This window comes from Manacus candei, unplaced genomic scaffold (assembly GCF_025592945.1).
Source record: "Manacus candei isolate 608988 ecotype Guabito, Panama unplaced genomic scaffold, ASM2559294v1 h1tg000008l, whole genome shotgun sequence".
In the NCBI taxonomy this organism is placed as follows: domain Eukaryota; kingdom Metazoa; phylum Chordata; class Aves; order Passeriformes; family Pipridae; genus Manacus; species Manacus candei.
In genome coordinates this window covers 21,479,692-21,727,793 of record NW_026138056.1, presented here as the reverse complement: position 1 = coordinate 21,727,793, position 248,102 = coordinate 21,479,692, and the positions used below count along the sequence as shown (strand labels likewise).

The 248,102-nt window shown below is 38.0% G+C and overlaps 2 protein-coding genes across 16 annotated transcripts; one reads left to right on the top strand and one right to left on the bottom strand.

Annotated features, from left to right (window-relative positions):
* Positions 1 to 13,741: 13,741 nt before the first annotated feature.
* Positions 13,742 to 123,620, top strand: ASPH (aspartate beta-hydroxylase). 14 transcript variants are annotated; one of them, XM_051770984.1, is made up of 28 exons: positions 13,908 to 13,999; positions 20,291 to 20,355; positions 20,882 to 21,011; positions 30,668 to 30,817; positions 32,816 to 32,884; positions 53,275 to 53,364; positions 54,612 to 54,686; positions 55,181 to 55,342; positions 56,983 to 57,042; positions 58,589 to 58,645; positions 59,153 to 59,197; positions 62,228 to 62,266; positions 63,167 to 63,211; positions 63,323 to 63,364; positions 64,344 to 64,394; positions 65,360 to 65,404; positions 74,750 to 74,791; positions 85,462 to 85,547; positions 87,597 to 87,683; positions 89,593 to 89,743; positions 90,795 to 90,931; positions 96,301 to 96,399; positions 97,078 to 97,167; positions 100,609 to 100,746; positions 106,773 to 106,908; positions 107,767 to 107,858; positions 112,648 to 112,781; positions 119,308 to 123,620. In XM_051770984.1, the coding sequence occupies exons 4-28, from the start codon at positions 30,739 to 30,741 to the stop codon at positions 119,456 to 119,458; spliced, it is 2,202 nt and encodes a 733-aa protein (XP_051626944.1). In that variant the 5' UTR covers positions 13,908 to 13,999; positions 20,291 to 20,355; positions 20,882 to 21,011; positions 30,668 to 30,738; the 3' UTR covers positions 119,459 to 123,620. The 14 variants fall into 14 exon arrangements, with proteins under 14 accessions (XP_051626863.1, XP_051626853.1, XP_051626910.1 ...); XM_051770975.1 differs by lacking the exon at positions 20,882 to 21,011; XM_051770903.1 differs by lacking the exons at positions 20,291 to 20,355; positions 20,882 to 21,011 and having other exon boundaries at positions 13,742 to 13,999; positions 64,347 to 64,394.
* Positions 123,621 to 123,742: 122 nt separating this feature from the next.
* Positions 123,743 to 224,030, bottom strand: CLVS1 (clavesin 1). 2 transcript variants are annotated; one of them, XM_051771229.1, is made up of 6 exons: positions 223,862 to 224,030; positions 213,152 to 213,773; positions 189,847 to 190,021; positions 140,636 to 140,746; positions 139,273 to 139,508; positions 123,743 to 124,904 (listed from the first exon to the last, which is right to left on the bottom strand). In XM_051771229.1, exons 2-6 carry the CDS (start codon positions 213,538 to 213,540, stop codon positions 124,817 to 124,819), a joined length of 999 nt encoding a protein of 332 aa, XP_051627189.1. In that variant the 5' UTR covers positions 213,541 to 213,773; positions 223,862 to 224,030; the 3' UTR covers positions 123,743 to 124,816. The 2 variants fall into 2 exon arrangements, with proteins under 2 accessions (XP_051627189.1, XP_051627198.1); XM_051771238.1 differs by having other exon boundaries at positions 213,152 to 213,770.
* Between the last annotated feature and the right edge of the window lie 24,072 nt (positions 224,031 to 248,102).

Genomic DNA, 248,102 nt, shown 5'->3' with positions numbered 1-248,102 from the left:
TTTGCCTTATCCAGCCTCTGGAAAATTGAGAGCTGGTAGTACTTTAGGAAAAGAGGAATGAGGAAAGAAGGCACATAATAATATTTCTATTAAATGTGCCCATTTATGAGCCATACACTCAAATAAAAGGACCAAAATCTACTGTGTAACAAAAGTATGGTCATAACATCATTCCTAATGCTATCAGGTTTACTGAGCTACAATTTAGGCACAAAAGAATTGTACCCATGGGTCCACTGAGTCTCAGGCTGGCTTTTTTTTTCACATCTGTTTCAGTCCAGCAACATATGTATCACAGAGTTCTGCTTTAGTGTGCTTTGGTATGATTGATTTCTGTGACACAATTTTGCCATTGCTGCCTGGTTTGTAGTGTTCAGGTTTGTGCTGCCTCTCTGGGTAAGAGAAAGCATAAACTCTCTGTCCTGCAGCACAAGTACGCTTCAGAATACTCTCCCTGCAAATCAGCTCAGTATTACCATCGGGCAAATACAACTCCTCTTCCTGAGCCTGACAAGGAAAGTCCCTTTTCTGCAGCAGTAACTGCAACTATTTCAGCCTGGACCCATGCCAGTCCAAGACTGAAGGATCCCATGGACTGAAAAAGATCCTCTAGACCCATGGTTCACATCTTCTGTCCTCAAGATGAAGGATTTGGAAAAAGAATGTAAAGTCTACCATTGTTCTTGTTTATTCAGAGAGGCTTTCACAGTTTCTTGGACAGAACCATATACCCTTCCCTCCAATTGACAGAAAAACTTTGTCTGTAAGGGAACTTTGGATGTTATCTTGCCAAATTTAAACGCCATTCTTAATTCACAATTCCCTGCCTGTTAAGTCAGGATGACTCCTTAACCCTGAAAGAAAGCATAAAACTTGTATTTGTCCTATCATTATTATAAAATATTAACTTAGCAGAAACATTTAAAGCGGGAAGAAAACCAGTACTATGTGGAACTAGGAATAAATAACACAATGATTTATGTAAATTATGTTAGACACAGTAGGTTTTTCTCCTTTGCCTTGGGTGCCAAACAGCTCCTAGCTCTGATGTTTCTGTACAGAAGGATTAAGCATATTAATTTACAAACCTCTCATTTAGAGTTCTTTTGGCTATTTCAGTTTAAAGTAAGTAAATGCTCAACAGCAGTAAATACCAAAAATAAAGACAGTGGAATATCAGGATTGTCCTTCAGCAAAAAATAATGACTAGTAGAATCTCTCTGTTAGGGAAAGAGAAGTTATATTTCCAGAAAATTACGAAATTCCTAATGAAAACAAACTTCTGTTTTGGGGAATTAGAAGTAATGAATCACCTTTCTAACTAAAGGACATGCAATTTAACATAAAGGTGATTTATATTAGCAATATTACATTCCCTACAACACGAATATAGCACATGCAGACTGCAAGATTTTTTTGAGGGGCTGGATGATTAGTCAACTACTCAAGAACAGTCACTTGCTGAGGCAGCTTAAGGTAATGTGAGCACTCCAGTGTCCCATGTCAGGGCATAACCTGATCACCTACAAAGATTAGAAAGGAATGTTCCTCACATGTGTAGTCCTGAAGTAGTTGGCACTGTGTATGACAGATCTTGACGTTTGCTTTTTAACCTTTTCCTTGAGTAGAAGCTTATCACCATTCTATGTTACAGAATCACAACAGAACTGATTCTGTATACTAAATCTTGTTCTCTTATCTTCTTTGGTGAAAAAGAAAACAGTTTTATTACAAATTGCAATACTGCAATATGCTGATGACTTCCAAGGTCATTTAATTTACATTGCATTTCCAATTTATTTTAATGGTCCATGAGACAATGTAAATGAGAATTCTATACAAAATAAAAATGCATAGATTTACACTCAGGCAAATAAGATCAGCATAATAATGTTATTCAAATATATAAACAACATGAAAGACTTTCTTGCTTATAACTTGTGTGCATGTATCTTTACACAATTTAGTTGGATTATGCTTAATAGATAATATGATTTAAAAGCCACCTTTAGATGCTGTAGGCATCATTGATAATATTTAAAGGTTTCAATTATAAACAAACAAGATAATAAATACTCCTCAGACCAAATCAGATAATTCAGTAACAATGTAAACAGACCCTTCTTCTCCTTGGAGCTTCCATATTGTCACTGGCAACCCCCAGTGAAAATCCGGCTACTCACAATCACGAAGGGGAGCAGAAGGGCCAGCTTTGCAATCAGTCCAGGAAGCTCAGATATTTTACAGACCTTAGAAGAGAAAGGCAAAAAAAAAAAAAAGGAAAATACTTCAGCTGCCACTTTCTCTTACTCCTCCATATACTTTGGCAGTATATGCTAGCATGGGATGGAAAACATTCTCAGACACACCTTGAGATATGTATTTATTTTTCTGTAGGTCAAAACAAATGCTTTAGCATTATTTTAAAAGCTTGTGAAGGTCTATGAGAAAAGTTTTCGCATTGACCTCTAATACAAAGGACTTTAATACACAAATATGCATATATATATATAAACTCACACACAAAACCACCACATACAAACTCATACGTTAGGACTGTATGCAAACTGTGTTTGAACCTGGGCTGTTATATACTGTACAAACTCAAAGATGGTATTTACACACTGCCTTTGGAATGATATGAACAAATAGCTATGGATAGCTAGAGAAAGGAAGGACAATAATTCTAAGGCCATGCTCTGAACAATACCGACAACAAAGCAGATGTATTTGCAGTGACAAGTTTTCCGTCCTTCTCCTATTTCCTCAATAGGGCATTTAAATCAATTTACAAAGAGGACCCAAAATAAACAAAAACTCACAATGTTTTGGAAAAAGAAAGTGACCTCAGCTGACAGGTGAAGAAATTTTGGTAGTGAAAGAAGATTATAATTGAAGCCAAAAAAACATTAAAATAGGAAGGAGCAGATCTGAAAAGGAACGCTCCCAGATTCCTCCCAACAGCTACAGTGCTACTCATATAACAGGACTAAGGACCACTGGAAATGCATTGTTTCTAATCAGTAGCAATAGTTCTCCAAAGACAAGATCTCATTCACTGAACAGAGAAATAAAGGTGCTTGATACAGTTTTAGTGCGTCAGCTTTTTTGACAATTAACCAGTGTCAGCTCAGTGTCAGACAGTCAAGTAGGCTCATGCATTTAAACTGTATCAGCCAGCTTTTGCCTTTATTTAGCAGAAGAGTTACTGCGTTTTGTAATAACAGAAAATATTAATAAAACTCAGGCAAGTGAGCAAGGAAGGACTAAAGAGAGAGCTTGGAGTGGGCTACACTGAAAGTAGATGTGAAGGTGGCAGCAAAGACGCTTGCTTTCAAAATGCTAGAAATCATTTAAGCATTTGATCAGTGAAGGCAAAGTTTGTTATGTCTTAAGATATCCCTCCTTCACCACAGGATCCTGGGATGAAGCAAAATAAAAGTGGGCAGACCCATCTGAAGAATGACACTCCAAGCATGCAAAGGAGGTTTTTTGTTTGGCTTGTTCTCTGCGCAGGTTTTCCCTATGGGGCAAGAATGGAATGGTCTTCCAGTAGAGACGCAAACATAATTTCCCCTCTCACAGAAATATCTACTTTCACAGAGACTAAGATCCTACACATTCCTTGATGGGATCCCTCAGGCCATTTCTGTCACTGCATTACAGTTGTGCTGCTCTATTATCTTCTTCTGTTCTTCATTAATCCCAGTGGAAGTGGCAGCCTACTATAAAGAAGAAAAACAGACTTAGCCTGTCCATGCCTGGATACTACCAGCGGAGGACCTACACAATAGGGATTCAAAATGCACTCAGCTCTGCTTGTGGGGCTAGCACACCACCTGTAGGCTACTCTAACTTGTGACATGAAATTATGCTGAGAAACATTATGGACTTCTGCAGTAGGCAGGTGACTACCTGTCAGGTAGTCACAGGTGACTCCTGTTTTTGCAGGAGCAATACCCTCCAGCAAGGTCACTGGTGGTAGCATATGGGTCTATTTGTCTAATGGAAATTTAATTCATAGAATCATAGAATATCCTGAGTTGTAAGGGACCCATAAGGATCATCAGAGTCCAACTTCTTAGAGTAATCAACTGCTTATTAATACTTTTCTTTGGATTAACTAAGCCTAGTGCCATCAATCTACATTTCTTCTCAGCTTTACTGCAGTGAACTTGTCAGATGCCATTTCTTGGGCTTCCACATTCCCTTTAACATCTCAGTATTTTCCTCTTTCAAATAACAACCATCTCTTCCCCAAGATCGTGTTGGACACACTGTGTTTTCTAGCACTACATTGATCTTGGGTGTGGGTGTGTTCTACTTCTTTTCCTGGTTCTTGCATGTCCTCCCCATGCAGAGCAAGCTCTCAGTGTCAGGAACTCTCTGTCCACACAATGCCTACATTCTGACTTATCCTTAGATTTGATAAAACTGTAATTAGGGACAGTTAAATCCATTTACTAAAGTATATTTGGGTTTAAGCAATTAAAATTTCATTTGGATCACACCTGAGCACATAAAACTCCCTAACTGTTCTTGCCACCTCTCCTTGCTTGTCCATTCCCTGCATCCCCACCCTTCTCTGCTCCATCCCAAAGTCCAAATACCTTTCCATTAATAAAACATTTTGTTCCAAATGTACCAGCATGCAAAAAGTTCACAGGCTGTTTTTCTAAATTAACATTAATGCCATTTTAGTTGCCAGTCATGAGTAAAGCAAACAAGTTCTTGAAATAAGATATCTTTTTACAACATTGGGCTCAACACTTCACTAGTTCAGTTAATGTGTTGTGATAGGTGTTGTAGGTTCATATTACTATCTTCCTGTACATCTGCAGTTAAGTCTCACACTGCAGTGTAACTGGACTTTCACAACATCACCTTCCACCCACTGGCAACGGATAATGGCACAGTTTGTAAAACAGCTACAAAGAAAGGAGTAGCCTGATAGTATCAGAAATATAAATAATTACTTTGTAAATGGAAGTCAGTGGAAATTTTTCCAATAAAAATGAATTTGAATTTGCATTAGATAAACACACAGCAAGAACTCTGAGGAAAAAGCATCAGAATTTCAAGTCCTTACTCTAGAGGAAGATTTAATGATAGTTTGATCTTAGATTTCACAGGCGAGTACATTCCAAAACAGGTAATATAATTTGAAGGCTACAAACCCATGGCCAGAGACTTTACAGAGGTAAATAAGTTTACTGAAACCAACAGAGTTACAGTAGGTATGATCCAGCTCTATGTGTCACTTGATTCTATCTTGGAGCCAGTGCAGGAGCTATGCTTCTGAATTTCACACAGGAAACAAAGAATCAACAACTCAGGCCATATTCTGTCAGTGGCATTACTCCATTCAGCTGTTTCTCATTCATACTGCTGTAGCAGCTAAGAACAATAGTAACTCGACTATCACAATTAAAGATGGGTTCCTCCTCCCAGCAAAGAAAGACATCCTGTAAGTAGGCATAGAGGATCACATATGGATGACCAAGGAGAACCAGGAAACAGCACCATCCTGTTAATTACAGTGCACCAGTCCTCCCCATGGGCTAATTCTTTTTGCAGCCAAGAGTTTTAAGGTGGAATGTGAAGAAGAAAGGAGAATATGGAAGAAAGTACACTAGTGCTTACTATAAAATGTTACATATGGGCAAATGAAGTCGGCATCTTAACTGATGAGAAACAATAACTTTAATCCTGATAATGGAAAGTCAGATGTCAGCCAAATGACAGACATCTGTCAGCTTGTAGAGCTGGGTCCCACTCATGCTCCAAATGCCAGTCTGCTATTCTTGACTGTATAATATACAGAACTTGGCACCCTGCCTCCATTCAACAAGAAGCAAAGGAATGAAAGCTGAAGGTCCTCAAAAATGGAGTAACTTTAGTATGCGTAATATTAGAAGATTTTCCCTGAACACTTTTAAAATTTGTTTTAAATTTGTTATTTTGAATGTCAGTTTTCCTGGATTTAGTCTTCAGCTTCACTAATTGGAGGAAAATAGGAGCAGTCTTGAAGTTCAGTCATATGAATTACTAAGAGTGAATGACAACCCTTCAACACAACTAATTTTTCATAGCCACAAACCAGAAAACCTTTCATTGGGATGATGGCACACTTCCACTACGAAGCAAAGTTTCTCCTCATAACCTGCAGGATACACTGTCATGGCCACCACACCTACAAGATACTCAAATTGTAAGGTGAATTATTACTACCTGCTCCCCAGAGGAAGATACTTGCCAGATGGAACTGACAGCTGGCAAGTCAATGCCCCACAAAGGCCTTTGCAAACAGGCTCTTAACAAACATCTATTCTGGTTTCCTGTTGTCAGTACATTTAAATCAAACACCTCTGGCTCCCTCTCCCCACCTCAGCTGGCTCTTGAATTTAGCCTTTGTTCCTGCTCAGTTCAGACTGCTTAATGCACACCCCTTTAATATTTTTATTATCTTCATACTTTATCACAGAAAATATTAATACATGTATTTAATCAGACATTGCTTCCAGTTTGCTTGCAAACAGAAGTGCTTTGGCTGTATCATCTCAAGGAAATCTCACATTTCTATGTCACAGACTTTATTCTTTTGATTACCAAATATGTATCTTCATCCTCTTGCTGAGGGGGGACGAGATTAATAGTACAGCAAGTATATGGCTGTCCTGAATGTTCAGTACAGCCAAGTGTTTTCTTAAGTTAGGTTGCACATAAATGAGAGTTAACATGCCTAACTACTTCAAATAAATGAAGCAATTGCTCTTTCAATTTGAAAAGGTTAGGAAAAATTGGCTTTTAGTTGTCATTAAGTGCGACCAGGCATAAATCTTACCAGTAGAGTAAAATTTTTAATAGAATTTTTTGAAACTATATAGTGAAATGCACTGAAAAAAAAAAACCAAACCAAAACAAAAAAAACCAAAACAACAAAACTCCTGAGGTTTATTTAAACAAATAGCAAAATGAACTTCTCTTGAATGTGTTCTGCTCTGACAAAAGTGAAAGACATACCTGTGGAAAATCAAAGTAGAGCTAATGTAATCATACAGCTAGCAAAAAATGTTTGTTTCAGAATACACAGATAAAAATACACAGTTTTAAAAAAAAGAAGTATTCAAGTACACTATTTACAGCCATGCCTGAAAAGCTAACTGGACAGAAAGCATGCAGGAGAATGTCCATTATCGATATCAAGGGAGTCAAGAAATACAGTGAGTTTTAGACTAACTCCTCTCAAATCTGTTCACATCCTACTCATATCATCAAGCTCTAAAGATTAATGAATAAAACACAGAATATTTTAACACTGAAAGTCACTTGTCTAATGAATATAGGTAGTGAGTGCATGGAGATTCTATGATTAAGTTACATTTCTTCAACTGCCCACTTATCACTGAAAAGTGAAATAGGCATAGAGACAAATAGAAATAGTTTGCTTCATGAAAACAGCAACCTTAAGTTATATTTTTTCACCTTGCAAAATAAGGGGCAGGTGAGGGTCCAGAAATGGTAGCACTACCTGATATATTTGTCTCAGTACTACGAAGTCCCATCTCTCGTGTGTGTGTGGGGAGGGGGGGGTACGTGGATGTGCTCACCTTAGGCAAAAGTAGTCTCCAGAGGCTGGGAAAAACTCTCAGGAGGTGTGAATTACTTGCATCTAAACAGCATGACAGAGTTCTAGCTTTTGAACAGTTCTAGTTTACTGAAACATGCCATTTTGAAGAGAATACTACTCATCTTATTTACTGCCGTCCCCCTTTACTACAGCTGGGCTAAAACTAGCCACAGGGAATCCCTAAGCAAGTGCTCTGTGCTGAAAAGGCCTCCTACAGGGAAAACTCTATCAGTTACAGCTATTTTTTTTAACAATACTAGCTATTGTTTATGTATTTTTTGCAGGTGCTTTCAGTTTTTAAATTCTTCTAAATACAGCTAAGTGAATCTCTTCCATTTTATATCTGGAATGACTGAGTATATAAAAGCTTCTCAAGGCTGTAGAACATTTCATATGTTAAATAAACTTGAGTGATATTTGTTTATAACTGAAGATACAAAGTTCACTAGAGAGGACTCAGTTTTTTAATTTGCCAATAGGATGACTAATCAGCCAATAGGATGACTAATGTGCTGGCCAGAATATGCCAGCCATTCAGGTCTGTACTAACCAGATGTACATATTATCTGAGTATCCCACAGGGTTGATCACAATTCTCAGTGGAAGATGGGAGGCTAATGAAGCAGAGGTAGGAGAGAGTTTTTGGAGACAAAGGAAACAAATCTCTAGAAATTTAGGCATTGTGTATTCTGCTGCTCCTTGGAGAATTTGCATTCTTTTCTAATGTGGAAAATTCACAAAATTATTTTATTAGACAGTGTGAAGGTAAAGCAAGACTAGTTCAGACATGGCATCTGGGGCAAGCAGCTGTTGGTGGTGGCTGATTTGATAAGAATACTCCGGATTGATTCTGGAAGCTGCTAAATCACTCACGGTAATGGACCATCCATCAGGACAACTTACTAAGTGGATTGCTATTTCTGTTCATATATTCATATTCTCCAAGATTAAGAACATCCTAATTTATGATGAATAGAAGGTTTTGCTTTTTTAAACAAACAAACAAAACTCCAGAACGTCCTCATTTCTACAATTCAGATAGCTCATTTTGTATCACTACTTTGCCCAGCAGCTTTACCAATGTAGTGGTAGGCTGGAGATCTTATTGATGCCTTTTGCTAAACAATTTAAGTCTCTGGAAAGCAGCAGACTGGAAAGTTGGCAGAAAAGTACCTTCTCCTTCTTATTTTTCTTGCTAATTTCATTAAGATGTATGATGTCATGTGCTGGAAATGACTGACTAAGCCTCATTCTCTTGTTGCCACTAATGGGGATTTTATTTTCACCCAAGGTAATTGAAATAATACTGTTTCTGGTTTGTTATAATCTTTATCTGTAGTCAACCAGTGTTTTGCAGTATTTGAACTCGACCAGTTGCTCTCAATCCATCTGGAAGGTGACTTCTAGTTTAAATATCTTTCAAGGCTTATCTCTGATGGTCCTTCTAAGAATTCAGATTACAAGTAACTGTTACAGGTGCACAAATAAATGTTTGGTTTTTTTTTTTCTGAGCATCTCATGCTTTAGGAAACAAATCCACACCTTCCTCTGCTGCTGCATAGGGATGTGACAAAAGGCCCCACTAAAATTCCAAATAATCTTCACAGTTTATGCAAAATCTAATCATCAGAAGAAAAAATCTTGTTCCGAGAAGTTTGCTTCATTCTCAGCTGTAATTACACTCACAGGGATCAGTTTACCTGAATCAGACCTGGCACAATCTGCAGTAAGACCTGCAGAATTCAAGCAACACTGAAACAAATTCCAGACTACTAGGTCATACAACCAGTCCAAAGGCCAATTGTTATTTGAGTTACTCACTGGGGAGGTTGACACAAATCAGCTGAGAGCAACGAGAACAAGCTTTTGACCTAGACTTAATAATAGCCCACAATTTACCTTAGCAATTTTAAATCAAATTTCACTTCAACATTAGCTTTGCCTGAACTTTACATGTTTCACCTGGCTCAACTTCTCTGTGCATCTTATATTCAGGATAATTACATCTTTCTCAATGCTCCTCCAGCAAATGACTGCTTTCTATTTGTCAGTATCACCAGCTGTTTAGAAAATGTTCCGGTGTTTATATAAGAATGCACAAATCTAAAACTGATGTCTATTGACATAAAAGTACTGTTAAAATAAATAAATAAAGAAAGAAAGAAAGAAAGAGAAAATTTCTCCTTGTGAACAATGAACTCAACTATACCTTACTTTGTTGTAGATTCAACTAGCTGTAAGTGCAACACCAACACAGACAGTGCAGTTGTTTAGGCTTGGATAACTGAGACACTCTTTGCCTTCTCTTTTCTTCCCCTCTTCCCAAAACATTTGATCTGTGGTTGGTGAATCTTGGCTGACAAATGCAAATGGCTGGATGTTGATTCTCTGTACTGCCTGTAAGCCCGTTAGAAACCCGAAAGCTGACCAGCAATTCAAGTGTCAACTTGATAATCCGGAAAACTAACAGCAAAACCTGTTCATCACTCTCTTTGTTCTATATTTACCCAAGGCACATTTTGAACACAGCCTGCTGGTGGGAACACCTTTTCCAACTAGCTAGCAAGGTGCATAGTTCACTCACCATTCATGAAAAAAATAGTATCTGGGCAATCAAAAACCTTAAAACTGTAAATGCCAAAGTTTTCAATAGAAAGTTTTATACTATCTTAGAGGTTTTGACATATTATTTTAATTATATCCTGGGAATTCCCTACCTCTTTTCAATTCAATGTACTAAGTAATAAATTATTTTTCCTCTCTAGTTGGAGAATGTGCTTTCTCCTAGTAATTAATTGAAACTCATTTATTTATGAGAAATGTATGCAATTGAATGGACAGCTGTAAGTCAGAATGATCAACATATGAATAACATTGCTTAGGAACATGAACAGAATAAGACTGAACTCTTTAAGCCTTCTTATAACGTGCAATTCTTTTAGAAATTTGGAGACTAGAGATGGAATCCTCTTTTTGTGTAATTATTTCATTGCTGCTTCTGCTTATCACCTTGGATGTATTTCTTTCTTTCAAATAGCAGAGTCACTGTGCATGACTGAGTCAGGACAGCAAAACAGCTGTGAGTACATTAATGAAAAGGTATTTATGGAAATGAAATTCTCAGTAAAAACATGCATTTAGTTTCCAAACACGGCTCATTAATCGGTGGCATTCTTGTAATACAGATTTATGATATGCAGCATAATTTAAATTGCTGTAGTCTCAACAGTCAGTTAGGACAGTTTAGAGTGAGGGTAAATGTGATTCTTGCCAAGAGAAAGAATTTTTTTTCTGTTTTAAAAAGCCTGATACAAGTGGAAAGACTCCAACTGACCACTGTGTGGTCTGTCTCGTATACCTTGCCTTTACGTATTACTTATTTTCCGGTTTTATTACTTTTTTTTTCCTCTGGCTTTCATTTTTTTTATCCTTGCTTTACAAACTTGCTCCTTCTCATTGTTACATTCTTCTTCTGCCCTGTTTCTTTTCCTCCTACAAACAAAGACAATATTTATCTTTTTGTGGTTTCCTGCATACCCTTACAATGTACCAAACATATAGCTCTAAAACAATTGAGCAGATTAAAAAATGACAAGTCATTGCTATGCACATTAACCTCCCCACACTGTGGGATTTTCTCTTTGACACCTTTCCCAAAAAAACCATTTTAAATACTTGCTTCAATTTTCATTGTATTTCAGATCAGAAGGGATTGTCATATCATTTGCTGCAACAGTCACTCTGGCAAATTTAAATCAAATTAGGTGTTACTGTCTCTAAAATAACTAATAGCAAGCTGTCCCAAGCTTCTTCAATGACACAATGTGGATCACATACTCTGTACCTGAATTGTCCTCAGGTGATTACAGTAGGAAAATCAGGCCTTTTGCTTTCTGCTTAGTTTATCTGAAAGGCTGCTTAGTCCAAAACCACACATGATGGCCAGATCTTGAGTGAATGATCAAACATATCAGGTAAAAATATAAGAAAAAGATTCTCCAATCAGTAGAAGACAATAGTCTCTCTTATCTAACATTCTTCTTCACATTATCCGTGAATTGGGAGGAAAAAGTCTTCCTAATGCTATAGGAGATCAACAGACATCTCCAAATAACAAAATCATGCAGAAGGCTAGTGATCAGCTTAAAGACACAACACTGTACGAGCATTTGCACCTCTGTGTGTGTATTTTAATTCTGCAAGAGAAACTTAGACAGAAGAGTGTACAAACAGGTACTGAATAACGAGTTACAGAATACTGGACCTGTGTGCCCAAGTAAGCAAAAGTAAGGAATTTTACAGTCCATTTACAAACAAAAACTTTGTTCAGAGTAAAACATTAGCAATACCTGTCTAAGTGTAACTGTTCACCCCATGGCTCCAATGTTATCAGTATCTGTTTTCTTATCAAACTGCCACTTCCCATAGTATAACTTAAGGAAACTGTACCCCACATTACTACAAACAGCTGCTGTCTCAATTGATAGTAATTACTACTTGCAAGAATATAGTCACACAGCTATTTTCTACTAATTATTGTATTTCCAGTAATCCCAGTTACAGACTATAATTTTTTTTTTTGCTTTCATTCCTCACATTGTACTTTCCGATTTGCTAAAATGTTAATAATTCATCCTGTTAGCTTTTCCATGATAAACTCTACATGGTCATGAGTACATCTTCTCCTCCCTAGCAGCTTTCGAGCTTGTTCAGTAGCTTCAGGCTCACAAAACAAATACGGAGCATCTGAAAGATATTAAGTACTTACACATCACATGAAAGTACAACTTTGGTAGAGTGAAAGTAAAACTTTGGTAGAGTGCCATAACCAAGCAAAAAGTTCAGGTATTCAACTGTACTAGATACCAATTAAGTCACATGAGTGATACCAGGAAGTAGACTTCACTATTTTTGATGTTCCCAAAACTAGTTGCTTTTACTTCTACTGGCTAAAGTACCTACACTGCCATCCTGTTACTTGACTAAGCACATAAACGCAAATCTCACTTAAAAATAGTGACTTTTGCTCTTCAGTAAATTACTGTCCCTGGTTAGTTTCATAGCATTACTCTGTCCAAAACACAGTCCCGACTTTTGTTCTGGGGAAAAAAGGGATCCCTCTCTGCATATCCACCTGCAAAGGCATCAACTTGCGAAATGTTTATTTTTACCGCAAACATTGTATTTATGGTCAGGACTCAAGGCTGGGTTTTGCTTTTATGTTTCAGGCGTTTACTGTTCTGCCAAACTGCTACTTAATCCAGTCTCAATGAGAATCATTGAGTACCAGGAGGCACCCTGAACTCCAGCAAAAAAGAGGCTTATTTTGTCACAGGTGATTATAAGTATTTTTAAATCCCCAAAAAGCCTTTTGGGGAATTCAAAGTCTGATGAAAAGTACTTCAAGCCCTTTCACTACACTGATTGCAAAGGAGCTCCCTGGAAGGCTTGACAAGCTGTTCCACAGATCAGTCACAGGATGGGTCAGGTTGAAAGGGACCACAGCAGGTAATCTGATCCAACCTCCTTGCTCAAGCAGGGTCATCTCAGAGCACGTGGCACAGGATCGAAACCAAACGATTCTGGAATATCTCCACTGAGGGAGACTCCACAACCTCTCTGGGCAATCTGTTCCAGTGCTCAACAAAGAAGTTCTGCCTTGCATCCAGGTGGAACTTCCTGTGCATCAGTTCCTGCCTGTGTTGTCTTGTCCTATTGCTTGGCACCTCTGACAAGAGCCTAGCTCCATTCCCTTGGCACTCCCCCACGCCCCCTTTAGATATTTATGCACATTGATGATGTTTCTCACAATTTGGGCATTTAACTGGATGCCAAGGGCGGTTTAAAACACGCTACGAGATGCTTTGAGTGGAGTCTCCGTAGGAAGGACCATCCCATCCAGTTCATCCAACTCTACCTTCCAACCTTTTCCATCCCCTCCCGCGAGGACGGCCCCTCCCCCTCGCGGCGCGCGCGCCCGAACCCTCGCGAGAGGCCGCAACCGCCGCTCGCGCCCGCGTTTGCCACGTTCAAAGGCGCCGGCGGTGGCGCGGGAGCGCGCAGGGCGCGCGCAGCCGGAGCATCATCGCCCCGCCCCCTCCAGGGGCCACGGCCAATCGAAGGCAAGCGTCGGCCCGCCTCGCTGGCGCGATTGGCTGTCGGCGGGCGGGGGGGCGGGTCAGGCCCGCTCGGGGCCGCGCTGCCGGGGGCGCAGGGCGCTCGCGCGCCGCGATCGGGTGGCGGCGGCCGCGGGTCCCTACGCGCTCCCGCTCCCGCTCCGCCCCCTGCGCGGCCCGACAGGAGGTGCGATGGCTTCGCGCAAGAGCTCCAGAGCCGCTGGCGGCAGCCCCAGCCCCGGCTCCAAGAGAGGTGAGCGGCGCCGCTGCCGCGGGAGCGAGGCCGTAGCTCTGCGGGGAAGGGGCGGGGGCTCCAGCGGCGACCCGGAGCCCCAGGCGGACCGCTGGGGTTCTGCGCCTTCTCCCGCCTCCCCCGCCCTGCCCTCCCCTCCCCTTCTCCGGCGCTGCGCGAGCTGGGGAGGGGGACACAGGGGCCGATGGCCGAGTTTTGCCCCATGCATTCCCGCCGCTCCCTCTCCAGGGCGTTCACGTGGAGGGAAAACTCGCCGGGCCTGGGCGGCGGGGACGCCCCTCGGAGGCTCCGCAGAGGGGTTGGGGTGAGCGCCGGGCAGGCCGCGGCATCCATGGGTATCCGTTCCTCAGAGCTCTCCTCCGGGAGGTGGGGGTAGAACCGGGATGCTCTAATTTCAAGTCGCTTTTATTCTTGTGTCCAAACTTGGATGTGGAGTATCTCCTCAGGTTGACCTAATTAGCAACGCAGGTCATTAGATCTAAGTTATGTTATCTGTTGTAGATGGAGCATCTGAGCTGGTGTTTTCTGTAAATACAGAGGCAAGGGGGAATAATCTCGGGAAAACGCGAGCAGAAGATTTTATGAGGCAGCGATCTCCACACACCCCACCCTACCAGTAAAGAACCCCTTAACAAATCTGAGTATTCATAAACTGCTGCGTGTGGACAATTTAAGTAGGGAAAGTAGCATTTCTTAGCATAGCAGGACATGCTTGAAAGAGGAGAAGGTGTATGTACTTCTGGAGTCACTATGCAACCACACACGCCGCTCTAGTGAGAGGAGGTGTTCTTATCAGACATTGATGTTTACGTGTTTTAGCTTCTTAGATTTCGAGCTTATTGTGGACAGAGCTCCAGTGGTGAAATGCAGTGATTCAGAAATTATATCTTGTCCCTCTTTGAATACAGCAATAGTAGGGAGAACAGTGCTAATTAAAGGAGGAACCATATAGGATTAGTTTACCTATCACATGATGAATTAAGAGGGAAAGATTTCAAATATACTTAAGCTTCAGAGAGTTTAGAGATGATATTGCGATGTTCATAGAAGAGGTATTGTTTTTATTTTATTTCTAAATCATTTTTCAATGGCTGACTTATGCTGTAGAGTATGTATTAATTACACTTATTGCTTGGACTTGAGGTGTTCTGATTATCACCCAGTGTTAAGCATGCTGAATACAGATTTTCAATTATAATGCATTAAAAACATGCATCCCTGATATAATTTTGAATACTGAACATGGTACTGTTAATATTTTAAATATCACTCTAAAGGTTTGTCAACAGCAGAAAAATAAATTTATCAGTAAGCTGAATCTCTGAATAAAAAAAGTATTCCATAGATTTTTGTTTGCAGTCTGAGTAAAATGTTATCTCTTTGTATTAAAACATATCTTTGATGGGATGAAGCAGTCTTGGTAACACGTTTGGCACTCTTAAGATGTAAGCTCTTAAATTTGGACAAGTGTTTTGTTAGTTTCAGACACTCCTAGTTAAAATCCCTTGGACAACCATAGCAATTACAGCATGAAGCTGGTGCTGTTGTCACTGTAGCAGCTGCAGAAAGAGGTAAGGGATGATTACTCCTGTGTGAATAAAGGAACAGCTGGAGGAACAGAGTCTTCACAGCAGACAAGGGATGTGAAAATGAGATGAGGAAATAATTTTGAGATGGCGAGACTGTGAAGTCTGAAAACCTCAAGTTTGAGGCAGTTCTTACTTGGTGGAAGTATTCACTTTTACAGCAGTTCTTGGGAGAGGATGTGGCTTCTTGCCAAGGCCTTGCTCACAGCTCTGAAACCACTGAGGCTAACAGCTTGTCTCAAAATCTGTGCACTCAAGACAATGCCTGCATTTGAATGTAGTAATCTGCTTTTAGGTTTCTGCATCACAAAATATTTACAGTAGTCTTACAAATAGATTAAGTCCGAAATAGTTCTAGCTGTAGTTTATATAGGTGTCTTCAAATATACTGAAATACCAGAAATGGAATTAAATAATTTTTTAGAAATAGAACTCTACTTTTTACTCTCAGAAGTCAGATAAAAGACACTGTCAAATCAGTCCTAAGTAAAAAATATCTTTGTATTTAAGCTACTATTTGTACTGCTACTCATGGATGCTTCTTTGAAAATGACATGTACAGAATTGTATGACTGTGCCAGTGATTTTATTTATACTGAAGTGAAAATCAGGGAAAAATTTGACAGTTTGGGGATACTTAGAGAGGGAAATGTGTTTGTTATTATCTTTACTGGAAAGTTTGGCTTCTTATCATTAGTCGACAGAGTCCATTGTCAAGATGTGGCCTCTCTAAATGAAGAATATCAGTTTTAAACAGCTAGATGAAGTAATAGATACTTGCTGCAATATTATCTGAAGCGTAGTTAGGTGAGGGACAGTTTTGGTGCAGGAACAAATGTGTGTCACCTGGTCATGAATTATCTCCCTCAGATTTCATGAGATGTGAAATTTGGAAATATCATGGGCATTAGCAGGTGCCTGTGGAAAAGCCACAGGAGTGAGAGTGAGGATCAGCAGCCTAGCTACTTTTGAAATACAGATGGCTGAAAAAATATGGATTACTTTGTAAGCTATGCTTGCTTGTAGAAGTAAGAGTACTGTTAAGACATTTATCATTATGTTGCTGTGTGTGTGTCTTTTGTCTTATAGTACATAAGTAAGGACTTACTTAAACATAGTTCTTACTGATCATATAGTTGTGCAATAATTGTTGTTTGTTTTCATTGCATTTCTAAAGCCAAGTGGGAGAGGAGTTCTCCATTAAGCTAGGGAATATGGAAACCCCACATTTCCAACACAAGGCATCACCTCTATCTACAAACAACTGTATTTTATATTAAAATAAACATAATCGTATCTCTGCTAGTTCTGAGGCTGTGTTGACTTCAGTCTCTATGATGATAAATAATTTTACTTTTACTTTGATAAATTTTCTTTAATCTCCACATTAAGGATTAAGAATCTTCTGACATCACCTGCTTTTCTCTGCAAGATCCCAAAAGATGTTTTCACTTTTTGCTGTTTTAACCCTGTGGTTTCCTTATATGTGCAAATGTATTGCCAAGGTTTTAACTCCTTTTACTCATTTTTTGGACCCTCTAAGATCCTTTAATGTAATTCTCTGGCTAATTTTTGGCTTTTCAGCTTTTTTCAGATTTCTTGAAATGCAATTTTATGCTAACATTACTACTTTATTTAACAGTATCACTTCTAGAAAGAAGTTTTACCTGTTAATTTGCAAGAACTTTCACTTTTTGTTTCATCTCTGTTGTAAAGACTACTTTGTAGTGTACTTTCTCTGGGTGAGTCTGTCCGTTACCTTTTTATTTATGATAAGAGCAGAGAAAGTTCATCATGTAAACAGGTCACTTTTTTCCTGCTGAAGTTTTTACACTGGCTCTTGGGAATCTTGAACTTCACATCAGTGCTTCCAATGCTTGAAGTGGGATTGCCTGTGCATTCTCTGGTCTCTCAGAGCTACCCAGCTGTGCTGTAGTATAACATCTAGTTACACTATTGATGCTGTTTAAATATGATGCTTCTATCTGTCTAAAAATTCTGTCTCTCTAATTTATAACCTGAACTACTGTCCACTGTGCTTGCTTATGCTCTCGACTTTACAGTTGTGTAGTGTATAATCTGATTTCTTGTGTTACAATTCATCCTTTATTTCCTTCTTCATGTTAATTGTTATCATTAGGAAGAAGGATACTAAGGTAGTGGAGGTCATAAGTGAGATGTAAATTTGGGATGCTTTGTGGGGCTTAACAAATGTTTCGACTTGTCAAAGTGTTTGCTGACCAAAGATGACTGAAGTCCAAGTGTTTGCTGAACTAAAATGAATTCTTATGAATTCTGTTAGTGTCCTGCTCAGTGCTTTGATTTGGTTGTTTTAACCCAAGGTTAAAATGTTTTCTTGTAACATTTTTGGTCTTCAGGAGTGTACAGTGGATTGTTATTAATTCTTAGAGTTACTATAGTTCTATTGCAGACAAATGAGAAATACTTTGTGTCTCATTGATGGAAACTTTGTATACTCTTTTAGAAAAGCTCCAGTGATTTCTTCAGCAAGCTTATCCTATTTCCTAGTTTAGTTGCTTACAACTGCTTGAAGATCTTGAATTTTTAGCATTCATGCCAGATTCTATTTTTAAACAATTTGAGACAGACTGGTAAAAACATGTCTCTGTATTTAGAACAAAATGGATTTTACCAGGAAAGTTGATTGTGGCTTGTGAGACTAATCCTAGATATTTGAATTTTAATGGCATATGTGTACCTGTTATCTTAAAGCTAACTATAGCTTTCAAAGTATGAGTTGCTCATGTCAGGGACAAACTACCTAAATAACAACTATGTGTGCATACTTCCTTTCTAAATCTTCAGGAAACCGTAAACCATATTAATACAATTAGCAAAACTCTGAAAATGTAGACAGCTATCTCTTTCTGATTCCTATGTCTGCTGTGTGTCTTGTTCAGCATGACCTTTCTGGAAAGCATTCTAATATATTGTAAAATAATCTGCCAAATTAAAAATTGGTAGCAACAGTAAGGATCCAAACATCTGTAATTTGCATGGTGTGTTGCAGGAGAGCCACCAGTGAAATGACAGGATTTGCTAGTTTCCCTCCTCTCTGCTCCTCTCTTTTTTCTTTTTTTCCCCCCTTTTTTAGATGTCCTGTACAAAACTTCAGGCAGTATCTCTTCAAACAAGTCAGTTCTCTTATCTCTGATTAAATGAGTGTGATATAAATAATATTCTTAAAATGGTTAACACTGGTATTCCTCTGCATACATGAGCAGATTTGCATTGGAATAGTGAATCCTTGATATAGCCAGTGATTCATTTGTCTAGAACTTGAGTCAGGTGAGCTCTAGAAAGACAACTCTGTCATCCCTTAGGTTTATCTGAATGAAACTTTCTCTACACTGTTAGCTATTGGAAGGTACAGTAACTGAGTGCCAAGGTCACTATGCAATGAAAAACAATCAATTTGAACACAGTATATGCTTTTATGACCTATTTTTCCATCTTGCCTGATATTTGGATTTCTTTGCTTTTTCTCAAGGATGTATTATTTTGGGTTTTAAGATTGATAGTTAAGTGTAGTATGGTTGGCATAAATACAAAGAAAGCCTGATACTTTCCTCTCTATCAGTACTTTTTCTCCTGAAGAAGTTTGGAGCACTGGGAGATTCCTCTCCATACTTCCAGAGATACTGCTACTTGATAAAGACATCAAGGAAAGTTCTCATGTCCCTTTTGATCCAGCGTGGGCTGAAATCTCGGGCCCGCTCTGTGTTTCCTAATGTATATTACCTGAAAGATGTTATTCATGGTGCTTCAAATGTGGAAGAAACTTGCACTTCACATCTGTAAGGATGTTTACTTTAACATACTTTTTAAGCATTTTGCTAAGTGTATAAATGGTCCATGAGGTAACCTTTTCGATAGCCTTTTGAGGATAAGGCTTGTTTAAAACGTTAAGTGGAGAACCTAAAGTATCACCAGTATTAGGGAGAGTTTGTTTTCTCAGATTTTGGCAATTCCTTTGAGAATGCACATGAAGTTTCCTGATCAGAGGTCATAGCTAATGTAGGTTCAGACCCCAAGGACGTATGTTATATTGGGGAATTAAGAATTCCTTTCTTTTTTTATATGTAATTCAATGCTATAGGTCTGCAGTCAGCTTCATCTGGTTTGAGATTGCTCTGCAGTCTTCCTCTTTTCAATTCCCCTTCCCTGTACCTGAATTATTGGCTGTGCAGGTGTGAGGTGAACCACACAGGGAACTGATAAGCGGAAAGCTGATTCTCTTCCATTTTTTCCCCTCAGAGTGCCTCAGTGCACAGCTTCAGGGAAGGTCAGTGGAGAAGGGAAGAGATGACAATGAGTGGGTGGGCATCAAGGGAGGGTGAGGTTGAATCCGAAGTTTTACATTTGTTCATGTCATCATGGAGCCATGGTGTGAACATAGAAAGGTGAATGGTTCTGTTGGCTATGCTAATGTAGTAGCTGGATATATAAATGCTTCAGTAAAGACAACAAAATTTACTAGCAGTAAGAAGGCCTGTGTGTCAAGATTATTTCTAATTACAGGGTGCATAAAGAGGTGAGACTTCAATATTGCTGTCTCTTTAAACTAAAAACCCTGTAACTGATCACCTGTATGGAGAGGAAGTGTTCGTTTTCAGCTGGAATCACTTTGAAACATGTAGTAAGAGTTTCTATCCTAATTCTTATGTTGAATTCTTCATTGTAGAGAACTTGAGCAATGAAGTTCTGATTTACCTCAAGTGGTTCTTTCCTGATGAAGATCACAATCTGGTAATCTGTGTGACAGCCTGCAGCAATCTTTTTCCTAACTGCATCTACAAGCTAGCTCTTTGCATGGGAAAGTTTTGAGCTATGCTTTGAAGTGGAAATCATAATATTATGTGTCTTTAAACATACTGGAAATTAAGTGTGCAGATACATATATACTGAGTTTGAACATCCTGTAGTATGTGTGGTTCAGCTTTGTTAGAACTTAAACAAATTTTAGTCTCCTTCATATGGAGTTGCACTATGATTATGCATGTACTTAACCTGGTATAGCGAATGCTATCAAGTTGTTTGAAGACTTTCTTTACAAAGCATTTAATACCTGGGGGGGTTGTAACTATTCAATAGTGGTTTTCTGGTTGTGCAATTTTATTTCCTGAGGTTGTTTGATAATCAGCAATTTATTACTAATGCAACATATCTCACTCCTCACCCTAGTGTTTTTTAAATTTTTTAAATTTTCTTTAGTATTCTTAAAGAAAGTTCGTATAGCAGTGTGTAACTGTAGTGCTATTTCTTTCCATACTAGCTAGAGGACACATAGTAGTAACTAGAAGACACAGATGTATCTTTTGGAACCAGAAAGTTGTGAAAACAGCAGTTCTTCTGCAACTGAGACCTCCTAACAACATATTTTAATAACTACTTATACAATTGAGGTATGAGACACCTAAAAGCTCTTTTGTACTCTGTAAGAGTTGCAGTTGCATAGTACCCGTATGGATTAAGACCTAATTAAATTGGCTTAGTATCAGACTTGAAACTTCAATAAGTTTTAGGCATTTTAAACATTTTAAAATGTTCTTTTTTTTCCATGAGCAGAAACCTGGGAAAAGCAGAGTTGTAGATACTTGCATGGCAACAAGACTTTTTCTATTTGAACTCCCTCAAACTATGAGAAAAATTGGAAGAACTGAAATGACATAATCTGTTTTCTTTATTTTGTGGCTTAATTAGGACTTGTTGCTAAAACAAATTGATGTGACCCACTTTACAGGATAGGAAAATGGAACAAGGAAAAAATACCCTTAAATTAATGCCAGAGTGCTATAGAGAGAGATGAGGATTTTCAACCTTATGTAATAGAATCTTTTTTAAAGGTCACCACCAGCAAAATTTGCATGTTCCAGGCCCAAGTATTTCTTGTATTTCCTCTCCACATTTACCTTCCCCAAACTCCGCTCTGTCCTAAATACAACCAAATATTTAATTAACCTAGTAATTATGTAGGACTGTTGGCTACCTTAAATCATTCAGGTGCAAGATAGGTAGATTGTATAATTTTAGATCTTATTTCCAAATGTTCCGTGGAAGAGAGCTGGTTAATGAAAATAGCAGCTAATAAAAATCTTTAAGTCATCTGTACAGTTCAAATCAGTATTAATTTTGCCTACTCATTGGTACTACAGCTGATACAAAAGTGTTATTCCTCTAGCTGGAGGCAAAATAAAATTTCTTTTTAAGCATGTAGTCTTAACTTTGAGCCTCTTGGCTTGATGTGTAAGTCAAGTAAGTTTATAAGATGCAAGTTCTACATTCAGTTTTGGACTTAAATTCTATTTTGTGCTTGTATACACATGAGAACAAAACTGGAGAAAAATGTCTTAAGTGTTTGGGAAGAATGTAGGGAGGTACTTTTCCATGCAAATCTATTTTGATTAGGTAAATATATAACAAAATATTTTTGTTGTCTTCACAGGACTCCTGTTTTTTTTTTTCCTGAAGTGGTAACTCTCTAAGCCTGTTATTGTACTATCTTTAATTTTGTGGAGAAAAGGTTAGAAAAAAGAGTAATCCAAAGTATTCAGATAGTGATAGATGCATTAAATACTACTTTAAGCATATTCCTGTTGATAGTCAGTGTTCATTATAAAACTCTTTCAAGTTGTAAGTGGTGTCATTAGTCATTTAAGCTGTGTGCACATTGTGCATCTGTATGTTTTTTCCTTGAAGAATCCTACTTGAAGAACTACTCAGAAATATTCATCTGAATATCCAAAAATTAAAAGAAAAAGCCAAACCATGGCTTGGACAAAATTTGAATAAGTTAGCAGGTGCAGATTCAGGATGTTCTCTTATATCTCTGTATTAATTTTTTCCTCCTCTGACTTCAGCAGTTATGCTTAGATAAAAAAGACTCTAGAAGAAAGTTGTTAACAGCAGCAGCTCTTAAGGGGACAAACAGCTGGTCTCTCCAAACTTCACTGAAAAGTGTGGAACTAGCACTGCAAGTAGAGCTCACTGTTGTGCTGTATTTAGATCAAGTGCCTTTGACAAGTCTTATGAAACTGTGCAAACTCCTAGAACAAAATTTCTCATTAAGTTTCTCTTTATCTTTTCTTTGTGACTGTTTTTATCTTAGAGAGGAAACCTTAGGTTTTTAAAACAAAACAAAACAACAACCCTGAAGCTAATCATTATTGTGATGTTTCTTTTATGAGTAGATTTCTTGTGAAAAAATTTTATTATTTTTGTTGTGTATGTGTGTCTTAGAAGAATAGTGTAAATGGAAAGCAATCAGGATTTTGTTTATAGCCAGAAAAATGTAACTACTGAAGAATAATAAATAAGTAAAAAAACCCCACCCTGGGAATGATACTTGACATCAACCAGCCAGATGATAATCTTATTCTTTTTTTGGATTTTTTTTTCTGAAGAATAATTAATTCTAACTTAGTAATAAATCACCTTAGTTTGCAACTGAAAAACTCCTCTAAATATTGTGGTACTTCCTATGAGTCAGAAAGGTATATCTAGGCTTAAAAGTACTTTGAAATAGCAGCTTATATTCAGAAACGGGCCTTTTGACCATCTCAAGTATTGACCATCTCTTTATAAACTGAATATAAAAAAGGAAAAAACCTATATGTGTCTATTTTACTTGAAGCATGTTTTCAGATAAGATCACAGACCTGATTCTGTGTAAACAGGTGTTATGGTTACAAGAAGGGCTTTAAAGAGTTGTTTCTTAGTTCTATGCAATACTTTGGTAACTGGAGCTCTCACCCAGGACAGAGGAGGAAAAAATATTTACCTCTGTTTTCTTGAGGAAGAATAAGTTTGGTTGATTTCCAGAGTTGCAGCTGCTGTTTATAGGATATACTTGAATAGAAGTTAGAGTGTATATTTTAGATTCTCGTTGTTGAAACTGTTCCAATTCAATGTGAAACAAAAGTTCAGCCTACTGAGAGTGAATGTGAGCATAGGTCGGGTATATCTGGAGTTACCTTTCTTACTTAGAAAGGAGGGAGAAAACTGGGTTTTAGTCTCTGTTCTGCAGAGCTCCTCTCTTATAAATTACTGTTGTGGCCAAATAAATATTTTCATTTTGAGGGACTAAAATGGCTTTGTTCTTATACCTTTGGGTATACTTAAAAATGTATTTTAGACCTGTGACATTCAAACACTGTTCTCTAGAGGAGAGAACTGAGTCTCTGATCTTTCACATCCTGATTAAGTGTGGAATTCGAGGAGATGGTTCAATGGAATCACTTAATCTCTTGAAGGGAGGGGCTTCTTTTCACTAGGGAAGTTCAGCAGGGTGCATATGATCCTACAGTTCTTTTACATATTTTGTGATGCATCCTTTATTTTCCATTTGTTTTTTTTCCACCTCCAGATGACCACCCTCGCATCTCCATGATCAGCCTGCTTTGTTGTCTAATCCTGAATTTATGACTTTGCTCTTGGTTTCAGTATTTATGTTCGATTGTATAGTAGGACATTTTACTGTGAGAAATCTTGTAGCGATTAAAAATTAAGGACCTTAGAGATTTATGTGTAGATTGATTATATGTGGAATAAGGAAAAGTTCCTCAAATACTGATGTTAAAATCTGTGAAGTGGGAGCATGAGAGACCAAATTGCATTTCACTTGGTTAATTTTTATTTCAAATTTTTTTTGGTCTTTGTGTTTTCTTTGAACATTTCTGTTCCATCTATTTCCCTGTTCCTAATGAGTAAGTTTCTGATTTAGGTTATTGAAGTCCTTTAATAACATGCACAGGTATCTTTATAACCATGTAGACTAGGATATATAAAGTTCAGACCAGAGATCTAGTTTTTAATACAAATAATAATAATAATTAAAAAAACCACTCTTTTCTCCCATAATTTCCATTGAAGTTGTGGTGAAGAAAATTTCTTAGAAACTAAAAGGAAGAATCAATTTTCTATCACAAAGAATTTATATAGAATTTATTAAAAGTAAATCTTTAGCTTAAAATTTTGATCTTATCTCTAAAGACCCTGCTGCCATGATTGTTTGTAAAACAACAAAAATTTCTGAGTATGGATATTTGTGAAAATTTAAGGTTAGAATATTTCATGAATGATACCGTAAGTATTTCAGTAAAAATTCATGTTCCGTCTGTAGAGTAAACAGAGAGAAAACAGTCTCTTAAAAAAATGAAATAGAGTTTGTAAAAGCACAGATTTGTCCATTGAAAATGTATTATTCTACCCTTGGCATAGAATAACACTGAATGAAAATTGAAGATGAAAACATGTTTTACCTCAGGATAGTAGAGCAGTTATTATGGTGTGGGAACTTCTCAGAATGGAACAGTTCAACACAAGTGCTTATCAAGTCTAGATTTTAAGATGAATATCACAAAAAGGATGTGTGTCTATATACAGATATATGATCTCACAGTAGTGCGGGGGGAAAGCTTGTATTTTAATAGAAAAGGGGAAAGTATTTTTAATATATTTCTAATTTCTAGTAACTGCCTGCTTGTGTGCACCCTTCTCTTCAGGAGATAATCCATAAGTGCTTCCATATTACTTCTTAATGCATCTTTGTGGGAAATAATTATACAAATTATGAAAGCTTTGAATGGATGCTTTGAAGCCTGACTGTTTGTGTTTGTAATTGACTCTTTTGCCTCTAAACTTTTTTGCTTGCACTTTAATTGTGATCTAGAGATGGAACTAATGCTACTAATCTTGATAGTAAATTATGTTTTTGTAAAATTATGTAAATATATGTGGACTGCATAATTGTAGCAAAACTAACTTGAAAATAGTTTTAAAATTTTGGAATAGTTATACAAATGAGGAGAAGAGTAATAATTTTGAGTGTTAGTGAAGCAATTTGACTTGCTTCAAAAAGAACCAGCAAACAGTGACAGCATTTGAACGCAGCAGAACAAGACCTTATAAGAAGTTTTGACTGCTGACTTAGCTATCCTAATCTCAAATTGTATTGTAAAGAGATATAAATTAAATTTAACCTTTGTCTTTCATAAAATGAATGAAAATTATATTATTTGGTATTTTGAACTATAACATTCCAGGAGATACACATATAACCTGTATTTTTCAAGGTGTGTGTTAATGTGTGTTTTTCATGGGGTATATAATCAGTTGTGTGCACCCCCAGTTGGTCCATCTTTCTCTTGGCCATTTTCCTTTTGATGAGTTTGAAGAGTTTCCCCATTTTAGCTTTAGAAAATCAGAAAGATGTTTGTCCCTTCTTGGGAAGACATATTCTTGCAATCAGTTGGTTTTTAAAGGGCACAAGATTAAAGCTGTGGGTACTTGGTTAAATGTCAACATACATGTCTTAGTTCGGATTTGGAGTGTACATCTGGACTCAGTTTGTTGACTGTCTTCACTTGCTGTTATGCAATCTGCTGTTGTACCTGGATGGAATATGCTCACTTAGGTCTGAGTGAAATGAAGCAAAAACTTATGCATTTATAGGCATTCAGCCAGGTAAGTCCTACTTCAGACCAGTCCCCCCATGTATTATATGGACTTGAGGTTCTCAGCATCGGTTGAGTGCTTTATGAATCCACTTGTACTAAGATCTGGTGTCTGCAAATGCAGGTGCAGCTGAAGTGAAGTTGCAACAAATTGCCTAATCTGATGCCTGTCAAAACACTGTATGGTTTACATGCAATAGACTACATATCACTGCATGTAAAATTATTTTCCTTAATAAGCCGTTGATTTCTCCATATGTTTGGTAACTTCTACTCTTCAAGTTTTCTTTCTGTTTTGCTCTGAATTGCTTATGCATCAGCTAAGTCACAGAAATGTACTAGTCAGGATGTCTTTCTTAAAGCATTTGGTTTGTTTAATGTGTTCAAGTGGCTTTGAAAGTAGTTAACAGATACATTAGTTATAGAATCAACTGCCTGTAGTTGCTTCTCATCCATTTGAAAAGTCTTAAAGTGGTACTTTTTCTCACTTTTTTTCTCCCTTGAGCTATTGGGAATTGCATTTGGCAATTAGTTGCTGGATGTTGAAACCACAGGAGGTGTATGTTGTTTTTCAAAGTAGCTGTAACATTCTTCTGTTCACTCCATCTACCTTATGGCTGTGTTATTCAAAGAAGCGTGGAGGAAGAAGGACAGAGTGCTAGATCGTAAAGTTTTTATTAGGGTTGCTGTGAATGAGAAATGAGTTAGTTTCTGACTTCCACCCAAAACGAATAAGCAATGGAAATTTTGCCTGGTTTCACTTTATGGCTTGTGGTATATTGCACGCTAGGAAAACAATATTTCCTTTGGCAAAACTGTCAGTAACCTTTCTTTGGGTCTGCTAGAAGCATATACAATGTGCACCAGGAAACAGTTCGGATCCAAAAATTTTTTGTCAAGAATGTGTGCAATTGGTTTCAAGTAATTCTTTCAACAACTCAGAATTAAGTTATAGAAGTTAGTTGTCTCTTTTCTCTTTAAGTAGTTAGCAAGTTCCAAATGAACAGTCTCTACTCGGGAAACCTGGTAGAGGAGTGCAAACATGGAGAAAGTTTCTTGGATGAGGGCCAACTTGACAAATGCAAGCAGGCAAGCTTTGTGTCCGGACTTGTGTTTCAGCTTATGCGCATGGATTTAGTGTCGTTAGAGCTCAGGCACTGTGGCGTGCTTTGCAGCAAAAATACTACAGTACAATGTGCTCGGTTTCATTTGCTCTTGTTTTTATGTTGGAGGATTAAGGGGAGGGGAAAGGATCAACTACCCAGGATGCTCTGTTTGGAGGAGTAAGTGAATTTGATTGTCGTCAGACCTAGATTGCCATATGAGTTCTGAAAAGCGTTTGGCTCCTCAGGATAACTGCTCTAAAAATAGATTTGGAGGAGAGGTTTCTCTTGGGTCCAGTTTCGGGTTCCAGCTGAGCTGGCTTTAAAAAACTTGTTTGCTCCTGTTGCAAGGCTGGAGTGAGGATAAATCGTTTCTTATTCTACCTTCAACATTAATTTTTGGAGATACACACTCGCTCTGTCTGTGGAAATCGAGCACTAATGTTATGGCTGACGACGCAGGTATAATCCTAACCTTTTTTGTGAGCAAATGGAAAATGTGTACTTTCATATAACAGTTATGTCTGATTTTGTAATCGGCAAAGTAACCGGCTTACTGTCATTTGTTGGTGTTTGCTTGTCAGTTTGCTGTTCTAGTGTGCGTTACAGCCTGCATCTGTTCTCTTTGATTATATGTTCTCTGGACTAGGGGTATTTCATGAGTTTAAGGCAGGTTTGTAACATTTGTTACAAGGATTGCAGCATTTTTTGCTTGAGTAGAGCATATGTTAACATAAGAGACATCGTTTTGTCTTCAAATGTCTGACTTCAGAGTTATTTTTGGAGTATGTAAAATTGCTAGGTGTCGCGAAGGTAAGCTAAAGAAAAAGGGGTTTCATACATTTTTGTCTAGGAGTGACTTGATGAGGGAGTGGGTGAGGTACAGGATTGTATAGATTTGCCGTTGAGGGATGGAGCGTGCTTTAAGACTTTCTGATGTCTGCATAAAGACATCTGGTGGTGTAAGCACAGGCTTACCAGATATGGCAAGTGACCTACTTTTGACATAGCTGGCAGCATGTGCAGGGAAAGGGCTTGAGTTGAGAATTAACTGTTTGGAATGAGCTCTGAGCCAGCTTCAGTGCATGCAATGTTTTGTTCTGACCCTGTATGTAGCGTTATTTGTGCAGGCCATAGGTGCATTCTATGTTATGTAACTTCCATTTATATAAAAGTGTTGCGTGATCATGCTGCCATGGTTGAGTTGGTTTTTTTCAAGAGTTTTGAAAATAATTTTGCTATAAGGTAGGAAGCCACAGCATGAAAATGTACCTTTGTGACTGTTGTGAATTATATTTTTATAGCAGAATCTGTTTTTGAGGATTTAGCGTGAAATAGTCTTTTATACTGAAAAAAATATGAACAGCTATGCTCAGTTACTTAAATAAGCTGTCTTTTCTTTCATTTTCCCGTTCTTCTAACAAGTAAAGCTTCTTCCCTCAGAGGCAACTAGCAGTAAACAGTAGAAAACAGTGAGATAAATGAGTGTGAAATGCAGTAAGATCCTCTTTCCTATTTGCTATAGAACAAAGTTGTAACATAGAATCCTTTAAAATGCTTTTAGCCTTGGGGTTTAATTTTAAGTACATATGAAACTTTCATTGACTGCCTTGGAACACAGGTGTAGTGAAGCCCTGCCTTTACATACTATAACTGTTTATTTCTGAATATTAACATTTCCAGCTCAAGAGTACTTCAAGTAAATTCATATACAGTTGAGCATATTTCTGAATGTACTGGTGCACAGTGCTTGTCTTTCCCTCTATTTCCAGGCTACCTGTGCATTTCCCACAAGAGAGATGTTAAAATGAGCTGAGTATATGGACATTGCATATATTTAATTAGGGGACTCTGCAGTAGCAAGCGATACATGCCTGAGTTATCTCAATTTCTCTCTAAATATTATTGGACATTTGTGTTTAATGTAGAAAAGAAACGAAATTTGATCTTTGAAGGGAGTAGTCTCAATAAAAGTTTTTTTTTCTTCAATAAAATGTTGAGCTAAGTAAGAGTTGACGTGGATCAGTGGAGATTTTATTGGTCTGAACCTGATATATAGCACAATGAATATAATAAAAGGGTAGTTTATTACAGCTGTAGACCTGATGGCAAGCAGGGTCTGAAAGTACTTATATATAGTATCTGTTATAGAAATAAGTCTGTTACCAATCTCTCATTACTTATCTTTCAGAGTTACTCCATTTTATTGTAAAAAACAATTGCAATGATATTTAGCTATTGAGAGTATTTTTTGTCTTTTTCTATGATCAGTGCTGATAAATGCATCAAACATTACTTGCATTTAGTATGATAAAGTTAACTCCTTACCTTATTGTATTATCACAATATTCATGGCAAAGTTCCTCGAGTCCTTCAAAATATATAAGAAATAATTTTGCTTGAATGACTGGAAGTGCGTGTGGCTGAACTGGCAAAAGTTGGTTCTTAGAACAGAATGAAGTGGAATAGACTGATGGACATGAAACTGCAGCGGAGTGCCAGCTTTGTAGCAGTAATATCAGGAGGCAGCAGAGCAGACCTTGAGCTTTGGAGAAAGGCCACAGGCATCTTTTTGGTTACGTATTTATTTACTATATGTATCCCTCTTTTGCCAAAATGATCCTAAAAGCACAGATCAAGCAATTTATATCATTGCTAGTGGCAAAGCCCATTTGAAACCTGCTACACACATCTAGGTCAAGGTCTCTCTTTTTCTAGTGGTTTGTTTTGGGGGTTTTTATATACATTTACTTTCCATATTCGCAGTTATTAATGAAATGGTGATTTGCGTTATATCTCTGTGTCATCCTTTTACTTTTATGTTCCATAGGACTGGAAGTCTAAAGTTATTTAGCATGGTGTGAATCTCTGTTTGATTCTAAGCTATAGGAAAGATGTTTTAGTTGGTTAAGTGTGTCTGAACTTGGAGTCTTAGCCTTAATATGATTCAGATTTTAGAGCTTTCTTAGGCTGTTTGAATTGTCACGTTGTTCTTTGAGCTATTTCAAGTACTATTGAAACTTGATTCAGGAGAAACAGTTCTCTTGTGAAGCTTTTCTGCTGGCCATAGTGTCCTCTGGTGGCAGCCTGGGAACTGCGGGCACAAATGCAAAGCATCTCAAAAATGTTAAGCTCTGTGTAAATACACAAGGAAGGGGGGAGGGAGAGTTAGGCGGGATTTCTGGCTAAGTTGTAAGACAAATTAGATGGGGGCATTTGGTGTTCAGTTGCTTATGAGGCTTTTGGTTCGATAATCATCAAGCTTCCCACGGTAATTCCCAGTGATATGAAAAGCAAGTAACAGTGGTAAAGTTTAAAAATAAAAACTGAACAAAACTCAAAGAAACCCCACCACAACAACAAAAACCACTAAAAAAACTGTTGCTCAAATGTCTTGTATTCTGTATAGTCATAAGAAACAAGTTTTATAATTATATCCTCAATAATAATTTTTTAACTCTTACACAAATCCATTTTTCCTACTTGTTTGTCTTATTTTAACAGAGACTAAGCATGGAGGAAGCAAGAATGGAAAGAAAGAAGGCCTCTCTGGAAGCTCATTTTTCACCTGGTTTATGGTACTTGCTTTGCTGGGAGTTTGGACATCAGTAGCAGTTGTCTGGTTTGAACTTGTAGATTATGAAGAAGTTCTAGGTAAGAATTTTAAATCTTAAGATTCTTCTAATAAGATTACGATATTCATTTAATGAAGGCCATTTTAAATGATTAGATAGATGATTTGACTACTGCAGTGCTTGCAAGTGATCTACATGATAAGAATAAGCAAGGTATTTCAAAAACTATGTTTTAATGCCGAACGCTGTTATGATGTTAAAACGGGATTCTCATAAAACTGAAAAGGCATCATCCTTCAGGATCTCTTTGTAACATGTATACTGTAGTTCACTTGAGAGGTGACCTAAATATGCATTGTTTGAATATAAGCTCTCAGAAACTTGCAGCAGTGGTTGAAAGTGGGCAGCTAATGATATTCCTCCTCTGATGGACTGTGGTGCCTGTAGGGTCAGAATAACGAATCAGTTATCCTCTCATGAGTGAGCTGTTCAATGACCTCAGTTTTAAGCTTATAATGGTATCTCAGTATGACAATTTTAAGACAGTACTGTTAATATAATATTTAAGGGTGCAAATTAGTGTCTCCAATTTCAAGATGTATGTCCACAGGTACGGCTGTTATATTTGATGTTGTAGGATTTAACATGCACTTTTGCAACTGGTAGTTTTACAAAATTAAGAAATCTGAAGGAACATGGTTTTTTTTGATCTGGACCAATTTTTTAAGAGAAGCTTCTGGTTTGCAACTTAATTGGGTCTAGTGATGCAAATAATGGTTTTCATATTTTTACTACGCATGCAGCCAAAGCAAAGGATTTCCGTTATAACTTGTCAGAGGTCCTCCAAGGTAGGATATTGGAGAAATAAGCTTGCTTTACAGTCCCTTGGCTGAAAGTTTTGATTTATTTTGTTACGGTTTTAATTTTTTTGAGAATTACTATTCTTCTGTTGTCACATGAAACTCAGTCATTTCTCATCTGTCTCATTCTTCATGATTTTGAAGATGATATTATTCTTATTTCTAGAGAATTACATTTTTGTACCAGTCTACTGTGTTTAACCATAAACTGATAAAGATACTTTCTAGTGGATTGCTTCCATACAATGCTGATGGATGTATTTTTGACTATTCTAGACCCAAGTCTGAATTTTTGATTCCACAAAACTGTTTTCTAAGTACCATATTAATCATATTTCATTTATTTTGTTAGCAATAAAATTCTGTCTCCATTTAGAGAATGACAAGTGTAATATATTGTCAACCTACTAGGACACAGAGTTCTTCTGAAAACTGTGCAGAGTTTTAATCCTGTTAAAAGTTATGTCTGAATTTTATCAAACCTATAATTAGATACATCTCTACTCACTTGATGATCCCAGGACGCTTCAGATCCTGGATACCACAATTCTGTGCTGAAAATTCTCTTTTAGTAGAAACTGAGTTCTCCTATTGCACATACCTAGGGCTGGTAGAGCTGCAGTTTCAAAAATAAAAGTGAGAAGTCTGATTTATTAGTCATGTCTGAAAAACAAACAACTTTTTTTGTCTGCATGGAAGGTTAGACAAGTGTTGATAAAGTTTGTGAATGTTTTCCTTTGTCTGGAAGGTGGACTGCTTACTTTCTATTGACTTGGCACTAAAAATTTTGTACTTATATATAGGTATATGTATGTTTTCTGAGAATTTAGAATTTCAGGAAGCATGTAATCAGAAAACAAATTCAGATTATTTGATTGATTTTTGGTTTATTATTTATTTTTCCTCAAACATGTTGAACATTCCTTGTGAGCCTAAATTTTATTCTAAGCAAAGCATGTTCATGTCAAGTACGTAATTACAGAACATGCAGAAAAAAAACAAACTCATGTTCAGTCTCAAATATAGGAGATACAGGATGGAACTTGAAATATCTGTAGTATTTTCCAGGAAATTTAAAATGTGGTTATGAGTTCACATAAATTGTTAAAAAATATATGGTAACAATCTAGCATTGACAGTTAGTCACTGCACATTGAAAACACTGTGTTGGAAACAAATGGCTGAATTGTCTTTTTCTCCTCTCTTTGCACTCCTAGGCAAGCTTGGGATTTATGATGCTGATGGAGATGGAGATTTTGATGTGGAAGATGCTAAAGTATTGCTAGGCAAGTACTAATACAGATGGAATAATCTATATAATTCAGTTGGCATGTTCAAGTTTGGCTTTTTTTTGATATAAAAACAGTATTTCTGGTTTTTGTTTTTCTAATTGGAGAACTTAAATTGATTTAATTGTGATAGGTTTTTTCTTAATGCAAGTTGTAGGATTGGGTGTGCAACTTATAGCAATTTTTGTTCTTTTTCTCCTAATATGTCAATGTAAGTGGAAAGCATTTAATTACTTACAGGATGATTTTGAAATTAGGTGTTTGCTGCTGTATTGGCTGTTGAAAGATGGTGGTGATTATTAATAAATTTATCAGATATAGGACCTAGGATGTTTCAAGAGTTAAAACATTGTTTATGTTAACATTTTAAGCCAGACCCACTTTACAATGACTTTGAACATGCCTTTGTACTTCTTAGATGACTGATTGTGTAGTGTATTTTTGTACTGTCTTTCCTCTATTCTGAATTCTCCAGAAGTCTGTTCGTTTTCTTTGCCCTTCGGAAATAGTACATGACATGAATTTTTCTTCTTTGACATTGCAACACTGAGTTTAAGCTTCTGTTCCTTTTAATTTGTGAGAATGTCTTTCTGCTCACTGTGTATCTTCAAAGGGAAATTTCAGTCACTAGACGTACTTCATGATGCTACTCTTCTACCTACATCTTTTAAAACACTGCCATCTTCTGCTTCACAATGAAGCATTGGATAGATAGTTCTTGGATACCTGAAGTTAGAAAGTGTAGTTTTCTTTCACTGGTTTGTTCAAATGTACACCTATTCTGAGCACACAAACCTGACAAATTAAACAAATAAATAAAACAACAAAAAACCCATCAGAGTAAACAATAGCTTGAGTAGAGAACAAAGTGGAATGTATCAAACTAATAGAAGTTAGTAGTAGTATATTAGGATGTTATGGTTTGGTATTTGAAATTTGTACTCCATAAAAATCAGTTTATCATCAGATTATTTTTTCCTACTTATATCTGGAGGAATAAGCAAGTCTTTGGAGGGTGTGTGTTCATTTGTTTAATTCCGTCTTGGTTTAAATAAAACCCATGTAATCAAAATTTCGAAACCACTTTGCAGTGGTGTGAATGTGAGAGACACTCCAAAGAATCTCCAGTGCCCTGAATGGCTTCAGAGCTACAGATTAAGTGTTAATTATTAGGGGTGAATAAGGTAACATTTCATACAGTTATCATCCTAGTCTTTCTCTATCTGTTACGTAGTGTACAGAAGGGAGGTATCCATTTCTTGTGGGTCCTATTGGTTGGATTCAGATTGCCAGGGTGGTAGCCAGGAACATTCTGCTGCTTTGTTACATCTCTGTTTTATGCAGCTTGATATAGCTGGGAATTCTGCCAGTACGTGGAAGTGTTTCTATTATAAGCTTGTCTTATCACGTGTTTAAACCTTATACTTCAAACGTAACATTAAAAGGTCACAGATAAAATTTATTTTTATTACTTTTGAATAATCACTTAGAAATATTATTTAATCTCACTTAAATTGGATGATGATTTCTACAGTACAAAAGAAATTATAAACTTTGAAGTTTTGTGACACTAATAAAGTTATAAATGTAAAAGATATTTTTCCTAATGACTAGTATGTAAGTTTCCTATAAGTTACTGTGCCTGTTTGTATTTAAAATTTAATATGAACTAAAAAATGAACACCACTATGCAGACTGAAATTATTTCATTGATGCAGAAACTAGAAAACTGGATTCCCTCTTAAGGAATTTGCTTTATAGACTTAAGTCTTTGTAGTAAAGAAAACCATATAGTAAACTATATGCTATATTAGGGTAATTATCTAAGTATTAAATGCATAGCTCCTTCTGTTTGTGGGGATTTTATTAGTACATGTGCTGTGTTTGAAGGCTTATTACTTTCTGGGATTTTTCTCTGAGTCAGACTTGCCGTAACAGCAAATGGTTTCTCTGCTAAAAAAGGAGTTACTGCAGTTTGATGTTTAATGATAGGAATTCATATGCTTTTTTCTTTTTTGTTCTTTTACCATTATGGCACTAGTGGTGTATATGGAAATTGTGGCATGCACAATGGTTTAATGTTGTCTGCTTCTATAACTGTTCAGTTTTCACTACAAATTTCAAGATTTAATTTCACGTTAATGGTAAATACCTTTTAAGTTAATTTAATTTTGAGAAATGCTTCTCCTAGCATGAGTTTATTTTATATTTTAAAAGATGGTTTAGTAGCTGATAACTTAATAGTTTTCTGTACTACTTGAGCATACCTAAATAGAAGAATTAAAATTCATTATTTTGTTTGTTTGTATAAGATATGATAGGGTCTTTACTTTTTATTTGTTGTAATCAAAGGAGGTTTGATGATTAAGTTCTCTTCAGGTATTTGTGTAATTTTAAAAAGAGTGTGCAAGAAGTGTGTTCCTCCCCACTTCCCCCACTCCCCCAGGTAAGAGAAGTGAAAAAAACTCCAAAAAACAAACCACCTAAAACCCTAGCAGTCAACCAACCCCAGGTATTTGTGTAGTTAGTATTGTAGCATTTATAAAAAAATATCCACGGTGAAAATTCAAATGTATTGAAGCTATTCTGACAATGTCTTGCAGATTCTGTCTTTTTCATAGGTATTTGTGAGGTTCTTTTTACTGAATTCCTTTGGTAATGGGAAGAGAGGCTTCATACTCTGCTTCTTTGAAGGCTGCTGTTTTCAGTACTTCTCTTCCCAATTTGTCTTTTCACTCTGATTGTTCTTTGAAGGGTATTAGTCTTCAGAGGAGTGTTATACTTATGTACTTGCTTTAACTCAGTACAGAGAAACAATGTCTTTAGTAATATTACCAAAAACCGGCATGTATGGGGAGTACCAAACTCTGTTGTATTAGTATTTTTGGAGCCAAGACTACTTTTTTTTTTATACTTCAGCCCCTTTTAACAAGCAACAATAAATACCCTGAGAAATTCTGCTTAAATGGGTCCAGCGGTTAGCACAGTTTTGGAACTGCAGCTACAGAAAGCCATCGCTATATTGTTCCTGCACATTTAGTTCAGAGTAGTCCAGCTACGCAGAAAATGGAAAAACCCTACCTTAGTGTATCAGCAAACAGAGAGTAGGTAGTAAGCAGTATAATCGAGGTAAACTAACTTCTTTTCCCCTGGTTCATCTCTAATAGAAAAGTACGTTTGCAGGCAGTCGCACCAAGATGGCACATTCAAAAAATCTGTGATAATGTGATAGGAGTTAAAAAGAATTATTTTTGTGCAGTTCAGCTATTTAGGATAAGTTTCATTCTTTTCTCCACTTTTCTCATGTTCTACTGTAGCACCTTCAAATATTAAAGGCTTGCTTGTGCTCATTCTCATAAAAGATGTTTGCAGGAGAAGGAAGGCTTTGTCTCGTTAAATGCACGTAGGCAAGCCCTCTGCCCCATTGCTTGTGGTAACACTATTGAAGTGAGAAAGTTTTTGACACCTTTGATCACTTTAATTGAAATTGTGATGTGAAAACTTCTCTTGAAATAAAGTATTTATTCCCTGTGAGTCACTGCTAGTGACTCATAGTGGGGCTACTTAGTTGAACGGTTCTGGTTTTGTCACCATTTCCAGACACTTGTTAGGATGCTTATGTGAGCTTATTAGTATGTGAGTTTTTACTTTGAAAAGCAGTTCTTGATTATGGGTGCAAGCGAAGATGAAAAATAGTTTGATTATTAATTACAAAGGCTGTTAAGACACATTCTCCCAGTTTCTGTGGTCCCCTTTGGTGTCCTAATCTTGTCAAAGAAAATATGCTGCTGTAAGGTAACTGCCCAAGAGTCTTATTCTTGACTTAGTGCAAGAAGAGGGGCATCTCTGTGATTCTGTATGTGCTTACAGAAATGATATCTTTAGCATGAGATCTTTTGGGAGTGATATGGAGTTTTTTGTGTTTTTGGTTTTTATGCCAGATTCTGACAGAATAGAATAACACAAATATTTATAATTCTGTGTTTGTAACTTAGATTTTATTTTTTCTTAATTTTGTTTTTTGGTTCAGGTTTCCATTCTTAAATTGAGATTTCATTCTTCAGTAAATATTCTTACTTTTGTTTATGTCTTTATGTCCTGCTTGATCCAAATTTTGAAAACAAGTTAGAATGATGACTGACTACTGTGCATAAAGTTGTTTATAAAATTTAACTTTTATAGAACTAAACCATGGAAGAAGTTGGAGAGGGATATTTATAATACCTTGATTGCTTCCTGGATTCAGTCATTTTTAAACCTTTGGGCTATCCAGTGAAAAGTTAAAGAGAATGGCTGGTCACTCAAGCAGAGGTTCTGGGCATCCAGTTACAAGGATGTGGAATATCATGGACTTGGAAGTTTCCTCAGAATTATCATTGATACTTTCACTATGTGCTGTAAGAAAAATGTTTTAAAAAGTGTTTAATGTCTCTGCCGTGAACTTCTCTATCTTGAGTGTGTCATTAACCTGCATCTAATATTGCTTTGTAGTCTGCATGTGCAACATGGTCACTTAACTTTGTTTCAACAATCTGTCTTCACCCTTAGCTCACTTTTCTTCTTGTCCTTTTAACACAAGAGAAGGGTTGTGCTAGTTAGAAGTGTGGGAAATTCCTCCCTCTTCAGCTTTAAAGCATACCAGTAATTGACTGTTTGTCATTGCCTGGTCGTTCTGTTGTGCTTTTCCCAGAATGGAAAAGTTGAAATGTTATTTAATAATAACTATAAACCAGGGGATTATAATAAAAAAGAAACAAACACCACCCGCCACAAAAAACCCAAAACCCAAAAAAACCCCAACAAGGAAAAAAAAAAGCCAAAACCCAACCTACCAAAAAAACCCCTAAAACAAAAAACAAAAACTCAACAACCAAAAAAAGGGAGTGGAAAAAAGCATTATTCATGGCTTATTTGTATTTTACAAATGCCAGTTAGATCAGTGGGTCTTCTAACCTAAAATAGCAACTTCTAGTATTAAGGAGTTTAGCAGTGACAAGCTCTTTCTTTGCTGTTCTGACCATCTCTACTTAAACTCTTTACCCTGCTTTAGATTTTCTGTATAACAAAACATATACCCTTTCTACTGGCTACCTTTTCATTTCTATCTGGTGTTCTCTATATCCTCAGATTTGGAAATGATTCCTGAGGACCAAGTGTATCATGTAGAATATGTGTCGCTGACAAAAATGATTGAGAAACGTGTCAAAGAACCCAAACAAGCAAACAAACTGCAAAACAACTCCTCCCCCCACCCCAGCAATTAGAATCCTCACTTCTACGCAAAATGAAAAATTCTGCATGGTAGATTGTTATCCTTAACAGCACGTTTGTGACAAGTTTGGTTATATACTCTTTGCTTTAAAATGTTATCTCAGCTATGAGTTGCAAGCTCTCAAATTTGAACATGATGGTTTAAAAAATAAAAAAAGACAAATTGGATGATTTTAAAGTAGTGGAAGATTACTGTTACAAAAATTGGCTAAAAGTAAATACTGTGGCAAGAAAACTGAATATAAATGGGTTTGGTTTTAGGACTAGGAAGAAGGCAAAGCAAAGCTTCCACTTTTTTTCTTTAAATAAGATTCTGGCATAATGTTTTGCATGTTTATTGCCCAAATTGTAGTCTATACTTGGAAAGATTCAACTTTCTTAACATCTTTCTGTTTCCTAATTAGCATTCCTGTAAAGACTGATGTCTGTGACATCAGATATCTTTCACAGATCCTCCTTTTACAGTTTCCTCTTTCCACCTAACTGCTGTCTCTTTTTTCCCCTTCCCTCTCTCTCTCTTTCCTCTATTCTTGTGTAGGCCTGACCAAAGATGGCAGTAATGAAAATATTGATTCCCTTGAGGAAGTCCTTAATATTTTAGCAGAGGAAAGCTCTGATTGGTTTTATGGCTTTCTCTCATTTCTCTATGATGTATTGACTCCTTTTGAAATACTAGAAGAAGAAGAAAGCGAAGCTGCAGATGATGTTGATGGTACGTCACAGAATGAAGGGGTTCAGGGAAAAAAGACTTGTGTTATTTTGGATTTACAGAACCAGTGAGACTGAGAGACTAATTTGATTGGCTTTTGAAAATGTCCATGAAATCATCAGTCTTAATATAACAAGAATTTATGACATTGAGGGGAACCTCCCAAATGGATGCTATAAAGATTGAACTAAAGTCATCCATGCTATGCAGTTTCAATAGTTGAAAGCCTTTCAATGATTTTTCCATTTTTGTGACAGGATGACACATATTATGTGGTTGTGTAAATATTTAGAATAAAACATGTATCTGTGGCTGTGTAGTTGGTTTCTGTATGTGCTTCAATTTGTGCATTTTATGCACAAAACTTACAAAGCTTAAGTGTAATAACCTCTACTGTTAACACTGTAACATTTGTCTTTCTAGCAAACGTTAACTGAAGCATTTTGTAACAGCTTTGATTGTAAAGTATGCTAGCATGACTGCATTCTGTAAATACATATTTATGTTAATCCTTTAATATAGACATGACAATGATAATTCTCTTGTGAAATATAATTTTAATAAATACTTATTTTGTGATTCACTGATTTCTCAGATAGGTTCTTTTTACTTGTTCGAAGAAAAGCACTTAATGTAAAAGTGCTTGAAAATTCTACAGAAACATTTATTTCTAAGTCAGCTAACATCTGTTGTATTCAGAAGATATTCTGTCATGTGGTTTATTCCCATTGATTTGTCTGTTTTCAAACTAAGTCTTCAGTAATTTCTTTAATATAATAGTCAATCACAAGGGCTGTTCTAAATCTGTTTTAGTTTTTAAGGTGGGCCTTTTATGGAGGTGGGAAGCTGTGATTATGTATTTCTAATGTAATATGGAATATATTAAAGACTAATTGGAAATTAGAACTTAATGTCTTCCATTCCTTGCTAAATTGAAGTATTTAATGCAGTTTTACAAATGTGAATCTTTTTCTTGTGAAACTGTTTTATGACAGTTGTTCCAAAAATATTTTCCATGTATGTGAATTCTGTCTGCTCTCATGAAGTTACAGATGTAGAAAGGGCAGTTTATAATTGTGTTCTGCAGTTTGTATCAGATATCAAAAGCTGAACTTGAGCTGTCCTTTTCGTATATTAATTATGTACTCAAACAGATTACTATTAAAATTATATGAAATTGTCTATTATTATGCCTGCTTTGCTTAAGTTTTTATTGGTTTCCTATATGAAGTTGATACTCAAGTTTTAACACTAGTGATTGCAGGCTAAAATTTTAATCTGTTCTTAAAATAAATGAATTTTCACTTACTTTGGCATGACAGTTTTAAAACAATTTAACATGCCCGTTTCAAAAAACTTCCATTAAATCATCTAACTCAGAGTTCTGTTGAATCTTTTAAAAGTAATAAAAAAGTTCTAGTGTTAAGCAAGCAAAGCGTTGTGATTTGTTAATACTGCTGCTCAAGGTTTATTAAATAGAGACACAAGATTATTAATCCCATTTTCTTCCAAAATATTTGAGGATTAGGATGTAAAAAAGTTAACAACATGTAAATTTAACGGTTTTTAGAATGAGATATATGAAGTTTAAGGCAAAGAAAATTAAAATCTCCCATACATTGTAAAAATGAATGCTAGTAGTTCTGTGAAAGTTTCTTAGCAAGTGGAACAAACTTGTAAAGTATCTGAGATGTAGGAAATAAGTAAACTTGGGTCGTTTTGTTTGGTTTGGGGGTTTTTTTGAGCTTTTAACTTTAGAAGCAGATTTGAATTAGAAATAAGAATTTCATCACTGATACCTTTCATTGTGAATTAAAAACATTGTGATGGAACATTGAATTCTATTGTAGATGCTTCAGTAATGGAACTAGATAACCAAAAAGAGGAAGGAAACATTTACTGTAAGAACTCTATATAATGAAGTTTATACCAAATAGTTAAAATAAATATTGCTAAACTGGTAAAGCTTCAAGTGAAATAGAGATAAATTGCTTGAACCATGAGAAAACTTCAGGCACTGAGATAGGTGATCAGTAAACAGTAAATTAATTTAACTAGGGATACGGAGATGAAATGCAGGCCATGATTTCATGTTGTGCATGTTCCTTTTGATTTTATTAAGTCTGTAGAAGTCTGCTCAAAAACAATTATAGTGGGAAAATAGAGAATTTGTATGAGAAGAAGAAGGGATGGGGGTGGGTGAAAAACCTAGGGTGAAAAATAGGGTAAATATAGGGTTTTTTTCCAGAAGCATTCATTCTTGCCTGGTGCTGTTCCTCTTGAGTTAACAACTGAACCCTTACCAGCGGTGAATGGAGCTGTCAAAGCTCTCTGCAAGTTTGGGATAGAAGAGTTTGCTTTGCATGTATTAACTGTTGTCATTGCAAGCAGAACTTGGCTAGTAATGGTGGTAATAAGATTAGGATGAGCCTTCAGTTATATCAGCATGGCAGTTTTTTGTTTGGGTGTTGGTGTTTGTTTTTTGGGGTTTTTTTAATTTTTTTTTTTTAAAGAAGGATTTTAAGAGCAAGAAGGTTAATCTGAGTATGATGTGCAAATAAGTGAGGAAAATAGAACTGTATCTCAACTCTTGCTTGTAAGTCCACACAAATTGTTTCTAATCAGTTGAGGAAGTTGAAACCTAAATTTTTAGTTTGATTTGTTGTGCCGTTTTCTTGTGTTGGTAAATGTTTGCTATTTTAACTGCCAGTCTTCAAACATAATACTGCATTAACCTTTGTAGCATAACCTTTAACTTGCTTTCTTGTGATACTAATGTAAAGAACTTTATGGGGGAAAAAAACATACCCATAGTTCTAAAATGGCTGAGAACTTGTGGAAGTTTCGAACCCCAGATTTCTGTGACCACCTTCAACAGTATTTGATTTGAAAGTAAAAGAGTGCTTTATATCACATCACAGCGCTCATAATGTATAGAATGACTTATTGAAGAGAGTAACTGAATTACTATAGAATTACTGTAGAATAACTTAGAATTGAAGAAAGTGAACAGTAAATTGTTTGCGTATCTGTTGAAATTCTTATTGCAACAACTTTTTTTGCCAATACTTCCCCCCCACCACTGCCTTTCAAAAATTTGCATTATTAGTCTGAATTGACTGGCTACAGAAGAAATCAAATTTTTATAACAGTTTTTGTGTAGGTTACAGTTGGATGGAGATGTAGAAGACCATTTCATGGTCAGATGGGAGAGAGAAACCCCCAACTGTATTGTAAATGTGATTTAATTAGTATTTGAGAGGTGGGAAAAGCTGTTGTGTACAGATCAGTCATTTTGGACAGAAGTGTACTATATTGTCTGTTAGATTTTCACAAGATAAGCAACTATCATAATGATGGCACAGCAACATGAAATACATTAAAAAGTGTCTTTCTAATGGTCAGTTAGGATGGATTTCCCAAGATGAGGCTAATAAAGGCAAAACTTGCTCGTTGGTTTCTTACATCTCTCACATAGGATGCGATACAAGCATCTGTGACTTCAGAAGAGAAAAATGCTTTCTGCCACGTGTGTCTGATCTGGATTTTTCTTCTAAAATTAGGCAGTTAAATAAACAAGAGGTATTGAAGCAATGTACTGAGAATGTATTGAAGTTTGGTGTTGGGGATTTTTTTTTGTGCTAGTTGTATGAATTAAAAAAACTCTCTTGCATTTGTGAGAGGTACAGGCTTTGCTAAGCCCAGCACTCTGCAAACAGGGAATGAGTTCAGTTTAAGGTAAGTGGGTGCTAGCTTTCTGTCAGTAAGCTATTTTATTTAGTAGATGACCTTGTATTTCCAATGTAGCACATTGTAAATGCAGAATCATAGTAATAATTTTGTGCAGGTGCATATGCAAACAATGATTGCTTTTTCTGACTTGCAGTTCTTGGAGAAGGAAAATAAAAAGGAGAGGAAAAAAATGTTAATAATAGTTTTGGTTTACAGATTTGTATTTCCTTTTTTTTAATGCTACAATTTTAATATCTTTTGCTAATTTTTTGTGTGATTAAGGAGGTTTTGATGGGACATCATGAATTAAGGCAAGAGTCTGAACACAAGTCCTAATGTTTAGAGCTTGACCCTTTATACCCTGTTATCCAGGCATTGCACAAATTGTGGAAGGGTAGCAAGTTCTGTCTGTCAGCTGCTTAGTGCTAACCTGGACCGTATGCTTTCTATGGTATTTGCAAAGTAGCCTCTTCCTTTTCACGTGTAAGTGGATAAGCCACCTTAATTAGCTTAGATTTTTTTTGCATGGTGCTGCAGGTTAAAAGGGTTTATGCAGGTAGATGTGGTGAAATTCATTTATAGGATTTTTTTTTTATATGGCAAAGCCTTTTGCCTAGCAAGACTATTAAAGTTTTCAGGATTATTAAATGAATAAAATAGAATTTGCATGTGTTAGGCTTCTCAATATACTGTTAAATGTGAGAATGTTATCTGTTAACATCTGTGAAACTGCTCAAAAAGAAAGTGCTTCTATCTATTTTTGTTTTGCAATCCGTATCTTTCTGAATAAAAATAGTACTTTTATATTTGTCTTTTGATGCTGATTTGTGGAGAATGTCCTCAAAGATTTTTATGGGGAAAAATAGAGGAAATTACTGGGTTTGTTGCAGAATAAGAATGCTTTTTAATTAAACTTTTTAATTAAAAAGCATAAGAATGCTTTTTAATATTCCTAAGCTTCAAAGAATCAGTTAAGATACCAAGTTGTCTACTGTTAAGCATTATGTGAAAATAACCACTCTCACCAGAGTATTTGATTTTTTAGAATGACTGTTTAAGTAGTTATTTGGAAAATATTGGAAAACTATCCAGCTATGTTAACTCTGAAGTCTACTTTTTAATTCACTGACTCCAATAGTAGCAATTTCTGACATTCCATTATAAACACATTTGTAGTTGTAAATTCTATATTTTTATCTTGTATTGCCAGCACTGGACATTTATAATGTGGGATTGAGTAGAAAAAAGAAGGAACTTTAAAACTAGTGCAAAACAAGTGTAAAGACACTTGAATTGGACCTTAGAATAAGGGTCTACAGGTTCAACTACATGATTTATAAAATACTGAACATTGCTTGGTGTGCCCCAAGGCTGTAAGAGCCTAAGTCTTTGCCACAAGTTTACTTAGGTGCCAGATTTTGTCATAGGTCCAGGACATTCCTATCTTGAAAAGCTTTTGCACCTGTGCTTCAGGCTAATTGGGGCTGACTTTTGTGTTCTGTAGTGCCTTGTAGGGACCCAGTCCAGGTGGAAATCAAGATGCATCAGGATTTCTTTCTTGTGATTATTACGTAGTAAGATTTTGAAATATATTATTTTATGTACTTTTCCTGTAAATAGGTCTATTAATAAGATGTTCACCTATATATGATTTATGTAATTATGAATTGATAATTTGATGAGAACCTTACTGCTATTCCTTGTATAAAAGCAGATTGAAAGAAATTACTACTTGTCTGAATATTTAACAAGTGAAATATCAGTACTCAGTGAACAAGGTGTTTTGTAATCTTTCAACGTAGTGCATGTACTTTTATTTTCAAAGAATTTGAAATATCTTTATGATATTTTTTGTCTATTCTGATCTTTGTAAAATTTTACAGTTTTCCTTGTCAATACATGCTTTTAAAAGTGTATCTTAAATTATCCAGGAATGTTTAATTTTAGTATGAAAAGAAAGGAGGAGCTGGAAATTTAAATATGACTCTGTGCAACTTTGTTGAGTAGCTTTTATTGTTTATATTTTCATTGATGCTGTAGTATAACAGTTGAAGTCTATTCTTCCTTTTATATGAACTTCTTCTTCCATGCAGTGCTTAGAAGTAGTAAGATTGAATAATGATTTTAGAGCTCTGTGCACCAGCAATGTGGTAATCTGTGAGGAAAAAGCTTAAAAAGATTTTCATTTCCAGGTGTGAGTTTGTAAGGAAATAATTAAAAAAATTGTATTTTTACTTGTCTAACCCATTTTTAAAGCAATTTTGACCATAATGTCAATGCCTGATATTTTGAAAACATTTAATAGAGAAATTATATGCAAATTGACTACAATGACTTTATTTACTACTTTTTTAAAATTTATGTGGGTTTTTTGTCTGGTTTTTTTTGTGTTTTTGTTTGTTTTGTTTTTAGTGTAGGATATCAGAGTTTTGTTTTTGTTTTTTTGGGGAGTCTTTAGGGGGTGGTGTTTGTTTTGATTTTTTTTCAGAATAAATGTTGACATATAGTGACACAGTTTGGGTATTTATTGTTTTCTAGAAACTGAACTTCAAGGTGCAAACTGTATCCAGTGTAGGGGCTTTATATGTCTGAAAAAGAAACCTAATGTTGAGACATGGGAATATCTCTTCTAGTTTAATAAGATTATGTATGTGTTTAAAAATACACATTTACACTGACTTTCCAACTTTACTTTCTAGTTGGCTTTTGGGTAGCAATGTGCGTGATTTTTGTGGTTAAAATTGTTGCATTTGTGGGATTTAGGTCTTAATCCACAGCGTCATGATAATGATAATCCAGTCTCTTTTTATGGTATTAAAAAGATTAAACTAATGATGTTTTTATATTTGTGGAAAGGCTTTTGCCTTCATTCTTCTTGTGGAACTAGGTATAAGGCACAATCAAGATGCTGAATGCCCTCAGTTTCTGTTAGCTACAATGGGGAAAGAGGGCAGCACCTGACTTTGGAGAATAGGATTTATTTTTTTAATAAAAGTCTTAACAGTCTTAAAAAGTCTGAAGTAATGCAATAAATATTTTAACTGTAATGAAATGGCAACTGCTTTTTGGAATCTGAGCAATACCTTTGCTAAAACACTTATTTTTAGTTGGATAAAGAAACATAGGTTGTAATTCATTGTAAGAAAATAGTCAATTTATGTAATCTAGAATACCTATGTGCTTGAAGATCTTTAGAGTTAATATGTTTATAAAATTTTATAGAAACAAGTTAATGGGTTTGAGAGAGAACTGACAAATACCTCAGAGAGAAATCAGCTGGCATGTTGGTCATAGTGACGTGGCAGCTGTCTGGAGAGAACTGAGCTCCAAGGAGTTAAGAAGCATCATAAGTAGCATGCATCTAGTAATGTGGTACTTTTCTTTGATTAATTAGTCTTTCATATCTGTACTTGTGGTGGTCTTACAACTGAAGGTACTTTATTCCTTATGAGTTAACATTTGGTCTCTCTCCATAGCATTGCAGGGTGCTACATAAAGTTAGCTTTTTACATAGCGTGGCAAGTTGGGAAATTTTATGTCAAGTTTGTTGAACATCATGGATATGTTCATAACCTATTTCCATTTTGCAACAAATTAGGTGAGGAACCAGGAGGGGTAGCCAAGAAAAAAACTAAACTCAAAGGTATTTTTAATGTTCTTTTTGCAGATAATGATGTATGAAATGCATGTGCATTGCAAATACCAATTACAGGTTATAATAATGGTTACTAATACCAGCTATGGTGTCTAAGTGTTGTCTAATGGTGCAGCAAACTATTATCCTTGCAGTTTTTCAGTAAGTTTTTTTTATTACTGATTGTAATTTAATGGCAATGCGAGTGCTTTCCTAACTAGAGATTATATTTTGTTTGTGCATATTTTTTTACAACAGTTGTCTTGTTTGGAGTGTAAGTAGTTTATGATAATTTCATATTCTGCATGTTTTTAAGTAAGATTTTGCTCTGTGTGAAATCCTCTTTTAGTTGTCTTTCATGAATTCATGATACTATTACTATATTGCAGTTGGACTAGAGCGCCTTAATTCTGCTTAAGTCTGTACTTAAATAGTTTCATCTGTTTCTTTCTTAGAGGTAGGAGAAATTTAGGCAAAGTTCAATGACTTCCACTTTAATATTAATTGCAGAATTGATTGCAGTAATGATACTTATACACTTTCTAAAAACTTAAAGTAGGATAGCTTGCAACCAATTTATGCCATATATTTATTTATAATTACACTGCTGTATGAACAGGCCATAATGGTCTTAGATGTGTTGAGAGACAAAAAAAGCTAATTAGCCTCAGCAAAACACGAAGGTACCAGATGTACTTCAGGTGCTTAACTCTTTAGATCTGCTCAGTTATGCTCTTTCGTAGCATGGGACTGTGTAAACAATGCAGTTTCTTTGTTAAATCGCTTAGACTTTAAGTTGTTTTTTCTAGCAGTATGTGAAAAATGCATGCTTGCTCATCATACAAATGTGAGAAAGAAAGTGCATTTACTGAAGGAAACTCTCTGCTCATATAAATGTGACTTTTCTTAGCATCTTGTGCAAAGTTGAAATTTTTAGCATTTGTTCCACATTTGCTTGGTATAAGTTGGTTGCAAATTGTGTGTTTCCGAGAATGGTAATAAATGTCATTTTTCAATTCATTCCTGGGTTTTGGGTTATTTTTCAATGTTTGATATAAGAATGATGAAGTGACATATTTTAAATGTTTTATGTCAGAAAACATTTGGAAGGAAATACGATGTCATTCCTTTTAGACTAAGCTGTGTGATTGAATTGTTCACTCCACAGAAATGTTACACAGCGGTTAGAGGCAGGTTACAGAAATCTCACTTACCTGCTGTTTGCCACAGCAGACTGCAGTTTCTCTCAAAAGCCTGAATAAAAATAGAGCTGTTTATATTTAAAAATCATTATTGCTTTTCAATAATGTGGGAGTATTAATTTTAAAATTAAATGCAAATATTGCATACGGAGATTTAATGGAAAAACCCTTAAATTTTATTGAGTTAAAAATTCCTTATTCTGGAGAATGCTGCTGGTACTGCAATTTTTTTCAAAACTGTGGGCAAAATGGAAGTATTGAAAATTAAATATTAAACATATTGAACTTAAATTTCAGGGTTTCTGTTCTGACTTTTCTTATTATGTATTATCTAGATACTGTGTCATGGCCAAATGTGAATTAAAATAGAGAAAATAAGCACGAGAGACAAGTCCAAAAGTAAAACAAACAAAAAAGTGTTACTGATAACTAAAAAACAAAGTTTTAAGAATTAATTTACAATTATTACTTTGATTTCACTGAATATGGTCAAACCCAGTTAACTTTTTTGAATTTGATTTAATTCACCAGGACATTGCTATTTCTTCTTAATTTTTGTGTACTTATGTCTTATTCTTGCAAAATATGTACATCAGATATATTTTTTAAGTCTTTGCTTAATATGAGGTAGTATTATTGGTAAAATGTTGCATTATATATTTGTATTATAACACTTTATTTATAACACTTGCAACTGTCTTACTGATGTCAAAGATTCAAAATTTACTGTGATTTTCATGCTCACAGACAAAAGTTTTAGCATTCTGCAGAAGTTAGTTAGCAGTAAGATAATAGAGGCATGGTTTTCACTAAATTAATGCTTCTTTCAGATGCAGCTGCAATATAAGCTAAGGTTGCTTGCTGGCTGCATGGTGTGAGATATTGCTAGAAGTCAAAACTAATTTGTTTAAATTGCTTAAAGCCTAAAAGTTAATTTTACAAGTTTAAATTGGCATCTAACAAACATTAAATAAGAATTTGATCAAAACTTTTAGATAGTTGTTCATAAGATATTTTATGACCTAAGAATAGTTCTCTTATTGAACATTTCCTCTTTTTTAAATGAAAAACTAAAAAGTAAAAGAAGCTGTTAAAGAATCACTCAAGAAATTAAGGGAGAAGCAGGAATCCAAGAAGCAGGAAATCAAAGATGAAGAAGAAAAAAAGAAAGCCAGGAAAGGAAAAGATGCTACTGATCGAAAGGACAAGAAAGCTGTTGATATGAATAAATTAAAGAAAGATTCTGACAAGGCTAAAAGAGACAGAGGAAAGGAAAAAGGCCTAGACAAAAATGTAAAATCCAAGGAGACTACAAAAAAATCAACCAGTGAAAAGGATGGTACTACTCATGTGGGAAAAGACAAAGAAACAAAAAAGATAGTCAAAAACCAATCCAAGGAAGACAAAAAAGAAAAGAAATAAACAGTTCCCATTCTGCTAAAGAGGAACAGACTTCAGGAATGAGAAATTCAGCATAGTTATATGAATGTGGTAAAAATTGCAGTAAGAAAATAATGTTTTCTGGAAATAAATGTGAAAAAAGGCTATATATAATAATTTTTTGAAAACTGTTCAGTGTGTACTAGTATGGTAAACACAAAGCAGAAAGACCTGCTGTGAAACTCAAGTATGTACGTATGTTAATGTGCCTGGCTCCCAGTGTGTATTGAAAACATTGGAATGTCAAATTCATGTCAGTTACTTCAAGCCTACACTAAATATGGGTTTGGGGCTTTATGGTTGATTTTTATTTTTTTTTTTTAGCCTTCCTTGTTTCCATGTATTTAGGTACTATTTTCTTGATGTGGAGATGAAAGTTTAATATTGTGTTTGAAATGCAAGTTTAAAAGCAATATTAACAGAATTATCTGGACACATGTAGAGGAAACTCACAGACAAAATATTTCTGTTTCACAGAAGCAATGAAGAGGAGCATTAATGGACTGTATTGTCATAGGAACTTATCAAATAAATGTAAATTATTCCCTCCTAAATGTTTTTTCCCTAGGTAAAATGTTTTTTCCCTGAGAAAACTATTTTATACACAGTCAAATCCACTTCAGTGTTGCACTTGTTTATGAGACTCCAGTGTATACTCAAGCAATACATTGCAACATTTTTATCTATTGATCCATATTGAAAATATGTTTTACTTTTCTACAATCCTCTATTTATTTATTTAATTATTTACTTAGCTCTATCAGTAAAGGTTGGAAAGCTTGATTCATAGTCACTTTTCAGTTAACTGTGTCCTGATTTTTCTAAGTTTTCCAAGTTCTTGGGTAATGAACACTACTTAAAATTAGGCCACCTATTTCACTATTAATAAGCATTGTTGGATTCCATTTACACTTAAGAAGTGATATGCTACTACTACTCTGTTCTGGTTGAACTTGTTTAGAGAACAGCTTATATATATTGGCAACTATTATTTCCTTCAACACTTTTCAAGTGCACGGTACTTCTATGAGCAAGGTCCTGTGTTAGTTTGCTCTTACAGGTTCTGTATTTGTAGCATCAAGGAAGGATTTATCCAGCAGTCTCATTAGAATAAATAAAGTTACGAAACATTCTGCAGAGATATTAGAGATATTTCAGTATGTTATTGAAATCTATACTTGCTTTCAAGTTTATTTGGAAATTAATATTTTCTGAATAAACTCGAAAGCAAGTATATTGCAAGCAATTGCACAATATAATTACATAGGATTCAGAACAAAATTTGTAATGAAATGTTAAGATTTATTCACGTTATTAATTAATAACATATTAATTAATAATTATTAATACTGCAGTATTAGTTTAAAGAAAACAAAACTAAGGAGAAAAATTGAGAATGAGTATATGCATATGGATGGTAATATCAGATTGAAGAAGTCCTGAAGGTTAATTCTGTTTGTGGTTTTGCTAAAATTTTGTGTATAACAGTTGGCAATACACTTAGCCATGTGTCTGTAACATGCCTTGATCCCTAGAGGTATAAAATGATCTGATTTTATTTTGTTTTAAAGGAGATGAAACATTGTTCAAATAGTTATGAAAAACAGTTTGAGTTAAAGCTATAGAAAATAGTATAGGAGCTTAAGGTTCTAGCTGTGATAATTAACAGAGATGATATACCAAGGTGTTTTCTAAATATTTATAAATGCATGAAGAGGGAGGGAAGAGATGTGTGTTGTGAACATTATAGTGTTTAGCAAAAAATATGACCGAATGAAGATCTAATAAATGCACTTGCATAATGAGCATTCTCTTTTAGGTTTTGGTGATGATAGATGTATTTATTCAGCTTTGCTCTGATAAGTGTTAAGATAAATATTTGACCAGAGGATCATTCAAATCACACTTCTCAAGGATGGTGGCACAGTGGTATAGTGCACATCACTTTTTATTTTCTCCCATAATGTGATAGAACTTGTAACCGTGTGGGAGTAAAATTTGGAATGAGTTGCTTTTCTGATTAACGTATTGTTGTATCTATGACCCAAAGTTTATCTGGTTCTAAAAAAGTTGGGTGGGGTTTTTTCTTTTCAAGGAACATTTTATTTGAGCAGCACTCCAGGCTATACAGGTAACCACACAATAAAATGATATTTTTGCCCCAGAGATCTGTTGTGTTGTTGTACATCTCTATGACATGTTATTGTAATTAAAATTAATGTGGCAGTTTATCACATAAGCTAAAAAAATGGACCACACAAACGAAAACTGAATGCAACTTAATAAAAATGAGAAGATAGTATCTTGCAAAAAGTAGATGGCTTAATGAATTCCGTACTCAACAGGATTGTATAGGAATCAGTGATAAACATGAAAGATGTGTATAAAAAGCTTGAAAGTCAAGTTGAGAAATGCACAAGCAAAACCAAGAAGTACTCTTGCTAGTCCCTTCTTTCCTGTTAAGTAACCATAGTTCTTGTTGGCTGTGAAATACTGACTATCTTTTGAAATACTTTGATTCCATTTATTGTTCATGAAGCAGAGCAGGTGGTTGTCTGCTACTGGAGATGTGGGTTATTGGAGAATGCGAAGACTTACATGGAGGGGTGTATGTGTAAGGTCTGTGTGGCCTTGTCTGTGTTTGCAGATTCTGAAGTGTGAGATGGTGGCAAATATTAAGTAACTGTTTTTGTCTTCATCTAAAGGTGATTGTAGAAGGAAGTAAGTTCTTACCTTTGTAGCAATTAATATTCCTGCAGCAAGAGATTAATGTCTTAATAATATTTTTTAATGTTTTATGGGTTTTTTTTTAATAACACAGAAGAAAATTGGCAAAAAATTAAAGGTAAATTTGGTGCTTTTTTCCTAGCTTCTGATTTTGACTTCACGATAGTGGAGTTAATCTGTTACAGTACTTTTGGATACAGCTTAACTTATCTTCAGGTTGTTTGAATTTTAATAATAGATCAAGATAGAATTGATTCTGGTATTCTGTTTCCACTACTTGAAATAAATACGTGTTTTTCTCATGATGCATAGAATAATATCTCTGTTTTACACAAATTTGGGTTTAGACATACTAGTCCTTTTTGTATTGAGATATTTTTGACTCCTTTAGAAACATGGTAATTATTATTATTTATGTTATTCCACTTAAAAGTTACTTTTACAAGATGGTTAGCAGTACAGGAGTGTTCATTATATTGTAGCCACTGCTTTATTAAATAATATTTTTCTATTGATTTCTGTGTATACAGCTCTTGAAAAACTAGTTTACTTTGGGCAGTGTGTGTGTGTGTGTGTGTTTCTTTAAGGTAGTCTTATCATAATTGACCATGGATGTGGGATTATAGAAGAATGCCATTTGGAAGGGGCTTCAGGAGATCCTTATTCCAACATCCTGTTCAAAACAGGGTCACTTCAGAGGAATGACCAGGTTACTCTGGCCATTATCCAGTGTGGTCTTTAAAACTTCCAAGGATGGGAATGCACAGCCTCTCTGTGCAGCCTTTTCCAATGGTTTCACTTCCTTTGTGTCTGAGGGAGGTGCAGGCTGGATGCGCATGTGTGTAACTTTTTTCTTATGCCCTGTCTGAACCTCTTGTATAAGTCTTCCTTGAACCTTGCTAAAGGAGATTGGAGAGGAGAATTAGCCTAATACCAGTAGATTCTTGAGCTTATGTTGTCTTAAGATGTGGCATAATCTTTCACGTCTAAGAGTTACCTTTATCTCTCACCAAGGTGTTGATCATTGCAGTTATTGATTGCTTTCTTTTCATTGTGTTTTGATGTAGAAAGACTCTGTGGTATCAATAGTAAGCATTTAACTGGTGAAATTCCATCAGTCATACTTTTTCTGTAGTCATTTAATTGTCAAAAGAAGCTGGAGATTCAGATTACCTTATTTTGAAGAAACTACAGTTCTCTTCATAAGATCTAAGATGTAACACATGAATTTAAAATACCTCTTCTCTTTCTGTGAAGCTTTTTGTAAAGTTCAAATTAAATGTTCATAGAAGCTATAAAATTGATCATATGAAACGCTTTTTGCCCAAATTGAAAACAGTGAAAAAAATCTGCTTCCTATTTTTCTGCTGGATACTGAATAGATGTTGAGAATACCATAGTCATTTGTTTAGTTAATTTGAAATAAAGTGCTTAAATTTGTGTATTTTTCCCCTCCCTCGCTGTATGTCTTCCAAATATATTTGTTTACTGTCTGAATACACTTTAGTTTCTGTCTATATCACTGTATATCAGACAGCCCTGCAATTATGATTGTTTGAATGCATTTTTGGAGAGTGTAACATCAGTTAATTTAATTGAAACAACTTTCTTAGTTTATAACTGAATCAGATCAAAAGGAGCATGAAGTTAACTTTATAACTGAAAAATGCAGGCCTTAAAGAAAGATCTGTCCCAGCACAGCCAACACCACCAGAATCTGAGGAGACTGTCCAGGCTGCTGAGAAATCCTATGTCGAATCAGGTAAGGCCTTTAATAAATCATAGGTGCTTCATTTGAATTATAATTCTCTTTCTTTAGCATACAAACTTTCATAGATTTTGTGTTGCTTATCTATTAAAGTTTATTTAACAGGAATCACTGTTGATAACTTTGTGTAAATTACAGACCATGAGAAGTGTAAAATTTTACTGTCTAGAAGTTGCTCTAGTCAGCCCTCATGGTTACCATTGTATCTGTATTGCATCAGAATAACTTTCTGGTGATGTACAGTTGTGGTTTAGATACATTTGCAACTGTATATCCAGTCAGAATAACAGCGGATTCTCCACCTTAAACAAAAAAAAACCCTGAAGAACCAACTTCATAACACAATCAAATATTCCCTTTTCCACTAAAACCAATAGTATATCATAAGTACCATAAGTAGGGCTTTTACTGTTGAAAAAAAAGCCAAACATTTTAAAAGCCCCATAGTATTAGTAAAATGTGTTAGGTTAAAGAGGGATTCAGGAAAAGTGTTTACATGTCACATTTCATGTGCGCAATTTGCATTTTAGTGTTATTCAGAGAGTACATGTTTTTTCTGCTACTTGGAGTGGCTTATCCTACTCGATATTTATATCAGCCTAACACATAAATGCACAAGTATGGAGTATGTGGCCAGTAAAATGGAATATAAATTTTGTTATAAGATACTTGTGTTACTTTTTTTTTCTGTAACTGGTACCATTTTAGGTCTTTATTTGAAAATGCAGCTGTGATCTGGTTTTTTTGTGCTGTAACATTTCTGAGTGTTAATTTCAGGACATTTATATGAAGGCAACACTTCATGCAAATTCCTGTTATGTTCTGGTCTGGTGTATTAGATGCCAGTCACTTGTCCCTGAAACCAGTTTGTGATTTCTCCTGGCAATTCCTAGTAGAATAAGACCTTGATATTGTAATGTTAGTATCTATTTTCCCTGTTTATAAAGTCAACAAGACCCTATTTTTTACAAGTGACATTTTGTTGTCAAATATGACATGCTAGTGCTGCTGCCTAAATTGTAAGAAGGTAGAGGATTAAAGTGTTAGTAAAATAATTACTTCAATGTGAGTTCTTGGTTTGAACAGTTATCTGAAGTTGTTACTGCCCTTGAGAAAAATATATGTGCAGAAAATGCAGGTAGATAAATTCTTTGAATTCATATTCAGAACAAATCTGATGTGATTGATGTTCAGACATTACCTTTTACACTTACTTTCACTGCAATTTATAATCCTTTTAGAGTACAAGACTGCTGACGTAGAATTGGAAGACGAAAGTCAGTCTGTTCTTCATGAAACTCTCCATTCCCAGCCTGGTAATGCATTAACACTTAGGAATCACTGAAGAGTTTATAAATACTGCCATAGGCTAGATGTATCTCAGTCTGGTTTTGGTATGCACTTAAAGTAGTTTTGCCTGCATAAAACATTCTAAGCTCATATGTCATTTTCAAGAAAATTTGGAAAGTTCAGTCACCAAATCCTAATGCTGTGGCCTCTTACCCAGAGGTGTTTGGCAGCAATAGTTCAAATCAGTCAGTTGACAAAAACTTGCTCAATATACTGCATAGAGTACAAGAATGCATAGAACAGAGATGGCCTTTACTGTGGGCAGAGAAGACCCTGTCAAGTCAGTGTAGATAGTTTGGGTTTATCGTGCTGGCAGGTACAGACAAATCATCTGTCCCCCTCCTCATACCCTTTAGAGAATTGTTGGAAAACCCAAAGAGTGTACTGAAGACTGAATATTTGCTGGTAATTGAATATACCAAAGAGTATGTATTCACTAACAATCTGCATTATTGACTAGGAGAGAGGCACGAAGATGTAGATGAAAGTATAAGTGACCAGTGGCAAGTGAAGGAAGAAATACATGGAGAAACTTTTGAAGCTCCTACAACAGATGACATGCACAGAGAATTAGAGAACGAAATACCAGAAGCATATGAGACACCAGACTCAATTCAGAAAGGTATCTGAATGATTAAATACATTTAAAATTAAATTTACAAAAAAAAACCCAAACAACCCAGACAAATGTAAACGTCTCATGAAAAGCTTGACTTGTAATTTCTGCTTAGACTAGAGACGTAGCAAGTATCAAACACAGATAGTATTATTTAGCAAATAAATATCTTTAAATCAAAATGTATATTTTAATGCTCTGTGTTTTGGAATTCAGGTAACTATATATTATTATTTAATTAATGCTGTATTGGTTTTCAACCAAATTAGTCTGTGCTCCAGATATGCATATCTCTCCACAATAGAGGGATGACTATAATCATATAGAATGGTTGGAAGGGACCTTAAAGATCAGCTAGTTCTAACCCCCCTACCATGGGCAGGGACACCTTCCACTACATCAGGTTTCTCAAAAGCCCTTTGCAGCCTGGCCTTGAATACTTAGAGGAATGGGGCATCCACAACTTCTCTGGGTAACATGTTCCAGGTGCCTCACCACCCTTACAGTAAGGAATTTCTTTATATCAAATCTAAACCTACCTTCTTTCAGTTTAAAGCCCAACCTTTGTCCTATCACTATGTGCCCTTGTAAGAAGTTCTTCAGCTTTCTTGTCCTTATGGGGCTGAAAGGCTCCCATAAGGTCACCCTAGAGCTTTCTGTTCTTCAGGCTGAACCCCAATTCCCTCAGCCTTTTCTCAGACAAGAGGTGTTCCATGTCCAGCCTCTCACCTACCAGCACCCTCAACTCAACCCTTGGCGGGGCTACTCTCAGTCTGTCCATTCCCCAACTGTAATACCTGTATAGAGTCTACCTCTGGAATTCCTGGTTTATTTAACTAAATTTTAAGAGTTTATTAAAAGAACCTTTTCTAGACAGACTTATTCTTCTTCCATTCAAATGTATCTCCCTAAGAGATTGTTATGCATCAATTATGTTGTAAGTCCTGCAGAGATGAAGACATATAAAAAAAGATGCTCATATCTTACTGCCTTGTGGCTTTGACAGGATGATAAAAATTATAGTAAAAATATTTAAGCAGAATCATATGATCTAATCCAACCTGGGGCAAATGATTTCTGAATGCTTTTTATCTGCCCTACTGGAAATCTTACACGTCTCTTAATACATCTCTTTGAAAAACTCATGTAACAGATGTCATCTGAAAGTTTTAATTACTGGAAGTACACTGAGATTCTTTCTTCACAACAGAAGTAATTCTTTTCAATCTGGGTCTATTATACCTCTTTGTTTCTGTATCTCTTTTATTCATTCACAATTCAACTTAAAGTAGGACACTAGAGGAGATACTCAAATTCCACTTACTTTATATCATTGCAATTAAGAAGGCAAAGTAAATATATTCTTATTCCTTCACATTTACACAAAACTTTCTGTGGATAGTCATCTTTTTTGGGCAAGTGTGTATAGAGTTTATTCATATATACACATTCTCAATATTATATAGAAGAACAAAATTGTATTATTTTTTCAGTCTGTATATGTCTTGCTGCCATTAAAAGAAATTTGCTTAGAATTTCTATTTAGAAATTTGACTCCATTCTTACATAATGTCTGTTATAGGGTTTGTGGTATTGTGTATTAATATAAAAATGTTACAATTTGTATAAACATATTTGTTTTTCAGATGCTGATCTTTTGGCAGATGGTCTTGAAGCAGTGGAGTCTGAGCCCTATGAAGTTCCAGGTATCATTTTATTTTTCTAAACTAAGTAATACTGGTTTTCTGCCTAAGTGTAACAAATTATATGAGAAAGAAAAATAGAAACTGTTAGACTGGTTTAGAAATATGTAATTTTGAATTTTTTTTCTCCAAATAACTTCTTGTATTGTCATGGATATTTTTACATTGAGATGACTGTATCATACTTGCTGTTGAAAGTCTTTATTAGTGGATGACTGGAATGGGAGCTTTGCTTTCATTGCTGCACAAACTTTATATTTACTGTGTGTTTCTGGCTGTTGTGCATGATTGGGATCTGGCTAGGCAAGAGATCTGTGGTTTGTACAGTCTAAGAAAGTGAGAATGAGATTTATTGCTTATATTACTGCCTTCTTACAGTTTGCAACACTAAAGTTCTTCTAGACTGTTATTCTTGGCATCAGAAGCATCCAGCTTTTAACTTTTTCTTCAGGATTGTTTGTTTCTTTGTGTCTGACTCTACTATCAGAGAGTGAGTCAGCGCCAAGGACATGATTCTGAACTATCCTTGTGCTATCTTTCTGCTCACCTTAATACATCTTGAAAGCTTTTTAAAATTTTGCCTGGACTAATCCAATTAGCTTATAGTCATCTTCCGATTGTGCTTGATATCATGTACAATGGCATTAGCTCATCTTTCCCATTATGTAGAAGCATTAGGTCGATATTACAGTTTACCTGCTGTCTGATAAATATTTTCTTCAGAATTCTAACAGTGTTTATTTATAGTACAGACAGCCTTTTCCATTTACATTAGATATGCATTTATGTTTGGACTAGGCTTCTTCTTTTTGACTCAATGTTAGTTCTGGACTTTGCAGTCCTGTTTGATGCCAAATGTGACAGAAAAGTAGAAAAAAAATTGTTTACTCAACTAACACTGTTTATTCCAAACTATGTAGGAGATTACTGCTTTCCAGTTACTGGTTTAGAATCCAAGCTGTGATGATTAGTTTCTTACCTTCAGTATCGTGTTTTTTCAGATGTGTCATACCAGGTATATCAACAACATTGCAAAGAATTGTAGTCATGGGGAGAATAATACAAATATTTAGCTAGGTAGTGAAAAGAAGTAAATTGCTGTAAATCTGTGATGCCAGAAGTGAAGTACATATTTTGCAAGGTCTGATTTCTGGCTCATATCTTGTCTTCTGTGGATCATCATGAAGTCAGACTCCTGCACGTCAGTTAAGAAGATACTGTAGAATTTGAAGATAGAGGAAGTTTACATTTTTCATTTATATTAAAAAAAAATATTAAAAAATATGCTGGAGAGTAATGGCTCACGTGGATCTACTTTTCATACAGATTGTATAACAGAGGACTACAAGAGAGACTGACCCAAGACCTTCCATTAGATTGCCATGTGTCAAGTTGTATCACTTTGTAAAGTTTTAATTTGTCAGTTTTCAACTAAGGAGCTACATTTAGCTATTGACAGATGCATTATGGGTGCAAGTTAAAACAATCAAATATTTTTTAAAAAATCCTATTTTTTATGTCAAAATATTTATTCATATTTAATTTACAACTTCAGATGATTATGTTGTATCTATGGAGGGAAGAGTAAGTGATCCAGAAGCTCCAGGTTTGTAAATTTTCGTTACTTCAGATGATGATATAATCTCACATTTTTAAAATCTGCTACAAAGTAATATGTCATATTGACTGTTTCATCACAGTTTTATTTTCAAACAGTTTTTAGGTTGTTTCAAGTAAGCCTGATTTTTTTACCACTGTGTTACCATTCCATTTGTGAGCATAACATTTCATGAATCCAATCCACAAATACTTACAATCTTGTTCTGTCAGGAGTCTTGCAGTCTAATCAATGGATTGGTTGTCCAAGACCCACTTATGTTCTTAATTTTAAACCTAAATACAAATGTGCATGAACTTATTATACTCTTTGTCTTATGGTGCATCTCCTGGATGTGTTTTACAATTCAGCTGTTACTTTCAAATAAAATATTGTAGTATTAACTCAGTATGTTTAGTTCTGTTATTCTTGTGCTAAATATGTGACTATTTAAGTTCTCGTGATATTTAGCTGTTGCATGAAAATTGATGGAAATGTAAAATATTTTTATTTAAGGTGACTCTGAGGTAGTACTAGAAGATGCTATGGAACATTACACAGGTATAGTCCAAAGTCTTATTTCTTTTTATTGAAGTTTCATTGAATTTTGTCCCCAAACCAAACAATCATGCAAAAAAACCACCCAACACTGAAAACATTGGAGCTCTTAGATAACTTCCATTCTTTAATGAGTTATTACATCAGTTATTACATGTTTTTGTTTATATTCTGAAAAAATACTAAGAGCTATATGAGTACTACTTCTCTTTAATATCACCCAAATGGGCTGAATAATATTTTGAGGGTTGAATTTTCAGGAGAATGGATATTGGTATTTTAAATCATATAGAAGTGTTTGTGGATAAAAAAAGAATTTATATATGTCAGAGATGTTGAAGTTAATGTGATGTCAAGAAGAAAGTAATGTCTTTAAATTTTTTTTTAAAAGCAAGCAAACCATAACAAGATCCAAAATTGCACTGTAGAAGTTAGCTGTATATAGAAATGATTTAAGAATATTTTGATTCTGAATTATAGGTAGTTTTTAGATGGCTTCATGACCTGTATAAGAAAGCCTACTGATAATGCTTTATCATTTTTAAGTCTGTCTTTCGATGCCAGAAGACTTTTAGTGGCCCAAAGGTGTATTTAGCACATAGTCTGTGTCTTTCGCAGTCTGCAGAAAATACTTATTTGCCTCAGTGATGGTGCCCCTGACAAAATGTCTTGGCATTAATAGGATGGAAAACCAAGAGACCTCTAGATTTTTTCCTGGGGCTTATTTTTTACCCACCTTTCCAGGAGATATTTATTTTACGATCGATTCCCAGACAGGAATCACTTCCTCTTGCTTCTCGCACCTAGATATGAAGAAGTGGAACTCTTAATCTTTACTTTCATACTTCTTCATATGTAGTGGTGACATGGACAGAAAATGCTTCCATGCCCTCGAGAACTATTATTTATATCGACTTTTTGAGTAAGCTCAGCTTTTTGATCAGGGAGGTAACTGAAGTAATTTACGTCAGCTTTTCATAAAATCAGTTGCAAAACTATTTCATATTCTGCAGTCTCTTCTGGCACCCTGGCACCATAACAGTGAATCACTCTATTTTGTGAGTAATTCATGTGCTTCAGCAAGCAGTGGTTTCATGTGAGTTGCCTCTGTGTGCTACAGTGAGAGTTCTAAATAGCATCCAATCCTCTGATTAGGATGATAACAAGAATAGGAATATTTCTCCAAAGGAAATTCTAAGGTAGCAGGTGACTGTCAAAAAATTTATTGTTCTTTGCTTACCAGGCTTCTTTATGGAATAAATTATTCCCACAGTTCAACATAATCTGTGGCAAACTGCTTTTCTCTTGATAAAAGTTCGCTTTTTCATGGCATAATTTTACCTTGCTTTCAAGTTCTCCCTTGAAGGCGTTCTGGTTGTAAGAGAAAGCACCATGCGTTTGTACTTCTTGGAGGAATTTCAGAGCTCCAGCCTGGAGCAGTGTGGAAGAAAAAGGCAGGTCAACTGATCTGCCTTTCTGTGACACACCAGTTTTTCCTTAGGAGTTCAGTCTGTCAAGTTTCAGGGCATGTTCACGTTCATGTGCTAGACACCATTTTAGCAGTTGTACCCCTTTTCCATCCCTTTTGTCTATGGACCCATCTTTCTTGTACCTTTTTCCACTATTTTGGTTGGATTGAAAGTGAAACAGATTTGCTCTGTTTCTGGAGAAAAGCAGTTTTAGCACCTGTTTTTTTGAAGTCAAAGAAGGGATGGAGACCATTGTGGAGATCTGAAGTTCTTTCTCTCAAATGTAAAGCCTGTGGTTTTGGCATGGGCTCCAAAACTGCAGTTCACTTCCTCAAGAAGATTCAGTTTAAAGCTTGAGATGCAGTTGTCTGTGAAGTCAACAGAAGTGTAAGCTTCTCTATTCTGGAGTCAGTGTATCTTCCCCATCTCTATCAGATGCTTCCCCTCCTCTGGCAAGACCCTCTGATGAAATGTTTTCTTAAATTCTGGTGCTTTCTGGAATTGTCAGAAAGCTGAGGGCAGTGCCAAGAGGATTGTTGGCTAGAACAGTTCAGTTTCTTTTGTGACTCTTGCTTTGTATGACTTGGTTCTTAATTCAGTCAGGGACCAGCTCTAATAGGATCGTGGTTCCTGTAATCACATCACTGAGGTTATTGCTAATGCTAAAAATTCTGTAGTTGAAATAAGTGTATGATAGCCTACAGTGGAGTGTGTAAATAGATTGATCATATAATTTGGAATAGAAGAACTCAGTTATTGTACACAACTTTCAGTAGTTTTACGAAGAGTTTGCTACAGCTTGTAGCAATGAAACTGGAGAAGGAAAGCAAGTTTGAGATTTTCATTAGAATTAAAGAGTTTTGGATGGTTTTTTAAGGATATTCTGTAAGAACTTTTTTCTAAGGAATGTAGGGAGAACCATATGACCATTAGTACCTTATAAGATGAATCACTGCTATAAAGACGTGAGGGGTTTTTGGTTGGTTGGTTGGTTTTTTAAATCTTACGTAATTGGCCGATTGACCTTTTTCAGATGAGAGTTAGTACCTGTTAAGATAATGAAATCATTCAAAACACTGAATGAACTTTGAACTTCTTTAGTTCTAAAATTTACGGTGAGTGTATATTGAAAATTCAGACAATAGATAGCATTTTCCTCTATTTTCAGACATTATCTAAAATTAAATATTTCGTATTCTTAATCTATTTCTTCAAAATTACAAAAATTAGACTGACTCTTTACTCAAATATTAAGAACATAGAAAAATTATAGCAACTGTACAGAAGTATGGATTTAATGTTGTCATTGTTTTCAGAATTTCACCTATGTAGATAGAAAGGCTTGAAATTTCAGCAATATGTTCACATTAAGTATATTTTTTGTGTGTGTGTGTAAAATTTCTACTACAAGCTCCCAAGAGGGTTCATGTATCTATTCAGACCCCAAAGTAGGGAAAGTTTTTTAAGGACTTTATCATTAAAGAAGTTACCTGGATGCTTAACAACCAAATTTTTAGGATATTTTTTCCTATAAACCACCCAGCAACTTTATTTTTTCTTTCAGAACCCAAACATGAAAAGCAGACTGAGACTCAAGATACAGGTATATACATATATATATTAATGCATATGTATGTATGTATATGTGTGAGTGGGGTGTGTGTAACTCCCACACACATCCCACCATCTGTATATATTTCTCTTTATGAAACATATTAGAAAAGCTTTGTTTCATATGTCAAGTAGAAATACCTCTAAATAAGTGTTATTAGAATACATATTGTTTTCAAAATCAGAGAAATATTTTAAGCAAGTTAGCATAACAATTATCAACTTAATCTTGCTGTTTGTATATATTGAGATATATAATCTGTGTCACCTTCAGTTATGACAGTTGCCAGTTACAGCAAAGGTTTGTTACGTTTTTGACTATGAGCTGAGACACCTTTTAAGATGCTGTCCTTGAGGATTCATCTTTAAGGTCTCAAGTGACACGAAGTGGGGTATCTGAGGCTTTTAGTGGACAGTAGGAACACAGTAATTCAGCACAGATAATCAACCTGCTGCCTGCTGTGATCTTTGCTCAGAACCTTGCAACCAGTGTGTAAGATCATTCAAAATGTACAGGCTGCAAATACTAACTCTACTTTGATGCAGACTTTTGTGGGTACATTTATCTAATTAGCAGAAGCAATTAAAAATTGTCTGCAGTACCCTCTCTGCGTCCTGTATACTTTGTTGTCTTGAAATAGCAGCTCTTTGGAATCATCTCAGACAGCTGATTGAAAAAAAACTACAGTTCTTTAGTTTAGAATGAAGTAAAGGAATTCTCTCGTGGTTTTTTTCCCCTTAAATTCATCAAAGTTCCTGTTTGTCAATAGCAGTTTACTGTTCACAGGTAAACATGTCTGTGCGCTAGTTGTGTTATTTTGTGCTGTGTGTAAATTCCATAAATTGAGGGCTTGACTTCATTATTGCTCTGAATCAAATGGGTTTTTTTTAGCTATTCATGACCTTCCAGAGGAGGTGAATGAAGCCACAGAGCCAGGTATATATTTTGTAACTGTGATCTTAAAGTCTTTTGATAAAATATATGCATTTGAAAATCTGATGTTAAAAAAAAGCAAGTTCATTATATACTTTTCCCTTTTTATTATAGATAAAGTTACTGAAGATTTTGATGTTGCTAAAGATGTTTCAGGTATGAGTTTTTATAGTTTGTGAAAGAAAAAAATTATATTAATTTAATTAAAAAACAAGCAGATGAAAAACAAAGCAGATAAATGTGTATGTAGAATCATCAAACAGTTTGGGTTGGAAGAGACATTTAAACATCACGTGGTTCAAACTCTACCATGGCCAGTGACATCTTTCACTAAGTCAGATTGCTCGAAGGTCTGTCCAGTCTGACTTGGAACACTTCCAATGATGGAGCATCTCTAGTGCTCTGGACAACCTGTTCCAGTGTCTCACCACACTCAGAATAAAAAATTTCATTCGTATGTCTAATCTCAATTTACCCTCTTTCACTTTAAAACCATTGCTTCTTGTCCTGTTGCTGCAGGCATTGGTAAAAAGTGTCTCTGTCTTTCTCACAAGATCCCTTGTTGAAAGGCTGCGATAAGGTCTCTCTGCAGCCTTCTCTTCTCCAGACTAAACAACCCAACTCTCTCAGCCTGTCTTCTTAGGAGAGATGCTCCAGCACCTGACCCCAGTGCAGGAACTTGCACTTGGCCTTGTTGAACTTCATGATGTTCATATGAAGTACTTACTCCATTCCTCAAATTGGAGCTCTGTGTTAATTTTCAACGTTGCCACTCAAAAAGATTAAGTTGTAAATTTTTGTTTGCTGTATTGGTATTGGGAAATTTTAAACTACTACTACTGTGTGATTTAAAGATTTGTTCTTAGAAGTTAAAAATGTCATTAAGCAAGTTTTTTTCAAACATGTCAGCTAGAGCTAAGTGATCTAAGTAGTTTAGTTTGAGCACAGTGTGTAGCATTTGATGCTATATTTATTTAGATTTTCTGTTTGAAAAATGCATTCTAATTAAATGGGGAAACAGCAGTTTCTCTTCCTTCTCATTTGATACTGATTTGATTGTGTGGGTGCTAGGGGATAAGAACAAAATTGTAAATGTACTATTTATGAATTTTAACACTTATTTTCTTTGTAACAGTAGAAAGTAAGCAATCAGAAGACGATGTGGCTGTTGAACCAGAGGAATCAGGTTTGTATGTTATGTTTTACATGGGTTTGCCACTTAAAAGAAAATTGAGAATTATAAATATTGTGAAATAGAATTTTATGCTGCAATAAAAATACATTCATAACTTTTCCTGCAACTGTTTTCTTTTGAGGACAAACATATCTGTGTTGTTGGAATCTGTCACCTTGGGTTTTTTAATGACAATATTTTAATGGCTTTCAAAGCACTCTTCAGTTTTAGAAGTTGAGAGTGCTACCAACTCAGAAAAACTTACATTGATAAAAATGACCATATTAGGCCATATGATAAAACTGAAGATTTCTTTTCTTTGCTCTGTTTTCCACCAACCAGTCAGTAGTGCATACTTGGGAAAGAGAGTATATGTGAGAAATCAAGTTTCCCCAACTTTGAGCTTTATTTGTGGGCTTCCCAAGTCAGAGAATGTATTTCCCTCTCTTTGATTCCTCTTATTGTCTGCAACCAGCATCCTGGCTATTGTGAAGTTTTTTCTGGTGAGCCTGACTGCATTAATAGGGACTGTGTGCAGCCTTCAGTCTGTTAGCAGTAATAACACTTGGTGATGTGTGACATGTCTAATTTAAACGTACATATGGAATTAAAAATAATTGAATTTTGAGGTCAAGTATTTCACAATTGCAGCTGGGAAGTATATGAATTTTTCTAAGCCTGTATGCAGTAGCATGTGAAACTGGGAGATTTGTGCTTTGGGTAGTATAGTTTCAGAATTTTGAAGTATCATTTTTGAAACTGTGCAATTCTGCAATTTACTCATTGACCTCCTTAAATATTAATCTTCCCCTTGGAAAAATTCATCTGAGGAAGAAATTTGCATTCCGCTTCTGCAAAAGCAGTATTACAGAGCGGTCTTGATAGGTCACTGTTTTGAACATAAGAGAAAAAAGTGGCTTTTAAAAATATTAAGGGAGAAATCCAACTTGAGTTATTTTTACATTTTTGATTTACAGAAATACCTGTTCAAGCTGAGGATTATTCAAATGATGTTCGAGTGGGTAAGTCAATTTTAAATGCTTGGGATTTTTTAGAAAATAAAAAATGAAGCTCTAGCTACATGGAAATTTATAAACAAATTACTTTGTGGAGAGGCATGAAGGGATATCAGTAATGTCGAAGTTGCTTTTTGGTTTTGAAGCGATAATTTTTTGGTGTACTTGATCAGTGGTAGCAGTAATTACTCGGTAATTATTATTCCAAATAAACTATTAGTGGTTTTAATTTACAACTTAATTTGTAATGATTTCAGATAGAGCTGGACAGTTTTACTGTAAAGGGAAATAGAACAATTTCAGGTCTCAGAATATGTGCATACTTCCTCTCCAGAGTAACTGATCATGGACAGTGATACTGTTAATTCTCTGAGTGTCAGTCAGATCTATTGGAGTTTGGCTGTGGTACATTCTTTGAGCAATGCTCTGGAAACAGGACTTTTTTTGTTGTGCCATTGCATTTTTCTTGACATAACTGATATCAAGAACAAGAGCACTTCCAGTTCTTCCATCTATTGCCTGACAATAGTAAACATAGAGTTGACCAAAACCATTTTTAGAGTAGCTAAGTGGCTTCGGAATTTGGAGACTATATATTGTTACATTTCACTGCTTTTTGGAGTTAATTGTTATAAGGTACTAATTTGTTAGTTGTAACAAAGTAATTGTGTTGAGTGAGAGTTGTATCTCGGGGCAGTAGATCAGCTGAGCTGCAATCCAAGAGCACTGACGGCTATATTTCTGCTTTGTTCTTGTTAGCCTGAGCACCTTTCTGGGTTAGTTAATCTTTGCACTGTGCAGAAGCTCTTAGGAGGTGTGGTACCCAGAGGGTTCTGGGGTGGTTTTTTTTTTTCCATGCAGTAAAGGAAACTTCTGTTTGGCTCTTGGTTGTGCCAAAAGTAACCAGAGAAGTGAAAAAATATAGGAGACCTTTGTGGTTGCCAAGTACAGATTGAAGGCATGGTTTAGGTAATATTTTAATTTATTTGCTGAACCTTAACTGAGGTGATTTGAAATGCTCATATCAATATGTAACTGTGTTGTCTGTGAGGTCTTTCTAATCTGTTTATAACAGCCATATGGTGTGTTGAAATGTTTGAAGCCATAGATATCAATTAATAGACGCCTTATCTAAAATGTTTTGTTTCATAATGAATAGGGAGTATTCTTAACCAAAGCTTATAATCAGTATAAGAACAAACAGTAGCTGCTTTGACAGCATGGCAAGAAGTTCAGCAAAGGTATTCTTGGTTTGGTTTGTTGTGCTTTAAGTTGTAACGGTAGAAGAGGAAAACATGTTTTCTCTCAGAAAATATTTCTGCTTAAAGTTAAAATAACAAAAAGGCCCTTACTGGACTGTTAGAAAGTTTCCACTGCACAGTGCCAGTTGTGTTGATATGAAGATATTGAGGATGATCTGTTGGCTTACATATACTATTTTAAAATTAAAGTCAGAATGCAAGTGCCAACTTGAAATCTCTAAGTTTTGGACCACATTTCTGTCACTTCTATGCTGTAATTTATGACTCAGTCTTGCAGCAATAAATTAATAAAAATAATCTTAGGTGTTTTGTACAGTAGTGATGATTTCCAAAATATATAGAATCATGGAATCAGTTAGGTTGAAAAAGATCCTTAAGGTCAAGTCCAGCTGTAAGCCTAACACTGCCAAGTGCACCGCTAAGCAATGTCTCTGAGTGCCACATCTACATGTCTTTTAAACACTGCCGTGGGCGGTGACTGCACCACTTCCCTGCGCAGCCTCTTCCAGTGCTTAAACACCCTTTTGGGGAAGATATTTTTCCTCATACCTGATCTAATCTTCCCCTGGCACAACTCAATGCTGTTTCCTCTTAACTATCACTTGTTACTTGGCAGAAGAGACCGACCCCCACCTGGCTATGGCCTTCTTTCAGGTAGTTGCAGAGAGAGATAAGGTCTTCCCTGACCCTCCTTTTCTCCAGGCTAAACAACCCCATCTCCCTGAGCCACTCCTTATAGGATTTATGCTCCAAGACCCTTCATCAGCTTTGTTGCCCTTCTCTGGACATGCTTCAGTACCTCAATGTCCTTCTTGTAGTGAGGGGCCCAAAACTTAACACAGGATTTGAGGTGTGACCTCACCAGTGCTGAGTACAGAGGGACGATCATTCCTTTAATTGCAGACGTATTTTCAAATACGATGGTGGAAATGAACATAGTTGTGAACATAGTTGTCCACTCTCCTTTTGTTGTACTGTGATACTAAAAGAATCTTTACTGTTTTCAAACACTGTTAGAATAATAGCATGTTCTAGTTTGAAATACTATGCATTCCTGATGCTTTCAAAAGATCTTTTAGATCTATTTTTTTTTACCTGTATTTGTTTCCAAAACTAGTACAACACTTCTTAAATCACAAGGTTACCCTTACCTCTTATTGTTTCTGCACAAAAAGTAGAATTCAAGTAGCATCTCAGAAAACTGAGAAAAGAAACAGAGGATGTAAATGACTGTTGACCATGAATAAAAATAAGTATTAAATTATTATTTATTTCTGCTATTCAGTATGTTTATCTGCCTTTTTTGTATATGAATCTTTCAGTTAGAAAGCAACATTACTCTCAAATATTCCTCTTAGAGTATGACATTCATGTTTACCATGGATTTTTTAATATGTTATTTGTGAGGGAAGATTCAGTACAGAGATTTTATTGTCAGAAGTCTTTGTGTTTAGGTATTCAAAGTCTAATATTTCCTGTTCTCTCAGCACTGAAGTTCATTGTACTACAGACAACCAAGAACTCTCTTCTGAATGAAGAATCCCTTTATACACATATGCACTCTTTACGTATATTTACATCTATTTATGTAATATACATAACTTCAGACAGTGTAAAAGAAATTCAGAATATCATTATAGAGTCCTTATTCTTCAGTTTTATAAATTGATGCAACTGCATTTCAACAGTTTCTGTCAGGTTGGGAGCAGCTGTTTTATCATAAGGTAAAACATAGGAATTTAGTTTTTTTAGAAAGAAAACAGGAGATAGTTCAGAGGCTGAATTTAGCTGTGAGGAACATTCTCACATCACCAGTGAAGAGATTGGGTGTGGGATTGGAATATGCTGGAGTGCAAGTCAAAAGTTTTTTTTCTGACTTCAGGGTATATCAGAAAAAAGAAGTAATACTACTAAAATACATGTTTGGGTATCTGTAGATACTGTTTTCCAATTCTCTGAGTTTATTTCTAAAATTATTACTGGTATTCTTTTCCAGATGTAGGCTACTTTAGCTTCAGTTATAATCCACATTTTTCTAACTAATGCACTTGAATGATGTGATAGACCAGCTTCAGATTTTTTTTTTACTAATCCTGTTTTACACTGGCACATAAATTGCAGTGGTTGTGATAGAGTGATTCTTGTTGGATGCATATTTTAGGGGAGACATATCACAGGTTTTGGGATACCATTGCTCTCTGTATTTGGATTTTGATCCATCTTATATGATTTCAGATATAAAATATCTATGGGTTGTCCCACTCCTCCCCTTCACCTTGTATCCTTGACATTTTTATAACCCTACATTTATTTTACCAACTGCTGAAATCCCTTATGTGTAGAGAAGTTTCCACTTTAGAACTTTGACCCTTCCTTATTCCCTGGCTCCTCTTTTCCAATTGTCTTTGACCTTAACAAATAAAACCCAAAACCAAACCAAACAAACAAATAAACAAAAAACCCAAACAAAACCCACCAAATCAAAAAAAATTGGTTTAATGTGTTTGGGACATGGCCTAGATTTCCTTTACAAGGTAAATGAAGTGCCATATGGTAATAAAAAAATTTACTGTGTAGATAAATATTTCCCACCTTATATGGCAACTTTGTGTATATTCCTTAAGGTAGCTTCTAGAAATTATAGCTTTCTCAAACTGACTAGTCTGATACAAAGTTGCATTTTTTACCATTTAAGATTTTTTTTGTTGTTGTTTTAGAGTGAGTTGTGTTTTGGTTGGTCCTTTAATATAGATTTCCCCTTATTTTTTCAGATACTTAAAGCTTCAAAAGAAAAGTCCCTACATCAGGAGGACCAGCCCTAACCATACGCTACAAAAGGGGAGCAGATGGTTGTAATAGATCTTATGATGTAATTACCAAGCAGTTCAGGGTTTGGGGAATGAACACTAAGATGTTGTAACTGGGTTTTAGCCAACTGTCATTTTAGTAAGCATTTTTAACATTTGGATGTTTAGTTTACATTCCTGTCTGATATTTTTTTTTTCCCTTGGTCAAGTTTAGTGAATTCATTATTTTTTTCTTCTGTGTTTGTGACAGAGTTGCAACTTTGAGCTGCATTTCATGTACTGTTTAAGCAATTGTTAATATTCTATTTATAACGTAGCAGCAAGTACATTTTTTCAGATTTTAATATATATCTTTTGTTGTGGATTCGTACAGTATGTACAGAGCAGTTTGGTCAAATGAAACATATTATGAATTTTTAAATGTTTTATAACTGCTGATATAGCATACAGACTAATTGCATTTTATTAAAAACACTAATCAGGCACACACTATGCTGTGAAGTTTGACTTATCTCTCTTTGCACTGATGTTATGTCAACAGTTACACTACATGAATTTCAGGTTATTTTTAAAATAGCCTAACAAGATGCAAAATGTGTGTGTTTAATTTATACCAATAAAAGGACAGATTACTAAATTACACTTTTCAAAAACCATTGATGTGTGAATTAGAACTTTTTATTTGTGCCCATTTGATTTATAAAGCAAAACTGTCTGGAGACTACATGATAGTCTGTCAGGATGTTAGTAGAGATTGCAACAAAACTGAGTTGCTGGAATCAGGTTGAATTTAGTAAAATTTTTCTAGTTTGCCTCCCAATATAATGATCTCAAAGCTAGATTTAGTTAGCTTTACATTCAGTAAATTATTTAAAAACTTGAGTATAAATACTTCATTTGCAAATTTTATTAAAAAAAAGGAAAAAAACTTCTGAAATTCAACCTTTGGAAAAGTTTGATGTCAAAATTTAAGACCTACAGTTATAAATACTCTTATAAATGGTACATCTGAAATTTAGACTGTGAGTGATTTAGGATTTTAATATAACAGGTGTGGTTTTTACCTGTTCTGTGCTGCTGTTCCACAATTTTGGAGACATATTTTATTCTTTGGTATTTTGCATGTGTTCCTTTTTGGCTCAGGAATAATTGCTGTGATTTTAGGAAGTTGCCAAGCCTGATACAGGAGCTTAGGAGAAATAAAGTAAGATAAATTTATAAAAAGAAAAGTCAATTTGGTAACCCTAATAGTGGTTGCCTTTGGGTTTACAGGGAGATTTTCAAGTTCTGTAACACTGTTTTGAAGTCAGGTTTCTAGATGCTTAACTTCATAGTGAAAGGGGCATCATATATGCTTGCCTTTTTTTTGGTATTGGGATTTCGGTGAGACTCCACGTGAGTGTTGCATCTGATCAACAAATACAGATGTCCCAAAGTGATTTCTTTAGACTTTTCAGGAAAGCAATAATACTCTTAGACTGTGATGTGTTTTGGGATGGGATGTTGTAGTAAAATTACCTGTGATTGTGAATTGCAGAGCAATAATTTTTACAAAGCCATATTTTGTGAGGAATCTTGGTAATAATTTTAGAATGGTGAATGGAGGACTTTTTATATACCAGTGACAGTCTATTTGTAGAATTATGGGACTGTGAGAGTATATTATGCTGTGATCAAATTTTAAGTATTTTGTAACTGGGTATGTGATTTTACGTGCTTCATGTTTACAAAAATATGCCAAGCTGAGCAAGGTCAAGTGGACTATTGAAAAATGTATATTTAATCCATTTTATTGTTTGACTGCAATAAAACACAGAAGAATATCTTTGTCTTTCTAGTGTCATTATTTATTCCTAAATGTGGTAGATATTAACTATAGGGATAATTGACTCATCCACTAATTAATATTATTTTTTAAATTATAAATTTGAATATTTAAAAATATATTTGAAAACATTATTTGCAAGGAGGAGGAAATATAGCAAGTAAAATTAATTTTATTTCTGACTGCTGTTATGTGAAGGAAACAGACAGTACTCTAAGGTCTGTGTCTTCTATAATTGCATTCTGTTGACCCTTTAGGAGCATTAACATTCCGTGACCAGTTTGGCCTGAATTTTTCCCATGATACATAATTTCTGTTTGTAACTTAAAATGGATGCGATAGCATTCTTTAACAAACACAAATGTCTGGGGAAAGTGTGATATCTACCTTTCATACAGAATGTTATGGTTATGGTCCATAGTTAGATTAGAAACCTAGTAAGGTCTGCACAGTTCTCTGTTTGAAAGCAAAAGTATTCCTTCAACCTTTTCAGTTTTCAAAGACCTCCATAGCTTTAATAATCCAATGTTTCTGAATGTTAGTCTAAGAAAATGTCAAGAGACTACATTTTTCTTATATTTTCACATTACTACATTGCCTCTTATTATATTTCAGTGAATCTATGAAATCTTGGATTCAGTTGCTTTTTTTGGAAATCAAAGGAAGAAATACAAATTAGCAAAGAGTAGGATGCTAAAGTTGTATTTTAATACCAACAATTTACTACAATTTAAGTGACTTTTTAACATTCTCTGTAATTGAAAAGATATCATATCATGGCACTTCTGTCTAAGGCATAAAGAAAATAGCTAAGATTTGATATAGGAAAGATACTGAAAAATTTAATGTTTTTACTGAATATCATTTGTAATTTTACATGTTTCAGAAGTTATGTGTATGTAAATAAATTGTATCGTACACTTATAGTGTTGATTGAGATTCATGTAAAATCTGCAACGTCTGAAATACATTTTTAATTGTGACTTGGGTCATTGTCACATGCAGCCACAAACATTTAGATGTATTGTAATATGAAAAATAAATTTATTTTTCATCGTAGAAACCTTCTTGGGAATACCTGGTGCATTTGTTACACAGTGATAGCAGTCCTAGCCTGTACAGCTTAGCTAAAGCTGTTTTGTCTGTGATTTTGATCTAGGTTTGTTTTGCTGGAAATGGAGAAATTGAGTAAAAGATGAAAGGGGTTTGAAGAGCTAAGATTTTGTTTGTTTGTTTGTTTGAGCTACAATTGATTTTAGTTGATGACAAAATAGTCTTAAAATTTATTATCATATCCCTATCTTTGAGACGGCACATTTTTAAGCCTTTGTCAGAATAGCATATTTAAAACCTTTTGCACCATCGAAGTATCCTAGGGATCAGTGTGGAGGGAAAAAGTAATATGTGCTGAATATGTTGCTGAAGTGAATTCTTAGTTAAGTGTGGTGAGAGCTGAGAGAAACAAGATCTTCCGAGCTAACATGATCAAGTTGTGATGAATTTCAGAAGCAGCTACCTAGAAGGAGAAGCTGGAGTATTAAAAGATCATTGGAGAGGCTTTGGTAAAATCAATGGCAACTAATTTAGCAGAATCCAGACTGAAAAAAAGTCCGAGAGAGAGTTTGGAGAACTGATTCTAGTGCATAAATAGGTATAGAGAACTGTAGGTTGTATGTTGCATGAGTCTCAGTAGTAAAGAAATGTGAAGCCAGACAAGAAACAGGAGGTAGAAGCAGGCTTTAGAGTGATGAGGTTATTACTTATTCTTCCTGTGATGACGAAGTTGCAGAAATAACATGAATGTCCAGGATGTGTGGAAGCAGGTTACTGAGTGACCGAGAATGAAGTAGAGAGAAGAGGTGAGGTGAGAATATCGGTGTTGCTGATAAGGAAGAAGATACAGGGAAAATGGATGGCTAAGTAGCATGCTGTATCACGGTAATGTGAGCTGATTAAAACAATAGAAATATGAGTATATAAACTGTTCTGTGTAAAAGCTATAAACTGTTATCTCATCTGGACCTGCATTACTGCTCTTTTTAAAATGCAGTGTTTCTGATGATGTACAGATATACACGACCATTTTCTTTATTGTGTGTTATGCACAAAAAAATAGAAAAGTCAGTGTTTTAGGAAGTACTGCATAACACTTCCATTAATATACTCTTATAGTAATAATTATCCCTTAGTATGTAATTGACTCTATACATCTTTTGTAATTTCTTTCTATTTAATTGACAATCTAGATTTCATGATGTAATTTAAGGGGTGAATGACTTTCAGCGTGACGATATTTATTTAATTTACCATATCATAATCAAGTTCATGGTCATTCTGTCTTGTGCTGAATGTAAATCAGAGTTGTAGTGGTTGTAGTGTCCATACTCTCAGTAGCAGAAGTTGTCAATCTGTAGTAAAGGGTGAAATTAGAATGTTAAATAATTTGATTTCAAGTATGTGCATAATCCAGTTTCTCCATGAAAAAATGAAATGTTTTCCAGCATTTTAAATGGTGTATTTTATTCACACTATAATGCTTCTGAGCAATCAGTCTGAAAAACAGTGAAGACTGAATATGCTGACAAGGTGTCTCTAAATGACTTGGAAATTTAAGAAAATTATTTTTTTTATATATGTATATATATATATATATATATACCTCAAAATTAAACAGTATATATTTGAGAGGAAAATAACTAACTAAAAAGCCAACTGACCTCCCTGTTTAGTGTTCTCTAAGTTTATTAGAATGAAATATTGGAAGCTTGCTGGGACAAAATTGGAAACAGAATAAGAGTGTTGTAATTGTGAAGCAAGATGCTCTATATGTTATAGAGTAAGGCAGGATCAAATAGTGTTTAGAGGAGGGAAAAAGATGTTTATGTATCTATTACCTTCATGATACACACATACGTGATTTGGGTACAGGATGTAGTCTGTCTTTGCTACGGGCTGTCTTAACTGTCTTAACATTTACCTGTGCAGTCAAATGTTTACAGAACAGATGTTAAATTATTTTAAAAGTTTAATAAAACAAAAGCTTTCAAGTGCCCAATTGAAAATGAGAGTTTGGTTCCCAATCGATTTTGTTTTTCATATTTTGATCAAATGTATGTATTAAGCTAGTGTTCCCAGTAGTTTTTAATTAGTTAACAGATTTTCTTTCTTGCAATACTGTGAATGTGTATCACCAAAATCTACTAAGTAGCTAGAGAGGAAGTTCTAGGAAATATTTTGTGATCAAAGCGATAATGTAATATTTGAAGAATCTGCAGGGAAAGACCTTAAAGGTAACTATATAGTTCAGAAAGTTATCTATGGTTTCTTTAAAAAATAAAAATGAAGGAAAGAAGTCCTGTTGGCTCAATTATGTTTTGAGTATAAGTTTTAATTTTCTTGTATCTTTTTATCATAAACATAAATTTATTCCAATGAAATTATATTTTTAATATTCCAGGGAAAAGTGAAAAAGAAACCGAACAAGACAAAACAGAAAAAGGTAAGTCTGAAAGTAACAGTCTGTTCTGAAATTTAGAACCATGCTTTCTGGGAAGATTGATTTAAGCCACGTTAAATAGTAATGGTGCTTAGCTGCTGTACATCTGATGTAGATAAACTACAATTGGATAAACATCCAGAGAGCATGTGCTTTTCAAAGTAAACACACAGTTGTTTCCAAGGCTGGCATCAATGTATTCCACTCTTACGTGATCACAGAATAGAACAATAGAATTGTTTAGGTTGGAAAAGACCTTTAAGATCATTGAGTCCAACTGTTAACCTAACACTGAACCATGTTCCCAAGTAACATATCTTTTAAATACCACCATGGCAGCCTGACAAACCTTTCAGTGAAGGAATTTTTCCTGCTATCCAATCTAAACCTCCCCTGGAGCAACTTGAGGCTATTGCCTCTTGTCCTGTCACTTGTTACCTGGGGAAAAGAGACCGATCCCTATCTCACTATAACCTCCTTTCAGGTAGTTGTAGAGATCTTTATGGTCTCCCCACAGCCTCCTTTTTTTTCAGGCTAAGCAATCCCAACTCCCTCAGCTGCTTCTTTATAAGACTTGCACTCCTGACCCATCTTTGTTGTTCTTCTCTGGACATACTCCAGACCTCAATATCTTTCTTGTAGTGACCCAAAACTGAGCACAGGATTCAGATGCAGCCCCATCAGTGCTGAGAACAGGGGGAAATCACTGCTCTAATCCTGCTGGACACACCAGTTCTGATCCAAGCCAGGATGCCATAGGCCTTCTTGTCTACCTGGACATGCTGCTGGCTCATGTTCACCTGGCTGTTGGTTAGTACCCCCAGGTGCTTTTCCAGTGTGCAGCTTTCCAACCACTCTTCTCCAAACCTATAGTGTTGCACTGGGTCATGGGGTGGTTGTGACAACTCCTACTGTTTCAAGAGTAAAATGTGTGTTGTCCCAGTTTAGGATTCTGTAGATCATAGTTTCACCAAGCTCCTCCTACATCTGTGAGCAAGAGTCAACCTGGGCTGCCTGACCCCAGGAGCTGGCTTCAGCACTGCCAACTGTGCTAAGGCTGGAGAGACAGGTGACATTAAAATCAGTCCTTGTCAACTCCATGTTTACCAAATAAGGGTTTCTGTCTAGCTTAGTTTGGGTAGGAAGATGCAGAGGCAGAATTAATGGAAAAGGAAGTCAGGTTTTTGCTAGAGAGCACTGTGAATCTGTTCTCCCTACAATGACATTTGTTCTGGCCTTATGCATTCCCTGTCACTGCATGAAGCTTGCACAGCCTCCTTCACTAGGATCCTGGTTTGTAGCTGACAATGCACAGAAACCTCAGGGCCTGTGCCAAGGGATTCATTGGCTCTTTGTCTTTCCTATTTTTTTCTTTTTCTTTACTGCTCCTTTTTCATTCCTATTTTCATTTTCTTTGTGACAGTTATTTTATATACGAGTACTTAGGAATAATAATTTTATGATCTTCTGGTAAGGTGTCTTGGTTTTGTATATTAGTATTTTAAATGTAAGTTTCTAGGACTGGCAAACTTTAAACTTTATTTAAGTATTATATATGGCAAACTTTATTTAAGTATTATATATGTCACATGGTAGCATTACATATAAAAAGTAAAAAAAACTTGGAAAGCAAGGCAATTACATCAACATTTCTGTTTTTAACAGGATAGATTTAGCAGGAAATACTTTACTGTACTAGGTGTACATACTTGATAGTAGAAAACCCTACCATTATGTACTAGTTTTATGGAACTATTAGAACAATATAATGAAATGACTTACAATAACCATCCACTATACGTAAAAATAGTAGCTTGTGTAAAGGCTAACTTGAGTCTAGCCTTTGAGAAGCCCAAGGACTTAATGGTGAAAGAGAGAGGTAGATGATGGAAATACATGCCAAAATAAAATTATGGTTCTTCAGTTGTTTCTTACGATCAACATCTAACCAACCAACCAGTAATAATTTCATACAGAAAGCCCTGTAGAATACTTTTTACTGCGAGGAAAATTGTTCTGGAATAGCTGCAGCTAAAGATTTATTATAGTCATTAGATTCAAGCTTTATTAGTCCCTAAAATACCTCAGTTTTTATTGTCTGATTACTTCCCCAGATAAGTTGATTATAGTGTTTTGCTTGTTCTACCAGTACAGTTTAGAAAGGTCCTTTAATTATTGTAGTGCTCCTGGCTTTAAATTGTTGAGATGCAGTTACTTGGTTTTATACCTTCTAAGTTATCTTTATGGAAACCCATAAAACAAGTGGATCACTTACACTCTGTATCTCACATAATGAGCTTCCCAAACAACAGGACAATGACAGGAGTTTTTCATCATCATCAAATTCTCATTCAAGCGCCCACTGAGAGGCAGCACAATTTCCAAAACCAATTTGGGTAATGATATGGGACTAGTATGAGGAAGGAGGACAATTACTTGAGCAAATTTTGAATTCCAGGTAAAAGTAATTGGTCTGCTAATATATATATCTGTGTGTGTTTTTCAACCTATAACTAAAACTTTGAAACTTGGATCGGGGAGGTTGGAGTGTTGGGGGTGAAGTGGTGAGGGGAATTAGTAAAAGAGAAGGTCACGAAATTACTTGGAAAACAGCTACAGACCATGATCATTGGTATCTACTTGTCATTGTTCCACACTCAGAAGTTGCCATCCACAAGTTGCCAAGAGCATTATTACTGAATTTGTATCGCAGCAGGAATAGGAGGGTGTTTAGGAAACAAAGCCTGTGGCCCCCCTGGAAATTTCTTCCTTAGTTTTTGACAGTTTAAGATGGAGAACTGACAGGAGGAGCCTTTGCTGGGAGTGACTGAGATTGCATCACACGAGGAGGTTTTTAGTTCAGATTAGCTTTTAGAGATGGCATAATATGAGAAGACATAACTATAGAGTTATAACCTCTACAGGTAAATAGTTATATCTCTTATTAAAACTGTATTTAAGACTTAAGTCATAGAATTATAGAATAGTTTGAATTGAAAGGGACTTTTAAAGGCCATCTAGACCAACCCCTGCAATGAGCAGGGACACCTGCAACCTACCCAGCAGCAGCAAACACAACATATAGTCAATGCAGTAGGATTGTTCCAGAGTACTTTTCAATTTAAAAACCTGGGGTACCGTGTGTCCTCAAGGTGACTGTAAAGACCAGGCTTTATTTTGAATCTTTATGCCTTATGAAGGAGTTAACTAAAAGCCAGAGTCCTAACTCCTGCCTGTTTTACATGCCAGTAGTAGCAGATGTAAGATTGAGGAAGCCACTAGGAATGCTCCCTTAATATGATAATGACAATATGAACAAATTAATGAGTAAATAAAAAAGTCTAATTACAAGAACCAAAGCACTCTCGTGAGGTGGTTTGTTAGATAGGGAGTAGTATCTTTCTATCCTCATGTTTTCTCCCCAAGTCCACAGACAGTTTGTAACGATATTACCTTGCCATTTCCAAGGAACTAGAAATGTCATTAGAAGACATTTTTAACAAGAAATACTTATACTAATATCTAATATGTACTCTCATAATCACAGAGCAGGCTACTACCCCTCTCAATTAACTATAAATCCTGCAACATTACTTTCCAAACATTAAAACAAGACTGTTTATGCTATGTGGAAGGCAATCTTCCTCCCAAAACTCCAAGTTAGACCGTCCAGGCTGTCAGTCATTGCTATCAGTGAACAGAACAGGTTCAAAGTGTCAGCTCCAGTGCAGGAGGTAAGCCTGCCCTCCCACCTCACCACTTTTACTAGGCTCTGAACATAAGAAAGGGAGCAGAGGGCTTAGGAAAAGGAATAATTAGTACTCAGAGCAAAAGAGAGAGGAGGAGAAAAGGGCAGCAAAAATGAGTGAAAAAATGCCTGAGCTAGTTCCAGTTGAGATGTCTTTCTGGACAGCAGCTAACAAGCTCACTGTTTGCAGTGTCCTTCTTCTCAACACAGCATGGCTGTTGTGTCAGAATAAAATCAGAGAACTGTAGAATATCTGCTCCCAACTTTTACAAGGCACAGGAGTGAGAGAAGATTTATGTTACCTGTATGAAAGTGCATAGTAGTTTTTAGAGATAATCACTAATTGTTCTGGGATTTTTAATAGCAGCATGATATTATCTCCCGCTTACTTTGCTCAGGAACAAAACCGTACATGTATTCTTTGATCAGAGGCTCAGAGTATATCAGCAAGGACAGAGCAGTTCATGCTATGTGTTGTGCTAAACCTACCCCATCTTTTAAGTGATCCTTTCAGGAAAAAGAATAGTTTAGAAAATATCTTGACCCACTTAAAAGTAACTTGCTATCTGTTAAAATGCCAAGTGCATGATGTCTCTTTAGGATAAAAAAATCGTGAAAGAATTATGATAGTATTCAATGTTTTTGTCTATTTCTGGCCAATGATATTTACTCTTTTGAGAAATCAGGCTGGTATCTAATCAGGCAGGTCATCAGTGTTTTCTCTTTTAGGAGAATGAGGTTTTCCTTAGCCTGGATGATTGTGTTATATTTCAGATGAAAATGTGAAATGGAGAGATTTCACACATACACCCTTTCCCCCTTCTCTGAAGGCTAGAGAAAATTCATTTACTCCATTATAGAAGTATTATTAGTAGTTATTTGTGTTATTTCTTTGAGTTTTTTCTGTATTGCTTTGGACTTAGGGTGATATGTAATCAATTTTTTTGCTATGTGCAAGTTATCATTTTTTTTTCTTGTTACTTCATGTAATTGGTTCGGATGCACTTTCTGCATTAACATAATTGGCTACTTGGCATTTTGTACCAATTTCAAAGCTCGTGTTCTGCTCAGTTATACAGAACTATACAGACATTTGATTATTTGAGGGCATTTGTCTAGCAATCCTAAAAGAGTTTTAATTCCTTTATTATTATTTCTTCAGGCAACTTCTCACATTAAAAGCTGTCAAGTAGCAGGAAATATAATTCTGTGAATAAATCAACATAGAGTTTGCAAGTTTGTTTTTTTTTTTTTTAATACTGTTTGTCTGGACTGTTCCTTAAGATAAAAAGATAGATCTGCTTCAAATGAAGATACACAGAACTTGATTTTTTAAATGTTATTAGCTTGAGTTTTTTACAGAAAAAGCTAATAACAGCAGTGGTAATTGAGATTGCTTTCTGTCACAACACTGTTTTTAATCACTTATGGCTTCTCTGTTACTGTAGTACTGAGATGAAGTTTTGCATTGGGAAAAGTTTTTGGACTTCAGTTTGCTATTGTAGGACTAGGAGAAATTTTGGTCACTGTGATGACTGGCACAGCAAGCTTCTGTGGGGATTTCTCTGATTATTGAATGAGAGAATGGAAGTTACCTGTGTAAATATAGTATTGTCACTACAGTGCATTGACATATAGAAGTAATTACAGAAATTGTAGAACATAAGACTAGGTGGGACCCTAAAGCTTACTTTGCCTATTTGGTTGACTGAAGGCCTTATCAGCTGTGTGCATTGTTCCTGGCAGATGCTTATACAGCTTGTTCTTACAATTTTTCAGTAATTAGGATTCCACAACTGCCCTTAGCAACCTGTTCCACTGTGCTTGCTCAGAGATAGTAGTTCCAGATGTTCAAGCCAAATTTCCTGCTGTTGCAATTTTAAGCCTTCTATTCCTTATCCTGACTATGATGATACAGAAAATAATTTATTCTTTTCATCTCTATAGCTACTTTTTACAGAGCAGTATGTACCTCTCTTCCACTGGCAAACTCTTTACTACTGCCTTTTTAGTCTTCTTTGTTCTTGCTTATTCAGATGTAAATGTTGCTCTCTTCCCCACCCCAGCAATGAAAGACAAAATATTTCTAAACCGTTCATCAAAAGTAAGTAATTCAATCATGTTTAATCATTTGGTTACTTTTCCTTAATTTTTATGCAGTGCTCTTGTGGTCTGAGGAGTATCTAGCAGTGCATTCAATATTACTCAAAAGGAAGTTCTCTGTCTTTTGTAGAAAAAAAAGATTGTCACTGCTTTTGGTGATGTCAAAGTGTTTTTCAACATAAAACCAAAATATGCCTGGTATTTTAGTTTTCATATGCCAGAACAGGTATATAAAGTAGCTATTTCATCATCTCGTATTGGATGACATGGCAGGCTATTAAGTTTATTGCACATTTAATGTAATACATTATCACCTCCAAAAGATTTTCCTTCTATTTTTTTTTGTTTCTTTTTATTTTCTTCTATATCTTAATAAGGGAGATATGAGATTGCCTGTCATCAGTGGTAATTGTTTCTTCTCCAACACAAGAACTAGCATAGAGCTTCTTATAGGAATATTTCCTAGCTTGCTGCTTTGACAGTGGAAGCCCTTTTCTCTGAAGGAGTCTTAAGGAATACTAAGACAGCAGTCCTAGATACAAAGCCTATCCTTACATCCAAGGCTATTACTGAAAGTCCTCAGTATTCTTCTTGAAATACCATAATATGATACATTAAAAAATTATTACCGTTTTAATACTCAACCTGATTTGGACAACAAACCATCCTAGGAGTTGTGTGATTATGCACAACCTCAGTGACGTGGTGCAATCTGCCATTGAAGAAAAATTACATGTTTTTTCCTCTGAAAACAGATGAGTTAACTTTGTAATGTTGAATTTAATATGTTGGGTCACATCTGCTAAAAGATTATTGCACTAGAAGGAGGAAATGGATAATTTATTAAAATACCCCTGCAGGGAGATAGCAGGCTATCTGGTTAATATAGAGGAATGCTTGATGGTTACACTGAAAGCTCCCTAGTGAATCCTTTAACACAGGAAGGAGTAGAACGGGAGATGAAAATGATTGCTCGTTATATAATGTTTACTGTGTTATATTGGTGCCTAGCAGATGAATAATATTTATGTTAACAGCTCCTTTCCAGCTTTTTATATTGATCTCCCGCTGGTCTAGAGATGATATATAATTGTACTGAAAATAGTCAGATAATACTTCTTTGTAATGGAGGGTGACAAAAAGGTTCTTCCAACACATCACCCAAGTTGGATATGAAGGGAAAGATATTGCATCTTTGTGCCACAGACTTTTAAGATTTTAATTTACTCTTTCTTCATGAACTATTTCTCATCTCCTTGTAAATTCAAATGAACAGCAGAAACAGTGTCCCACAGGCAGTAACAGTTTCTCTGTGCGTGGGAAAGCTGCTTTCCTTTGCCTCAAAGGAACCTTGCTGTTGTTATGCGTACTGAGTTTGGGAAGGACCAAGTGACTCTGTCTTTCCATGAATGCTGAAAGCTAAAAAGCTGACAAATAGCTGTCCTGTCTTACTGAATACACAGTTCATATATGACTCACCAGCCTTAGATAAAGATTTTCATTCATGCCATAAGAACTGCGAATTGACATTTTAGTTGGGGGTTACATTATTTCTCGTGTCTATGTACAGCCTCCTATTTAGAGAACAGAAATGAAACCAGGTGTTTGGTGGTGATGTCCAGCTGGAAGGTTCTCAGGTCATGTACTCAGAGGAACTGACATGCCTCAGTTTGCTCACAACAATGGACAGTTTCACATGGCAGCTAAGAGCTCAATGAACCTAAAAAGTCCTTAGCATCATTTGCTTTCATTGGTTCCTTGGGCTGATGTTTCTGGGTTCATCCACACCTGCTGTTGAGAAAGCTAGGCTTTAGAAATAGCAATGGTTGCTTGGAAAACTGAGTTGGCATATTTTTAGAAAAGAAAAAAGAAAACAAAACAGAGACAAAACCCAACAAGCCTTTTGCATGTTACGAATTATTCTTCTCAGGCCCAGTGATGTTGTGTAAGAAACTTCTGACCATACCTGTTAGTCACTGTGCACTGAAGGTTTGGGGTGGAGAGATCCTTGCTTTTGTGATAGGAGCTGGTTCTGTGAGTTTTACTGGGTTCAAAGGGTGTGAACACTTGGAGGAGAGCCAGTGCTGTGCTCCTTAATCCTTATCATCATTAACTGCATGAAAATGCGGTAAAGACATTCCTTTCCTATTTAATGCATAATATTAAAGTAAGACAGAGCAAGACTGGAATAGGCCACAGATAGGAAAGTATTGCTTTCCGACTTCCTTCCTTCCTTGGGGAAGGAACAACCGACGTTAAAAACATGTGTATAATGAAAAAACACAAAACAAAGCTCCTCTTTGGTCAGTTTAGTTCCATGATAACTACATTCCCTAAACGCATTGTTGTGTGCTTCAGTATAAATGCTTGATTTCAAGTCATGGGTTACAATGAAACCTGAAGTGTTTAGGGGAGCAAAACCAATATATTAAAGTATGTTATGTGGTGGTTCATCCTGAAAAAATTGTAAACTCCTATGTGTCAGATAGTTTTGATGTTTTTTTTCTTCTTAACTTCTTGATATATAATGCAATGAAAGATTATGGTGCCTTCTATTATAAGAAGGATCAACAGGGATATAATAATCCTAATACACTGCTGCTTTAGTACCTTTCCTTTGTAAATATGAATACATTTTTAGATTTAAAGCTTCATACGACTTTTGTGAATAAGTAAATGGAATTTGGTAGGATAGCTTGAATTCTGTTTCCCTCCTGCCTCTGAAAAACAATAGCATCTATTCAGCTGTGCATACACACCAATGCTGCAGAAGGGTTTAAAAAGGTAGTATAAGAAAAACTCTCTCTGCACAGAGCTGTCCGAGTTTGACATTGAATATGACAGTGAAAGTTTCACACCAAAAAGCCCAAAAGTAGTCAAGAATGTTTTATTTTTCATCCCATAAAGAAGCAGCTCAGACTTAGGAGATCCTCTCATGATTGGATGGATTTAGTATTGGTTTAGCATGAACTAAGGCATTGGTCTTTTCTGAGGTTTAACATAGATGACATGATTTGTCTGCCTTAGGCTGTATGTAGGATCAGAGTCTCAGAGACAGTGTCGTTTAAGGAATCACGAGCACAGCTTCCAGTAGTATGTGATGGCTCTTGTAATTCCTGAACAATGCATCTGAGGACTTGGGAAGCAGAATAAAACATAACTAGTTACAATGACTTGTTATCCAAAATACTTACTGTAGCATTGCAGCAGTCTTGTGATGTTAAACTGTAGGATGTTTGAGTTTAGCTTTATGTGTACCAGTTACAACATTCCCTGTTTAAACATATACAAAGAAAGAAATAATTTCATGCTATTAATGACTTATTCTCCATAGAGGGGGAAAAACAGTAATCCCTCATTAAAGCAAAAACATGTGCTACTGATTACATATATGTATAACTAGTAGTTACTGGTATCAGCCAATACATATTTCCCCTACCTGTGTCAGAAAAGTTGGAGTCCTTTGTTCCTAATGAAATGCAAAATCAAAGTTGAGTTGTAGCAAATGCGGAGAAAAGCAGTTACCTGCTGCCGTATCCTTTCAGTAACATATTTGCATTTTTTAACAACTAGTTAAGAGTAGTTTAAGTATTGCATTAAGTATACTTAATGCAACCAAATAGACATTGTTTAAGAGTGAAGTGCTATGAAGTAAATAGCTGTTTAAATTGACACCATTTACTTCCATTTACTTTAAATGCAGTTTACACAATTTACTTCAAGGCTGGTTTGCTACATGCTGCTGCTGCTCTGCTTCTGTGTGATAGCTTATTAAGCTGTAGAAACTTGATCACCTAGAGGTCTTGGTCTGACATTTCAGTGTTGAACTTGAGTTCAACAAGAACTCCCCTCTACTGAGTAACTATGATTTCTGTGAACTCTTCTAATCACAGAATGACAGAATGGGTGAGGTTGGAAGGGACCACACTGGATCATCTGGTCCAACCTCCCTGCTCAAGCAGGGTCGTCCAAAAGCACTTTGCACAGATTTGTATCCAGATGGTTCTTGAATATCTCCAGTGAGGGACACTCTACAACCTCTCTGGGCAGCCTATTCCAGTGCACGGTCACTCACACAGTAAAGAAGTTCTTCCTCATGTTGAGGTGGAACTTCCTGTGCACTACTTTCTGCCATTTGCCTCTTATCCTGTTGTTAGGCACCTCTGAGAAGAGCCTGACTCCATCCTTCTTTGCACCCTCCCTTCAGATACTTGTAGACATTGATTGATGAGATCTCCTCTCAGTCGTCTCTTCTGAAGGCTGAACAGGCTCAGGTCCCTCAGCCTTTCCTTGTAAGAGAGATGCTCCAGTCCCTTAATCATCTTTGTTGCCCTCCACTGGACCTGCTCCGGGAGCTCCACATCTCTCTTGTACTAAGGAGCCCAGAACTGGACACAGCATTTCAGATGCAGCCTCACTAATTGCTCTAGGCAAAGAAGTAGACCTACATAGTCACAATATGTCCTGGTAATCATGTTTTTCATAATACCATATAAATGTGGGAAAATAACAGTTCTCTTTGTTCTTCCACATCAACTGAACCATTTGGAAAAAAAAAATCCTTGACTGTTATGTGATGAAAAATTCTTTATCTAAAACTTGACTGCCAAGTCATTCAATTTGAATGACTGAAGTTTACTTTTCCATATAGGAATTTTTGATTGTAGTACGTAAGAAATCAGTTTCTTTTCAGTGTAATTTGAAACTGCCTTACTTGGAAATCTTGCACTTTACCAGCACATTCCCTAGTTAAGTGTTACTCCAGACAATTGCTGTAAAATGCAAAAGAAGTAATGAACTGTGTGTTTTTTAAATCTTCTAGCTAAAAAGAAGAAACCAAAGCTCTTAAACAAGTTTGATAAGACCATTAAAGCTGAACTAGATGCTGCAGAAAAACTACGTAAAAAAGTAAGTTTGAATGTTTTACTCAGGACTGTAGGCAATGGACAAAAATGATAAAAACTTAGAAAAAGGGAGAATGCCTTTTAGATTATTTTTTGTGAAATTAACTTTTTAAAATTAAATATTCAGTGTGTATTTGTCCTTCAAATTTAACTTCTACTGGGTATTTCATTTAAATTTTAAAGTCATAAGTGTATGTCTGTTCATGTATATTTGCTCACTGTTGACCTTGAAAATATTTAGCTTAAATTTCTGCTTAAATTGATCACATGGAACAGGGTTAGTTCTGTCCTATCACTGTTGCCCATTCGAATTCTGAAGTCAACTCTTAACAGAGAACTTAATATGTGCATATTAATATGGATCTCTCAGTAAGTGTTCATATGCCCTGGGAGTGTTAGGTGCAGATCTTTGAAGTAGGTGTTGTTTCTGTTAGGATTCTGTGTGTGTCCTCTGTGTGTCTCTGCTGCCGTACAGTTGCTTAGAGGACAAAGTAGATGTTCCTGCTTCTCACCAGTGGCAGCAAGACTTCTAACATCAGTCAGTCAGTTCAGGAAGTTCTGAATTTAATAACGTGACTGTGGAAAGCAAACAAACAAAAAAAAACCAACAGAAAGCAAGCTCTTCAGAACCTTTTATAGGTTCCAATTTTGTTCTTTTATTTGAGTATTTCAGAAAATAATACCTTCGCAAAGGTGCGAGATCCCTTTTCCAGAAGCGAGATGAGATAGCAAAGCAAGACTGTGGCTGTTAGAGATGAGATGCCTTAAGTCTTTAGGATGTAAATCTTGTAAAAACTCTGACATGCCTCACTGACAGTCCTAGTGCAGGTTTTTGTTGTACCCTGGCTTTGAGATGGATGAGCAAAGAGATATGCTATTTTCAGTACAGTACAATAAAGACCATTTTAATCACTGCAGATGAAGGATTATTCTTGATTTTCAGTATACTATGCCATTTTGACTTTATACTACCATCTATGTAGCCCTAGAGTTCTGGTAGGTCTGTGATTGGACTGGAGGGCTATTAGAGAGTACTGACCTCATGCTGCCACTGCTGTTCATCACTAGAAGCCTTCTTTACATGTTAGAATACAAAACCAAAAGGAATTTTCATGCTTCTTGTTACTTAAGCAATTGGTTAATCAGAGAAAGGCATAGCAGAAATTTTTGCTGAGCCTATAGGGTCAGGTTGCTGACTCTCTTTTCATGCCTGTGTCTCTTGGTAAGTTACAGATAGAAATGTGTGTCATGTAGGAATCAGGATAAATTTAGTAATAAATCAGACGTGTAATATTTGAAGATAACAAGGCAGTTGTGTGTAATAGCCCACTCATATATGTAAAGCTGTAAGAACTGGAAGCTGCAGCAAGGTCTGTTGCCAAATATTGCCAAGCAGTGCTTAGCACCTGTTTAGCAGTGTGGCTGGTTCTTCTTGACTTCCATCCATACTTGCTGTTCAACATCCATCGTGAGAATACCATAGTTACGTTTGGACTTTATGTGAGACAGGGAAGGGACACAGAGCACGTGTGAGGTCTCCTGGGGGACACTGTTAAGCAAAAGATTTGGAGGAAACAGGCATATACTATGGATGAGTCTACAATGTTTCCCCTGGAAGATCTGTAGTTACAATATTGTTCATCAAGACAGGTGTGTGGAGAGAAAATTTCCACGTATGCCTAGAGCTTTCTTCCTATTCTCTGTTATATTCATTTTAGACTTTGTTATTAGCAGTAGAATCTTTACTTTTTTATATAGACAGGTTATTGTCATCTCAGCATTTTGTCCAGTCAACAAAGGGAAAGTGAGTAAAATAAAACAACTTTTCATTTTAACCCTGGAAATTAGGTAATATTGTTTCATAAATAATGACAATACATTTCTCTAAAATAAGAAGGCAATCCTAATGAAAGTATGAGTGAAAACTGTGATTCAGAGTGCATTGCTTATTTTATGTTTGTTTTTCAACTGTGGTAACTAATGTCTTATTAGGTCCTTCATTCTCCAGCATTTTTATTAGATAGAATTGCTGATAAATATCTCTACTTTCCAGGGAAAAGTTGAAGAAGCTCTAAGGGCCTTTGAAGCACTAGTGAATCGATATCCACAAAGTCCTCGAGCAAGATATGGGAAAGCACAGGTACTTAAAAATAAAAAAATAAACAAAAAACAATAAATGTTAAAAAAGCTAAAATAAACAATTTTTTTACCAATAGAGTTATAAACCCCAGTCAGAATTAATTTGTAAATTTATGGAGGTTTTCTATGCAATCTGTCATATTGTATCTCTTTCAATTCGTTATCCTTCCCCAATTACGTTGGCAGCTTCTGTGTAACTTTAGTCTAGTGGAAAGTATTGTAAATAACACAAAAATAAGATGTACCCTGTAGATCTCATAAGAACTGTCAGGTGAATGGTAAGAGATAAATCCCAACTAATGGCCCAGTGCAGGAACAACAGGCAGAACTTAGCTGTTACATGCTGTTTGCTGTAATTGTTAAATCCACACATCAGTCAGCTCTGGGATAAATGCTGCTTTTTGCTTAATGGGAATAGGGAAGAGGATTTGGAGTTTTTATGTAGAGAGTGTTAAAGGATAAAGAACACGAATTCTTAGGCAAGGAGGCTTAATTAGCTTTTTTCTTCGTGAAGAGAGTTGTGTTTCAGGTGTTCCCCTTAAAAAAAAAAGCAACCAGAATGCATCATAAAATAAACTCTGCATTCATAGTACTTTTGAACTGTGTTGGGATGTCTCAGAAGGGAATAAACTTTGAATTTTCATAAGTAGTAGGATAATCCTATTTTTTACTCCTACTAGGAGTAAAAAATGACTCCTTGAACTCATGTTAATCAAGATGAACAAAGTGAAGCCCTTGTTGTAGGAAGGAATTGTGCTGTTAGACAATTAATGAGGCACTTGAATTGGTTTTCAGTTGGTTAATAATAGTCATGCTAAATATCCAAAATACTGTCACACAAACACTTGATGCACAGCAAAGCAAATCTTTGTCTTTGAAAAAAGGAAAGTCAAATTTCCTAGTGAATGTACGTCAGAAAAAATAATTATTGTTTAAAACTGATTTCTGAAGGTGTCTGAAAGCTGCCTGATGAACTGTTTGGCTGAGTAACCATACTGTTTGGTGTTTCACATACTCAATTTCAAAGCAACTCAAGGAAAAAAATTAAAAGACGGAAGTGCAAAGAGATTTCATGTACTTGCTACAGCATATGCAGAAAACACAGTTGAAGCAGTTTCTTTTGCTACATATGTGAATTTAAATAGACTAACAACATCTTCTGCACCTGTAGTGCTTGCCATGCTCTACAATTTGACTTAAGAAAGGACATAAGCCAATAAATATAGATGTATTTGGGAAGAATGCATTAAACACATGAAAATACATGCATTTATATAAACAATTTAAAGTAAGCCTTTAAAAATTCTGCATTTGAGACATAATCTTACTTTTTCAGCTGTTGAAGCAGATTATGAAAATGCCTTACCACAGGTGAAATCAGTCATAGATTCTGTTGGGTTCACTGAAGCTGTAATTTCACTGTAGAGAGCTCATATATCCTTTGATCTGCTTCTGAATTTGATGAGCCTGTTTAAGTTTTGAAAGAGTTGTAGGGTAGATATTCTATCAATATATGCTAGAGGAAAGGCAAGTCCTAATTCATTTTCTAAGACAGAGTGTAAATAAATTTGTCAGAATACATGAAAAAAATGTTTGTTGGTGTGTTTTGATCTGTGGTTTGCTGCCAGAGTGAGGCTTCTTATACAGATACTCCATAGGCAAAACTTAGCATTTCTTCCATATTAAACAGATTGCCTCATTTATTTTTGAAAGCGGAAATTATGAATTCCACAAATATTAATCAAAAATCTGTGTTAATGTATGTTTTAGGTGCAAGTTTTCTCGTAATTCTGCTTTCAAACAGGTTTTAGGTAACAAGAACTAATGGTAATTCTAATGTGTCTTCCTGGTTATTTTTAAGACTAACGGATTATTATGTGTTCTAATTATGGTTTTGTGATTCTTTCTAGTCTGAAGATGACTTAGCTGAGAAAATGAGAAGCAATGAGATGCTGCAACAAGCTATCAACACCTATGATGAGGTGGTTAGTCTGCCAAATGTCCCTTCAGATCTGATAAAGCTGAGCTTGAAACGAGAAGCAGACAGGCAGCAGTTCCTTGGTAAGTTTTGAGGGTGGTGTAAAAATTATGGAAGTTATGTTAACAAGACTTTCAAGAGGTTACTAAGGACTTAAAATGCCAATTCTATTGAATTTTTGGTAGGACTTATCCCTCTAATGTCTTAAATGCTAATGAAAAAAATTATTTAAAATTTTTCTAGGGAACTAGTGTCTATAATTTGCCTGTATGATAACAGTGCCTGTAGAAAGCTGCAGTAGATGCTACGAGAAGATATGATGAGAGGTGGTCAAAAATTTTTATTAACAAAAAAAGAAGAAAGTCTTCTTTTTCTACTGAAGCTGAAGAAAATCAAGAGGAAATTAATGGCATAAGCAGAGTAAACATATTGAGAATAAACTTTCAGTAAACAGAGAAGAATGAAATTGAACTTGGGGATAAAATCGGTTTAGACTGTAGGTTTAGATCTCAATTCTGTGATGTATGAGGAGTGCTGATTAGAATATGAGGCACAATCAACTTTGCAGAAAAGAGTTCTGTTCTCATGGGTTGGATTTTTAATATCAACTTATTTTGTTCTTCCTGTTCCTTTGCAAGACCTCATCTAGGAAGCTGAGGAACATACTTAATTTTAAGCACATAAAGCATGATAAATTTCCGTGATAAATAATGGAAATAGAGTAGAACTATTACTTAATGCTAGAAGTGCATTTAATTTCTTAATTAAGATTAAGTTTATTATTATATATTTACTTAATTTTGTTGAGTGCTTTGATATCTGTTTACAATAAAGCAACCAAAGCTTAAATAATGTTACTGCTGCACTGTAAAGGCTTCTCCACAAGAGGCTACCATAACACTGCATCATATGTACTTGCAATGATTCCCTGAAATATTCCTGCTATTGCTACACCTCAGTGACAACCAGGCAGCTGAATGAGCTTCTACCTGCACAAGCTTTTTCAACTTCTCCTTCTTGATCGTTAGTGAAAGTGGAGCACTTGGCTCTGATTTGTGTTTTCTTAGATGTTGTGTAAATATCATGCTACTGTTACTCATATCTGCAGTATTAAGTCTTGTTCAATCAAATCAGGTCGCATGAGGGGTTCCCTGGTTACTCTACAGAAATTAGTTCAGCTGTTTCCCAGTGATACTTCATTCAAGAATGACCTTGGTGTTGGTTACCTCTTGATAGGAGATAACAGCAATGCTAAGAAAGTATATGAGGAGGTGAGTTTCCATTCCAGTAAAGTATAAATATTTGCATTCATATATTCTTTCTAAAGATTGATTGATTTTAACTTTTTTAGTTGTTAAACATTTCACATGTGAAGTTTTGAAGGGTTAACATAGATACAATTTTTTTTTCTAGTGCAATTATCTTCTAATTTTAATTCAGATTTCCTGGTACTCTTATGCTAAGCTTTTCCTCATTGACAGAGAAATGCAGATTTGTTTCATGTGCTTAATAATATTTGAAATCTTACACTTTCTGGTAACCAGGTTTGGAATATATTGACAACACATGTAGGTGTGTTGTATGTAATGTGTAATATGTAATGCATAGTACAAAAAAAAATCCATTCTGCAAGGCAAGGAAAGCAGAAGCCAGTCTCTTTACAGGAACAGCATCTTTAACCTTTGCTTTGTCATATTTTTGTAGGCTGCTTAAATTCTGTTTTTCTTTCACAATGTTTGTAGTGTGGATGATTCAGTGGATTTATATTCTTGCCTTACACTTATGGTTATTTGGCTGGGGAAACTTCACTGCCAGGAAGGGCCACTCTACTCCTGTGATCTAGAAGCCCTGTTAACATCTGGAAACTCTCTGACAGATGTGGAGTCTGACATCACTGGTAGAGCACATGCTGTCTGCGCCTGACCAGAGAGTCTTGTTGGTGTTGGCACACTTATTGCGGGGGCTTGTTTAGCACAGGCCTGATATGGTAATTGGCTGGTTATGTAGGCTGGAGAGGAGTCAGCATAGTTAGTACCACCTCCTGAGAATAAAGGCCCAGTTGTCCATCCCCCACATCTGGGAGTCTGAGGGGATTCTTGTCTCTGGTAGTTTCTCAGAGAGAAGGATGACGTTCAACCACGTGGTTGGAAGCAGGAGTCAAAAGCTAGTAATACCATTTTTTTTCCTCGAGCTCCTCTGGTAGTCTCAGATGTTGCCAGAATAATGTTTGCTTTGCTACTTTCGCTATTTTGTAGGTCCCTCCATAAAGCATGGCTGTTTGATAATTTTTGTCTTGCTGTCAAAGTTTCTCAGAGGACTGGAAATATCAGCATTTAAAGATAGAATTTATTAACCAAACCTGCTACTCAAGCTGCAAGGAACTTGAGAAAATAAAGACATGTTCCTTTTGGGCAAGATTTTCCTTTGCAGTTATTCAGTGTTTTGCTGCAAACAACTGTTAGAATTTCTCGATATCAATAATCACAGGAATTTTTATACATGGAAGAAGGTAATGAGTTTGCTATGAAATTACTTTAATATTGAGTTTTATATATTTCAGAAGAGATGTATAGTGCTCCGATTAAGAACAGATATGCAAAGTAAGAACTGGTGTGCTTTTAATATATTGTTTTCCATTCTTCTATGGACCTTATCCAGTGTAAATACTCTGTTTTGCAGTTCACTAACCACTGAAATAGAATAGCTCATAGTGGTGTTCTGCTCTTGTAAAAGAACAGCAAATAATTATTTTTTTTTAAATCATATGGTTTTGTCCATATTCTGGGTATTCCTTAGGCTGAATTCCAACACATTAATATAAATTTGTTGTTGTAACTCAGGATACATTTACACTAAGGATTTTAAGAAATAATACAGAACCAAAAAAACAGGTAGAAGCTTGTGTACCTGCTTTCATTCTTGGTTCTACTGAAGGCTTATTACATGATTTTGGGCAGATTTGTTAGGGGCTACCTGGTCTGCTCTGCAGTACTTCACTCAGCTGTTGCAATGCATATTTAGAAGGTGATGGGCATATGGCTTTCCTACCTTAGGTGCTCAGATTCTCTACTCAGTCAGTAGAGAGACAGGCAAACTGTGAGTAGTGGTTCTGGGGGCCTCCACGAGACATCTTGCTCTTCCCATGATTTTTGAAAAGCATGGGAAACTTCTGTAGTGTGACTAAATCCTTCTTACTAGAGTAGGACGAATTAATCTTTTGATAGAAAAACGTAAAAGAGCACAGACAGGAGCATGAACTCAGTGCTGCACAGTGGATGCCTCCAATATTTATGAATTCTGAGTTCTGTTTCCCACTGTAAGGATGTTCATACATTTTATTCAAGTGTTCTTTAAGGCAGAAAGCATGAGCACTTAAGAAGACAGAGCAGAGTTAAGGACACATCCTCCAGAGAACATATTCCTTTTTCAACTAAAGTCTCAGCTCTGTGCTGATTCCCCTCTGGTCTCGTTCTTTTCTTCATGATTGTCTAACTTCTTGTGTATGTGGTACCTGTTTCTGATGCTCAGGGAAATTCCCAAGTGGTTAAACACTCTGCTTTGCAGGAGAACTTAAACTCCAAGTTTCCTGGGAATCTGCTAGTTGGGAAAAGGTACCTTTGCTTCTTGCTGTAACGTTTCCATCTTAATTCAATGTTACCTGTCTGTGTTAAGCATGGACTGAGCACGTGCAACCAGCTGGACCCTTCAGAGGCACCATTCCCTACGTGGGATCACAGCACATAACATTTCAGACCCTAGCTTGCATCATCTCCAAGGAATTGAATAGAAGCCAAAGGAATCCTAGTGGATGAAAGTTTTCTGCTTTTGCTTTACCTTTAATAGCCAGTTTACTTATTTTTCCATGCAATTCTTATTTTTCTTTCCAAATTTGCTACATCTTAGCAGCTTACTTTAAATGTCTTTAATACATGTTCCTTCTTTTAGCTACAGAAACAATGCAGATAAACACTGAGCTTACGATCAAGAGATTTTTTTTCTTCCAGCTGTAGTGTTGTGTAATGTAACTTACCCAAAATACACTTTTCTAGAATATGTTTGCGAGAGTTTTTGCTGAACCACAGATAGAAAATGGTGTCCAACTGGAGGGGATTTCAGTTTTGCCTCTAATGTTAAAGTATTTTCTTTTGAACATTACACTCAGGGACATGGAAACATAATGTTAAAGGTAGTCCTAGTAGAATTCAGAGCTATTTTGATTTTCAAAGAAAACTTAACATTAAAAGTAGTCCTGGTAGAATTTAGAGCTATTTTTGTTTTCAAAGATATACAGATTATAAAAAAATACAGCAGAAGAGAACTTTTTAGGACCAGTTACTCTGCTAATAGCACTTATTCTGCCTGCCATGCTGAGGCACATGTGCATGGCTCAGTGCAGCATTATACAGACATGCATAAGCCAGCTCTGAGCTATTTCAGGTACCAAAACCAGAATATCCACATTAACACAGTACTCTGCCCTGGCTAATTAGCCATTGATAGCCCCAGAGGTTAATATCTATATTCGTGATTAATATTTAATGGACTGTGAGCAGTTTAGTAAAACTTATTTCTAAACATAATTAATATTGCATGGAGCAACAGCAACAGAGTAATACAATTTACATTAAATACTTCCAGTGTAATTTCTGCTGATTGTATCTCTTTGCTTCTCTTTAGGGGCTCTGAATGTAGATCATTCCTTAATGCAACTCGGCAGAGTTTAAATGAACCATAATACAGAAAATTCTATTCTGTCTTAATTAATCAGATAGCTTTATCCTATAGTTAAAGAAACTGTAACAAAATTATATGGCTAATAAATATTTCTGTCAGTCATTTCATTTCACCCTGCAGGTACAGATTCTTGAATCAAAATAATCATACACAGAATGCTGAAAGACAAAAGCATAAGATGCGTAGGGTGGTAGTGTATTCTTATATTAGGGATCAAGTTCATCCTTGCTACGGCACTTTTTGCTAATAATTTCTCATATTATGGACTTCAGATAGATTGTTTGTTCCCTCATAGTAAGTAACTCTTTTCTGCCAAAAGAACTGAAATCATGCTATTTTTAACTCATAACATTTTATGCCCACATTACTGTGATTTTGGTTTTTTTGCTTGGATGTATTTTGTATGTAATAAGGTTTGAGAAAAGAGAGAAGTTGGTCCAGAGAACTTGTTATGGTTTTGCTTGTAATTATTTTGATTGAAAAATGAGGTTAGACAGTGACTGGAAAAGGCAGAGAGAAATAACTATAATGTATGAAGGCATTTTATCCATGACATAAGAAATGGATTTAGGCAAGAGAAATTGCTCATCTGTCCGTTGTTGTGTATTTAGCAGCTGTCTAGACATTCAGCGGGTATCAGCCTCTGTAATTCCACTGGCTGTTGGGCTCTTGTGATGATCCTCGCACTGAGGGTCTGTCCGGATAAAATTGTCCACCCTTATTTTAAGGAGAGAAGAAGTGTAAAAACAGATTAACTTGACTGTGTAATTGATAATCATATAGAGCTACAAATTATATTGAATGTGTATATCATAGAAATGCAGAGCTAGAAAGTAGATCAAGACGTTCTCTAATTTTCCCCTCTGGCTGAGGCAGACCAAATGCACTTAAATCATTGGTCTGGTGTTGGGGGTGCATGTTTGAGAACTCAGGCTGGACAGCTTCACACCTCCTTCCCCGAAACATACACTGCCCCATACACTGATCCTTTTCAACAACTGTCCCTGTACTTACAAACCTTTCCCTTGCACAGTCCCCATGAAATATCAATCTCTGGACATTTGCCCATGAGTTTTCCTTTTCTGCAAAATTAAGCCAGTTTGTAACTCAGATATTATCTGAATCTTGTTGAGGGTACAAAGTCTTTTAGCTTAATTTAACGTGTTTGGTCTTGGTCAAAGAGCGCAACACACAACTCTACAAGAATAATTTATCCATGAACACCAAGTGTGGAAGCACATTGAGTCACTACTCACCTTCTTTCTCTTGGCCGGGGAAGTGCACATTGTTCCAGAGTGCTTCCAGTTTACCATTGTGCTGAGAATGTCCTTGGTGTTCCAGGGTGATGCAGGTGTTACTTTACACCTTCTTTTTGTTACTTTACAGCTTCTTTTTAAATTGTAATCACTATGCTTCACAGCACAGTATGTTTTCTCTTGCAAAAACTAGTTTGCCACCAGTAGAAACCCATCTAATTTTAAACTATTTCGAGTATATTTCTATACTACGCTTTCTGTAACTGTGCTGCAGATATTTTCAAGAGCAGCTGCTTTCCTTCAGATTAGTCAAACCTGGGATAAGTAACTTAAGTGTTAATGAATGGGTTTAATGCTGTAATGTATCATGCTGTATCTCAAGAGAGAGGATGGGAAAGAATGGACAACTGAAAATTAATTATTCCTGTTGGAATAATTTTACTTCTGAGACTTCAAAGTTTGAATTGTAAGAGATTTGTCTGGAGAAGCACAAAAGTGAATGGGGGAAAGAAAGCACAGACAAGCCAAGAGATAACCTGAGTCAGTAATGGTAGCAGATGTCATTGCATCACTAAATAATAGTGCTTGCACAGGTTTGTTAATTTGCATAGATCCATACAGGTATATTTTATTCATTTGTTCTCAAACAGGTTCTAAGTCTGGCTCCAAATGATGGCTTTGCCAAAGTACATTATGGCTTCATCCTGAAGGCAGAAAACAAGATAGCAGAGAGCATCCCCTATCTACAGGTACTTTATCACCCACAGTAAATGTTTTACCAGAAAAAAGTAGAATTGGGATGTATGAGATGTGTCAAAGTAGAAGCATGCTAATTATGAATCACAGTTTAAGCTACTTATTGGAGTTATATTGCTGTATCCCTGCCTGTGAACTGGAACAAGGTTGGACATTGAGACTCCTCAATCCTTAAACATCAAGTATTTGTTTTGTTAATGGTTTACATGGCTCTGAACCTCAAATTGTTTTGAGGTTGGCATTATGTTGCAAATCTAAGGTTCTTGAAGATCCAGAGAAGGTTTGCTGCATATGCTTCTGAGTGTTTGAAAAGATATGCTACAAAATAAAACCTTAATTCAGCTTTTTAAAATGCTTGTGTATTTGTTTATAGGGTCAGGGGCTAATGTCCATCTCTGAATACACCTCTGTCTTGGAGGGACTGAGGGGATAGGCCATGAGACTTGGAAAACTGATAACATTTCCCAATGACTTTTTACTGACTTATTGTATTCATTTAGCTTAGCTTAGGTTACCGTGGTGAGTATATTTTCTAACTAATTTCATAGCCAGTCTCTTGCATAGAATTGACAGCCTGTTTACAGCAATCAAATGAACTCTTTTAGAAGTCCCATTGAAGTTTCACTTATACCTTTCATTTTTATTAATTTATTTTTTTACTTATTTATTAGGAAGGACTAGAGTCGGGTGACCCTGGCACAGATGATGGACGTTTTTATTTTCATCTGGGTGATGCCTTACAGAGAATGGGAGACAAAGAGGTACATATTTAGCACGTTCTTGCTTTAAAATCTAAATCTCTCAGGTCTACAGTATCCAGAAAAACCTTTAATGATGGGATTAATGTTGAAAACATTATTGTCCTATTGCAACAACAGTCCAATATGCAGAGGTCAAGATGATCAACAGAAAAAAATCTGTCATTGGCATAACAATACATACAATCTCTTATCATCCCTTACTTTAGAACTAACCTGAAGATTTGAAGCTTGCATGGGGCAACCTGAACTGAGGGACTAAACATTTGTTTAAAATTTTAATTAATGTATTTTTAGAGTCTGTTTTCTCCTCCTACCACTTACAACAAAGACTTTAACAAAAGTTGAAAAAACCTCTGTATAGAAGTACTCTCATACTGTGGTATAAGTGTATTTTATAAACTCTTCTTTTCCAAAATGACCTTGAGGACCAATGAGTATGTGATAAAAGAAGACATTGAGAGGACTGAATGTGTGGACTGAGTTATGGAATTGATCAATAATTAAATTAGCAAATAGATCAGAAAAGCATCAATTTGTACAGCATATCTGTTACGTGCCCAAGAAAAACAAACATATGCCACTGGAAGCTGTAGGAGTTTCTAGTTTGTTTATTGAAAACCAAATTTTGTTTAAAAGCCAAATTTAAATGTATGAATTAGCACTACCATCATAGTAGGGGAGCAAAGGACCTTTTTTCAAGACTGTTATTAGTAATGAACATTACTATGGGAATGAATTGAAAAACAACAAAAAACCACTGTTCAGGTTCCTAAGTGGGAAACATGAAAAGAATAGGCATTAAAAAGAATAGCAGAAATAGCTATGAAAATCACTGCTTTTTAATTACTTATCTAGTAATGTCTGAAATATTAATATCTCTAAAATACTGTGAAAAATGCTGACCTCTTGATTATTGTGGCCCAGTCAATAGGTGGTTCTCCAGTATGAACTATAGAGAAGTGAGCTATGATGAAGCCTATGTATGTGATCCTTCTCAAGCCCAGTTCATCAAGTTAGGGTTTTTTTTAATAATTCATGGAACTTTTATTACAATACCTAATGCATATAGTAGATCTAAAACATTGAAATGTAACAATATCTGAATTTTAAGCTAGATTACCTTCTCTGAAATACTCTTTCAATGAGTTGGGTTTTTTTGATCTAAATGTTTATTTACAAGTGAGAATTAGTTTTCCTCATTTTACTTAGAAACACATGCATATGATCACCTAGAGACACATGCACAGTCTGCTTTCACACTTTCTCTGTCTGACTCTGTCTCTTCTCAAATCCCTGTATTTTTCCTTGGGATACTCTGAGTTGAATGGTTGAGCCTAGAATATCCCATTGTAGTGTTTGACTAAAGATACCACACAGATGTAATTAATGTACATCATCCCTAACCCCCAGATGTGTTAATGTGTTAATGTTTATGGAGTTAATGGTCAAGTCTGCTGTAGAAAAAGTTTAATTAATGACAAATGAATTTCTTGGGATAGAGGAGACTTCTAAGTTTATCAGTGGAAAGTCCATTGTTAAGATAAATTTTTCTTACTGACCTTACTAGACTTGATGAATATCAAGATTTAATCCAGGAAACAGATCAATATTTAAGGAACATGTGAAACTGCTATCACTGAAGGTTTGTTGAAGGTAGATATTCATCTACTAGAGCTAAATTAGGAATTATGAATATGGTCTTGATAAGTGTTAGGGAAACAGTGTTGAGTATGTCCTTTCCAACTAAAATTTGTTAAAATGCCAAATTGACTTAAAAAAAAATTAAAACTCTGGAAGTTATTATAGAACAAAGTGCTGTTCATAACGAATATATAAAGCGAGTGCATCTCAAACAATTTCTGTCCTGGAGAAGAAGATACACTGTTGTAGCTCTCTTGAATAATACTGCGGTCATTATTTAGTCTTTCCACTGTGAAAACCTGCATGAGAAAAGAAAGGTTCCTCACAGCATCTCAGGAATGAAAAGATGAGCAAGGCAGCCTAGCCCAACTCCATTCTGCCAAAGGCAGCCTCCATAGAAAATTCTTCTAATAGATAAATATTAACAGTATTATACATTGTGATTATAGCTGATATATCTTGAAGAACAGCAATTTTCATACGCAACAAGTAATTCATTCCCCTTATTATTTGGGCTAACTCCAGACATTGCAAATGGATGCAGGCAGTCAGCGTGAACAATTTATTGATATCCCACCACTATTACAACTTACATCTTGGGGAACAGATGTTATAAATCTTAATGCTTCCATTTCAGAGATTTAACCAAGATCGCATCAAAATTTAAAGATACACTGTGTGTTACCCACAGGTAACAAATAATATTTTTTTGACCCATGCACAATTTTACTGAGCTTCCCTAGGGAAAAAAGATGACACCTTATATATGATCTGCTGTTATTCTGTTAATCCATAATGCTTTTCTGTACTTCTGATAAATACTATAAGGCAACATTGTTGCAGACTTTCCTCCACACTTCAAGAGAGTTATAAAGATCTGAGTACCACATTTTTTAAAAGCTTGAAGAAAATTTACAGATTCTCAAAGAGATTTTTGGCCGGTTTCTGTTCAAGGTGGGGATTGCTGTCTGCTTCAGTCCCTCTGCTCTGGACTTCTTATCCTCATATCTCCCTATTTAGCTGTTCTGTTTTCTGGTCTGTTTGGGGCTTTTTGTGTTGTCTAAAATATTGCAACTGTAGCAGTACTGCTGGGCAGGAGAGGCAGCTGTATATAACCTTCGCTGTACATGGTTTGTCACAGTACTACTCATGCTAGATCTTTTCTTTCCAAGCATTCCATTTGCTTTTTTTGCAGGGCCTTGTTTTGCTGCTATACAGGGGTAAAACAAGTTGTGTCAAGGGAGAGTAATACAAGCAAAAGTCTAGTATTAGCCTCCATAGGTTTCTGCCATGTGACTGGTTTGGGTGTGGCAACAAATATTTGAAGAAACTCGTGTATTTAGGTATTAGATAATTAAGAAACAGTTTAGATCCGTAAAGTCAGCAGTGTTTTCATCATCACAGCATTTCCATTGGCAGCAGGAGACAGTTATCTTTAATTCACAGGTAGAGAATTGAAACAGAGAAAAAGGGGTTGACCAAGATGAGAAACAATTGGATCTCCCAAGTCCAAGGACAGGACCTGAATTACTGACCTATATTTTATGTGAATGGTTGTGAGATTATCCTGTTTTGTTAATGTTGGATTGGACAGCCTTGGCCAACTGATCTATTTTGTTATTTGGTGGGGGTTTTTGTTTGTTTGTGGTTTTTTCCTTAAAGTATTCATTAGTACGTTTTATTAAAAGAATAACCCCTACATCCAAAGAGACGGTCTGTTACCTTGCCAAAAAGTGTTATATTCTTCCTGTAAGAGCTTGGCTGATGTGAATTTGGTTGTTAACAACTACAATCTTTTAGGCATACAAGTGGTATGAACTTGGATACCAAAGAGGTCACTTTGCTTCAGTTTGGCAGCGCTCTCTCTACAATGTCAAGGGACTGAAAGCTCAGCCTTGGTGGACAGCAAGGGAAACTGGTTATACAGAGCTGGTGAAGGTAAAGCTTCTTTGTACTTTCATTTTTATTAAAATTAAAACTATAAGTTATTAAGCAGAGTAAATGCTGATCTGTAAGGTCTGAACTACTGCTTATGAGTTTCAGACACCACTGTCAGACTGAGTACAACTGAGATACTATAAAATGAACTCAGGCGTTTTCAAATTTGAGAACGGTGACAGGATGGCTGAAATGATTAATAAATACAAAATTTGCATGGTAGACAACTGTAACATCTCAAGTGGAAAATGACAGCCAACTTTGGTAATACCTGGGACACCCACTGTGAATTTTTAATTAGTCAGAAAAGGCCATGTCTTTCAGCCCTTGTGTCATATATAGTGACTTTGGAAGCTTTTAATTGTGTATGAGAAACAAATGTAGATTCTAGTGATGGATTTAACTAAAGATAATAACATAGAATTTAAATTCTTTAAAGGGTTTTTTATTTATTTAAAAATAGTTTGTGTTCCCAAAATTGCTTAGTTTTTATTATTTATTATAATGTTAATAATAATTCCTAAAAAATTAGACGAGAACTTTTTTTTCCCTGTATGTTTTAATAATTGGCATGTGGTTTAGAAAAATTATTCTGCAGAAATTATTTAAAACTATAAATGTTTATTTGCAAGAAACAAGTTCATTCAGAATGGTAGTTTCTTTATACTTTGTTACATAGAATGTTAAAAAACCTACTATGGAAGGGTGACTTTATTTTAAAAAAACGAAAGAGAAAGATTGCTCTTTATTGTGGTTTTGATGGCAGCATAAATAAGGCCGGGAAATTTAGATTAAAATATGATTCTCCAATGTAATCTCAGCAACACAAAAGAGCAATTAGGTTTATGGACTAGCTTTTGGGAAAATCTGAAATGTGTCCATATTTAACTAATTTTTGAGGAATATGTAGGAATGAAACTTCCTGCCGTAGAAGATACAGAGAAACTGGTAAAGTCTTATCATGCTTCTGTCAAACAAATAGAAAATAATACATATTAGTAGATTGATGTTTTAAAGCTACCTGCAGTGTTGCTGAACAGTCTCTTACATATAAACTGTTCAAATTACCACAGAAGATAACGATCCCTTCACCCTTGTTATGAGTCAGCTTTGAAGGGTGAAAGAATTCAGTTGCTGTTGTGAAATGGCCAGAGCTCCACCTTGAAGGGATTTTTTTTCAGTTGAATCAGGACATATATGAAGGTCTTGGTTTGGTTCAGCATCTTGCATGGCTCCTAGAAGAGCTGCTTGGAAGACCAACAAGGATATAAATTCACCCCTGACCTCCACAGCACAGCTACCTCTCTGGAATCCAGTAATATATCTTCAATCATTTAATGGTATATGTTTTAGCCACCTTTAGTGGTATATGTTTTATTAACAATATGTCACTGAATCTGGATTAAATTGTTTCTTTGAATTTACTTACATAGATATCATAATCTGGGAGTAGTAAGATTTATATTCTTCAAGATAACATTCACAGTTTAAAGTATGAACGTGTAATGTAAGTTAAATGCATCAGGACAAATATTTGTATTGTATTTCTCCCATAACTCAGAAAGTACTTGAAGTTTTGAAAGAAATCAGGTTTGATTCTAATAACATAAAATGCTGCAAGGAAAAATAGAAGTAGTATTCTCCAGAAAGTGGCAAAAAATTGTTGATAATGTTGGGTATATTGATTTCTGAAAGAGTCCAAATTATGTACACAATCTAGTTAAAAAACCCCCAACACATTATTTCCCCTTTTCACAGAGCAAAAACCAATCAACAGTTATTTCCTACTGCTTCATCTCATTACATTCCTCTTAGGTCTATGTGGGAAATGTGGGAAATGCTTCCAAACCCTAATCATAGAATTCAGTATGGAAAGCTGCTGTACAAAGCACTGGAGGTCCTGAGCCTCTTTCCATGTGTTTCACTGCTCGATGTTAAATGTGATGAACTATTTTCAATATCTTGGTAGCTTAATAATGCTAACTGAGGATTTATTCATGGCTGAGATAGTGCTAAAGTTGAACTCTCTGGCAGCAATTTGGTTCCTTCCATTAACCGGCTCAGCTGTGGTCAGTAGCATCTCCTAGCACAGACCTGGCTTGATATAAAGGGTCATATAGTTTCTTGGGACTCAAAGAAGTCAGTCTCACGCTCTATTTAGTTTACTATGACCTAGTTGCCTGGGTGGCTCCAGAGAGTTTTGGGTTGGGTTTCTTTTGCGGGGGAAGAGGAAGGAAGACTTAGAATATCTCAGTAACACTTATCAGGATGTGCTAAATCTTGATTAGTGGAACTGTGCTGAAGGGAAGTGGATCTTTGCATCTCTCTAGCTGCAGTTCATTGAGACCTAATGTTTTTGTAATTTCCTTTAAAGAATAGGAAGAGGCACCTGATTTCTCAGGAAGCAGAAAATGTAAACCTTTATATTAGGAAGTGTGTGGCAAGTGATTTACGTAGAAATGTTCTGCTAATGTTTCTCATCTGTAGTATTTCAGGCATTTGGATCTGGAGATTCAAGAAAGTAACTTTCTCTTTTAGTCTCAGCTAAAAGTAAACCTTACTTTTACCTTTGAAAACTTGTCATTTTCCCTTGGGACAATTAGTTTTTCTCCACCAACCTTACTGAGTCATTCCATCTTTCTCTGGTGCCTTTTGTAGAACCTCAGTTTTAGCATTATTCTATGCTGGCGCTTGTTTAAAAAATAATAAAGGAGATACCTTGTTGTTAGTTCCTAGAGACTTTTCACTGGTCTGACATTAATACATAGGTAATGACTTAAAGTAACTTTGTCCTTTCTGCATGTTGTGTCCTTTGACTTTTGGAAAGGACCCAAAGGATGCCTTGACAGTAATTTACTGCAGTGGATAGCTGATTGATTAAAGTAGATCTTGTATTGTTGTTTTTTTCTGATGTCTTAGATTTTATTAATTAAAGTACAGCAGAAAATATACAAAAAGAGAATGAAAGTACTGGCAACAGCACATATCTGTATCATTTTCCATAGATTGACAGGTAGGCCTTAACGGTTTAGCTAATAATAGCTAAAGATCCATAGTTAAGGGAGAAATTAAATTGAAATGTGCATTCAGAGTGTGGTTGGATTCTTTAAGGGAAGCCTTGTGTTGAAAAGGGCAAAGATGATGCATTCATGCTGATGTTTAAGCACTGTGAGTGAATGGGTGCAAGGAATCTACTTTGAAAGATTTAAAACACTGCCCCTTGCTTGGAGGTCATCAGTGTTACCCAGTGGACGTGTGATAACTGTTTGTGAATGCTTTCCTATTCTCTTTTAGTAACAAAGTGAAGTACATTAAGCTCTTCACCATGATTTTATTTTATAGTTCAGTGGATTAAAATGGATGTGTAGTCAGTAGTTACACCTCATGTGAGGGGTAGCAACCTCTTAATCTCTCCCTGTTTCATTTATGATCATGCATTGAAAGGGTTTGACAGTACAGAGTTAAGGATTCTTTCAATAAAATAGTCTCACATAAAAATAAACCAATATTGAGAAATCCCTATTTAAATAAAATCTACACTATTGCCAGATGTACAGCAACTGTAAACTTCTATTGTTAGGAGATGTATTTAAAAAGCCATATGGAGGTTTATGGGAATCAGCTGCTAGCAATTGAGTACATATGCTCCCAAAGCTGGTTGACTCCTGATTCTTCACTTGGAATCAGGATATTGCATCAAAGATAATATGAATTCTTTGCTCTAATCTGGAGCTTGAATTCATACATATGAATGTGTGAGCATGTTTAGCTTTTTTCTGTAGGTACCAACTATTGGATCAAGAGCTGTAAGTCCAAGTCCTGGACTTAGTCATTATGTTTTAATGGTGTTTTGTGTTCTTACCATTCAAGGTATACCTAAGAGTTTGTAAAATCAGGGGGATCAAGGCTGAGCTGTGTTTGAACTCCCTACTTCATTTCTACCTAGGAGCTACCTGTTGCTCATTATAAAGCACTATCAGTGTGTTTTACAGATGGGGTCCAGGTTTTCAGGAGTACAGAAACCCTATTGATTTCAGAGCAATTTCTGTCTAAAACCATTGAGGAGTTAGTTCAAAATCAGTGATATACATCCAAATAACTTTATATCCAAAATGCCAGGGAAGGAGCCTTTAAATACAAGGACAAACACCTTTACAGGTTAACATTCAGCCTGTGGTACTTGTGAGAGAATAGAAGTGACAATGCAAGTCCTTGGACCACCAGTGTTCTTCATGCATCATCTTGTCTGCATTGGGTGAATGCTCCTTCTTACCTTTTTTCCTTTACTGAGTGAGTAGGAGGAGGTTGAAGAAACGCAGAAGCTCTTGTAATATCTTGAAAAGTTTTCCAGTTTTGTTATCCATATCACTTTAATTTCAGGCTGGTGTGGATGTAAGTTAGTTTTTTCTTTCTCTTCTCCAGCCAGTGCAAAACCAGGTACTCAAGCTGGTATTTCCTTTTGTATATACCATAATGCTGAATCGGTAGCAGCAATATTTATCTCTGATTGCCATATTCATCTCTGATTAGGTGGAAATTTTCAGTCTGTTTTGTGCCCTGCATTTTGAAAAAGTCAGTTTTCCAAAGATATTCAAAAAAAATCCTGACACCTGCATTTTTATTTAATGTTAACTGTTAAATGAATCTTATAGGAACCATCAATAAGGGCAAATAAGGTGAATGCACTGGGAAAAATAAGGGCTGCTCTCCCTCTTCTGAGGGGTGGGAGAGAAAACAATTTGTTACTAAGAAAAGATTACTGTAATAACAGAAATTACATCCATACTTTCATAGGTCTTAGCCTACCTAAAATTGTTCTAGTGGGAGAAAGTAGGTATATTAGACAGCATGTTCTCGGCGTGGCTTACTTTGTTGAGCCTTTTCTGAGTGATCAGTGTATGACCTATTTTGTCAGGTCAACTTGTCTTTTAAGTAAAAAAAACTCAAGTGGAAAATGCAACTGTTTAATTTAAATGGGGAAGGCTAACAACTGTATGGAGTTTTAAGAGTAAAAGGGGGCAGTTATATCACCTAGTCTGCTCTGTGTTATACAGACTTTTGAGTTTTACTCAGTTTTACACATCATATAAAGAGGTAGTGTGGGAACATACCATAGCTTGTTTTAGTGTGAAATGGATTGAAAATGTCTTACAGAAACGCTTTGTTCAAAACCACAAAGGAAAAATGAAAACTGTTCACCCAAAATAAGGTTTAGTGAGAAAAGTAAGCTGCTGGGAAATTGAAGTTACTTTTATCCAGATCCGTTGTTGTACTGTGAGGTTTCCATTTATATAGCTATAATATTAAAACAACTTATTATTGGTAGAATAAAAGATTTTCTACATGTATGATGTCCTAAGGCAGCAGAGAACAGAAATTCTGCTATTTTGTGTGTTTGATACGTATGAAGTGTAAGGCAGCTTACATGTTCTTAACGGTTGTGTCCGTAAATCATCACCTGGCATTTCAAGTAATATATGATTTTTTCAGTAGCATCAGCATGTGCAAGTGAATCTCTGTGAGCCTTTTTGAAGGTTTAAATCATAAATTTCCACTTAAGTGGTGTGTTTACATTTGTTCTCTTTGAACTGTAATATTCTGCCAACTCCTGGAGTTCCAGGTTATGTGAGTGGTTTTCCAGTTGCAGGAATGATTCCAGGTCACATGTGCAGCATTTAGGAAGATCAATACATTTAGCTTGCAATACAAAACAATCAGGGAAAGAACCCTTAGGCTCATCAAAAAGCAAGTCAAAGTGGGGCCTAGGCTGCAAAGAAGCTGGGGATTGTTGAAATTTTACAATGCCAATGTAATTGACTCCAAAGAACGCTGTGAAAGTTGATTTTCCTGCCTTTGCATGTCAGAAGGGAATAGAATATAAAGCAACTTGATAATAATGATGAACATTTAGTTTTAGTGGGTTTAATTTTTTTTAAAAAAAGGTTAATAATGACAGGGAAAAATAAAAATGTTACTAAAGCCAAATGCAGTAAATTCTCAGTGCAGTAACATGGCTCTCACAACAGTCCTTAGAGAAAAACTGGAAGCTCGTTCGGGATGAGGGTCTTGCTGTGATGGATAAAAAAAGCAGCCTCTTCCTACCTGAAGATGAGAATCTACGAGAAAAAGGAGACTGGAGCCAGTTTACCTTATGGCAACAAGGTAAAACATGTTCTATTTCTTCTCTTACCCCAATTTCACTTTCTCAAACTAACAGTGTAATGAGGAGTAGCAACACAGTTTTTTCCAGAACTGTTTTTGTCATTGCTATGTACAGAAGAAGGGAACTAGTAAAATAGTGTCTAGACCCCTGTGACGATAAACAGGAGTTCTTTATTCTAATTTGTGTTGTCCCCATGCACTTTTAGGAGTCCCTCGAGTACTGTAAGTGTTACATGAGAGTATTCTTGTCCTGGCAAGGCTGCCAACATTTTGCATGGTAATGCATAGTGCAGATCAGCCTGAGGGAAGATGAGGACTTGGGAGAAAGCACATCCTTAATACTGTCTTGCCAGCTATGTGAGGTCTGTCATGCAGAAATTGCATGAGCAAAGGAATATGACTTTGATAAGCCTGCTGCCCTGCCCCTGAGCTGTGCAGTGGGAGGTCCAACTATGAGAATGACCTTAAATTCTTCTAAAACTCTGCAGATGAAAGAGTACTGTAAAATAAAATATTAATAGCAACTTAAAATGTAATCTGGTATTGAAATGGTATGATATTGGCGGCATTTTTAATCTTTTTTTTTCTATGCAGCCTCATTAATGTTTATACTTTTAGAATAATATTTTTAAAGTGATAGCCTGGTGTTCACAAATAATTTAAAAGCAAATGTGCATGCTACTGTGGTATTACAACATGCAGCTACTTCAGTTGCACAATCTGTAAAATGGGAATAATAATATTTACTTGTCTTTCAGCGTCAGCTCTTTGACATCTTTGTTGCTCTTCTGTAAAGCAGAAAACAGGGAAGTGTTCATTCATTGCTCTTACCAATGCTCTATCCATTATTTTAACTAGGAAGAAAAAATGAGAATGCTTGTAAAAGTGTTCCGAAAACATGTGCTTTATTGGAAAGATTCCCGGAAGCTTCTGGCTGCAGAAGAGGGCAGGTACCTGGCAAACTTCTTCATATTTGATAATTCTTAATGCTGGGAGCTGGGGATTTTGAGGAGTACAGGGATATACATATAGAGGGATGCACAGCTTTGGTATATGACGATTCAAGCACATGATAAATTTAACAGTAAAAATATGCCAAATTTTAGCTGTCAGTAAATACCAGGTAAAATATGTTAGCTGAAGTATTTCTACAGACTCTTAAGTTGAGCCATTTTACCTTGTGTTTCCTGGGAGCTCCTGGTAGGTAAGTAGTTATTTTCCATGGGTCAACCAATAAGTAATGACTTACTAACCCTCAACCTGAAGTGACATGATCCGACTCATAGCTTAACTCTGCTTTGAGCAGGAGATTGCATTACGTCCTTTCTAACCTGAATTTTTTTTTCTGATCTGAACCTAACTTTACATGACTAATTCAGTGATCCAGATTCTAACTGTGACAAACTTCACCTGTTTACCCAAGCCTGGCTGCATTAGACAGAAAGAGTCACCTTGTGGAAGTCAAATAGCAGTACTACTGTCACATGCATCTTTCCTAAAGGTAAAGGAAAGAAATTTTACATCCATGAGCTGTGGCTGTGGGTGCCAGCAAAGTTTGTTTCAAGTGCCAACACTGACTATTCGGCTATAAGTTAACCTCGTTAAATCATGCAGTAGATTTGTATGGCATGGATCAATACACATGCAGGTGAATGAATGGCCCAACACAGCTATCATGAGATTCTATAGGACAGAATTTTTCATTTTTTTTCCAAGTTATTATCATCATGGCTAGGCTTCGTGAACAAAGATTTGGGAAAGGCTCTATCCACATTTGTTACAACCAAGTTATTATATTTTATCCATAATGACTATGAGAATAACCTTCACATGCCAAAATTAAGGATGCAAAAGCTGGAAAACACAGTGCTAGCATAATCCTAATTCAGAGCCTTGAGAGTATGTGTTCATCTTTTTCACCAGACTCCTACTTTTAATGTGCTGAACTACACTGGATGGCCACTGTTGTGGGAATGAACAAGGTTATTGTTTCACTGATTTATCAGCAAAGGCTGATTGCAGTGAATATAACTGATGAATGAAGTCATCATTGTCAGTGTGGCTAACAACAAGAAAACTTCTCTCTGTGGCATCTGTAGCCAAAATGGATCTGTCCCAGAGAGCAAATTCTCTTTGAGAGCTTACTATTTTGTTAATCATTTTTGGTGCCCTACATGTTATCACTAGGATGTGGTTTGCAGAAACAGTGTACATTTGCAGCTATTTCTGTAGTCATGTGTTTTGAACATATAAATGTAAAATAATCTGAAAAGTGATGCTCTATAAATCTGAAGGCTTACATCCAAAATTAGGGGATGCCTAGGCCAATTTTAGTCTTATACTAGCCATGACTCAGATTTTACTGGCAAGTTAAATTTTAAATATCAGCTCATCTCTATTCACATACTGAAACACTGGGAAGCAATGAGAAAAGACACAATGAGGAAATAAGGAATTCTGTCGTAGGTAGATCATTTGGATGCTCTGGACACCTCATGTAGTGACAAAGCTAAAAGAAATGTAAAATAATCAACGACTTGCTCAGTGCTGCTGAGAGACTGTGTGGAACAATAGCAAGTGATCATATTATTTAAAATTATGTAATTCTTCTTAAAAATAGCAGTACTCTAAAAGTATCAGAGGTAGGTTTAATTCTGGGCGTTTCTTAACTCTTCAGAGTTTTACATTACAACCATGGTAGTTTAGAACTGTTCATCTATAGCACTTGAGTACAGCACATAGATATAATTCACAGACACATTCAGACTGATTTGCTTGGGCAGATAATGTACGTGACAGTAATCAATCTGCAGTGCTGGTATGTTAGCATTTAAAAATTGTTTATCTTGGATGTTAGTAACTATCCTGCATAGCCAGTGTTTTACATTGCATTAGGGTCTGACAGGGCAATTAACACATCACAGTGTAACAGAGGTTGGATTGAAGGATCTGTGTTCACCATGGCCACTGGAGCTTGTCACTTCTGTTAGAAGAAACTGCTGGTAAGATGAAACCTCAGACACCAAGAATAACTGTGGCATTAAACACACACCAATAATGGCTGTGTTTCAGTTGGAGAGCAAGCAACACATTAATCTGTAAGATTTATCAAAGTTCATCTGTCCCAACTAAATGTGCAGATTTCTCAGGTGAAAAGATGCTTCTCACCACTGCCATGCATTAGTCACACTTCCTGTTCGTTGAATTGTAGAATGTACCAAAAAAGATGAGGAGAAAAGGGACATCTGGAGATTTAGTCCAACCCCTTGCTCAAAACATGATGAGCTAGAGCAGATTGCTGAGGACTGTGTCGAGTCATGTTTTGAATGCCTTTGAGGATAGAGACTCTACAGCCTCTCTGGACAACCTGTTCCTGTGTACAATAAAAAAGTGTTTTCTTATGCTTAAATGGCATATCCTGTATTTCAATCTCTGTCCATTGCCTCTTTGCTTTTCACTGGATACCGTTGCCTTCTTCACTCCTCTCATCAGGTATTTATATACATTGATAAGATCCCTCTTTGAATCTTATGTTCTCCAGGCCAAGGAGTCCCAACTGCCTCAGCTTCCCCTTGTATGTTAGATTCTCCAATTCCTAAATCACCTTTATACCCCTTCACTAGACTTGCTCCAGTGTGTCCATGTCTCTCTCACATTAGACAGCACAGAACTGGATCCAGCACTCAAAGGTCTCACCAACTCTGAGGGGAAGGATAACCTCCCTCAACCTGCTGCCAGAGCTCTCCATAATGCTCCCCTGGAATCTGTTGGGAATCTTTGGTGCAAGGGCACCTTTATGGCTCATGTTCAGACTGGACACCATGAGGGCCCTGCTATGAGGACCCCACAGTCTTTTTCTAGAAAGTTGCTTTCCAGGCAGTTGTCCACCAGCCTGTGTTGGTGCATGGAGTTATGCCTCCCCAGTGAAGAAGTTTGCACTTCGTTTTGTCGAATGTTGTAAGATTCCTGTTTCTTCCTTTCTCCATCCTGCCAAAGTCCCTATGAAGGGCAGCAAAAAAAAAAATAATAGTGTATCAGCCATTCCTATCCAATTTTCTATCATCTGCAAACTTGCTGAGGGGAATGCACTCTGTCCCATCTTCTGAGTCGTTGTGAAGCTATTAAATAGTGCTTGACCCAGTATTGAGCCCTGGGGAACACCTCTGATGAATGGCCTCCTGCTGGACTTTGTGCCCCTGATCACAATTATTTGAGCCTGGCTTAAATGCCAGGTTTCAATCCACTTCACTGACAACTTACCTAGATCCTATTTCATCAGTTTTTCAATGAGGATGTTTATGGCAGACAGTGTTCAAAGTCTTACTGAAGTTGAGATAAACTATATGCACCAAGCTAGACACCTCACCATAGAAAGCTGGTATAGTACAATATCTCCTTCATAAACCTATGCTGACTATTCCCAGGCATATTCTTTTCCTTCATGTGTTTGAAAATTGTTTCCAGGATTATTTGCTCCATCACATTCCAAGGATCGAGGTGAGGCTAACTAGATGGTAGTTCTTTAGATCATTCTACTTGCCCTTCTTGAAGATAAGAACAATGTTTGCTTTCTACTAGTCCTCAGGGACTTCTACTGGCAGCAATGGTCTTTCAAAGATTGTGTGGATTGCATATGGATTCACAAAATTGTCCATCTCCCTCAGGTCTCATGGGTGGATCCCATCAGGACTCATGGACCAGTTGCTGAGTTTGTTTAAATGTTCCTTAACCTGATCCTTCTCCACAGAAGATAAGTCGTGTGCTGCAGACTATTTCACTGGTCTCAGGTGCCTGTATTCCTGAAACTCAGCCAGATGAGTAAAGATTGAGGCAAAGAAGGCATGTAGTGCCTCAGCCTTTTCCATGTCTTTTGTCATTATTCTACCACATTTAGTACCTGGCCCGTGTTTTCTCTAGACTTCCTTTTACTGCTGATGTATTTGTAGAAATCTTTCTTGTTACCCTTCAATTCCATCTCCAGATTCAGCAGCAGGAGACCTTTGACTTTCCCTGCACGCGCAGAGAGTGTCTCTACAGTCTTCCTGGGTGACTTGACCCTGCTTCCATCTCTTGTATGACTCCTTTTTGTGTTTCAATTTTATCTGGGTTGCCATGCTCCCTGCAAATGGGGATTCTTGAGTTTGGACAAGGTACTATTTATCAGCTGTCCTAGACCCCTCTTCTCTCATGGGGTTTTTCCCAGGAGATCCCTGAGTAATCCCTGTTTTCATGAAGCTCCAAATAATAATTCTGCTTTGTATGTTTCTCCATCATCTCGTGATCTTGAACTCCACCATCTCACAGTTGCTCCAGTTTAGGCTGACAGTGACCTTCACTGACATCATCTGAGAGGGGCTGGCCAGTTTGATAAACACAAGCCTTGTGTCTCCTTTTGTCCGTCCTTCTAAAAGACAAGTGTCTGTAAGTCTTTCTGATTGTAGATAGAAGATAATTATTTTCAACTTGAAATATGACTACTGGTTATTTTAAGTAAAATACAATTATGTACTATTACATACAAACATGCTCCTGGATGCACACACATCCCATAAGACGTGTTTTTTGTAGTATTGAATGCCTTTAGGGCATGAGAAAGAGCAGTTGTTGCTGAGATTCTAACAAAAGGTTACATTACACTTTTCACCTATCATCGAGGATGAGACAAAACGAAATCCTGAACTCCCAGCAGCATGACTGTGAAGTGGAATGTGTTGAAAATCTGCCTTTCTCTTCTTGCAGATCAAATATTCTATCATGCACCCCGGGACTCATGTCTGGCCCCACACAGGGCCCACAAATTGTCGGCTGAGGATGCATTTGGGCTTGGTGATACCTAAAGAAGGCTGCAGAATACGGTGTGCCCAAGAGAACAGGTATGGTTGGGGGCCTTTGGTTTGTGGGTTTTTTGTTTTGGTTTTTTTTTTTGATTTTTTTTGTTGTTGTTTGTTTGAGTTTTTTAATTTTTATGTGTTTGTTGTTTTTTTGTTTGTTGTTTTTTTGTTGTTGGTTTCTCATTGTGGTTTTTTTACACTTTCCTCAAGACTGAAAAAGGGATGGGACAGCAGGTAATTTAAAAAAATAATGGGGTGTTTTATTTATCAGGAGGTGTAATATATTTCATTAAACAGGCGGTTTATACCCTAATGCTTGGTACAAACATATAAATATCAGTTCTCAAACAATGCCAGGAGAACCTTTGGAGACAAACCTGCTCTTCTCTGCTGTGGCATGGAAATAACAGTGAGTTTTGTCAGTGGGGTCTCTGTGTTTACTTTTACAATGCCAGTCTATTATCACTGCCAACAGAGTTCCTCTATTTATTTTGATTTTGGGGAGACATCATTGCCTCTTCACAGAAGCTAAGACTAAGCTAGACCTGCATTTTCACCACTGTGACAGAATACTCTGGTATATCTGACAAAAGCTTCCTTTTAAGCTGGTATTATTCGTTATAATTCAGTTAAAATTATTCCAGTTGATTTCAGGATGAAGACATCTATGAAGTGTTTGGCCCAGTGAGTTACACAGGTGGCGATTTTTTTAAAGTGCATTCTTACCCCTTAGGGAAAAATTATACTGACTTGAAGACCAGTTTTATCTCTGTTTGTTTGGTCCAAAAACCAAAATAAAATGCAACAGCTGATACTTTTGCAATCATACACTCCTCTGAGAAATATGAGAAAATTTTATAATTGCATTATATTATTAAACACAGACAGGAAAATATAGTATTAACTATATTGCTTTTTGTTTACAGACTCAATTTGCTGAGACTTAGGTGAAATTCTCATAATGTTTAATATCTGTATGCATATTTTGAAATATTCTTGTCTTGTCTGTAGCATCTGAGTGCAACAAACATTAATTTTGAACTCTTTCTGTGGTAGTAATGTACAGATTAATGTGATATTGAAAAATGAAATGCCACTCTTGTCTGCATGACTACAGTACATAGCAAAGAATTCTTTTTGCATAACATTTGAAAACAACTACAAGAAGTCTTTAGAAATTTTGAGGTTAGAAGTATCCAGCTTTTAATAACCAAAAGTGTTGTTGCTATACACTCTTGCCAACATATAGCTTATTTAATTATTTGTCATAGTCAGTGTTACAATCTACACTACCTTTATCTAGGTTGTGATGGACATTTGTTTCTATCATTCCAGTCCAATATCCAAAATAAGCTGGCTGGAGGGAGAGGTAACTAACGGGCTTAGAGGACTAATGTGGAGGTGTGGAGTCTTTTCACTTTAGGACATTGTTGTGAATTCAGGTTGGTGGTGACTGAATAGCATTGCCATTTGGTGGCTGTCTGGTAGCTGGTGTGAAGAAAGTAGTGGTTTTGGTCTGCTTCCAAGAGAGCAGGTGTCCACAGCTCACCATCCATTACTGAGGCTGGCACCCTTCTTTGTCTTAACCTGAACAGAAGGGACAGTCCTGTGGAGAACAGACAACTACCTCCTTGGTAGCAACACCCCCTCAAAGTCAAGAGTGGAAGAATGCCTGTTGCTGCAGACAGAGCTCAGAGCACATCAGCGTCCAGGGTCCTGGACCTGGCTCTGTCTTATGCACTCATTTGAAATGTGAAACATTCAAGAGTTGACTACAGCCTATGCTGGAACACGATAATGTCAGTTGCTTCTGGTAAAAGCTATGCATTCAGAATAAAAGACAAGATTTTTCCTAGAAGCGTTCAAAGTGTGTCTACTGCTGTCACTGAAAGGGTTTTTATACATCCCTTCCCCATGAAAGAGAGGTGGGTGAACTACTGTCAAAAATAATGGTACCAGGAGAAGACCTACCTTGAGCAATTTCTCCTCCTGGTGGTTCAGAGCAGTGGTAAAGTAGTGGCTTCAAATAGGAGATCTGCCTTTTCTGATCTTCTCTGCCACTGCTGAGTGTATGAGAGAGTAAACAATGACAGTGTTGTGCTTGATTACCTCAGTGCCACACAGCCTGGTTGTTTTCAAGGGCAAAGTTACCATGCAGCTCATCCTTTGATGGACAGGCAACTCAACAGTGTCTAGTACTGTATTTTACTCCTTCACTTGTAGAAGAGTTTTTTTTGCAGCTGTTAGGAGTTGGTATACCTTGTGGTTGAGGGTCATGAAGCTGATTGGAGGGATAGAACACCTCTGCTATGAGGAAAAGCTGAGACATCTGGAGCTGTTCAGCTTGGAGAAGAGAAGGCTCCAGGGAGACCTCATTGCAGCCTATCAGTATTTAATGGGGCTTATAAGAAAGATGAGGACAGTCTTTATCAGATAGGTTGCAAAAGAACAAGGAGTAATGGTTTTAAATTAAAAGAGGGTCGATTTAGATTAGATATAAGGAAGAAGATTTTTATAGAGACGATGGTGAGACACTGGAACAGGTTGCTCACGGAGCTGGTAGATGCTCCATCCCTGGAAACATTCAAGCTGAAGCCTGGAGTGGGCTCTGAGCAACTTGACTGAATCGAAGATGTCCCTGCTCATTGCATGGAGGGGGACTAGATGGCCTTTAAAGCTTCCTTTCAACCTAAACTATTCCTTGATTCTATGTTTCTTGTTCAGTACAGCTGTGGTCATTTTAAGTTGTTGGGCCATTTTGAAGTCCCAGCTCTGTAAAACTTAGGGTACAATGCACAAAAATGGTAGGTAAATAATATTTAGTTATTATAATCAAACATCGCTGTCAGGCAACACAATCTTATTTTGACGTGAAGGTGCAGAGTTACAGCCTTATGCGGAAGCCAGTCCGAGATCTCACCTTTAACAGCTGTGAAGGTGATACGGAAACTACCCCAAAGTAGCTCAGCATCAGAGCAGAAGAGTATGGTCCCTATGTTACCACTGTGAAGTGTTTCTCACACCATCAGGCCTCTAGAAAGTATTTATTTGCATGCTAATGGTCGGGTTTGTAGCCTTTTCAAAAGGGGCTAATAGTTCTGTCAACTTTATGACTTTTCTTTTGTTGTGCAAAACAGACCATCCCATTATGATGCAAATGAAAGATCCTAGGTTTTAACCTCTGAAGCTACTTCATCTGGGTGCCTGGAGTTTTTATTGTCCTTAACTGAGCTGCACATTCAGGCTATTTAGATCAGGTTTTTTCAGGCTCACTTTACTTTAAAAAAACAGAAACAAAAAGAAAATTTCAGGAAAAAAGAAAACAACAAACAAATCAAAACAAAACAAAAACCCAGCAAACAATAACAGTAAAAAGCCCACCCAAACAAAAAAACCCCAAACCAACTGAAAACCCAACTATTTGCCTCAACAACAAAAACAACACCAAAATTCAATTGCCCCAAACAAAAGCAAAACCAAATCCCCCAACCCCTACCCAAAACACCCCCACCAACCCCCCCGCAAAAAAACTTCCCTAAAAAAACCCCATAAACAACCCCCTCAAAAAAAACCCGAAAAAACAAACAAAAAAAACCCACCAAAAAATAAAAACCACCAAAAACCAAACAAACAAATACCAAAGCAAAACAAAAAGACAACCCAAAGTCTGCTTGAATTTTTTTACCACATTATAGCACTGCAAGTGATTGAGTCCCATTGACTTGAATAAGACCAATGTAACTTTATTGCAGTAGCAGCAACTCAGGGTCTATATGACATAGAACATTTTTATTGCCAGATAACTAATGTGAGAGCAAAAAACCCCCCACATGATGCACATAGCTGAAACCTGCAAAAGGTTGGTTATCTGGGCCTTCAAGGCTGACGTCTGTATGCAAGTCAGTGTGAATTTTTTTACTATCTTATGCTTTCTGGTTTATCTACTCTTGCTTAAATTATGTTTAGATGATCATTTCAATTGAAATTATCCGATTTCAATTTCCATTTCTCTTCAGAACATTACAGCACAACTCCATACATTTTGATGTTTTTGCTTTTGTTGAATTAAAAATTAAAAATTACGGAGATGAATTTATTTTTCACCCTGGTTTTGAAAGAAGTTGTTTTCTCTGTGAATGGACACAGCTGAATGAGCTTAAGCAGTGCATTTCCATCTTTGATGGCAAGGCTTTTGTTTCTTTACCTTTGTTACTGTCCATAGTGCTTAACTCCCTTTAAGGGCATCCATTCTCTTGAACTGCTTCAGCTACTAAGGAATTCTGTTAAAACACTTGATTATGTAGAGTGTTCATTGTAGAGTGGCTTTAGGAAGGAAAGCTTTGCCCATTGTTAATTTGACTGTTTTTCATCCAGTCTCACCTGAAGGGATATAATCAGGTGTTAAACTTCAAAATTATGAATCCAGGTCTCAGCTGGCTGGAGAAGCCTGCCAGCTGAAATTTGATTAAGTTCAACAAAGGCAAATACAAAGCCCTGCAGCTGATAAGAGATCAACATCTTGTTACACCTTGTGACTGCATGGAAAAGCAGCTTAGCAGAAAAGGGCTTAAGGGTCCTAGGGGCCAAGTTGAACATGACTTACAAACTTCTTTTGGCTTGATGAAGGGTAGCTGTGTACTGGACTGTATTAATAATAAAGTTTGTAGGAAGCAGTTTGAGGAATGCAATTTTTTCCCCTCTCTACTCAAGACACTACCTCTGGAGTACTATGTCCGGTATGGGACTCTTCAGTACAAAAAAAGTCATTGATAAACTAGAGGGACTCCAGTGGAGGATGAAAAGATGATTAGGAGACTGGAGAAGCTGAACAAACTGGTTTGGAGTCTCAAAACAAGAAGGCTAAAGAGGAGCATAGTTACTGTCTTCAACTACTAATGGGTGACTATGCAGAAGACAGAGCCAGGCTCTTTTCTGAGAGGTGCGGTTATAGAATGAGAGGTAATGGATGCAAGTGACAGTGTGAAGATAACGGGTACCCCCAAAATGCCAGGCAGTGGAAGGATTTCAGAAAAATTTATTCTGAAGTCAAGAACACTAGACTTACAAGGGAAAATTCCTAACAGTGTTTGAATGCTGGGCCTGAGAAGGGCACGCCCCTCCGTTTCTTCCTTGGCTTTTATCATCGCTACTTCCCCCCCCCCCTCCCCAAACACAGAGACCCATAACATCTGTGAGGATTTATCTCTGCTCTTCCCAGAGAGAGAGCTTGAAAGCTTCCTCTGGAATGAGGGAGGAAAAAAATATCCAACCGTCTTTGAGAAAGATGCTTCTTCCTAGGCAGGAAAGGGTTCCTAAGTGAAACAAGCTCTAACCTCCTCACTATAAATCTTCTGGAAAGGGTATCTACACTTAGAGACAGTGAAGGAAATTTCATCTTGATAGAAGGAAGTTTTCACAGTGAGATTGGTGAAACATAGGAAGAGATGGTGGAGTGCCTGTGGTTGCAGATATCTGAGGTTCTTCACTAGTGGATCTTTTAATATCCCATCTAACCTCAAAGTTGGATCTAACTTTGCAGTGAGTCTTGCTATGAGCCAATGCTTGGACCACATGCTCTTCCAAAGTTTCTTCCGTCCTAAATAATTCTGTAATTCCACACTTCATAAAATTGACAGAAGTACTGATTCTTACACCAATTAACAGTTTATACAAAGTCTCTTTGTTGATTTTTCTAACAATGGAGGTGCTCAAAACCAAGTCACTTTGAGTAAATTGCACGTATCCCATTTTGTGCCTAACAAAGCTACTGATCTTGGAAAAGTACTACTGTTAAAATATGGCTCTTCGCTGCTGTAATAAACACTCACCTAGGGTGTTTACATCTGCTTAGTGATCTGTTCTGCCTAACCAGTACTTGGCAAGCAGAAGAGCTTTGAGTTATGGGATCTCATTCTTCCAGTTCAGCTATAACAGTATAGGTAACCCAGTGTACTGTATGGCATTCCAACCTTATTCTCAAGAGAAATCTTTAGACTTAGTACTTTGAATGGACTTAAGGCACAAGACTGTTAACATCCCAGAAATGTTAACCATGATGAGAGTCTAATTCTGTCGTTCTGATTTTTAGAAAAAGCAAATTGATTTAATGTAATTTCTTTTCAAACCATATGACCATATTACTAGTCATTCCCTCAGCTTCCATCACCTCTGTACATCACTAACGTATCTGATTAGAAAAGAAGAAAAGTGGATTATTACACCAGTATTATACCCACTCTCTGCTTAATGGACTCAATTCGTTAAAAGTACATAAATAACATATATCATAAATGTCTAAATGTGTTTGTGGGCATAACTATGCAGAGTGAGGGGAAAAGATCCATTCAGTAATATGAAGGTCCATAAGACTAATCTTTCTGTAGTTCATTTCAATTAAAACTTTGATACTCCAATCTCTTTGTATTACATAGTGAAATCTTGACTGTGCAATCTGTGCTGTTTGAATCTTTCTCATATGTCCAAGAGCATCTTCAGAGCTGATATATAGCTTGCCTGCTCCACGGCCCTTCGAATACTACACTAAAGTATGTTCTTTTTTGTGTTGCAGAGCCTGGGAAGAAGGGAAAGTTCTTATTTTTGATGACTCTTTCGAACATGAAGTATGGCAGGATGCTGAAAATTATCGCCTGATATTCATTGTGGATGTGTGGCACCCTGAGTTAACAGCACAACAGAGACGCACCCTTCCTGCTATTTAAGGGGTTCCTTCTGATATGTGGCACAGAGGAGCTTTAACTCTTTGGAGTATGCAAATGGGATTAATTTATCCAGCATATGAAGTATACAAGTATTTTAAGGATAAGAAAGGATGACATTCTACAATCAGAGAGGACTTAGTTTAAAAAAAAAAGAAAAAAAAAGGAAAAAACTAAAAAAAGGAAGCCATTTTTTGTTTCATACCGATACAGCACTGATGTGTATTGTTTTTCTGGCTGCAAGTTTGAAAATACGAATTCTGTCAGCCAAAAAGCAATAGGTGTGGATTTTCAAACTGAGGAATGTGCAGATGGTTTTGCCATGCCTATATTATATGTACAGAACCAGTCAGTTGGTCATATGCTTGACCACATTCAGGCACAAGATTTATGATTCTACATCTAGGAAATACTTCCCAGGCTTTTATCTGGGAAGCAATATGTAAGATATTTGCAAACGTATGCACACAACCGACTTTGAAAATCAGTCTGCAGTTGTAATGTTAGCTGCTTTAGGCTTAGAACGTCCCTATGTTATCACTGTAGATAATGTGAATGGATAATGTGAGTTTTGTACTTTTTCTACCTGAGTAATTGTATTTTTCTAGCTTAATTATGAACAAATCTTCTTTAATTAACCACTATTTTTTAAAAAAAAACACTATATATACAAGTGTGTCTCTAGCTATCTGCAGAAGGAAAACATTATGTATGAACAGATTTAATTTTTGCTGAGTGTGGCCTTCTTTTGCCTTCCTGGAAATGCAAATAGAAACTTGCATAATCAGCTGCCTAGTGAAGCTTTGTTCTTCTAAAACAAAATAGTTCTCTTAGTTAGCAGGCAACTTTCAGTTTGATAATGTGATTTTGGAAAATGTTGAGCAAATGTGACATTTCTGGGCTCAGATTGTAAAGTGCTTGACAGTTCATAGGATTATATGGTGAGCTGCTGTTTTTCCTGTCGTTACAAAAGCTGGTGATGTGATATCCTTTTTCTACTCAGCAAGGGTCTGGGACACCTCTTTCCAGGGGCTCCTCCTTGGCTGCCCTTGAGTGGTCATTCAGCAGAGAAAAAATATATGAAGAATTTCTTGTGTTTTGGGCAGAAGGACTAGGTCTAACTTGTGTTTCCTGCCAGAATGCAGAGCAGACAAAGAGCTTCAGGTTATTAACTTGTATTAACTTCTGCCACCAGTATCCTACAGAGTACTAGAATGATCCTCTAATTGATCTAATGGTGTTTTCCTTATTTTGAAACGTAGAACATAATGCTGAATGAGTCTGATCCCAGTACTGTTTACAGGATGCTCTGTATTTGCCATACGGAATTTACTATATCGTAGAAAGGCCTATTTTCAAGAAAGAGAACTTGCTGGATGTTTAAGAAGTTGTCAAGTCTTTCGGGTCTGTACTGTTTAATGGGAAATGGAGAGTGCAGGACTCTCCACTATTAACTTCTAAGAACACTAACAGGAGAGAGAGACCAGAGGTTGCACTGTGATGTTTATGTCAGGCTGTGACCTACTCACTTGCAACACCAACTGGGTGTGGACAGTTGTGCTGGGATGCTCAGGACTCATCCAGAGCAGTGGCATCGCTTCTGAGGGTTGTAAGAGACAAACACTAAGCAAGGAGGCATTGAAGTTACTTAGTCTCCACAGCTTTGGCTTTGTTGTCCAAAGGACACTGAAGAGTCATCTTATTTGTGTAATACTCAGTGGTTTATTACTGCAGAGACTATGTCGTGGTACCTAAATATTGTGACCTGAATGCTGCATTTGCTAAAGCAAAATACAGATAAGAGCTTTGCATTCCCATAAGCTGAATGCTCTTCAGATTTTGTATTTTACTAGGTAATTAAATTTTGTAATGCCATATAACACATGGTGATTGCACCATAAATTAGTGTAACCAGTTTCTGGAAGTGTGCACTTTAATTTCCTTTTTGAATAGTAAACTGATAAACCCTCTCTGATCAAGAGTCAGTTTTAGACAGCTAAGATAATTAGGTTTTAATGTGTTGTCCATATCAAAAATAATCCTGAGACTATACACAATGTACAAGAAAGTAACAGTTCTCAGTTAATAATAGTGAAAAATGAAAAGATTTATAAGTTTCACACTTTAGAAAATTTAAAGATACTTCTGGAGGTTATTAGGAGAATTATGCAAAAGTGGAAATAAGGTACTCATTATTGTGAGGGATAAAAGAGTAAAAACGTTTTTTAAATCTCCTGGTAGTTGTTAAATCAGAGGCTGTATTTTATATCTCTGTGAAGTGATCAAGCAGTATAAATTATAAACTATTTTGTAATTCTCTTAAATAAAGACAGTTTGTAAAGAAAGAAACAAAAACTTTTGAAACAAAAATTGGTGGTTTAGGAATATTTTTATTGATATTGCATTTTAGTTTCTATAGCTCAGATTAAATGCTAAAGGTAAAATTTTGGAGTTTTATTTATGAAAATCCATGCCATCCTTCATATTGTTTCATTGTTCTTTTGAAGACTCATACTTTATCTTTTCCAATTGCAATTGACAAATAGATAAAATTGGCAAATGGATAAAAGTAATCTACCCAAGCCTTGTGTGTGCTGGAGTAGCACTGTTCATTAGATTGTGTAGTGATACATTGGCCATTTAAAAATCTTAAGTGCCTTTAATAAGACAAGGTATACTATGAATAGCTCCTGCAACACTGAAGTGAATCTACTCCATGCCTACAAGGCAGGAAGCTGAGAGCATGTTGTTTTGTTAGGTACAGTTACTGTATTAGCTATATACATGGGGAAGATACATATAGCAGACTACAGAAATTATGCAGTGAACAACTGGTATATTATTTTAGGTATTCCTGTTTGCCAACTGGTATTTTGTCTTGAAAAAGATTTTCAGCATTGAAGTGCCAAGAGAAGAAATGAATGGAAATGCTTTTTAAATGGAGATCCATTGCAATTTAACTTTTTTTTTAGTTAGGTTTATTTACAGAAGGAAATGGCAGACAAGGGCAATGTAGTCTATAAGGCAGTATATACTCATCATGATGATAGGAGGTGGGTTCCATCCTGCCTGTCATTACCTTTTTTGCACAGTCTCTATAAGATCCTACAGTTAAATACAAGCTTCATACAGTTATATACAAGGCATCATATGTATTTATTCATATCACAGTTATAGAAAAGAAATAATTCTAATCCTTTGCAAGGTTTGATCTTCTAGGGCTGGATTTCAGTGATATTTGCACTTCTTGGACAGAACAAGACCCACTTCAATGAACAGTGATTGTAACAGATCATCACAAAGACTCAGTGGCAGTGGGGGTAACAGAGATTAGGTGGTTTTCTCTGTATTAACAGAGAAAAATCACAAACCAAAGTATTTCTTCCTTAATGCTGCAGTATACTAGCCAATGTCTGTCTTTTTTGTCTAAGTTTTTACTTTCTGCTTTAAGCAAGTTCTCTTTGACAAATCTAAATGCCTTTGAGTGTCCGTGAGCCCAGGGAAGGGAAGGGAGCTATATCCTTCTACTGGGACTTGACATCCTGTAATAGGTGGTAATGTCAGGGGATTGGGAATGGAAGAAATCCCAAAGATAAATGGGCTCAATCATCTTCTATGTTTAATGTTCCTGGAAGCCGCAAGCTTCTGCTTCTTTTTCTAACTCCTGTGTTGCCTTGCGTGGACCATCCACTGCCTTAAAGACTCACTCTTTATCATGGAGGCCAGGCTTTGTATCAATAACGTGTTGCTGTAGGAGGCGGTTAGTCTGAGTGAGGTTATTCTGTACAAATACTGGTGCTTAAGTCCCAGGTGTGTTGATAGGATCTGGCAGGATGTCCTTTCTGCCCTGTGCAGGCATAAAATGTTGTTGTAGATAAAGGCAGTATTTTGTTAGTCCATCTGTTAGGGCTGACCGTGTCCACTTGAACTATATTGTCACTTCAGTGTAACACTTAAGAATTCAGTGAATGTTCCAGGGGCACATTAAAAACCCTTGTGCCTATTATCATCTCATTTTGTATGTATGGTTTACTCTGCTACCTTTGATATGTTGTTGCTAACCACTTGTTCTAGTAAATTGCCAATATATGGCAGTATAATTGAAGAATAAAGGTGTGCACAGTGGTTGTAACTGTTTTAGGAAATAAAGTCACTGAACATGCAATTCGATAATGATTTTTCTTTTATTTCTTTAATCCGGTTTCCATTTCAATGAAGGGATGGTATTCTTTGCAGCTAGAGCAAAGAGAGAAATAACAAACTGATCTTTGGCATTTCAGTTCTTCTATTCTTCAGCATTTCCTTCTAGCAGAAGCTGGTACTGAATAATTAATTATAAGTTGTCCTTTTCCATTTTAGCCATGGCCTGTGTCTGCAATCAGCACTCCCTTCTGGCTACACCTTTCCTTGACTGCAGGAGGGAAGGGGGTAAATGGCTCTGCAGAGCTTTCATTTGTTGTTGTGACCTGAATAAAACAATCTGGATTGAACCATTAATCACTGCTGAATGTGTCCAATGGGTCTCCCTGGCACCCCACCACCACCACATGTGCACACACATGCACACACACATATCTAATAGGCTCCTGAGTTGCCTGTGGAAAAACACATTAAAGTTAAATAGTTGCATTTCAAATTGTGCGCGTCTGCTGCCCACACAGCTCATTCCACTTTAGCTGACAGTTTTACGAGGGCTTCAAAAGTTAAGAACAATTTTTGCTAGATACTGTGAAATGCGACCTCCCCCCTATATAAGCAGCACGGATGAGGCAGTCACAAAGTATCATGTTGAATGGCATTATGCTGGCATTGGGGTTTTTGGGGGGTTTTTTTTGGTTGTTTTTTTTTTCTTTTTTTTTTTTAAATGCAAAATCCTTCTGTAAAACTCAAATACTGTGTAAATGATGATTCCGCCCTCTGACACAGATTACACTTACTGATTACAATGCAAAGTTTAAATTCGAGATGCTTTTCTTTAAAACTCAACCCCTTAGCTTCTATAAAATGAACATCCCTGATGAAGTCTTCAGGAAAACTACTGACATACCCTGGTTTCTTTAAACAGAGAATGCAGTTCCACCATTTCCAATATTTTAATGTCATAACTCAAAAAAAAAAAAAAAAGAAATTCTTTGTATGTGGACAGATTCCTGTGTCAATAGAAATTTCTCAGTTTTTGTTCAGCATCGGCCGCACGGACGGATGGCTGGTGACGGTTGTTACTTGGTCAGGAAACATGAAGGACTTGCCATCAAGCAAAACACATGTGTGTGTGCATGTGTCTGTGTGTGGTGTGCTCTGTGGGTCTCTGGTACGGTGGAAGTCTGTTCATGGATCTGTGTCTGTTGGGCATGTGGGACCTCAGTCCAGAGCCAGCAGTGGTTGGGTGTTCTCGCTTTCCCCCGGGTCTTCGTGTTTCAGTGTGCCAGCTTCCACCACGGACTGGGACCTGAAAGCAAGAAGACACACGTGCTAGCAAGGACTGCTGCAGAAGCACTCACCTTCCTGGTTTTGTTTTATGATCTTTCTTTGCTTTAGTCCATTTTCATCTTTATGGCTTCTTAATTATTTTCTGTGGAAAGCATACGGAATTTGAGAAACATTCCTTTAAATACGAACAGGGATGTGACTCACTGGAAATCTCAAATGGTGTCAAAATATTTAATGCTTACCTACTATCCATAATGCTGAACGTGCTCACCAACTTAAAGACCTGACCCTGCAATACCATGAGGTCTGTGGGTGCTTGATGTCTTCCTAGGCAGAACTGCTTGTGTGAAGCAAGCTGACTGCTGGAAAGCAGTCAAGTGCTTGCAGGGGCAAGTCTCAGCTCATGCTTGTTGCAAATCTCAAGAAATACAAGTAGACAAATCACATGATGTAGGAATTTAAGGGGCAGGGCTACCATGAGTTACACAAGACCAATGAAGAAGCCAGAGTTAATATGACAATGAGGAAGCTTCTGGAGTGCCCAGTCCTGCAGTTTTTCTTCCTGTCTACACCCCTGAAGGAGAACTTTATTCAGGGTTAGTCTATTTTATACTCATTTCTGTCTTCAAGGTGGGAAGCATAACTGAACCGTTGTTATTAGTGGACCAAAAAACTCCAACATGTAAAAAAATGAGTAAACGCTAGAGAAAGTAGAACATCATGATTTCTTGCAGTAACAATAGCTGAATGGGCTTAAAATGGTGGAAAAATTCAAGACTCTTTCATTTTCTGAGGTCTGTGTGCTCTAATGTTTGCCTATTGAAGGAGGATCTGATGAGTTTATTGTTACAGAGATTTGTTATCTTCCATTTTCTCCGCTTTGGGCTAGAAGTTACCTCTTAGCAAGTTTGGAGTGGACAATGAGCTTTAGAACAAAATCACTGTGTGATTCGGGAACTTTTATAAAGGGATCTTTTTCAAAAGTGGGGGTAGAGTCATCCAGCCCAGTCATTCACATAGTGCATAGTATGATTTTAAGGAGCCAGTTTTCTCATGGTTAGCTTTTTTTAATTAGGGGTAGCTCTCACTCCCTACATGATGTGTTTGTGGTTCCCAGTTGTTCATTTAAGCTTTAGCTATTTCATGAAATTAGATGTCACCTCTCTTTTGATAAGAATCCTTAATAAATTCCATCCTTTGGAACTCTAGCACTTGATCAGGATTGAATACCATGACTGTGAATAACTTATATCATAATTATACTTATGCCTGGAGCTTTCATTAAAGCATAATAAAAAAATTTCATTAAAAAAAATCTCCAAAGAAAGATAATAAAAACTGGTTGCTCAATGGGAAGATTTTATGCCAAAATTTTCAGAGAAAAATTTTGTTTGCCCAAATGTTTTCTCTGCATATTTTTTACAAATATGTGACATGCATAATGTTTATGATTGCATTTTAATATAGAAAAGCAACTGCTTTGGGACATTATGCAAAATGGCAATTTACATATTTCTAGTACATGGCAGTAAAAACTAATCATATGGCTTCAAAACTGATACAGAATGGATTTAAATCACAACATTAGCAGGTTTTTACTTTCTTTTCTGGATTACCAGATTAAATTATTATTAAATAGTACTGATTAATAGTTGTCACCACTGTATTGCTTCTGCTTGATCCACTGCCCTTCAATGGATGTAAAAAGTTTCATATCCTTTGCAGCATTTGCCAGCACACAGCAGAAAGTTTCCTTTCTAAGTCAACTGTGAAAAATCTCACAATTTTGCCTTTTGTGGTCACAGCTGATCACCTCTGCTTTCATGTCATTACATACACAAAACTTCTTGCATCTAGAACAGCAAGATACCAGTTTCTCCTCCATACTGGTACTTGGATTCACACCACCTTGGGAAAAATGTAATGCCAAGCTCTGTGTGCAGGTCCCATGCAATTCCTTTTCACACAGAGACAAAATAGCCAGAGCATCAAGTAGATGCATTGTAACCCACCTGACCTCCAAATTCAAAATGCCAAATGATTCAAATGCTATGCCCAGCCTTTCTGAATAATGTGAAGAGGGATCAAATTGGGATTTTCGTATCTGCTAAGCTCTGCAGCAACAATTTCTGTTCTGTTTCTGCTAAAAGCTGCTTTTAGCAGAAATATATATCCTAAAATAAGCAATTCTCACATCTGTCTGAAGGGCACAGTCATGGTTTGAACAATCATCGCTATTTTCTAAGACACCACAAAAAAAGGACTTGTGTTTGGATTTCCATTTTCCTAATACATCAGGGGGTTTTTGTTTTTGTTTTTGTTTTTTCCTGAAAAATGCTTGTGACTCTGGGTTTTATAAGACTTGTAGAGGACTCCTGTCCTTCTGGAGTAACAGGTGGAAGCCAAGAGGCCATCGTAGTGCCTAAAATCATACAATTTAATTACACTTAGAAGAATGAATGCAGCTAGTTTCTAACGTTCAAGACATGTCAAAGTCATTTTGACCTAGGCAAGGAATGAACTAATCATCTAAGCAGGAAACAAAAATTGCATTGGCCACCTCCTCCTATCAATACATTTTAGTCACTTGTGTTTTGATGTGTCTCACCATCAGACATCTATGGTCACTGTGTGATAAATGACAGAGAGAAATAAACATTCCCAGGGTGCTATTCATCTGACCTGTTCTAAACATATGGTCTAAACATTATGATTCATTGGTTACCTACATTCAAGTCCCTGTTCTGATGAGTTCTCATCTGTTAACACCAGAAAGAACAGGTTTCATGACTTGTGAGGCAATGTTTCCTACATATCATGGCCTGGACTGCCTCACACCTTCAATATTCACCTTCACTATATTACCTTCAATACTCACCAGAAATGTGACACTTGTCCTGCAACTCTGGAATTTTAAATGAGCATAACTGAATTCAAAGACTTCTGGTTTCCTCCTTTTTCAGTTAAAAATTCTCAGGAACCAGTTTGAAAGATGCTTGTTTGTGGAGGATCTGGTTGACTTAAATTTTAGCAAAAGTAGACAACTGTTTGTATCACATGGATAGGGTCACTGCCCTAAGCTGGCAGACAATGTGCTTGTCTTTCTTTAACATGATCCATGCAGGAGACTTAACTCCTGTAAAAGTACATGATCACAGTGGGGTGGGAGCTAAATCCAAAGCAATTAAAAGACAAGTCAATGCCCATAGACTTTACTACCCTAGATTCCAAGGCTGGATAACCTTGCTTAGGAGAGCAAAGTGAAAATGTAAAGAGAAATGAATTCCAAGTCTTACTTCTGAACCCTAGGTACCATCTGAGTGTGGTCCATTTAAAGCGTCAATCAACCCCCCCATGGTTGTTATACTGTTCAGCAAGAATATTTGGAAATCTGGAAAATCAACAGTACCCAGCTGTTTCTCCAGCAGGCCAGCCATATATTTCAAATGACAGCACTGCATAGGTATGTACATCAATATCTAAGAGAACAGATGGCTTTATGTGTGTGGTCACTTTAATGCAACTGTCTGCAGTTCAGTCAAAAACCATGTAAGAAGACTGGATGCAGGCCTTCTAGCTGCACTGGTTTAAGGAGGCTCTTGTCAGAGTATAGCTGCTGTCGTTCAGCTCACAGGAATTGATGTGTGTTGGGCATCAGTTTTGTTTCCCATAACTCAGTTAGCACTGAGCTAACAGTAACTACCAGAATATCATAGCACTTTTGTCTGAACAGACATCTTCCAGTTCTCTGATCCCTCATTTTATACTTTTCATCACAGCAATGCTGATGTGCTGCAGCCCACAGGAGTGAGGATGTGTTTGTGCTGGCCTTCCTTTCAGGGTGTTTGTGGTGGAAAAAGGAGGGTGGCATGTTTTTTTCCCTAAGAGCAGGAGGCTTCAAACTCTCAGTGACACATTGCAGGTCACAGTATGACTCTATTTTCTAACTCTCACCTTCCATCTGCTCATTTTCCTCAACTTCCATTCACATTTCACCAGTATCTCAGTGCTTTTCATCTCCCAATTATTCATTCCCTCTATAAAACATAATAAGCATTTTTTTAAAATCACACCCATGAATGTTTGTATCGACAGGCATTTCTTTCTCTGCCCTCCTCCCTTCCCATCAGATTGCAGATGGTGGTGCAGCACCTCAGAGTGTGTTCTGCAACACACCTTCAGTGTATGGCTTTATCAAGTGGGAAAAACAAGGCTTATTCCCCAGTATCACAGAAACAATGCAGATGTACGAGTGTGAAAGGTGCTCTTTTGTTATTGAAAGCACTTAAAAATGAAATGCTTCCCAGGTGGTGTGGGCAGATGCCACAAGCCCTGCTCAGCAGTGCACAACCCCAGCACAGGAGCCATGACATGTGGCTCTCTGCCCAGGCTCATAAGCCCTGCTCAAATCTCTTACCAGTGTAAGTCTGCAGCTTCTCTTTGTGCTGGCTCACAACTCTGCATGAAGATAGCAGAGTACTGTGCTGCAGAGACCTGCCTGGACTGGCAGCTTTGGTACACCAACCACAGCACTGCAAAGAGATGCAGCAGCATCAATGTCTAGGGGCATAGTTGGGCTGTGAAGTGATCCACTGGCATTGTGAGTCAAGGGGAAAAGCAGCATGAAAACTGTGGCATAACCTTACTGCCAGTCCAGGGCTTAGCCAACAGGACAGCAGTGGCAAGCTGCTGCACTTCCCAAATGGAAGCTGACTTTGTGGCCACTGTGGCAGCAGTGATCACCTTTCTCCCTCGTGGTGAGCACACCCTAGGGAGAGGTCTCTGAGTAGTGCCTTGGCACATCAAAGTCAGGGCAACCCTGGCCCAGATCTGTGCCTAACTAACTAATTGTGTGAAGAAGTCACTGTGAGTGCGCCCGCACTGCTAAAGAGGCAACTGCTGCAGAGTGAAGCCCAGCACAAAACCCCTCATCCTACCTATGCCTAACAGCTCTCTCCATGCCTTTCCTTTCCTGACATCTGGCCACGGCTGCTTGTCTCCACTGCACAGCTCACTGCAGGGTGTGCACCAGAGAGGGGTAGGGATGACACTGTACCGCTTTCGGCTCTAACCGTGGCCTGGCCAGCTGGGCACCCAGTCATGACCTGTCCCTTAGCCCACACCACACCCTTGGGGTGCAGTGCATACCCTTTGGCACTTGCTGTAAAACCAGTTCTCTGGTGGGCTATGACACAGCTCTCAGCTTGCTGCAGGCACTCTGAATCATGAAAACATACAGAAATGCTTAAGTATTTGACACAGCACATATAGTCTCATATCTTCAGGACACTGAGACCCAGAGGGGAGCAAGAGCTAGGCACTATGCAGGGCAAATGCAGCCAGACTCCTCTGGCAGAGGCTATCCCTGGGTAATACAGACAGAAATTGGTCTGTGCCACCAACCTGGGAACTAGGGTGCACATCTCAGTCTTCCTTCATCAGTGTGGATTTGCCATATATCTCCCACTTCTAAGTGCTCTGAGCTTCTGTGTCAAAATTTTGCCTAGGTCACAATCCCAAGTCCAGGGCAGGAGAAAGGCACGGATGGGAGCTTGGCCTCTTCATTTCCTTTCTCTGCTATAGACTGAGTCTTCCACATGCTTTTTGTCACATAGAAGGAATAGGAGAACCTGCTTGAGACAGGAGTTCCTGGAAGACACTTAATCCCCTGGAGTCCCATATGTCACCTATCAAAAGGTAAGCCTAGTAGTGGGACCAAATAAAGACAACACTGCAGCAGCAAACACCAATGTACAGCAGATTCAGCAGAGCTACTATAAAGTATGCAGAATTTGATATTTAAAAAACGAATTTCAGGCCAGCTAATGAAAAAATTTCTTCCCAAACTTTATGAATATTCATGAACACGCACACATGCACTTGTCATCACCACTTATGCTTTTTCTGCTCATCCCCATCTCCTTGCCCACCAAATGCTCTTTTTAGCCCAACAACTTCAAGTTCCCTTGTTGAGACATTCCAGTCCTTTACTCCTGCCTCATCTTTCAGCCTGCCTTTTTTGCTCCCATTCCAGTGACTCCAGTTCTCAAAATCTCAGACACTGAATCATAGTCTCTTCACTGCTGTGTGGCAATAACAGGGCAGATGGAGCCCTGAGAGTAGAGGGGACCAGTCTTCCTACTTCCGCATCATAACATCAGAAGTTTCCTGTTCTTAACAAGAACAGCACTACAGCATGAAAGCAACCCTGCAGATGCACTATTTAGGCTGAAAAGTCAAGCACCACCACAGTGTGAAAAACCAAAATATAGGCTGTGGGAGCAGCAGTCACTTGGCCAGGTGTGTGGGGGTATTGTGACCCCCGCATTGCTCCCTGGCCCCAAGGGCACACACTTATTTCTCAGAGAGCTCTTTCCTCCCTCAGTGCTCAGCTCAGACAGTGCTGTGCTGTAAGTGGCTATTTATTTTGCTTTCTTGTAGCAGTTCAGCGTGTGGCTCTGTGACACATTTGCTGCATATTAGTCCAAGCCTGCTCTGAAGATAGCCTTTGTTAATTCCCTCCTGAGCTTTTCTGTGGAGTTCATCAATGCAGCACTTGTGTGCCTCTTAAATGCTAATTCATTAACTGCCATAGCATGACTGTGAGAGTTGGTTTTCTTTTAATTTTCATTTTGCACGTGAAGAGCTGAAGTGCAGTGAGATTAGGGTACAAGTATTCCTCTAATGTGGGGTGCCCATTTCCCAGTGCTGAAGGTCTGATTTTGCAGAGTCCTCAGCATTAAATGACAGCATGAATGTTCAAAGCACGTGTTGGATATTTCTATACCCCAAAGTCTATAGCTTGGCAGGTTGAAAATAAGCAACATGCAATCTCACCATCTGTGTGAAATTTGGTTTAAGCTACTTGCCAGCCTGACACAGGGGCTCAGGGGGAGAGTGAGAGCAGGATCTGCTTCTCCAGTGTTGCACCCGACAGTCTGAACCAAAGGATCACTCCTGGTCTCCATCAGCAAGCAAATGCTTGCCCACCAAGTGTGCACCCTAGCCCAGCTGCTTCCAGTCTGTTATGCCTACCTCATCTTTCAGTCTGCCTTACAGCTTCCATCCCAGTGATCCAAGTGCCCAGTATCCCAGGTGGGTTCACCGCTAAATCCTCATCTCTCCAATTCTCCTGCCAAGAGCAGAGAGGATGCAGCCCTGAGAGCAAGAGGTGTCAGTCTTCCAAATCCTGGCTCCATGTCTTGCTATAGAATGGCCTAATGTAGGGACAATAGCGATCACAAGTAAAAGTTGTAATTGCAAAAGCCCTCTGCACCCCATAGCCTAGACAGGAGATGCACATTGCAGGCATGAACCATCAACCAAAGCTGAACAAGTTTATTTATGATGGGAGGCCAAGCTAAAGCATGAGGCAATCCTTGGGGCCATTAAATGCTAAAATTAAATATGTTTCTACAGGGCATGTGTGAATTGCCCTTTCAAAGGCTAGTAATTCAGCCAGATGTAGGTGGATTTTTCACAGGACAGCAAAAGACATAAGCAGTGTAAAACCATTTGTTTTATTAAGTGTCATGTTTCTAATCTAAACTACTAAACTTCTGGCAAATTTATAGCCAGGTGAAGACATAATTTACAATGCAATATTTTAGGCAGACTGAACACCACTGGTTCTGCCATTCCCACCTCCAGCCTGTGTTTGTGCGCCCATGCACTGGGAATTGAGTGCTGTAAACAGATGAAACCCATGCTGCCAGTGTCCTCAGAAAGCAACTGATTTCCTGCTTTGCCCCAGGGCATCCCTAGCACCAAGCTATCCGTCCCTCCTGTCCTTGGTTCAGCTGTGGCTTTGCAGCTCGGATCTCCTTGGCTTCTCTCACTGCTTATTCCTGAGGGTATTCTGAACCATCTCTCCTGCAGCTTCCCTAGGACCTCCTAATGTGCCAGATCCACCAATTCCTTTCCATTTCTCTCTGATGTATGAGCAGAACTCTGGTCAAAAGCTATAAAACTGTTCAACAGCTAATAATCTGTATTACTAGGTAATGTATACATTACATGATATGCATGTCCCTGGAACACCTGCTTTACTATCAAGATGAGTCTCATTCATCATCTCTGTATGGGGGAAGCATTTCTGTGGAAGTATTTATAAATTCTCCATTGTTTAAAATAATTTATAATAAAATAACGAATGTAAGCCTTGCACCACAGGTTTTGCGTATTATAGAGCTATTTTATCACAAGGAGTTTCTTTTCCTCCAAAACTAGTAGAAATGCACCCCAGCTACAAGCAGGGCAACCTAGGTGCCATCCACGGGCAGTGGGAGGTTTTCACACATTTTCATACTGATTTTTATTTGCTGGTATTTTACTACTTCTGCAGTTAATTGGTGCTGACTGTGAACCGGCATAAAACGTGACCCATAAAAGCAGAAACATATGGCGAAGGAACATTAAGGTCGCACTAAGGATAACAACTAGAAAGGTCTGCCTTGCACAGCCAGCTGGGCATATGGAGGAACCAGTCTGAATAAATAAAAACCTTACATAAGTCACCCCCATGAATGGCCCCTTTTGGATCTAAAACTGTTCCAGTCGGCATTAGTGTGTACCAGTTGTAATACCCTTCCTTCTGGAAGCAGGATCCTGTTTCTGAGAAACAACAATTAGTTTCAGCAGCAAGTTCATTTGAATATCAGGCTTTTGAAAATGCACACATCAGGAGGCAATAATGGCAAACCCTAATCTGTACTTTAAAATCCTTTCACTCTAATCTAGGACATAAAAATCCACATGCTCTAACTCAATAGCACTGAGTTAGAATGCAATGCAATGCAATGCATTCTTACAGGCTTTTTTGCTGTATTTTCAAAATGCCTAATATGAGGGCTTTTCATAAACCACTAGGCAGGTCATTGCCTCTTTATGTGCACAAGTCCTTTAGAAAATGGCCTAAAATATGCCAGGTGATGTTCAGATTAGATATTAGGAAAAGTTTCTTCACTGGAGGTGTTGTCAAGCATTGGAACATGCTGCCTAGGGAAGTGGTGAAGATACCATCCCTGAAGGTATTTAAAAGACATGTAAATGTGGTTCTTAGGGACACCTAAGTGTTTAGTGGTGGACTTGGCAGTGCTGGGTTAATGATTGGACCTGATGATCTTAAAGATCTTCTCCAACATAAATGGTTCTATAATTCTATGATTCTATTAGTTTCTACTTCAGAGCAGAAAAATGTAATGGTGTCTTAATACACAGATTGTACATTTTCACAGTTAGTGTGTTTGGATCTACTTTAAATGTTTTACCCTAACTCTGAATTTACTGAGTCTCTAATAAGGTTGACTCAGCGGTAGCAATGTTCTTGCAACCCATGTTATCCTAAGAATAATTTTTACCCCCAAATTTGATTAAAGTTATAATTAATTAAACTTTGATTAAATAAATTTCATTAAACAGCACAGACTGTTTGGCCAGAATAAATATGTAGTTGTTAGGTAAAATTTCCTTTCTCTGAAGGGCAATTGTAAATTGCAGTAGGTTTTCAGGCCTATTTGCACCAGCAGCAAGCTAAAAGCAAGCACTTTTTTGGTGCCTGGGAAGGCAGAGAAAGAACATTCAGCTCACAGGCTGTGCTCAGTGCCTGCACAGGGAACAAGCAAAGGCAGAGAACACTCTTTGTCACTTGGATGAAGACCCAGTTCAGACATCAAGAAGTGACCCAGATGCAGCTGCAGAAGCAAGTGACACGGAGGTAATGTGCTGCTGCAATTTACTTTTTGCTGCTGGACTTGAGTGTAAGAGCAAGGGTGACACTGGGGAAAAAAGGAAACTCTTCAAAGAACTGAGCTCCTTCACATCTTCCCCCGTCACTGAATCCATCCCTCCAGCTAGGGATGCTCACCCACTGCGGTTAGGTACTCGAATAACTACAGGCATGCTTCTCCAACTGTGGCTGGCCAAAAAACTATGCCCTATTGGCACAGTGATATGTAGAGAGCAGTCCCTGACTCTTTAACTGCTAGGCTTAACCACCCACCATAACTATTCATTAAACTGCACATCCAGATAAAACCTCCAGCTGTTCCTAAAAACAACAGCTCATCAACAAAAGCCAGCATGAGCGCCTCAGGCAAACGCTTTGCTTTTGTGTGAGCTCCCTGTTGATTAAAGCAACCCAAGGCCCCTTTCTGACCATCAGGGCTCACAGAATATTTGGCCACAGCTCAAAGGGAGGTGACTTTCTTCCCTGTACGCCAAATTGCCACACCATTTACATTGCTCTCAAATCTCAAAGCTCATAAGTGACAGGCTCCCTGTGTGGATGCAGGCCCTTCAGAAGAGATGGACCAAGACAGGGGAAGGATCTGTTGCCATTGCTGCTCGCAGGACTGTCGAATGGATGTGGCCAAGCTCTTGGATTAAACAAACTTTGCTGTTACTGTATCAGTGCTGGTTTGCATGTTTACTACCTTGCCCATTTCAGACTTCACTGAGCTGAATCTTAATAAACATATATTCTGAATGAATTTTTGTTATTGTTGCTTCCTCCCCCTCCCTCTGGCCATTAAGACTCATTATGTGGAGTCATCAGCTGTTTTGCTTTGTTTCCCATCTGTTCATACAGTCCTTGGGTTCTGAGATAACACTGCAGATGGGAGTGCAATTTCCACTGTTTTGCTTTTGCCCCAGTGGGGCTTCATGTGGCCACTGGTGGAAAAATTGCAATGGTTTTGATTAAAGATTTTCCATATTATAGAAACTTGTCAATCTCAAAATTTTTGAGATTGTGTCAGTGGCTGGAGTCAGTGGCAGTCTTTTTCTAAGAGGATTATCAGTCCTTATCCCCGTCTACAATGCCTCCATTCTTTGAAATCAACAAGGACTCTTTTTTGAGACTAAATCTTGTGCAAGTTCAAGTCACAGGGAAAAACCACTCCTGCCTGTGAATAGGAAGAAGGTCGCATTCTGGTCCCAGAAATTGGAACCTAATGAGACTTTGACAGGCAAGTCTAATCTCCCGTAGCCACTTCATATTCAACTGTTCATATTAGACCTTTCACTTGTGTATCAGTTAGACTGTCATATTGGCACGCTGTTTCAGTCCTATGATAACTAGCAAACCAACTCTCATTTGCAGCCAAGGTATACTTTGATCAGCTTATACCTATTTGATTCCGTGCCTGAGTTGTCCTTTTTCTCAAATACCTGTTTCTCTGTCCCCAGTTTTTACTCCCTTCAAATCCATTTCAACCTTTGCTCTGAGAGACTGAACGAAGCACTGTCTTCTATAGCTTCTTGCTGAAAAAATGCGCTCTCCACTCTCCTCAGTCTCCCACAACTCTCAGGTGAACTTGTTTCAATTTATATGCACCTGCCCTGATGATGGGAGCCAAAGCACTGCTGCCAGTCCCAAACCCAACATACAGGCATGTACCTGCACCAGCTTCAGCCCCTCCCACTGCTGCTTGGTGCTGTGTTTTTTCCTGGTCTGCATTTTGAGATTTATTTTAATTTTCAGTGACTTCAGTTTGGCCTCAGACACCTCTTGAAAATTCCCTCTTTCTCCCCCTCTGCATTCATTTGCTAACAGAGATTAAGTGGTTACAACAGTTATTCTCTGGTTCCATTTCCTGTCACTTCTCTTCAAGATATATAAATCATATCTTGATTTCTCAGCATCTCTGCTACTAAAATTTCTGCACACTATATTTGGAGTAGGTTGTGCCCAGGGTGACAACAATATTTAGTTGTAGGGGATGGCAGCACTTCATTCCACAGGGACATTTCTCTGTGGTCACAGTGCAAGACTCAGTTACTATAGCAGCACTGAGCTCAAAGATTAAGAATGCTTTCATACAGTACTGGTCCAGTGGCAGCTCAAGCAAGGATGCGCTTGCGTGGCTTTGCATCAAGTGGCCACAGAGTCAGGAGGGGCTGCAACTCTGCACCATGTCATGCAGCAGGACAGTGCCATAGAGGGGAAAAGCCACTGTAGCTCCAGACTTCTGGATAAATCTACCTCCCATAAGCACTGCCCTTCCCTGCAACGGATTACTGGGCAGGTAAACCTGCAGTGATACCTGGGAAGTCAGAGAGAAGAGGACCCATAATTGTTCAGCAAGGCTTTTCATCCTTAAATTGTAGAAACCTAAGAAGGCTCAGTCTTTATATATTTACCCCTTTCAGAGGAATAAGTTGCTAAAGAAAAGGTCAGTGACCTTGACTTTTTTTTTTGGTTAAACCCAACATTTCACCAGAGAAACACAAAATTAACGTGTTACCTAAAAATGTATTCTGTGAGAGGAGGAGTAGAGGAGAGATTTTCAGTGAAACTACAAAATTGCTTTAATAAGGGGAGAAGTGATAGGACAATTGTGAGGGACTTATATTTAAGATGAAGAATAATGTTAGGAGATCACCTATGTACAGTGTAAACCTCCCTGGAGTAACCAGGAATCTCAGCCATAGCCTGAGTTTCTCATTGTCTTAGAGATATATGAACCTAAAGAGGCAAGGAGGGGAGATATATAAAGACAGGTATTGCTGGTAGAAGTCTGGAGACCTTTTAAGATGCCTTAGATATAAATCTGGTCTAACAAATCTAATAAAGCACACAATCATGCTTTCTGAGCATAGGCTTTTACCTATGCTTAGGCCAAACCATAATTTCAGGGGAAGAAGAATCAAAGCAAATACTCAGAGGGGAAAATCTGTTGAAGCCATGAACTTTTCACCTCTAACAACAAATAATGACCACAGGGTGCAAGATCAGATGATTGACTTAACTGCTGAGTAACAAAATTAGGCTAAAAGTTAGATCTAGTCTGCCCAGAGGCAACATGACAAATTAGATTCATCCACTCCCCATATTTGTATTAATATTCTTTTGTATTAGTGAACAGATTAAAAAGAAGGCTTTGCCTCAAGGCAGGGTTTTTTGGCACTGAACTAATTTTCAAGCCGAGGTTCTTCCCTAAGGGCATGATAAGATCCTCCCTCCTTCGCAGTCACGGATCCTCTCCTCAGCGAGGGTTTACCTGTGAGCAGTTCCTAACACTTTGGAGCTTTAAAAACCTACAAATTTCTTTCTATAAAGCTAAAATGTATACTCTTGAGATGTGTTTTAATAACAATTAAATATTTAGTCAGTATTTTTCTAAGATTATTCTGTTTCACTGTCAATATTAAAAAAAAAAAAAAAAATTAAAATCAGCTCTCTGGGACAGGCTCTGTAAACTCAACCCAGCTCCCAGTCTTGGCTGGCAGTCAGTAGTAAGAATTGCTGACAATGCAGCTGACAGTGCAATGACTGCAGTTCATAGCCCCTCAGTCTTGTGGCCCTGTGAGCCCTTGATGTCGGTCATAAGTGTTTGTGTTTCCTGCACGAGGCCTCACTTTGCAGACACAGCTGTGTGGCATCCCTCTGACCTGGGAGGGAGCTGTGAATCAAGAATGCATTTCTTTTTCCTCTGAAGATGAAAGACTTTTAAAATTAATTGCATGACATTATGGCTTGTCTGTGTTGTCAGCTTTGATTTTGCTGTGACAAAATGATGGCCGTTCCCTGTCAGAGAGAGTGATGCCGTGCCTGTTAGCACTGCACTCATCAAGTGGCAGCAGCGAGGAAAGCATCACTGCGATCTCCATGGAAAGCAGTTTCACGGAGTGGGATGCCAAGGGTGAGGCGAGCGCAGATGTTAGACTCACACAGGGGAGCTGACCTGGCCACCACTCACTGCAGCTGGTGTTGGCTAAGCCATACCACCCACAACCCTGTGCCAGGTATCCAACTTCCTGACTGCATCCCCGGAATCAGTCCAAACTGCTGAGGGTGATACTCTCCAGAGGTGTTATTTTGAGCATTCAGAGCTAAATGCACAATCACTAGAACTAAAATCAGAGCTCTTAAAAGAACAGCTCTGCAGCTGCCTTTACAGGGCTTGATGAAGCCAGCAGGAGCAGAAGCAGAGGGAGAAAACCAACCCCTTTTCCCTTTAGAGGGCAGTGTTCATCGTACAACAGCCACATTTCTAAGGAGGTAAATCCCTTATCGATAACAACTGGGTCAGCAGCAGCAAAGCAGAGGCAAGTAATAGGGACCAGCACTGAAGCAGTGCTGCTGGTTGCACTGCACCGTACAGAACAGCATCTCACTCTGATATACTTTCTGTAATGTTCTGTGCAGAGGCTCATTAATTTCCCCTCATTTTCATGCACAGCAATCAGACAAGTAATTACGGTTCCACTGAGAGGCTTCCTTTCTCCCACCACACCATGAGCGCAGTCCAGGGTGAAGGGCTCCCTACCATCAACATTTGCCAAATTACATCTTCTCTTTGAGCCAGATGAGCCCTTCCTGTGAGATTTATGCCAAACCTGTTCAGAGAGCCAAATAAGAGATGATTTCAAAGGCAGTACTGTACCTTTTCATGGGTTTGGGCGAGGCCTCCCGCTCCAGGTTGGAGGACGCGTGCTTCACGTGCATGGCGTTGTAGGAGGTGTGGGTGTACTCGTTTTCGTCGCTGTAGTCGGGACCAAGTAACGTTCGAGCCCATGTGCCCATGTCGTAGGGAGGAAGAGTCCCCCCGAATTCGGAGGGCAGGCATTCAGGGTGTATTAGCTGGTGAAGACTGTTCAGGTTGTTACCATGAAGAAAGATCTTTAACAAATAAAAGAAAGTTCAAAGTCATCATCGATTCCTTACTTCATTAAGCACAATAATAGCAGCACTAATGAGGTGTGGAGTGTCATTAGTTGACAGCGCAGTTTCAGGTGGGAATTTCTAAAGCCCTCGGGGTTGGCTCAGTGGATGAGGAGGTGGGTATTAGCTTTGGGGTGGGCAGCTGAAGAGTTAGCCTGGCACTATAAATACTTCTGAAAACTCCGATTGCCTTGCTTTTAGCGCATGACACTTTCAATTTCTTAAGTGCCAGATCAGGAGAAGTGGAAGTCAGGAGTTATGACTGATTATCGCTACTATAAGAGGTTAGAGAAGTGAGAAGAAAAGGGTGACAGCAGATCTTACTGAAAATAGATGTGAAGAGTAGGTCTTCAGCATCTGAGAGGGCAACCAGCTCTGCACTCCAGGACTGACATTTCCCAGGGGTGTACCAGGCTGTGTTGCCACTTTGCGCTGCTTCAGCACCATCTGTCTCTCTAATCCCTCTTTGCTTTCAGGCTGGTTCTACCCTTGTCCTGCCTAGTCAGGCATAACTCAGGGTGGGCTCTGGGGCCTCCTGAGGGATGATCCAGTCATTGGTTGATAGACTGCAGAGAACAAATGTCTAAAATGACTGCCAGACCACAATTCACATGGGTTTCAGTGGAGAAGATCTGCCTCTTCTGCAGTATCAGAAAACAGCCTTCAGGCACGGGCATTTTTTTGAGGAAACATGTGAGTCACCACCATGTGAAAACAGTCAAGTTCCTGAAGGAATGAAATAGGAATTTTTACTCCAACAAAAAGAGTTGAGCTGAAGTTTCCTTCACTTGCAAGCAACTTCAGCCAGGCCTAATAATCCCTCCACACTGATGATTCTCTTCTATCCCTGGGCATGTCCCAGTAAAATGTATCCACACTTTGTTTGTGACAACGGCTTTCTGGTCCCTAGCAGAGTTATTGATTTATTCCAGACCACTGAAAACCCTAAGGTTTAAAAACAGCAGCAATTCTCTGAGGCCATATGCAAAATGCAGAGAGAAAAAGAAGAGAGCAGGCAGCTACTCGGTTACTCCAGGTCTGCAGCTTCCTATCCACCCTCCATCACCCGACCCCCATCTAATTACCCTTTTCCTTGTCTTGTCTTTGAGAAACGGTTTGATTAGCGTGTACAGGGCATGGATGTACCAGGGCTGATTGACAAAATGGACTCCTCCAAAACGTGCAGGAAAGCTGTCCTATAGAAAGAAAGAAAGGCAGTTAAGAGTCGTAGTGCTTTACTCCGGCAGTCAATAGGATGAAAGTCAGAGGAAGAATCTGCCTCTTTCCATCTGCAAACGAGCGCTGGGCTTGCTGGGAGGGGGCAGAAGAAAAATAGAAAGAAAAAAACCCAACAAAACCAGAAACAGACGCCTGGAAACGTTTGTATCAGTTTCCTCTGTTGGCAGAGGCAGTCCCTTCACCCCTCCACACGCTGATGCATCAGTTGCCGATGAGATGCCTATGATTTAGAGTAGAGTCTCCAGCCACTTAGCATGAACATTTTTTAACTCCATCAGGGCATCTGACTGGGCTGGCCTGGGAAGTGAGAGGGGGTTGATAAGCACGGCTCCCTCGAGGGGAAGCTTTCTAATTTCTCATTGTGCAGCGCAAGGCAAGCCCCCAGTTCCCACGCACATCGCTGCTCAGCACTCACCTTTTCACCCTTCGGCCTCCCTGCCTCCCCCTGCTAAAATCATCATTACAATGGCTGACCTTTCGGGGTGAGCAAGCAGCTTATTACAGGGAGGAGGATGGGTGGGAAATGCTGATGAGTGAAGGTGTAGGGAGAGCGCACCATGACAGCACCATGGAAACTGCTGGAGCCGCGCTAGCTCTCGCTGCCAGGCTGAGCTCAAACACCCTCGGCATTAGTATGCAGGTAACGTCCTGCTGGCGAGGTGTTCGCTATAGCATCCTACCCCCGCTCCGCCAGCCTGGCACGCTTCATAGGAGGTTGCTGGCGTGTCTTTAAAGGTTATTGTATATTGTGAAGGGTATTTTGTACCTACGATCTTATCTAACAAATGTCAGTCAGGGAAGACCCTGGAATTTTTTTGCATTGCATAAAGGGACAACTGCTGCTCCTGTGTGCAAATATGCTTCCAGGGAGAGGAGAGAGGCCCGTCTCTCCACTGTGAAAGGAGATTCTGATGAAGCCGTCCTCATCCTGTGTGTGCTCCTAACCCCTACAGCTCAGCATGTAAAGCAGAGCATAATCAGGTCTCTTCCTTCAGGGCTTTGGCTCTGGGATGCAGGTAGGTTCCTTCCCCCCACAATTAGCACAGGGTGTCCTGGGGTTTTCTCTCGCTTTCCTCTGGAGCATCAGAGATTGAGCACAGCTGGTGAGAATACAGGGTGGATTTGTGAGATGATATGAAAAATCCTCTTATACACCTGCTTGGTAGAGCTTCTGCGCTGCTTCAAGGTCAGTTTTTTCCCCAGGTTAGCATTATGTATGCGTCCACCACCTCCTGTCATGCAGTGCAAATCAGCAGGACTCTCCACGCTTTTTAGCACTGGCCATGGATTGCCTTGGCAGTCATCCTAAATGATACTCAGGTAATGTTTGTGAGCAGCCACAGGCATTGATACCTTTTTCTTTTGCTATACAGTATTTTGCTATACAGCTGCTTCCAACTCAGGTCAGTTGACCTGAAATCATTACAAGTCTCAATATTAGATGCTCTGTGAAAGACTGTTGGGTCATCAGGCCATCCTGAAGGAGGACAAGCAGTGCAACATCACAAGTGATACCATTTTAAATTCTAGTAAACTGTGAATTGAGCTTTTAAGACCCCACCTTGTCTTGGGTTCTCACATAAGAATGGTGTGAACCTGTTAGAGTGAGTCCAGAAAAGAACCACAAAGATGATCAGAGGATCAGAGCACCTCTCCTACAAAGACAGACTGAGAGAGCTGGGAAAAGAGGGGTTGAGATGACAGGTTTACAGTAGACGCTAGGAAGAAATTCCTTCCTCAGAGGGTAGTGAAGCACTGGAACAGGTTGCTCAGAGAAATTGTGGATGCCCCATCCCTGAAAGTGTTCAAGGCCAGGTTTGATAGGGTCCTGAGCAACCTGATCTAGTGAATGGCATCCCTGCCCATGACCAGGAGGATTGGAAGTAGATGACCTTTAAGGTTGTTTCCAACCCAAGCCTTTCTATGATTCTATTTTATGATTCTATGATTCTTTTTAAGGATGTTCTGTCGAGGCGTTCATTTGTAATAAAGATGACTGTATTTCCACTGCTATGGGAATATTCATTAGAATTTAGGAATGCATCTCTGACTGAGATAAATTACTGCAGTGCTGCAAGTTGTAGTGACTCCAACTGGGTTGAGCCAAGAAACAACTGCAGAGAGTCCGAGCCCACCTAGAAAAAACATGGCCTGACAGAAGTATGAAGTGAAGTCCAAAGTGATTTTCTACCGTGTGATAACCTAAAATTGTGTTTTAGAGCAGACCAGAGCCATAAAATGGCCATCTCATGTAAAATTCAAATATTTGGGTGCCTTTCTCGCACATGGGAATGAAAATTTTAAGATTTGAAACTTTTCACAGATTATTCTAAAAAAATCTTAAGATATACTGGAATGTTCCCTGTTTACCTTTGCTTATTTATTTATTTCACAGAATCACATAATCACAGAATATGTTGAGTTGGAAGGGACCCACAAAGATTATTGAGTCCAACTGGATCCCTACAAATCTATAGGACCTGATAGGATTCATCCCAGAATCCTCTGAGAGCTGGCTGATGTCATTGCAAACCTCTCTCAATGGTTTTTGAGCAGTCTTGGGAATCCAGAAAGGTCCCAGTTGACTGGAAGCTGGTGAACGTTGTCCTACTTTTCAAGAAGGGCAAGAGGGAGGACCCCAGAAACTACAGGCCTGTCAGTCTCACTTCAGTGCCTGGGAAAGTTATGAAGAAGGTTATTCTGGGAAGTACTGAAAAACATCTGAAAAGACAATGCAGTAATTGGTCAGCATGATTTCATGAGAGGAAAGTTCTGCTTATCAAACCTGATTTCCTTTTATGAAAAGGTAACCCGCCTAGTTGATCAAGGGAAGCCAGTTGATGTAATATTTTTGGATTTCAGTAAAGCTGTTGATACTGTCCCTCACAGGATCCTTCTGGACAAAATGTCAAGCACACAGCTGGATAAACACATCATGCAGTGGGTGAGCAATTGGCTCACAGGTCAAGCACAGGGGGTAATAGTGAATGAGGTAACATCATACTGTCGCTAGCAGGGTCCTACAGGGCTCCATCTTAGGCTCTGTGCTCTTCAACACCTTCATAAAGGACTTGGACACAGGACTGGAAGGGACACTAAACAAATTTGCAAATGATACAAAACTTGGAGAAGCTGTTGACTCCCTTGAAGGCAGAGAGGCCCTACAGAGACCTTGACAAATTAGAGGTCTGGGCAATCATCAACCATATGAAGTTCAACAAGGGAAAGTGCCAGATTATGACCCTGGGATGGGGCAACTCTGGAGGTATGTACAGACTGGGGAATAAGATGTTGGAAAGGGACCTGGGTGTCCTGGTTGATGGCAAGTTGAATATGAGTCAGCAGTGCCCTGGCAGCCAGGAGGGCCAGCTGTGTCCGGGGGGGCATCAGGCAAAGCATTGCCAGCCGGTCGAGCAAGGGGATTGTCCTGCTCTGCTCTGCCTGGGTGCGGCCTCACCCTGGATATTGTGTGCAGTTTTGAGTGGCATCATATGAAAAAGACAATAAGCTATTAGAGAGTGTCCAAAGGAGGGAAACAGAGATGGTGAAGGGCCTTGGGTGGAATCCATATGAGGAGTGGCTGAGGTGACTTGGTTTGTTCAGCCTGGAGGAGACTGAGGGGAGACCTCATTGCAGTCTACAACTTCCTCATGAGGGGAAAAAGAGGCACAGACACCAATCTCTTCTATTTATTTCTCTATTTATTTATTTGTTTCTTATTAATTCTGTGTCTGTCAAGTTGGCTGCCATCTCACAGCTTGTATCTCTAAGGAAGAAGTTCTGCACACCTTTGCTCTTTGGGAGTAAATTGCCATAGCTGTTCCCAGGCTGAACTGTAGCAGCACAGGTCAGTGTAGAAGACACAGTCTGAGTCTGAAGCACAAAACAGTAAATGAGAGATGGGAAGCAAGCAAATAACTTTAAGACACAGAAATTTATATGGACCCGAAAAAGAAAATTGTTTTGCCTTCTTGCTGGAATGCACAAATTATATTAATCCCAACCTTCAGTGAGAAATGTCATTTGGACTTCATTTCCAAGGGAGAATGTGGGTTTTTTTGAACATGTTGACCAGCCTTAACAATACCATGTTACCCAGAAAGGTCTAAATACTGAGAACTACAGGAACCAGCCAGAGGTTTAAACTGGCAGCCTGCCTTTGGAAAAGGTCGACTATGGAGCAGGATGTATTTTCCTATATAGAAAATTAATTTTATGTCCACCCAATACAGATTGTTGAGTCTATAAACTAGATTCTGTCTGATACATTTGTAGATTAAGTATTACAGGAAAGCCCGTCATATAACAATTTTATTTAAAAGCAATTGCTTTCTTTTCGTTCTGAAGGTACATCCAAAAATGCATGAAGACCCTTGAAAAGGAAACATGATGGTCAGGAAAAATAACAAACATCAAGGAACATTTCTTTCTCTGGGTAAATTTCTGCTAATTTTTTTTCCTCGCCCTATTAAGCACAATAAGCTCAATTTGACCTTCATCCCTCAGTCCACCTGCATTTGTAAGGCTGTCAATTAGAGCAAGGACAAAGACAATTTTTTTTTTTTTTAAAAACAAAGAAATTTGATGTGGGAATCATCCAGACACTATCTGGAACTGCAACATACTAATTTTACACGAGTCCCTAATTAGAGCAGAGCTGTCTTGGAAAGAAAAGCTCCTGTCTGGAGGTCTGCCTTGTGCAGCTCCAGGAAGATGTATGAGACATTTCCCACACCCCACTCAGTGTCTCTGATGCTTTCCCTGGGGCAAGGTGAAAGTAGCTGAAATTGATTTTCTGCTGGAGAGCTTTTGCTTTTAGGAATTCTCTTTTGATTTCTCATGACTTGTGATTCCTTGGGAAGGTGTATTTTATAATGAGGTACATTTTTTGGAGTCAGCTGTGAAATGGACCATGGGATCATGGAGCCTTTTCTTGACCTGATTCCTTGACAAAAATACCCAGTTCTGAGGATATATTAACATTTTATTTCAATGGTGTAAATGAAATATAGCGCATATGAATTGGTCTAATTACTTTTGGGCACTTCTTATCTGAAAACCAGGCTGGACATATTAGCATGTTGCTCAGTGGTGAAATTGCAGTGTGAATAAACACATCTAACCCAGTACTAATCTAGCTAACTTGCTTTTCAGCAATAGCAGGGAATGGGTCAGGTTGGAAGGGACCACAGTGAGTCATCAGGTCCAAACTCCCTGCTCAAGCAGGGTCATCCCAGAGCACATGGCATGGAATTGCATCTGAACGGTTCTTGAACGTCTCCAGTGAGGGAGACTCCACAACCTCTCTGGGCAGTCTGTTCCAGTGTGTGGTCACTTGAACAGTGAAGAAGTTCTTCCTCATATTCAGGTGGAACTTGTTGTACATCAGTTTCTACCCATTGCCTCTTGTTTGGAGAGCCTGACTCCATCCTCTTGACACCTTCCCTTCAGATACTTACATACACTGATGAGGTCATCTCTTCTTGAGGCTAAACAGGCACAGCTCCCTCAGCCTTTCCTCATAAGAGAGATGCTCCAGTCCCTTAATCATATTTGTAGCTCTCCACTGGACCCACTCCAGGAGCTCTGCATTTCTCTTACACTGATGACCCCAGAACTGGACACAGTGCTCCATATGCAGCCTCACCACAGCTGAGAAGGGTAGGACCACCTCCCTCGACCTGCTGGCAATGGTCTTCCTAATGCAACCCCAGATACCTTTGGCTTTCTTGGCCACAAGGGCACACTGCTGGCTCATGGACAGCTTGTTGTCCACTAGGACCTCGAGGTTCTTCTCTACAGAGCTGCTTTCCAGCAGGTCATCCCCCAGTCACTACTGGTGCCTGGGGTTACCCTTCCTTAGATGCAGGACCCTGCAGTTGCCTTTGTCGATTTTCAGACTGTTCCTCTCTGCCCATCATTCCAACCTGTTGAGATCCTTCTGAAGGGCTGCACAGCATTCTGGGGTATCAGCCACTCCTCCCAGCTTTGTGTCATCAGCAAATTTGCCGAGGAGGCATCTGCTGCTTCATCCAGATCATTGATGAATAAGTTAAATTGAACCTTGGAGGACACTACTAGGGACAGACTTCCAACTCGACCCTCTGCCACTGATTATGACCCTCTGGGATCTGCCATTCAGCCAGTTCTCAACCCAATTCACTGTCCTCTCATTCACCTCACACTTCAGTGAAAGGGCTCCAGATATTTTCTTGGGCAGCTGGCTCATCCAGAGTCAGACCAGGCCTTTTTAATTGGGACCTGAAGTGAGCTAAAACAAGGAATATATCTAACCATGCTGCAGTGGCGCCTTCCTGGAGCAGTGTAGGCAAGCCGAGAGAGAGAAAATTGTCCAAACACAGGGTTTGAGTTGATTGAATGAAACCAGTGTCACCGTTGGGACTTTTGTCTAATCTGTTTTATTTTGTATATTTGTTTCTTTACTGTTTTCAGTTATTCTCCCCCTTATCATCCCCAAAGAAGAGAAAGAAATGAACACTTGAGTGCCACAGTGGAGCTGCCAGAGGCACCCCAAATCCATACAGGTCTTAATATATCTTTTGTTTCAGATTGGAGAAGTGTCTCCAACCTTGCAGGATAGAGCAAAATGTTACAGAGATCAGTGTTTCCCTTCTCTGCTCAGACCTCCTGTGCAGGAAAATTTCTGAACTGAAATGAGTCTGGGAATGAAAACTCTTGTTAAATAATGTTCCATTAAATAGCTCACGAGTGATATCTATGAGGTGATTGAGAAACAATTTTTCTTTATTTCTGCCTGTTCTTGCCATCACAACATCTATTTCTTTTGGCATGAGTTTGCATTAGAAACCTTTTACTATGGTGTTCTGGACTGCCTGAAAGCTAAAAATCAACATAGTCTTCAATCATCTCCTCACACCAAAGTGTGTCAGGAAAGTAAAACAATGTTTGGAATACAAAAACTAATGAATCCAACCTCATGCTCAAGGTCATTGCTTTCAAACTGCATGAAGTGGCATCATAGACCAAAGACCTGAGCTCAACATCCATATTATAGTATATTTCTAGGTTATAGAACACCTGAATTATGAGAAATAAGCATTTGTAAAATGTTTTCATAACCTTTGCCCTTTGCAAATAAAAAAGAAAACATACCTTGCCATCCTATTGAACTGCAATCTCAACTACACTTGCAAGTTTATTGCAAATCCAAATATAATCCCCCTTGAAAGAAAATAATTTCCCTCAGATTTAGGAAGATATCAGTCATAAACAAAACTGTTCAAAGCAAAATGTCATGGAAACTGAGGATAAAAACAGCATCTTCATGCCTGTACACTTACATAATCAGTCTCCATAGTGGATTAAAGCTCCCACAGACCGTATTAATAGTTCAGGAAGATTTTATTAATAGTTCAGTCATAGTTTTTCCATGGAGAATATCCTTGAGTGTGTGATTTTAATGGATTGGTGCAATAAGAGAAGGAGGCTTTCCTTTCTCCACCTCTGCATCCAAATTCAGCCTCTGAAAGAGTGACAGTGGTTGAAAGTTGTTGTTCCCTGATTTTATGACTTTGTCAGATATTGGGTAGGTTGTTTCTATCAAAAACCTGTTCTTGAGCATGTTTAACTGAATTCCATGTAACACCCTAGGTATGGACAGAGAGGGCTGTCAAATAGTGCCTGCTAGGAGACAAGGCGAAGTGTCCCTCCACTACTACAGCTTCAGTTTCTAATTTTAATGCAGCTCCTACTAGCTGGATGTTTAGTTTGGCAGGAGGCGGTGGGAGGAAGAGGCAGGACCGGGAGCCATGAGAACCCTGGGACTGGGCTGCTCCTGCACCTCTGCTAGTGTTCCCTGGGGCTGCAGGAGCCGGGGCTACAGGAGCCAGGGCTGCTCCCTCTCACACTCTGCAGTGCCTGCTGTGATCCCAGGCACGTTTCCAATCTCCACCCTGACAAGTTGCTCGTCGTTCTGTTATCTCTTTTTACTCCCCTGTGTTTTTGAAGAGATGGGAATGCAAAATTAATGTTGCCGATGGCAATGATTGCAAATCGTTTGCTTCTACCTTGGCATGCCCTCAGAGTACACAGGGCTTGGAAATAGCTGTAGAGTAGGGGAAAAGAATTAAAAAAAAAGACATTAGTGCTAGCAGTGTAGCAGTCCTGACCTGCTTGAATATGATCGTAGAAAGAATTATTGCAATCGTGAGCAATTAATTGATTTTGGGTAAGTTGTGACTGTAACTGCTCACACCAAAATGCTCTTTTTTCTTTGAAGCACACAGTAGCAAAGGACTGGAGCAAAATCACAGGAAATCGTGAGTGCTTGGTTTATTTTTACATCGCATGCCCACATATGTAGATGAGGATGCTCTGAAGTATTTCTGCCAGAGAAGTAGAACTAAAAATGAACATTGGGATGCATTCTCCTAAACATTTTCATTATGTTAGTTATCTCTTCTGCTACACTTGGTAACTTTTAAAATTCAGTCATTTGCAGTGGGTTTCTCCCAGTCATTATTACACACTATTGAGGTCCTACAGAGCATCTGTTCTTGGGTGTTGGCAGATGGCACCAATAAATCAGGTTATAGAACACAGATTTGCTCAGTAAACTTTGATTTGTCCTGATAGAATCATGCTGTCATGTCATCTGGTCTAACAAAATACTTGTAACCTTGGGGCAAAAAGGGGATTTCTTCACAACCTTTTTACAAGAAACCCTTTACTGAATCCGCTCAGAATAATTTAGAAACAGAAAATTTCCCAGAAGCATTGACTATGTTGGATTGACACCATACCCTAGTGCTACTTTTTTACTTGGCATGTACCCCTGTTTCACACACTTAAGCTATAGACTAAGCCTCCCTCCACAAACAAACAAAAAAAAGAGGTGAATAAATTACATTGACAGAGAAACAGCAGGTTAATTCAGGGGGCTGGTTGAGGAGGTACACAGAAAAGAGACAAATTCAAAATGTGATTAAAAAATAGTGCAACAAAAAGCAGTGACACACTAATTTGGAAGTAGCCTATCCATGTTTGTAACTGAGGTGCTGCAGTTTGCTCTAGATTAGGTCAGATTAGGAAAGGCCAGATCAGGATGCTCCTGGTGGTGGAGGAAGAGTGACAGTCACTCACTAAGTTAAGGAGGGGTATCTTGGGTCACAGGCAGCATGGGAAGGGACATGAATTAGCTGGAGGCTGTTTTTCAGAGTTAGTTTAAGAACTTGCTATGATCTTTGCAGCCAGCTCCAGCAAACCGAGCTAAATTGTCTCCAGTGTCCTGATTTTTGGTGTAAACTGTACCTCAGGAAGATGTTTATATTCAGCTTTCCTAAGTGAGGGTGACTGCAAGATGAGTTGCTTCTATTCCTGTATCTCACTGAATGTGAACATCTGAAATTAGTTGTGGGGGAAGGAAAAAGCAGCAGGAAGATCATCAAAGCTGAAAGTAGTTTTGGGCTTAATTAGAAATGGCAAAATGTGCTGAGTGCAGAGCAAGCCTGGCCTGGAATCTTACTGGATGAGCACAGATGGTGCTGGCTGAAGTGTGTGACCTCAGGTCAGCTGGGATGCTTCACACTCCCTGCAATGCCAAACCCTTGCCTAACTGTGACTTACAAGCTTTGGTTGCTCGCTCAAAGTTATCGTCACAAGAAAGTCCCTATGCAAACGTTAGGTTTCTGAGAGAAGTGACCTCCCTCCACTCCTTTCCTTGACACCAGGAGATAAAGCAGCGCTGTTTGTCTCCATTTGAGCTGTTGGTGGCTGTTTGTGGGCGTGAGTCAGTCTCAGTTTTGGGGATGTGATAAAGAAATAGGTTTTTTTGTAGCCAGTTTTTAATGCAGGGCCTTCTGAAGCAAAATGCCCACCAGCAGAATGAGCACCTCCACCAAAGAAAGTAATGGTCAGCATTAAGACAGTTTTAATGAAGGAGCATCCTAATTCCCTTGCACCTGGAAAAGAATCCATCCAGGAGCGCTTTGTTTGGCATTGATAATTTGACTTAAAAAAAAAATGTTCTATTTTTAATATACACTTTTTAAAAAAGCATAACTTGGGGATTTTTTTTTTTGAAAGTAATTTTTAAAAGCTAAGATTTAAACAAAATTAATTAGTACTGTTAACCACTCTAGCAAAAAACACTGCTGTTTTTCTTAGCTGACCTGATTTGAAACTCTCTCTCCTGTCTATCTCCATAGTCAGGCCTTGCACCCATCTTGAAGTGCAGTAGATTTGTGGGGCACTGTGATTGAAAGCACAGGGAGTGAAAGAGTTGGGGCAGAGAACAAGATGACACTGAGGCAAATCCGCTAGGATTTAAAAGGCTGTTGAAAGAAGAGAGCTGAGTGCATTCAAAAAGTCAGTCCTGAAAAGCATAATGTATAGTACTTTATTTCTTGTCCAGTACTGAGATTGCAAACAAAAAAAGATATACAAAGACTGCCTCTTTAGATTTGCATCGTTATGCTGAGAATGCTACATCATGTATGTAAAATATTTATTCTGTATTTTCTTCACATTGCTACTTGCTATATATATATATATATATATATATATATATATACATGCTCTCTGCCAAAATAGCTTTCTGTCTGAGCAAAGAGCAATGAAGGCCAAACTCCCATGGTGAGGACAAATGCCCACAGCATTAGTTAAAGTCAGCCAAAGAAAAGCAATTAGAAAGGTCTTGTGGCACTTGCATTTCTTCTCAGGAGACCTACTGACTTTGCAGAGAAGTTTCTCATCTCTGCCTATGGAAGTGCCGAGGTGTTAAACAGAATTCCTACAGTTGCTTTACACTTGCATTGTGATTGAAAGCCGAAGATGGAGAAAAGGAGATTTTGTTATTTATAGTGCTAGGCAACCTATTTGGCGCTGAACAGAAGTTGGATCTAGCCTGGCTTGAACAAAGCATGGAACCATCTTAAAGCTTCTGCTTTCACATTAGAGATGCATGGAAAGGAGATTATAAACTATCATTGTGATGAGATTATAACCTAGTATGGTCAGAAGAAAATGATCAAGCTTTTTTTTTTATTAGCATTTTTTGACTGACTAAAACAAAGTATTTGATAGAAATTATTCCTTTTCCAGTAAATTTCTTTGCATCTAGCAGAAAGTTAAGAAAATCCTTTGTGTTGACTCCTCTGTACAGCTCCTTAAAGACATCACAGGCTCCCAACACTCATTTTCTTGGGGCTACCTGCTGAACAGAAGCTAGATTCTCATCTTATTTCACTAAGGATTTCAAATTTTACTCTAATTTTTTTGAGATTGAAACCTCATTTTAAAATGGAAGGTTTACCTTCACCTGGCTCTTGCAGAACCCCTTTTAAACACAATTTCTATAGTCCCTGTCATCTTTGACAAATTTTCTTTGTTAAATGTCATATGGTGAAGATATTTTTTCAAATCTTTATTCTCTTTCAGCTGGAGTGCATATGTGTGTCTGTGTGTGTGAGAAAACCCCATGACCTATCTTGTTTTAAAGACAGTCAAAATGCTAAATGCCTGCTCAGTGCTGGAAACCCAGCAATACCAGGCAACTCATGCTGCATTAGATAAACACCTGATAGTAGCAACACTTTTTCTTCATATACAACCCCTTATTCTTCAGACCAATAGAAGCCTGGGGAAAAAAATCCCACCTTATATTATTTGCTTGATTCACTCTCTGTCCTTGTTCCAGTCTCTTAGTGAGATTGCTTCGTTTTCTTATGCCTTCATGCTGAAGGGAAAACTATTTTGTGTATTTGTGTTTCACAAAGTCCCACGTGGTCACAGGACTGATTTGACAGGACCAGACCAATATGTCAGTTCTGCAATAAAATATAATATCTTTGTGTCTGCCCTTCTGTGATCAATTTCTCTACATTTTTTTTTTAATAACAGAGCAGTGCCTTGGTAATGAGAAACCTGAGCATAATTTAATGTCCTTGAAATAAGTTTTGAGAACAAAAAAATATGAGTAATACTAAAGATACATGTGCAAAGATTTAAAGATACATTGTGAAAAACATATTTTTAGGAAAACTGTTTTTACAGTGAAAGATAGCATTTCAAGTTTTATGACATTTTCTACTACCTGCATTTAAGAAACAAGTTATGGAGACAATTTTGCAGGGAAGAGCCTTGTACTGTGCAGTACAGAGAACACACTGGTATTTTTCCCCCATGGTCATAAAAACAGGCATTGCTAATAGCACCACCAATAGCTAAGATTGTCTGATACTCCATTTGCACTTTGTTAACACTTTGTTGGAGTTACACATTTTGGGTCCAAAAATTTCAACAAGGAGCTAGACGTGCTTATATGGGAACAGTTTTGGAGGCTGGGGGTGAGGAATTGATTTGAGAGTATCTCCATGGGCTTGTGGGCAAAGAATATTTTCTGCACTTCAAAATATTTTTGTGATTACTGGAGAGTGGAGATCTAAAGCTCAGAGCCTTTGGGGCATGAACCCAACCTTTCACATGTGGTTTTCCTAGTGCACATAATTTTACTGACACAGTGAGATTTTGAAGGTCTCTGTGTGCATATGCCCAAACTCGTTCAAGGAATTTTGGAGGTTGAGATATTTCATAAGATGGACTAGTCATAGTGATACCCTCTTGCCTTAAAAGCTGTGATGAGTCAAAATCCTTGGAGTTCATTAGCTGTGTTCTCCCAACAGAGAGGCTGCATTCCTGACCCACAGGTGGGAGGCAGAACTTTCCCTGTAGTGGTTTCTCCTGGAGATGTCACAAACCACAGGCGGAGTCAGGGCCCCCTGAAGCTGTACTTTGATACTAGGATTTCTCCTTTTCCAGTACATGACTTTGCCATTTTAATGTTCTTTTTGTGTCATGCTCACCACCTAAAGCAATGCTTGGCAACAGTCAGTGCTGCTCATCACATAATCACTCAGAATCAGGGCCTTTGTCAGCTTGGCAGCATTAAATGCCAGATAAACTCTGTACTTTTTGCTACACAAAATACATGGTTATAGTCTCTGCAACAGCTCTCTCATTTCTGTAATACAACTTCCCTTCAGTTCACACTTCTTACTCCTCACTACCTTGCTTTACTGCCACCTTAACTCTGACTTCAAAACAACTTTAAAAGATAGCAGTAGAAAAATGCTTTCTGCTGTCTGTGTGGGTGCAAGGAAAGCAAAGCACTAATGAACTCAGCTTCCCAATCTTTCCATCATCAGCAGCCAAGCATGGATATTAGACTGTGGACATAATACCAGGACACTGTTTCAGCCCTTTGACGTCCTGTATATTTGTCACCCGCTCCACCTACATACCCCTGAACAAGAAGAGTTCGAGAGTTACCAGTGACGTTTACTACCTAAGTAGTGCTTGCACTGCCTATCCAAAAAGGTTATTCCCAATTGAGTTTTCAGGTGCTACAGCATCAGTTTGCAAGCTAATGATTCCTCTGTTCTCCAGCTCTACTCCTAAAAAATTGTTCTGATTATTTTCTCTAGGGCCAAGAGCATTAAAAAAACCTGACTTCTCTGAATATGCTAAAACTACAGCTTACATCCTGTGTGTGACCCCATTTCCCAGCCACCTCAGACTAAAAAGCCATACAAATTTTCATCCTTCTCTTTCTTCTCATATTGGGTTAAAGTTGTGCATTAAGTAACGCTATATGAAGTCTTAAATGAATTAGGCTTTTTCCACCCAGAGGACTAGAGTATCTTCTGTCATAACTCTGGACATCATTAAATTTGCTAGGTAGATACAGGGCAGTCTGAGTAACAAGGCATTTGCAAATAAATGTCATTTACCTTGAGTTTAGCATGTTGGTCTCCAGCAAATTGAAGAGATTTATTTTTTTTTTTAGAGGTGGCATATGGTGTTGGTGAAAAATTGATGAGGTTGCTGGGATTCAAGTGTTGAGATCAGAGGTATAAAGTCTGCCTCATGGTCATTTACTAATGTTTTTTCCTCTGAGGTTGATCCTGGAGCCAATACAACTTAATGCATTTATAAATTATCTGAATTATGATCCAGAGCAACAAACCCTCAGAAACTTTGCTGATGGTTCCAGTCTGTGGAGTAGAGCTGATAAACTGGAGGTTGAGTTTGGAGTACCTATTCAGAGGGATCCAGACAGGATGGAGGGATGACTCCCTGGGAATCCCATAGACAAATGCAAAGTGTTTCATCTTCAGAAGATAAGAAAAAGTGGTGGACAAGAGAGGAAAAACAGGAAGGTGGTGGAGTCACCATCCCTGGAGTTGTTAAAGAAATGACTGAACATGGCACTTAGTGCTGTGGTCTAGTTGACAAAGTGGTGATCTATCAAAGGTTGAACTCAATGGTCTTGGAGGTCTTTTCCAACCTACATGTTTATGTGATTCTGTGATGTTAGAATAATCTCATGCGGTAGGACAGAAGAAGACCTAGGCGTCCTGGTGGGCAAGTTGACTATGAGACAGCAGTGTATTCATATGGCAAGAGTGGCCAACTGTGTTATAGGCTGCCCTAGCAAGGGCATAAGAAGCGGGTGAGGATCTCCTCAGCACCTGTGAGAGAACACATCTGCAGTGCTGTGTCCATTTCTGGGCTTCCTACTGCAGGAGAGGCTCACGTACTAGAGTGAGTTTATCACAAACTGTCCAGATGACCAGAGGCTGGAGAACATGACATATGAGGAGAGGCTCAGATAACAGGGTCTGTTCAGCCACAGAAGAGGAGGTTAAGGATGAATTTCACTGCTTCCTCCAAATTATTAATGTGCACCTACAGAGACAACTGCCAGACTTTTCTCAGGGAGAAAAGATTAGGTGATCAACATGAGTTACAGTTGTGGCGGTGTGTTGATTTTGGCTGGAGTAGCGTTAATTTTCTTCACAGTGGCTGGTATGGGGCTGTGTTTTGCATTTATGTTGAACACAGTGATGATAATATAGGGGTACTTTTGTTACTGTTGAGCAGTGCTTCTGCAGAGCCAAGGCCTTTTTGCTTTTCATACTGCCACGCTGGTGAGGAGACTGCGAGTGCATGGGAAGTTGAGAGGAGAACCAGCTGGGACAGGTGACTCCAACTGACCAAAGGGATATTGCATACCACATGGTATCATGCTCAGTATATAAAATGACAGGGAAGAAGAAGGAAGGGAGGGGGGCATTTGGAATGATGGCGTTTGATTTCCCAAGTAACTATTACGTATGATGGGGCCCCGCTGTCTTGGAGATGGCTAAACACCTACCTGACCATGAGAAGTAGTGAATTCAATGGTTTGCTTTGTTTGTATATGTAACTTTTGCTTTCCTTATTAAACTGTCTTTATCTCAACCCATGAGTTTTCTAGCTTTTACCCTTTTGATTCTCTTCCCAGTGCTGGTGGGGGTGTGAGTGAGAGGCTGTGTGGTAATTGATTGATGGCTGGGGTTAAAACATGACAGGTGGAAAGCCAAACCACATACCAGCAGAGAGTTTCATGATGGGCAGTCAAACACTGAAGTGCATTTCCTCAAGAGGCTGTGGAAACCCCATCTCCAGAGATGCTCATTTTCCAACCAGAAAGACCTGGAACAACCTGATCTAAACCCAAACTTGGTTCTAACTTCAAAGTTTGCTCTGCTTTAAGCTGTGAATGGGATCTGATCCCTTCCAACCCTAATTATCTCACAATTATATGGTATTTTATATGTGCAGATATGTGTGCATCTGAAGTTGCCAGACTGTTCCTGCCCTGTAATTTACTTAGTCATGTTCCATGCTTTATGTTGGCTGATCACTGCTTATTCAGGGCTTCAGGTTACAGTTTCCATTTAAAGTCGAAGCTTTCATCATCTTGAAAATATGCCACAGATTTTATTATAGACAAATAGGCAGGAAGGTAAGGCTTATTTATGATATTCTTTGCTGCAAAATCTGTATTATGAGCATAAATGACAGCAATAAACAAAAGAAAATAATCTGTCCAGATCAGAGGAAAATCTATGTCACTAACTCCCTGTATTGAACTGTTGTTCCAAGAATGAATGATTTCCTTGTTATCAGGAATGTGCCAAGTGAATAGAAGTAATCAGAAAAGCTGCATTCCCTATTAACTGTTACAGAATTTCACACATGCCCCAATACATATTAATCCCACTTACGTCCATCAACTTAATTAAAACCTCTCCATTATTGAAATCTATAACTGGCATAGAAAGGTATCAGATATTAGGAAAGAGTGTTCATTTAAGCAGTTCACTGGACAGCTTTCCAGTAGTGCTAGGTTATTTCTGGTAGGAAGTAACAATTTCTGCTGGATATACAGCAATTTGAAAAACATTTGGAGATTGCAACCAAGGCCAATGTTTGTCTGCAAGCATTAGTGAGAAGTTAATTGCCATGCTGGATGCTTTGCAAATGTTTCATCTGGGCATTTTTTGTTGGTTTTTTTTTTTTCTTTAGGCAATGACACAGTTTTATCATATATGTGTAGTAATGTGCATGTACAGTACTTCTTTGCACAAACATTGAAGATAAGGTCCAGTGACAACACACTTATAATGCAGAGGCTACACTAATATATTTCCCCACTTCTATTAGGATCTGGCTGGAACAGTCAGTTCACCCTTTATTGATACCATCCTCTCTGAAATTTTAGGAACAAACTGTTAGCAAATTTTTTTTTCCTTCCCTGATTCTCTTCTCTAGGCACTATATTGTTTCAATATTTTAGTTCAAAACAAATCTTAGGTGCACTGTGCTGTACAATATGGGAAGGACTACTCTCTTAAATAGACTCTTCTATTTGAACTGTTTGAGTTGTGAAGGGGTTCAGGTTATGAAAGCCTGTTTAGCATGAAATCCACCACTGAATGCAGAAAATTTTCTGCATTCACTCAAGGTGATTATTGAAGAACTAATTTTCCCACTGATAAACAGCAAGAAAGTATCCTAACAGAAAAATAGAGAAGTTAAACAACTTACCAGCACCAACATTCTTTCAAACCACAGAAGATAATTGGAGTAATTTGCCCAGCACTTCAATCTATATCCATAAACCAGAAGTGCCACTGGAAAGGTAGCTTAATTTCTGACAGAGAAATTGTGAAGCACTCTGATGGTTAAAAATATTTTCCCATTAACTTGGGAAGAGAAGGCTAATTATGAAAGATTATTTCAGCAATTTGAGCACTACACTCAAGGTAAAGGGAAACATGTCAGGTGTTTGTTTTTAGACAGACAATACAATGAAGATGGTAAAAAAAAAGGTAGCGATTTGCAGAAAGTTTTAAAAAGTTTTTAAAATTTTGGAATTCAGTTTGTGATAAGATCACAGTTAGATTCAGAGACTGAATTAGTTCCATGGACAGACAACTGTTGACACCAACCGAAAAGGAAACCAAGGATGTTTCCAGGAAATAAAGGAACTCTCAACAGAGTATAGAATAGAGATGAAAGGGTCAAGATGGTCCATGGCTCATCTACCCGGGAAAGTTTCTCTTGTCATAATTCTGGCTACAATAAGAGAAGCCTATTGCTCTAGGGAGGTAAATATAATGAAGAAGAAGAAGTGAAGGTATTGCGCTTACAGATCATGTAGAAAGCAAGCAAAACATTGAAATATTTCATTTGCATATGAATGACCTAAAAATGGCATCTATGGCAGTGTCTCTAATGAGAAACTGAAAAGGCAGTAACACTCTGGGAGGCGACCTTATGAAACTGGGGCACCCATATATGCATGATCATTATCTCTTCAGGAAATTATTTCCTCTGAATGCCATTGGGTTGTGCTTGGAGCCAAAAGGCTTTTACTTGGAAATATGAAATATTTGACAGTGTAAACAGTACTAAGCTACACATAAATTATGTTAGATATGGGGGGAAAGTGTAAAAAATCCTATCTGGAGGCCTCAAATAACTCAGAAATTCTGACAGAAACTAAACAAATTAAGATGCAAAATGTAGAGATATATTCCAGAGAACCCCCATGGGAATGTCTCCCCCATCAGACTCCTCACGAGGGGGAGCTGTAAGGAAATTTGCACCTCATCAAGCTGCCTGCAGCAGCAACTAGAGAGGGCTACTAAGATACAGAAAGGGTAGGTCACAACCCGATCTGTGTTTAACAGTGTGAAGTTACCATGGCACCAGTGGTGCACTGGAGGTCACGTGAACTCTGAAGACAAGATGCTTGTTCTTGTCAGGCAGCTGTCAGGGTCACTTTGGCTTCACAGGTGTCTTGAGACAGATAGAGCAAAGCAGCAAGTCCAGTATGGTTTGTGAAGTGATGCTAGCAGTGATAAAGGTGGGAAGTAGTCATGCCAATGTGCAGTGGACTCGTCCTGGATGTAAGCAACACTGCTGCACCAGATGGACACAAGCAGAGGTGGAACAGACTTTCTCATCTGAGACAGCTGAGCTCCAGGATATGCAACACCAGGAACTGAAGGACCTGGCCATGGCAGAAATGACAGCATGGGTATTATAACTGAGATTCAAGGATCCATGTGACGTTATGGCACACTTAGGACTTTTAACTGAGCCCTGGTAACTAATGGTCTTTAATTTTCTGGATTACATTAAAAATCAGCGATGGTATGCCTAGGAGCAGGAATTGTGGGAAAATAAAGAGCTTGTAAGTGGACCTTAAAATAACCACTTGGTAATAAATGGTTACTGGTCCCTTTACCACTTCCATCAATCTAGCCATGGTCAGTTTATTACCCTCTCTGTTGCTGTGCTCTCAGCTTGGAGTGGAAACACAAAACAGCACTTTCTTTGCATTTCCTTTAAAAGTGGCAGGGACAGCCTCTTTTCCCTTGCAGGGGATAGGATAAGGTCCCCCCCACTGCTTACAAAAAACAGGTCAGTAGGAAGCAGAAGTAAGGAAAACAAGGAGGAAGGAGGAGGTAGTAAGTGTGTTCTCCCCAGTGGCACTCTCCCAACAGGATAATTTCTCTGGCTTCAGATCTCCTGATCATAATAGCAAACCATCTGCTCATGGAAAGAGGACACTTCAAGAAAGGATATCTGGCTTAGTCACCCAGTCACATCACAACTCTGCAGGATTTCTTTTATTCTAGTAAAAAGGTTTTAATTTTTAATCCTGTTTCTCCATTCATTCAAAAAAAATTTGATGTTGCTTTTATAATTTAACCTGACAATTCTTCTAAAAAAACATAATGAGATAAACAATCAAGCATCCTATGAAAGTATATAGCTAGTAGGACCAGAAACTGCAGTAACAATAAAGTACAACTGCAGTTAAAGTATTATGGAATCAGATACTCTGAAAGACAGTTTAAAGCGTGCATAGACTCTTTAAAATAGGAGCATCAACCATATTTAATACAAGTGACAACCAGGGATATGCAAAACCCTGGTGTTTACAGCAGGGATGCAGGGCTCAGCTCTCTCTGGCAGATACAACTCCTCTCTAGGATGCATCTCAAGTTATGGACCTGTGTGGGCTAAGTTCATAGGGCCAGCTCCACCCTGTGTGGCTAGACCTGTCCTATGCTCATGGATGCATAATACACGTGCATGTTGCACAGTCCTGCATTTTCTCTCTAACCTTCCCTCTGGCCTCTCCTGGCCTCTTCTTTCTGAGCTGCCAGCGTGGACAAGTTGGAGTCAGAGGTGCAGGTTAGCGGGACACTATCCTTTCATTGCTCTGCCTTTTTCTACTCCTCAGAGAAAATCCCTGTCTAGTAGATAAGGAATATTTGGTTTTGTTATGCTCCAAAGCTTGTCATAAGTATCAGATTCAGACTGCAAATCAGGACCTGATCTAATGTTCATGAAGTGAATTTTTTTGTGCTGTTTTCACGCCTTTTTCTCACATTTTTCCCTGCCATTGTTGTCATTCCTTCACACTTCCCATCATCCATAGTCCTCTTCTGGCTCAGCTAAGTTTATTGAAGCAAAATCTGTGATGATATATTTCAGGGTGCATTTTGTCTTTCATTTTGATTGACTTCCCATGTGTTTTTGGAGCCACAGGTCAAAAGCTTCATTGTCTCCTGCTGCTTTAAAAAGTATTCTTCTAAACAAATAGTACATACCACAGACACATCTGATCAGACTAGCAAAACATGAAGCTAACCATGCCAGCTGGAAGCTGAAGAAATCAGCACCTGCCTTTGCACAGCAATTCTGCATAATTCCAGACACAAAATGAAAAGCCTTGCCTCTGCTGAGACATGGGAAAATTTACTGTGAAGAGAAACTCAACATGGGAAAAAAAGCAATTCTGAAAAAGCAAGAGAGGTTACAGTTCCATCACTGCCAATGACCTCCTTGAAGCTTCCATCCCTTGTGGTACCTGGTCTTGTGAGGGTTCCTATAACATTACATATTATCCTTTCCAGGATGGCTTAGCTGAACCTGATGTATCTACCCTGAGACACCAAAGAGTATTTATGCTCCACAGCTGTGGAAAACTACAAGATGAGGCATGGATACTACTATGTGCCCATCTCCAAGAATACACTCATGAGGTTTGAGTTCATCAAACAAATCTCTGCAGAACTGTGGTGGTTTAACAACAGATGCACTGTCAATTTTCACCTCCCCCAATTATAATACGGTAACATCTAAAGTCTTATGAATTCATAGCATTCAATCATATGTTTATTCTCTAAATCTTTGAAAGAAAATAACTTCTCATGTGTTTGAGTTTTTTAGAAGCCAGGTAACTGAATAAAAATTAACATCTAGCACTTGCTCATTTTCCACACAGAAGTATACACAGTGCTTTCTCCATTTAGAAGAGGAACTGAATATGACACTTGTTAGTACATGAAGAAGTGAAATTTACTGTGTATTTTTTTTTTCTGCCTGACAAATGTCTTGGCTTTATGACAGATTTTAATGTCAGTAGAAACTGTAGCTCCAAAGTACAGTCCCAGCTCCACTGGCTTCAGGTTACAGATTTGTTTGTCGAAATGACAAAGTTCTGAATGACTCTGACCTCAAGGCTCTGACTCCACTGAGCAGAATTAGGAACTTCTCCATCTAATTCTAATTTCCATCTGGTTTTCCACAATAAGATTTGCTTCAGCCTTGTATTGCATTTGTTTATTTTACAATATTTATTAAACCCATGTTTTTTGTGGAACTGGCAGCAAAACAAGAGGGAAGATTTCAGCCATGCATTTTTGCTGTGCCATTCAGCATGATGTGCCTTGACTCCAGATATACTAAGCAATGCAGCAAGCAAGTAGATGGGTGGAGAGATTGCAGATATGACTGTATTTTAAACATATTGCAGTGGCCATGAGTACAAGAACTTCACACACCCTCCCCTAAAGAACCTGATATTTCTTTTCATACTTTGTGGTACTAGACTTTGAGGAAACTCCTGCAATATCAGGGTGGTGTGTTTTAAAAGCTGCCTTCACTGTCATAGGTTTGGAATGATGAATAATCTGACATTTAAATGGAACTAACACTGAATGCTGACTGTGTTTTATCTTGAAGGACTGGATTTATTGGTAGAAGGCCATAAAGGAGAGTTGGCAGTTCACCTTAATGTGAGACCACCAGAGGGAATAATCATCAGGCAATATGAAAGGGCATCAAACATGCCTGACAGATGAGTCTCATGATGGCTTGACAGCTTGGACATTTGCACGAGAATCTGCTTACCCTTTGCTTTACTTTTCATTGAATAAAAATAAAGGTTGAAAACTCTTCCTTGCCATTTGTGCAGTCCTTACCCTTCTCTATTGACTCAGTAGTCTCATGTGAGGCCTTGTTTTGGAAAGCTTCTCAGGCTACTTTCATCTCTGAGGATGCCTACCAATTTCTTCTTCCCTCACGCTCCCTCATTTTCTCTTCAAAGAAAAAGGATATTCTTCAAAGGACATAGTGCTCTGGCAACACTTAAAGGTGATCAATGACCCAGGTGCTCTTAGGTTTGGTTCAAAAATGTTACCTGGTATTTTTGCCGTCAGGAAAGTAGAAAATACAAGAGCAGGAAATTCCCCAAGTCCTACAACTGGGTCTGAACATTGCTTCCTTCTGTTCCATCCTTTGACCTTACTTGTTTGTGTTAAGGACTGCTGACACCAGTGTGATGTCTAATTGCCTTTTCTTTGTCTCTGAGTAATTAACAACAGGGCAAATACTCAGTATCTCAACACTTTTCTTGCTCAAATTTGATTTTTGAAACTACCTTTCATAAAAGCATAGGAGGGTCCTGTTGAACCAGATCCAGTAAATCCGATATCCTGTTCCTGGTATTGGTTACAGATGGAAAGCCAGGAAGTAGTACAAAAACAGTATAAGATTTGGTATGTTCCCAGAGTACCCTCAGTCTCCAGTTGACAGCTTCCTATGTTTGTTCTTTTCTTGAAAGGTTTTTTTATGTCTCCAAAGACATCTTTTCTCTAATGACAATTCAGTCATGATTCTCCTATCTATGGATTTAAAAAAAAAAAAAAGAATGAACTGAAGTGCTGGGAATTTTGAAGACTCTTGATACCCTAGGAGTTCAGCTTTCCCACCTGGGAATAGATTGCAAGGTTTAGCTTTCTCCTATCAAAACATTCCTTACTAAAACAGGAGAGAGCCAGTCAGCTGCAAGGCTGTCTCAGGTTTGTTATGAGAAGGGGAAGGAGACACCATCAAGATTTCTGTTTCTCTGGTTTTGCCTTTTTAGCAAATTCTATTTTCATTTGCCACAGTCAGTAGGTAATTACTTGTTTCACTGAAATACCCTTTTGGGACCTTTAGGATATTGTGGGAGAATTTTCCACGGAAAAAAATAACAAAAAGCATTTCTTTGGGAGGGGTCAAGCCTGTTATGCTGAGAGCATGAATCAGCATCCTCAATGTTGCAGTACAATATTCTTCCAGTTACTCCCCTCTCCACATCTCAGATCAAGTACCATCCTGTGTGTAACTCCATATGTGCTCCAGGAACATTTCAGTGCTAACCAGGAAAATTTTACATGCACTTCTCAAATACTAGTGAATCCTGTGAGAACTCTGCTCTCCCATGCAGGTCTTAAGCATCAAGGCTTAAAAACTTGTTAAAAAAATCAGGATCTTTATGATCACATTGCATATATAGCAGGTAACTTTGCAAGTCATCCTCGGAGCTGAGAGCTGCTGAGCAGATTTTGCAGTGTGACAATGATCCCAGGACCCAATGGCAGCGGATATCCTTGGAATACCCGAGAATCCGATCTGGCTCAGCACTCTGGCATTGAACACTTACAAGTACCAACTGTGACATTCCAAAACGCTTGTTTTTCATTTGGTTGACATTTCCGTTTTAGATTCACTTCCAAACCTGAGGCATGTGGGCTTTCTAAGGTGAAAAAGGGTTGAATAAAAGGTGATGATTGATTGTAAGAAAATCATTTGCAAGGAAAGAGAAAACAACAGCATGTCAGTTCATCCAGAAGCACTTGCCATTTGAAAGCTCAGCACCTGTTTTTCTGTGACATTCTGTCACTACTTCTGGATCTCCTGATGTTGCCAACTGTTTAGTAGAACTCAGTATAGAGTAGAAGGGTTAAAAAGGGTACTAAGGCTATTTCAGTTCACCAAAATATGACATATTTAAGAATCCTTTACATTTTGTTGTATACTTGTTATATAGCAGTCTAGAGTGCCAGATGGAAATGGTGACTCTGAAGAGGTCAGGAGGACAACAGTAACTTCTAGAAGATACAACACACCCCTCATTCCAGTGCTCTTTATTTTTGTAGCTGTCTTTACTCCTGGGAATGCAATGAAGTGTGTTTTCTAAAAATTCCATGGTGTCAGACTAATAAACACTGTGCAGCTACAGCTACTCAACATACTTTCTGTGCAGTACCGAAACAGGTGAAGATAGAAACAAGCAGTCATTAAAAAAATATATCTCTTCTTGTAAAACAGAATGTTTCATCCATAAAACCTTTGGGTTTAGGAAAAAAACAACAACTCACAGCATCCATAAAGCTTAATTCAGCCTCCTACTGGAAGCAATTCACTGAAGGTACCCAGAATGCTGGAGGGTTGCAGTGCTTAGTTAAAAGCAGCAAAGCGGTATAGTCTCCTCTGCTTACATAGGGTGTATGGGCCTCTGCACAACCTTCCCAAGATATGAATACCCTCATCATAGGTCAACCCTCTGCCTCAGGATTTCTCTCTGTTGCTTGGCCCACGGGGAGCACTTAAATACTCCTCTCCCTTGGCCCTTGGAATACCATCTGTTCTGCAAAGTAAACAAGCTCCAGACTGGGAAATTATAGGAAGCCCTCTATAAGCACTTAAACATTCTTAAGTGACCATTTAATCATTTAGATAGGTAAACAGGAAATGATTTTGCTGACAACATGACCAAATTGAAACCCTACATCACCTTAGGGTGAAGGACATCTACTCTTCCATCCAGTGCTATCTAGTTTTTAACACTGCAAGGTGATACAATTTGGTACCCATTTGTTCCAGGTAGTAAGAGCTGAACCACAACAAAAAAAAAGCATTTCTGTTGGAGGACAATTTCTAGCAACATCAAGTATTTTCTGTCTGAGGCAAAAGTTATTCAAGAAAGCTGCACAGCTACACTGACATGTGAACATATTTAGAGTAACGTATGTACTCACATCTCAAGATGCTCAGGTGTTTGTCACCAGAGTGGTTATCCATTTTTCAGACTACCACTAGCAAGTGAGGTTACAGAGAATCTGTCTGCCTCAACTGTAGAGAAAAGACCCAAGTGGTCAAAATTTGTTGAGAAAGTAATTCATTTACAGAAGAAACAAAAGATTGATTGAAATTACTAGTATTTATCTGATGACGCATCTTGCGAAAAAAATGAATGAGGAAAAGAAGCAAGCAAATGCACAAACTGAGCTATTTTCAAGTTTTATTTTGAACTCTGATTTTTTGTTTTGATATGTAGTTTCAGTAGTTTCAGGTTTCCTCCTTTTGCAAGTCAATGAATGAACTGGATGTTTTCTGTTTTGGTTTGACCCACAACAATTGCTTTTCCAGCTGTAATAGTGGGACAACGACTTAGAAAATCAATTTGTTCATCTCTAGTCATTAAGTGTGTAATGAAGCATTCAGTGTGGTTCACGGCCACATTAAATAAACAACTTATTCAATGTCATTAACATTTTCGGCCTATGAACTCATGAACACCCAATAACACTCCTTGTTGTGCAGTGTGAGTAAACTGTCTTCAGTGCAAATTAGTTTCAAAATTCAAGATAAGATTTTACTTTCATTGAACATTTAAAATATTTCTTTATTGCAGAACCTTAACAAAACAATCTGGACAAGGTGGCCTAATGATTTACATGTCTTTTTGCCAGTGGAGCACTAGTTGGATTGTTTTGAATTGTACATTAAAGTAATGGGGATAAAATAGATATGACCAGGTATATCAGGAGATAGTGTCTGCATCATCCTGCTAGCCATGTGGTTTTACTGCATTATGTAGATGCCTCCCATATTAAGATATTGGAGGCACCCTATTGTCACCTTGAGAATGAATTTTAATTAGACATAGTATAGAATAGTGTTAATAATTAAACTCATGGCACATATTTTACCTGAAAAAGGTGATATGTACTGCATAAAATTATAATTTGATTTTCGGATCACATTTTCCATAATAGCACAAAGGGACTTAGATTGGACCCATAATCCATCTAGTCTGGTGTTCTGTGATAAGTTCTCTCAGTTACTGATTTTAGTAATGACACCAAAAATACAGCTATTGTTCACACCTGTATAGCTGATATATATTAAAAATCCATCCAGAAACCAGAAACCCTCAGCATAATTCAGGTATATGACTTGAATGCATGTTAGAGGATAAGTGCTGTTCCTGCTGTTTAACACAGAGGAGCTACAGGCTGTGAATTCTTAGTGCTAGGCAGACATCTCTAACTGAAAACCTCTGAAACTGGAAAGTTATCCTATTCCTCCTTTTGTTTGTAGTTTTGTAAAATAAAGCATTAAACAAGAGCTGACCCATACAATGTGAGCGTGAATAGAAATTGAATTTCTGTCTGGAAACAGGTGAAAATGAAGCCTGGGTACAACTGAGAGAAGAAATTATCAGTAGATTTTTATCCTTGTTTCCCTCATTTCTCTGAGAGGGTTATAGCATGGGTTGGTTTGAAGTTGGAGTTGTTCCTGGTTGGGTGCTTTTGCTTTTGTTTTAATATCTAGTAGTCCTAACATAGCTTTACTGTGTTATCTGGACAAATTAACTTTGAAATTTACTGATAGTCTTAAATTAATCTAAATTTCTAAACTCTTAGAGTTGTTTGGTTGAATTGACTTGAGCAATCTCATAATACCATTGGCAAATAACCTTGGTTGGAAATAAATGCAAATCTACTCTTAAAAATCCATCATTACCTGTTTATGCCAGAAATCACTTGCCCAGACACGTGCAGATATAGGATAAAGTTTTGGTTTTGTAACAATGTTATCATAAGACTTTGAATTAATTGAGCTGGTTATATCACTTGAAAATTGTACCATCCCCTGTTGAGCTCAATTTCTGGTATAATGAACACATACCTAAACATCTTCATTTTCTTTCTTGTCATGGCTCTCTCACTTGAAACTGTTTTGCCTGGACACTTAATATACTCCTAATAATTTTACAGTCTGTATTTCACTTAAGACACATGGATCTAAAAGTCCGGAGAAAAAATACAAGAGAGGTACCTGTTAAGTAAGTTATTTGAGTATATGTATTTCATATGTCAGCATTCTCAAAAGAGATCAACGATGAAGTTTTTTTCAAACCTCACTAGGAAAAGGATGACTCATGCCTAGGACAGTACCATATACTTGATATTTAGAAAAATAATTTGACTTGTAAAAGGAAAGGAAATGCATCAACAAGATAAGGCTAAGAGTACAGAAGTCATGTCTACACCTCATCATAGAGGTGTACACATGACCTAATTTAAAAGGTCTCCTTGATGTAATGTGAATGTACCACATTACACCTTAAGCAATATTACTTCCTTCGTATCTTTCTCATTTAGCTCACAACTAGTTTTTAAGTTGATTATCTCAGACACCTTTTGCTCCCTCTCCTTCAGTATCGAGAAGCTATACTGTGTACCTCCTCTGACTCAGTCTCCAATTTTAAATTATTTGTTTGTCCCTCCCAGCATCTGAAGTTCCTTTAACTGTCTCCTGGTGAGAGAAGTGCTGAGCGCTTTCACTCTGCATCATTATTTTCTGAATTAGTAGGCATAGTTTGCTCTGGGTCAGTTCAGTCACCTTCATGCTAGAATAATGGGGATTTTAATTACATGATGTTAAACCGCACTCTCTGATGTAGCCATATATTGGAAGGCTCATCGTCAATTCAGTGGTCGATTGAGGAAACCTTGGATAATGAGAGTTTATTAACCCAGGTTAATGAGCCTCAGGCAAAAATGAGGGATTTTGCCCAGCTGAAGAGGAGTATTGAACACAAACACGAGCAGAACTCAGCCCTCTCGAGATCTGCCCAGGAAATGACAGAGCATTTGGTAGAAATAGCAGCTACTGGATGCTGAAAGCAGAGCATCTGTGTTCTTGAGAGCTACATTTTTTAATCATGTCCTTCAGATCTATGAGGAGAGGCAGTTATCCCAGCAAGTGTACTGGTAAACAGAAAGAATGACTTGGAGAGACAGCAAGCATAATGGACATCTCTCAAGAAGTCCCCGTGACTCTTCCTCAGGGTCTCTCTGAGGGTGTTCCTTCTGTTGCCCACCCTGGAACTGGTAACATCTGTTCTCCTAGCAATACCCTTCTAGTCTCTGGATCTCACATGCTCTCCTAGGTGCAGAGAGGTGCTAAAAATCTGTGGTACTGAACATAAGCACCAAGCAACGTGCCTCCCCTGGGAGGCAGCCTTTCAATAAAACAATGTTCCCATCACATAAATTCACACAGGTACAAGTTCCTATAGGATGACTCAACACAGATAAGGAAAAGGGAGAAATCCCATGACACCTGAAACAACTGTTTACAGCTGTATAACTCCCCCTTCACTGCAGTCTCCCATGTGTGTCTCCAGCCCTGCTGCTCTACCCAGCCCTGGCAGGACAGTAGTAGACAAGACGGTGAAAAACAACACATCATTGCATCGGAAAGAACATTTATTTAATTAGAGCTACACATTCTTAATTCATAAAAAAGTTTGGATATGGAATTGCTTTGTGGTTTGGGTTTTTTTCCTGCACTTTTTTTAATAACTGTAAATGCAGTTCAAATAACAATAATATTATTTCAGAAGTGTTTGTTTATTTATAAATTGCAAGTAACTGTCACTCACAGCTAGAAAGAAAGATGGGTATTAGCCAACAGAGGAAAAATGCATGAACTTCAGTGATGTGAATTACTACTCTTTCCTGTAATAAATGCATTACCCTTTGAAATCATAAATGAGTATCTGCAGTTCAAAAACACAGTAGCACACAGTAGCAGTAGTTTTCTGGATTCACACTTTTGCATCCAGTCCCATTATTGCAAAGTCTCAGAAGGGCAAATAGTTCAAAATGACTCACTGGGCTGAAATTCTGGATTCTGAAGTCAGCAAAAGATCTGCCCTTGTTGTCAGTTCTGGGAATTCATGTACACGTTACATGTACTTGTCAGCTCTTGCTGTTGGCAAAATTCAAATGGATACAAATTCTTTAAGCTAGTGGATGAAAGACAAATGGCCTAAGAGAAAATGACCCTTGATTTTCTGAACTAAAAGAAAATGAAACTACTATTTTGTATTTTTGCATCTATTGCAAAATATAGCTCATGAATCAAAGTATCTTACCTCCCTCACTATAGGGTATATTATCAATATTCAAAGAAGGAGAAAAGAATTGCCTAAAATATCAAATGCTATGAAGTACCTGTAACTTTAGCTGGGAAATGACAGATAGAATTGTATACATCCTGAAGAAAGGTGGCTGCATATTATTCTTATTATTCTTAGTTTCTATATATGTAAAATTATAAAACTGTGATTCAATGAAAACATTGACAACTATGCCAAAAAGGTGTCTGAAACAGGTTTGGCTATGTTTATTGTAGAGTTGACTGTAAAATTTCCACTCTGTTGCTTCTTCAGAAGGAAAAATCTTGCAGTTCTTTAAGTAAGACCTCTACTAAACAAAACATACATAGATGCATACATTCATACATAAATAGAAATGGTCTGCAGGTGTTGTCCAAAATTAGAAAATTATTCAGCTGGGAAAAAAAAAACAGTTATACAGTTTGTCATACAGTTAATGACAAACAGAAGATCTGCATGGCCATGGGTAAAACCTTGCCTGCAGTTTTACCTGCAGGAGGAAAGTTCTCATTGCACAATTTTTCCCATAACATTTATGCAAATATCACTGTGACAAAAATGCACCAGTGTACTTGTGAAGATGTGCCACTTGAAGATGACAGCAGATCCCACAGGGCCTTTAGGCTCCTAGTGAGCATGAACTGAGGGGACTGATCTGCACCTCCTGGCAGTCACACAGTAATTCCAGTAACACAGAGAGAGGTCTGTGAGGAACTCACTGGAGCTGCAGCAGGACATCAATGCTGGAAGGGACCTCCACAGAGCCACCATCACCTTATGAATATATATGAACATATGCTTATATTTGTAAAAATATTCAAACAGACTGGTGTTTGTACCTCAATTACTGCTGTCAGGAAAGTGGTTACTGTTATATAGTGTCATCTCATGAGCTGTGTAGGAGGGTTTAGAAATACACAGAAGATTAATGCTACATTTGCAGTGTAGCTCTCCAGCAGCAGGACCATGACTGCAAAAGGGGTCTTACTTTTTACCCCTCACCCTATTAATCCACAAGGTAGAAAATGTGATTGCTCTCCTGTGCTGTAAGGCATGTCAAAAACTTTACAAGCCTGTGGCAACCATCTTTTCTGCAGGCTAGGGTATGTGTGCAGGTTTGTAAAGTAATTTTCTAGCTCTTCATGGAAGATCTCAGTAGTGAGTACTGCTGGGAGGGACGGAAGGAGGTAGCGAGGGAGGGAATGGGACTTTAGGGTTTTGAGTTGGAGGATACAAGGAGCAAAATAAATACAGTACTTGTTTGTAACACAGGAGTATTACCTGGGTCTAGATTAAAATAGCCGCCCCTGGCTTCACATCGTCTGATGAACTTTAAGAAATGTACCTGCACCATAGTAGTGACAATTCAATTTGTAAAATCCAAAGGTAGATAAAGAGCTAAGGGTATTGATTAAACTATTAACCAGTATACTGTTTCTACATTTTATGGCTGCAGCTACAATAAACATATGTCGATTAAAATTTTAACCTGCTTGTTGTCACTACCTGGAGAAGGCTCCAGCCCAGGAGGTGAGACAAATTAATAATTTAGGAATAGAGAAGCATATTTGTCCAATTATTGTGGCTCTTGAGATTTCAAAGGGGAAATCCTTTCAATCATAGTAAGTGAAGGGAACATACAAGCAAATACCACTTCTTTAGTGTCTACGTTATGTTAAGTGGCTTATGGAGTTCTGGGCTTTTTAACCCAAAGAGACTGACCAGTGGAGAGCAGGGTACTGCAATGGAGAGGCAGACATGCAGTTGTCCTCAGAACTTGTTCTGGAGCTGACACTGCTTTCAACTCCAATTAACGAACTCAAAATCATAGCTCTGACTTTTCTTTAAAGAACTGTCACGCACGAATACACACAAACTCTATTCAAAAAAATGATGGTTCAGTAAAATATGGTCCTTTGAGCTTTTGGTACTAGAAAGACATTCCCAGAAGTGATGGAGGCCAGACAGTGCTGAAGACTGTTGCCAGAACAAGTACTGTGGAGTGAGAAGAAAAGACCTGACTGTTCATATGGATGCTACCTCCTTAAAATACTTCTGGTATTTTCCTTTGGATGTAGTGTTCAGATCCTTCTGGCTTCCCATGTTGAGAGAGTGATAAAGGAAGGCCAGCCTTGCCACCCCCACTCCTGTTTTAAACAACACTCTTTTACATATTTAGGCCTATCAGTGAGGTGTAGCTATAGAACTTGTGCAGTATTATGAATCACTAAAGTTGAATAAATGCTTAATTGCACTTGCAGGCTTCTTGTAAGCCACCTGACAAGCCCTAGTGGCCCTGGTGATACGGGACAAGGAGGTTACTCTGCTGAAGAATACGGGGGGGGGGGGGGAGGGGTGCGCTCTCTGTCTCAAACCAGGATCACTGCAAGAATTCCTGAGTGATGCACCATAGGTATCTCCAAACAATCTCTTAAATTTTCACCATCCCTTTTGATCTAACAACCTTGGATACCCCTTGTCCATTTCCCAACTGCACCACAGCTCACTCCTCTTATCACTCCAAAAATCCCATTCCTGGTTACTTTTAATTCCACATATCCATCTCAGATCAGAGTTTCACAAAACTTCACAGTGCATACCAGACTACCCATTATCTTTTCCCCAAAAAACCATCCAGAGCACCACCCAGCTCCGAATCCCCCCAGTTCTTCCAACCTTCTGCTCCAAACCTCCTTGTGCCCAAATCCCCCAACTTCCCCGCTCTTCAATCCCAGTCTCTCCACTGCTATCTCCCACTGCTCTGTGATCGGGAGCCTCACAGCAGTGATGGCTGCTCAGCTCTCCAGTTTTGGATCCTTCACCTTTGCTTGCACCATCTGGCAACATCTGCACTCACTGCAATGAGCTTCCATGGCTCTCTGAGCCCACTTTCCTCACCCACAGCAACTCCTCCCTTACTGCCTGCCCCCAGAGGATATGACTCAGCTCCTGCATCTCACAGGGATTTCTAAAACCTAAATACAGGCTGTGGTTCCCAGAAATGGACTTTAAATGGATGTAAGTAACTAAAAGTAGGATCTATTTTAGGAAAACCAGATGTATTTAGACCCTTTATTTCCATACTTTTACTCTACAGTTTTATCTGGAACTGCCTTTTTTATAGGATTTCGAAAATGCACGTTAGTTTTTTCCTTCCCTCCACCCCTTACCTCTGACAACAAAGAGAGCATTTTTACCTTTATTTCCCTCTCTTTAGCCCTATATTTGAAAGGAAGGTAGAGGAGGTGAAAGGGGACTAAGATCCAAAGAATTAGAGGTTACTTGTTCTTCTTTGTAAATAATTGCCATACCATTGACTGAGTGCCCCGAAGCCCAGCTGCCTGCTGGCAGACTGCTGTGTCAGCAAAAACTTCTCTTGTTTTGCAGGAGTCTTTAAAATCATCATGGGTGGAATACAGAGTGCAAAAACTCACTACCAATCCTTGATGGCAGACAGTTGCTTTTCAAATTAAAACATATTTTTCTTTTCCTCTCACACCAGAGATGTTACCTTGATGGTGCTTATCTATTCTTCCTTTCTCATGGAGGATGCAGAGCTCTCACTGAACCTTTTTTTTTCCCATTGAGGTCTACCATCACAATAACAATGCAGGCGATTTGATAAATCACTTTGTTAAACCTTTTTTTACCTTTGAAAAAGCCACTTCATTCTTCTCCATTTATAGCACAGTATTTCCTGCAAGGCACTGTGAAGATACTCTTTATTAATCCATTCATTGTAATAAAATAGCTTTGTGAGGAGGCACAAGGACCACCTGGATAACAAAACCCTTCTAGGTGCCTCATTTAGACCTTTTCCTATTCAAAATCTCCTTGTTCCAGTATAGGAACATGTGTGCTTCCTTGTAAATTATACATGTTAATTTTCCTCACAGCTGACACCACTGCTAGTGTTAAAGAAAGAGGTGAATAAAAAATCCAGGGTACAACAGAGCTTACAGCAGTAGAAGTAGGCTGTAGGTTTCAAAAGTTACTGGGTGGAACTGGACAAGTAGGAGTCCTTGTTTTTTAGCCATTCAGAGCTTTAAAGGCTAGAATAAAGCACGATGAAAACCTAGCCTGGACTATTGCATAGCAAAAGCCATTGAATTTTCAGCAAGTGTTTGGCTGCAAACTGCACAGTAAATCTAGCTAGGGATAGCACAGAACTTCAAGAAAGCCTGAAAGCTTTCATCAGCATAGCTCAGATGGTGGAGGATCTACTGACATCCTAGACAAGATGCTGTAGTGGTTGATAGCACACATCACTGTTTTCTGGTCAGAACTGGTCTTTCAACAGGAAGAGTAAGGCTTTTCTAATATCACTGGAACAATTTTCTGAATTTATTGTCTCCACATCAAACTGTGCCCATTTTGCAATGGACAAGATGAAGGTTGTTTTTCCTGCTAAATCAGCAATAATGTAAGGCTCTTCCTTTTTCACTCATCCCCATTTCATGGGAGTTCAGGAGGTGTGCAAGTGGCAATAAAATAAGGCTTCCTGTTCTGGTCTGATTCTTCAGTGTTAGTGTAAACAAATGGCAACAAAGCACTTCATCCTCAGGGTAAGCCTTGTTTCTCTGATATGAAGAGGAAGAATATGATTTCTTAAATATTAACCCTTCTCTCTGAGGGAAAAAAACATTGTCACTGTGCAAAAGCAAGCAATGACAGTCTCTGTACATCTTGTACACCACAAAGAGCTCTTTTGATTATATCCAAAGGAGAAGGAAGGTGGTCTTTTGAAATGAACCATTTTAGCTGAAAACAAACATAATTTCCATGAGAAAACACTTAGATGTGGACTTGGTGAGAAGGGAAGTGTTGGAGCTGCTCACAAAATTTTGCTTAGGGTAACGAATGCTATGTGTTATTCTGCTGAGAGAGGTTGTGCCTCTCTGTCCATCCTAACCACCATCCCATTGCCATCACAACCATATCCAGTGCATCTGTCTCTTCTGTAAGGTCAGCAGAAACAACCACATCCCAAGCGGACTTTGCAAGGAAGTGAGGGCATATATAACCTATTTGGTAGAGACACAGAAGCAGCACTGACAATCAACCTTGTGATTTTCAAAGACTTCCTTAAAGACTGAGCTTTAAGTTACTGTGATATTGCATTAAAACTTGGCTTTCATTAAAGTGGAAAGAAAAAGGTTCCAGCCTTCATGGCAGCAGACAGTCTTGATATTAACTGAAAGCACCTCAGAGACTCAAAACCTTGACTGCAAATGCACAGGAAGAGCCTTAAGTTTTTTTTTTTTTGCATTTACGTATCTTGACACAGTGGAGGAAAAGGTTCTGTGGGTCTTCCCTCCTTACCCTTCCTGTCGGCTGTGCTCACTCCAGTATTACAAGAGGAGAAATAGACCTTCAGCTCAGCAGCTCCTGCCCACACCCACTTTGATTGGACCAGCCACCCACCAGACCTTCACTCTGTCCTCTGGTGTCACTATCACCAGGATAGTGACAGTGAGATTTAGGAACAGGTGATAGATCAGCAGGGATGGCTAACTGCTCCTTGGTTTTGATCCACCAAACTCTTCTGTGGTCATGCTTAGATAAGCACAGGGAGAAATGCCGTCAGTTTTCCACTAAATTTCAGAATTTACTACATTTTTGCTAGCATCCTGTTTGCTTGAATATATTCATTTTTATCCTTCAGGCAAATATTTCTGCCTCCTGTGAACCTTTTCTGTAAATCAACGGAGGCACTTGGCAAGCCATATCAAAACTGCAGCTTTACATATCACTGAAGCAGAAAATAAATGGAAATAATTACTGATGCCTTCCAGTACAGATTTATTTCAAAACGAAACATGTAGCTTAGAGGGGTGGGCAATATATACATAATGATTTCCTGTTAGCTTACACAGCATTGGCTCAGACACTTTTATTTCATTCCAGGATTTGTTCTTTCCCTCTCTTGGGGGAGATCAGGGACATAGTAGTTGTTTGTTTGCTCATTTAACCATACTGAACAGAATCAAATCTTCTTTATTTAGTACACCTGGAAGATGATATTTGTAGATCCCTCCTACATGCTAGAAATTGGAAATTAACTGGTGTTTGATGTTACTGCCATGCCAGTAACATCATTAACAGAGTCACTGACTGACTGTATTTAACAGTCACTGTATTTTCTATACAATGGGCTTGATCAATATTCATAAGTGGCAATGCTAATTTGTTTTCATGTATTTCATTATAAACCAGTAATGCACGGCCTGATGCCACTGACTTGCACTGACAAGCAGAGAACCAAGTCCTGCAGTGCCAAGAACTGCCCCTGAGCCGTCACCACAGTCTGTTGTCCTATTTGTTATGTGCAAGGTGAAAATTTAGTGCCACTTCTGCTTAGTGCCTTTGGACTCTTGGAAACAAATGTTCTGTAACTGTTACTGTGACTCGGCAGTACTTGTGGGAATCACTGAGGACAGATGCAAATCTTGCTGTTTCTGGAGCAGAAGGTGGCCATACAATCCAGACCAAAGACCCAGCGGGCCCTGTATCCTCTCTCTAGAACAGCTGACCTATGCAGCTGCTGAGGGAAGGGGAGGAACAGGTAAGTCTGTCTCCACTCAACACGATCATAGTCTTCAGTTATTCTCAGCTTTTAGAGTCTGACATGATTCCTGTCTCCTTCATCACCGCTGCTGTATTTCTCTTGCAAGTGTCTCTTGAAGTCATGTGGCTTTCACATATCCTTCAAGGTAAGAACTTTCAGGTCTGCAGCACACTGCAGGAAAAGCTGCCTCCTTTCATTTGTTCCAAACCTGGTTTGTTTGCTACCTCCTCACCCTTGTGCTAGTAGAAAGTACCAGGTGCCACTAGAGATAGTGGTAAAGCATAAGCCCTGTGCTCCTCTATTTTTTCATAGTAATAGTTCCCAACTTCAGTTATTACAGCCTCACTGAGAACATCAAGCCTGCAGAGAGGGGATTTGTCATGAATTTGTGTCTAAAGCTTTGCTTCTGCTGGATCTAGATTTTAAACATGACATCAACAGCTGGACTTCTTGGGGGAATCTCATCCCACTTGGAATTGCTATGGCTTCACAAGTCCAAATTTGTTTATTGCTCCACTAGATGCAACCTCAGGATATAAAAATACACAGAAAGTTGTATCTTAAAGGCCAACTCCACTTTTATTTAACTTGTCTGCATTTTTATTTTATCTTTTGCTGCAGGGTAAAAATGAATGGGTGTTTTTTGAACTTTTATTGTATTCTTACAACATTTTAGCATATGCTTATAATACACAAGTCCTGGAACAGTGTCAGGTATTGAAAAATGTCCATCCTTTCTACCCATTCACATGTCAGAGCTTTTGCAAAACTTACATGGTAAAAGTATTAAATACTATCTAAACTTTGCATACTGTAGAGAGAAAATCTCTGAAGACACAGTACCTTGAAGTTCAGGAAGAAATTATATGAGAAAGGGTAGAACACCACGAACATGGGAGATGTGGCAACAAAAGAAAAAGTGAAATGGTAAGTTTTCTGATATATTTAGCAAAACAAACTTCTCCAAAATTTCTTCTACTACCTCCCAACAGGAAGCTTATCAACGTTTGATATGTTGCTGCTGAGCTCATTTACATCGTTCTGATGCTGAACTAAAAACAACCAAACAAGCAAAAAACAACCAGAAAAACCCGAGATACAGCATTAGCTTTTCTGCTTCACAAGATCTCCCATCATGGCAGTGTAACAACATTCTAGCTTGCAAAGTTCTGCTGCTGGTTACTGATTGAAGAAATGCAGTGGAAAAGTTGGCTCATGACTGAAAGCGCAAAAAGGTTGATAGAAAGAAAAAGACAAATAATTTTGAAGTTGGTGGTTTGCTGCATTTATGTACAAAGAGCATTTTGAATTGTTTAAAGGATGTAAGATCTGTTTCACATGCAACAACAGTTGAACAGTAAAGAAATCAGAAGGATTCAAAGTCTTCACCTATGTACATATTCCAGGGCTGTCCCTACTGAGGTGATAGGTTTCTCAACAGGATGCAATATATGCAGAAATCAACAGATGTTTCATCATTAATAAAATATTCCTGCCAACAGTTATTTTACATTTCTTTTAGTATGCCAACCAGCCCAGATTCAAAGAAGTCTGCCTTGAAAACACAGCCTCTGGAGAGAGGTGGCATGAAGTTGCTCTCTGGGCTTGGACATCTCCTCCCAAATATACAAAACAAAGGAGACAATGATTTTTGCCTTGGGTTACCACAATCATGTTTGTAATGCTGGTGACATAATTGAGCATTCACTATGCTGCAATCCTTAATTGTTTGTCCCTGTTTATGCCAGTGGCATGGATAAGTACTGACCGGCCTGGGGCAATTTGAGTAGACCCAGATTTGAGATACTGCTGCTGAGGGAAAAATGCAACCTGACAACTAACTGCATGGAAGTGCCTTTCATTCAGGTTTTTATTTTCAACAGTGTGCATGTCCAGTGAATCACTTTGCTGTTAAAAGTGAATTTCTGAAAACTGTGTTCTGATAGTGTTACAGAATTTGTAATATATAAAATTTCCAATTTAAGAAAAACATCAAAGAGGATTAACTTGAAAAATCTTCTATAAGTATGCAAGCTTATTTCCAGAATTTTTTTCTTTCGTCCTAAACCTGGTGTCTCACAGGTGTACTTTGCATTAGCTTCAAAGAAAAGGAGTGAACTACTGCAAAGGGTTGGGGTTTTTTTCTGTTTTTTTTTTCCTATACACACACACAAAGCTGGGCAATCCTTAGAGGTAGATACCAAATAAATTTACCCAAGCTAATAGCAACATTCACATATTTTGTTAGTTTAACAAACATTCCTGAGCTAATTTGCCTAGAATATCTTTGCAAAACAAACAAGCTCAAAGTGGTGCAGGGAGTCAAAGTACAATACTTCAAACATTTGAATCAATTTTATCACAGATGGCAGGAATTTACTAGGAAGGTTATTTATATGTTCTCAGGCAATACTGTTCAGGTATAACTTATCTCTGGAACAAAGAAAATCTAAGTTATTTTCATTGTCCTTTAAGACAGTTCAAATGGAATTTATTTGCCTTCCTCACTTAGCACACTGGATAAGGGGTCTAGCTCTTTAAATGCTATTGTTTCAGTTTCAGAGGAGAGAGGCTATAAAACAGGGGTGCTTCATTAAAATACCATAGCTGGTACCTCTCAGAGGCACAGGAAAGGAATATTCACTGAGTAAGTAACACATTATAAATTATAATTGAGATTCAATTCTCCTGGGGAGAAGGTAACTTGTCATTTGAAGTGTTGCTAGCTTCTGAGAGTGGACTAGGAGTTTAGGGGGTATAATGATATCATTAAGAAATGCCCTTGCAAAGCAAGCAAAATTATACTGTGCTATTTCTTGAAAACCACAGGAACTCTTTATTGTTCTGTCAGCAGCAGTTCAAAGAGCTATGTGACCCCATTAACATTCACTCAGGCATGTATAACAAATTGGAGGAGGGAAATTTCTTGAATAGTTAATTATATTTTGTGTGTTTGAATACCTAACATTGTTAGCCATATGAGCTCAGCACCACAGAATGCACACCTTGCGCACCTGGTTTACCTCACAGTTTTATTTATCTTTTTAATGTTTAGAGGAGAAAGCAGTATCAAAGGTACAGAAAGTGCTGGGAGGTTGGGAAGTGGGAAAGGTAGATAATGGCTAGCTGACTTGATGGCTGTGGTTGAACTGCTCTAATATTTGCAGTCCTTCTTATTTGAGCAACAATTGTTATTAGGTGACCAGAAAACCCTTTGAACCCACATATCCATGTCAGGTAGGAATATGTGGGGTGTTACACATCAGCTAGACTCTTGCAGGGAAATGGGGTTTATCTTGTTTTCAATAAGACACAGCTCTTCTTGCCAAAGTATTTATTTATTTCTGAGTGAAAAGTTCTCCAAGAGGCTCTTTCACACATGGTGCCAAATGACTACAGTCTCCATGCTGCAGTGATTGGTGACTCAGCTTAAGCAAAGACAGTGGCCAGCAACAGAAACTGGGGTTTGACTGGTTGGTTTTGAGTGCAAATGTTTGGGATTTTTAAGAGAGTAAAGTGGTAGGTATTGTCTCCAATGTTAGTGGAAAGCCCACTTGATTAATTAAGTCAGAAGTTTTATCTGTACCAATTAATTTATTTCAGTTACTCTACAGATTCAGGAATCCTTATCTCTTCAGGACTGTCCTCTAGTAGCTTTCTTCACACTTAGTAATGAGTTTGATAAATTATATGATAAAGGAAAGGACCATATCAAGGAGGTTAATGTTATCTGTGCTATATGGGGGCGATATTATTTCCTGAGATAGTTTTAAATTCAGCTTCTCTGTAATTTCAAGTGACACGAAACCAAGTTAAGATTGTTAGTGGGACTCTTCATGAACCTTCACACAAAAGTTGGATAAGGACCCTTTGTAACTACCACAGATGTCCATTTACACAGGTATTCCCACCAACCCACAAGAAACCATCTTTTCCAGACACTGGGCTCATATGCTACTGAGCACACCTACTAATTCAAAGTTACTTCTAAATAATCTTGGAAAATAGAAGAGTAAGATTTATATTACCCTATAAAACTAGGTAAGCTTGAATTCTATTTTCAGTTCATTGAAAGTTCTGCTGTTACCCTCTGTAATTCTTACAGAGTGATCAAGTATTTTGCTCATCACATATATATTCATACTTCTGCCTTTCTTCTGCAAACCTGTCAATTTAATAACCTTTTAAATGTATATGCTAGTTGAAGAATATTTGCATTGTAATTGTACTTGTGTTAGCTATGGTTTTTCTTAGCTCCATTTTTATTGCATGCAGATTGGAATTGGTTAGAAAGCCTACTCTGAAATGGAAATTATTTTTGTTACACTTTAGTCATGCTTTAAGCTTCTTCTACTGCAAATAATTTGAAATAGTGGGAGTGTGCTCAGAGTGAAAAGCAGAATGCACATTTGAGAGGTCTAATACATGCCTACCAGAAAGGGATGGAAAACACATCCTGAAATAGTTATAGGAAGTTTTGAATTACAGAGCAGTACAGCTACTGGATGAATTTCCAATGAAATTCTTTTCTCCTCAAAAAATTCCTATTGTTGAAATCAAATCATAGTGGGGGGCAAGTTGTAGAGATGAGGGGAGAAGGAAGTAGGCTGAACATTTCACTTGATGTTTTCATCTTTCCTTGGAAGATTGTGATATTTGAGGTTGACATTTTTGCATCCAAGAACCCCTGCTATTCAGGAATGCTTGTTTCAAGTGTTAAGTTTTACACAGTTAAGAAGAGGTATAAAAACATTTGAGAACAAAACAGAGTTCTTCAAGATCACTAGGCAAATGTTCTAATTGATGTACAAAATTTCCAGAAAGCACTCGGATATTGAAGGACACTTTCTGGAAGCCTAGAAAAGTCTTATGAAGTGGAAAATCCCTTCCTGACATGGTGTAACAGGTCTGGAATTTGGGAATTATGCAATGGCATAAGTCCCATTTGCATCAGTTGGGACTTCACCTCAAACTTACTGAAAAATTTGTAGTCACTTTTCACCATGTTGACCATACAAATAGGTATGACCATACAAAGTCTGAGGAATTCATAAGTTCCTTTTTGGAGGAGAAGATAATAATAATAAATGAGGTTTTAAAGAGAATTGTTATGTGTTATAGAAAAAACCCTGTTTTTCTGCACATAGTTGAGTCAAACAACAAGCAGGTAAATGTTACTCAAAATCATTGCCTTTCCGCAGAATTTTAGAATGTCGGTGGCTGCAGCACTTTGTTAAAAACTTGCACCAGAAATTATTACCTTGCCTAGAGAAGCAGAGTGAACACAGAATCCTGCCAAGAGCCCTCTCCTGCACTGACCTGAGCTGCTGGCTCTTCCATACCATCAGTCAGGGACACACAGCCAGTTCCACCAGTGCAGCACATCCTTGAAGGCATGTGCTAAAGAGAGGACTGTGAGCAGGAGGTGTAAGGGGGTAACTGATCTTATATTGTCACAGCTGTTTTCCCAGGGAACATGAATTTCAGTCCTGCAGTGGTTAGTGAAGAATATGAGTCCTCTCCTAGAGACAACAAAGTTCTTACCTACTTGTGCTCAGGGGATAATCCATGCCACATGTCTCAGTGTAGAGTCATATCAGAGTGACAACTCCTCCTCTTGCTCTGACTCCATCTCACTATCCACATCCATTGCCATCTCAAACAAAATAGTACCTACTCCGCTGGCACATAGCTCACTGAAATGTCACTACTTCTGTATCTTTCTGATTTAGTTTTGTATATGCAAGCCCTTTTATACTTTTGCACAATCACTCTATATATTTCTCACAGCAGGAAGTTATCTGTAGTAAACACTCTCTTCAGGATACATTCACTCAGTTTCCATGCTAAAAAGAAAAAAGCTTTCAGAGTTGTCAGAGAAGTTAAACAAATGTCATGGATGCATCACTCCTGAAATTCTATGAAATTAATGAGGACAGGGATAATGTAAATTAATGCAAGTACATTAGACCATGTTCACATTTTATGAGAGGAAGAAAGGTTCGACATACAACATGATATATTGGTGGGAAGGTTCAAGCACGACTGGTGTTAGCTCTAGCTGCCTTTTTACTGTCTACCAGTAAAAAAACAGCTACCTTCTGTTCTAAGCAGACTTAATTAAATAAACTTTCACATTTCCTTGCCAGGACTGAAAGAATATTTTCTTTCTTTCTAATGCTTATCAGCAAATTGATGAGAACTTTATTAAAGCATAATAACTGGCATTAAAAAGGACTTTCCACTTAAAATATCTACATTGCAGCTTATCCTTTACTCACAGCCAAAAGCCCCAAAGCATTCAATTGGTAAACATGGTAGGGCTGATCAATTATACTAAGCAGTTAATTCCAGTTTTCAAGTGACAAATGTGAGTCTACAGCCTACTATGCTTTTCTTTTTCCTTGTTGCAGTCAACTCCCTAGAGATGACAAGCGCACAATGAATGGGTCTTCTTTTGCAGAGAGCAAAACCTGTTTATTTACCTTTTTTTTAATATAAATTGAGTCAATCCCTCTTCTAGTGTCCTATAATTTCAAAGGCACCTCACTGACAGCTCAGAGAGTACTCACTCTACATATCACAGCAGCTGCCGGAGACAGATAGCACGAGCGTTTCTAGAATGATTCAAACTGACCTTCTTTCAATGGATACTAAAAGATCATTGTAAGCTGTAACTTCATGTACAGCCATCCAACACAGGCCTCTAATATGAAACACATTGTAATATTGAGGAAGGTAACTAGGTAAACAGATTTGGGAACTTCTGAGGCAGCCTTTAATAAAAAAAAAAAAAAAGGTATATTTTTTATGTGTACATATTGCTAATTATTTCATTCAAATACCTGTGTAAATATGCAGACTGACATCTCATACGAGCAGTGGACTTGAAATCAAGAAAGTTTTTTTGCTACATATGTTCAGGAAGCAGAATATCTAATTGCATCCTACAACATCTGCTAAATTCTGATCTGTAGCCATTTTTCCAGTCACTGAAGATCATTAGAAATTGAAGCTTTCTCTTTTCAGAAACAGTTCAACCATTCTTAGTAGGAAGAGGTCTATATTTTCTTCACAGACAAGATTTGCATGTCCCCTTCTGTAGGTTAACCCACATTTATATAGCTTATCTTGCCTCTATGAACATGAGCCTGAGTTACTAGTAGGTCTTCCAGAGTTATTAGCAGGGACTCTTGTTTGGGAAGTTACAACATGCCTTTTGGACACATCAACACACCGTGATTATGGCACAGGAACATCCTGGTTTTATATTCTGAGGAAGTTGCCTGTCCTCTGGTAGGACACAACTAAAGGACCAGTTATCCATCTTCAAGGACCCAACCTAGAATAATCCCTTTTCTTCAGTTTCCTGATCCTGGGAAAGATAATGACAAGGCTTTTGCACAAAATCCAAAATCTAAATATTTCCTTAATTTTTTGAAGTCTTTAAATTCTGGATATAAAAGGAAAAAACAGTCTGCCTTCAAGTAGGTTTCTTTCTAACAGGGGAAGGGAAAGAAGACTGATTCTCAGCTGCCACAGTTCAGCATTATTCTGCAGATGTGCACAGAGCCCCAGCCATTTACACTGTCCCAGCAACTGGTCTCAGCTCTGTGCTCACTCTTATCTTCCAGATTTTCAACATCAAAAACTGAGGATCAGCCAAACAATCTAATCTTTTGAATCTGCAGTTAGTTGCCCAGAGATAAACAGCTTTAGAATCTACATTGAGGGGCTTTTTGTATTTAGTACTAAGGTTTTTTTGGCTTGTCCTTGTCCAAGCCAGTGTATACATGTGCTTACAAATGGTTTACTTGCCTGTCTTATGTCACTGAGGATTTTATCTGTTCTGACTTTGGTAGGCAATGACAGAGAGCTGTTAATAGGTCTGTTAATAGGACCAGTTATATATACCAGTTGAGACATAATAGCATCATAGGATACTCATAGCATAGGCAGACTCATCCTCATGCTACAGATTTCTGCAGAAAGGCTGAGCAAGAATAAGACTTTTTAGAGTGTTCTTCAGTTTGTGACGATGTGGATTCTCACTGACTTTAAATTTTCAAGTAACAGCAGTACTATGTTCAGAAACTTTACAGAAAAACTAATTGCATCTTGTACTTACTATGCAAGACATCTTATAGCCTACATCCTTCACCTGACTCATAAAGAGTTCAACTGGAAGTACTTAATCAGTCAAAGAGATCATATTTACCTCGGGTTTCAGAGTACAAATGTGTTTAAACAAGAAAAGAAGAGTCAGTTCCTTGCTCCAGGGTCTGAGCTGGTGAAGGAAACATCAAGTTTGCAGAGCAGAGAGTTTGGTAAAGTCTCCAGATGCATGGGGGCTGCCTGGGCTCTGTTCACATGCCCAGTTTGACCATAACAAATATTAGATTATGCCCACTAACCCAGGTCAAGCTGACCTGAAATATTGTTTCATTACTTCAGCTTGATTTCAAATTTCAAAAAGCAAGAGATTCTAACCATGAAGACAGAAATCATGTGCTTCTTACCACTCATAATGAAATCAAATATTAAGTATTTTGATTTCCAGATGAAAATTATTGAAACAAACAAATTTCCAGATTTTTTTTTTCTAGACAAATTTGGAAACATATTTCACCATAATAATTCTGTTCCAAAAACATTGTTCCAGGAAAAAAAAGTTTTTCACTTGAAAATTTTATCAGGTCTAAAAGCTCATATTTTTTACTAAGATTTGGAAAAACAAGCATACAAAAAAATTACATCTTTGACATAATATTGAATTGCATTTTTTCCTTCAAGCTCTACATTCTATTTTGAATTTTGGGAATATTTTATATTATAGCTCCTCCTTCTGAAGCACAAAATGAAAAATATTTGATTGTATAAGATAGTGTCAAAAGATAAGTAATTTGCTTCTACAATTTAACTGACAGTAAGTTTCTCGATCCCACATAATTACAGTTGGAGGAAATTTTATAAAAAGACTTTTTATATCTATTGCTCATATTAAAGATGAAAAAGCTTTGTACATTTCTAAACAGACTGAGTTTTCCATAATCTGGCATTTCATTCCAGATTTTGAAGTGAGATAATCTCCGGTAATGTCTAAACAAACCTGTTACTTTGATTATCTGACTTCCTCTGAACATTAGAACTATTCTGGACAAACGTATCTTGAACAATTTCCTAAGACAAGCATATTCAAGTTTCCCTTATTTGAAGATTTTTTTCAGAAGATTTTTTTCTATACCAGTATCTGATTAAAGTGTTCTTAAGTCAAGCATTATTGATTTCCTTTAATTTTCCTCTCCTCCCAGAAATTACTGGCTTATGATAAACTGAAGATAATTTAAAAAAAAAAATGTAATGGATCTCCTAATGTACTTTGTTGGTCAAATCTTCTGTCAAGCTACTACTAGTGAAAATCTGGGGACAAATTCCTGTTTGCAGATCTTGGTTGTTCCCTGTTGTTACTGCTATTTGCTGTAATGACTGTGACATCTAAATCAAAGCCTTATTGAACCCTAAAGAGCACTCCTGCAGTGATTCATCATTGTCACAAAGTAGGCATAGGGCTTCTTTTTTAAGAGTCACTGTCATCACATATGAGTAGAACTGCATGTGACAACTATCAGAGAAAGAAAGAATACAGGAAATAACCATTCACCCTACTTGTTGTTTCAGTTCCTTGAGACAGCCTTGGGGCAAGTTAACCTTTATGTGAGGCAGTACTAGGTACACTGGATTGCAAACCTGATCTTCAGGTCAGTTTTGAATCCAGCTGGCTGATTTGTGTCATAAGCCACTCAGCTGGGTCTTAGTAGACCATGGCCTTCTGGCTTAGTTTTCACCAAAAAAATGGCAGGTGAGGTCAAACCTGCTGTTTTGAAGGTTTTGGAATATTTCTGGCTGCTGATAGAGAAGCTGTTGCATTTCAATTCAGAGTACTAGCTGATGGAATTTCTAAATTGTCATGTGCATGCATGTACACAAACTGCAGTGCATAGCTATGGTGTTGGAGAAATCTGAAGCAGTCTTTCTCTATACTCACTAGTAGAAGCACCCTAAAATCAAAGTCCTGTCTGAAGACAAAGTAACTACATCCTAAGACCAGAAACCAATAACCATTAAATAAAAAAAAAAAAAGGCTGGACTTCACAGGACACACAACCTGTACACTGTAACACTTCCCATGATTATTAGAGGTGTCCAAATGCAGTGGTTAGTAGTAAGCATCCTGCATACTAAGAAGTGACCACTTCTTACTTGCTATACCTGCTTCATGATTGCAAATGGACTTCTTACCTTTGCTATTGAACTCTGATGCTTCTAAACCGCTACACAAAATAACAAAAGATTAGTCTCTGGTTAACTTAAGCCATAATTAAATTTTGTCTACTATCACAGGATAATTGTAAGCTCAGCATGACACACAGAGAACTATAATTTCACAGATGAAGAAAACAGGGAAAAAAATATGCTGTGAAGGAGAAAAGCTGTTCACATTAAAAGAATAAGGATTAGAAGTCAAAACTCACCAAGTTGTTGGCAAAATAGATTGGTTTTACACACATCTCTTTCCCCACGTTTCCAGCCACATGACAATCTTGTGTTCAATATGTTAAAACTCAAAAGATCAGTAAGGTCTAGGAAGGAGCATGGCATGAGCTCAAAGCATACAGTAGCAATTGTCTTGTGATAAAACACCAAAGCTTGTTAATCAGAGAGGGTTTAGGCACTAAGAACACATTCATCCCTGCACTGCTGTGACATAATGAGAATTACCACACTGTACAAACACTTGTTTAGCATCTGAACTACTGTAGTTTAAAGTGGAGACATAAGGCTGTTTTTAGGTCATTAAATAGCATAATTGAGAAACAGAGTAGGTGCCCTGTTGAGTTATAATGAACTGTCTGTGTAATGCAATACATACAGAAATCCATACAGAACAAGGAGTAGTATTGAGCAAAATGTGCATTCAGACATGGTGATGTCAATCCTACTTCATCTTTTTAAGTATTTACAGACAGTATTTGGAACTGATCAGCTGGTGTAATAGCAATATATTAATTTCTGCAGCCAAGTTCATTAGATTTGACTAGTGTTTGTTTTACAACACAAGATGAATTAACATATGTATCTGTGTAATGCTTGTTGTCTGCACTTAATGATAATGCATTGCATCAGCAACTTGAGGAAAAATACATTAAATACAAACATACACACACAAAAGTGACAATATATTAATTGGCTGAAAGTAACTTGAAAATAAGAAAAAACCCAACTGCATAAATTATTAAATACTATTTATTTTTAAGCAATTCTATATTTCAGAATGAGGTGGTCTGAGACACTGAATAAGAGTTTAAGAAACTATGGGAAAATGGTTCAGCGATGGCATTAAAATTACCATTACATAGAGAGAGGCTAAAAGTTCCTGGCCCAGATATCCACATGTGAACATATGGGTTCAATTCCAGTAGAAATTGTAAGAGAGAAATATTTTCTTTCCATCCACTTAGACTTACACAGGACTTAATGCAACCCAAAATTTCTTTTTATAAAGGAAGATTGAGATAGCCATATTATCTGCCTATCTGAGGATCTGTACACTCCCAGTGCCTTAGCTGTGGGAAATAAACAGGAACTGAAACAATCTCAATTTTTTCCAGACATCATCAGCTCATGAGAGTAGGACCTGACTTTTTTACTTTCAATGGCCTCCAATGCAACTCATATTGTGACACTTTTTCTGTATGTAAGTCTCATCTCCACTTCAACTACATTTTACACAAATTTTACACTAGGATAGCAGTAGTTCGTTTAAAATAATATTAGAACAAAGTCTCAATGAAAATACTTCAACAGCAGTAGTGAGAGCCAAAAAACCCCAAAACTAAAAGGTTCCCACCATCACTGTTTGCTAAATATGTGCTTTATGAGCATGAATGACTTGCTTCTAAGCCTAGTAAATTGGAGTGCAGCATTCACAACTCCTACAACTCATCAATCCAGTGGTTAGTTAAATCTAGGACATGTTATCCCAATTTGTACTTTTAAAGAGTGTTATATTTCTAGTAATCGCAGAGAAGATGACAGTAACTTGACTTTAAATAAGAAATGAAGTGCCCACACAGACATGAGAAAGGCAGCCTCCTTAAATTGCCCAGCACAGGATGTAAGGCTAATGGCACAATCTTAAGATCAGCTTTGGTAATCTCAGGCTTCAGTACTTCCCAAAACATATTGTTGCCAACAACTGTAAATAAACTGTAGGCAGGCAACCTGGCAGTGCCATGGCCAGAGATCAGACGGGGTGGAGGCTGGATTGGACTCCTACCAAATAGATAGAAAAGCAAAATTTGGGCAGGCACAAGGACGACTTGCTAGAATTTGATTTTCTTGTGGATGTCACTTGGCTTTATCTTCCTTCTGATTGGAGGGGTTGTTTTGAACCAGAGAATGAAGTGATAATATCAGCAGGAAAAGACAAGGTATTGTCCAAAGGACTAATTGCACAGCTTGACTTTCTAATTTGTTAGAATAGATGAAAATTCCTCACAAAGGGGAACACAGGCTTAAAACTGATAGCAGATTTTTCTACCTCATTTTTGAATAATAACATGAAGTAGAGACAATTATTATCTAATTGTAGACTATTTGTTAGTCAAAAAATTAGTTGAACAAACTGTTCTTTCTATTACATAAGTTAGAGTTAAAATAAACATACGCACCCCATGGAAAATTATTGTTGAGGTATTTATGACTGCAGGATATCTAGTAAGTACTAAAAATAAAATGAAAACTCAATAACTTATAATCTCTCTTTTTAAATATGTAGCTACATGAAGTATGTGGTCCTTGGGCAACCTGGTATAAGACTGAGGTCAGCCCTGCTTTGAGCAGGGGGTCAAATAAAGTGATCTCCAGAGCTTCTTACAACCTAAATAGTCCTTGAGTTCTATCAAATGCCCTCAATTAATAAGGTTATGTCAGACTACTTTTAGACCTAAAAATCAATCTCAGGTCTAACAGCAGGAATGGGCTCAGACTTTAGTGGAAAGAAGTCCTTTCTGAGCACCACAGTTTATTCTCATCCTCAGGTTTCCTCATCTTCAGGTTGCTCCTTACTACCTAACCCTGTAACAGCACATGGTTTAAGCTTGCTCCTATTTATCTGCAAGCACCAAGTGGACGTGCAGCCCCTGAACAGTCTGAACCATAATGTAACAGGATCCTGTGTGACAAATAAAGGCAGTCAGAATGAGGGCACAACAGGGAGCCTGTCCTCCCTCTTCTTCATTTCCCTCCAACTCAAACACATGCATGTGAACACAACAGCACTCTTCCATCTGCTCAGGGAGCTGCTCTCTTCTCCTACCACCCTCCCTCTGCACACATATGTGCTTGCATGTGGACTGCGCACTCCAGAAGGCAGACACTGCTGGATTTTAATCCCCCCAAATTCTCTGATGGATTAAACCTCAAATCTCTAACTCTCCTTCTTTTAATGCTGCATTAAGTAACACACATATTGGTTACACTGATTTATGGCTGAAATAGAAGTGAAAGACAGACAAAAGGAGATGTCTGAAAATCAATCTATGCTGCAAGTACATGGGACATGAAAGCATTCTGGATTATTTTCTATACCCTTCACTTTGCCCAGTGCCTGATGAGACAAAAATGACTGTCTGTAGCAATAAAAGTTGCAAGTACATGTGTTACCCTCCACTTACCTGTAACCCTTCAATGGCCAGTTTGAGGATAGATGGTGTAAGCTTGGAGGCTTGCTTGAAAGAGAAGTTGCTCCAGTCTATAATTAGAATGAAGCCATTTATCTGAAGCTCCTGATCTTCGATGAGCACTTCTAAGGAAAGTAGAATAGCCCGAAGGATATCTATGAAGGAGTTCCTAAAGCCAAAGTAGAAAAAAAAAATCAATGGTTGCAGTTATCTTCAAACCTCAAGATACTCAGCTTTGCTGTGGATGTGGCATGAGCGAGGTACAGGGACTCATTCTGGTAGAATTCTTCTGAAAAGAGAGTTGTTTCAGAGATGTCATTAAAGAGCTCCTGCTCTAAAACTCACATTTCCCTCCTCAGTGTGATAAATCTCGCTCACTGGTGGAAAAAATAAACACTGAATGAGATCTCCTCAATTCTTCTGGCATTCCTTACAATAGATTTTAGTTAAGCTACATTGGCAAACTATTTGTCTGTGGTGAAATGAAACAAATTCAAGCTATCAGTTTAAACTCTTGCTCGTTTGGATATACTTTAGCATTTTTCCTTGTTCATCTCCCTTCTTTTCAGAAAAGGGAATAAATGAGTACAATAAAAGTATAAAAGACATGGTTACAACTAGGTGCCTTCCTGTTTGAGTGGAGGGAATAATCCAAGGCTTTGCACAATAAAGTTTGACTGTTGCCTTATTTCTGCAAACCAAATGCAACATGAAAAATGGTTACACCCATTTAAAATGGGAACTCTTTATTAATTATCAGCTACGATAAGCTGGCTGCAAGGCTTCCCTCAGCTCTTGGAGAATAATTAAAAACCTTGGAGGCCATGAAGGATATAGCAAGTAATGGAGAAGAAAATGTTGAAATGTTTTCTTTAATGTCCAAGTCCGTACTGGGAAGCTTGGGCCACTTTCTACTTCTCCCTCATGCATTTTACAAAACAGTTGGACACTTTAATGACTTAGTCCATATTTACACCTGAGTAAGCTGAATCAGGCAGTTCTTCTCATCTGTCCTTCCCATTCAGATGATTTACAACAATAGATTCTTTTAAAGAACAAGAAATAAAGAAAGCTTCAGAAATTACAGCTTAACCTTGTCTAAAACGAAATTGTAACATACTGCTAATGCAATCTGCTTAACCTCTGCATAATTCTCAAGTTTTGATGAGGCCTGAGGCATCTTACAGGGAAGGTTCACACCATGTTCTCCCATGGAGATTTTAATTTAGTCCTTTTCTGCTGTTTTCTTTACTTTAAAACAAGTCCTCTAAGTCTTCAAGAGCATTGCTTCAAATTCTGCCTGAGATAAAAAACCTATGTGCAGTTGAAACTAACTTCTCTGCCATCAAGACCTCTACCCCTGAATAGCATCAACACATGGTAAATTTCTATCAGAGGAAAAAGGTGAAGTGTTTTCTTATTCTTGCTCTTTTCTCTCAGCATGTTTTGAGTGGAAATGTAAGTTCTTTCTCTAAAGACCTGGTTCCTTGAAAAAGCTACTTCTGAACTCTGCCTTTCTGTAAAAGTTAGAAGTTTCTCTGAAGTATAATTGCTGAGACAATAAATAGAGCTTCAAGATATTTAATTTTGTTGCTGCTGGGTACCAAATCACCCCTCCCTCATTTACAGTTACAGGACAACCTTGACCTTTTCAAATCCTGTGGGGAAGTTGTGCTAAACAGAAAAACTGAGAAAGTATTTCCTTAGCAATGTAAGGTAAAGGCATACTGACTGGACTGGCACTTGACATTTATTTTTAGCCTAAATTTATTTTGAAAAACTCTGATATACTACCTATTGCCCAGCTGAAAAAAATGACGTCTTTCAAGCAGCATCATCAGATGACTACACTCTCAAACGTGAAAAAATCAAATATACCCCTGGACCTATCTACTTAATATATCCTACACTACCCCAGCATTCCTCTTCAAGGTGGTCAGCCTTCCATAAGAACTGTCCCACAGAAGCTCCCAGAGGTGTGCAGTAGCTCCAAAAGCATGCTCACACACATGCTTCTTTGCACTCTTATTGGCATCAGTGCAGAATAATATCATCACCCATGGATGGGCTTTCTGGCTAGACTGGGGAAGATGGAATAATCTTGACTTCAATTTAACTATAATCCTAACTTCGATTTAGGTTGTGACCCTTAGAATGACCTGGATGTTTGTTATTACCAAAGGTGTGAAAACAGAGCCACACTGTGATAAGATTTCATTCTCCATTTGCGGGAAGAAATTTTCTTAGGAGTACATTCAAACTTATATTTATGATCCTGCTACCTCTAATGTTTTTAAAGCCTGCATAATTATTTCAGTAGGGCTATCTGGGAATGGTACATACAAAGCATCTTCTGTAGTCCACTTAAATTCTAAGTAACAATTAAATATTTGAGTTCAAAATCTTACCCTTGGACTCTATACTGAGAAATCCCAGTCTTTGTTTGTGTGTCTACATATATTGCCAGTTTATCAAGCAATTACTCACCTGAACTTCCCTGTACTTTCAGTAGAAATTATTTACCTGGAAGATATGGCACCCAGTTTTCTTAGTTTGTAATTAATCTGTCTCTCTCCCTGCCTACAACCCTCCCTTCTCTATTTATTTGCAGTTTTAAGACATCATGTAGTAAATAACTCACTGTGAACACAAAGCTGTTTTTCAGATGAGTACAGGGAGACATGAAAGCAGCATACAAGTCCTCCAGGTGGTTTATTTGCAGGCACACTGTTTTGTGAATGCAGAGTCTGGATAGAAATCAGACGGAGTGCCACTTGAGGCTGAAGCCCTCTGCTCCTTAATCTTTGGGCTTTGAGACAAATCATTCAGCTGTATGACTGATTTGCATCCAAATAATTTTCTATGCATGAACACAGAACCACTTGCTTCAGTTTTTGTTCTTTTGCTTAATGTTCCCTTCCCTCCTTCAATCCCCTTCCTCACCAGTTTAACCCTCTCACACAGAAAAAAAAGTGAAACAAACTACTATTACACAAAAGGAAATGTGTAAGGTCCTGCAAGGATTCAGCATGGAGCTTACTGAAGTGAGCCACTAATGAGCTACAAAAGATTTGCACAAGCCTCAGAAAGACAAAAAGGAGGAGGGAGGGAGAGTGCCTATCTGCCTTGGCTGAATGGAAAGGTACCACAAAAGAGGCTCTTCAAATACCCTTTGGAAAATGGGAAGTTAGCCCAACAGAAGCTAGTGGTAAGGAACAATAATGTAAAGCAAAAATGAAGATGGTTTAGCTGAGGGATTTGGTGGGGAGATTAGCCAAAGGCATAACATGAAAACAAATAAGAAGAAATTACTTAATTATAAGAGGTGTAAGCAGGCTGTAAGAGAACCAAAAGGCTCAGTGGAGTACCAGGGTGCAATGGGAACAATTAAAGAGGATAAAGACATTGCAGGAAAATTAAATGATCTATTTGCATGTATCTACCACCAGTCATTTTGAAGAGATACATGAATAATAAAGCTGAGGGATGGTTGGAAAATAAGGGGTCAAATAAGATGCTGAAAGAAAGTGATACATTTTGGAGAAGATAGTTTCAGTAAAGGCTTTTGACATTGCTATTTCTGAATAGTTAAGCACAAGCTCTGTTTTATGCATGTTAGTGAAATTAATTGGATTATTCAGACAGTTAAAAGTATGAAAGTACAGAAGTAGTGGCAGCTGAAGCCATTAAGATTGTCTGGCAGTAAGCAAAAACAAATTGTCACTGCAAATACCAACTGTCCCACAAGACAGCAGGCTAACAAATTTTGGACCACTGCCGTTATCTTGGTGGTTGCAGACAACTCATCTGAACATCCCTAAGTTAGTATGCAGTAAGAGCCTCTCTTCTCTAATACTTAGAAGTTGGACAAAGCTCAATAACATTTAGTGAACTGCAAACATGGCATAGATAAAAATCAGGTAAGAGACCACATCTCGCTTTGTTCCCTTCCCACACAAAAAATCACCAACAGAGAGCAAAAATGCACACATAGTTTCTAAGTGGGGAGAGCTGGCACTGCCCTGCAAGGAGGATTCCTACTGCGAGTAAAACACAGAAGAGGAAGCAGAAAAGAAAGACCAGAAAAACATCTTCAGATTGCCCAAAATTATTTGAGCTAATCAGAGCTCAAGAAGCTGGCTGCATTTTGAGTTCTGCATTCAGTTTTGGTCCCTCACTACAAGAAGGTCGTTAAGGTGCTGGAGCATGTCCAGAGAAAGGGAACAGAGTTGATGAAGGGGCTGGAGCACAAGTCTTGTGGGGAATGGTTGAGGGAGCTGGGCGTGTTTAGCCTGGAGTGAAGGAGGTTCAGGTAAGACCTTATTGCTCTCTACAACCTGCCTGAAAGAATGTTGTGGCAAGGTGGGAGTCAGTCTCTTCTCCCATGTAACAAGTGATAGAACAAGAGGAAATGGCCTTAATTTGTTCCAGGGGAGCTTTAGATTAGATATTATGAAAAATCTTCTCACTGAAAGGGTTGGCAAGCACTGGAAAAGGCTTCACAGAGAAGTGGTTGGGTCACTTTCCCTAAAAACATGTAAAGATGTGTAGATGTGGCGCTTAGGGACATGATTTAGTGGTGCACTTGACAGTGCTTGGTTAATGGTTGGACTCAATGATCTTAAAGGCGTTTTCCAAACCTAAATGATTCTGTTATTCTATGAAAAGCTTAGAAAGAGAGACACGAGCAACACAGCAGATCAATGCAGGTGGAGGAGGGACAACCCAGGAAGAATTATTTCTAATTGTTCCCACACACAGCCAAGGTATGCTATTCATGGAAAAACCCTTGGAATCCAGTCAGCACTGGTTTTTGAACAAAAGAAAGTCCCAACTTCCATTAATGTGTTTTTGGAAAAACATTTGGGTTTTTTTAATGCATGCATTTATTTCAGAAGATTAAACCTCACCTCTGCTGAAATAAGTACTGGAAATTACTAACATACAGTCCTTGGGGATTCTTGTCTTGATTCAAACTTATGATCATGAGTAACTACCCTGACTCTTTGGTATCACAGGGAAATGGCAACCTCTGTAAGACCTGATCTTCACATCTTATGACCTTCTGGTGAGGAAAGGACCCTCATATGAACCATACACAATGCAGGGTAGCCCTTGGCTAAAGAATAACCAGTAAGAGTAAGTTTAAAATGAAGAATCATGAATAAACATGGTGACACACTTGACTAATCCTGTACTGGAGAGGATGAACAGTTGAACAGAGGAGCTCACAGATGACTCATGTGCTGAAAAAGGCTTGTTTGTCTCATCTGCCTGAGGTCTGAATAGCACATATATGTGCAGAAACTAGTAAGGCTTGTCTGCAATTCACAGAGGAAATGGGTTGCATTCATAGAAAATATTCACAAAAAATATTTTGACCTGCTATGTGTGACTTCCTTCATAGAAAAATTCAAAGTCATTTAAACTTGTTATCTGCAAAAAATATTAAAAATTCACCAGCATGTAAACTGGAAAAATTATTGCACAATAATACAAGGACTTTTTCTTATTTTGTAGGGTACCAACCCCTTCTTTGTCATGCCCAAGTTAAATCACATATTTTTTTTTTATTTCTCTGTCAAACCAAAATACATGCAGAAAAAACTTCTAAGTAAAACATGGGTTACATTAAGTTAATGTCAGAGCTCCAAATTATTCTTCTATCACATCCAGTGTAGCTATCTTTAGTTGTTCCAGTAAGTCAGCTTCAAACAGGCATCTCTCCTGTTTTGTAATGAAAAGATAGCAAGTTTTTCCCCACAGCATCTGTGTCATTCTATAAATAAAATTCACAAGCAACTTTACATCTAGGACAACAGATCGGATAGATAAGTGTACTGATTTTTTTCTTCAGAAGTACTTAGTCCAATAATGCATTGGATACAAAGAATAGCATAGATTGAGACCTGAACTGTATTTGACGTTTGAAATGCATGGCTTAGTTTAAAACTGAACAAAGGCCATCCACACACAGATATCTGTCTGGCTTTGAATTCCTGCTTGGAATGAGCTGGAAACCTCTGTCATTTCCAGTGAAGGGGAAATGTACAAACCTGAAGAAAAAAACTGCATCAGTTTTCTTTTATTGTGCAAAAATTGCCTCTCAATGACTATCTAAAATATATAAAAATTTTCTCCTTGTTATGTTCCTGAAGAAGGTTCTTCCATATAAAAGTATTATGAGGGTTTATTTTGCTGTCACTTTCCACTTCAATTGAACTCCATAGCAACCAATAGCCCACGAATTACACACTCCACAGTCAAGCCTGTGTTACAAATCTCCTCCTACACACACTCATTCATATTGTGGGCACCCTTACTAAATGAATACTTTTTCCCTGATGTTAATGTGACTGAGCAAGGACCCTTTCTTATGTGTAATTTGGCTGTCAGGGACCTTTGCAGCCCCTGTGCTTGGGAAGGGAGACTGCAGGTGCTGGGGTTTTTCACAACCTTGGACCAACTTCCACCACAGACCTACACAGGGGAAGGAGAAGGTGGTATCTGTTCTTCCCTTTGCCTAAGCTCACAGAAGTGTCATACCATCTATCAGGGGATCAGTCCAAGATAAAGCATAAAATTTTTTCAGTCCGGAGAGTTCAAAAAAAATCCCTCCCAGAGCCCTCAGAAACTTGATCCCAAATGGAGAAGGCAACTGATTGCAAGCCATCACAGCACAAGATCTGTGACACCCCAGACATCAGGCTAATGTTTTGGCGGACCTCCCATGAGCAGTGTAGATCTCTGCTTAGCAGCCTGCTGCTGAGACAAAAGGCTGGAATTCAGTCTCAGATGCAATAGGGCTATTCCTCTTGCTGTGGTTTTGTTTTCTTCCTTCAGGAGTTAAGTATTTCTGAAATACACACTACTGGTTTTCTCACTTTTTTACTACCCAGAGCAAACTCCTCATGTTTGCACACTGTGCAAATTTCTCTACTGAGAAGGAGTAAGTGACAATCACAGTCACTGTGTTAAGATATTGTGGAAATTATTAAACGACCTATGCTACAACCTCTAAGTGCAATCAATAAATCAGTTTGACAAAGCCACTGCCATAATTTGCCTCACTAGTCCCAGATGCAATGTCCCTTGTGAGTAGCTCGGAGAAGATTGGCAAACAGTTCATTCCAGCATGAGCACAGTCAGGGAGTCTCTGGTAGTTTCAGGTTAGTGGTCTCCACTGTTTGAAATTTAGGAGATGACACATGGGAACAGACTGTCACAGCTCAGGGTACTGTTTGAGGTACATTTTAATCTCCTATTGTGATCTCGCCGGTGTTGTGATACTGTTCCTTCAAAGCACAGCTGTAGTAATAATGAGGAAAATGGATAGCTTGTACATGAATGGCTATAGTTAGAAGCATTAAGATTGATGAATTCTGTTGTTTACTTTATTCTGTCTGATTGCATAGCCTTTTCTTATTCCCTCTTGGCACTGCAATCCATCCTTGCATCACGCTAAGCTATTTGCTCAATTTCTTGCACCATTGCATTGCACGAGTTAATTTTTCATTACAGAAAGGGAAAGGATTTTCCTTTGAACATTATGATGCTACTGTTTAATCACTGAAAGCAATTATACAGTTCTTTTGCTTTGTTATTAGAAAGTACAAATGGTACCACCGTGTCAGTCTCCCTGGTATCATGTTTTCTCTATGTGATTCCACTATGTTTCCTCTAGCTATATCTCCACTGCACCTTCAACATCTTTCCACTTGTTCATAACACTACTGAATTCCTTTCATTGCTCTTCTTTTTTTTATCAGACAGTCATATTTTTTACATCCTCTTCTTTTTGAAATAATGCAGTGTAAAGTGAATTTCTTATTCAAGGTGAGTTTGGAATGTCATCATACATAAAATAATATGTTATCTTTTCCTATTTATTCTCCATCTCATTCCTAATGCAGCCTAACAATTAACTTTTCTGACCACCACTGCACAACAAGTACACTTCTTAATTGTGCTGTCCATAATGACCTGATGTTTTTCTTAAAAGGTTTAAAGTAATTGAAAATCCAGATGAAAGTGCACAGGGTTAAGAAAGGATAAATGGTCTGCATACAAGATGTGGTCATGTATTAAAATCAAACATGTTCTTAGACTTCTTTGTACAATAATGCTGCTCTTCTAGGTCATTCTAGAGTTTTCCACAATTTTTGCTAATCCTCGCTAACTTACACAATTTTCCATTTACTTTTGGTCACACCACTGTTTACCTCATCTGTATCTGCCAAAAGAAAATTATTACTGGGCATTATAATAACATAATTTTGTCACAAATCCTACTCTCTGCCTAAAGCATCAGGAGCCCTTTTATGTGCAAGGTTGTTCGGCTGTATATTTATTAACTTTTCTTAAAATACAAAGTTCATAGGAAGATTTTTTTTTAGGTAACTAAATGTCATGTTTACATATTTTACTCTAAAGAATTAACACAAATTATCTAATTGTCCCTTTGCTTGCAAACAGTCATTTTTACAGCAGATCCCAATGATGGCTAAATCAAACAACAAAGTTAAAATCAAATAACTGCTCACCAATGCATATATTCTGAGAGACCTGTGTTCAGAATGACAAAAGTCATATTATTGCTTGATGATATTTAAACAGCACCTGGTTACTCTTGTAGCAGTCATCATCAATCCAGAAAGCTTTGAAAAATTGTGGATTAATTATAATAATGTAGAGGAGGATACAAAAATGATGATGTTATGAAAAAACCTGAAGAGGCTCAATGGTCCCTATGCCTGTCTGGTGGAGGGCATATTAGGGTTTTGCTAGAAGAGAAGAGCGGACTGATGAAGCCATGTGGGATATCATCATCCAAGGTAAACAATCAAAGCTGAATCTCTTCAGAGATCTTCAGTAAAAGGTTACCAAAACATGACAAGAAGTGGCAAAAATAGAAATGCAAGTATATCTTAGTAAACGTCTAAACTGGCTGTTAAATCGGGCAAAGAGCATATACCTGTACTTATGTCTGTACTTAAATATGGGCAGGAAAAGTAGCAGACATTAAAAATATGTACAGAAGTGATGTCAATCACAAAAAGGTTTATAAATTTTTTTAGTTGGAGCCCTTCAGGGCCCATAAATTCAGACAGGAAAATACTCTAATCATTTCTTATAAGCAAATGAAAAAATGTGTCAAGGATTATATATCAAAGAGGTTTCCCACTGGAACAATAGGTAACTTGGATACAGTTGACAAGATGGAGGAATTTGATATTATTGATGTAGAAATAATCTTTGGGGTACTCAAAAGAGATGCAATGCAGATTCATAAGACAACAGTCTAGAAAAAATTACCTACACGTCTGTTCAGAAAAAATGATCAAGCAAATTTGCTTCTATGATTCAATCGAGCAGGAGAGAAGGACCAAAAAAAAAAATTGAAACTCTGTAGATTTATGAAGTAAAGGTTGTTAAAAGTGTATCAAATCATGGTGCTGCCAGCCACAAAGAAACCACTTCATAGTTACTCTGAAAATCTTATACATGAACATCAAGAAAAATAAGCAGTTTTCACCCTAGCCACTTTTGAGTGGATCATATTTCATGCAATTTCATTGAAGAAAGTGAGGAATGAGTAGCAATACACAGTCCCCCTAAGAAAGCAGATTTATTTTTTTCCCCCCAGAAATCCACTGAAATTGTAAATGAGCTATATCTGTAGAACTCATATCTGTAGAAGTCTCCAGATTTTACAGAATCTTTAACAAGATAAAACTAGATTGTGATCCATTGAACAATGAGCGAGTCTGGTCAAATGTTACCAATGCAATTAAAGAAAGGTATGTCTTTTTACTCACATCTCCAGGTCTGTCTCTCATGTGAACAACAGCTGACAGAAGTTGCTTTGGGAGATCCATGGACACATGACTTCCCGGTATGTCAGTCAACAAAAAACTGATAACTGAATGAATTTTATAAGCAGCTAGTAGAAAATGAAAGTTACGTACGGATTATATCAGTTTGAACCATACCACATTATGGTAGAAACCTTAGGAATTTAAATCTATAGACAGCATGAATGACAACTATTGTAATAACTCCAGTAAGTGAGGCAATGGCTCCTTTTGAAGAGTAATTACTGAATACAGAAACCAGCTATCATCAGCATTATACTACATGGTGTTACTAGCCTTTTACTAAGTGTATATTTGAGTGAATGGCAGCAATGGAGTAAACCTAAAGCCTAAAGGAAGATAAAAATCTTTTTCTGTGTATTTTACTACCACTTAAGCAGATTTAGTTGGGTAAGAGGAAGGAGAGAAATGTTCAGATCCTGAGATGGCTACAGCCATCTGAAGCTCTGCAGGTGAGGAAGTAAGCTTTCCCAGGAACCATTCTAGACATTTGCACATTCCCAGGATGTGCAAGATTTCTTTGACAAAAATAGTCATTTGGAATCGGTTGGGGTTTTTGGGGGGTTTTTGGCCTTCAAGTTGCAGATTAGAATTTTTGAGAGAACTGAAGGACAAAGGGAAAAGATGTAAGCCTGGATTGACTCCCCTGAAATTCTTCCAAAGTAGCAACATGAACAAATTAATGTGACTGGCTCAGCTCATTTAGAAATATAACAGTGTTTAGACTGGCTTTCTTAAAGCAGATGACACAATTATGGAGCAAAAATATTAAAGTGCAGACTGCAAATTGAAAATTAGAAACTGCCAGGGTTACAGTTGTTTTTAAAATGCCTCCCTATGTAGAGTCAGTGGACAAAAAAGGTTAGAATCAATTTTTAAAGTATGATTTTAGATAATCACAGAGAGAAAAATTAAGCTTATAATAAAACTCTAAGACAAGTATTCATAATTTTTGAGTACTTAAATTTATGTGAATGCAGTGACTTGGTACATAATTTCTCCATTAAAAAGAAAAAAAAAGAAAAAAAGAACAAGCAAGTGATTAATTAATACTTTACTTATATTTCATTATTTGTATTTGAAACATCAAATTTTTGCAATAAACTCTGGCTTTTAACTAAGATTTCTAATTCCATGTTCTAACACCATGAAGGTTTTTCTTTGATGTGATGGTGTGGATTTTTGTGTAACATACTGACAGCAAGAGTGTGGAAGTAACTGTTTAAGTTGAGATCCCAAAGGCAGCAGAAATAGTATTGTGGAGCCTTGTATGGACTACATGGTAATGAAGAAAGGAAGCCCAGCCTGGTATGCCTTACTCCCCTGAAGTCTGTACCATTTTTTGGTACATGTCAGCAATTCCCAGCAGGGTAGAGAGGAGTGTTGCAGGTGTGGTCCTTACCTTGGAATAGTAATGTTATATAATAATTTTGGCAGACCATCAATTTTTCTTAGGAATTTCCGGTGAAAAGACCAATCTAAGTGGTTTATAAACTATTAAAGTCAGTTGAGCTGAAAACAGAAATTCATATGAATTACAATATTAGGGATTCTGAAATAAAAGTTTCATTAATTTCTTATTACATAAGTTATCAGCAACTTCCTAAATCACTCTAACCTCTGTACAACAGAGTATATTTATATGCATGGATGTTTAGTCTCTACCTTCTGGCATCTATTGTTTCATAGCTTACTGTTTCTGGGAAAAAAACTTGCATTTTAGGTTTCTAAACAACTGGAAATTGTACAGTGATAATGTAATTTTTTATACTCTTCTATTTCTGTTTGCATTGCTTTTTATTATGAAGCTAATATAATTAATTCAAAATAATTTTTCACCCTTCTAATAAGAATTTTCACATAGTCAATACAGAGAATTACTGAAGAAATTTGATTAATTGAAGTCACTACTTTGCACTACTAATTCAATTATTAATAATTGCTCATGGAGCAGCATATGTAAGAATTAAGCTCAGAAAATAACAGAAAAATAAATTGGTACCTTTGAACCCAAGGCACAATGATGTCCCAACAGACCCTATGCTGGTATTTGGAGGAGGCAGCTCTGGAACCAGATAACTAGAACAATAAAGATACACATAGCAGGGAGACCCTATTTTATCAAAAGTTAACCAAATAGAGGCAGAAAAAGGATCAGCAAACATTGCCACTGCAAGTGCAGCTATTGGGCCTTGAGAAAAATGCCAGAAGGAAAACTTGAGTATTAGAGCCAAACATGGAAGTCTTGAACACATAAGTCACTCCTTGTTTTTACTTCCTCTTATTTTCTGGACAACAGTAGTATGCAGTCACTGGTACAAACTTGTTTACAGAGAAACACCTGATTTTTTTTCATCTATTTCTTCCCATAAAAAAACCCAAACCAAACCTAACCCAACCTTTATAAAACCAGAAAACTTTTAACTTTTTAAAACTTTTTATTTTTTAAGTTTTTTTTAAAGTAGCAAAGTCTACTGTTCAGGAGGTGGCATTGGAGATGACACCCTTACAGGGAAAATATGGCCTTTGGAAGATTTAATATATAAAAGTTATAATTTCATATCATGGGATGACTTGTTAAAATTTCTGGGTTTGTTAGTACTATAGTGGGTGTTCTTTTTTTGTATGTTATTGTCTCACGATTTATACTATATTGAAAGGAGAAAATTAGACAGGGAGAGTCCACTCCCATAGGTCTCAGCTCACATTTGTTGCAACAGCAGAATTAATTTGCTTAAAAGCAACTGTAGTACATAGTTCTCTATTCTAACCAATGTTTCAACTTCACAAAATCATTACTAAAAAAGCATTATGGCGGTATCAAAGAAAAACAACAAACAATCATGTCTTTGCAAAATGAATCCCAACATGCTGCAGTTTGTTTCACTCCACAAAAAACACATTTCAAGCTCTCTGTGATTTTCCCCCCTGATTTGGCAGAACTCATCACTCCATTTCCTTGCATTAGGCTGACTTAGCTTTGTTTAGTAGTTTGCAACAGTGTTTAACAGCCAAATAAAAGCAGTGGTTTCATTTCTGCATGAGAAGTATATTAAGCCATAAGGTGCTTAAGCAAATGTCTGATGCAAAGCATATCAATAGTCTCGTTCCAGATGCGGAATGCCTCACTTATCTGTATTGATACCTCAGACTTTTTTGATTTTTTGATTTTTTAATTTTTATAGATTTTAGAAGTAGTTACATAGTGGATGTAGATTTTAATGTATCAGTATTTCCAGTAGAAGTAACTACAGCAGCACATAACTCAGGTATCATTTCCACACTGAAGTCACCATCATCCTCTGACAAGACGCTGACTTCTCTACCAGCATAATTAACATGCAATCTTTTACTGTCTCATCGTATTATATCCCTTATCAGTATTTCCAGTAAAAGTAATGGCAGTAGCTTAATAGTTACACATGCCAAACCAGGTCCCATATCAATCCCTGAAAATTCTGTTAGCTGTTTAGTCTTCTTTTCAAGGTGGAATTGCAGAAAAACACCTTAAGGCCTGCTCCAGAAAATGTAAACGTAGGCAAAGTAACCTTCAAGCCCGGAACTTTGGAGGGCCTCTAAGGACTCAGCGTGCTGCAAGGAAGATGAAGATGATGAAAGAGGGTTCCCAAACTTCCCCAGACCCGATTCCCGAAGGGGTGTGCTGGGGAGTGGAACGGGGCAGAACCAGGGGGTGGACGAACGAGGATTGGATGGACATCATTATAAAATCATAGAACCTGTGTCTGGGGCACGCTTGGTATATATTCCTAGGGCCTGGAGGCTCATTAAAGTTTCTGCTCTTCTTATCTCTATACTAAATTGGCCTGGTGTCTTTTTTCTCCTCTGTCTTTTAGGCAACAGTATCTTAATCATTGCAAAATATTTTCTAATATTTGGAAATCTAATTTCGTTTAAGATTGGGGATAATTTTACTTTTATTCTATACATTCACTTTTTACTACCACCTTTGTTGAGGTAAACTCTTATATATAGGAAGATTCATATCCCACCTTTTGTTATCCTCAACTTGTATTACGTTGTCATATTTTCCAGACTTCTTGTTTTGTTATTCTTTTCTTGACTAAGCTCAGACTTGTCTTTTGTGCTAGTAATTAGATTACAGGTCAATTGAGATGAGTAAAGGCAAATAACTGCTGGTATACTGCAAATAATACTCCTGTAATACAGCTCTGAGTCTTTGCTTCCTCAGTAGTATTACCTTACTGTATCATTCTATTTGTAGTCCATCCTTTACCCAAAAATCTTTTCATCCCCAGTCAGTATTTTCTCCATTAATTGACTATGAATACCTTATTTAACAAATCAAGAGGTGAGAAAAGCCCAGTAGAGACAAATGTGTCAGCCAGGACATATAAACCAGTAATGGCAGGTATGTCCGATGTCTCACAAGTCTCCTTGGCTTTCAACATGGAGTCTATATCAGATATGCTTCTTTTTAAGTAAATCCCCAAATGATCCTGAATTACTTTTGAATGAGTAATATAAAATGTTCTCTGAAAGAAAGTGAATGTACATGCACCTGTGTATACACTTTAGCAGAGAAAAATAACGAGATGCTGGAAAAAGAAAAGGCACTCAGTGGCAGCTACAGCATACACAAGTTGCCATTTCCCCCACACTTGCAAAGCTCTTCTATTCAAATAGAATTGAAGGTTTTATCAGAGTAAAAGTGAATTTAAATTGCAGTAGCCAGCTAGAAGTGGCGTACATGTAAATGAGAACCTAAGAAATGGAAAGATTTCCCACTACCTCTCTCTAGGTCAGAGTTTATTCCTCCTCCTTTTTTATCTTAGTTTTCAAATGAATATTGCAGTGCATTTGGAAGTGGTATTTTTCAACAGTCTCTTTCTCTTGCAATATAAATCACATTTCTTCTTTTGTACCTATACAACAGACAGGTAGGATTAGCCCTGAGAAAGTAAAGCAATGCACACTTATTCAGAAACCTCACAAAATGAGAACAGGTTAGAGGATCACAGGTCCAAGATAATAGGAGAGGATGAAGACGCCTTAGATAAGGTTGTCACGCTGTGATGTGGATTTTCCTGGTTAGAAATGCCTATGCAAAAGCAATTCTGCACGCTAACACACACCCTAACACTCTGAAGGAGTGTAGGCAGCACACGTACTCTGTAGATTGATCCGCGCATATTTAATTCGCATGACTGGCATCTCTTGTACTTGTCTGAAAGGCAGCCAGGAAGAATTAAAGAGTGAACTGTTTGGCCTTGGCAAGGGGAGCACATGTTCCCAATCACACTGGAACAGTGTCCTTGCCTTATTACCTCTTTCTTTCACCTGTGTTACTTCATTCACATCTGAATGAACAGAATCCAGTTCCTCTACTGACGTGGTCTAAAACCAGAGGAGCTGAAATTGTGGCTTTGCAGAAGGGAGCACAGGACTATCTGTAGGAAAGAACAAGGAAGGGCTTGGTAAAGTATGTAAGAGTATGTGTTTTGTAAAGTACACTTGACAGTGGATCAGACCAAAGGTTCTTCCTTGCTGGTCCCTACTAAGAGTTTGATACACAGCAGGTTGGCAAGGTTAACTTGGAAAACATACTAATCTGCCACTGAAAAACAAATATTTCTTCTTATGTATGTTTTTATGGTAGCCAATAGCTTACAATTCCAATAAAATCCTGATTTTGATTGGTTAAAGATGTATTATGGGATATTATATAAATAATCCATATACACATTTCAAATAGAATGTTATTGATCCTATAGTGTTATAACATTACCTGGTGCTGTGAGCTATATTGCATATGTGAAAGAAAACTGGCACCACACGTGTTAATGTATGCACAGACACGCACCACCCACTGTGTTTCTGCAATGGAAAAGTTGAAGAGATACCTTCTCTCTATAAAGAAAAAGATAATTGCATATTATATTTCTATTATAAATGGGCAGTTTTCATAGGCAGTTACATAGGAAATAATTCCAGCAAGAGGTTAACTGGCTTGCTTTGCCCTCTGTCCCTGTTACAAATGGACCCTCCAGGAAGTTTCCAGAGCTGAGATTATCATGGTCTGTGAACAAGGGATAGTTGCTTTTTACTGCCTCTGTGATTGTTGCACTTATTAAAAATAAAAACTGTGAGAAGGCAATCAGAATTTAAATCCAACATTTCCTTTGTCTTAAGAAGTTATTCCATTTTCTTGTCTTTAGGAATCAAATTTCCAATCATGGCATACTAATTATGATGTTCCAACTGTTTTATTGGTTTACCCATGGCAAAGGAGGCAGAATATCTTGTACAGACAACCTTTAACAATTCAAATTTTTGTCTGGTTTATTAAAATGACTTTACTCCTCCATCCTTTTCCCTGACCTCCATCTCTATATTTTTAGAAGCATGTGACAGATGGGTGCTCGTACCACTTCTTTTCTCACATCATCAAGAGCACCCCAGAGATACACGGTCAGGGCAGTCTCACCAGTGCATCCACAGGACCAGCCTTGTGTCTTTCATCCTCCAGCCTCACCAAGTCAGACAAGCACCCTGAAGCAGGGTGACTGTGGTAGCAGGGTAGAATATACCCCAATGTGCTGTCCAGACATTTCATGGACCTGAGCACCTCCCACACCATACATATCCTGACCAAATTCACGCTGTCTGCTGTACCTCCTGTGGGATCACCCAATCTGCAAATCACACTGATTCCTAGGCATCCCTTGTGCTACTCTGATTACCTACCAGGGTTTGGTGGAAAAAGCAGATATTTTAATGTAAATTGCAACTGATACAGGGCTCAGGGTTCAGAAGAGTCTAAAATGAAACATGGACTGGGGAAATAATATATCAAGAAAGTATTAAAATTTAAAAATTTCAAATGTATTTAAAGATTCCAGCTCAGTATCTCCGCTTTTTTCTAATGCTTCTACTGCATGCAGCCTATTAAATAGCTGACCATAGAGTTACATTTTTCTCCTTCCCTGACTCCTTGCAGTCTGTTCGTGCTGCAATGCCTGAGTTTACCTTAGCTGCTTTTAATTAGGCTGGCAAGTTAGAAACTGATCAGAATATTAGATATTTAGAAAACTTGATTTAGGAAGTGCTCCAATAAAAAAGTATTCTGGTATCTTCCTACGAAGTTGCACCTCAAAAAGCTGCTATATATAAGAGCATTCATTCATGGTTTCCAGCTGTTTCCAAGGTTCAGAAGGACAAGGAGCTAAATAGGGTATTATATTGTTTGGCTTCCTACTTCTCTGTCAATACAGCTCTGTTATATTGTTCTTTTGCAAAACTCATCTGTGAGGATAACATATACAACTCATGTAGGAGTATTCTTTTTGGGACAAAAGCTATCACAACTGTATGCAGTTTCTCTTTTCTGACACCCAGACATAAACCCTCATGCAAAATTTGGGTCTTTTAAGACAGTCCAGGAGGAAAAGTAGAGGCTATGTATGTGTGCATATGTGTTTGCTGTGTATGTGCTTTTGGTTGCATTTTTCTTAATCAAGTGTCCTTCTTTCCATTTGTAAAGCCTGAAGATTGGATTTGGTTTCTTTTCTCCAGAGGAGGAAGGTGGCCTAGAGCCACTTTCTAGCCTGCCCTTCGTTTTCCTGTATTATCCCACAGGCTGGCTCTAGCAACTGTGTTTCTCACCCAGAGGCACTGTCCTTCACAGCTCTTCTCTCAGCCCTCAGCCCTCAGCCCAACACCATCCAGTGACCTCCTCTTCCCTCTCAATATGCGTTTGATTGCCATACCCCTTCCCATGGATTTTTTTTTCTTTTCAGTCCGGCTTCTCTCATCATTCAACATACGCTTCATAACTTTCCCAGCCATTGCTTTTCTTTCTCTTTTTCAGACATTTTCTCTCTCTTGCTGGATTCCTTTCTCAGCCCTACTCAGGACTCTCGTTTGTGTATGTCATCCTTCTGTCATTCATATGGGCTACAACTGCCTTCCCAATATGGCTACCATAACAAATGGTACTAATCGAATTAGGTTGCTGCCTGCAAGCAAATTAAGGCATTTCAAGACAGAGCTCCTCTTCCTCTTCTTTGTCCAACATTTAATTTGTGCATCTGTTACTCCTTGAAATGAGTATTCTGCTTATGCTATGCTGCCTTCCTCTACTACCCTAAATTCTGCTACCATTTCATAATAGCTCAGTAACGTAATACAAATTATTTTTTTTAATTTTATAGGCTACTTATTGGTGAATGCAATGGTTTCTTGCAATGTCAATCTGCATTGCTGTAAGCACCTCCCAATACAGAATCATTACTTCCTAACCAAACCCAAAGACTTGATGTGTAAAAATCATTCTGGTGTTAGGGATGGCTGTACTTCAGCTGCAATCTCTCATAATAAACAGCTATGAGGCTGAGTTACTGCCACAGTTTGCCTTTGACTATAAATCAGTCTCAGCAGATGTTCATTCCTTCATATTCTATTAAGCATCTGAGATTATGTTTGAAATATATTGGAATAATCAGCACTTGAGACATATTCATTTATACCAACAGTATCTGGCGATAATAATATCCTTGTAATTACACCACTATGAGCATTCTCAGCAAAGACATAATTTTTTTCTATCACAATCCTTTAAAATATTTATAGCTGTTGATTTACCACTGTATCAGAGTACTTCCTTTCCCTTTAGCCTATCTAATACACTTTCCTACAGAATGTTAAGAATCTGGCATTTGAGATTCCTTGGTTAATAAAAAACAGTTTATGGCTAGCAGTTGACTTGATATAATATGTTGTAAACAAAGCAGCAGTTTTTTTACATCTGACTTACAGAATTTTTGGAGCTATGTGACAGCTTCTAAGGCACAGACATGAAGACAGAAATTAATTACCATTTTACTACAAAAGACTATGGGCAACCTTCTGCCCTCTTACTCCAAGACACTATTTTCAGGGGATTGTGATTGGATAGAGTCCTTCTGCTGGATCTCTACATAGAAATAAATTTTACTCTGGCTGAACTATCTTGAAGGAAATATTTTTACTTGGAAGATTAATGAACACCTTCGGCTGAATTACTTGTTCACCCCAAATTCCATCTCCTTGGTATATAAGCAGCATGTATCTGAAGGCAGTAGCCCATGTAGGAACAGCTGTGGTAGTTAGTGAAGGCTTTCCTCAGTCCAAGAGCTGAAAAGGCACTTTTATCTGACTTCTTTAAAAGCTTCAGTTTCCCTAGAGGTGCATCAGAGGACTGAGGGCTTAGATTTGGTGAGTCTGATGAAATGACAAAGTGTGAGAAAGAGTATTTGTAATCCAGCACATGGAACATTGGTTTTTACGTGAAATCCTGGTTCATGTCTCATCAAAACTGTATGTGTGCACCTGTTTGTTTTAAAAACTGGAATTTTTTTATGATACAAATTATTTAATCAAAAACATGCATTACATAATTAGTTTGACATTCTTATCTTTGTTACTCCACAATTTGCATTTAAAAATAAGGTGAACTGTAAGAAATTATATAAGTCTTTGTGGGTTTCACTGAGTTCACACCTTGAGATCTGATCAAAGAGAAAAATGGCCCTCACCTGTAGTATTGTACAGTGATATAGCTCAACATTTTTCCTTTCCCTCACTATGGAACTTATCTCTCTTTTCTATCCATCTGCTCATTTTCATTTATTCAGTACCTCTGAAGTTTTCTGTTCTGTATCATATGCAATCAACATTAATTAAAAGATCCAAAATATACTGTGCAGGGTCTAGAGAGAAAGTGATGACATCAACACTAAGAAACCTGTCTAAAAACCAGAGCAAAACTGAACCAATGCAGCACATGCTAAATTAATGGAACTTTGGCACCGTGATAGATATCAGCTAGTGATTTGGCAATAAGAACTATCATCCCTTGTGTTTTTTTCCCAGTCATCGAGGAGGTTTTGGTAAAAACAATCATCATTATATGTTTTAACTATGTGGAAGCACAAATAAAATTCTTACCAGCAAACTTTGCATATAGCACAAAACCCTTGCAATATAACTGATGAGGAGGACAGGTTTAGCTCTGCAGAAGAGCATGAATCACATGCTAGACTGTGCCCACATTATGGATGATAATGTATGACACATTTACCAGTGGCATTTATATTTCAGAAAACAGTGACTTGAAAGCAAATTTGAGCTGAACATGAGCTCAAAATGTGATAGAGAACTAAGAACACAGTGAAGTCTTATATCTAAAAGGAGAGAACTACTGAACAGAAGAGATGGTATTACCACATGATGATTTATTAGTGAAAATCTTTATTCGGTTCACTCAACTGCACTAAAATGACAGGAAGAGTCCAGAAAAGAATGATGAAGAGTATTAGCAACCTGGAAAATCTTCCTAATTCTGCAAGTAAGGAAGTTAAAACTATTTAAGCTTTGGCAGCTTAAATATATAGTAATACATTAAGCTAGTGGATTACTTTGCAGAACATTATCTTTGCTGTGCTGGCTGCCCACAAGTTCTTAACCTTGTGGACAACATAAGGTTGTTTTGTCCTCGAGGAAAAGGGCATTAGCTGTTTTACATTCATATGGTTAAAGGTGAACACAAGAACCTCTGCTGCAGAGAAGCTAAGGTACTATCTTCTTGTTGCCTGACAGTAACTTACGCTACAGTGCCATATCCTCAGTGAATTCAAAAGTAGGTTAGATATGACATGGTCAAGACACAAAAGTACAAACATGGGAAGCTGTCATATTTTTGTAGTCTATTTAAACTAACACAATCCAGCAGCTGGAAGCTGAAGCTGGAAACACTGAGACTGGAAATTAAAACCTAGTTTTCTAGAGATGTTACATCTATCAATTGTGTTCTTGAGGCTAAAATTGCAAATGTTTCTGAAGGCTCACATAGAAATTTTATCTTTGATACAGGGAATACCTTAGAAACATCTTGAATCTGATTTGTCCAAGCAGTCACATTGCACAAATAATGACATTTCCTTTTAAAAATCAATATATTTATAAGCACAGATAGTTTCAAGGTTGCTTCTATCTCCTTGACATGTGACCCCAACAGCAACCATATTCTCAGGAGTATAAATGAATATCCCAGAATGTCTGGACTGAAAATCAATTTATGGATTATATCTATGCTGATTTTAAAAGATCCTTTATAAATTATTATTTCTTTATAAATCACCCTTATAAATTAGGATTTGATCATAAATAACAGCCATGAGGCAATGAGATTAAAGTTAGGAAAGGCATGCTGAAGGTTGAGCTCTTATTCTTGCATGCCAACATCCCGGTTGATTCCATTAGCATACAGCTGAAATGTGAGCTTGTGAACATCTTGCCATCACTGAAGACACATCTATAGAGGGGTTTCCCAAGATTCATGTATGTAAGATGTACACAATGCCTATTTGAAGTTTTTTTGTGACAGTTATGTTTTTTCTGATCAGTAACCTGCTTCTGTGCTGCTTCATAAAACGTTGCACTCACCATTTCCTTCTCCTTAACAGCTTTCCTCTTGTTGATGCCTTTAGACAGTAAAAAAGGAAGAGGAAATCCATTTACTTACAGCTGAAATCCTGTCCAAAATACCTGTTGCACTTTGAGCGCTACAAAAGCCCACAGAAAAAAACACTTCTTGTCATCTGAATCCACAGAAGAGATGAGCTTCAGTGGTGAACTGAGGTAAAATTTGCACACGATTTTTAATTTCACTGAGGAGTCTTAGGAAAGTACATCCCACCCTATTTGCCTCGGCTTTTCTTCTTTGAGGGTTAAAATTATATTTTCAGGATCATGTAGGGTCACTTTTGGGTTTGCACACACAGACATCCAAACACACATACACATGTACATTGATGCATATTAAAGGACTTGCAGAAAATTTGAGTCCAAATCTGACAGGAATCATTGCTCTGTCAAAAATCTCACTGCAGGAGCCTTAAACAGCAGCACTCTCAGCTTTCCAAGTGCAGGACTTGATGTACGAGGTTAATCACAAAGATTCATTTTGTTGAGGGATCAGAAACCCAAAGCTGGCTCTATATAATACCTAAATCCCTTAATGCAACCAGCAGAGCCACAGTACTTCTGTCCTCTAAAGCTGGTACTTTCTATTAATTCAAGATACCTGTGCATTCAGCTTTCTTTTCAGGCCAATTGCTAGAGGAAGAGTTTTGCAGTTGGAAGGAAGGAAAACTCACAGCTCCAAAAGATGGGAGATAAACTGCTGGCCCCTTCATAGTTAATAGAACTTTTATTACTCCCTTCAGTGCAGGATTTCACCAAATCCGTTTGATTATGTAAAGTTACGTTTCTGTATCCTTTTCTATACATTTATTCACATGTAAATGAAAGTCAGAAACACTTCTGAACTCTACTTTCACATGCAGATAAAACGTTTTTCCAGAAAACAACTAACATGAAAAATTGCAGGCATCTGTGTATTGTTCTCTAATAATTTCTATGATGTAAATTCAAAGCTCCAATCTATTGACTCCTAAGGATAAGACAACTTCACAGAAAACTTCAGATCATACCAAGACAAAATCCTGCCTGGAACTCATCAGAACAAATACTTAAAACCTGAATATGAACTTTAGCATGACTTTAGCATGACTTTTATGAAAAATCAGCAAAACACATGGTAACCTTACAGTTGATTACACTTTTCCATCTCACCATGAAGGAAGGGAAAATGGAATGGAATGACTTGTGAAGAGGACAATGTGAACATGATATTCCTGGACCAGTCCCTTTTCTCTGTATCACTTCAAATACATGGTGAAAGCTGACTTATCATATTAACATTTAGGGACATCATTTTGTAATAATGGCTGGGAGATATCTTTGTTCATACCATTCTGTTAAAGAAATGACCTGAACAGAAAATACACTTTGCATGAATCTCCCATTTATCAGAATAACATCATACAGTAATCAAAGTGTGTAGAAATTACAATGCAGCTTGTGGAAACACAGCACAGGCTATAATTATTGAAAGGGTTCAAAGAAACAAAGAAACAAACAAATAAATAAACAAAAAAGATCCATTAGGAAGTCTGAAGACAGAACAAATATGGTCAGTTTCTTCTGCACCAAAAGAACCTCCATATGTTTTGAGACATTTGCTTTCTGTCAACCTATTTGGCTAGTTTATGATATTGCTGAAACAATTGTAAAATAGACATTAATGTATTTATAGCAAACAGATATTATCTGGCTAAAAAATGGAAATATTTAGCAAAAAAACCCCCACAAACATGAGCTACTTATGTCCTAAAAATGATGAATGACAGGTGATCAGATGAGATGGAAGTTGTAGTAAAATGGGTATATGGTTACAAACTTTTATCAAAAATGGCTTTGCTGCTTAAAGGATGGTCACAAACATTCTGTTACAAGTTGAGTGTGAGTGTATGTAAAAAGATAAGGACACTATCTACATTTACCTACTCTGATCCCAGTTGGCTGCAAAAAGCAGAAGAATCTTCCTGCCACAGTGGTCACGATTTTCCAGTACTCCTGGGAACCCATCTGTCAGAGCCCGTTTGATTCCTGGATCGTCAGCCTTGAAGTTTTTGAACATATCCAGGTTTAATTGGCGGTACTGGAAGTACTGAGCCAGCAGTCTGAAGGCCTCAGTTTGGTGAAACTTTCTGGCTCGGAGAAATCTCAAGATGAAGGCATCATCTGTACGTAAAAACCCAATGTCAGGCCTCGTGATAATCATGTCCCTGACTTGCTGGATATCCTGATGCAAAATGTCTGGGTTTTCATTCAGTTCCAGGCGGGCTTTCTCTATAGTCTCTGGACTAAGTCCAGCTTGTAAGTGGGTCATCTCTGCAAAAACCTCTTTTCCAAATCCTTAAATTCAGATGCTTTAGTAGAGGTGCTGATCCCATTCAAGTGATGGTCTGCTGTGAGTGTGAACCATTCAGATGCTTTTTCCCATCAAGCTGATATTTAACAAATGAAAGCAAAGGGCTTTTCTTATTCTTGCGGAAAGAGTGACAGGTAGTTCACATGTAGTATAATCCATCCAAAGGAAAGTGTTGTTTATTCCATCACCTACTAAAAGAAAAGGAAAATATATAAAAGAAAGACTAAATACATATATAAAGCTTGCAGGAATGCATTTCTGAATTTAGATAGACATAAAATTTCTTTGTGTGCTTTATAGGTATGAGGATACCAGTCAATTTCAGAATGAGTGCATTTAAGATAAGGCAGTCACTAACATCTTGAATGTATGTATTCAGGTTTTCAGAAAAGTAATATGATTTATTGACAAAAAATACTAAGCTGTATCAACTTACTATTGGAATACACTGTGCAATGTTGTCTTACAGAAGTGGGAGTTGCAGCATCCCATAATTTTAAGCCAGGAATGACAAAGGCAAAAATAATAGTAAGTTTTTTCCACCCCAACAGGAACAACATTTCAGCTTCATAAGTACTCAGATTTACCCTCATCATACTAAGCAGAACAACTATTTGATTTGGTTTTATCAATTGTACTATTAGCTTGTAGCTTTCCTTGAATTAAACACTAAGCTGACTGTAAAACTGATTTTTAAAAAACCAAAAACTCCACCAACACCAGGGATAATTTCTACTTTGTAGAACCTCACTGAAGGTATTTCCCATTGAGACTTAATACATCTTCATTGGAAGCTCTACATGAATAAGGTATTTGATGTATCTAACAGACAGGGCTGGTGTTTTAGTTGAAAAGAGATGTGTTTTATACTAAACTTTTTTTCCAGTATATTGTAACTCTCCTGAATACCTAGTTCTGAATTTCATTTTCGTTTCTGTACTTTACCTAGTATTTGTTTTTACAGGTGTTAGAAGAAAAGCTGCTTAAGACGTTATGTATGAACAAATCGGTACAGAGCATCTCTTACATTTCAGTGACATAATTAAGCAAGAGGCTGTCATCGAAGTCTATGTAGTTACAGTTGTGCAAAATAAGATCAAGGTCTGTCCCAGTGTGATATGTGTGTGAAGAAAGATCAAGACCCATACAGTTTTTCAGCCATCACAGAAACAGACAAGCGAATACCCCTCCCTCCACTGCTTAACTGATCTCTCTCTAATTTCTGAAAATTTGGTTTTAAAAATTAAAAGGGAATCCCTCAGTGACAGACATACTTTTTGTATTTGAAGAAAGCTGTTTGGAAAGTTATGAATTATTTATAGCAAAACAACCATTTCACTCAGCTACTCCCCTGGGTTCAGCATTCTCAGATCAAACAAAGGGGAGAGCAGAAGCCAAAGCATTTTTTGGTCCAGAGTTTGCTCAAAGTTACATTGCAGGACCTGGAAGTCAATCAGCACAAGGGATGCCTCAGCTCCCTGTGTTGTGACCTTGCATGTTATTGATAAAAACTACATTTTAGATGGCACAGCTGCAGTCCCAGGATGAGATCCCAAAATTTGAATACAGAGAGTTTCTGCATATTTGCTTAAAGGACATTTGTGGTGGGAGATAAGCTTTTCATTTAACAGCAATGTGAATTGGACTTTTTTGTAGGTAACACAAAGGAGAGTTTATTAAGCATCCTCTTTCTGTATTCACTGTGGAACTGGAACTGAAAAGAGCTACCTGCAGGGCAGAGTATCTGGTGATTGATCAGCCTGGGAAAACTTCAGGAAAGGCAGAACTGGGAGAATAGAAGGCTTTTACAAGGCACTACAGAGTGCAAATGACTCCAGAAAAAAAGTCCTCAGGTTTTGAAGGATAATTTATGGGTGCAGGCTATTCAATTCTGAAAGAAATAAGAGCTGTATTAAAGGTGGATTCCTCATATAGAAATAAAGTAACAGCTATTTGTTTTGCTCTTGCCTTTATTAGACCAAATTAGAATAACTCTTATAGTATCAAGTGAATTGCACAGATGTAAAATTGCAGTAGGCCATAGGGAAACTAAGCCACTATTTTGTGACTGAGATTTTAAATCAATGGTGACACTATAATTTTCTTGCATAAATCACGGTTTTAGTTTCAACTGTCTCCATGAGCTAGTTAGGGGATCTTAGGTGTGATAATGTCACTGGGGGAGTGTGGGACAAGGATTGGTCCCTCCCTAGTTTAAACAGCAAATAGTAGAGTAAGGAAACTGTGCTAAAGGGTACTCAGCAGAAGAGTGGAAACAAGAAGCTTATCTGGGGTCTGCATTAGCTCTGGCTCAGGGCCCAGCACTCCTGTGGCTTAGAATCTCAAAATAATGGAATCACAGGATGGTTTGGGTTGAAAAGGACCTTTGGAAATCATCTGGTCCAACCTCCTTGTCATGAGCAGGGACATCATTCACTGAATCAGGTTGTTCAAAATCCCATTCAACCTAGCCTTGAACACTTCCAAAGATTGAGCATTCACAATTTCTTTGGGCAACCTATTCCATAGTCTCACCACCTCTATCACAAAAAAAATTCTTCTTTATATTCAATGTGAATCTGTATTTTTTCAGTTTAAAAATGTTAGCCCTTGTCCTATTACTACAGGCCCTACTAAAAAGTCTCTGACCATCTTTCTTATAAGTCCCTTTTAGGTACTGGAAGGCTGCTGTAAGGTCACCCTGAAGCTTTCTCTTCTGCAGGCTGAACAACTCCAATTCTCTCAGCCTGTCTTCACAAGAGAGGTGTTCCAGCCCTCTGATCATTTTTGTGGCCCTTCTCTGGACCTATTCTAAAATGTGCAAGGACTAGTGGCAGATAACTGTGTCACACACTTAATCCCCAGTGGAATCATCCATTTTGTAGGAGTTTACGGGGAGTAAAACTGCTCTTTTTCTGACTCCCACCTCCACCAAGATACTTTCTTTCAAAATAAGGCAAATTTTTGAAAGGTCAACTACAGTCTGCTCCAGAAATAAAAATGAGATTTGACCAAGGACACAAAATATGGCCCTTCTTATTGGATCCCCAAGTATTTAATGTCAAAAATTATGCCACTTATTTTCATTAAAGTTGCCTACCACTTTTAACCAAATTAAATGCCCAGGATTATCCTAAGGCAAGGGAGATACAGTCCTTTCCTGTCAGATGTTGTTGCCAAAAAAGCAACTTACAAATACTCAGTCTAACAAAAGATATATTTTAAAATGCATTTCGGAATTTTCTGATAGTGAGCTGAGCTATAACCACGGATTACAGTTATCTATAGATTATCCTGATTAGCAGCCAGAACACACTGCACTGAAATATTTTATTGGTGTGAAGTTATATATTGCAAAATAATCTAAAATATGTGTGAAAAATTTTGTTGCTGTTTTAATCGTAACACAAATCATGAGGTTAGGAATCCACTCTCACACCATTGCCTTTAAGGAGTCTGATATACATCAGTGGATGAGTCTGTACTCCCACTACTAACCTTGACAATAAGTTTAATGCTCCATAGCTACCCAGTTTAATTGTCACTGCACTTTCTCAAATGGTACTGATTTATTCTGATTCCCAAGGTATAACAGACCATTTTCACCCCCTCCCACCCATGGCAATTTCTCCTTCTCTTCCAGTGTTGTGTGCAGTTCTCATCCATCTGCCAATTTGTCAGATGTTTACATCTTTGTTCAGTTTGGTTCAGGGTTGGTTTATCTTCCAAATGAAGATGCTGGCTTTTTTTCCTTACCTTGAATATTGTTGCTGCATGTTGGCAGACTAGACTGTTTGTTATAATCTCAACAGCTGTTTTTCTGTCTTGTGACTCTTTGTTCCCAAAGGACTATTTGCTCTCCTAATGTCTTTTCACAGCCACTTGCAATAAATCATCCCTCCAAAGGAAAAAAAACCAACTTTAAAAAAAAAAATAAATTTACAGAGATTTGAAACACAACATACTTATACCCAAAAAGGAGGGAAATTTCCACCAAAACTGTGGTGTCACATACCATTGCAGTTTACTTATTTTCCATCCCAACAAGAGAATGACAAGGGACAGAGAGTGGCTTCAGGATGGGTAGCATACTGAAAGTGGGACACAGTTTTCAGACAACCAGCTTATATTTTTGCATGACCTTCCATGAAAAAGAAAAAAATTACTTAATAATAAAATGTATAATAATACTGTACAAACAAAAATGAAAATAATATATTATGGAATATTTTTAGATGCTTTACTGCTCTCTCTTCAATGACAGTTTCTGAGTCATCATTCAACTCCTATTTGCTCTACATCCCCTGGAAGACTGACCAAAACCAGCTCTCAATAATGATGACATTTGTCTGGATCATTTTGTTCCTGCCCACTTAGCTGTCCCTGCAATATCACTTGCTTTTTTTGAGCACTTCATGTGCATTTGGCCCTTCCCCATCCAATTCAGTTCCAGAAAGATTTTAGTTGTCTCTGTGTCTACCAAGTGCTTTCATTCAGTCCAAAGCTATATGGAGTGTGAAATTTCATTACCACAGTTTTCAAATGGAGAAGGAACCAGCGTTTGATCTTCACCTGGTATTAAGAGGCATCACTGCTAAGGTTTGGCTCATTATATAATTCCTAGCTCCTAGCATTCATACAGATATTAGCTGCTAAAATCATGCCAGAGAGGAAGGGAGTGGGCAGGAAGGGAGGAAAAATGGTAATATAGAATGATTTCATCTCAGAGAGTGGGTGTCATCTCATTAAATTGCTTTTTGAAAAATATTTTGATGTTAACTGCGGAAAACCTCTTGGGGCTATGTTCTGCTTAACAGAGGTTGCTTCATAAGGACTGGGTAGGATGAATCCACACCTGTACCTATAGGAATGGTTCCTATGGCACTTCGTGGCCTTGGGTTACCTTAGTAGGAACCTGCTCTGGAAATGGATTGGTAAGACGTAGAAAGGGAACTACTCCAGCTCCCTGAACTACTTTCGAAAGAGCAATGAGAAAAACTGATTCTCCCTTGTCCTTGATGGCAAGATCATAGCATCTTCCACAGATTGTGGGGAGAAGCACAGCCCTGACTGATTTGCCTGAGATCATGGAGGACACATTTCACATAGCTGGGAACAGATCATATGTCCTCTGAGTCACAAGCTTACACATTAACACCTGGGAAATCTTTCCTCTCTATGCATAATGCTCTGTATCATAAGAAAAATATGAAACCATGTTGCACACTGGGAAATGGAGAGGTAGACTGCAATGTTCCCAATGTCCCCAGAGTAATCATCTTAGGCTTCGAAGGCACAATCAGGAGTCCCAAAGTATACTATTTCTTTAGATTTTGCAAAGAGCAACCTCCCTATGGGGCTTTCCAACAGGACTATCTCATATTCCAAGTTCAATAGCCTGGCTGCTGCTCACATTATTATAGAATCACAGAAAAGCTGACATTGGAAAGAACTTCTGGAGTGCATCTGGTCCAATCCCCTGCTCAAGCAGGGCCTCCTAGAGCTGTTTTCCCAGGACTCTGTCCAGACAGCTTTTGAGTATTTCCAAGGAGGGAGACTCCACAGCCTTCCTGGGTGACCTGTGCCTATGTTGTCACTCTTACAGTAAAAAAGTGTTTCCTGAAGTTCACGGCGAACCTCCCATGTTTCAGTTTGTGCCCATTGCCTCTGCACTGGACAACACTGAAAAGAGTCTGGCTCCATCCTCTTTACATCTTCTCTTCAAGTATTTGTACACACTAATGAGATCCCCCTGACCCTGTTCATCTCCAGTCACAGTTCTCTCAGCCTTTTTTCATGTGAGCAATATTCCAGTTCCTTCATCATCCTCGTAAATCTTTGTCAGATTTTATCCCATATGTCCATGTCTCTCTTGTACTGAGAAACCCAGAATGGGATACAATACTGCAGGTATGGCCTCACCACCACTTCTCTTTAGCCCTTCCTTAGGGGGCTAGATCCTCTCAGTAAACATAAATGAGTTAAATATTGTAAGTCTTTCTTCTCCAAGTATTGATGCTCCTGTAAACCTTCACTAGGGAATTGTTGCTCCTCTTCAATATGAAAATAGTGAATGTTTGTGACTGTAATGGTTGTGTGGGGAATTTGATGGTTTCTCACACTTTCCCAGGATAGAATGTCCCAGCTCAGTTACAAAAAGCTAACATTTCCTTTAGTTCAGTAAAAACAACACATCATGCATTCCTATTCCCCTCTTACTACAATCTTTTTGTTAGTTTGAGTCAGTTACAGGTTACCCTCGGGCCAAATCTAAATGTCCAGAGCTGGTAATCTAACCCTGGCACAGCATAAAACCTGACAGCAACTCAACTGATGTTTGCTGCTCTCTGCACAGTATGTAGGGCAGGCACATCTGCAACTGCAACCAACCTGCAGTTGTCCTGCTGTTCGTACAAGCTGCCAGGCATGAGGAGAGACTGACAAGGTTGTCTAACAGACATAAAATAAAAAAATTGCATCATTATCTTTTGACCTAAAATGTGCAAACTTTATTGCCTACCTGAATATTAAGGAAGAGGAGTGGAACTTAACTCATAAATAAAAAAGTTAAACAAAAAGCTGTGAACTTAATGAGATGGGTTCAACTTTTCTCCAAGTCATAGTTTTTAAGTATTCATCAATCACAGATATACTGCAAATCCCTATGGGAACATGAGGACCTGTGGCATGCCACAGAAACAGCAGTCTATGAGCAACTTCCATGACAGTCATGAACTACTGCAAGCATCTCCATGAAAAAAGCATCCTGGCCACTATGGGACAGAGGTCACTTCTCCAATAATATAGAAACTTCTTGCAGCAGAAATTATCAGCAATATGCAAAACATGAATTCTGACCCCCAAGCCTCATAATTAAACTATATGTAGAAATCTGGCAGCATGCAATCATAATACTGGTGTCTGAAATCCCTAAATGTGGTAGAAATTGTGTTACAACATCTGCACAGAGATATACAGGAGAAGGAACAAAACATACCAAGATGTTTGGTATAACATCTTTAATAACATGAACTTTATCTAATTTTGCAGTTCTTTTGCTTCATGTTTTGAAAAATTAAGTTCCTTTAAAAAATATGAAATACAATGGTGGTGTATGAGTGTTAACTTTGTTCTGCTTTATATATTATGCCAAAGAAAGGCATCTGTGGCATTCCATGGAGTGGCAGTGGGAGAAGGAAGGGAAGGAGAGACAGTCAGGGGCAGAAAGGAAGTAAGGAAGGCAGGAGAAAAGGAAGGAGGCAAGGAATGAAAGGAAAGGAGGGAAGGAAGAAGGGAGGAAGGGAGGAAAGAAAGAGGGAGAAATTCTGCACCCAGGAATTCATGCAGTTCTCCTGTTGTTGTTTTTTATTTCTCTCATTCCTGTTGAAATATGATCACAAAACAAAGTTCTGCACACAGGTACTTCTCCCAAAGTTGTAGAAATAAAGTTTAATATAATTCGATAATACCTTGTGGGTTTGTTTTCTCAGTGGAGGAACATATCAGAAAGAAGGAGTTTATTTCTATAAATGCTTTTGAAGGAAAAAACCCAAACCAAACAAACCAAAACCCCACTAAACTGTTTGGAAATTCTCAAAGTAAATCCACAAAGCAGCATTATATCATGAGGGAAAGGAATTATGATTCATGTGCCAAAAAACACGTGAACTTCAGCTCAGTGAATTTCCCACTCTATAAAAGACTAATGTTGTTTCTTTTTTGTTTGTTTTTTTTTTTAGTTTGTTTTAACTAGTGGGACCTAATTGTCATATCTTGTTTGTGTTTGTGCCAGAGACACATTACAGTACGGGGTTGTGAGACAAAATATAACTCACTTGCCAAGTAATAGCACAATTGCATCAGTAATTGCACAGTTCAGTTAAAAATTGCATGAGTTTATATTCTTAGTTTGAAGAAAATATTCTCCATCCTTTTATGAGGCTGATCATTTGTATTACAACTGACATAGTCCTCTATTGGAAGATGAGGAGGCTGCTATTAAATGTTTCAGTGAAATGACCTCTGTGTTCAAAGCACACAGAGTTGAACTTCTTTGACCCAGTGCTATGGGGTGGATTCTGCATTCCCTCCATTGCTGAACACAATTACACTGCTTACACTACTACTCAGCAGCACTCAGTGCTACTCATAGTATCTGGTCTCTGCAGCAGCTTTCAAGTTATATACGATGATTAAATAAATTAAGAAGGTTTTTGAAATAAGTTGCAATATCTTTCAATGTTTTACATATGCCTTACAAAAGTCTAATTTTTAGAAAATAATAGTTTTTAGAGCTGGATGAGTCAACAGAATTCTTAAAATAATTGGCATCATTTTATAACAGATATATGACAACATAAGCTGCCCCTGTAAACTTCAAGATGGGATACAGACTGCATATGAGGAAAAACTCTATAAGGTTATCTGACTTATAATTATATGAAAAAGTAAACCAGTACTTTCGTTATGCAGTGCATGGCATAATACTGTTACATAATATGTCATGTAAATGTTGGCATTGTATTAACTTTTAGTACTGCAGAAAATCCGTGTTATCATCTGATTACTCAGAAAGCACATGAAAGCCGCCTTTCTGTAATTTAATTTTTCCTTCCAAATAGGATCCAGTCACTGTTTAGTGATGGACAAGGAGTAGCCATCTGCTCCTTAACTTCATTATTCCCAGAGCTTGTTAAAACTGAGGAATCAGCGTTTTGAAAAGGGGAAGTTCTCTTTCTCCTATGACCTTCCTCACCCTCCCAGGATTAAACCATTGCAAAGAGAATTAAAGTCAGGTCAGTAGCACACATGGGGTTTCTCCAGCTGTTATTTGCTTTGCATTTATTTTTATGCATGAAGCCCTGTCTGAACATCCTCACTTCTTGCAGAGATCACAGCTTAATTCTTTACTTCCTGCAGCAAAGGATCCACAGGCTAGCTGTTTTTCACCTCACTTCTTCCCCGCACCCATCACTGTTTGCCACTGGGAAGGCAATACACTTGACTGACCTAGCACATTCCCCACTCTCTTTAATCCCTCTTCCCTCTTTGGGTTGAGTACACCTAGTCAAAATGGGCATCAATTTGCTAAGGAGTAAACAGGTATCTGCTGCTGTTTGGCAAACTTCTGTATGTCGACACTTGGCTGGAGTCCTTACTTCAGTAACTTAAATCTCAGTTTTAAGCCTTTCCGCTACATCCCTCTCACCTCTCTCTTGCTCTCAAATTAGATCTGGACTTTCCCTTCCAAGTTGTGTTCCCTTTCTTCCCCAGCTTCTGGGCTGCTGAGCTGCTTTTTTCAGTGCCATGCCCCCTTTCAGGAAAGACTGGGACTGGTGATGGAGAAGGAAGACAGGAGGGAAAGAGGGCAGGAAAGTGAGGAATGTGGGGAAATGGGCAGGGAAGAAAGGAGACAAGGGAGCAGGGCAGGAAGGAGAGTAGACAGGGAAGGCAGAAAACAGGAAGGTAGGAATAAGAGAATCAGAGAAACAGGACAAGGAGGACTGGAGGCAGAAGAGCCAGGATAGATAGGAGGCTGGAAGCAGGAAACAGGGCAGGGAGGCAAGGGAGGCAAGGGAGGCAAGGGAAGCAGAGGAGGAAGGGGGAGGTAAGGGAAGTAGAGCAGGCAGGGCAAAGAAGAGAGTCAGGGAGAAGGGGAAGGAGGCACAGAGGCAGAGAGCAGAGGGAGGCAGAGAGCAGAGAGGTAGGACAGGCAGGAGAGGCAGTCAGGGGAAGCAGGAATCAGGGTAAGGAGGTAGGGAGGGACCAGGCCAGCTAAGATGCAGAGGAGGCAGGGAACAGGGTCGGAAGGGAGCAGGGAGTCAGGGCAGGCATGAGGTAAGCAGTGGAGGCAGGGGACAGAGAGACAGGGAAGGCAGCAAACAGGGGAAAGAGGGAGGCAGGGCAAACAGATCAGGCAGAAGGCAAGGAAACAGAGGCAGGAGAGATAGGTTGGGAGGCAGGAGGTAGGTCAGACAGGGAGCAGGGCAGGCAGGAGGCAGCAGGCAGAGAGTAGGGTGGGGAGGAGGCAAGGAGCGGGGCAGGCAGAAGGGAGCAGGAGAGGCTAGGCAGGCAGGACGCAGCCGGCAGGAGGCAGGGAGCAGGGCAGGCAGGAGGGAGCCGGGCAGGCAGGAGGCCGGGAAGGGAGCGGCCCCTGCCCGCCGCCGGAGCTGTCCTCCCGGCGGTGCTGAATCGCCGCACCCCGGGCCCGGAGGGTCGGGGGGCGCCGGGAGCGCGGAGAGCCGCCCTGCGCAACCCCAAAGAAGGCAAATCCAAATACCTGCACAGCGCCAACAGCTGCCGTGGGGCGGCGGGGGGCTGCGTGGGGTGGGTTTTTCCCCCTGTAGATGTCCTTGCTGCTGAGATGGGTGGGCGAGAAAGATCTCCCGGCTCCCGGGTTCCGGCTCAGATCTCTCTAGAAAACTGAATGAGCGAGCGCCAGCTCCACGGGGCTGTGATTTTTTTTTTTTCTTTTTTTTTTTTTTTTTGTAGGAGGCGTGTGCGCCAAAGCTTGGGTCCTTCCACTGCCGTCCCCCTGGGTCCTAAGCCCTCCTGCCGCCCGCCCGGTTGCCTCCCGGCGCTCCCGATGCCCCTGGGATGCGGGCTAGGTGCTCCGTGCCGCCGCGGGAGGGATGGGAAGGGGCTGCTGGCGGCCGGGAGGGCTTAGCATTGCGGGTTTCTACCCAGCGGCGTGGGCTTCACCGCCTGTTTTCTAGCATCACCCCTTTCCCAGCGAAAGTCGGGCAGAGCACAGCCTCCTGCGGCATTTACAGCAGCCATGGAAAGAGTGATCTTAATGGACCATGTATTATCTATGGGCTGCTTTAATGAACATGGCAGCCTGGGTTTGTAAGAGAAGTTTTGCCTGAGTCCGACTGCAGGGACATCTAGCTCAGCGTGCTGTCACCAACAGTACCCACAGCAAATGTCTGGTCAAGAATGTAAAAATAGGACAACCTTCACCCCTGCACTCTCTCAACCCCTCTCCCAAGCACTTCAAGTTCAGGAATTTTCCCAGCAATGCAGTACCTGTGTTTTTCAGATGAAATTTTACTCCTTGAGAACAGCTTCTCCTACAATACTCACAAATTTCTAGAACATCCTTCCATAATGTCCTTTGACTAGGCCATCTACCTATTTCACAATCACCTGTCGTTCATTATAGTGATCTATAAGCTTTTGATAGTGGTGTAGAAAGGACAGAAGAAGGGAACTACTCTTATTAAATTAGGTCCTGAAAATCACTTTCTGTACAAGCCTCATAAGACCTGTATTAAACTGTACTTGGAAGACTTTGAGTGACGTAATGACCTTGGCAACCAAATCCACACCCATCTGCTTTTATCAACACACTAAGCTCAACTAAATGTGTGCTTCTTCTTTTGTTACCCCTGTACATTGTGGAGTAAAATTCCTGTGAAGTAGTGGATTAAAGTCAGCTGATTGTCCTGGTCTGCTTGCTTTGGGCATCTCTCTTGAGTCAGTTACTGAAGGATCTTATATAGCAAAGAACTAGGTGATAAATGATAAAGATAAGGAACAACTTCTACATAAAAATGGCTAAACAGAGTAGGATTCTTTGGCATGGAAAAAAAAAAGGTAAGTGTAGATAAAACAGTGATGGGGGGGGTTGCCATTCATAACATTTCATAATAATGAGCAGCATGAGGAAGATAAATTGGAATGATATCTCAGTATTATTTCCAGTTTTAGGAGTAGGAGAAATGAAATCCACTAGGGCCTAGCTTTGATTTAAACAAAAGGACATACTTCTTCACAAAATATTTAGTGAAGCTGTAGAAGTCATTTCCACGGAACTTCATGCTTCAGAAAATTTTAGGACATATTTATGGAAGAAAAAAAACATTAAAGGCTTTTAAATATGAAGTCATGACCTCTGGCTCGGGAAGTTCCTGCTACACAAATTGCTGAAGGCTGGGGTTATATTTCGGAAAGAATGATTGTATTCTTGCCCTGCTCTTATTCTTTACCTTAACCATCCACTGCTGATCACTGCTGGAGACGGGCACTGGGCTAGATGGACCTTTGCTCTAACCCAGTACCAATTTCTCTTATAGACAAAGTAGTCTGAGGATGTGAACACAACAGGATCCATTTCAGTTTTGCTTTCCCTTGAAAGGGGAGTATTCAGTGGTTTTGTTCTACTTCAAAGAGTTTACATCCAGATAGAGTCACTTGCTTTTTAGAGGAAACACCCCAATATTAATGAGCAAAGGCAAAAGGAATCTGTGGGGAAGATGACTTGTGCTTTTAGAATGATTTCCATGCTCAACCACTAATTTAACCCACAGCATGTTTGAAAAAGGTATATGAGGTATTTGTATCTTGTGACCCTACCACATTGACTGGAAGACAAGAAGTAGCATCTCAAAGCAGAGAGCTCAGAACCCTCACAAGAGCATTTGTCCCACCACTTGATATAAAAGTATTTCTAGCCCTGGGGAAGTTAACAGTCAGTTATTAAGTAGTCTCATTAGATCATTATTTTCTGCACAGAGATCAATTTGGAGATAAAAAACAAGCACTGTGTTTTCATAATCCTCTTGCAAGCTTCCACTCTTGCACATATGATAAAGATTAATGTACTAGCTGCTGTAACTATGCAGTACTTCCCTGGGAATTGTTAATAATATTAAGTGGAAAGAACATGACTCTATAAACCAACTGCCTTAGGCAGTTCAATGAGTTGCCAAATTTGATGTATGCTTAATATTTGGGGATTTAATATTTTTATTTGGTTTAATTGGCATATTTTTTTCCTTCTGTAGTGTTGCTGTTAAGTGACCACTGCTTGCTGATCCACTGGATGATTGACGTGTTGCACAGTCCTATGGCAGAAGCATTTCTCTAAACATATTACAGTAGGGCCTTATATCAATCCCACTGCAAATATTCTCATGTTACTTTCTCATTACCACTTTATCACTTCTTCATCCCTTCCTTTCTGCAAAGTCGACTCTGTACTCTGAGAGCATGCTTCGAGTCATCTCATTCTGTGCATTGTCCCAGTCATTACACTTCAATCAAAGTTATGACCTCAGAAACAAGAGTGTTGAAGATATAAACTTTGAGTTTCATAAAACTATGTCTGGGACATTAGAAACTCCCTTGTTGATGTGCACAGACTGGAGCTTCATCCCTTTCTCTCTAGCAGTGTTGAACACACAGAGTTAAGGGGAGAAACATGTGCCTGTAATCACAATTTTTTACTGAAGGCGTTACAGCTGACTGAAAACATGGAGGGAACAGATCAGTCCATGGGAATATGGAAGGGGAGGATATTTTATACAGCCTTTTCTGAAAGTAAAACAGAACTTCAATATTAAATTTATTCTAACCTGACCTTCCCTGTTGTCACACGTATTGTTTCTCTATTTTAACAAAGAGCAAAGAGATCACAAAGACCACAAACTTGGAAAGAGAATGCATATTTTCACCACCAGCAGAAGGTATCCATGTACCTGAACTATCAAGGAAGCCATGGAAGGTCAGAGTGGCTGGTTGCTCCATAGTCTAGGTATGATAAATAGTTTCTACTCTCTTTGCAGCAAAATATTTTGTCTTCACTCAGTGAAACGCACAGCCTCTTGCAGTATTTTTGACTGCCAAGAAGTGTTGTGAAGTTAGGGGCTAGTTTGAACATTTTTGCATCTCTGATATTGTTGTCTCATTCATACAAAGCCCAAACCCACCAAAATATTTTAATTCGTCACAGTCAGGAATGGATTTTTTTTAATGCCAGAAAAACCATTCCAAATAAGTGGAAAACTGCTCTCCCTCTGCCTTAAGACTGAAACAGAGATATATATCTACATAACATACAAATATATTGATCTTCAGTATTTTATAGGGTTAGGGTATGTGAATGCTGTGCATATATGTTCCTTGAGCAGAAAGGTTGGACCAGATGACCCCACTGGTCATCCCTTCTAACCTTATTCATTCTGTGGTTCTGCAATATAAGGAGAGGGACAGATCTTTGATGCAATTCAGTATATACCTAGTGTCATTAAATTTCCAAGTATGATTTCTCCAAAATTTAAAATGTTCTTTACAGCTTGTGAACAGGGAATTTTAGAAATAATATAGTATAGGATGTTCTTGTATCTTTAAATTTTCTTTTGTGAAAAATTTACCGCAAGTTTCTAAAATTAACAGTCAATTTTAATAATTAATTGGGAGCTCAATCTTTTTCTCTAATCTACAATTACCATCTGGTTTTATTTCCTTTGAAAGTAACTGCATTGAAAGCCCCAGTAGACTAAAAAATAATAATTCTAAAACAGCTTAGACCCAATAAATCATTATTCTTAAGGGAGAAGTAACTCTTAGATCACAGTTCAGAGAGATTCATGTTATAAATCCTCCCAGGTTTCCTGAAACTTTAAAATATTTAAAAATTTATACCAAAGAATGCAAAACATATGCAAATTGATTGTTCGTGTGACTTATTTAATGAGAAAGGTCCAGTTTTGCCATTTTTGCTCTTGATGTAGAGAATTCATTCTTTTGCTGAATTCGCATACAATGACCACTTATGCCACTCTCAGAATAACGTGTAACTGGGACACAAGGAGAGTTTTGGCCTCGAGCATGTAGGTGGGTGAAGCTGAAATATTCCATTTCCATGGGAATTCCAGGCGCTGGAGAGGAGATCCAGCATACAGCTGGAGGTCAGCAGCAGAATTCAGGTAAAGGCAAACTCTCAGAACTGCGATCCACAATTTTCCCCCTCAGCTCCTACTTAACTCTGAAATGGTCTAATTCCCATAGCTAGGTTATTTTGGGATTGTGGAGCTCGTGCAGGTCCAGGCTGAGTATCTTGGTTCCAATGATCAATCAACTTTCAAAAACTACAAGTGAATATGAGTCCGCAGTGCCCTGGCAGCCAGGAGGGCCAACCGTGTCCTGGGGGGCATCAGGCAAAGCATCACAGCCAGTCAGGGGAGGGGCTGACATGCTGTGCTCTGCACTGGTACAGCCTCACCTTGCGTACTGCGGCAGTTTTGGGCACTGCAATATAAGAAAGATATAAAGCTATTAAAGAGTGTCCAAAGGAGGACCACAAGGATGGTGAAGGGCTTTGAGGGGGAGCCGTATGAGGAGCGAATGAGGTCACTTGGTCTGCTCAGCCAGGAGAAGAGGAGACTAAGGGGAGACCTCATCTCAGTCCACGACTTCCTCATGAGGGGAAGAGGAGCACACACTGACCTCTTCTCTGTGTTGACCAGTGACAGGACCCAACGGAGTGTCCTGAAGTTGTGTCAGGAGAGGTTTAGGTTGAATATTAGAAAAAGGTTCTTCACTCCAAGGGTGGTTGGGCACTGGAACAGGTTCCCCAGGGAAGTGGTCACAGCACCAAGCCTGTCAGAGTTCAAGAAGCATTCAAGAAGTGTCTCTCTGACATGTGCATGTTGGAAATGTTGACTTTAGGCTCAGATGTGCTGTTAAAGTCAGGCACAGATTTGGCCTCGTGTCTTTAGTCAGTTTAACTTGGCAGCACTTGACTGTGCTGGCTTTAGTTAGATAACTGATTTAAATCACCTGGGGACCTGCTCCTATTGAGTTCAATTACTTACAAAGTCAGTGCTACTCTGTCTGAACAATAATGGCACTGTCTTGCTAATCCATTAAGTGTCCTTTTGCAGAGGGAAATAAATTGTGAGATGTCGTGTTTTGCATAGCTAGTACCTAAATGATATGGCCTTTAAAGAATAGCATGGCAAAACTTTGCCATACTGCCTAAGAAGGTGAATATCAGAGCTAATGTTCTTCCTGATTCAGGGGTAAGACAACCTAAGGTAGTCTGGAATGACAAGAAAAGCTTGCAGGGAGGTAAGTGTTCCAAAAAATAGATTAATCCATCAAGGTTTTGGATGGCTGTTGAAGAACTAATTCAGAAAAATCCCCTTGGGAAAAACCTAGCTGCTTTGCACATGAGCAACACTTCAGTCTGAATTCTAGCACACTGATCTAAGATTTGTTAAAAACTTGAAATACATAAGCTCTTAAATGTCAATTCTCCAGTGTGTTAACTTCGGGGTTCCTGAATTTTCCAAAGTCTGTTGTATATTTTCCTTTTTGTATAATAATTGAAACTTGCTCCTATGTACTCGTCCAAGGTAGCTTTAACAGCTGAGCTCAAAATGCAAGAATGTAACTTGAGAAGCGACAAAAAAAGAATTTGAAGGTTGGTAGTTGGACTGGAATAGTTAAAGATGAGGGGAATAATAGGATTCTCATCTGATTGCTTAATTTGTTACGTGATGATTTATTTCTGAAATAGTTTTAAATGAATGATGTACATAAATGCATGTAGCTTTGGATGGCACTAACATAAATCAGCAACAGTAATAATGACTGTGAGATCTTGCATGTGTAAACAAGCATATGTGCAATATAAATTCAATTATCTCAGTGTCACTGAGGATATAGAATAATTTCATATTTGTGACTGAATAACTGCAGAAATTTTTGCTTAAGATACAGGACAGATTCTTGTTCTGGATAGCTGAAATGTCTGCTGAAAACTGAAGTATATGAATGTATATCCATATATGTACAAAAATAGAGGCAAGAACAACGGCTGCAATGCTCAGCATATATAAATCAACATCACTCCACTGACTGTGCCGGAGGTGTGCTAATTTACACTAGCCAACACAGGGGTAAGTCTGTGTATATAAAGCAACTATTACAGCTGTCATCAGTCTGATGTTTTACATTGCCACTTTGTACAGGAGTGTAAAGGATGCAACTATCTGCTGAAACTACTCTACAGAACGGTTTTATTCTTCCTGGGATGCAGGGTGTAGACAGTATCAGTGTCATCTTGCAAACACTGGGTATGTTTTAATGTCATCTTGGAGCCCTGGCATAATCCATCTAGAATATATATCCAGCAGTGGGGCATACAGCAATCATGTATTTTTAACTGGCAGGAGGCTTTTTGCTTGTCATAGCTGGTGAGCCCCCAGGGAGGTGAGGCTCCTGCCATCCTGGTTCCTGATATATGCTGATTCAGTCATTAAAATGTGCATTCATCTTCCTTCTCCCAAGACTTAGCTGTGCACAGCAGGTTTAACTAAATTACCAATAAGAAAGCCTCTTAAATCATCTGCAATCCTGACTGGCAGCATCACAAGCAGATGCAGCAACCAATCTTGAGGCAAACAGAGTCTGTTCAGCAGCAGCTTTGCACTTCTGTGTGTACCAGCTAGGGTTTTTTTTAATCATTAATGGGCAAGTACATTGAAGACAGAGAGAGGAGGGGCAGAGGAAGAATGAGAAAAATGGTTGGGAAGGAAAAGGTGAGACTATTGGAAAATTCTCATTGCCTTGTCTGTGGTGGTACCCTCTCTGCAGTTGTAAGATAAAAGGAACAGCCCCTTCTCTTAAGTGTCCCTAGCTTCAGGGTGCGGAGAACTGTTAATCAGCTTGTTCTCATGCAGCATGGATCTGCAGCAGGGCTGGCTGGAGGAGTGCCAAGAACTGCCACTTCATTTTGAGAAATCTCCTCCCTTTGCCTGAGATTTTAATGGCTTTGGGACATGTCTGTCTGTGTGTGTGTCTCTGTGTTTGCGTGTCTGTGTGTGCTTGTACGAGAGAGAGAAAATGTATTCTCTTGTCACTTTTATACATCTCACATACACTACTGCAAATACCTTTTTTTCCCTATGTGTACACATGAAAGGTGGTTTCAGTAACTGTTTACAAAAGTGCTGGAAAGATCTGGTTCTGGAAGCAAGCCCTCACTGTCAGGCAATATTGGAATCTATTGCAGCTCCCAGATCACCTCTGGAGAGGCATAAAATCCCAGAAACTCTTTATTAAGGTGTTCAAGCTCAGCTGTTGCCTAACTAGCTGGACACAATTAGTCTTGCTTCTCTCTTAGTAAAGGGTCAAGATTTAACCACAGGCTGTGATTTTCTACAGAAAACTAAATCTGGCCCTCTTTGATACAGGACTTACGATCAATCTCATGAAAGCATGCAGGGTTTGCTCCATGCTAATGCTAAGTTTAAATTATTGGTCTGTTACTCTTCCTATAATGTGGTGCACATAATGCCTCCATTGGGCAAAAGCCTAGAAGCTGTCATTAAATTGGATTGACTGTCTCCATGCACTGGACATCTCGTTGCAGAACAGAGACTGGCTGAGTCCTGCCACAGACCTATAGCACCCTTCAGGAGGTGTCAAATACTCTGCATGGGTGAATAACCAGATGATGGGTGAATAACCAGATGATGGAGTGGCTCTACGTGGGTGTTTGTGTGTGGCAGAGTTGCAGTTTCTCTCCTCTCACATGTATCTTTTCCTATGAAAGTGCAGTATGCGAAGAGATGGCAAGTATCTACTTGTCCCAGATGTTGTTGAAAACCGTGTGCTGCTTGTCATCTCTGAAAAACTACAGGGCAGTGTAAAACCGGAGAAAAAACAGCAGAGCACATAGGACTCAAAATATATTTTAAAAAAAATCCCTCCCTGAATTCCAAACTAATCCCCATAATCACATATGATTATAAGATCTGGAAAACATGGGAGAAAAAAAAATTAAATGTCTTCAAAAAGAAGTGCTCAGGGACTTGAGATGGAGAGACTTTGCTGTCAGAATTATACATTGCAAGACAGTAACTTGTCTCTAGCAGGATCAGAAGGAAGAGAGGTACTTTAGATGCCTGAAGAAATCACTCTACTCTAAACCACTAGGAGGGAGACATCTGATGTAAAACGTGATCCCAAAAGAGACCTCATGACAAATGTTTGTCAGTATAATCACTGTCCTAGTGAATAAAAGCACAATAATTGATGATACTTAGTGGAAAAATTATGTTTTCTCTTTTTCACCATCTTTAGAGTGAAAAGACTAGTCTGTTTGTGGAGAAAATCTTTCCACACACTGGATATTAGCACTGTGTGTCTGATTGCACAATTCAGTTTACTTACTTTTCTTCCTACAAAGATTCATCAAACACCATGGTAGATCACAGGATTACAGAATCAATTGGGTTGGAAAAAACCTCTGAGATCATCAAGTCCAGCTTCTAACTGATCATCACATCAACTAAACCATAGCACCAAGTGCCATGTCCAGTACTTTTTTGAACATCTCCAGGGATGGTGACTCCACCACCTCCCTTGGGCAGTCTGTTCCAATGCTTAACAAACCTTTCCATGAAGAAATTCTTTCTGATGCCCAACCTGACCTCCCCTGGCACAGCTTGATGCTATGTCCTCTCATCCTATCACTAGTTGCCTGGGACAAGAGAGCAACCCCCACCTTGCTACAACCTCCTTTCAAGTAATTTTTAGAGTTGTAAGGTCTCCCTTGAGTTTCCTTTGCTCCAGGCTAACTGATTCCAGTTCCTTCAGCTGCTCCTCATAAGACTTTTGTTCCAGACCCTTCACCAGTTCTGTTGTCCTTCTCTGCACACGTTCCAACACCTAAATGTCTTTCTTGTGGTGAGGGGCCCAGAAGTGGACACAGGATTTGAGGTGTGGCCTCAGCAGTGCTGAGTACAGAGGAGAAATCCTTTACAGATCACTGTAAAGGATGCAGAAAGTACAAAAGAGCTCCAGTAATTTCAGTTTATTTTCTACAACAAAAGTTCTGTGCCAAATCACTCACACAAAACTTGAATTAAAAAAGTATTTTTTCCATAAAGAATTGATAACTTCTCAAAAATTAGCACATTCCCTAATGAGTAGTAGATTTAAACAAGAAGTTGGTGCTTTGATGTCACAGAACAAATTAGAGACTGAGGGCTTTTTCTGAGACTATTTTGGAAAAGAATATGAATAGAGGATGTTAAAGAATTTGAGCTCCATTTTAAAGTGAGTTTATTTTCCTCCATAATTTCACAGCTAAATCTCTCCTTTTGGTGGTTACAAAACTCTCTTTCTTGTCAACCTATGTTTATTTGATTTTACCCCAGTTTGGTTGTTGTGTTTTGTTTTGGATTTTTGCTTAATATTGTCCTTCCAGGGGACAGGACAGCTACAAATGCCAGTGCTTATCTATAGAGAGTGATCAAGTTTCTAGCTTCTTTAGGCCAAGAAAATTTTCTCTGGGAGGACATGTCTCTGTCGCATTATGGGCTTGCACTGTCTGGGGCCTATGAATCCACCAGCTAGGGCACAGCACCATGCAGGGAGCTGGTCCAGTCCCATGGGCATGATAGGAACATTTATGTGGATGTATTGCCTTTGTATTTACAGAGAAGAAAATTCCTGTCTCCAGCTCTAAGAAAATCCCAGTAGCTGATTTGACATCTATTCTCATTTGAAACTGCCCATTTCAAATAAAGAAAATAGGTGATATTTCACATGATTTTTGATTAATGTCTTGCACAGTAACACAAACACATCCCTGACTATACCAGAAAGGCATTTTCCAGTTGTGGCACTTGCTTTTTTCATGACCACGCTATACTGGTGGCTTACAATCCTCCTGCCCAGGGTCTCCCTCCTTCTCTGTCATTTTCATTTAAACTCCCAATTTGCAGAAGTTCATGTTATAAGCTTGTTAAGTGAATGACTTTGTACATTATGCAATTAAATTTCATCCCATTTCTAATACTGTAGTCTCAAGGTCATTTAGTTTTTTTCTGTATGATATTACAGTCTCCCTCTCTGTTGAGCTTTGTGTCACCACCAGACTTCATCAGTACATACCAGCTTCTTATCCCAGGGTCATTAATGAAGATGTTAAATAATCAATCCCAAATGTTTAAGGATTTCCACTAGTGACAGTTCTTTCCAGACTAATTATTGTTTCTTTTCTTTTGCTGATTCTGAACTCATATTTCTTGCTCGTTTCTTCATCTAACCTCAATAAATAGTAATTTCCTGTAAGGTGTTGGTAGCTAGGTACAGTATGGATAGATGAGATTTAGTTTTGGGGTCAGTAGTTTTTTTCCTGAAATTTTTCCTGTATTTTACAGAGATTTAATCGTCCTTGGTATTAAAAGGTAAAATAATCATCTGATCAAACTATCACTCCTAAATCAATATTATATTTTGTCCTGGTTTTTACTCAATTTCCTGCTTTTAAATATTCAATATCTGTGCTAATCATATATCTAATTCAGATTATATTCTGGATTCTGGATTCTTTACCTCTCCCTTTCATATATATGGGTAGGGTGCTTGCTCTGTTGTAGTCAGATGATACTCCTCCACGATCCATTAAAAATTCAGATTTCCTTTTTCAAATTTCAGTGTGTAAATCACCTTGTTTCTCAAAAGAGCATATTGAGCCTTCTTGCAGCCAGATGTGGTCATTTCTGTCTCTGTAAATTCATGTGCATTAGCCACTTGTGCTCTTCATTCATCCCATCCATCCATATTGTCTTTCTTACTGAAAAATGAGGCAAAGTATTAGTTTGGATCTGGAGCCATATCACTATTATGTTTCATATTTTGTCTGTCCTCATTACACAGAGGACATTCCTCCTTATTTATTTACATGACAAGATTTTCACTAGTTGTTTTCATTTGATTTGCAAAATCCAATTTTTTTTAATCCGTTTGTACACATCGTGCTTTGTTGTTTAGAAAAAGCATGAATTGCAGTACTTTGCCGACTCCAAATGGTGTACAATGCTTCTCTCCACAGTTACCTCTAGTGCACTTTCTTCATCACCTCTTATTAATAATCCTGAGACCGATGGTCTGCAGCACGTTGTTCACGCAGCTGGAACTACAAAGGTGTATGAACACCTGCTTCCTCTCAGAACTATTGTGGCTTCCCTCAGTTCGCTTTGTATCAGTCGTCCTGTGGCTTCCAGAAAGGGGCAGAGTGAGCAAGAATTTCTGGGTAAGGGTGCAATGACATAAAATGTTGTCTCACTAAAATCGATCAAAACCTTTTCAAATGTGCACTGGCACATCTGAGATTGTGAAGTCCACCCCAGAGTCAACATCTTCTCTCTGCTGTTCTTGGTATTAAGATACTTATCACAGGCACACCACCACAGGGCATGAGAACATGTTATGTACAACAGCTACTACATTAAGTATTTGGAAACTGCTGAGAGAACCCATTGGTGTGACACATTTGAGGGAACAAAATTAAATCCCTGGTTTATATTCAAGGCTCAAAGGGATGGCTGAACATATGCCATGAACATATAAAGTTGCCACCTCTCAGCAGAGAAACCTTAACATATGGGATATGAATATACTCACAACTAATTTAGCCTGTTTTCTCTGACTTTAGAGTTCAATGGAAGAACAACACTTCACAGATGAAGGGCTCTGAGGACCCACAAATGACTGGTTATTCCAATCTCCTGTTAACTTACCATAGCCTGATGGAGTATATGAGTCCTCAGTATAGTTTCTGTTAATTCAGTGCCTACTTTTACTACTTCTAATAGTAAAAGGAGAATCCTAGCATACTGACACCCCGGACCTGGGATTGAGGAGGTCTGTATCTTATTCCCACCTATCTCACATATCTGCTGAATGACAGTGAAAAAAATCATTACTCTGATTTCTTTAGTTTTCCTGCTCTGTAGGCTGAGAATAGCAATGATAGCCTAGAGCATGGAGCTTATATGGGTCCTAATTCTTCAAATAGGGCTAATGCGATTTCTGAATCGTCAAAAGAAGGTGTAAAGAAAGTTCAAAATATTATAATGGCAAATAAGCTACACATCTTTAAGGATTCAATATGTAACTTTTTTTGAAATCCAGCATTTTAATTTTTAAATAACAATTTTTCTTAAGCAAATGCTTTTGTGTCTTATAATAGTCAGAAGTGACACTACAAAACAAGGGTTTGATAAAGAGCCAAGATAATTTCTATTGCTTTAAACTGAAATGAGAATTTCTGAACCTTGAAGCATGACAGCCATTCAGGAGTCTATTTTTCTGGCTTTGAAATCTGAGTTGTACTTAGCTATGGGATCTGACAAGTTTCTGCTGCCTTATATCATCCCTGCTCACCTGGCAGCATGGAAGAAAGTGCCTCAAACTAATGCTGTCAAGCTAAAGCTCCACCGAGAGGACAGTGATGAACGTCAGTTTAAGTCTATTGAGCTTGTGTTGGGCGGGCAATGGATAAAGGCTAGATATATAAAGCAACAAGAATTATTGAATTATTATTGAAATGAAATGTAATCTATTTATTTCAGTCTATTACATATAGTCTAATTCTTTGTGTAGTCAAAATGAGGTTTCTTGACTAAACAGGGACCTTTCTTAAATCAGCTCTTCCTACAAGCCCATGTACCTCTGAGGTTTTTCTCTCCTTGAATTACTGGCCCTGGCAGACAATGACATACTTCTACTAGGAGGAATGTGGTTTGGGGAAAATAATAACAATTCTGCAAGAAAACAGTCATCCTTTGACTTATATATCCCTATGCCAGACTCTCTCTTTCTGGTGATTAATCTCCAGCTATGTATGAAGACTCAGTGTATTATTCCTTAGGTGAAAAAATTTCAACCTCAAGATGAGCAAAGTGAGTGAGTTTTAAACACTTTTAATGCTGCCAAATCAAATAAAAATTCCTGCAGAACAAGGCTGCTTTTTGATGCCTGTTTAAGATATTTTCATGATGTCGAGTAGGTTGTGGATCAATACTGTTGTACTCTATGGGGATATTTTAGTTCATCACATGGGGCAATTATCCATGACCACAAACACAAACTCAGCAATCACTGGCCAACTGAACATGTGTTAAGTGGAAGTGTGAATGATCTAAAACAATCAACAGCACCAGTTCCTTAGATAATCACTGCTTTTGTATTTCCTTCTTGTTGTGGATACCTCTTTGTTGTAGACGAAGCTAGGATGCAGGGTTTTATTCCCTACTTCCAGTTTTGAGGCATTGCTCAATGCCATGTGCTACAAGACACAGCATTTCTTCTAGATCTCATCAGTCTCTTTCAGTAAAGGGCAGTGCCACAGCTGCCACTGTGTTTCAGCTCTCTCTTGTTGTCTGTACCCACTCTGTCTAGAAACCTGAGGACTGCACCCTATGAGTGCCAGCTGCTGGATATCGTGACAGAATACCCTAAAAAAAAAAAAAAAGAAAAAGAATAAAAGGGAAAGGGAGGAGGCTGTTTTATTATAGCAGCCTGTTACCAATTTTTTCACTGTGTTATTTTTGTTAAGCATGTATAGACAGCCAAGTATGTACAAAATGATAATATATCTTTTAAATTATAGAACCTGCTGTATTGCAAAGCAAGGAGAAAGGCTTCCAAAATGCATAAAAGGAAATTAGCTAGATGCAACCCCAAAAACTTGCTTCCTGCAAAGGTGAGAGGAAAAGAACAGTTAAATTCAGGAAATGCTTTTAATATCAGAGATAACTACCTTTTACTGCTATATTTATTGTGAAAAGAAGAGGTAGTCAAGCCAGTTGATCTGTCAGAAAGATGAAACAGTCACAGATGACAGAATCTGGCTGGATGGGCTGGATCTGCCACTTTTCTAGTGTGGAATATGTCTAACGGATTTTTGGCATTAAATCTGCTAAAATGCACACTGGGAAGGTATACCCTATTAACCTGAACTGGTGTTTATGATGTAACCAAGATGTGGTTAGGGACCTAAGGGGCAGAGAAGCTCTCCTCTCCAGCTTTTGGCTCTGGATCACTGAGCTCTGAGTAGGACGTCCCCTAGTGTCAGGGTTTCGAGCATACTCCCCCATCCTTGCAGGAGCCTAATTGACTGACTCCAAAGTCAGATTCCTCACTAATAAGAACTATCACGAAGAAAGCTAGAAGTAATGTTCAGCTTACCAAGCTTTCCCTTGGGAGCTGCTTTCAAGCTGCAGCTCTTTAGTTTAGCCATGCCTCTGCTTTATTACAGCTCTGTGTGTCCAGACCAAATACATTCTCAATCCTGATCCTGACCCTGATCCTGACAGACTGACTTGACTTCTCATCTTGATCCTGGACCAGCCTGAATATAGTGGACTATCTGGGCATTCACTGGACTAACGCTGACCCTGGTCACTGTCCCTGGACCTGATCCTGACCCTGACTGGCTAAACTTCCTGACTTCTTCTTGAGGAGGTCACACACCCTGCCTGCCTTGCCGTCACCCTCTGCTCCTAGCTTCCCATCCGTTGCCTAACATCTTGTCCTTGCTGCTCCCTGACATCTGGAAAACATAAACCCACATTCCTTTTTACAGCAAATAGACGTCTAAAGGACAGTTCATGGGTCTAAATATATACCAAAGCATCCCAGAGGTCACAATCTAAGTCTCTGTGGATGATTCATGAGAACAGCAATGTAGCAGCGTATCATAGACTCACAAAAGCATTGTCTGGGAAGGACTTCTGAAGATGTCTAGTCCAGTCTCTTGTTCAAAGTGCTAAGATCATGTCAAATCGGCTGTGGCTTTGTCTATCTCAGTTTTTGAAAGATCCAGGAGTGAAGAATGTCTGTACAACCTGTTCAGCAGCGCATTACTCTCTTTCTTCTCTTAACCTCTACCTCCCAAGGTGCATTTGTGATAATTTATGGTTGCAATTGGCATAATACTTAAATTTCCCAAGTTCCCCTGAAATTCTTCCAGTTCCTCATTTCTGGAATCACTTAAGTCCTTCTACTACAAAATTTTGAGTTCTCCTCTGGGCCATGTCAATACTCTCTGTTGTCCTGGACACTTCACTGTTAGTTTGGTATTTGTTTCTTTTTTTTCTTTATTTTTTTTTTATTTTAGAAAGGTTGAAAGACCGATAATTTCTTTTAAAATATACTTAGGAAACACCTGCAGTACATTTATACCTTTCCAGCAGGAGAGTGTGGACTGCATACAGCAGGCTACAGTACTACAGCACATGAAAAGATCCATCATACTGGGTACCTGCTGGAGGCCTGAGCTGGGTACAAAGACAGGCATAGCCCTGGCCATAACACCAGCTGGAATCTCCTTTGGCTGATCTAAGCATCAACCCACTCATGGTTTTGTTTAGGAGATACCCAGTGGTTCCCCTCCAGAATATATTCCAGGACAAATCTAGTCTGCATGCTGTGCTGCTGACCAGGGAAACGGGACCCTGGAGTGAAACAACGAGTAATCCAAGCTGACGGGCTAGTGACCTGCTGACCCTTAGATAAAGAGCTCATTATTGATGCTGTTAACATAGGGAAAAGAGTGATCCAAATCTTCTTAAGTGTTTCCACTAGATGGACAGTCTGTCAGGGAGCAAGACATCTTGATTGACATCTCTTGGTGAGTGAAAAGACTGCATTGGCCAAGTGTCACTTGTATTTCTGTCATGTGACACTTTAGGCATACTTTGCCAATTTGTCATTGCAGTATTTTGCTCAAATACTCCATTAAACATTTAGTAAAAGAAATACCATAATGCTGATTATTCCTTTGAAATCAGATGGGATCAGAGAACTGCAGAGTTTACTTTTGATGAGGGCTTACTGCAGACTGGTATGACTGAGTTTTGGAGCATGGGAAAAATAGTGAAAGGGAAAAACAGTGGATGTGTTCCCATGCAGTATTTCTCATGTAAAAATTCGGAGTAGGGCTCTCCATGCTACTTTCTTCCTGAAAACTTTGTGACAGATTTTGATAACGCAGAGATGGCTTTTGTTGAAATTGTAGGACCTCATCAACATACCTGAAAAACCTGATGAGGGACTCTCAAGTCAGTTATCAAGCTTACAACTGCTTTTTCAGGAGGAGACTCCACTGCTTTGGAGAATACCAGGCAAACCACTCATGGGGGGCTAGTGGCAATTCTTATCAAACTCTAGGTTCTGGCAGCACTGAATATCAAACCAGCACTGAATATCAAACAGCAAGTGTGGAAGGGGAAGAGAAAAAATGCTACTGCAGAAACACAGTATTGAGTGCTTCAGACTATGACAGTCAGACTGTTGCTAAGAGTGAGAAACTGTTAAAAATCTTATATAATAGACATTTACGATTAATATTATCACTGGGTTTCCCAAATGTAGGCTGTGTTCCTTTCAGACAAGCACATTGAGTTTCTACTTTATTTCTTGCACTCAATGAATCATAAACACTGACTCAGAGAGATAGGAAGTGCTTGATAGCTGTTCTCTTCTGCATTTGGAATAAAGCAGGCACATGTTTCCATCCAATATGATATGCTGGATAAAGGACATGTCAAAGAAGTCTAGATAATGTAAATTAAAGAGGAAGTGGTTGAGAATCTTCCTGAGCACACCAATGGTTAAACAACTTGAAGAACATAGCACTACACAAGATGGAAGGATTATTAATCAAATCCTCATATTTAAAAGGAGTTTGAAGACTTTAGCATCTATAATTTGGTTAGCATAACATTACCAACATGCAAAACAATGGATGTACAATAATGCACAGAAGTATTCAATTAAAAAAAAAAAAAAAGAAAAAGAAAACTACATCTTTTAAAAGACCACAGTAAAAACCTTAGAAGATTCTCTTTTTTTTTTTTCCTGAAAACAAAATAAAACAAAATGAGATTCATTGATTGATAAGGGCTCTGTGTCTCAGGGCACTGACAACGTTCTGCTTACACTCATGTATTTGAATTTACTACCTGTGTTTATCAAACAAGTCTTTGCTTAAATGTCAATAGAGTTGGAATCTTGCCTCAGGATTATTTTATTTTATTGCTATAGCAGCTGGTACAAGAGATAAAGATCCTTATAAATGATAAATTCATGGAAACAATGCAGCTTATTTAAGTCTCCAAAATGGAGACAAGATATCATCTGTGGGTTCTACAGACCCGTAAGAATCAATGATGGTTTTGAAAGCTGGCTGGTCTCTCTGCAGGCACTGTCTTAGTTTGGAAGTCTGAATGGATAAAACATGAGATTTCAGATGGAGGCTGCTCAGTAAAGTGCCCTCACAACTCACTTTAAAAATTGTGACTGAATTCTACATTTCTCAAATATCTGGGGAATCATTCAATTAAGACATACCCTTTAAGGCCTCTTAGGATCCAATGTAGTGAGGGACAAACAGGAACGGGCTGATAAAATCTATTAGATCATTTTAAGATCTATTCTTGGAAGAACATACCTCCATGTAAAAAATATGTGAGGAGAATTTGACAGTGTATTCACAAAGGGAACAGCACATTCTGAAATTAAACTGGGCGATGAGCTTTCAGCTCAGAAATTTCCTGCGAGGTGCCATTAAAAACAGCCACAGCACCAGTCACTGCAGTGTCATTTGATCAAATGAACTGTAGGACATGAACACATTAAAAACTGGATCAGATAAGCAGCTTTGGGCTGCTTCCCTCTGTTACAAAAATATGTACTTAATCCCACTACTTTCCTGACATTGTCGCAGAATGGATTGGACAAAGAAGAAATACTTTGTTCCCTTCCTGTCTGCCTCAAAAGGCTTTGCTTTGTTAAGACCAGAACACACCACACATTAATGTGCTGCTCCCCACCTGATGCCTGTCCAAAATCCTTATTCATAACAGCCAAAGAACAGCTGCATCTCCCTGTATCTGCTGTGTATAACTATTGAAAACATTTCAGATGGCTGTGTTGGCAAATACTGGGTTGACTAAACCTAATGGTCAGGGTGATGTAATAATTGATGTGTAATTCAGGAGATTCAAACATATACACCTTAGCAGAAGCCATGATGGAAAGGTGAGCATACTAGCTACAGAAATAAACACCATGATTAGATGGAACTACTCTACCTCTGTCTTAAATACAGGAAAATCAAACCTAATGAGTTCTGACACATTCCACGAGTTAAGTCTGATGGGAAGAAGACTAGAAATTTCTATCTTATATTAAACATATAGGCATGTTAGCACCTTATTAACTGTTCCAGATTTATTCTGTCTATTCTCAGTTTGCTTCTGTGTTAAATCTTGTTAGTAAAATCCAGTATGAGAAGCTTGCTGCCAGTTTGGGTTAACTAACCCCAAATTTACTGTAGGAAATAGTCACAACTATTTCATTACATAGTATTAGCTATTTCATAATAGTCAAATAACCGGATGCTTGTTCAATATGGTGTAAACTTACATAACCCCCAGAAGAGTACTGATCAGGGATGTGTGTCGCTGTGCACACAAAACCGGGCATCAGCTGAGACACTAAAAACTGAGGACACACTTAAGTTGAGATAAATTACAACCCTCTGAATGCTACTTTTCCATCCTCAGTCACCATAAATGATAACCAAAGAGCAAGTGCTATCAATCTTTCAACTGCTACAATAAGAAATGTTCTGATGTGTTGTACTAAAATATCCTTGTGCAGGACTGTATTCAACACAGTGTGTTATTACTGGTAGCCTCACAGCCAGGGAGAAGTGGACGAAGAAAATACTTCCCACAGGCTATTCAAAAGAACTTCCCAATTGATTTTAACAGCAGTGAACACCCTTTTCCCTGGGTTTCAGAGTGGCTGCTATGAACAGTTTCACAGGAAAAGGCACAAACCCTTAAAGCACAGTACATTGTATCAAATGTACAAGAAGAACTGAATATAGAAATGAGGTTTAAAAAACAATTTTTCTTTGCATTCATTAATCTACTTATGTTGAGAGATATCAGTTTTCTTCTTTTCTATAAAACTGCTTAGTGGAACTTGATTTCTTGCAAGCATTAAACCAAACTGATTTCATTATGCAATTTTGCTTTTTGGGGTGATGGAAATAATTTCAAAACAAAACAAACACAAGCAAATGAGAAAAGAGGAACCTGAATATTTCAGGTCAATTCTTTTTTCTGTTGTTCTAGTTTTACACTTGTGGCTGACTGATTTGATCACAAATCTGTAGTGAATGGTAACAGAAAGGTGGGAATGTCTGTTCCATTTTCTCATACCGGTTACTTGCAGAATCTTTATGTTTAAAGAGAAAGGGAGACATATTACTTTATGTTACCACACCAATATTTATCTCTTATTATAGAAATTATTCAGCCATTAATTATTATGGAAAGATCACTTTCATGGTGAGGTTATTAGAAACAGTAATTGAAGTATGCCTCATGTCATAAATTTAGTACATCGTAAATGAGTAGTCATATATATTTATATCTAAAAGAATCACTACTACTTATAATAATATAGGAAGTGCAGGACAGGTTCAGTGGATTGATGGAGAACTGGGAAGAGTTGATACTTGAGGCAAAGGTCACTTATCCCAGTCAGCCAATAATCCACAACAGGAACCCTATGCCAAGATTTGAAAAGACACAAGAAAGGCTTTACTTTTGGGTAAGTGAATCTTGCATCTTGAACACAGTGAAGAACAGATGCATGCTGTCACATAAAGATGTCATCAGTTTTCTGCGTTTTTACATTTGTGTTCTATTGGATAGAGCTGGCTGAATACTAGCTGATGTTTAAGGCACCTACACACAAAGTTCAAAGATTTCTACTATTTTGGAAAGAAAAAGACATGTTTGCTTAAAGGTTACGAAGCACTGGAGTAAGAATCAATAACCATTTTTGATCCAGAGTTCATTTGTGATGTTCGGTAGACCGGATCTGTGAGTTCATTGTTAAACATCTTTAGAATGAGGACCAATAAATGCAGAAAGAGAAATTTAACAAATATTGGTCATTATTTAAATTAGCAAGGACAGTTACGAAAGAAAATTAAATATAAAATAAATAATCAGATATGATTAAAGCAGAGAAATTCAGTTTCAATGAACACAATTACCTCTGTCAAAGTTCTGTTGAAATCAATGGCAGTTTTTAGAACAGTATTGTATGAATAGAGCTTTATAGCAAATACCATAATCCCCATTGATCACTTTTGTTTCAAAAAGATCCTAGCAAATCCTGAAAAGGTCTATGGTAGAATAATAAAAAGGTTAAAGCTATGAGGAGGACCAGGCACAGTTTATAAGGAAAAGCTACAATTGAAAGAGTCAATGTACTAAGTGTATGAAATAATAAAAGATAACATGAAAACCAGATGTTTGAACCTGATTTGGCCTATAGATTATGACAAAGACAAAAAAAATTCATATTGAAAGGCAACAGACATAAAATACTGCAAGTTCTCCATTTTCTACCTTTTATAGTTAATTTGTGTGGATTGTTGCCACAAGATTCCACAGAAAGAAAAAGTCTAGTAAATTCCTGAAAAGACCAGCACCTGCAGCTCAGCCTGAGATGACCATGGGATAAGAACTATAAGTCCTCATGCTTTGAGGTATCAAACCAGGGCCAGCTGGGTCATGGGGGAAAAGATCTTTCATGGCCCAATAGAGAAGGGAGCAGAAGCACTACGGTAGAAGGGCAGATGTTACAACAGAAGAACTGCTGCTTTGTAATGGCATCATAGCTTTTGTTACTGGTTTCACAAATCTGGAGGACAGGATTTGGTATTTACTGAGAAATGTTATATTAAAATGTCAGCATGCATGTCATGCCTTCTTAATGCTTGTGATTCATAGTCCTATAAATGACTAGAATGATGGGAATATTTTTAGCTTTTTATTTATCTCAGGCAGTAGAACAACTGAATGGCACTGAAGATTTTGCATTGAAATCAAGTTAGCTATGTATCACAAGTTAAATTGTATTTTTATCTTTTAATCTAAAAGCAAAAACTATTTTAAAACAGGTTGTTGGTTAGTGGTTAAAAAGAAGATGAGGACTTGGTTATTCTAAATTATATTCTCAGCTCTGAGTCAGAACTCTTGTGTGAATTCAGACAAGTTATTAAACTTCTATGTATCTAAACTTCCCTACACCTGCAAAATGGATCTGGGTAATGAAGATGCTGCTGAATCATTAGGGGCATTCTGTGTTCCAGACATGAAAACTTTATGGAAATGCAAAATGTTATTACTGAGCTTTGTTCTGAAGCTCCTACAAATGAGTCAGATTCCTCTAGCTGTCACCCCACGACAAATAAATGTAATTATAGAGTGACATCATAGCTAGGGACATTTATTTGAGTGAAATTCTAAAGAGCTGTTGCCTGGTATCCCAGATACAGCCTGGCATACTTATCCAGGTTTATAGTGGGAGTTATGGTGGACTGTTCTCTTAAGCTCTGTTTGTTTGGGGTTTATTCTGCCTATCTCTTTCTTAATATCTTTCTCTTGGGCCATCTAGAAACAGTTCTCAGGGATCACTGGGCCAGTCACTGTTTTCACACAGTAAACAGCACAAAAACAAGTTGCTGTTTTCACATTGCATGAAGCAGCACCATGGATGCCAATTGAACTCAGGTCAGCAACTGCATTCCTACGCTGCCTTCCCTTCCCAACGATAGCCAATGCAGCTCCTTAATAGTGAGGGATATTACATGAGTGCTGATGATTTTATCAGTGTACATCACACAAAGGTGTTCTGCAACATGTCTGCTGCCAATTACAAAAAATGGAGTTGAAATAATAATCCTTGGTGCTACTTGGCAGATTTGATTATGCCATTCCTTTTGCATCCATGCTGGCTCTTTATCTCCTTATACAGAAATTTTTGCCTGCCTCCTTACAGGGGCTGGTTGATGCTGGAGGGTGCATTTGGGCAATGAGGAGGAATCTCACACGGCTTGGTATTACAGCTGGGAGCCAATTTACTTCTAGCTGCCCAGACTTGCTGCAGGCTCAAGGATGGGTTGAAGGTTGCATGCAAGAGATAATCAGAATAAATGCTCCTAGCAACAGTACCATGAGGAACAGATTGTGTAGAAAGTATAAACACAGGGATACTTCAGGCAATGCGCATGGTGACTTGATGCCTGCAACTACAGATCACTGTGCCATTCTCTATGCCACCTCCTGGTGTCCTGGATCAGGCCTAAGAGAAAGATCTTTCCCACAACAGGTGAAAGAACTAATAAAAATGCATGGAAAACAACACAGATACAAGAGCTGCTTCCTGTTTTTTGTGAATGTTATGATCCAAGGAGTATTGTTTTTTTTACTGCTAGGCTCCTCTTTTCATGTCCGCAAAAATAAACCAATCGCCCCTTGTGAGCATCAGCATACTCGGAGTTATAGATACCCTACTCCAATTTGTGAAAGAAATGTCAGACGTAAGCACCAATTTCAAATTTTTGTTCCAATATCTTGTGCAAGCTCCAGGATTGATAGGCATGGAATTGCATCTAGCACAACAGTTATAACATAGGAACTCCAGCACAATCTCCTTGTTCAACCTGGTTCAACCTCAGCCTGAACAGTGCAGCTACTGAGAGGAAAATAGTTCAGATTTTCATAAATCATTTGCTCAAATGCTGAGAGAGCTGGAAACATTGTTGGTGATATGAAGTGGACAGTGGAACAGATTCCCTCATCTATTTCACACAGCTGACAAACAGTAATGCCCTTCAGTCTCTCTCCAGCTGGCCCAGCTTCAGATGACTAGCACAGCAATGAAAGCCTCCATATCCTATTAGCAGTTCTCAGGCCATCCATAGTTCATTGAAGAAATGCCTGCTCTGAGCTGAGATGGATGGCTTCCTCCGTAATGAAAACAGAGGGAGAAGTAAGGCTGCATGAGGAAGACCTGCTTCTATCTCATCCCTATTCAGAAGGAATGATACTTTTGGGGGGGAGTTTTTTTAAGTATCTGGTACCTTTGTTTCATGTAACAAAGGAAAGACAAATGGTAACACCCTCATAATTCTAGCACCACTTTTGACATAATAGGACAAAATGGTGCCTGAGGATTCCTGTGTATCAAGCAGATGGGCCATCCATTATTTTCCTTCAGGTCAGGGGTCATCCTAAAATGAGAGTCAGCAATCATTTTTCAGGGTGTAACAAAACCATTTTTTTGCCTGCTTCTTAATCCCAGAAAGCACTACTGTCGTCTACTTTTGTCCACATACATTATCATTTTTGTCTATTATCTGCATCCCCAGAGACCTAATAGTCTTTTCTTCAGTGTAGCTTGATCTGGAGCAGCTGTAAGCTTTGCTGCAGGCAGTGTCTGACAACTGCTTGCGTCTTGGTCAGTGTCAGTTCCCTGGGGGAGGGCAGGCATTCATTTCATTATTAAAGCATGGAAAAAAATCCCATATTCATTTAGATCCAGAATAAATACGTAATATTTGGAACAAAGAGCCCATGTTCCAGTCCAGCTGGCAGTGCTTTTACCATTGCCATTCTTCAAGGCTAGCTCCTGCTTAACGCATGCATTAAGGTCATTTATTTAAAAATAATGGAATGTGCTGCAAAAGCCCTTTTTTCCTCTGTCAGTCTAAATTTCACCTTCCAGCATCTCTCATTGATCCTCAAGCACTAAGAGCTTGTGTGGAACAGCACTTTTGTAAAAATACAGATTGTTCAATTACAGTACTTGGGAGAAGAGAGCAATAGCTAAGAACAAGCCCAATGGTGTTTTGTTGGGTTTTTTTCAAAAACGGGTCTGAGTTTTACTTTTTCATATAAGACTGTGTTCTTATTCAAGTGTTAGGTGAGTGCAAATTTAATCTATAAATTACCTCCTCCGTACTGGGTTAGAAACAGATATCTATAAAACTACATGATATCCAAGTACCTCACATGATTACTCAAGGTAAGATGGTGCCCTTCAAAACTATTCAT

Bases quoted from the DNA above. Each gene is read 5' to 3' on its own strand.
- CLVS1 (XM_051771229.1), bottom strand. From the start codon at position 213,540: ATGACCCACTTACAAGCTGGACTTAGTCCAGAGACTATAGAGAAAGCC. The intron at 190,022-213,151 runs GTAAATGTAGAT...CTTTGGCTTTAG, and splicing joins GCCAACTGGGATCAGAGTAG to GAACTCCTTCATAGATATCC. The intron at 124,905-139,272 runs GTACAGTACTGC...TCTTGCTTTCAG, and splicing joins TCGCCCAAACCCATGAAAAG to GTCCCAGTCCGTGGTGGAAG.
- ASPH (XM_051770893.1), top strand. From the start codon at position 13,939: ATGGCTTCGCGCAAGAGCTCCAGAGCCGCTGGCGGCAGCCCCAGCCCC. The intron at 57,043-58,588 runs GTATCATTTTAT...TTTAATTTACAA, and splicing joins TGAGCCCTATGAAGTTCCAG to CTTCAGATGATTATGTTGTA. The intron at 97,168-100,608 runs GTACATATTTAG...ACAATCTTTTAG, and splicing joins AGAGAATGGGAGACAAAGAG to GCATACAAGTGGTATGAACT.